Source organism: Esox lucius, chromosome 6, assembly GCF_011004845.1.
Source record: "Esox lucius isolate fEsoLuc1 chromosome 6, fEsoLuc1.pri, whole genome shotgun sequence".
NCBI classification, from domain to species: Eukaryota; Metazoa; Chordata; class Actinopteri; order Esociformes; family Esocidae; genus Esox; species Esox lucius.
This window is the reverse complement of record NC_047574.1, coordinates 10,271,905-10,487,121: the sequence shown is the minus strand read 5'-3', so window position 1 is coordinate 10,487,121 and position 215,217 is coordinate 10,271,905. Positions and strand designations below refer to the sequence as shown.

General features: G+C 43.6%; 6 protein-coding genes and 1 long non-coding RNA gene across 17 annotated transcripts; 3 read left to right on the top strand and 4 right to left on the bottom strand.

Moving 5' to 3' along the window:
* The first annotated feature begins 3,310 nt into the window (after positions 1-3,310).
* On the top strand, positions 3,311-12,568 carry hps1 (HPS1 biogenesis of lysosomal organelles complex 3 subunit 1). Its single transcript, XM_029120606.2, has 18 exons — positions 3,311-3,740; positions 4,533-4,662; positions 4,891-5,025; positions 5,894-6,036; positions 6,144-6,252; positions 6,371-6,531; positions 7,921-8,023; positions 8,156-8,252; positions 8,343-8,428; positions 8,833-9,000; positions 9,316-9,492; positions 9,634-9,710; positions 9,913-10,053; positions 10,310-10,375; positions 10,789-10,933; positions 11,122-11,235; positions 11,342-11,424; positions 11,551-12,568. Exons 2-18 carry the CDS (start codon positions 4,546-4,548, stop codon positions 11,711-11,713), a joined length of 2,085 nt encoding a protein of 694 aa, XP_028976439.1. The 5' UTR covers positions 3,311-3,740; positions 4,533-4,545; the 3' UTR covers positions 11,714-12,568.
* Positions 12,569-22,732: 10,164 nt separating this feature from the next.
* Positions 22,733-32,717, bottom strand: morn4 (MORN repeat containing 4). 2 transcript variants are annotated; one of them, XM_010889019.4, is made up of 5 exons: positions 32,510-32,717; positions 30,062-30,140; positions 25,158-25,272; positions 24,976-25,085; positions 22,734-23,745 (listed from the first exon to the last, which is right to left on the bottom strand). In XM_010889019.4, the coding sequence occupies exons 2-5, from the start codon at positions 30,126-30,128 to the stop codon at positions 23,597-23,599; spliced, it is 441 nt and encodes a 146-aa protein (XP_010887321.1). In that variant the 5' UTR covers positions 30,129-30,140; positions 32,510-32,717; the 3' UTR covers positions 22,734-23,596. The 2 variants fall into 2 exon arrangements, with proteins under 2 accessions (XP_010887323.1, XP_010887321.1); XM_010889021.4 differs by lacking the exon at positions 30,062-30,140 and having other exon boundaries at positions 22,733-23,745.
* Positions 32,718-33,322: 605 nt separating this feature from the next.
* LOC105021378 (ligand-dependent corepressor) lies at positions 33,323-74,924 on the top strand. Of its 2 annotated transcripts, XM_020047250.2 has the most exons (8): positions 33,323-33,431; positions 46,387-46,452; positions 48,261-48,340; positions 52,718-52,850; positions 53,038-53,367; positions 53,927-54,023; positions 65,896-66,028; positions 66,247-74,924. In XM_020047250.2, the coding sequence occupies exons 1-8, from the start codon at positions 33,335-33,337 to the stop codon at positions 71,401-71,403; spliced, it is 6,093 nt and encodes a 2,030-aa protein (XP_019902809.2). In that variant the 5' UTR covers positions 33,323-33,334; the 3' UTR covers positions 71,404-74,924. The 2 variants fall into 2 exon arrangements, with proteins under 2 accessions (XP_019902809.2, XP_010887319.3); XM_010889017.5 differs by lacking the exons at positions 65,896-66,028; positions 66,247-74,924 and adding an exon at positions 55,771-62,261.
* A 290-nt stretch (positions 74,925-75,214) lies between these two features.
* Positions 75,215-181,843, bottom strand: LOC105021377 (slit homolog 1 protein). 8 transcript variants are annotated; one of them, XM_010889006.4, is made up of 38 exons: positions 181,822-181,843; positions 180,910-181,520; positions 168,218-168,289; positions 164,300-164,371; positions 162,605-162,676; positions 125,843-125,914; positions 123,694-123,765; positions 122,863-122,934; positions 120,652-120,815; positions 115,430-115,577; positions 110,384-110,455; positions 106,541-106,612; positions 106,385-106,456; positions 105,713-105,856; positions 105,336-105,499; positions 104,256-104,279; positions 101,415-101,559; positions 100,914-100,988; positions 100,620-100,763; positions 100,145-100,288; positions 99,894-100,060; positions 98,544-98,676; positions 97,001-97,069; positions 96,844-96,915; positions 96,332-96,403; positions 90,333-90,404; positions 86,739-86,902; positions 86,114-86,238; positions 85,513-85,750; positions 85,015-85,108; positions 84,757-84,894; positions 84,283-84,532; positions 83,897-84,027; positions 83,171-83,373; positions 81,361-81,649; positions 79,480-79,691; positions 79,290-79,322; positions 75,215-79,150 (listed from the first exon to the last, which is right to left on the bottom strand). In XM_010889006.4, exons 2-38 carry the CDS (start codon positions 181,110-181,112, stop codon positions 78,912-78,914), a joined length of 4,704 nt encoding a protein of 1,567 aa, XP_010887308.2. In that variant the 5' UTR covers positions 181,113-181,520; positions 181,822-181,843; the 3' UTR covers positions 75,215-78,911. The 8 variants fall into 8 exon arrangements, with proteins under 8 accessions (XP_010887308.2, XP_010887314.2, XP_010887309.2 ...); XM_010889012.4 differs by lacking the exon at positions 181,822-181,843 and having other exon boundaries at positions 83,219-83,373; positions 180,910-181,583; XM_010889007.4 differs by lacking the exon at positions 181,822-181,843 and having other exon boundaries at positions 84,304-84,532; positions 180,910-181,582.
* Positions 93,897-100,287, top strand: LOC105021376. Its single transcript, XR_828824.3, has 3 exons — positions 93,897-94,837; positions 98,480-98,624; positions 100,147-100,287. It is a non-coding gene; the product is annotated as an uncharacterized LOC105021376 (long non-coding RNA).
* A 1,712-nt stretch (positions 181,844-183,555) lies between the features above and the next one.
* On the bottom strand, positions 183,556-189,260 carry LOC105021375 (rho GTPase-activating protein 19). The gene is made up of 11 exons (XM_010889004.4): positions 189,144-189,260; positions 188,550-188,788; positions 188,376-188,456; positions 187,712-187,921; positions 186,845-187,071; positions 186,667-186,753; positions 186,455-186,514; positions 186,209-186,367; positions 185,964-186,047; positions 185,749-185,868; positions 183,556-185,300 (listed from the first exon to the last, which is right to left on the bottom strand). The coding sequence occupies exons 1-11, from the start codon at positions 189,191-189,193 to the stop codon at positions 185,244-185,246; spliced, it is 1,374 nt and encodes a 457-aa protein (XP_010887306.2). The 5' UTR covers positions 189,194-189,260; the 3' UTR covers positions 183,556-185,243.
* Positions 189,261-191,547: 2,287 nt separating this feature from the next.
* On the bottom strand, positions 191,548-211,903 carry LOC105021374 (exportin-5). Of its 2 annotated transcripts, none has more exons than XM_010889001.4 (33): positions 211,681-211,903; positions 210,876-210,997; positions 210,676-210,748; positions 210,072-210,209; positions 208,627-208,809; positions 208,511-208,537; positions 208,116-208,301; positions 207,821-207,897; positions 207,680-207,724; positions 207,474-207,567; positions 207,289-207,372; positions 207,035-207,160; positions 206,702-206,792; positions 206,431-206,559; positions 204,872-204,987; positions 204,389-204,544; positions 204,252-204,293; positions 204,008-204,118; positions 203,334-203,533; positions 203,152-203,248; positions 202,801-202,982; positions 199,569-199,669; positions 199,244-199,340; positions 198,984-199,120; positions 197,940-198,037; positions 197,800-197,846; positions 197,543-197,643; positions 197,335-197,394; positions 196,720-196,826; positions 196,140-196,247; positions 195,571-195,708; positions 194,235-194,402; positions 191,548-192,955 (listed from the first exon to the last, which is right to left on the bottom strand). In XM_010889001.4, the coding sequence occupies exons 1-33, from the start codon at positions 211,780-211,782 to the stop codon at positions 192,803-192,805; spliced, it is 3,696 nt and encodes a 1,231-aa protein (XP_010887303.2). In that variant the 5' UTR covers positions 211,783-211,903; the 3' UTR covers positions 191,548-192,802. The 2 variants fall into 2 exon arrangements, with proteins under 2 accessions (XP_010887303.2, XP_010887304.2); XM_010889002.4 differs by having other exon boundaries at positions 204,008-204,097.
* Between the last annotated feature and the right edge of the window lie 3,314 nt (positions 211,904-215,217).

Genomic DNA, 215,217 nt, shown 5'->3' with positions numbered 1-215,217 from the left:
ATGAGTTAAGGTGGGTAGCATTGGACTGTAAACCAGACAGAGTACTGTCAAGAGTTTAATGCTGCCTAATAAATATCTATTATTTTCTACCCAGTGAATCCTCTCAGAGTCGGCTCGCAACAGTATTATGTTTCATTAAATCTATGTTGAAAGTATGATATTTTATTTCCAGTCTTTTTAAGATTCATGAAGCTAACCACAGAAATGTGGACCGTACAGACTTCTGAAATTTTGCTTTTAGATAAATATCACAGAGACCTGTTGAGAAATGAGTCTGAGGAAAATCCCACAAACGGTTAATTTTAAACAGAACAACCTGCTTCACGTGTAAACAAAGGAACAGGCCAATTTACACTTGATTCATTTAGCCAGCAGTCCTGCTAAGAGAATGGGGTTCTGTCTCTGTCTCTGCATATTTGGGTCTGAAGGCCATAACACATGTATCTACAATCAGCCCTTAAATCATGAAAGCCCTTCACTTACCTTAAGGCCCCTTTATTTGTGCCAAAATTAAGTGAACCACACATACAACAATCATATGCACACATCCACATATGGATGCGCACACACACACACACACACACACGAGATCAAGAAAAAGCCCAGACACACTGATCTCCGGGAACCACGTACAAAGTGAAAAGTGGACTGGAGTTTCTCAGGAAAACAACATCAGAGGAATGTCACAGTTCATTTGGTTACGACTTCCAAGGCCTGCTGCCTAAGATGTAGTCCGTCACACATGCTGGGAAGAAGTGACACAAACAGGGCCTCTGTCAAACACACACATAAACACATACATGTTTGTGCCAAGAACATGACATGTTATGATTTCAAGACCTTGAATGCCTTGTGGAGATAAAAGATGAAATCCACAAAGGAAGCAGCTGAACAGATAGGACGGAGTCAGGAAAGATTCACCTGTAATGTGCTGAGGTGAAAACTCAATACAACAGAACTTGGATGGATGTACAGTATTTACGTGTGGCACAGTCCAGAGTTGATCCGACTCATGCTATTGAAATGACGCTCTGAATTTAGCAGAAACCTCTCCAATACTCACATCAGACCATTCTGGGAAACTTCTGTTTGGACAGCTCACTTTCTTCCAAACCACCACATTGTGACAATACCCTTTCTGTGCTGCTTCCTTGGACCCAACGAGACTGTGGCGTGGCACTGTTACACTATCGGTATTCTCTGTACCTTTGCGTGACAAAGGCTCTTTAGCAGAGGTAGCCGTAACCAAACCCTGGCTAACTCTGTTTATACTCCGTGAACACACACACACGCAGACACACACACACTGTTTATACTGTGATCCATTTTGAAACATGCAAGGCTGCATTTCTACAGCAAGCCAACATGGAGGATTTTGCTGTGTTTACTCTGTGTATAGTACTCAGCTTAAACACGACTTCCATGAATGTCCAGACAGTGGAAACTGATGGTACAGATTAGGTTGTGTGCTAACCATGTAGAAACTCCTGGGTACCTTGGAGAGTGTGACCAATGCAACGCTAATAAAACATAAATATTTATGTTAAAGTGCAGCTAGAATAACCAGGTCATTCCCCCAAAAGAGTGTCCTTTGATATTTAAAGTAGAAATTGTGCCGTTAAATATAATTAAGTGCCCTTTCATGTAAACCACATGGAAAATTCAATAAATCTGATTCTGTATTTGTATACAAACAAATTGTCAAAAATACTACACTTTGGTATGTCTCTCTGGGTACCCTCTCTGACTTATACACACATAAACATTTCTCAAATGTTCACCATCATTGTAAAGCCCTTGTTATGCTGTTCCTTTGACATTGTTGTTTATGAAGATTTTCATATAATGAAACTATATATATATATATATATATATATATATATATATATATATATATATATATATATATATATATACAAGGCACATTTAAGAGTCAAATCAATTGTAAAATCAGGTGCAATTTTAAGGTAATTTTCCGACTTTTTCGGTGGACAACGGAACGGGTCAAGTATTTGTAATTATAATAAAAAAAATATACCAAGCCAAAGATAAAGAAAAGGACTCAATTGGTGGAAGGACCGAAGTAAATGTTTTCCATCTCTGTTTGGTAGACCCAAACATTTGAACGAGATGCCAGAAGATCAACTCACACTATACAGTGTGTTCTTAATGTTCCCACAGATTGGTTCTGCCTATTAAGTTACATCCTTTAAAAATATTATTTTCTAAGGAACAAGGAACATTCCCAATTTCCCCATGGTCTTCATTTGTGGCGTGTGTGTGTGTGTGTGTGTGTGTGTGTTTGTGTGTCTTTAGACTTCATGGCGTAGGTTATATTTGTATTACCCTGCACATCTTTTCTAACAATGGTAATGTGTATGTCTTGACAATTAAACTTGGTATTCTGCTCATTTAGTAGCTTCGGACTAGGCTATGTTTGTAATGATGTGTAGGCATATAACATTCACAATGATAGAAGTGAATCACATAATATCTCTGTACACACACAAACACGAAGTTGGTTAGGGTTTACTGGGAGAGAACATTCTAGAGGCCTGGGATGATCTACTGCCTCTGGTAGCCTCGTTCTGATGCAGCACAGGTTCAGTTGTTGCCTACTGCTACCGGCTCATCTGTATTGGTATTGGCAACACAATAAATAACACTCTGATGGCACCATTTCACAACACTAAATTATTTGTCTGACCTGGTTGGTCATGTGAACCTAACTCCAAATGGAGTTAGGTTCACATCAGCTTGGGATGACCTAATATAAGATATATACATACTAAGTAAAATATAGCAAAAAATGCCTATTGTAAAACCCTAAATATATTAAATGAAAGACAATGGTTTAGGTTGTTCATAAAATATCAGTAATTCCTGCTTGGGCATGTTATTTGCTACATTAAACAATGCATGTTTTTCAATAAAACATTTTAATCTGTTACACTCTGTGAACTAAAGTTAAATTACTTCATATTTGGGCCACACCTTCTGTATTACGTTTAGCAGCATTTTGTTCCAATATGGGTTGATCCCATCGACTAATGATGCAAACAGTAGGCTACCCAATTTGGATAACATGCATGTCAAGCAAACAATATGTTTGATGAATAATTTTAAATGTTAAACTATGTCTGGGATGCAATCTACAAATAGGCTAATCAGATTGCTTTACTTATTTTGAGTAATTCGTCTTCTTCATGAAACATAATCAGACTTAATGAGTAAACTGAGCAACACAAGCCTGCGACCAGCGCGCACTTACACAACCTAACAATTCGCATTCCAGAAATAGCAGATAAACTGTGTCTGAATCATGTGCTTCAGTCTAGCTTCGGCACATGACTTTACCGCCTCAATAACTACCCCTTATGAAAGGATTACCCTTTCACCGTCTGGGAACCTACGTCAAAAAACTAAACACTACTGTTAATTGTACTTCACAGACAATGCCTGGATGGAAAGGGAAAATAATCATAGACCATTTAGAGATCACTTAACCGGGAACATAGCTTCCGTAGAAGTCACATGATTCCACTCCAAGTTGCATCACGGAAGCAAGTTGACACACCGATACAGTAGCGGAGCAGAGAAATGTTTCAAAACTTTCATAGTGTCATAGTTCGCCTTTAAAGCTTTGCTTTTCGAACGTAGAGATGCTGTATTTTGACCATCTGATTGATCTGACGCAAGTGACAGAGGGGTAATAATGGAGAACTTCTAGGCTACTGCTGGTAAGTGACCCTACTGTTAGAGCCTAGTACAAATCATGTATTGTGTAGTGGTGTTGTTGTCAGTAGGTCTATTCAGAATAGGCTGAAGTGAACACCAGGGATGACATGTTTATATGATGATTTTACATTAGCATTATAGGTCCCAAAACGCTACGTTCCGCTACGACACTGATAAAGTTGCTGTGAGGCCGTATATGCCTCGATCGCTGAAGACATTTTTAGAAGTCTGATGCTTTGAAGCTTACTGCCTGCACGAGTTGAGCAGGAATTGGCCGTGTTCGTGTCGTTTTCTTTTCTATCTTTGCCTGTCTAGACATTACCACCACTAACCACGCTAGCAAATACAATGTTGGAAGGAATTACATTGCATACACTTTTTATTATTTGACAATATGTTACAATGACCGTACACTGTGAGAACTGCCGGTTACAGATCATTGGTTCTCAACCTTTTTCTGTTACGGTACCACCTAAAGAATTTGACCCTGCAGCGAGTACCCTTGTATTTTACGTTTAAGTCTATGGTCTTATGAGTCCTCTAGTACCCCTGGTTGGGAAACACTCACCTATATAGTAACCTGTATGAATTTTTATATCCATTCATGCTCATTTAGGTTGTAACATAGGCTATTTCAGAATAATTATTTCTACATATGGTTCACTGTTATTAGAATATATGCTTATTAATTGTATCCATAGTGTATTTATTGCCTGTGAAATACGGATGAATCTGATCGAGTACCATGCAGATTCTGCTAATTGAATCTGTGCTGGTATGTTTGATCGCTGCAGGTAAGATCCCACTATGAAGTGTCTGCTGATAGCCAGTGAGAGCGCTGAGGTCCTCTTCTACTGGACCGACCCAGAGTTTGAACAGAACATCCAGGAGCAGTATGGAGCTTCCCAGGAAGAGGGGGAGAAGGTAAGAGTATTGTCCATTACATAATTATAGAAGTGATGGCAACACAGTGTCATTCAGACATTCCCTGTAAACTGGTTCCCGTCGCATTTCTGTGTCTTGTTGACCTCTTTGGTCTGTCCAATGCGGATGTCGGACATCCTGGTAGTCAAATGATGGTCGGGGGCCGACCCTTTAGGCTGAGAGCTTCGGATTGAGTGCGCGCTCAGTGCCTGTCTCTGTCCCCGGTAGCCCCCAGCGTTTGAGGACTGCATCAACACCTTGTTTGCCCCCATCATCATCTCCTGCAGCACCATGGTGGACAGACTGGGAGACGGGTACACATCCTTCAGCACCGAGAACAACCACAGCTATGTACTACACCAGGTAATGGTTTATTAGTAAGGGCAGCTGGTCCTCACAAGAATAGTGATGTGTGTACATTCACAGGCTTAGCAGTCCCCACAGTGTCTCAATTTCCTTGATAGTTTGTTCTCTCCTTGCTGGGATTTTCATGCTACTCGCAAGACAGTTTTAGTGCATGCATGTACAGAAAAACAAAACACATTTGCGTCATGACACAAAACTACATTATACGGCCCCGGAAAAAATGAAGAGACCGCTGCACCTTTTTCTTTCCTTTCCAAAGAAAGTCGGAGAGGAAGGTTTTGAGTGAGGAACAGAAGGGTTAAAATTAAGTGACCACTGCAAATGTAAACGCTTCTATTCCTCACTCAAAACATTGCTTTTTCGACTATTTTGAAAAGGAAAGAAAAATGTGCAGTGGTCTCTTAATTTTTTCCTGGGCTGTATTCATACAGTGGGTGTGTCTTATGAGAGAACCTTGCCCATTGTAGAGTCCACAACAGAAGGATAAATCGCATTTGACACAGTTTTCTGGCAGACCTTTAAGTTACTTAGTTTAAAGGTCCTCCCTTTTCTGTGCTGGAGCAAAAGGGAGGCCTGCTGTTCACATCACATGAGCTTGCCTGAACCTGCCAGTTGTCAGAAGACCGTACTGTAAAGCTTTTAAATAGGTTAAAATAACTTGGCCTACTGCAGTTCCATTCACACTGAATGGCAAATGCCCTTTTCTGCTCCTAGCCCCTTCTTCCCATATCTGACAGTACAAGATTGTCTCGTAGTAGAATCTGAAAATCTCTGTTAACTGACTGGTTTAGGAGTGATCGACGGATCATGGACTTGTTAATTGCTTGATTATTTGATGTGTGGGCATATTTCTGTTTATTGACAGTTTGAGGAATGTCTGTACATCGCTGTGAATGGAGATGGAGAAGAGGGAGAGGAGGACCTGAGGAGGAAGATCTATGTGATGAAGAAGATGATTGAGGTTCTTTTTGGCGTGGTCACCCTGAGTAGCCCCCTGCTCAGGAAAGAGTATGTCATAATTACTACCTTCTGACATCCATTACAGCTCTGGGTTTGTGTGCAACAGATGTCCCAATGGGACTTCCTTCTTAATGGGCTTTGGGGTTTCTCTCCAGACTCCGTCCTCAGGACACAGAGCAGAGAACCAGACTGTGGAAACATCTACAGAGCCTCCTGGAGACTTACAGCCGCCTCAAAGAGCAGGACCAGAGCTTCCTTGTGGAGGTACTGTAAAATGTAGATTAAACCATACTTTACTTACTATTTATCCTCAGCGGGGTAATTATGTAATAATCAACCACATTATCTTTATTTATCTCTCTCTACCCACATCACCCATCAGGCAGTAGAGAGGTTGATCCATCCTACTCTATGTGAACAGTGTATTGAGTTTCTAGAGCGCTCTTTGGTTCAGCAAATCAACAGTAGTGTTGAGAGAGCAGGTGAAGAGGTCCTCCACGCATTCATACTGGTGCACACCAAACTACTAGCCTTCTATTCCAGGTAACTATCCATTACTAATAACACCAAACTACTAGCCTTCTATTCCAGGTAACTATCCATTACTAATAACACCATACTACTAGCCTTCTATTCCAGGTAACTATCCATTACTATTAATACCAATCACTAGCATGTATTCAAGGTAACTATACATTACTGTTAACAACAAACTACTAGTCTTCTATTCCAGGTAACTATCCATTACTAATAACGCCAAACTACTAGCATGCTATTCCAGGTAACTATCCATTACTATTAATACCAATCACTAGCATGTATTCAAGGTAACTATACATTACTTTTAACAACAAACTACTAGTCTTCTATTCCAGGTAACTATCCATTACTATTAACACCAACTACTAACCTGCTATTCCGGGTAACTATCCATTATTTATCACACCAAACTACAAGCCTTCTGTTCTAGGTAGCTATTCATTACTATTAACACCAAATTACTAGCATGCTAGTCAAGTTAACTATCCATAACCTTTACTATTACCCAAAGTTATTCCCTTTTATAACAGTTAGTGTCAACATAAATCTTGCTTGATGGCTTGACTCCTCACTCTCATTCCATACTTATATATCCCACCTTCAGTCTAAAGTTAAATCCAGAATTGGTTTCTTTCTTTTTAACCCAGACTGCCAATTATTACCTTTTGTGGTTTGCCTTTAAAATAAATCTTCTCAGTAATGTTGATGTTTTTACCAAACGACCATTCACTGTCACCAGCACCACCTTCAGCACTCATCACTCTGACCTTTAAACTCCGGTTAACCGGCCTACGTGACAAACACAACGCCAGACTCATGGGTACCAGCTGATTTACAGGTCCCTTTTAGGTAAAGGCTCTGTGTACCTCAGCTCACATCTGCCACTTTAATAGTAGCATGCACTACACTATCTAACTCTTATCATTGCCAAACGCCTACACTTCCTTCATTTTCAGTTTGCTGTTGTGAATGACTGCAAAAAATTACAAAAGACACTTTCATCATACCTCACTCTTTCAAAAAAGAACAAAACATTGTCACCTGATAATTGCTCCAGCTGAATCTGCGAAACCTGTCGATGGTTCTAGTTTGTTCCCTTGTGTGTAATGTTTAATAATTCATTTGTTTAATTAAAGTCATCCTGTGGGTTGTGTTTTTATCTTCTGTTGAAAGGCCTTTGGTCAGGTCATCAGTGAAAAGCGGTTAAGTACAAAATAATATTCCCTGACACCAAACGTGTTGCCTTTTGTAGCAGGTGGATACATACTGCTGCACACTGAACTACAGTCCTTGTAGTCACTAAATTGTAGCTTTTTCACAAAACACGTTAAAATGTATTGAAGGAGGTCGGTCTCAACGTTCTCCTTTCTTCTCACCCCCCCCCCCCCCCAGTCGGAACGCCAGTACCCTCACCTCATCGGATCTGCTGGCTCTCATAATCATGGTGCAGAATATGTATCCTAGCAACATCGACCTGGAGGATTGTGCTCCCGAGGTAGGAGCGCTGGGAAAAAAACTCATGCAACTCTAATCTCTGTGTGAAAGCTTATCTCTTATCTCTGCGTGAAAGCTTCTGGCATCTTACAGAACTGTGTCTGTGCGTGCGTGTGTGTTTGTGTGTGTGTAGGATGTGGAGAACACTTCAGCCCCTGATATTTTCTACACCCCAGAGCCCTCACCTACCAACAGGGACTCAGGGACTGATGGAGACTCTGTTAGTTCAGGTATGTGTCCGCCCAGTGACATGCCTACTGAGGACAGATGTTTTGCCTCTGTTTCACCTCACTAAATAACCCTCTCCTCTCTCTCTGCAGGGAGGTATGAGGAGAGCAGGCCTGAAGAGGGGAGTCACGGTGGGAGGGGCACTCCTATCTTCCAGTTTGTAGATCCAGACATTCAGGTGTGCTCCTGGTCATTAGGATGTCAAAATGGCAACAAAGTGGTGCATTTGTTTTGACATTTCTGGGGGGATTTAAAAAACTCTCTTATCCAGAGCAACAAAGTGAAACAGTTAGGGTTGTATGCCTTACTCAGGGACACAACAACACATTTGTTTTTCCTTGTTGGCTTTTGTTTTCTGGCCCAATGCTCTTGGCCACTGGGCTGTCAGGCACCGAAAAGGGTTTGATCTGAACTTAATATGGATCTTAGATGTTCTTAGAAATCATATTTGAGACAGAACATGGAGGTTCATTTGGTTTTCCATTAACATTTATTTAGATTCTCTGCTCTTTGGATTTGCATGTGCTTTACAACGTAAATAATGTCTCATGAGGACAAATGTAAATGCCTTCCTGTTTTCAGATGGCAGAGGACAGTCTCCAGACACTGGAATGTCCTCCCCATGACCCCTCAACCCCTAGCAGAGTCTTCTTGGAGGTCATGTTAAAGGAGGGCTGCTATCCCATGATGCCTCACTCCATGTACTGTCTGCCACTTTGGCCTGGCATAACTTTGGTACTGCTCACTAAGGTCAGTACACACACGCGCATGCGCACCAACTCACAGACATGTGCACACATGGTTTAGAAAGAGGTAGGCGTATCATGACAGATACTGAATTGATCTCACTATGTAGGAGGTTTGATCAGGCCAGAAGAGGGCAGTGAAGAATCACTGTTAGACGAAACTGCTCTCTCCGTCTCCTTCCCTCACGTCTCCCTTTATCCCTCCTACCCTCTCTCTCTGCCTCTCTCTCTGCCTCTCTCTCTGCCTCTCTCTCTGCCTCTCTCCCTGCCTCTCTCTCTGCCTCTCTCTCTGCCTCTCTCCCTGCCTCTCTCCCTCTAGATACCAAAGAGTAACCTGGCCATGTCAATCTACGTGTTTCTGGAGGCGTTTGCTAAGTTGGAGAAACGCCTGAGTGAAGGTCTGGAGGGGTCAGCAGCCCGCGGTCAGACCTCCATACAAGACCTCCGCAACAAACTGGACAAGTTCATCAGAGCTGTGGGAACCGTTGACATACAGGTGTGTGTACTGTGTCGACACACACACACGCGCGTGTGTGTGTGTGTGTTTCCTGAAGTTCCTCATTCTATGTTGAAACTTCCTGTTTTAACCGTTGATAAATCATACTCGCCAAGCGTTTCTCTTGTCTTCCCTCCACAGACGTCGGCTTTACAGAGTGTGTGGACGGAGTTCAAGAGCAGAGCGTTCATCCGAGGAGGACATGGCTTCAACAGGGGGTGGGTTCCCAGTCCACGCTGCTGCAGGGTCTGCCAGGCACAAGCTGAACCCCTCAAAGCCCCTCCTGGTGTCCCACTGGGCAACGGATTCAGTGTTCCTTCATGACTGTTGTTTGGTTTTCACCTGAACACATTCCCAGTGTTAGAGGGGACGGCCTCCATGCGTCACGCCTCACCGTGTGTCTCCCTGTCTTGTGTCTAGCCTGGTCCCCTGGTGTCGCGGTATGAAGACTCAGCTGTGTGGGGTCTACAGGCAGTGTTTCATGGCGGAGAACGGCGTGGGCGGAGGCGGTCCCCAGCGTCTGTCCCCCAGTCTGCAGGACAGGGCTCTCATCATGGTCCAGTACGTATGAGGCCAGGCCACGAGTCAGTACAGTACCTCGCTCATTAAACCGTGTTGCTCTGTGTATGGTTAAGGAGAGCCCGAGGGAGCTCTGCCTTGGAGCTGGAGGGCCTCGTCTACAGTATAATAGCCAATAGGTTCTTCTGACCACTTGTCTCCTATTCCTCCTCTCATCATCTCTCTGTGTGCCTCTAACCCCCCCCCCCCCTGACCCCTCATTTACCCCGCCTCTGCCTCCGTTCCTACTGCATCTCAGGGAGAAGTTGATTGACTGGAAAGACTTCCTGTTGGTGAAGAGTAGGAGGAACATTACCATGGTGTCATATCCTGCCTTACAGTAACCACGCCCCCTGGGGCCATGTATGGGATGCTTGTGGTTTTACATTAGGGTCTTAAAGGTTGTTGCGTTGGAGTTTTAGTGTATTGGTGTTGAATAAAGCACGAGGAGGTATGGTATCTCACCAATATCTCATGGCTGAGAGTTTTCCTTAGGCACAATGAGTCACAGTGCCTGGACCTAGCTGTAGTTATGAGTGCTTATGAGTTCTGCATTGACCTTCATTTCTTTTAGTCCTAGACTGGGCTTAACCTGTGTCCATAAAACCTGCCTGGGGTGTAGTGTTATAGTATAGTGTGGTGCGGTGATGTATTGTGATGGATTGCAGTCTTGTGAAGGGCTCTGGTACTGTATCTCTGTGATGGAAGCTGTGTTGTCCTTAACCCAGTGGATATTACATACCTCGAGGAGTTTCCAGGCCTGATCCATTTCATCTACATTGACCGCACTGCTGGTCAGATGATCGCTCCGTCACTCAACATCACGGACCGCGCCACCTCGGAGCTAGGGAAAGGCCCATTGGCTCACTTCATCAAGGGCAAGGTTAGATTACCATCTACACCAGGTCTAGAGGTTTTATTTGAGAGTAATCCGCTATTTTGTGATTCAAATAATGTATTTTATTATTCAATAGATAAGGGAAATCAATAGTTGCCTGTGTTTAATGCTGGTTTAATATGTTATTTAAGTGGATTTAAGATCTTTCTCTCTCTCTCTCTGTGTCTTTGTAGATTTGGGGTCTAGTTAATACATCACGGCTTTACCTACAGAAGGGTTATTCCACTGTCACTCTGAGAGATGGAGACTACTTCTTCTGTTACTTTCTTTGGTTCGAAAACGAAACGGTACACTACCTCTATTACCACTATGTCTGGTACACACAGACAGATTTTCCCAGTAGGATGTCATTGTGTTTGACTGACCCTTAACCTCTGACACCTGACCAATCAGGGCTACAAGTTAGAAGTAAAGGAGCTGCCAATCCTGCCCGATGACTCCGCCCCCATCGGAATGCTAGCCATGGACTACTACAGGTGAGGAGGATCAGGAAGTGGAGGCTTGTCTGTGTCTTATGTTCTCCTGTCTTCTGCCGGGATCACAAGCGTGCGTGTGTGCGTGCGTGTGTGCGTGCGTGCGTGCGTGTGTGTTCCTCTACACAGGAAGCTGTTGCGCTACTACAGTAAGAACCACCAGGGGGAGGTGGTGAAGTGTTATGAGCTGCTGACTGTCCATCTGGGCGTCATCCCTGTGGAGTACATACTGCAGCACTGCAGTCAGCTAGCACGCAAGCTGTGGGAGCCCTCGCGCATTCCCCTACTGTAGGAAACTACGGGCAACATACACTTACAGACACACACTCGTACCCTCACGCGTCCGCCCATGACCGTGTTTCACGGGGCTCCAACGTGTTAAGGCGTCAGTGCCAACAGGTGAGCGTGTGGAGACGAAATGACACTTGTGCTATTCTCTTACTTGTACTTTCTTGTAGTACACTCCGTATCCCAAGATTCGACACTCCATATCCCAAGATTCGACACTCCATATCCCAAGATTCGACACTCCATATCCCAAGATTCGACACTCCATATCCCAAGATTCGACACTCCATATCCCAAGATTCGACACTCCATGTCTCAATATTTCACACCTCATATCCCAATTTTCGACACTTCATATTCCAATTTTCTACACTCCATATCCAAGTGTTTTAAGATCTCCACCTTTTGGAAGTACTCGATCATGGGATTGATTTTGAGAACTCGTCAGTACTCTTTAGGACTAGCACTTTTCTGGAGCCTGTCTCAACACGATTGCTCAATGAATTTATAATATCATGTTTCTGTGTCATTTTTTTGAATAGATTACTAACCTATTTATTATATTCTACTTGCTACTGATATGTTTACTGTTTTAATTAATTTCATGGATGTTGCAGAAGTAATATAATCAGTTTATTTTCTACATTTTTATAAACATGTCTATTACAATTCACCATGTGGTAAATTCAGAGTCAGTTATTTCCTATTTTCTTTTCATGAATAATTTCTTTGCAAGCATTCTCTTTAAGCTTACTTGAAATGAAAATACCTGTTATAGTGATGACATGGTAATCCAATGAACATATTGTACAAGTGCTGAAATGCTGGCAAATGGATCCATAAATGATTGGGGGCATCAGGATTGCTGGTGTGGTGTCCTGAATGTTGTTTTTAAAGGCTATATGCAGGCTTTGGCATATACACTCAGTGGCCAGTAAATGAAGGAAACCCATGTAGTGTCGGGTTGGACCACTTTCCCTCCAGAACAGCCTGAATTCTTCATACTCTATGGGGTGGTGTGCATAACCTGGCAACTGAATGTAGATTACACAGAACATTTTCCCTCATGCTTCTTTGGCCATTGAAATGCGCAGTCTGCTCACAGGGGGCAATAAGTGACAAACGGAAGGGCCCCAGTAATATGGTCTAGAGAGTATTTAACACCGCTAAAAACTGTGTTGCTATTCAAGCTTTTCAGTTTTCACATTGTACGGATCAGCTACTCTCAGCCTTGGTAGTATACTGTAAACCAGAAGGTTGGCAGGACTGTTCTAGCGTTTCTGTCGGGTTTGGGATGCCCCTTGGTGTGTTCTCAGATAGTACTCAAGAGCCGGATGGCCCACCTGAAGCATCCGGTTGTTATTTCTACTCTCCACAGGAAGAGGAAGCCCAGGGCCAGGCAGCGGAAGAGCTGAGCACATAGAGCAACATGAAATGGTTGTCGTTCCAACCATTTTCTCATCGTAACCTTGAGGTCATGAGCCTAGCGGTCAAGAGCATTGTCTTGCTCGTCGACAGAACCCTGTAGTTTTGTCCCTGAGCAAGTCTGTTAACCCTAATTTGTGGCTGTAAATAAGGAGGTTGCCTGGTATAATAACGGAAAAAGAAAGTGAATATTGAATTGAGACCATGTCAACATTATTGCAAGCGGACTCCTCAAAAACACTTCAAACTAAGTTTGATGATTTGTCACATTTGTAGTATTAAAAAAAAAAAAAAAAAAAAAAGCATTCTGTTGAAAATTGTCTTTGGAATTTGTTTAATCAGTACTAGAATTAAGTGCATTTTGTTGCCACAGCATATTTTTCACTTGGTGATTACGTGAATTCTGTGCAATGACGTCATTAAACTGGTATGAGTTTGGGGTATTTTTGTTTGACTTTGTAACTGTTCTCATCAGCTGTTTTACTTACGATTTGAAGTTGTTTATGAATCGCTAGTGAGTGAAAATAAGATCTCAACAGCCATTTTAGTGCCAAGAAACAGTGCCTGGACGCTTATGTGAAGCTTACTATTGGAAATATGGTTAGAGTAGACATAGCTATAACATTCTACTTTGTATGATTAATGTATTTCAGCATTGTGCTATTTGTGTATTGCCAGTTTGAGATTCAATTATACGTTTTGCCGGGGTTTATTGCCAGCAATGTACAGAATTATAAACTGCGTAGTTGCAATCCTGAATGTTGATTGGCTGAAAGCTTTGATATACTGTATGTTAGCTATAAGGTAATAGGGGGTATTGTATATGGCCAAACAGCATGGACACAGTGCTTAACTGTGGTATATTGGCAGTAAACCTCAAACACCCGATTTGCCTTATTGCAGTTTTGAACTGGTTACCAACGCAATAAGAGCAATAGAAAAGTGCTGTGATGTCATACTTGTGACTTATTTATCATCAGCCAATCATCATTCAAACCACCCAGTATATAAGTATCCAATAAGGCACAAGGTAGTGTAGTATAGGGCAAATATACCAAGGCTATGAGCTGTATTTATGTATGCTAAGCTGTGTTATTTTGGCAATACATCACAGAACCCAGAGATGCTATATTGCTCTTTTTAAACCAGTTACCGATGTAATTAGAGCAGTAAAAAGTGATGTGATGTCATGCCTGTGGTATATGGTCTGACATACCATGGCTCTCAGCCAGTTAGCATTCAGGATTTAACTCACCCGGTTTATAAGAGACTGTAAACCATCGAAATGACAGCACATAACTTTTTATGGTAATTATATTGTTGACCAGTTCCTAATAGCAAAAACGTATCTTTGGGGTTTGTGATATATTGCCAATATACCACAGCTCCGGTTTTCACTGTTGTTAACTGTGTGGAATTTCTCTAAAGATAATTTTTAAGTCCCTATGGGAGATTGCCAATTTATAATATGAGCTCCTCACAAGAAAATTAATGAGCGGAACCCTGCTCCATCTGGTAAACATTTTCACGAAGGAGATTTCAGCTAATTTGCCATGTTTTGTTCCAAACTTTTGATTATTGCCAGAGAAATGACGATTAGAAAAATCCAAGTTCCAATGAAATAGATCAGAACATAATATCAGCTGTGTTGGTTAGATAACTCTTCCGTATAATCTCTGCGTTGAGGATCTGGGAATTTTCCGGCTTCAAAGGAATGTCCTCCATTGTGTCTCTCCAGAACCAAAGCTTGGACAAAACAGCCCTTGACAACAGAACATCAGTCAGTAAAACTGGCATGAACACCTCTAGAAAAACAACCATCACAACAGAACATGGATAAACTACTCCAGAACAAATTTTCTGTCAGAAAAACTACACAGAACATATGCAGAATATTTACAAACCTTATGTGCCTCCTTCAGAAATATTTCAAATGTGTTTGGTATGGGGTAAGTAAATACATTCCCACTAGTGGCTGGTGATGACAGGTCAGCCAGTCCAAGATTGTGCTTCTTGGCGTTTGTTATTCCAGGGTTGCTGGTTTGATTCCAACCGTGGGCTACTACGCAAAGTATGCGTGTGTATGAGACGGCAGATCTAATAGCTTATGAGCAGAGTACATAACTGTAATAACCACAAACGTATGATAATGTGCTGTGTGATCAAATGTATAGATACCACAAAAATACACAGAAATCTATACACTGACAGCCCCCCCCCCCCCCCCATGTGTATACATGTACTGTATGTCAACGCCCTGATGCTCATGTTTTCACACGCGACACACAAAGCCTAACTAATGACCAGGCATCTGCTTATCTGCTGCGCTCAGCCTCTGGTTGATAATAAACCGTGACTTATTCTGCTGGATCACACCCGTGTGTAATAGAGCACCCATATGTAGTGTTCTCTGGTCAACCGCTCACCATCAGTTCCTGACCTGTTCTGTTCACTGCTTCACAATCACAGGTGTGTGTTTGCATGTGAGTGGGTGGATATAACATAATTTTTTTTTTAAATGAATATAAGGGACAACATTTGTAACATACCAAACTATTCCGTAGATACATCAATAAATCTAATCAAATGTGTTGCTCAAAATTTAAAGAATAGCTTTTGAGAATAGCAAAACATATAATATAATGAATTAGCTACAGTAATTATTATTTTTTTTATTTAACTATTATTCAACCAGATAAGTTGACTGAGAACTATTTCTTATTCTCAGTGAATGACCTGGACAAAGGCATTTAATTAAAACAAGAGAAAATAGATAATTTTCATTTTATTTTAAAATACGTTGTTTCCATAAACGGCGACTTGTGTGTCTGTACACTAAAAGTCGCCATAGTCAAGGACTGGCTGGACATTTGGTCATTTCCACAAGGGATTAGTTGGCAGTTTGGATGAAGGTTGTTACGGAACAAGAAACTAATTCTGAACTTCATTTTAGACCGAAGATTGAATGACAGTAACACTCAAGTTATTTACTTATATATTTGTAGGGGTCAGCATACTCTAACCCAGTCCCATTCATAGAGCAGACATTTAGGGAGCCAGGCAGGTTGAGATAGGCTCAAAGATTGACAGATAAAATCCCAGAGCTGGAAAGGTGAAAAATCTGTCATTCTGTCCTTTGCAAGACAGTGAACCTTTATTGCTCCCCAGGTCATTGTAATACATGAGAATGTATTTTCAGTCAACTTAATTGGTGAATTAACATTAAAAAAGGCATGCACCCAAGATGGTGGTCATTCTGTCCCCCATCTCCAGCCAGTAGCTAAGCAGCATGGTAATAGTGATTTATGGTTTTGTTTGTTTCAGCAGGGTGAGACTGTGCTGCGTGTCCATCTGAGCCAATGGAAGATATTCAAACTGCCAATGGTTGGGCTGATCATGTGAGTATAAAAACTAAAGCTTATATGTATTTTCTAGCAAACCTTCTATAATATATTTTATAAACACCTGCTAAAACCCTATGTCAGTGCATTCTTTTCAATCTTATTTAAAAACTCATTTTTATGAAATGGCTTTCACTAATCTTTTATCACTGTGATTTTATGATATTTTTCTTTTTACTTTTTTTTTTAATAATATATACACTCACCTAAAGGATTATTAGGAACACCTCATTAATGCAATTATCTAATCAACCAATCACATGGCAGTTGCTTCAATGCATTTAGGGGTGTGGTCCTGGTCAAGACAATCTCCTGAATGTCAGAATGGGAAAGAAAGGTGATTTAAGCAATTTTGAGCGTGGCATGGTTGTTGGTGCCAGACGGGCCGGTCTGAGTATTTCACAATCTGCTCAGTTACTGGGATTTTCATGCACAACCATTTCTAGGGTTTACAAAGAATGGTGTGAAAATGGAAAAACATCCAGTATGCGGCAGTCCTGTGGGCGAAAATGCCTTGTTGATGCTAGAGGTCAGAGGAGAATGGGCCGACTGATTCAAGCTGATAGAAGAGCAACTTTGACTGAAATAACCACTTGTTACAACCGAGGTATGCAGCAAAGCATTTCTGAAGCCACAACACGCACAACCTTGAGGCGGATGGGCTACAACAGCAGAAGACCCCACTGGGTACCACTCATCTCCACCACAAATAGGAAAAAGAGGCTACCATTTGCACAAGCTCACCACAATTGGACAGTTGAAGACTGGAAGAATGTTGCCTGGTCTGATGAGTCTCGATTTCTGTTGAGACATTCAGATGGTAGAGTGAGAATTTGGCGTAAACAGAATGAGAACATGGATCCATCATGCCTTGTTACCACTGTGCAGGCTGGTGGTGGTGGTGTAATGGTGTGGGGGATGTTTTCTTGGCACACTTTAGGCCCCTTAGTGCCAATTGGGCATCGTTTAAATGCCAAATTCCTGAGCATTGTTTCTGACCATGTCCATCCCTTTATGACCACCATGTACCCATCCTCTGAAGGCTACTTCCAGCAGGATAATGCACCATGTCACAAAGCTCGAATAATTTCAAATTGGTTTCTTGAACATGACAATGAGTTCACTGTACTGAAATGGCCCCCGCAATCACCAGATCTCAACCCAATAGAGCATCTTTGGGATGTGGTGGAACGGGAGCTTCGTGCCCTGGATGTGCATCCCACAAATCTCCATCAACTGCAAGATGCTATCCTATCAACATGGGCCAACATTTCTAAAGAATGCTTTCAGCACCTTGTTGAATCAATGCCACGTAGAATTAAGGCAGTTCTGAAGGCGAAAGGGGGTCAAACACAGTATTAGTATGGTGTTCCTAATAATCCTTTAGGTGAGTGTATACAGTACAGGCCAAAAGTTTGGACACACCTTCTCATTCAATGCGTTTTCTTTATTTTCATGACTATTTACATTGTAGATTCTCACTGAAGGCATCAAAACTATGAATGAACACATATGGAATTATGTACTTGACAAAAAAGTGTGAAATAACTGAAAACATGTCTTATATTTTAGATTCCTCAAAGTAGCCACCCTTTGAGAATCTACAAGGTAAATAGTCATGAAAATAAAGGAAACGCATTGAATGAGATGGTGTGTCCAAACTTTTGGCCTGTACTGTATATATAATTTTAAAAAGCTGTACAAGCTGTACACTCACTACTTTACATTGTAACAAAGTGTCATTTCTTCAGTGTTGTCACATGGGCCAACATTTCTAAAGAATGCTTTCAGCACCTTGTTGAATCAATGCCACGTAGAATTAAGGCAGTTCTGAAGGCGAAAGGGGGTCAAACACAGTATTAGTATGGTGTTCCTAATAATCCTTTAGGTGAGTGTATACAGTACAGGCCAAAAGTTTGGACACACCTTCTCATTCAATGCGTTTTCTTTATTTTCATGACTATTTACATTGTAGATTCTCACTGAAGGCATCAAAACTATGAATGAACACATATGGAATTATGTACTTGACAAAAAAGTGTGAAATAACTGAAAACATGTCTTATATTTTAGATTCCTCAAAGTAGCCACCCTTTGAGAATCTACAAGGTAAATAGTCATGAAAATAAAGGAAACGCATTGAATGAGATGGTGTGTCCAAACTTTTGGCCTGTACTGTATATATAATTTTAAAAAGCTGTACAAGCTGTACACTCACTACTTTACATTGTAACAAAGTGTCATTTCTTCAGTGTTGTCACATGAAAAGATACAATCAAATATTTACAAACATGTGAGGGGTGTACTGTGTATATATATATAGCGGTCTGACAGTGTTTTCTCTCCTAGTGGTAATGGGGTCTCAGGATTTCAGCACATTAACCTTATGAAATACATTGTGTCATATATTTCCTGCATACCCAAGCACTTTATGTTAATGGCGTTTCATTTATGTATCACCCATCTCAAGGTTTTCTTTTACTGCTGCTTTAACACAGTATGTCTTTCTTGGACATGACACATTAATGTCTGATGGTGTGCATTGAAACCAAAGACAGGAGACCATTTCTGTTATTTGCTTAGCTGAATTTTTTTTTGGGTAAAGTCCTTTGAAGTGGGCGGTTTGGCGATGTAAGTGCTCAAACCTTCAGCTTGGTTAGAACTTAAAAAGCAGCTCTTTGCGGATCCTAAAGAGCTTTAAAAAGCCTGAAAAGACGTTTCTGTAATAGAGGCACAGCGTCTCACCACATAGTCTGGTCAGATAATCGGTATGTAAAGATTTAGCAGTACTGTCAATACTGGCTTTTCCCTCTTTAACTATGCATGAGCATATTAAATAAAAAAATTCTCAAGTGCATTACATTTTTTGAAGTATTTTTATGAGGTGATTAAAATGATGGAGTAGGTCCATGTTTTGATAGCATCATACCTTTGTACCAAATAAAACACGTGTGGATTTGCCAACGTATTTCCTGGGTCCTTTACCAAGCCTAACCTCGGTGCTCAATGGTGTTGAGCATTCATGTTTATGGGCGAGTTTGAGCTCTGTTTATAAAAAAACATCAGTCCGCACCCAAAACATCAGTCCGCGCCCCAAAAAAAACATCAGTCTGCATTTACCCAGAACGTTCTGGAAGCTCCAGTCCACCCACACTATAGCCACATCAAACCCCGGGAAAAAGCAGGAGTTCAGGTAACTTTGTTCTCCATCCTTTCTATATCCTTATTAGTGAATAAATGTTCACAGCACAAGTTCTGTTCAGGCACTGCCATTATCGTCATTGGAAAAGTGCAGTTTGTTATGAGTTGTTCACGGTTTTTCAAGGCTTTTCACATGAGGCTGAAGATAAGCAGAGGACACACTGGCCTACTGTCACAGAACATGTTTAGTAAAATACTGTCTCTACTGTCTTTGTGTTACCCCAGGCATGGAAAGGAGGACGAAGAGGTTACATTAGACTATTGATTTGGGGGACAGGAGAAAAACGATATAGTATTTGTAGCATTTTTAGAGAATATGGGGCAGGGCATAATGGTTACACCTGCAGCAGACCACTTAACCAGACTGACCTGTTAGGTTACCTTACGGTTATAACAGCAGGGCTTGGTTCAACTGCCATTGGATTCATGTAGAGCTCTGTTGTCTAGAGAACCTGATGGACTGTCAATGATATGTTTGTCATGATAATGATTCTTTTGTTTGTCTTTTCATTTATAAACCAGAGGAGAACTCAAGTTCATCACAGTTTACAAAAATACACTATATTCCATGTCTACTTCATGTTTGGTTGCCGTAGAATCCCATTCTTACACTTAAACGCTAAAGCATCTTCCTGTCTGCCTGAGTGAAAAGAATCCGTTGCACTTTAGATGAATGTCATGACAACCAAGGCTGACTGATCAGCTGCATGGTCTTGTCTGGCCATAAATCAGATAGTCTGAAGAGATAGGACAGAAAAACAACTGAAAATAGGCTATGCCAGAGAGACACGATGAAAGAAATACACATGAATGTTTCACTGATGCACCTGACATACCATGCAAACATGAACCCTGCCCACATGCTATTTTAGGCTGTACTGTTTATAATACAAGCTTCAAAACTCTCAGACATAACCTTTGAGGAAGACATTATTGAAATGTGCAAATTCTTCACAAAATTCCACACCTTCTCAATTAACAAGGACTGAAGATATATATTATATTATTGACTAAACTGTAATTTATTTCTATTATTGACATTCATTTTGTGGTAGAGACAGCTAATTTTCTCTCTAGGGGAAAATGTTCATAAGACTATGTGTAAAGGGACAAACATTATGTGGAAGAACACCATGGATTCAATATGGAGAAAGAAGCATTTGGCGTTGTGGTACACAACCTACGTATCTATTAAATACATTAATTGAATTATTACTTACTTTGTTGTCTCTCAAAAAACAAAACGATATCAACAAAGAGAAGGAAAATTAAGATGATAATTTTAATTGTCGAACTAGCAGCTGGAATGTCCAAAATTTGAATTCTTCTGTTGAAAACAGACTGAGAAGCCTCTTTGTCTGTTATTGTCATGCATTCATTGAGCCATCTTTACCATGTGGCACTAACACTCTTTTAATGATACATACTCTGTTCCTCCCCAGAGAGTATCTGATAATGATGGTTTCTTTGTAGACACATCTGCTTCTCAGAGATTCCATTGTCTTCAGTTAAGGCTCTAGGCATCCACTGACAAAACCAGATCCAGAGTAAACTGTACAGTGTAATGGATTATTTTGAATGATCACACCATAGTCTAGTAGAATCCAACTACAATTCAATCCCACTCAATACATACATTGAGATATATTCATAATGACAGGGAATATAGGTGTTTCCCTAACGGCCTAAGTGTAACTAACCCTTGAACTAAACTGATATAGTCTTATACATAGGTTTACAACCTTCTTCGGTGACACTACTACCTACTGAACTTTGACCTGCATTGAGTACCCCTGAAGCCCTGGCATACCAGAGACCTCTGCTGACAGCTGCAAGGCCATGTACCCCCCCATGTGCATTTGACCTTTAATCTTATGGCCTCATGAGTCTTCTGAAGTACCTCCTGTAGATAGGTCCTATCACCCCTGGTTGGGAACCGCTATTCTGTACACACCTTACAGAACAAACAGCAACTGCAATCTTATCAACTGGTTCCCTCAGTCACATCTTGAACGTCTTTTGTGACAAAACTAGTGAATGCGTTATGTGATGTTTTTGGAAGAATACATACTTTCAGACTATTAATTCCGTTAAATTGTGCCAGTCAATTTGACCCTCTCCAACCAAAACGGCTGTCCGAGTGGGAAAGCACTGGACTTGAATGAATGGAATCTCAAGTGATTGTCTAAGAGGACGATTTTTGTGTGTGTGTTAGCCTAATTACGATGTCAGGCTCCTGGATAAACCCTCAGGGCAGGTAGAGGAGAGGACAGGAGGTATTGAGAGAGAATAGGACGGGTTAAGTGTAGAGGACATGAGGATGGATGAGTGTGGGCTGGGAGGAGAGGAGGAGGGAAAGATAGGACAGGATCGCAGAGGGGAGGAAAGAGGACGTCAATTAACTGTCCTCCTCCTTAACAGTTGTGTCTTGACCGCATTACTCCAACACATCTCGTTAAGGCAAACACGAAATAAGTTATCTTCCTACAATACCAATATGACAATAGGTCATTTTCCCACAGACCTTACAGTAGATCGGTCTTAAACTGTAGTTGATCTTAGCATATACTGTAGTCCGCTGTATGTGAGCTCTCTAATACTCAGCTTATGTTATAAATGGCTGAACATTTTTATCATGCTGTTTAGCTAATACCTCTTCCTCCACGAACCCTAAGCCTGTCCCATGTGGGATTCAAACAAATGGTCTTCTTCACAACACACCTAACAGTCCTCCTTGACCACGTTCAAATGGGTTGAGCCAACCAAACACTACCCCCTTTAAGTTTCAGAAGAAAATGATTTGTTTCTGGCCATTTTGAACCTGTAATTGGACCCACAATTGCTGATGCTTCAGGTACTCAACTAGTATAATGAAGGCCAGTTTTATTGCTTTTTTAATGGGCACAACATTTTTTGGCTGTGCTAACATAATCGCAAAAGGATTTTCTAATTATCACTTAGCCTTTTAAAATACTAAACCTGGATTAGCAAACACAACGTGCCATTGGAACACAGGATGGATGGTTGCTGATAATGGGCCTCTGTACGCCTATGTAGGTATTCTGTTAAAAAGCATCAGTTTCCAGCTACAATAGTAATATACAACATTAAGAATGTCTATACTGTATTTCTGATTAATTTGACGTTATTTTAATGGACCAGAAATTTGCTTTTCTTTCAAAAACAAGGACATTTTTAAATGACTCCAAACCATTGAACAGTAGCGTATATCGGATCAGATACCATGGGAATGACAACAACCATGTAAGTTACCTGTGTATATTAGCAATAAGCCGCCCTGTGGAGTTTTATCACATGGCCAGTAACAACATTCACATTTTGTTGTGCCTATTGACAGCCCTTAGATGCAGTATATTGGCCATATACCACCTCCCTTGTGCCTTGTTGCTAAATTATAGAATGGTCTAAGTATATTTCCAGACCACTGTAATAATTTAAAAACCATTTTGGGAGAGTGAGTTTTAAGTTTTTTGTTTCTAATTTACAGTATGTCACTCATAGAACTGGAAAACCAACAAATATAATTTCAATTAAACATGTATAACTAAATTATAATTACTTTCATTCAAATTCAGTTAAATTCCTGTGCAGAGTGGCAATTTCAAAACACTTCAAATTCAACGACTAATTTGGTATTACAGCAAGACCACATAACAGTTCATAATGAAACCCAACCCTGGTGCATAATTCTGTCCGTCCCTGAGTGCCTGTAGCAGGATGTTGTACTGTGGTCCTGGTGAGGTCCCATCATTCAGATTTGTCCAACAGTCTTGAGTCCATTTGCTGAACCGCTGGTCATTCCTTTGAGTGTCCTGCTGGGGTCTTTGGTGTGTGCAGGGTCACAGAGTCAGACTGCGGGCGGTGGAAGCTGCTCCCTGTGCCCGTTGAATCACCCCCGGGCACTTCTCCCTCTTCTGCAGCTTATGGTTCTCAAACAGGCCTTCGTTACGCGGCACACCGTGGTTCCCATCTGGAAACGTCAGCAGCCCTGGACACACAGACACAACATGGAGACGTCGGTAGCCCTGGACACACAGACACAACATGGAGACGTCGGTAGCCCTGGACACACAGACACAACATGGAGACGTCGGTAGCCCTGGACACACAGACACAACATGGAGACGTCGGTAGCCCTGGACACACAGACACAACATGGAGACGTCGGTAGCCCTGGACACACAGACACAACATGGAGACGTCGGTAGCCCTGGACACACAGACACAACATGGAGACGTCGGTAGCCCTGGACACACAGACACAACATGGAGACGTCGGTAGCCCTGGACACACAGACACAACATGGAGACGTCGGTAGCCCTGGACACACAGACACAACATGGAGACGTCGGTAGCCCTGGACACACAGACACAACATGGAGACGTCGGTAGCCCTGGACACACAGACACAACATGGAGACGTCGGTAGCCCTGGACACATAGACACAACATGGAGACGTCGGTAGCTCTGGACACACAGACACAACATGGAGACGTCGGTAGCCCTGGACACACAGACACAACATGGAGACGTCGGTAGCCCTGGACACACAGACACAACATGGAGACGTCGGTAGCCCTGGACACACAGACACAACATGGAGACGTCGGTAGCCCTGGACACACAGACACAACATGGAGACGTCGGTAGCCCTGGACACACAGACACAACATGGAGACGTCGGTAGCCCTGGACACACAGACACAACATGGAGACGTCGGTAGCCCTGGACACACAGACACAACATGGAGACGTCGGTAGCTCTGGACACACAGACACAACATGGAGACGTCGGTAGCCCTGGACACACAGACACAACATGGAGACGTCGGTAGCTCTGGACACACAGACACAACATGGAGACGTCGGTAGCCCTGGACACACAGACACAACATGGAGACGTCAGTAGCTCTGGACACACAGACACAACATGGAGACGTCAGTAGCCCTGGACACACAGACACAACATGGAGACGTCGGTAGCCCTGGACACACAGACACAACATGGAGACGTCAGTAGCTCTGGACACACAGACACAACATGGAGAAGTCAGTAGCTCTGGACACACAGACACAACATGGAGACGTCAGTAGCCCTGGACACATAGACAACATGGAGGATGGCAAACCGATTGAAACACAAAAATAAGAAATGAAAAATGTGTAGGTTTAATCTTGCAACTTTTACTCCTAATACAGATGTTTGATGAACGTACCGTATCCTTCCACACGTCCACTCTTGAACTCTCCTTCAAACTTCATCCCATCAAAGCGACTGAAGACCCCTGTTCCCTGAAACTTCCCCTGGACAAACTCCCCCTCATATCTAGGGATGAAGAACAAGGTACGAAATGAAGAAGCTGCACATTTGTGCACAAGCTCACAAACGTGCACGCACCTCGATCCGTCTGGGAAGAGGAGCACCCCCGAGCCATGGAACAATCCGTTCTCAAACTGTCCCGAGTAGCAGGTTCCATCAGAGAACTTCAGCTGTCCCATTCCATGTCTCCGACCTGAGGGGCGAGCAGAGTGAGAGGTTTTTACAGGAAGGACAGAAAGAGAACATTTTAGCAATTGTAACATGCTCCTGTAATCGGCTGCTTGATCTTTGAATTATGGTATGCTGGATAACGCTGGTTTCCTTGCAGTTGGTCAGACTATGACACTATTGGTTTGTTTGTCAAACACTTTAAATAACTGAAAACCTCAATATATTCAGGCTTTAAAGAAGGCCAAGCGAAACAATAAGCCCAAGGAAGCTCCAGCTTCACTTCTTTGCTCTTCACACTGAGCAGTTCGAAATGCTTCTTTGAACTAAAAATAGCTTGGTTTTGAAAAGCATAGCTGCATCTGTCGACCTTGGGGAATATCCCTTCTGCTCAGTTTGCTGACTTTTGTTTGTATTGTATTTCTTCACAAATACTAATCTATTCTCTGGGATGTTTAGCCTTTTGTAACTGGTGGTTATAGAGACAGTTGGAAAAGGCAGAGCGACAAAGGCTACTGGTCGGACAAGTTGGGGTAATAGATCTTGCCTAATGGGTTGCGGCTGTACTTCTATCTATTTATCTGTGTATATCGATATCTTCCTGTCTGCCTAGCTATCAGTCTGTCTATAAGTATTATCAGAAATGAGGACAACTTTTCTTTTTTATGTATACAGCTTCAGAAAAAATTAAGAGACTACTGGACCTTTTTCTGTCCTTTCCAAAAACAGTCGAAAAGGAAGGATTTGAGTGAGGAACAGAAGGGTTAAAATTAAGAGACCACTGCAAATTGAAGTCTTCTGTTCCTCACTCAAAACCTTCCTTTTCAACTTTTTTTGGAAAAGAAAGAAAAAGGTGCAGTGGTGTCTTAATTTTATCCGGAGCTGTATATATATAATACAACTGACAGCTTCAATCGACCATAGAAATATATTCCCTAGATTGTCCCTATATAGCAGTTCCCATTCAAGTCAGGGTTGTGACAAAAAAATAATCTATTTGACCAAGCCTGGATAAAGTACGCATGTGACAACAATGCCCCAAGCACTCCATAAATGTGGCCTGTATGGTAGAGAGGCAAAGAGGACGCCGTTACTTAAGAATGCTGACTTTGAACCATTTAAGTACGTACACTCACCTAAAGGATTATTAGGAACACCATACTAATACTGTGTTTGACCCCCTTTCGCCTTCAGATCTGCCTTAATTCTACGTGGCATTGATTCATCAAGGTACTGAAAGCATTCTTTAGAAATGTTGGCCCATATTGATAGGATAGCATCTTGCTGTTGATGGAGATTTGTGGGATGCACATCCAGGGCACGAAGCTCCCGTTCCACCACATCCCAAAGATGCTCTATTGGGTTGAGATCTGGTGAATGTGGGGGCCATTTCAGTACAGTGAACTCATTGTCATGTTCAAGAAACCAATTTGAAATGATTCGAGCTTTGTGACATGGTGCATTATCCTGCTGGAAGTAGCCATCAGAGGATGGGTACATGGTGGTCATAAAGGGATGGACATGGTCAGAAACAATGCTCAGGTAGGCTGTGGCATTTAAACAATGCCCAATTGGCACTAAGGGGCCTAAAGTGTGCCAAGAAAACATCCCCCACACCATTACACCACCACCACCAGCCTGCACAGTGGTAACAAGGCATGATGGATCCATGTTCTCATTCTGTTTACGCCAAATTCTGACTCTACCATCTGAATGTCTCAACAGAAATCGAGACTCATCAGACCAGGCAACATTCTTCCAGTCTTCAACTGTCCAACTTTGGTGAGCTCGTGCAAATTGTAGCCTCTTTTTCCTATTTGTAGTGGAGACGAGTGGTACTTGGTGGGGTCTTGTGCTGTTGTAGCCCATCCGCCACAAGGTTGTGCGTGTTGTGGCTTCAGAAATGCTTTGTTGCATACCTCGGTTGTAACAAGTGGTTATTTCAGTCAAAGTTGCTCTTCTATCAGCTTGAATCAGTCGGCCAATTCTCCTCTGACCTCTAGCATCAACAAGGCATTTTCGCCCACAGGACTGCCACATACTGGATGTTTTTCCCTTTTCACACCCTTCTTTGTAAACCCTAGAAATGGTTGTGCGTGAAAATCCCAGTAACTGAGCAGATTGTGAAATACTCAGACCGGCCCGTCTGGCACCAACAATCATGCCACGCTCAAAATTGCTTAAATCACCTTTCTTTCCCATTCTGACATTCAGTTTGGAGTTCAGGAGATTGTCTTGACCAGGACCACACCGCTAAATGCATTAAAGCAACTGCCATGTGATTGGTTGTTAAGATAATTGCATTAATGAGAAATTGAACAGGTGTTCCTAATAATCCTTTAGGTGAGTGTATAAGGTTGTTCTGTCGTTATGACCTAAAATTTACAACTCCGGAAAAAATTAAGAGACCACTGCACCAAAAAAGTTGAAAGGAAAGTTTTGGGTGAGGAACAGAAGACTTCAATTTGCAGTGGTGTCTTAATTTTAACCCTTCTATTCCTCACTCAAAACCTTCCTTTTCTACGTTTTTGGAAAGGAAAGAAAAAGGTGCAGTGGTCTTTTCATTTTTTCCGGAGCTGTATGTTTAGCCAATAACCTACAGATCACAGCAAAGCCAATGGTATAGAGTGGGGAGAACAAGTATTTGATACACTGACGATTTTGCAGGTTTTCCTACTTACAAAGCATGTAGAGGTCTGTCATTTTTATCATAGGTACACTTCAACTGTGAGAGACGGAACCTAAAACAAAAATCCAGAAAATCCCATTGTATGATTTTTAAATAATTAATTCACATTTTATTGCATGACATAAGTATTTGATCACCTACCAACCAGTAAGAATTCCGGCTTTCACAGACCTGTTAGTTTTTCTTAAAGAAGCCCTCCTGTTCTCCACTCATTACCTGTATTAACTGCACCTGTTTGAACTGGTTACCTGTAAAAAAGACACCTGTCCACACACTCAATCTAACAGACTCCAACCTCTCCACAATGGCCAAGACCAGAGAGCTATGTAAGGACATCAGGGATAGAATTGTAGACCTGCACAAGGCTGGAATGGGCTACATGACAATAGGCAAGCAGCTTGGTGAGAAGGCAACAACTGTTGGCGCAATTATTAGAAAATGGAAGAAGTTCAAGATGACGGTCAGTCTCCCTCGGTCTGGGGTTCCATGCATGATCTCACCTTGTGGGGCATCAATGATCATGAAGAAGGTGAGGGATCAGCCCAGAACTACACGGCAGGACCTGGTCAATGACCTGAAGAGAGCTGTGACCACAGTCTCAAAGAAAACCATTAATAACACACTACGCCGTCATGGATTAAAATCCTGCAGCGCAAGCAAGGTCCCCCTGCTCAAGCCAGCGCATGTCCAGGCCCATCTGAAGTTTGCCAATGACCATCTGGATGATCCAGAGGAGGAATAGGAGAAGGTCATGTGGTCTGATGAGAAAAAAATAGAGCTTTTTGATCTAAACTCCCCTCGTCATGTTTGGAAGAAGAAGAAGGATGAGTACAACCCCAAGGGAGCAGAAAGTCTGTATTGCCCAGCGACAGCCATGAAACCTGAAGGATCTGGAGAAGGTCTGTATGGAGGAATGGGCCAAAATCCCTGCTGCAGTGTGAGCAAACCTGGTCAAGAACTACAGGAAATGTATGATCTCTGTAATTGCAAACAAAGGTTTCTGTACCAAATATTAAGTTCGTCATTTCTGATGTATCAAATACTTATGTCATGCAATAAAATGCAAATTAATTACTTAAAAATCAAACAATGTGATTTTCTGGATTTCTGTTTTAGATTCCATCACTCACAGTTGAAGAGTATGTATGATAAATATTACAGACTTATACATGCTTTGTAAGTGGGAAAACCAGCTAAATCGGCAGTGTATCAAATATTTGTTCTCCAGTGCATGTTATGAAATACTGGATATACTGCAGTTCTGCTCCCTAGACATTACCTTAAACTGTAATTAAAATATATGTTGAATAAAATGTGTTGTTTAAAGGAGCTCACCTTTCCAACAAAATGTTTAGCTGTCTTGTGTTCTCAGATATTCTCACTAGAAAATCTGCTTGTCTGTGCTGGTTGACATTTGTTTGCTTGGTTAACTCTGGGCTTTTCAGTGTGAGATTCCTAAAGCAGTCTCTGGCCTAATCCTAGGGATTTTACAAAGCTACAGGCGGTTGGTCTTGACGAGGTGGGTCATGGGTTGACAGCTAGATAGGATTTTGTTTAATTCATAGACTGAGAATGTCCATCAATGGTATTAGTGTGTGTTTTTGTGGAGGGGGACTGTACCCTGCTTTTTGAACATTTGTGTATACCTTCACCAACCTGTTCAATGCTTTACAGGCCATCCACAGACAAGGGCAAGTCAATGTGTGGTTGGTTTCGGAGGATCCCCCCTTGCCCCACCCTCAGTGGTGTAAATTCTGCCCAAATGATCTCTCTAACTGATACAACTAAAAACAGGACTTTACATATGCTGTACAAAGACAGATATCCAGGAAACTGCTAACTTCTGATACTGAAGCTGTAGAGTATAGATGTGTTATATATAGAGTACAGGGATTCTAATCAAATGATCTATTTATTCATCATATTTTATAATGGCTATTGCATTATAATATATTCAAATTGTTATATCCCACGAACAACCTTTTCCATTTCAATGTAACAGATTTGAAGACCACATTGTTTAGAATCCCTGTACTCACACTCACTTGAAAACCTGTCGCATACATATTGAAAGAAATATTAAGAAGAGATATACAGAATTATAGGAGAGAATGAGTGGCCTTGCCTTCTTTCCATTCCCCGTGGTACTCCTCCCCAGTGGTGTAGGTGAATGACCCTCTGGTCAGTGTCATGGCCTCTCTGCTCTGTGAGCCCACACACACATAAAATAGACCACTTCAATGACAATGTCAGTGTGTATTACAGAGGGGTCATGGACAGGATGGGGAGAGGAGAGATGGGAGCGGTGAGGGGAGGAGGAGAGACGCGGAGAAGGTGAGGAGGAGGGTGAAGGATGACTCAAGCGGGCGCGGGAGGGATGGAGAGGGCAGACAGGGGTTAGAGGAAATTTTGTTTGTTTGTTTGTCACAAGGTCCGACTAACATTTGGCTTCCACATTTAACCCAACCCCTCTGAATGGTGGAGTTTAGAGAGCTGCTGAGATGAGTTCCTAGGAAGCAATGAAAGTAACCTGCCTTGCTCAGGGACAAAACAATACAATAGTTCACCTTTCCAGCACCGGGATTCAATCCAGTAACCTTTTCATTACTGATAAGATGCTCTGGTTTCCAGGATAGAGGGATGAAACATGAACAGAGAGGGATGAGGTGAGGACGGGAGAAAGGGATGAAGCAAAAGGAGAGTAGAGAGGGATGAGGAGAGTAGGGAAGAGAAGGATGAGGAGAGTAGAGAGGGATGAGGAGAGTAGAAAGGGATGAGGAGAGTAGGGAAGAGAAGGATGAGGAGAGTAGAGAGGGATGAGGAGAGTAAGGAAGACAGGATAGAAGAGAGGAGTGGAGAGAGGGATGAGGCAAAGTGTTCTCTTGTTATTCCCTGTGTCTTCCGTTGAAATGTGCAGACGTTCTGGTGGATAAATGCGTCAAACTTGGCCTCTATTACCAAAGAGGAAGTTGTGGGAAAATCCAGGCACAATAAGAATTGGCTTAATAGACAACATTGTGACTAGTGATAGCAGCACTGGACACAGACAGAAGATGGAGACGTCAGTAGCCCTGGACACACAGACACAACATGGAGACGTCGGTAGCCCTGGACACACAGACACAACATGAAGACGTCAGTAGCCCTGTACACACAGACACAGCATGGAGACATCAGTAGCTCTGGACACACAGACACAACATGGAGACGTCAGTAGCCCTGGACACACAGACACAACATGAAGACGTCGGTAGCCCTGGACACACAGACACAACATGAAGACGTCAGTAGCCCTGGACACACAGACACAGCATGGAGACATCAGTAGCTCTGGACACACAGACACAACATGGAGACGTCAGTAGCCCTGGACACACAGACACAACATGGAGACGTCAGTAGCCCTGGACATACAGACACAACATGAAGACGTCAGTAGCCCTGGACACACAGACACAACATGGAGACGTCAGTAGCTCTGGACACACAGACACAACATGGAGACGTCAGTAGCCCTGGACACACAGACACAACATGGAGACGTCAGTAGCTCTGGACACACAGACACAACACGGAGACGTCAGTAGCCCTGAACACACAGACACAACATGGAGACGTCAGTATCCCTGGACACACAGACAAAAGTTGGAGACGTTGTGGCACAGATGATTGTTGTCTCAATATAATGTGCAGAACAAGGCAGACTATGCTTAATTGGATAATTGTAATTGCAATAATGTTGCTAGAGTAGCTAGCTAGCAATTTTAAAGGAACGTTGCATTCAATATTTTAATTAAATGGACAAGTGTTTGTTTTAAAACATCCGAAACAGTACTACAATGGGGAAATCAAGGGATAGGCTGAGTTTGAGTGGTTCTGACGAAAGGCGGATGGGAAGAAAACAGGATGGAAAGAGCAGAGATGAGGGAGGTGTAGGGGCTGAGGACAGGAGACATAGAGATGTCACAGGGGATAAATCCGATTAATATTGCTTTTCAGAGTGTACAATCAAGGTAAGTGTAACCTGGGCCAGCTAGCTGTGCTGTGTTTTAACAGAAATCTAACTAGGGGACCTCTGCTGGACCGTTTTCATAAAGGAAAGGGGAACAAGTGTGAGAAAAGAGATGGCAAAGGTTCAACACATTTTTCTGTAATTTGTTAAACTTAAAGGAAAATGTCATAATCATTTAAATTACATAAGATATAGGCAGCTTCCTGCCACATAAAAATTTGGCTGAGGGACATAATACTGCCACTGATGTAATTCAAGTATGAACCCGTTAACACTGGATAATAAAATAAATTATTCAAAGCCTCTCGTTTATATGTAAATTAGACTACAGTGACATTTCTCTCACAATGCAGCTATATTCTCACCTGTAAAACGCCTATCGATTTGAGTAATCTTATAGATGATTATACATCTGGCTTCCAACGTTTCGTCTAAAACCATTATATTATCTCAAGTCACCGGCGTATTGTCTATCATTAATGACAGTGAGCCAATTTGGGCAAGTACCGGACAGCATTCTCTTGACAGTTAACAGCCTAAGCAAATAACCAAACGATTTACCTGGGAGCTACGGTCTCAGTCTCTGGAGCATTGGAGTCCTTCTTTACCAGATAAACGAGTCGGTTTGTAGAGAATAGACAGAAGTTCGGTTAGGCAACATTATTTGCCTTCTGCAAAACGGTTTAATGTTCCTGACGCTGGCGGTATGGCATCACTTTGCTCTCGCACAGCCGTGCTGTTTCATTGCAGGGCTGTTGCTGCCTCTCACTAAACCACTGCTCTGATTGGCTTGGTGTGTTAAAGCACCCTCGCAGACATGTTTCTATGGGGCAGTGAAGGAATGTTGGGTTTTAAAGGCCCTATTCAAGATTAATCCCAAATTCGTGTATAAAGTTCTTTTTTTTCAAATGCAGAAAATCCTATTTGATTAAGCAAACGAGTAATAATTGAAAATTTGATAATTCACGGAGAGTAGCTGCTGCTTTTAGCAATAGCTGAAGGGCACCCTAATAATATATTGGTGGTGTTTTGGCTACTAAAGCTTATTGTCTTGTTTATAGTAGCCTACTAACTGGATGTAAAAAAAAAATATATATATATATATATATATATATAATTCGTTCTTTTTTTAGAAAAGTTAGACAGTAAAGTGAGCCTGCTTCCTATTGAAGGTGAGTAAATAATATGTTATTTATGTAAGCCAACTCTGAATATAGCAGTGCCTTTTTCTATATATTGTCAGGTTTGACAGCGAAGCGTGGAGCTTTGACAGTACTTTGGCATACAACGGCAATGAAGAAAAATTTCATTTTCTTCATTGCGTGCGCGCTCAGCTTGCGCTTCCTCTCTGCCAACGCGCGCGTTCCCGGGAGGGATCGGTAGAAAATGGCGAGTCTGTGCAGGAGGCAGCAATGCACGATCGAGAGGCGAGGCTTTCGGCAGGAACTTGACTCGTGGCGGCATAAACTCATTCATTGTGTAGGTAAGGATGTTCAGTAACGCACGCCGATGGAACTGGCGGGTTTTCAGGTACCGTTTTAGTGTATTTGTTGATTTCTTCGCTATCAACGTTGCAAAAAAATTCAGTCTGTGACCATCAGGGGCAACACAGAGCGACTTTTTTTTGTCCTCAACAGTTCTATTTCCTCTCGACAGTCAGTTAAGCGTAATATAATATTGTTTACATCGAAATACAATTTCATTGATATTTGTTGGTAAATTATTACTTTTTATTAAGATTGTTTTAGGTTATCTGGTTATTATTTTGGTTTTTACCCGTAACTACAATTTGTTTAAAGGGCAGTGTACTGTTTGTTGTAGAGGGAGTGTCAACCCGAGCAGGAATGATGCCTCAACCAATGAGCGCAGATTCCGTTTGAGTGAGTTGCGCGCTTCCGCGTGATTTTACTGTATTTTGGTTGGGGAAAGGAATGGGGGAGGGCGATATTCGGTGGTCAACGAGCCTGTCTTCAAATTAGCTCTCGGGGACGCGCATTACTGCAATGAGGAAGTAAGACCCTCTTGAGGGAATTTGCTCCATGGAAACGAAGCTAGTTAATGTTCAGCCGTGCTATATGCAGCTTTTTTTTTGCCGAACTAAATTGTTGACGTTTCCTGTAATATTGATGATTATTATTTACCTGCGTTACCTGATTTGTACTCTAAAATCTGACACTGGCTCATATGAGTCTGCTTTGTCTCTAAGAAATAGACGTTTCTAATTTTTCGTGCTTACAAAAAGAGAGAAATGTACTGGCCACATCTTGCCAGAATTTGTAACTCTTCTTGGGTATTTTTTCTTATGCTTGTATTTATGTACATTTTCCACTGTGTTAGCACAATGCATTAAGGCCTGCTTGAGTTAAGCAGACACAAAAGAGATGAAAAGATTTTGTGTGTGTGTGTGTGTGTGTGTGTGTGTGTGTGTGTGTGTGTGTGTGTGTGTGTGTGTGTGTGGTTTCATCTTTCAACGACACACCTACTTGCATAGCGGGAGGTGAAGGTGCTTGTCAAAGGAATGCAACTATTTGAACCTCTACTTGGGAAATCAGTGATTTTTGTATTTTTCTTTCAAACTGCTATTTTGTTATTGTGCAGTGCCAAGCTTGAGTTAAGCGACTAAAACCGGTACAATGTTTAAGGAACTTAAATACATGCTGTCTTTGTGCCCCCAGATCCCAATGGAGGGGGGGTTGCTAGCCTATGTACTGAAATGTGTACCCAGGGTTTTTAAAGAAATATTTTTTCTATTATTAGCTGCTGTGTATGTCACATGGCTGTAGTCAGACCATAATCAGTGGGCTAGTCGATTATTTAGTCGGTCGACTGTTGGTCAGAGATTATTCTTATTTTTAGTTGTGGTAGTGTGGCCGTGCCAGACCTTTCTGATTCCCACCCGTTTGTTGACTACACCATTATGGGTCCCTTTGCTGTGTTGTCAAGTCTGGCAGGCTAAGACTGTTGATCAGACATGTGCCACTGAAGTTGTATTTGGTAACATTATTTAAGACAGAGTGGTACGACACTTAAATTAAAGGGACATGTGCCTGAGACATGTTTTGTGAATTGCTATTATAATAAACCATGATCTGGGTTTCTGGAGTCCAATTGCAGCCAAAGTTTTTTTGCGTACCTACAAATATAGCTGTCCTTTGTTACCCTTATTTGCTCTACTTTACACTAAATGTCTAAGGAATTTGTAGTATGGAAGCGTTTCAGTGCGGTGGCAAGGGTTGTTCGCCGCAAACGCGGTTTTGTGTGCCGATATACCGGGGAGCAACAAGAGGAGACGGGAGACGTGAAGATTCAGATGTTCTGGGCAAGAACTGTACAGTAGTCTATTTATTTTAAAGTTGCCTGGACATGGCTATATATTTCCTTTTCAGTGTTCAAATTAAGAATGTATTTACTGTTCACTATTAATTGAATAGGCCCCTAACCCTGTACTGGCACGCTATTTGTGTTTGTTTAATTAAAGGTGTGCTGTGAAGAATCCTGCAAGACAGAGTTTTAAACAATGATGACTTTTGTCCTCCTTCCCTTACCAAATGAGACTGGAATCGTATCAGTTATTCCAGGGTAGTTTACAGTGCGGGGGATATTAGTGCAAGTGTCTAAAACAAGCATGAGGAGACCAGTCAGTGCAAACTGATGGACAGACCGGCGAGAGTGTTTTAAATGTGGACTATCTCGGGTACTTTGAACGTGTTTTTTTTTAGAAAAATAATATTTGAAACATTAACTACAGGTGTCTTTTTGTTTACGCTTGTATAGAAATTTTACTTATGGCCCCTTTTTAGTCAGTTTAATTGCTTATTGTTCAATTTATGTTAATTATTTAAAATACAATTACTCTTACAGCTGTTAATTCTTTATTTAAAAGCATATAGTTGTCTTTTTTTACATTTTGCGATTGGCTTATTTGAGTTAGGTTTTTTGAGTTCACAGCTCAAACAGCTGTAAGAGTTTAATTGCTTTGTCTGTACAAGATCTAGCTCAGAACTTGGATGAAAATTAAGCCATTCTAATTTCTGTTAGTCCTTTGATATCCTTTGAATACCTACTTATCAATGAAATAAGACCTGATGTATTGGAGAATGTTTTTATTTAAAAAAAATTTGCTGGACTTTTACAGTGTTGTTGGAGTACACTAAGCTGTCTAGGTAATGTGTCAGTGGTGAGAGAACTAGCTCATTAAATCCATCTTTTCAGTTGTTGACGAATGACATTTAATATTCCAGTGAAATTGTAAATACGCAGCTCAGTCATTTAATTTAGGGTGAGTAGTGTTAACTGCAACATACTTAATCAGCTGGCTTGTTCTTGATGAAACGAGCCATAAAATAGAGCCTTGCTAAATAACCTCATCAATTCCTCAAACCACCTACACAGTTTGTCCTGCAGTGGTGTATGTCATTCCGGAAAATGAGAGGGGAATCGGAGAGAGAGGACATTCTTGCTGTCCGTTGCTCCAGGCCGAGTCAGCCTTCCATCCTGGACCCACAACTGTCCTGTTGTTCCTCTGTGCTACAGTATGGAGGCCTTGGGAGCAGACTTCATAACAACATGCCTATTATTACCCAGTGTCACCACGACACAAGGCTTTTGTTCAGGTTTTTAGTGGAGAGACGAGAGTAGCACCACTGCCCTGCTCAAACTGGAATTGCTAATATATATATATTTTTTTGTCTTCATGTGGACAGTTGCAGAGACTGGATTGATTGTCCCACAGAACAGCAGGAATGATTGTATGCGTCTTTTCACTATACATGGGACCTCTGTCTTGTTTTGGGAATGTGTTGCCTTCCGAGAGGTTTTGAATAACGCCAGCCTTGAATGGCGGTGGGATGTGGCCAATGTAGATTTTATGGTGCAGAAAGTTTCTTTTTTGGGGGGGGGGGGGGGTGGTTTATGCCAGTTTCAGATGGAGCAAATGAACTGACCTATTTTACTGCTCTGAGCTAGGGAACAAATCGTTGGGAATTTGATGTGGCGCTCAGTTGAGCTAGTCAACTGTCACTTCAGTGCGCCGCATCAGAGCTGGAGTAGGGCTGATGAGGCACCTCCATTGATTCCATGTTTTAGGCTGCTTCCAACAGCCTCCAACTTTCCGCTGAAACCCGGGTTAGGTCTAATTCTCCATGATTCATGTCTAAGGATTAGGTGGAGGACCCCACCCTGCCTAAATAATGGTTGGGGGGAAACTGTGGCGGCGTCTTTCGACAATGATGTGGGTCGCGGTTAGAAACAATGTTAATTAGACAGGTTCCAGTTCTGAGAGGCTAGCCTAGCTATTCCCTCCCAGTGGTGTTGCTTGTTTATCTTCTCTAAATCATATTCAACCTGTGGTTAGACAACTTATCGCGGTTGCTCTTCATCTCTTCTTGGGTTTGTTATATATCATTGGCTGTATATCTGTCTTCATATAGCCCAATGATTTAGCAGGTTGGGTTTAAAATGTAGCATTTTATCTAGTATAAATAAAGCATGCATTGTTTCAAATGCGTGGACTTGTCATGTTTGTTTAGCCTCCCTGTTGCCTTATTGGAATGGCTGTGGCCCATTCTGAGACGTTCTTAAACACCATCACATGGTGTTAGCTAAAGAAGTCCATGTTGGCCGCGGACACTGTACCTTGTTATTTCAAGGGCACTGTTGCACTGTTTGGTTGAAGCCCATTAGCGTTCAGTTGGTTTAGTTGGGCTGCGTGTTTGTTCATTCTGGAATGCTGTAGCCCTTGCCTTGTTAGCTCCTGTGACTTCATCCTCGGTAGGACTGTGTTGCTGCTAGCCTACAGTTGTTTTGTGGAGATGGATCACTAGTCAATGTGGTGATTGTTCAAGTCAATATGTGGTGTCATGAATACACATGTCATTCCAATAACATCTTGTTTTGTGCTCAGGTCCCTGTAAAAAGAAATCCATTGGTTCGTATTGACGTGTGGGTATGGATCTTTAGGCTGGTGTATTAGACTTCATGATCAGGCGGTCCTTGGAGGGCAGCAGCATTCTGTCGTGAGTCCCTTGTGTGTTTCTCATCAGCGATGCACTTCCTGCAAAACAGCTTTGAGTGGGGGTATTGATGGGACCTGCACACCGCTGCATGTGAACGTCATATGATAAAGCATGTGTTTATTCTTCTGCATGAAAGACCCCGAAAGTGATTTGTTGACCTGGGTCTTTTGTGTTTTGAAGCGGCCACAGACCGTAACTTTGTGTTTTCGGTTATGACCATTTCTTCATTCTCTAGGCTGGATAAAGAGACGCTCCTCAATTATTAGGATTTTTTTGAAGCCCTACTGAGATTTGCTTGAGAGGAGGAATGGTTAGCTGCAGTCCAGTGTCTGTAGGAGATATGTGATGGGGTTTGGTTAGCATGGGGAGATGCTGCATGGCACACAGCTTCTAACCACACAGCATTACGGGGGGGAGGGGAAGGTGAGAAGGCCGGAACTTGAACATGAAATGTTTGCATGCTATTAACATTTAAGTGCCAAAGATGTACCTTGCTGTGGGATGTTTTAATCATATGTCCAGTTCCAGCTGTGGAAGGAGAGGGTCTTGGCTTTGGGTTTTCTTTCTTTTATTTAATGATTCACTAAGTCAGGGTTAGGGTAAAATAGAAATGATTTCAGCCTGGATTTGGCTGCTGTTAGAGGTGATGCTTTGTCAGAGAAGATGCATCTTTCATCATAGTTTCCAGTCTTCCTCATCTTCCATCATGAATGTCAAAGAATACGTGCACAGTGAGAGAAAATAAAATCATCACTCAAACTAGAAGTCTGCTGAACCTCTTAAATCAACTCCTACTGTATCCAGTACTTCCACTCTGCTCTGACTGGCTCATGTTTGTCTGTGTGTGGGTCTCTGTGGTTTTCTGGACTGCCTGCAGAATAGTGATGATACCAGGAATTGTTTTAATTTGAACAACTGGGTGAGTCCTTCATTGCAGAGCCAGTCTGTTATTGAGCAGATGCTTTGCCAATTTGGTTATTCCGTTTGTACCACAGAACACTTCCTGCTTTCATTTACAGGAAGTGACACGTGAAACTAGGTTGACTAGGTTGTTATTCTCTGATCTGAACCAAATCACAACTAATGGTCTTTATTACAGTCGACTCATGGCAGCCTATTGCCTAGTATCTTGTCCATTAAGCTCACTTAACCAGTATTACACTCTCTGTTTTGTAATTATCTTAAAGTTGGCGCTAGACACTGCTCCAAGGTCAGATTCAAGGTTTCCCTTAAATGGTTTAGATTAAGATTTTGGGAGGTTAAGCTGATACCAGATCTGTGCCTAAGGGGAACTGCTACCCAGAGCTTTGCTAAAAGGGGATTTTAGTAGTTAAGTGCTTCTGGGAGAGAGGGTGTCACTCCAAATCTCTTCCCCACCCTCATCCCTGATTGGTTAGAGAAATGGGTCAGGAGGAGGCTAAGGGAGGTTGGGTAGTTTTCAGAGTGGTGAGCACTGTGTGTGGCTGCTGTTGTTTACTTATAGCTTAGCTCATGTGAAGAACATTTTACATTGAATAAATGGCATTTTTTTTTGATGTGGCATTCACTTATATGAAACCTGTCAATGTTTTGGTTAACTGATGTTGGCTTACTTTGCCAGTATTTTGATTAATATGTGGACGTTTGTGTTGTTCGTCCGGAACCCTGCTGTCCTCTTGGTCGCCCGTTTACATTTATCTTGTTCGGTCTGTATTGTAGACATTAGCAGTGTTTCCCCTAGCTTTCATGAGATGGCATGCCAAGATCCTGGCCTTTTGAAGGTACCAGTGTTTTCAGTTTTAGGAAAAAATGAAATTTTAGGGCGAGGTCTGCCTACCGTTGTAACATTCTTTGATACTAGCCTGAATATTAAGATTGGCCTTAATTTTTTTTTTCTCTCCTTCTCATTAGGTGTAGCCTAGCCTAATGGTTATTGGATCACCTCTAGCAAAGTCTCTCATTAACTCTTTGTTCCACACTTCCTTACCTCCCGCCTTGTTACTGGCATGTCTGCAGGCTCTAAACTACCTCCACAATCATATCTTTAACCTAGATATGCCTGCGTCTCCGGGCATCCACAGAAGCCTAATTTATTTCTCCAGTAAATGGGTTAGGCCTAATAGTTTATTAGGTGGTCATGTCCCCTAAAATTACTCTAATGCAAGGTGGATTGTGGACTTGGATTGTAGGTTTCTTTCCGCTCATGCAAACGAGGACTTCTAAGTAGGATTAACAACATGCTGTGTGTCTAGTATGCTGTTTTTGTTGCATTCAGCACTCTTGTCCAGTTGCTAAATGCTTAATGTTGTTCTTTTATTCTTGTACTTGATCTCACCAGGTATAGCTTCATGAAGTAACCTAATAAACCTTTCACGTTATTGCCTTTTAACTAGCCAGCTTTGCTGGAAACTTATGCTGCTGCATTCAACAAAATGTTAAACAGTTTGCTCTGAATAATATTTATTAAACGTGGTGTTGTTTTTGGGCTATAAGGGACATAGTTTGGATGTGATTGAAACTCTTAGTCTGTTAAATATTTTAGAATTCTTGCGTCTATGTAGGACAGTAAGTAGAAACAAGACAATAGGCCTATGTTCAATTGAGGTTTTCCAGTGGTCTAGCCACCTGTGCTTAGGCTATTGTTGTGTCATTGACAGCCCTTCTATATTACATCAACGCCTCATGTATATATGCCCCTAAATGAATTCCTGAAGAGCGATTTGATGTAATTCTGCTGATCTGTCAAGCCAAAATGGATGACCTGTTTTCTCTCACACTTTATTTGCCTCTGAAATATTCCCGGAATGGGATTGGATGGTTGGGTTGGTTAGCGGCTGCCCAGAAACAACACACACACACACACACAACCTCCCTTCAGCAAAGGGCTAAAGCTGGATTTTACCACTTCCTCTTTATTTAAATATTTTTCCTCTTCACGTTTTGTTCTAATGCAGGGGGTTGTAAGAGGTGGAATGCAAAAGAGGCAGGTTTTTGAGTGATGGCTAGACAATCATTTGCACTAACCCAGGAACACCATTTTAGCTCCAAAGATTTAACCTTGTTTGTTTATTTCAAATGTTTTACATTCTGTTTTGGCAAATCAGGAGGTGGGGTATTGGAATTGGGCAGTTATAAAATGACAATGTCAAACTAATGACACTGACAATGGTTGTGAAGGACAATAGGATGACCTGTTTGCTTGATTTGGATCTTTTAGTTCTTGCGCTTGCGGAGACCGTAAGTATGAGGCATTTAAAATGGACAAAATGCATTTGTCTTTGTCCAATACACTCTTTTAATCTGATTATAATCATAGTACATTTGTGTCTGTGTTTAATTGATACTGTTTCTGCTTCCTGTTGTTTTTATCTGATTTAAACATTGAGATCCATCCAAGATGGTCACGTCATAGTGTTTTAAATCAGTTGTATTTTGAAAACGTCACGTTCGTGTTCAGATTACTTGTAACTAGCTAAATTAGGCTAGTATCTGAACTGGCTGGCTATCAGCATTTACCAAGTGGTTATTTCAAACATGTTGAGTAGCTTGTTTTCTGTACCGACAAGTGACTTTGTATGGTCTCATGGCTTACAGTTGCGCTGAAATAGAATGCCTGCTAAATTACTTAAAGGAGCATTTCACTGTAGCTACTTAATGTACTAATTACTAATGTTATCAAGGATCCATCAGTGTCATAGGAAACCTTGAACTCCTCACCACAATCTAGTATTAGCTCCTTTAAATTTTGTGGTGGAATGTGGGCTGTGTAAATAGGCGAATGGCAACCGGTTTGTTTTTATTCTGTAGATCTATGTTGGACAGTTGTCTATCTCTTCATAGCCTTTGATATCCTGTCTTTTCTTTGCCCTTGTTCCAAAAAATATATTGGAGAACAACACTGAGCCTAAATGTTACTGAATGAGTTTCGTTTTTAATCCCTGCGTAAGGGTTTTGGAGTTATAGTGCTGGTCTTTACTGGGTCATGTTATGCATGTGGTTTGGTTTGTGCTACAGTCAACCGGGCAGATGTTGCCTCTGACCTCTTTACCGCTTCAATGGGTTTTTAACTCACTGGTTTAGGAGTCGGCCTGACTTGTACATGACAGCATGGGATTCCTTCGTATTATACTATGAAAGAATTCCGTAGTAAACACAGCTCTGCCAAGTGAACCCAGCCGTCTTCCTCTGTGGAGGAATCAACTAGCCTAACTCAACCTTGGACCTCCAAGCCAGTTCCACTCTGTTTTCTTTTACCTGCAACCCTTTAATCGGGGACCAATTTTAGACCTGGGACACCTGGTGGGTACCATTAATGATGAGGTAGAACAAAAACCAGCAGAGTTGTGTACTCTGGCTCTAGCCAAATGCTTAGTCACATTTACTGCAACTTTATTTGCAGTAGACTGTTATGCTTATTGGTTAGTTTAAACCAGCTGTGTAATTGGTTTATATTGCAATTGTTGGTTTGCTCTCTTTCTGTATTACTTGACAAATCTTTTAGGTAAAACCCCATCAGGTCTGTAGAGTCAATGGATGATTTCGCATTGCTTGGGGCAATTCGTGTTTCTACATATTCTTTTTGCGTTATGTCACTAGACTTAACTACCACAAATGTTGGATGTGTAAGCTATGGGAAATACTGTATATGTAGTTTGATGTGTGTTGCCTTTCCGGTGGAACACTTTTTAAATAAAATAAAACATTGGACTTTGATGCCATCTCCATTGACAAAGGCTGAGTTCTCTTTGCCAGACAATGGTTTCGTCTCATCGCACGATCCAAGATCCAACTAAAATGGTAATGTCAATGATACCTCGTTCTGCGGTACTTCTATAAATGTTTCTGCCACTGGCTGTTCGACTAGATGTCAAGTGTTTTATATCTGCAATGGGATGAAAAAAGCTAATACAAGAACAGTGTCCTTTTCAATTAAGCCAATTAAATTTCAATAGGTGAACTGAATGGTCAGTCTAGCATGAAGATCAAACAGGACAAAAGGGTGTGTTGATAGTATTTTAACTTATTTGTCACAATCCTGAAGTAACCATGTTGATGCTGAAACATTTGCCGGTTTGTCCTATAAATCCATTTGAGCTTATAGTGTGCATGTTTTTATTTCTTGCCTTTTTAGTGTAGCAGCGTTGCTTTCTCCACTCTGGGCGATTGATAAGCCATGTTACAAGACACTTGCCATTGTTTGTGGATATGAATTATGCATGACTCAGTTTTGCAACAATGAGGGAATTTTCATTGATCGACTTGCCAGATCAGTTTCTATTCCAAAAAAAGCAGGTTTATATCTTGATAAAATGATTGGTCTGGTGCCAGATTTGTCTTCTGCATTGACCCGGCTCATCTGAATTGGAGAGGTGCAGTGAGCTTATGGGTTTGTGGCCAGTTACTAGTTAATGATCGCGGTTTTAGTTTCTGTCAACCCTCTATACTGCGAAGTTATTTTACCTGGTAGCAGTAGCCTGTATCATTTCTATAAAAAAAAAATTGTGCCATTTTGGAAGTGGGATGCAATTCTTTCCTGTCAGCTCACTGTCTGGAGTGTGTCGATGCCCTTCTGAAATGAATAATATAAAACCGTGATAATTACATATTGAAAAAGTGTTTTTTATAATCTTGACAATGTTGACATTGATACCTTGACGTCTCGTAGTACTTCAGTGAGTTATTTCAGTCTGGATAGCAGTGGATTGTTAAAAGCCTGAAACACCGTTCAAGCCACTTTGCAAGCATCTGAAAACCCATTTTATAGGCCCCCCTTAGAGTTGTCAACTAGTCCATTTTACCAGGGATATTAACGTGGACTATAATGCAGTATTTTCTGTTGTTCATAAAGTTCCTATGGACAAGTTCTGGAGGGCGAGGAGAATATTTGAATTTAAAATAAAAAATACTTTTTGTTTTGTTTTTTTCAAAGTAGCTCTCATGGCACAATGGTTTGAAAGCAATCTACCCTAAAGTATAAATCCACAAGTGTTGAATATGTTAGAATAACAGTGGAAGTGCGTTGTATTTGTCCTTCATTTTAATATACTATAATGCTTATGTAGATGTATAAACATCACCCAATCTGTGATGACTGTCCGGTGTGGCTTGAAGTTGCCTTTATGAAAACACTGATTGGACAGGACCGATATCCTACAGTACTATGGACAATCATGTTGCCCTGCCATGCTCCTCCGCTCACTTGTATACAGTGGGGAGAACAAGTATTTGATACACTGACGATTTTGCAGGTTTTCCTACTTACGAAGCATGTAGAGGTGTGTCATTTTTATCATAGGTACACTTCAACTGTGAGAGACAGAATCTAAAACAAAAATCCAGAAAATCACATTGTATGATTTTTAAATAATTATTTCACATTTTATTGCATGACATAAGTATTTGATCACCTACCAACCAGGAAGAATTCTGGCTCTCACATACCTGTTAGTTTTTCTTAAAGAAGCCCTCTTGTTCTCCACTCATTACCTGTATTAACTGCACCTGGTTGAACTTGTTACCTGTATAAAAGACTCCTGTCCACACACTCAATCTAACAGACTCCAACCTCTCCACAATGGCTAAGACCAGAGAGCTGTGTAAGGACATCAGGGATAGAATTGTAGACCTGCACAAGGCTGGGATGGGCTACAGGACAACAGGCAAGCAGCTTGGTGAGAAGGCAACAACTGTTGGCGCAATTATTAGAAAATGGAAGAAGTTCAAGATGACGGTCAGTCTCCCTCGGTCTGGGGTTCCATGCCAGATCTCACCTTGTGGGGCATCAATGATCATGAGGAAGGTGAGGGATCAGCCCAGAACTACATGGCAGGACCTGGTCAATGACCTGAAGAGAGCTGGGACCACAGTCTCAAAGAAAATCATTAGGAACACAGTACGCCGTGTTGGATTAAAATTCTGCAGTGCACGCGGGATCCCCCTGTTCAAGCCAGCGCATGTCCAGGCCCGTCTGAAGTTTGCCAATGACCATCTGGATGATCCAGAGGAGGAATGGGAGAAGGTCATGTGGTCTGATGAGACAAAAATAGAGCTTTTTGGTCTAAACTCCACTCGCCATGTTTGGAGGAAGAAGGATGAGTACAACCCCAAGAACAACATCCCAACTGTGAAGCATGGAGGTGGAAACATCATTCTTTGGGGATGCTTTTCTGCAAAGGGGACAGGACGACTGCACCGTATTGAGGGGAGGATGGATGGGGCCATGTATTGCAAGATCTTGGCCAACAAGCTCATTCCCTCAGTAAGAGCATTGATGGTGGGTCGTGGCTTGGTCTTCCAGCATGACAACGACCCGAAACACACAGCCAGGGCAACTAAAGGAATGGCTCCATAAGAAGCATCTCATGGTCCTGGAGTGGCCTAGCCAGTCTCCAGACCTGAACCCAATAGAAAATCTTTGGAGGGAGCTGAAAGTCCCGAAACAGGAAGGATCTGGAGAAGGTCTGTATGGAGGAGTGGGCCAAAATCCCTGCTGCAGTGTGTGCAAACCTGGTCAAGAACGAAAGGAAATGTATGATCTCTGTAATTGCAAACAAAGGTTTCTGTACCAAATAATAAGTCCTGCTTTTCTGATGTATCAAATACTTATGTCATGCAGTAAAATGCAAATTAATTACTTAAAAATCATACAATGGGATTTTCTGGGTTTTTGTTTTAGATTCAGTCGAAGAGTACCTATGACAAAAAATTTGACTTCTACTTGCTTTGTAAGTGGGAAACACTGCTGATTTTGCAGGTTATCAAATACTTGTTCTCCCCACTGTACATTCATGCACTAACTATAAGTTGCTCTAGATAATATTCGAATATGAGCAATCATATTCTTAGTAAAAATGTAAATGTTGGCTGAGATCAAACCCTAAAGTAGGGGAGTATGCATGTGTGCTTGTTTTGTTTCACCTCTGACTGTTGCCTCAATGTGTTAGCACAACAAACTGGAGTTCTGTTGCTTGGCAACTGGCAGACCCTTTGTCCATGCTGTATCATAAAAGTCAACATGTATGTGCATTCCATTAATGTTTTTCTTTTTCGTGAAGCAAGAGGTGATTTGCTGAGAGGGTCTAAGATGAAATAGAAAATCTGTTTGGTTGTGGCGAAAGAGGCTCACTAGGCAAGAATGTATACGAAGGATGGTGTTTGATCAATGTGACTGTCAAAGATTTCCATTAATTGACTTTTTGGGCATAGGCTCCACAATGTCCCGCCTTAGCAGAAAACTATGGCTTATGTACTTTGCCCTCAAGAAATGTATGCTAATGTGATGCGTTCGCCTCTATGGTAAGAGAAACTGTACGCTACATGTTTTGAGGTCTCCAATGTATAAACATTCCTTAGCTGGTACAATAAAAAAAATGTCTGCCTTTTGTTAATTTACAGGTTCATAAAATGTACGGTTTATTCATGTAATGTATTGTTCTTTTTCCACAGGTTTTGAGAGTATTCTAGAAGGCTTGTTTGGATCAGGGCTGCTGGAGGACCTGACCTTATTTAAAGGTGAGTCCATATGTTGCACTGAAACTCAAACCCAGCTGGTGAAACTTGTCGAGGTGTAGGCTGTATACATGCTTTGTGTTTAGCATTGTGTGTGTGTGTGTGTGTGTGTGTGTGTGTGTGTGGACGTAGGCTTATTTGTGCAATGTGGTGCTATTGTACCGTGTGGTACTCTTCCAGATTCGCTCCCCCCTATAAACCTCCGCTTTGCCCCTGAAAAGAGAAGCACACTTTGTCTCCACATGAAGTTGGAGTTTGGGCTGGCCTGGAGCCAACCTAAAAGCCTGAACTGTTCTTTCAGACATTTTGACAATGCGTGATGTTACAGACACAATGTAAGGCATTATTGGGGGTTTTGACAATTCTGCTAGAGCTGTAAACCACTGAACAAGCACCAAAATGCCAGTTTTTATTTCCATTAAAAGTAAAATATAGTTTTTACATGGGGAAGCCTCAGATTACTGTAGATCCTCTAAGAGTTGAGACAAATAAAAAACAACACAGAATAACTAAATGGGAATAGATGTTACCTTTAAAAAGTGGCAGGCTTTGAGGGTGAATAATGACTCAAGGGTAAAATATAACCAGACAACTTTGAACTAATTGCTTTTTAGCCCAATTTTAATTAAGATCTGTGTAAAATAACTGGCAAATTACAGTGGCTGCCCATATCTCTGACCCATTTTCATTAACTGATTTCATGTTTTCACTGAAGAGAATGGGTTTCTACGGCTCTGACGAATGTATCACAATAGAAATCCTCATTGGTTTCTAAACCATGCTTGAGAACGCAAAATAAAATGCAAGATATGTAGCTACTCTCATTGATTAGGAGAAGGGTTGTCCTGCGCCATCTTATGCTCCATCATATCTTCAGCCTTGGAGGTCTTTTCAGTGTGCTTTAATCCCCAGGAGGAAACCATGTCTGGGGTTCAAAAATATCACCATAGTCTAGTACAAGGATGTAATACGTTGTACACCTGAACACCCAATGTCTGCAAAAGCTCATGCTATCTCTGAAATGATTACCAGGACCTCTGTTAATTACTCCATTAAGATCTGTGTTTAATTTATAAAAATCAAATCAGAATTTTATGAGTTGAGATTATTGCGAGGAGAACGTTGAGAAAACAGTTAACTTTGGAGTTTGTTTGAAGGAATATGCTATCGTGGTCGGCAAATGTTCAACCAGTCTTTATTTCTCTAATATTGAAGATTCAATGGGCACTGTGTACGAAGTTTAACAGTGAATCAATATGAAACTACAGAACGCCTCCGAGATATTATTGTTCTCCATCAAGGTATTCTCTTAGCTGAAGGTTAGTAGGACTCAAAGCAAATGGATTTCCATGGCAACAGACCATCCGCAAATTCCCCTCCGTTGACACTATTCGGTGGCTTTCTTTGTTTTAATATGCTGAATTGAGCTTCTTCAGCTTGTCTGTTCATGTCCTTTGTTATTTTTTCCCACCATGACTTGATAGTTAATATAGTGGAATAGCAAGGTTTTGTTGCAGTTTGATATCATTGGAGAGTAAACTCTAGCCTATCTCCATGTGGATATTAATGTAAGCAACCAAACAATTGTTTGAGAATATATTGCATAATGACAGAACTAGAAAATATCAGCTATCAATATTAATTTGTCAGTTTTTTTTCATTCCATAATTAGTTGTTGAATATTTCGTCTTTGTCTCTAATCAGTCGAGTGACACTATCCAAGATTTCTAGATGTTTCTTTTTTCACTATCTGAGATTGCCTTTGTCATTCTCCACCATACTCTTTTTAAACATCTTTCCTCGATCTACAGACTGTGAGCCTGAAGGTGTGTCAGACTGGTCATTTGATGAGAACTGTCTGTTCTGCTGCTTAAGGAGAGACAAAGTCAAGGTAACTGGTTTTCATTTCTTTTCATGTCTTGCCGTTGCTGCATTCTGTCTTCTGCACTTTAATCCCAAGTTGAATACTCCTTGTGTATTGTCCAATGACACACTGCTGCATAATAATTAACTTATTAGAAAGTAGTTATTCAAGTCTCCCACAGCTAAATATTTGTGTACCATTTATACTTTTTAGGAAAATTACAAAATGGCCATAACGATCCAAAAGGTAACGGATGTACCTTTGGCCGTGAGAATGTAATTTACTGTCATATATTCCAACTTGTGCTTTATGGTTTCATTGCGCAAAACAAATGTTTGTGGGAGTCTATGCTTTTAATAGAGGTCTAGTTGCACGAACCATTTGGACTCTAGAAACCCACCCCTGAGATCCACCCGTGTCTCTTAAAAGCTTGTCTAACCCAAATATGAATCGCACACATTGCAAAATGTCAAACCTTTGCAAGAATAGCAGAAAATGTCCCCATCTTCCCTGAGTGCAACGACTCAACCAGTGTATTTCCATAAACGGTGCTAGTCGATTTAATAAAAGCTGGAGTGCAGTGTGGCGAAAAGCATTTAAGTCATTTGTTTCACTTGGTTCCATTCAGTCTCTAAACACAGACGAGTTCTATCCAACAAATTGCGTTTTTCACACCTTTAACCGAGCATATGCTTTGTGACTAACTGTTACCGACAATGATTGAGCTTAATATTATATTTCACTTAGCCAACCACAATTAATTGACATTTTTTCTTGCTCCCTCCCTACTCTGCTCTGTTAGTATGTGGTGAATGTCAGGGCAGTAGAGCGTTGAAGTTAGGCTTCATGAATTCAACATCCCCATGGCTGCTTATGTTATGCACATTAAAGTTAATTATTTAGCCTCCTGAAGTACATTTAGTTGACATAAATGCAACAGATGTATAGGCTAGCTAGCCTAATGAATAGATTTTTGATAATGGTGTATTGATGTGAAAATAAACAGACAATGGCATCGCCAAACTTTTATTTATTTTATAAACCAAAGGCCAGAAATGATTGGATAAGTAAAACCCTTCTTCATACTATGGCTGTATGATAATGGGAAATTATGTATAAAATAAAAAACTTCAATAGAATCTAGCGTTGTGTAATGTACATCAAAATGCTTTGGGAACATTGGAATCATACAGGATGTAATTGAAAGCCAAGTTCCAAGCAACAGCATTGTTCTTGTTTGAAACACTTATGTTGTATTTCAGTATGCAACCTTTTATAATGACAAACTGAGGAGGAACTGCTTAAGGTTGCAGACCTTGGTATGTACAGGAAGCCGCTGCAAGAAAGAAAAACCTGACGTAAACTTTGAAATATACATTATACATGGCTAAGATATTTCAGAATATTGCCATCTGTTGTGATATGAATGTGTCAGTGTTGTGGTTTTTGATGTGTATTTGTGCAGCTCAAATGAACACTTATATGTAGTTAATACTATATGGGTAATTGCTCTGAAAGAGCTTTGGAGCAAGGAACTAGTGTTATACATTTGTTAGTGTTTTAAGAGTGAAGCTGCAGGTGTGTAGACTGCTTTTAAAGCAGTGGATGTGTAAAATGTGATTTAAGCTATTTACCACACAGTCATACACATTTTAGATCTGGGTGGTCCAGGTATGAAACCCACAACCCCAGTGTTTCAAGGCTACTTCTGAGCCATGCTTTCCCAACAAGATCTGGAGTGCTGCTGGTTTTCTATCAATCGAGCATTCATTTCACCTATCTGGTATCACATGTTTAATATAATATTGACATTGGAACCTGAGGTCTGTACACGAATTGTATGGAGTAAAATAAAGGTTCATGTTTATCTCCTTAATGGGTAAGGTTACAAAGGGGGTGATCTGAGCCTAGGTCTGTTAAAAGAGCTCTATCTACCACTGACTGGGGAAAGTCTTTGTTATGGTGATTCATTAAAGTTCATTTATAATTGACTGAATTTGTTTTGCCTTCAGTCTACACACAGTAGATGTAATGGAAAAGTGAAAAACAAAAACCTCCAGTACGTAAAAATTCAGTACTATGTAGAGGTGCCTTCGCCAACGATCACAGCTGCCAGCTTTGGTGTGCCTCTACTGGCTTTGCACACTTGGATTTGGGTGTTTTCTTCAATTTCTTTCCTTGCAGATTCTCTCTCAAGCTCTGTCAGGTTATGTGAGGAGTATTGATGAACTGTGATATTCAGGTTCAACTCTGGGCTCTTGCTGGGCCATTCAAGGACAGTCACAGACTGTTGTCTTGGCTCTGTGCTTCTGGTTGTTGTTTTGCTGAAAGGTTAATCTCCATACCAATCTTGAGTCTCTGGATCAAGTTTTCATCAAGGATCTGTCTGTTTTCCTTAGTTCATCTTTTTCTTAATCCTGACCAGTATCTCAGTCCCTTCTGCTGAAAAGCATCCCCATGTTATGACGCTTCCTCCACCATGTTTCACCATCGGTTGATGCAGACATAGTGCTTGCAATTCAGGCCTAATAGTTTGAATTTGAACTCATTACATCAGACTTTTTTCATTCTTTCAGCGTCATTTAAGGGCCATTCGGGCAACCTCCCGGCACCGTATTTCTTTTTAGGCTCAGGAGTGGCTTCAGAGAGTGGGTCTCCTGAGATTTGTTTTTGCTGTTACTCTGTGAAGCGTGGAACCACTTATAAAAAATTGTTAGCCTTTCTAAATTACACTCACCTAAAGGATTATTAGGAACACCTGTTCAATTTCTCATTAATGCAATTATCTAATCAACTTATCACATGGCAGTTGCTTCAATGCATTTAGGGGTGTGGTCCTGATCAAGACAATCTCCTGAACTCCAAACTGAATGTCAGAATGGGAAAGAGAGGTGATTTAAGCAATTTTGAGCGTGGCATGGTTGTTGGTGCCAGGCAGGCTGGTCTGCTTAGTTACTGGGATTTTCACACACAACCATTTCTAGGGTTTACAAAGAATGGTGTGAAAAGGGAGAAACATGCAGTATGCGGCAGTCCTGTGGGTGAAAATGCCTTGTTGATGCTAGAGGTCAGAGGAGAATGGGCCGATTGATTCAAGCTGATAGAAGAGCAACTTTGACTGAAATAACCACTCGTTACAACCGAGGTATGCAGCAAAGCATTTGTGAAGCCACAACACGCACAACCTTGAGGCGGATGGGCCACAACAGCAGAAGACCCCACGGGGACCACTCATCTCCACTACAAATAGGAAAAAGAGGCTACAATTTGCACGAGCTCACCAAAATTGGACAGTTGAAGACTGGAAGAATGTTGCCTGGTCGATGAGTCTCGATTTCTGTTGAAACATTCAGATGGTAGAGTCAGAATTTGGCATAAACAGAATGAGAACATGGATCCATCATGCCTTGTTACCCCTGTGCAGGCTGGTGGTGGTGGTGTAATGGTGTGGGGGATGTTTTCTTGGCACACTTTAGGCCCCTTAGTGCCAATTGGGCATCGTTTAAATGCCACGGCCTACCTGAGCATTGTTTCTGACCATGTCCATCCCTTTATGACCACCATGTACCCATCCTCTGATGGCTACTTCCAGCAGGATAATGCACCATGTCACAAAGCTCGAATCATTTCAAATTGGTTTCTTGAACGTGACAATGAGTTCACTGTACTGAAATGGCCCCCACAATCACCAGATCTCAACCCAATAGAGCATCTTTGGGATGTGGTGGAACGGGAGCTTCGTGCCCTGGATGTGCATCCCACAAATCTCCAACTGCAAGATTCTATCCTATCAATATTGGCCAACATTTCTAAAGAATGCTTTCAGCACCTTGTTTAATCAATGCCACATAGAATTAAGGGAGTTCTGAAAGCGAAAGGGGGTCAAACACAATATTAGTATGGTGTTCCTAATAATCCTTTAGGTGAGTGTATATGCAGTCCATTGAATTTGCTGTCAGTGGACTCCAAATTTTCCAAAGGATTCTGACCGAAGACTCAAGTTGTAGTGATCTCAAGGATGGTCAAAGAACACAGGATAGGTCTGAATATGTATCTACATGAGATTCTGTATATCATTAAATCTGCACAAAGTTCTAAATGTGTTCTTGCTTTGTGTTCATTGGCTATTGTGTGTCGATTGACTGATGGTAAAACAATTTACTCCATTATGAATTATGTCTGTACCACAACAAAATGTGGCGAATGTGAAGGGGTCTGAATTACTGAAGCCGCTGTTTCTGAAAAAGTGAGTGCTCACACAAGACGTTGCGTTCATTTGTCCTATGACAAAGCTTGTCCCTCGTGCCTCAATGTATTCTTATACATCATCTTATACGGCTTTACGTGAAGTACTAGTCCAGTGCTTTCTCCACAACTAAGCTGTGTTTGTTTCTCTTTTTCCAGGAGCACTTAGTTGGCCTGAGCAACCAAGGCTTGGGGAGTGGGACTAAATCCCTGCTGGTCAAAGACCAGACCAAGGTCATCAGGCTTGAGAAGCAAGCTGAGGAATTCCTCAATGCAGTTCTCTACAACAAAGGTACGCCATTAGTTAACAAGTGTTTGTTACAAGCCAGCTCCAGTTGCACTGCAGACATTTCTGCAAGATTGAATATTGCAATTCTAGCAGAAATAGGCTGTTGAAGGAGAACCTTATGTTCTTATTGAGGGTCAACCGTCTCTACTGGTCTTGGTAAAAAATTGTTTTTGCTTTTTTTCTCCCTCAGATGTTCCTAGCTTCTCGGACCCGCACATTCCAGTAGTGGCTCGAGAGATAATGCAGAGGATGATCCGCCAGTTTGCTGCAGAATATACCTCAAAAACCAACTCTTCTCAGGACAGCCCCTCTGCCCCCCCTGCTCCCCAGAGCCCCCCTGACCAGACCCCGCCTCCCCGACCCTCGTTGCCCGCTGTGCTCCCTACAGTCAGCCCGGGTGGTCCCACGACCGCCTCTGTACCCAGCCAGAACCCGGTCCTCTCCAAGCTGCTGATGGCGGACCAGGACTCTCCTCTGGATCTCACCGTCAAGAAGCCGCCACCACGGCCTGTAGAACAAGGTAACACCCACAAGTTGGGTTGATCCCGTTTAGTCAATTGGGCCAATCATTTGGAAGTGTTTCATGGCGCTGTAGTCTGAAACACGTCTGTCACATGACTAATCCAATGTGTTTTGGGACAAAAGATTGTATCATTCTTAACTCTGGTGTATTAACCATGAGAAGTTCCACATGTGAATATACTTGCAACTATCTGAAATGCTTCATCCTCTCTACTGTAGTACTGGGAGGGTTGTGGCATTGTTCCAAAAAGCTCTCACGCATGGGAGATGTGGACAAATACATTTTGTCACAACTGTCAGTGATTTACAAAGTTAAGTCATTGTCTACCCTTAAAACGGAAACAAAACTAGTACATTAAGACGAGTTGGTGTTAAGATGAACCAGGAGACACTAGTGCTGCTAGTAGAGTTAACTCAAACTTCCTTTACAAAGTATGCTTCCACACATGAACATGCATAACATGGAACAAGACAGGAAGCAGTGGATTCTCTGTACTGCTCACTTAACAGAACGACTCTTGCTTTCTGAGTCACTGACCCTTGTGTTCGTTCCCTAGATGGCGTCCTGGACCTGTCACTCAAAAAGGGACTGGCGAGAAGCAGTGTGTCATCGCTCTGCAGCCCTCCGCTTTCCCAGACCTCCACTCTTAGAGGGTAAGAACGACTTCCTCTTTTTACTTTCTGTAGGGCTTTACCATAACCCACTCCCCTACCTGTCCAAACAACAGTTTGTAACTCTAGGTTGGAGCTCATGAGGGGATTTTCTGCAGCCCTGGTCCAGGATATCTACAATCTGTACAGGTTGATATGACTGTGTGAGATCAGTCATTCCATATGTGCATCTTCAAGGAAAGGAAAAGAAAAATGCTTTGGTGAAAATGCTTTGGTATCAGGAAATGAATTTTAAAATATAGTTTTAGATTCCAGTGGATTAAAGAACAGGTTAAATAATCAAAATATATCCCTGACCAATAGAACGTTCCATTCTGTTTATCATACATCACGTACAATGATCTACATTGACCAAACCTTCGTTTCAAGCTCCAAAAGAATTTAGGACCTTGAATGAAGTTAACGGTTTGTGCTTTGCCCAATGGAAATGCGTCGTGGTATTGATGTTAGTGCATTTATAACAGAGCACGTCATATTCATTGGGATTAATTAAGCAACAGTTGCTCCTCTCTCATGCTGCCCTCATTTCTTTAAGAGGCACTGAGTATGTGGAGAGAGGGAGGGAACGGGGCAAGCAGACGGTGATGTGATTTATCTTCGGCATTATCAAGCTTCTTGTGGTCTTGATCTGGTTCAGAACCTTATTCTCTGTGCTCAATGCAGAGATCTACAGTTGAAGGTCCATATATATGTATAGCTGGCATCTACTATATCACTCTCATGCTGCCCGACCTATGATTTAAGATCTCAAAGCTGAGTGATATAAGCACTGCTGGAAGAAATATTTATCACAAAGAGCTGCCACTCTTCCTTACATGGTATTGGCTTTTGTCTAGTCGTGTAGCAACGGTTATGTAAGGAGTATGCTTTTTTTTCTTCCTTCTATGTCTTTGTTCCCTCATCACGAATCACAGTATCAGCAGTCAAACAATCAATCACCCATGCGTTTAATGTGAGCAGTTTAAACCAGTAAAACGTTGTTGTGTTCTGTCACGTTTTGTGTGCCTGCTTGGGTGTCAGCCTTGAAGCGAATTATTTCAGATGTTTCTGTCAGGTTGATATTGTTGTGCAGTAAGTAGTCCAATTACATCCCATACTAATGGCTTCCTCTTTTATTGCTGTGCTTGTTCAGTGGTAACGTCACTCGCTAAGAGCTATAGTAAGCAATAGTTATTTGTTAACACATAGGCCTTGTGCCCTGCTCTGTTTTTAAATGCCAGGCTGCCTTTCAGCAATGACCAACATGCCCTCCTGCCCAGTGGAAACCCTTATGCCTCTTATTTTTTGGATTTATTTCATTTCTTTGCCCTGCACATCCTTTTATTTCATTTCTTTGCCCTGCACCTCCTTTTATTTAATTTATTTGCCCTGCGTATCCTTTTATTTCATTTCTTTGCCTTGCGTATTCTTTCTATTGTTTTCCTATTATGTTGCCAAACTGATAATTTGTAAAAAAAAAATTATAAAAACTAAAATGCAAAGCCAAAACAAAAAAATAAACAAATTCCCCAACATGAGCCTTTTTTGTTCTTTAAAGGAGCGCAAACCCACACCCACTCACACATTTTGTTTTTAGCTAAAAAAAAAAAGTGATGTTACCTAAGCAAGATCATCCAATAAAGGAGTGGCCTACATCCTCCCTTCCCCATCCCATCCTCCCTTAGTGCGAGAGACAGATTAAAGCACTGTGCAAGCTCTGCTTACACCCAATTTCCTTCCATCCAATCAGGCGTTCCCTGAGAGCTGACGGACAGGCCGGGCTGCCTATGAGGAGCCTGCAGGATGGGAGAAGGGAGAATTTCGGCCACTCCGCCCCTTTTAAGCCCTTCTCGCCTCTCAGTCATGCGCTGCACATCAAACAGGAAGTGAACCAGGACTCCGACCCGGAGTTGTCTCCCAACCAGAACCAGACCTCCAGACCCTTCGACCACCTCTGTCTCCTTTCCAGGTACGGCTCTCCGTCCTGGGCCTCCAAGACCCACTTCGGGGCCCTCCTGAAGCTGCGGGCCAACAGTGGAGCTGGGGACCACCTTAAAGATTTACCCAGCTTGCTGGAGGCCGCTGGGCTTTTCACCAAGTCTGCCTCCTGTGGGAAGGCAATTCTCCAGGAGACCCAGAGAGACCAGGAACTCTCCGTCTCCCACTCCCCGCCTGTCGATCTCAAAATTCCCCAGGTGCGATGCGTGGGAGGCCTGGGGGTGGACCTCTCGTGGGGCCCTCTGAGCTCAGATCCCTACAGCCTCTCCAGCCCCCAATGTGAGAACAGTCTGGGGAAGAGGCTGAGATCCATACTGCCCAAACAGCGTCTCAGAGGAAGCAGTGGAGGTCTGGACGGCCCTGCAGGGGAGAGGGAATATTGGGGTTTAACCGACTCAGACCGCCCTGCCCTGGGCGGCCAGTACCCGACCTCTGACCCCGAGGCGGACCTTAGCAACAAGCAACCAAGGAAGAAGAGAGGAAGGTACCGCCAGTACAACACAGAGCTGCTAGAAGAGGCTATAGGGGTGGTGATGGGGGGAAAGATGAGCGTCTCCAAGGCTCAAACTGTCTACGGGATTCCTCACAGCACTCTGGAGTATAAAGTCAAAGAACGCCTGGGTACCCTGAAACACCCCCCTAAGAAGAAGCTAAAGCTGATGAGCCGCATGGAAGAACTGGATGGTACGGAGCCCCCAGAGGCCCAAGAAGCTACAGATCCATCTCATCTGTCTCTGTATGGGAGTGGGGAGACTGTTACTGTGCCCAGAGAGAACGTCCGAGAGCTGCTCAGCACAGGTTGCTCACCGGATGACTGAAGTAGTTGCCTAAAGAAATGCAGAACTTGATAATGTGACGTTTTTACCCAAACCAGGTAATTGTTTGCATTAGCCAGACAGTGGCAGTGACTGAGGAGTCTATTACAGTAACCAGTTTGGTATGTTAATTTATTCCAGAAGCACTTTTTAATTTACTCTATCAATCCCCTCACTCAGTCTGACCTAATCATCTTAGGTCTTTAATTGTTAAAAAAATATTTATTTATGAGGTCTACTGTAAGTGGCTGTTTTTAAGTCTTTCTCTGCACTCTTTTTAGATTGTCCCTAGATGTCATTGTTGAAGCACTCCATATTTGAAAGGTTATGGGATTTATTCTGATGAATGGTTTTGTTTGTACTTTTAGAGTGCAGCACAGCAATCTTAATGGTAAGACCTGAAACTGCTTTAGTTATGGTGTGAACATAATCTAATATATTTACAGATGGACTAATGTGTTGAACAGTTGCAGTTGGATCAAGTCCTAATAATGTGTGCATTGATTAAGTTATGTTTTGGCACCCCTTACTGTCCTATAGCAGTACTGAATTATGTGCTAATGCTGGTCTGAAACAAGCTTAAGACATCAGCTTAATGGACTTATTTAGGTTCTGAACATGAAGCCTTCCCTGCACTCCACACATTGGATGTGGAATTGGTATCTTACGCATTTGGATCTACCTACTTACATGATTATTGAAATGGAGATTCATATTCGGAATTTTTTGTAATCTCCGTCAAACACTGGTCAGAAGCTCTTTCCCTGTCACTGTTAGGCCAATGCACAACTGAGTTTGAATAGACCAAACGGCAGCAGGAATAATATGCGCTTGCAAGAATGCATGCGACCGTTGTCTACTACTGAATATCTTAATGGACTTTTTCTTTTTTACCCAACAGACGCCTGTCTGCAATTTCACTTAGTTACTAACGGATTACAGCCCTTTCATTACTTGTCTTCACTCGTAGCCTTCACTACAACTCAGGATAATGTTTGTGTGGGCGGCAGTACTGTTTGAATGCGTTTATCTCCATCTTTATCAGAACTGTATATACTATGTAGATATCTATACACGAACATACCTCACTCATATGTCATATATATATATATATATATATATGCCTCTTGAATCTTATTCAGAATCATCTGAAAAGGGGGACTTTTAATTCGTACGCGAGCAGTACCTTTTTTTTGGGATGTCTTTCAAATATCTGCACCTTACTATCAGGTGTCCTCACAACCCACCTTAACTGATCTCCATAGCATTTATCTACCAGTTTAAGCCTTCTGGACATTTTATATCTGTGCGTCTCTGCAGTTAGCACAACAACGTTCAGGTGTGAAGTCGGGTAGCCTCGTTACCTCTAGGGATGACTGTCCCTACTTAACAGAAGAAGGCAAAGATCAGGGACAGGTGGAAATGTTCCTTCTTAAAGTTTTCTTTTCGTATTTACTATGTATTCCAAAAATGAAATATTTAGTTTATTGCTTTTGTCGCTTATGTTGCAGTTTATGAATGCAGTAAATTTAGTCTCGACTAGGTTTTTGCCACGTGAAGCGTAACACTGAGACAGTTCTGTAGATAAGTGTACAATATGCCGACGTGCAGATGATTTAGCTATTTCCGTTTTAACATTATAATGTTACCACACTCTTACCACATCTTACTTCCACCATCTCATATTATCTTTTCCTTTTGTAATACCTACCAATAACCACCTCAATTATATAGCAGGTTTTCATAGGCTACCTTATGAAACTCTAATCCAGAAATTCATGAAAAATACAATTTGTAAGCAGCAACCTGACATCCTGTTTTGAATGTACTGTACTAGTACATTACACTAGACGCCCTGTCAACAGTTTTACCTCAAGACATTCCAGAATGTTGGCTCATGGTTCTTGTATCAGGGTTTGCATTCCAGTATCGGTCATTAAATTGGTTTTACCACCAGTTTTTCGCAAATGTTTTAGATGCAGATTTCAATATGTTTATTTCCCGTTTTGACAGTTTTCACACCGTAATCTTTTTAGCCCACAGTTCAAAATTATTTGTGAATATTTCCAAAACTTTACTGATATCACGTTAAATTACAATAAGAACTTTCCTCAGGCATGGCTGGCACTTCAGTCTCCTTCAGGTTTATTTGATGGGCTTTACTGTTTCAGGTCAGTTTAGCATTATAGAATCTGTGAAATTTTTCAGGTGAATATAATTATGGTGAAAGCCAATATCATTATTGATTGCTATATTGGCCGCAAATTGGAATGAATCAACTATAAACACTACTTATTATAAGGCGTAAATGTGCAATGTATACTGTATTTCTAGAAATCTTTTGACAAACTTGCAAACCAACTGTGATCTACATGAATAGCCATATACAGATAATCCCCATGACAACACTTGCTGCATATGCGTTCCGATTAGATTTTTATAGTATAATTTTCTAGTGGATTACAAGTCAATGTTAATAACTTTAATCAGATTAAACATCTGGACTTCAAGGCATTTCTGTAGTACCATGACAATCATGGAGCCTTGCTCTTAGTTAAGTAGTAAATCCAAATACTGAGCCAAGATTAGACTATTTGGAGAGCATTAAATAAGGGCAGGGGTGTCAAACTCATTTCACCCACATTCGGCCGCATTCTGTCTGCAGTGTGGTTCTATCAGAATATGTATTTTTATTATATTTTCTTCTCTATTGTTTTGGGAATGTATCCCCTCCCCAAACAAATATATAGTTTTAATTTTTTATTCCCCATTTTATTTTGTCTTTAGGCATTTGCTTGCTGTCCATTCTTGCACCGCAAATACTAATTAAACAACACTTATCATACAAACCTGTTTTAATGTTGAAATGATAAATCTGCAGTAGCAAATCAGTGGGTTTCTACTACCTCATTCCTAGAAATAGACTGAACGTTTATCAAATAAATCTAATCTTCTTGATGCATTGGAGTTCTGCATGTAGCAACGCCCTGTAAGAGCCAGGTATATTAGCAAAATATTATTTGGTGGTACAGGATGAGGTGTTGAACATCAATGGCTCTTTGTTGACTTGCTGCTTTAAATTGTGTTTTGCCGTCCAAGGCCCATCTGGTCCACTAATATACAGAATAATTAATGTACTAAGTTGAGGTGATTACTACCTGGAAAATGTTGAAGAGATTTGGGTTCATGAACCCTGCTTGACTAATATTTTAAATGTGAGGGTGTTAAATGTTTAAAATGGTGTCTTCAATCTTAAGTTCTTGCGTTCTTAATTTTTATTTACTTTATTTTCACTGTTTGAATAGCTTCCCAATTGGTCAGAGCGATATTATTTGACTTCACATTCAATAATGCCTCTACGTCTCAAGTCATGTGATTAAGATTTATCTGGACAAGCTGGATGTTGTAGTCCTTTGACTTGGCAGTATTTATGGAGGGGCAGTATTTCTCCTCACTTAAATTACCCTGAATGTAAAAAATAAAGTTAAAAGTTATAACACTAATTCTACCAAACTGTACTCACAGACATATTTTACAGATTTGTATGTATATGTAAAAACATACTTAAATATAAAAAACAAATACATATGTTTATTGGTACATAGTAGAGTTATTTAGCTCTTATCAAACCTTCAGGGAAGTACAGCTGAGATGTCAAAACTACGGTCATTTTCCATTCCTCTGCTTTGACCAGATGTAGAAGAAAAGTGGTCTGATTAGACTGATTTGTACATACAGTATGTTTTGAGCTTACTGGGAAGAAAAAAGTTGTTTGCAATTGTTGTACATTTATAAGCTTTGTCTGCTTTTGATGTTATTTGCGTAGCAATGGCACTCCTGGAGTAGACTACTGCTCTGTAATATTTTAACTCCTAAAAGTACTTATATTAATGAAATTACTGATGGCATTTAAACTTTAAATATCTTATTTTATATTTCCGGAACTGTATGAAGGAATGAGATTTTGCATGATTGCCGTTGTGTGAATTGCGAACAGTACATTTGCTGTATTGTTTGATAAGTGGACAAGTGGAGTTGAATCCTGTCTGAGGGATTTGTGGGAAAACACTGAAGTGTATGCAAGGCAAATTATTGTCACAGACAAACTTTAAGACTTGAATTCTTAGTCAAAATCGGCCAGGATCTATACAGTGGCCTACTTTAAGATTTGTGTGACTAACTCTTAGTTACCATGGTTTCTTAATGTTTGCTAAAGACTTTTTACTCCCTATATGTATTGTAAGCTATGTGACACGGGTGTGTTACTGAGTCCGTGTTTTTGTATGTGTTTGTGAAATTGCCGTCCTTTCTGTTGTTGCTGGTGTCTCTAGCTCTACTTCTGCTTCTCTCTCCCATTTTCGTTAGGGGAAAAAAAATAAAATAAAGTGTGAACCGTTTTGTACATAATTCAGATAATCATGGTCAGATCTTAACTCACAATGTGGAGAGAGGGAGACAGAAATCCTCAGGAACAACCCCCTCTGACCCACACCCCCACCCTTGTCCTTCAGGTACTGTCTAATCACTCTTAGGCAGAGGAAAAAAGATATACCACAAACACCAAAAACGGGTCAGGAACTAGTTTCAACTAAACCGTGTCAGGTTTCTTTCTTTTTTCACGTGGATTTACATGGGGGGGGTCGTTTTTTTTGGCTTTTTGCAAAAGTAGCCTATGTTTTTGAGCACAACTGTGTTTGAGCCAAAAAAAAACATCCAATTGATTCTCAGCCGTGTTTCTTTTGTCTTTTTAAAACAATGAATGTCAGTGTAAACGTAGTTCAGGTAAGTTAGCCCAACATGGTTTTCAAGCTGCATTTATCTGCATTTATCTTGCCAGCTCACAGTGCCTCACACTCCGTTGGTAATTATCTTATGCTTTAACTGAATACATTTGGACCTACTCTCTGAGCATCTGTGGAAAATGTGAATGCTTAAAGAAAAAAAATTATTAAATATATTTTAGTAGGCCTTCTTAAAACTAAGGATTAACACTTCATTAATCAAACCTTTACCAATTAACTGTTCTTTTAATGCATGTGCAAGGTATTGGTTAACAAAATCATGTTGTGGTCTTTCCCTCTAACACTCTGACATTGAGGTATGCTTGGTAGCTTATATATTGCTACTTTGGTTTGACCGCCATACAGCTTTTACATTTTGCCTCTATAATATGGTGTCTGTAATAGTAATACATTTTTTGAACTTTGGAAATGGCCTGTTTCAGCCATGTAATGCTTGGAGCAAAGGGCTAAGGACTGTACAAACATTTTAGTTTTCTAACTTAATGTATTTGTCATAAGCAGTTTTGTTTCACCTGAAATACCCTTTTGAGTCATTGGTCAGTCATGTTAAATCGCAGAAGTATTAATCTTTGAATGGTTAATGCATTCAGATGCTCAGATGGCAGGCTACCTAAACCTAACTGGACCTCATTTCAATATTTGCCGTTTATAGTTTGGCAGATTCATAATGTTTGTTTTCTACTGTAATTTATTTATATATGTATGTTTTTTTTTTGTACTGTTATTAGAACGTCTTGGCTATGCTCAATGGTCTTTATAGTAGAGCGCACTTAAGGATCACTAAGTTAATTTGATTGCACTAGTACCTTTTTTTAATGCTTTTTGATTTGACAACTTCACTAATAAAATGTTTGCCCCTTATGTAATCTTTAAGCTGAATTGGTTGATATGATCTTGATTTTTATGTATGTTGTATTGAACCTGGTGCAGCAAGGATTAATTGTCTTTGTGCATGTGAAATAATTTACTCGATGTGTCCTGTAAGGAAAAAAACGCCATTTTGCAAAAGATCAGCTGTAACAATGTGATGGGTCAAATTCACTGGATGAAAGAATCACTTTTTAAAATCACCTATTCTTCTAATAAATTTTATTGTGAAAAATGTATGTACTGTCTTTTCAACCAAAAATGCTTTTTACAAATGTACAGTTTAAGTCAAAGTTTACATACACATTAGCCAAATACATTTAAACTAATTTGTTCACTATTTCTGACATTTAAAACAAGTAAAAATTCCATTGTCTTAGGTCTGTTAGGATCACCACTTTAATTTAAGAATGTGAAATGTCAGAATAATAGTGGAGTGTTTTCACCTTATTTTCTTTCATCACATTCCCAATGGGTCTGAGGTTTACATACTCAACTGGTATTTGGTAGCATTGCCTTTAAATTGTTTAACTTGTGTTAAACATTGTGGGCTGCCTTCCACATACTTCCCAGAATAAGTTGGGCGAATTTTGTCCCATTACTCCTGACATAACTTGTGTAACTGAGTCAGGTTTGTAGGCCTCCTTGCTTACACATGCTTTCAGTTCTGCCTGCAAATGTTCTATAGGATTGAGATCAGGGCTTTGTGATGGCCACTCCAATACCTTGACTTTGTTGGCCCTAAGCCATTTGCCACAACTTTGGAAGATTGCTTGGGGTTATTGTGCATTTGGAAGACAAATTTTGCTTTAACTTCCTGTCTGATGTCTTGATGTTGCTTCAATATATCCACATAAGTTTCCTCCTTCATGATCCCATCCATTTTGTGAAGTGTACCAGTCCCTCCTGCAGCAAAGCACCCCCACAGCATGATGCTGCCACCCCTGTACTTCACGGTTGGGATGGTGTACTTTGGCTTGTAAGCCTCCCCCTTTTCCTCCAAACATGATGGTCATTATGGCCAAACGGTAAAATTTTTGTTTCATCAGACCTGAGGACATTTCTCCAAAATGTGCAATATTTGACCCCATGTGCAGCAAACCCTAATCTGGCTTTTTTATGGTGGTTTTGGAGCAGTGGCTTCTTACTTGCTGAGCGGCCTTTCGGGTTATGTCAATTTACACATTTTACTGTTGATATAAATGCTTTTGTACCAGTTTCCTGCAGCATCTTTACAAGGTCCTTTGCTTTTCTGGGATTGATTTGCACTTTTCGCACCAAAGTACATTCACCTCTAGTAGACAACAGGTCTCCTTCCTGAGCGGTATGACGGCTACCTGTTCCCATGGTGTTTATACTTGCATACAGTTGTTTGTACAGATGAGCGTGGTACATTCAGGCGTTTGGAAATTGCTCCCAAGGATGGACGAGACTTGTTGAGGTCTAGAATGTTTCCGGAGGTCTTGGCTGATTTTTGATTTTCCCATGATGTCACGCAATGAGGCACTGAGTTTGAAGGTAGGCCTTGAAATACGTCCTCAGGTACATGTTCAGTTGACTCAAATTGTCAATTAGCCAATCACAAGATTCTAAAGCCGTGACATCATTTTCCGGTGTATTCAAAGTATTCCAATGGCACAGTCAACTTAGTGTATGTAAACTTCTGACCCCCTGGAATTTTTATATAGTGAATTATAAGTGGAACAATTGTGGTTAAAAAATTGGTTTTAATGAATTCAGAAATGGTGCCAGTTGGATTTTTAACATATCCAATCAGTTAGGTGAAGTAGAAGAAATTAGAAGAAACTAATTTTGTCTCATGCACACCACTTATGTTTGATTTTACAACTGTACATGGCACATGAATGTTCTTGATGAAGAATGTCTATTATGAGTCAGTGAATAATTTTATTTCACTGATTTCATAATGCACATAATATACACAGTACACGTGTTATTCTCAGTCTACCCTGAATTATGCCACCGCGATCAGAGTAGCAAATATGTTTAAATTTTACTGCCGCACATCGCCCACATCTGTACTTAAATATTAGGGTTTTTCAGCTTGCAAGATGACTTGTCGATCAATGACTCATTCAGTTCCATCCACCAGTTCAAAAGAAGAGTTATTTTTTATATATATATATATATGTATATGTATATGTATATGTATATGTATATGTATATGTGTGTATATATATATATATATATATATATATGGTAATGAGACATATTGCTACACCCTCAAAATCAACTGTTTTATTTTACCCCAACATTTCCGCTTTAACTTTTGGATGCTGTATCACTTTTTTAATGTATGAAAAATACCTCTTACACTTGACTTTGCAATCTGGATGATAGGTTTTGTGTTTCTGACAAATAATCACTCAATGTTGGCACCATGATGTACCAATAATCTATATCTTCATTAAATGTCTCTCCTAGCACTTATCTGTGACTGGTATTTTGTGTTTTCATGATAACATTTTATTTATTAACAATAGGACATTGTAGATGCTGTGATATCTACAATTAACCAAAAATTAAATGCAATATGCTACAGTGTCAAAAACTTAACTTCTCCAGCATTCCAGTGCCATTGAAGGTAAGCATTTCCCCGCTGAAGTCTGTTACATTACTGAATTGCAGTCAGGTCAAGAGGAAGATGAGCAAGCAGATGGTCTTCCCTGAGATGGTCCCTGACTGCAGAATTATTTTGGTTGTGTGAACACACATTCATCCGCTATCCTGCGGCTGTTTTCTGACACTTGCAGATGAAGTTTGATGCAGTGGCCAGTTGGACATACTGCCAAATTCTCTAAAACTGTAGATAGCTTATGGTAGAGAAATTAAAATGAAAATTCTCTGGCAACAGCTCTGGTGGGCATTTCTGTAATCCGCATGCCAACTGCACACTCAAAACCTGACGTGTTATTGTCTGTACAGTAGATTTACCTTTATTGACCACGCTGTTTAATCAGATCCATAAAATGCAACACCTGTCAGGTGGGTTGTCTTTGCTAAGGAGGAATGCTCACTAACTGTGATGTAAACACGTGCGCCACATTTGCAAATAAAATTTGATATATTTTTGAGTGTATGAAATATGTAATTGACCCAAAACTTTACAGTTTGCATTCATAATTGTTTAGTGGTAAAGTGGTTTTCTCTAATTTATCAGCAGGATAAGTATGACATATCTGCATCTTTAAAATGGCCTATAGCAATTACTCAGCACCTAATCAATATCCATTTGGCATTATCTTGGCATATGTTGTAACCTTCAATCTGATTAATGTTCTCTAGCTTTTATTGAAAATCTATTTATTGGAAATGTGTAGTCCTACATATGTATTAATGACATGAACCTAATTTTACTGTTTTGTCTTGTAGTGAATGTCTGGAGCTCAGTCCAGCGAAGGCCAGGGACCTGCAGTCCACCTCGACGCTAGAGCAGTTCATGGCCAAGTTGTGTCTGCATCACCAGAAACAGATTGTCGACGCTCTGGGCTTCCTACAGACAGAGGTCTCTATAAACGCTATTCACGTTTGTTTTTTTAAAATTCTGTGCAATTTAACTATGATTGACCCTGAAAAACAATCACAAATTACATGAGGACGCAGTACGTAAAACGTAAAGATACAGCACAGTAGAGGACGTTAGAAACCCTAGCTTTGCTGAGTGATACTGCCGTTCCTGTATCTTATTGAAGTTTGAATAACCTCACGGTTCTCCTTTTGTAGGTCAATGCTATATCCTCCTCCAGCACTTCACCAGCATCCAAACCTGCTTGTTCTGTGGAGCCCAGAGCCCTCCCGGGTCCTGGCCGTGCACTCTGCCTAGAGACCCCGGAAAGGGGCCGGACAGGCCAGAAACCTCCCTTTGCTTCCACACCAAAAGGACCGGTGGAGAGGCGAGAGACCGTTAGTACCAGGTGTAACAGGTTTGCGATGCCAGAACAGACCCCTGGGAATGCGATTTCACTAAATATGTCTGGAGTTGCTGGACAGGCCTTGGATCTTGGTAAAGCTGGCCCGGAAGATTCTAAGGCTTTGGCCACCCTTCTTAAAAGTACAGATGATAGTGAGAGTAAACGTCTTAGTGATCATGCGCCTCTTAAGATTAAAATTATGAAGTCTAACAACCAGGATAATAAGCTATCCTGTGTGCTCACCACCTCTCTTCCTGCTCTTCCTGGTACTCTGGATGAAAGGCAAAGCAATATAAACTTACTGACTAGAGCAGATACGTATAGTGCTGGACTTGGCTCTTCTGTGAAAAGGCAAGATCATGCTAGTCACTCAAGACAAAGAGGCTCTTTTGGACAAGCCAAAGACAAACTGGTCAAACAGAGTCCACTTCAAAAGACTCCAACCACATTAGCCCCAGTTTTCCCCAGGACAGCAAGGAAGACGATCAAGGGATCTCCCTATCATCGGCCTAGGGACTCTTCTTCGATGTGTCGTTTTGTAACTGATCCTGACCTCGGCCACTGTGATATTGTTTACATCAACAAACCCATCACAGAGTGTTTCCAGGAGAGGCAGCACCGTCTTCTCCCACGCCGCAATGCCAGGAAAAGCACCAGAGGTCACATGTATGTGGAGGAGATGTGGGAGCTGAAGACTGTCCGTACATTAGCCAGGAAGTCTGCCCGAAATGATGGGGGCAACTGTCCTGCTCCAATGCCAGAGATTATCACTCTGGTCACCCCTAAACAACTGCTTGGAAAGCCTGAGGGTGTACCTCTCGCGGACATGCCCTTTGCTGGAGGCTTTGTAGAGACTGTAAGTCAGAAAACCCCCTTGAAGCTTCAAACAGAAAAGGCTATGGATATAGAAGCTGCTGCAGCATCAGACAGTGAGGTGGAGCTGGTTGTTGAGACTAGTCAGACAGACCAAAGTCAATGTGAGGAGCAGACTGCCCCTCCTCCTTCACGGAGTCCTCTAGTGGAGAATACCATCTCAGAGCTGCCAAGGCAAAGCCTTGCACCAGAGGATAATTCCACTCAGAGCCTAGTTGAAACTGCAGATGAGGATTCAAATAATGAAATGGTTTTGAATGGAAACACAGAGCAGGTGGTGATTGCGAAAGATTTGAACCCAGAGCCACCTAAGACTTCAGAAGACTCTGAGCTTGTCCAAGATAAGCTAAACTGTGTTCCAGAACGCCAGAATGTTGTTATTGAAACCCAACAAGAGGTTTCTGAATCCTTGGCCCCTTTCCTTGAACACACTGGAGATAAGGAGGTGGTGGCAGTGAGGGCAGATACAGTTGAAGGGCATGCAGAGCCCCAGGATCCTCAGAGTTTAGTTGACCAGAAACAGTCTGAGGCCTTGAGTGGAAAAGAAAAAGCAGAGACTGACACTCCCACAGAAGGTGAAATGGCGGATTCGCAAGAAACGGGAAAGGTTGGTCCAGAGTTTGTTTCAGGTGATGGCAACAATTCACCTGAAGAGAGAAATGTTAAGGCTGAGTTGGCTGTTGAAAAAGAATTTGATCAAAATTGTTCTGAAAACCTGAGTACTCCAGCAAGGTTGAGTCCTTCAGGTGTAAAGGAAGCTGCAGGGATTGATGTTGAGAACATGATTATATGTGGATACGTGAATGGCAGACCTATAGCGCAGTCTGACAGATGTTTGCGTGAACGGCCAGCTAAAAACACCCCAGAATCTACTACCAAGACTAAACGACCGCCAAAGTCTTCTCTGAGTGAAAAACAGACAGACAAAAATGAGAGTGTTTCTGAGATTCCACACATTTTAGCTGAGGGTCCTCATAACACATTCACTGCTGTGGAAAGCGTCAAAGGCCCGTTGTTAAAATGCCCCAACAAGTCCTCCTTGAAACAGTCTGGGAAACAATCTGATAACGTGCAAGAGGTTCCTAATATTTCAGCCCCCACAGCTGAATTGATAAAAAGCCCTGTGTCCAAACGACCCTTAAGAATTCCTAAAGCTAAAGCAACTCAGGACCTGCCTGATACAAAAACGCCTGTGAAAGCAAGCCAAATCTCATCTGATACAAGTACCACTATTATCCCTATAGCGGAAAGGCAGAGCATCCCTGACACTCCATTCCCAAACACACCTGTCAACTCCCTAAATAGCCCTGATTCCAGACTCCTCAGTTCAACCAGACTCCAACAGGATGCAGTGGTTGCCTCCCCTCCCGTCCTTGATTCCTCCCCTCCCTTGAATGTTACCTCACCTTTACTCACTGATGCGTCCCCTCCCTTTAATGTTGTTTCTCCTTCCCTCCCTGACGTTCCCCCTCCACTCAATGTTGCCTCATCTTCCCTACCTGATGCCTCCTCTCCCTGCACTGTAGTCTCTCCTCCCCTACCTGATGCCTCCCCTCCCCTTCTTGTTGCCTCTCATGTTGAAGGGTTTGATAACTTTATTGCCCCAGAACAATCTACCTCCCTCCTACTCACTGAGCTTAACCCTCATCCTGCTGCCTCTTCACCTGATCAAATTAGTGCTGTCATCCAGAGCTCTCCAGAGATGAAAGTTGAAGTTCAACCAGCTTCAAAACCCACACCTTGTGAAACACAGAATACTGCAGTGGAAACTAAGATGCAAAGTAGACCCAATCTCAGGTCGTCAATGATCGTAGCAAAGGAAGTTGAAAAGGTGGTAAGTCCGCAAGTTAGCAGTGAGAGTTCTGCTTTCCCACATGGTACAAGTATTAAAAAGAATCAGGCACAAAGACAAAGGAGTCCACTAAGAAGCAAAATAACACCCAAAAAGGAAGAAGAATCAAGCAAATTGTCTTCCCTCAAGTATTCGCATGAAACAACTTTGACTAAGAAAGTTGAGGAACCAGCTTTAATGGAGAACAAATCTCCTGGACGAATGCCATTAAGGAGTGAAAGTAGCAAAGCTGACATGCCCAACCAGTCCGTTACCCTTGCTACCCCAATGGCTGCAATGGAGTCTAGGAAATCCGCATTAAGAGGTCAGAGGTCACCTACGCTCTCTGCAAGTGCTCCGATCACCGCTGAGAAGTGGAGTCAAGTGGCATCTCCAAATAGGCTTAAGTCCCCAGTGAGACACTCATCACCCATTAGGATAAAACCAGCAAAGAGGATCAAGTCTCCACTAAGAGATTCTCCTTTGTTCGTCAGTTCTCCTTTGCCTTCCAGCTCTGTTACTCCTCTCCTACTCCCCAAGCTGGAGCCCCCAGTACAGACTAGACACAAGTTCTTGGAGTTGCTAGACGTGGAAGAAAACCAACAGAGAATCTCGGTGCTGAACACCAGGTTTGATAAGATGCATAGAGGCTGGGTCCAGCTGGACAAAGAGGGACATCCAGCACCCAGACACAAGAACAAGGGAGACCGACAGGCAGCGATATGGAAGAGCAAGCGCCGGGTGCGTAAACCCAAGTCTTTGGAGCACCAAAGGTTCTCTCTAGTTCAGATGCTATTCAAGAATGATTTGGACCTAGCCAGTATTTGCCGTTGGTACATGGAGTCAACAGAAACCCAATCCCTGGTCATTGTAAAGAAGGTGAATACCCGTCTTCCCTCTGAGACCCAGTTGCTCTTCCCTGGTATGTCCCAAAGGCCTTCCCAAGGGGTCTTCCCTAGCCTGCAGGCTGAGCGCTTAAAGAAACACTTGAAGAAGTTTGCCATTGCTTCCCCTGTGAAAAGCAATCCCAAGAGCCAGAAGCTGATTGCTAAAGCCCTGGCTCAAGAAGTCAACTTAAGTTCATCCAAAGGAAAGGAAAAAAGAGAGCTGACAACGGCCACTCGAATCTCCACCAAAGCTTATCTCAACTCTGCAGAGGCACAGATACCACCAACTGATGGTCAGAAGGCCTCTGCAAAAGCAAAGAACCCAACCAGCGCCCGGATTCTAAGGAAGTATTCTAATCTACGGGAGAAGATGCAAGGTCAACAGAGCTCAAAAAATCCAAAAGGGGCCACAAGTATAGAATGTGAAGCTTCCAAAGTCAAACCCTCTAAACCCAGAAATACAAAATTGGCAAAGCCTTCTAAGTTGAAACCGCTCGCTACCCAGGGACATAAATTATCTGTTTCTAGTAATAAAAGTGTGAAGGAGCTACGTATAGTCAAAAGAGAGCGAGCGCAGCCATCTCCTAGTAGAAAGAATCAAAATAAAGCAGTTGTTCATGAAAGATCACTCAAGACTAGTAACAGCAGTAGAACCTTAAGGGTTCTCAGTAGGAAAGGGAGTGCATTACCACAGAGGTCTCCACAAAGAGTTATGAACCCAAAAGCACAGAAAAACACTGCCACCCTCCCCAAGACTGACTCAAACAAAAAGCAAGTTGCAGTGGAGAAGGCAGGAGTGGACAAGACTACACCAACAAAAGCAGATGAAATGAAAGCACAAACAAAGAGGCCCTCTCAAAGTAGAGTCTTTGAGACTAAAGTCACTGAAAGTAAGGATGCTGAAAGTAACGGCCCTGAAAGTGCTGCAGAGACTCAACAGAACATGGATTTAAAAACACCAGGCTCTCCTGACCAGGTACTCACAAGGTCACAGAGAAAGATTGAGGCTACTCCATCCCCCTCTGTCCCTCAGAGTTCCAGTCCTAAGCCTGCCACTAAGAAAGCCAATGAAGCCACACCGTCACAGAGTGGGACTCCTAAGGGTGCCATAAAGAGAACTCTGGAGCCCACCCAGACAATTAATACGAGCCCCACGCCTGCCATAAAGAGAGCCAATGAACCTGCTCAAATTGGAACTCCTAAGGGTGCTACAAAGAAAGCTCTGGAGCCCACACACACCATTAGTACGAGCCCTAAGCCTTCCACAAAGAGAGCCAATGAACCAGCTCAGACTGGGACACCTAAGGCTGCTACAAAGAGAAATGAGGAGAGCCCCCAAACGCCAGCAAAGCGCACCAGGACATCCCTACAGAAATAAAGCTTGTATCCAGACGAACTGTAACATCCAAGCAAGTGATACCCATTTTTATTTTTTTTGTTTTACCTGGAATATACTAGAAATGACTGGCAGTACCTATTTTTGTGTACCCAATTTGTATTGGTAAAATATAGTTTGAATGGAGGGCCTCAAAAGATTTCTTGAGCTTACCAATGATAATGCTTTTGTTACGCTTTAAAGGCAAGATTAGTGGGTTCGCTGTGTTTTCAGAGTGAGTTATTCTTGGACTGATGCAGTTTTCTAAACCGGTCTGAAACCGGTTTTGTCTTTAGTGCTCTAACTTGGCTGGAGTTGGGTTTATCTGTATTATAAAATTGTCAGCCATTTTTGTCTTTAATTTGATGCTTGGTTCATTATTTATTCAGACATCAGCATGTTTGAAAATAGTGGCAATGGTGCGAACATCCGCACAATGCTGCAAAAAAATTATATTGATGTTCTCTGACTGCAGCATAGCAAGCCAATCGATCTGTTTAAAAGTAGCCCCGGTTCAAATAAACAATCTACTGTAAATTTAGCATATATTCATTCATGTCTCCAGCTCATCTCATGTCTCCGTGTCTCCAGCTCAAGCTCATCGGAGTTGTGACTATGATCAGGTGCCTTATTTATATGTTTAGAAACCCATAGGGAATGTTAGTAGCTTCTAGTGGCTAAAAGGCAGTTTTAGCATGGACATCACCATTTAAAGCATACCGACTTTAAATGTAGTAATGTGGGTGGGACAAATTTGTTCTTACGTCAAACCAGTTTATCAGGCACGATTATACGAAGTTTCACCAATTTTACTACAGTGCAGTCCATATGGAATTAAACAGCGACAAGTTTTGTTGTTTTATCACTACTCCAGAATTTTTTATTTGAAATGGAAGCAATGACTAAAGAAGTGTGTGCACAATCCGCATAATTTAAGATTTTCGTTCATAAACCATGAAGTGTTTAGGAATTACAGCCCTTTTTAAATGGTCACTCCATCTTTGGGGACAAAAGTAACAATCCCGAAGTTATATTTAGTACTATGTTGCAAATCCTTTGCTTTTGATAACTGCCTAAAATCTGCAAACCGTAGGCATCACTAGACCCTGGTTATCTTCCCTGGTGATGGTCTTCCAAGCCTGTATTGTTGCCATATTTCCTGGAGCATTTTTACCTGGAGTCTTGCCTTCATCATTTGAAGCGCATGCTCCGATTCAGGTTGGGTAATTGGCCAGTGAAGAACATTCCAGTTTTTGCAGTTTGTTTTAGGGTTGTCCTGCTTTAAAGTGATGTGCCGTCCAATAGGTTTTGAGACGTGGTTGGTGTTGAGCAGATGAGATATTTCTGTACACAGAATTCTTTCTGCTGCTCCCCACAGTCACATACTCAAAGGTAAGCCAGTTCCAGTGGCAGCTATACATGCCTAAGCCATAACACCCCTTCCACCATGTTTCACAGATGAGGTGGTATGCTTTGAATAATGAGCAGCTCTTTTCTTTCTCCAGCCTTCCCCTTTTTATCCCAATGGTACAGGTTAATCGTCATCTGTGCATTAAGAGCTTGTTCTGTAACTATACAAGTTTTCTTTTCTTTTTTTCCCTTTATTTTAATTTTTTTTATTAACCCTGGCCATTCTGGTCTTTGCTTACCAGTGTGTTGCATCTTGTGGTAAACCCTCTGAGGTAATGCTGGTGTTGTTTTCTTTTTGATCGATGCCCACATCCTGGGGAGAATTATTTATCTATTCAACAGTTGAAAGGGCATTTCTTTAAAGCATTCTTCAGTCATCTGCTAATGTGGTCTTCAGAGTTCTGCTAGTTCATTTGATTATGCTGAGCTTGTCTTCTTGCTTCTTAACAATGTACCAAGTTGATGATTTTGACATACTTAATGTTTTGGTAGTCTTCCCTTTAACCTCTTACTCATTGTTTTATTTCAAATCCTGTGTTGTGTATGGGGTGCCGAGGCAAAACAACAAAACGAGTCACTGTCCAAGTAATTATAGACATAAAGATGATGTATTTGATGGGGCTGTCCATGTTATCAGACTTTCATAATGGAAAATGTTTTGATGCTTCCTCTAACCTTCTTCATAGTTAGCCACAATAATCTGGACATTGCACAGTTAACATGTACTGTATGAGGGCGAAAGGGAGAATTTTAGACGCTAGTATTTGGTGCAGGTCTGCACACGTCATGTTGATGTGGTCTTGCACGTATAAAACTCAGTCTTCAGGTATTGTGTAGTTCTTGTCAGTTCTGAAGCACTGTATCAGATGTGTGTCTGTGTATTTTCATGCACCACCTGTTTATCCCCCCCCCCCCATGGTCACTATTCTCCAGTCTTCCTGCTATAATCTGGCCCTGATTCTAAGGACGTACTCCTTTTTTCTTTTGAATTCCTGCAACAATGCGTCCTTGTTATTCTGAATTATTCTATTGTAACTTTATTTTTTTTTACGTGTGAGATGTTAGCAATTGCCTCGCTAGGCTGTACCTTCTGATCCCGTCCTTTCCGTTTTCCCTGATTGTCATTAAAGTTGAATCGAGATGTTGTCCATCTGTTGTGGTCATGCTTTTGCATACTCAATCTTCCGCTAGTGTTCAAGTTTTAGCAGAACTCTGGCTACTTAAGTCTTTCGCCTGCGCAAATATTGCCCACTTTTGAAATGCAGCCTCCACCTTGTCTACGTGTAAGAAAAAAAAGCTATTAGGTTGGTTCTTTCTGGAAACTTCTAAGACTATGCATGCATGTAACTGAGCCCCTTCTGTTTTAATGAGCATTAATGACTGATGAGCCCTTGAAATGTCATTGGTCAGTTGTTTTGAAAGGAGGTAAAGAATTTCTGCTGTTTCACAGCAGATTGCAGGGCAAGGTGCTACATGGATCCTCATGTTGTATCAAACATTGGATGGATATTTTTTTATTTTATTTTTCCATGCTTTGTGATCTCGTACGGTATGTGTTTTTTCCTGTTATTTTGAGCTGTTGCAGTATACTCGCCCCCCGGTGGCCATAAATGAGAACTGTTTGAGAAAAAGAACTGTCTACGTATAGTCAGTGCTATATCCCAATGTAACAGAAATTACTTGTCTGCCATGTTTTATGAGCGTGTATTTTATTTTCCAGATTTTGTTTCAGGAAGACGATTGCATAGTGTGATTCCCTACTATATCAATAGCTTGATCTCCGTTTGTATGTCAAGAGATGAAACATTTTAGCACAGTGTTTATTTTTATTGTGGTTCTTTCATTTAAAGGTAACTATTTGTAAATGCAGAAAGGTATAATTCATGTTTTATATTGTTATTTAAGAAACCCCTGAAGCTGAATACAATAGACCTAAATTAAGCAGTCCACCAAATATCAAACTTGAACATGTTTTATTCTTTACTGTGGATATTTATAATTTGATTTTGTATATTGGAAATAACTGATTTAATTTGTTAATCCCAACAATAAGACATCTTAAGTTAGTGGCGTTTTACTTCTTTGCTGGAGTTGATAAAGATGTTTGTGTTTTATATTTTGTCATGCTTCTTTTTTCGCCATTCAAACTCTTCAGTGTTTTTTATGAATCTACTGTCTATAATTTAACTGCTAAAACTATGGGAATTACCTAAAACAGAGCATTACCAACTTTAATAATCTTATCCAATTCTGTGTTACTAACATAATGGAATTACTATCTCACTACCTCCCATGTTTTTAGATTATTTTACATATGTATATTCTGTTAATATACTTGTTACGTCATCCCCAACATATTTTGAACTTACCACACAAACTCTATTCAAACCAATCAAGGGACACATTTCATGTTAAAAGCACACACATTAAAGTTTAATGAATGGAAAGTGGAGGAGGTTCGGTAAACATTTTGTCGGTGGCGATAGATAGCTAGATACTACATACATTCAGCATTAATGGGACTTCAGTTCAATCCCACCATCACACCTGCGACGGAACAAAACTAAAGCAACAGAAATAGCACATCTGTAAGAAACCAGAGAAATAGTTTTTGATAATTTGTTTTGCACCATTTCAATACAAGAGACACGGAGTCTTTCACAATGATTTGTTACTAGAGTACAGTTCATTTTTCATGGATTCTGTGGGGGATTCCCACTAGACAAAGGAATCTGGCTGCATTTCAACAATCCACAATGTTTGCAAGTGTGAATGAGTCCATTTTGGTGAGAACCTTGATTAAACTGGGACGGATAGAGCTAAAGGTTTAGAGCTGACAGTTCATCAATATACAATGTGGACCATTGGATGACCTCAGGGCTAGATCTAAGACCTTTTGGGCAAACATAGAAGAACTGCAACAGGACGCCCTTGGTAGAAATTGCTCTGGAAAAGTTCTAGGATCAGCATTCCCTCACTAAAGCTTCATCTTACAGTTTGGAAAAAAAAAGAAACTTACTGTAGATCAGTGTGTAGGGACTTCATCTTACTCCACAGGAAAACTTTCCTGTAGGTCTCTCACTTTGAAAAAGAGTATATGGTCTCTTTATATTTGATACTTAACAGGAGAATAGCTGAACAATGCCAGTTCAGGACTGGGCACAATTTGTTTTTATACACTTTTATACATTCAGGTTGGGATGGACGGTTCTACTCTGCGATTGGCACCTTTTCCTCTCTGATGCGTGTATTATAGCTGGTCAGAACAATAGAGATGTTTAACTGTACATATTACATGTTAAAATGGAAAAAACATAGCTCATCCAATTGCAAACGTACAGAATGTATTTCAGCCAATGGCCTCATCGTCTTTACCTCTCCACTGTACAATGGTAACACGACTACTCGTACAGCTCTGAACGCAGGCAGAAATGTAGACATGTTTATGCACATCCACAATAAATAAGCACTCTTCAGTCTATATCAGCAATCAACCCCTTTTGCTTCTTGCAATTCTGTGGTATTCTAGTTGTGATTAGGACCTTCTTTCAACACAGCAACACCCAGCAGATTGAAATAGTTGAATATAGGGATGTCTTCCAAAGCGCATTGGCCAAGCAACATGTGGCACCCATCCCTCCCCCTAACCTGGATGTTGCTGAGCCAACTTTCACCTCTCATCTGTAATGATTCAGTGATACAGATACAGTAGAGCCCTAAGCTTCCTACAGCAGCTTGGTTTCATTTTAATCTTACAATTGCGTCTGTCTAGAATGTAACATGTCCCCAATTTATGACATAAATTCAACCCAACACTTTAACTAAATCAACACAAGACGATCAGAATCCTTTTACTATATTTCAGAGTATGGTATATATAGTAAACACAGAAAATGTCAATTTCAGAGTGGGAGGGGCATCTCCCTAATTGGCAATTAACTCCACCCAATTGGCCCCAACTGCCAATGAGGAATGTGTTTAAGCCAGCGGTGAGGAAACACTGTCTTAACTGGCTATTTAGTGATGTCACAAATACCTTACAGCTTTTTTTGTTACACTTTTGTTTTAAATATTTTTTTTCTTCCTTTTAAATTTTTTTCTTTAAAAACAGCAACAATTGTTATGCCTTTTATACTCTACAGGAAAAAGCCTTAAGATAATAAATAAAAATAAAACGGCACACAGACTATCAAATTAATTAGATGTCATATTCACATGGAAGACAACATATACAATATTAAACATGTTTCTATGTCAGTATTGTCTCTTATACAACAAGGCCAATAGTTTGCTACCTTGTTTTGGACAATTACAGACTAGCTTTTTTGAGCAAGTGAAATAAATGAATAAAAACAGCTAGGGAACCAATCAAATGCCATCCTGCCTGTTCCAATAGAAGCTTCCAGAAAACACAGATTTACTCTTTAACATATAAAAATACTATACCAAAATGAAATACAAATATATATATATTAGAATCTGTTAGGCATTTCTGTATAAAGAGAGGGCTAAAGGAGTTAGGTTACACCAGAAAACAAAATGTAATAAAACAATGCAAAAGGAAAAAAAATGGATATAAACAAAATAAAAACAAATGCTGCACATATTTGTTCCATAATAATAAACAATAAAAAGCTCTACATATCCATTTGCAAACTTCTCACATGCAACAGTTTGCACACGTTTAATACTGCAGGCATCGAGGGCAGGGGGCCTAATTATCCTCCTACTCAAAGGTGAAGGACTTATGCAAATCATCCAGAGACAATGCATGCTGGGGGATGGGTCTACACCGGGCACTGCCCACTCCAGATGGGTACAGAATAGCTTATATCCTACTGTAGGGGAATAGAGGCTCTGACTGCCCTATGTGTATCTGACAGAGCCTTCTCACAATGCTTTTAATGGAACAACCCTTTTCAGACAAGACCATTCTCTAGTGTGTGTGTGTGTGTGTGTGTGTGTATGAGAAGGACAAATGACTGATTCTCAGTGCTAGTATCTCAGTGCAGTGGTCTTATCAGTAATGGAAAGAATGGACAAGTCTTGTTCTGAAGACTCGCGGATAGTCACCTCATCTAACAAGCAGTCTGGCTTAGCGCAGCTATAGCCTGACCTAGCCTGGGCTCTGCTTAGCCTAACGCAGCTATAGCCTGATCTAGCCTGGGCTCTGCTTAGCCTAGCGCAGCTATAGCCTGACCTTGCCCCAGGTCTGCTCAGCCTGGCACAATGAAAGCCTGACCTAGCCTGGGCTCTGCTTAGCCTAGCGCAGCTATAGCCTGACCTTGCTCCAGGTCCGCTCAGCCTGGCACAGTGAAAGCCCAACCTAGCCTGGGCTCTGCTTAGCCTAGCGCAGCTATAGCCCAACATTGCTTGGGCTCTGTTCAGCCCAGCACAGATATAGCCTGACCTAGCCTGGGCTCTGCTTAGCCTAGCACAGCTGTAGCCCGAGCAAGCCCCGGCTCTGCCTTGCACCGCTCGACTTCCATCCGGCCGAGTTAAGCTAAGCCCAACCAAATACGACCACACTCCGTCGCATGGCAGGTAAAGACACTCCCGGCCCACACCGGCTATAGCCCAACCCCTGCCTAGCCAAACTGGACTGCAGGCCAACTCCGTTCTCCCCCGTCTTTCGGTATCTCTGCACCTCTACCCTTCTGCCACCCCGACCAGGCCTTCCGTCTGATTACACACGGCCTTCAGGAAGCCAGGATGGGAGATGGATCTTAGGCCAAGGCCTAATAAATGGATGGGCCGTGTGGCCCGAAGGTTTAGACCAGGTGTGTATGAAGGGGTTGAATGATGATACCTTCTCTGAATGCAACGCCTTCGATATCTCTAGAACCCTTCGAAACAATGTCGCTAATACAATGGTTTAGTGTTTACAATTCTCCGTGTTGTTGTTGTTGTTGTTGTTGATGTTTGTTTTCTCTGTGTTTCTGTACGAGGAAATGTCTTATTTTACAAACATTGTTGTCCATAATATATAGATAGAGGTTTTTTTTTATATATATATTTCTTTATACTCTCTCGTTGTCTTCCTCTCTGGTCCTCTCTCTCTGTGGTGCGCCCAGTTGTGGCAGTAGCAGGTTAGCGGCGCGCTACATACAGCCCACACAGCCACACTTGACGGTTTTCTCCACCTCCTCGCTGAACGAGGTTCCGTCGCTGCAGTCGAAGGTGTATTTCCGGCGTTTCATTCGCTGACTGGCACAGCAGGCCCCCGTGTCACAGGCGCCGGAGCACTCTACCCAGGAGACCATGCGTGTAGTCTGGCAGATGGCGTACCCACGCTGCACCTGGTAGAAGTCCCTCACGGGCTCCCCTTGGCACTCTGACTCTGTCAGGGAGGAAAGGTAAAGACAAAGCTCAGAGGCCGCCTTTGATCTGACTGACGGCAGGAAAAGGCCTCAGGTGAACATTAACAGATGTGTTGTGTTTCAGACACAGAATCACTCAAAGTCAGCCTTTCATGGTACCTGTGGTTGGTTTGGGCCGGGTGACCTCTTGGTCTGTTTGTATCAAACAAAAGCAACAACAGAAACAAGCTAAGTGAACTAGGATGCTAGATACGTCACAATGAGAAAAATGTGCTCTCTCTTTAACTCGTATCTGCGGCAACGGGCACTCTGGCGTATTCCGCCGTAGCAACGTGTGTTCTTTCCTTACCGGCGTCACAGAGCGCTCCGGTGTATCCCGCCTCACAGTGGCAGTAAGCGTCCCCTGTGTCAGAGATCTGGCAGCGTCCGTGTTTACAGTTGCGACTGCGGCAGGGGTTGAACAGCTCCCCCTGCTGGTTACACAGGGCCCCACGGTAGCCCTCCACACACTCACAGCGGTATGACTGCAGGTCCAGGGGAATACACTTCCCGTGCACGCACCTGGGGACAGACAATTCCTCAGTCAATACAGATCAGCTGACATGGAGAGGCGTGGGTGGAAATCCCATTTGGAGGATTCCTGGAGTCAGGATGGAATGAGTAGGAAATATTTAACCCCCCCCCCCCCCCCCCCCACAAGAATATCAGGGAAAACCATGGGAAAACTTCTCAGACTTTATAAACCTAGGCAGAAATTATAAGGTCAGAGCTCAGGAAATGAATAATCAATTTTAAGAAGGGGACTGTAAATTCAGATGGCAATTTTTTCAGAATTTTCCTTGCAGGAGATAATTGTAAAACCAGTTTAAAACCAAGGAGACTGAAAATAATTTAAATTTAACATGTATATACTGCACATAAAGCAGTGCTGTTATTCCGAATTGTCATTGTGATTCACTTCTGTGAAGTTCCAATTATTTGCTAGGATGAAATGTGGACTACAAACTACATAATATGCTTCTGAAGCGCTTAACCTGTCCAGGGTTTTCAGCTTTACAACTTGAAACTATTAAACAACTATCATGTTATAATGATCTTGTTTAGGTGGCCTCTGTCAGTAATGCCCACATATATCGATAACTGTCAGTAATGCCCAAATAACATCAATAATATCCTTTAGAGTTCGATTCCTTCGATTTCCTTTAATAATAATAAAAAAAAGGTTCTGGTGCCAAAAAAAGGTTGCAGGCAGGATGAAAATAATAAACTTCCAGATGACCAAGCTTCTTCATCAACAACCCAGTTTCCAAAAGAGTTGGGACGCTGTATAAAATGCTAACAAAAACAGAATGCAATGATGTGCAAATCATGTATTCCTATATTTAATTGAAAATAGTACAAAGACAACATATCAAATGTTGAAACTGAGAAATTGTATTCTTTTTGAAAAAATACATGCCCATTTAAGATTTGATCCCAGCAACACGTTTCAAAAAAGCTGGGACAGGGGCATGTTTACCACTGTGTTGCATCACTTTTTACAATATTATAAGCATTTGGTAACTGAGGAGACCAATATCTGTAGTTTTGAAAGGGAAATGTTTTCCCATTCTTGCTTGATATAGGATTTCAGCTACACAACAGTTCAGGGTCTCTGTTGTCATATTTTTCATTTCATAATGCACCAAATGTTTTCAACGGGTGACAGGTCTGGACTACAGAACGGCCAGTTTAGCACCTTTACTCTTTCACTACGGAGCCAAGCAGCTGTAATATGTGCAGAATGTGGTTTGGCATTGTCTTGCGTTGTCTGGAGCTTGAGCCCAGAGAAGGCGTCTTTTCTGGATCTTGTTTATATATGGTTTCTTCTTTGCATGGCAGAGTTTTCAAGGACCAACAACATTTCTCAGTTTCAACATTTGATAAGTTGTCTTTGTACTAATTTCTATTGAATATAGGGTTTAAATGATTTGCACATCATTGAAATCTGTTTTTCTTTACTCACCGTCCTTTTTTTCAGTCATAACCCCAGAATGTCACATTATCACCATAACCCCAGCATTTTCCAGTATCGCCATAACCCCAGCCTCGTCATATTATCATCTTAACCCCAGAATGTCACATTATTGCCATAAACACCAAGCAAGTCACATTATCATCCGAACCCAAGCTTGTCACATTATCATCATAACCCCATTATGTCCCTTTAACCTAGCATATTGCTACTTACTTGCTTCCCTGGCATGGATTAGTGACCAGCTGGTCACAGTGTGGTCCGCTCCAGCCTGGTTGGCAGTGGCAGACCGGTCCCTGTGCCCCGTCCGGCTGGCAGATGCCATGCAGGCAGTAGATCTTTCTGCAGGGCTCACAGCCTGGCACCACACCAGGTTTCATCTGGGTCTTAGTGAAGTCCTGTAGCTCGTTGTTGATATACAGGTTCTGGATGCAGCCGTGGAAACTGGAGCCATTTTGAATCTGCCAGAGCCGGAATGCTGCTGAGTGGACATCCACCGGCATTCCTGAGAGACAGAAAGGAAGGAGAGCAAGGGCGTGGAGGAGGAAGGAAGGGATATGTCAGTTAGAAATATCTGTGAGTGGAGATCAGAGATACAACTAACACAGGACTGATGGGAGTTATGAAGGAAGGTTTTTCAAAGGGTCATGTGCTTGAAGATATATTCGGGATAGAAACACCTCTTTCTGTATAACAAGTTAGGCAACCGTCACTTAATGCCAAATTCTGACGGCTGAAAGAAAATTTTTATGTAATTACTTTACTTAGATTTCACTATTTAAAATATGAGAGTGTCTCTGATATACAGTGAATGCCCACAAATGTAATTCTTAAACAACAGTATATGAAGCACATAATCTTTGAAAAAGGGGACAGTGAAAAGGAGAAGGAATATTCAGTGATGTGTAGCATACACACACACACACACACACTGTCCGACAGTCACAAACACAACAACGAACAGTACAACACCAAGACATCACTCCGAACACACAGCCATTTCTGATATCAGATCAGTTCCGTCTCAACACTCCATGTTTTGATATCAGTAGTGGCCAGTTGGGTTACGTGAGGAGATGTTAATCCATGCCAATGTACCATCTCACATATACAGAGGGTAGACTGTGTCTGGTAGGACAGAGATAAAAACCTATCCAAGTGTCTGGAAGTAGTAGGTCGAAATCCCAGAAATAGAATAGACTGTATAAGACTAGGATGTCTGGATGTGAAGGAATAATGTCTGCATCCTGCTGGCAGTTGGGCCAAGTAGCCGGGGCTTGACTCACAGGCTGAACTGCTTGTTATGCTTTACACACTTCCTGTCTGTGTGCAGCTGTAAGGCAGGAGTATGTGTGCGTTTGTTTGTGGGTATGTGTTCTTGAGTGCTCTAACAAACACAGTCGGTGGGTTTGTAGTTGGGTAGGTTGCAGGGATGGGTTGGGATATGGCTTAATTGCAGTGAGTGGGGTTTTTGGATGGGGAAGGTGGGGTTTTAGAGACATAGGGAGGTTGTGGGTGGGGTTTTTGGATGGGGGTGTGGGGTTGTAGTGAAATAGGGAGGTAGTGGGTGGGGTTTTGGGATGGGGGTGTGGGGTTGTAGTGAAATAGGGAGGTAGTGGGTGGGGTTTTGGGATGGGGGTGTGGGGTTGTAGTGGCATAAGGAGGTAGTGGCTGGGTTTTTTGGATGGGGGTGTGGGGATTTAAAGACAAAGGGAGGTTGTGGGTGGGTTTTTTGGATGGGGGTGTGGGGTTTTAGAGACATAGGGAGGTTGTGGGTGGGGTTTTTGGATGGGGGTGTGGGGTTTTAGAGACATAGGGAGGTTGTGGGTGGGGTTTTTGGATGGGGGTGTGGGGTTGTAGTGAAATAGGGAGGTAGTGGGTGAGGTTTTGGATGGGGGTGTGGGGTTGTAGTGAAATAGGGAGGTAGTGGGTGGTATAGGGAGGTATTGGGTGGGGTTTTGGGATGGGGTTGTGGTGACATAGGGAGGTGGGGGTGACATTGACATTAGTGTAGTAGTTGTAGTGCCTGCAGCAGAGGAGGAGGAAGTAGGTGTGTTCTGGAGAGGGCCCCTACCCCCCACGTATAGCGGAGCCTCCCCATTGAGGGGCCGGACCCCCCTCAGGCTGTCCATGGTGGTGGGGAGACCCCCGTCGATTGACAGGTTCACCATCTGGTCAAAGGTCACCAGCTCCACTGTGTGGAACTGACCGTCGTTGATTGTCTCAGTACTGCAGGAGAAAGAGAGAGACATACAGGGCAGAGTGGAAGAAACCAAGACAGGAAGACAGAGAGACATGCAGGGCAGAGTTGAAGAAACCAAGACAGGAAGACAGAGAGACACACAGGGCAGAGTTGAAGAAACCAAGACAGGAAGACAGAGAGACACACAGGGCAGAGTGGAAGAAACCAAGACAGGAAGACAGAGAGACACACAGGGCAGAGTGGAAGAAACCAAGACAGGAAGACAGAGAGACACACAGGGCAGAGTTGAAGAAACCAAGACAGGAAGACAGTGAGACATACAGGGCAGAGTGGAAGAAACCAAAACAGGAAAACAGAGAGACATACAGGGCAGATTGCAAGAAACAGCGATAGGCAGAGAAATACAGGGCAGATCAGAAGAAGCAAAGTCATAAAGAAAAACAGTAGTAGAAGAAACAAGAACAGAAAGACCAGCTTTTTAACATTTCCTTGCTCCTAAAAATGTCACAAATGCACCAATGTAAATGCGTGCTATAAAACACGTTTTACCTGTAGATAGCGTGTCCGGGCTGGCTCCCAGGGTCGTAGCTGACCTTAACGTGACCCTGGTACAGCTCCACAGCGATGTGATCGTTGTCCCCATTATACAGCAGGATACCGTTCTCCTCTGCTGTGGAGACCTGGGCCGGATATCATCACATCATGACGCGTTTGGAGATCACAGAACAGCGTCTGCTACGTCAGTTACAGTGACTCAACGCTAACTTGAAATCCTTCTACGTCAGTGTCCAGATTGAAGTTCAAATCGCCAACGCGTGTTGAAGAGCCGAATGACTACTTGCACTGCATAATCTGTGTGTGTGTGTGTGTGTGTGTGTGTGTATGTGTTTTTGTGTGCATTTTGTGTGTGTGTGTGTGTGTGTCTCTCACAGTACCTGGAGTGAGATGTTAGATACCTGCAGTGTGATGTTAGCCTGGGGCCAGTTCTTGAGGTCAGACAGCAGCAGGTAGGAATCCCTGTCCACAAAGTTCACACTGACCAGCTTCTCACAGCGAGGCCCTCCGAACCCGGGGAGACACTGGCAGAGTGCCCGGCCGGCCCGTTCCACGCACGGGGCGTCGTTCTGGCAGTCCGCCAGTTCACACAGAGACCGCGGGGAGGGGGGCACCTCACACAACTGACCGCTAAAGGAGGGAGGGAGGGAGTCGAAATTACCAGAGGAGTCCCGACCCCTCCGCCTCAAACTGGAGAGGGGTCATGGTGGGAGCGGCAAGGGATGATCGGCCTTCACGTTTCCCGGCTGGTCAGACGCTCCACTGAGCTGCCTGACACTTGACGGGTGAAACCCGCGGCCCGACACGGCTGTGGAGGGTGTGTGAGTACCGAGGCGTGTGTGTGCGTGTCTCACCTGTAGTTGTCTGGGCAGGAGCAGGTGTACCCGTTGAGCTCGTCAACACACTGGGCACCGTTCTGACAGCGGCTCTCCTCACAGTCGTCGTAGTCCATGCTGCAGTCGTCCCCAACGTAGCCCGGGGAACACACACATCTGCAACACACACGTTCGCATCAGCCCACCGGGGGGGGGGGGGGGGGGGGGTCCAGCCTGGGCCTGGGTCACACACGACCCTTTAGGTCACACCCAAACACACAGGTTGGTTAAACTCACTGCGGTCCATTGGACGTGATGAGACAGGTGGACTGGTGTTGACACGGGCTGCGACCTGGAGCACACACATCCTCCATCTCTTCACACATCTCCCCTGGGGAAGGGGCACACAAACGTACAATACGTTCAAAGTACATAGACTGTACATTCAGAATTCATAGACTGTACATTCACAATATATAGACTGTACATTTACAGTACATAGACTGTACATTCATAATATATAGACTGTACATTCACAGTACATAGACTGTACATTCACAGTATAATAGATTGTACATTCACAGTACATAGACTGTGCATTCACAGTACACAGACTGTACATTCACACTACATAGACTGTACATTCACAGTACATAGACTGTGCATTCACAGTACACAGACTGTACATTCAGAGTACATTGACAATATGTTTGCAGTATATACGCATGGAATCCAAGGCCTGAAACAGTGAAACTCAGTAGCGATAAAGAAGGCTGGTCTAGTGCAGTCTGTTACCTGTGTAATAAAGTGGACACAGGCAGGTATATTGGTTGACCCCATCTATACAGGTAGCTCCGTTTTCACAGTTGTTGTCTTCACAGTCATCTGTGTTGGTCTGGCAGGCTGGACCCTCAAATCCAAGGGGACAGTCACAGGTGAATGCCCCTTCCTCCAGCTCATTGAGTTGGCAGGTGCCTCCGTTGGCACAGGGGCTGTTGACACAGGCGTTCAGGGCAGTCTCACAGTTTCTACCCTGCAGACAGAGAGAAAACAGTGATCATGCACCGCTGTGGAAAGACCTGCACGATTATTATTAGCCTTCAGTTTATTACATTTTATGTTAAAGACCTGTCATTAATTAAATGAAATGTGTTAAATCTGGGCCGGAACCACAGCCAGCGCAGCCTGAAAGCAGGCTTCAGCACTTCGTCTTCCAACCTGACGCATCAATGGCTACAAAGACCGGGAGTAAGTACCTATGAATTAGTAGGTGGTAGGAGTGAATAGGTAGGAGTAAATAATAGATTTGAGTAAGCGGGTAAGTGTGGAGCATGAGTAAGGAGAAGTGCTTCCAGCATGGAGGGAAGTGCCAAGTAGGTGAAAAGCTAAATCTCACCTTGAATCCAGGAGGACAGCTGCACCGGTAGATCTCCACCAGATCACTGACACAGATCCCCTGGTTGACACAGGGGCTGGACAGACAAGGGTTGCACTTGGCCAGGACCCCACTGTCCACCGCACCTGTGCAGATGTATAAATATATATAGACGTATATACACGTACACAAACCCACTAGATTACACCAACAGTGTCTCCCCTTGAGGTGTTTGCCACTAATTACCCAAAAAAGACCATCATGTCAGCTAATTACGTTGAACCATTTGCAGATTTTATTCCTCATTGTGGACTGACTTAGTTTTGATCAGTGGAAAAACCCCTGATAAAATACATTATGCAACACAAAATGTAGTCCGTGGGTGTGGGGGGGTGGGGTGGGGGGGTGGGGTGGGGGATGGGGGGGTACTCTGAAGAATGAAGGGTTTTTCATTTGGTTTTGAAGTGAACAGTCTAACTGGATCCGAACAACTAAAGACATGGGACATGGGTGAGGAGTGAGGACTCCTTCTGAAAACATTGATGTGGGAGAACAGAGCCCACAGATCCCTGGTTCCTCGTTCATTTGTCTTTGTTATAAACCCAACTCACTGTGGCACTCAGACTTTGTTATAAACCCAACTCACCGTGGCACTCAAACTTTTTGGCCGGGGTGGTCAGCAGAAGTTTGCCCTCCATTCCCGTTGGTCCGGCACAGCGGGCGATGCCAGGCTCCTTGTACCCAGTCTTTACCCAGTCAGACAGCCAGCGCAGACGGCAGTCACAGTACAAGGGGTTGGCACCAATAGCACTGAGGGGTGAGGGGTCAAAGGTTAAGGATCAGGCACAGGTACTGGTCAGTTAGAGGGTTGGCGCCAATCACCCCCGAGAAATCGGTCTATCAGTCATGGCAAAAAGGATGTCTTCAGTCAACATGGTGCAGCGCTCTATTTGGCCACCAGGTGTCTCTCCCATCCTTCAAACAACCCAGAGCTACTGAACTGTCACAGCTCGGCACTTTTAGAAAGGAAACTGTTATGTTATTAAGGTTGACGGTTTGGTTAAGGCTCACTTATACACTTTTGATAGTCAGCCTCTCAGTGGTAAGCTGGTCAGAACATTACCCGTAGTCCCTCAACTATAATTGACAGTTGGCTTTTTTAGTACGTATTTGACACGTGTGTAAGACAACACTGAGAGACATTGAAAAGACTGAAAAGGGAGGACAAATGATGAATTGATAAAGGAAGCTTTATCAAGTTGCTATAAGGGCACTTAACACAAGTAATCATGGCTACTTCTGAACTGCTTTAGTAAAATCCTTTCAGGCACGGTAAAACAACAACACACTGTCTGATCGATGCTGTTCCATTACTCAGAACCACAGGCTCATCTTTCAGGCCAGGCCAATATCTGACATCTGCTGACATGAAAGGCACTTGACTGTGGATCAATGGAGGCCAAAGACCAGCGTTCACCTGCTAGATTCTCTATGTCTTTCTCTTTAACTTCCTGAAATATCTGTCATTGTATCTCACACAAGTTCCACTCCTCTGTACTCTTTAATCTTCATTGCACTTTCTTCTCTCCTTCCATTTGCTCTTTCCCCATTACTCTCTCTTCCTTCTCTCTCTGTGTCCTCTCGCTGTCCATGTCCACTGTCCTCTGGTTTCCCTGACATGGATAGTTCTATTGATTTATAGATGATGGCTTTGACAGGACTCCACTGGGAGGAAACATTTGCTTCAACATCTGAAAATCCCTTCTGAACACACACAAACATGCTGATGCTCATTGTAGACCCAAATGCTACCAAACACATGCACACACACACACACCCAACAGTAAGCAAACACACCCAACAATACCCAAACACATGCACACACACACACCCAACAATACGCAAACACACCCAACAATACCCAAACACATCCACACACACACACCCAACAATACCCAAACACATCCAACCCCACACACCCAACAATACCCAAACACATCCATCTGCACACTCCCAATAATACCCAAACACATCCACCCGCACACACCCCCAACAATAACCAAACACATCCACACACACGCTCCCAACAATAACCAAACACATCCACACACACACACCCAACTATATCCAAACACATCCACCACCACACACCCAACTATATCCAAACACATCCACCACCACACACCCAACTATATCCAAACACATCCACCACCACACACCCAACTATATCCAAACACATCCACCACCACACACCCAACAATACCCAAACACATCCAGACACACACCCAACAATACCTAAACACATCCACACACACACACCCCCAACAATAACCAAATACATCCACACACACACCCCCAACAATACCCAAACACATCCACACACACAGAACAATACCTAAACACATCCACCCGCACACACCCAACAGTACCCAAACACATCCACATACACAGAACAATACACAAACACACCCACACACACACCCAACAATGTGCACACACACACCCAACAACGTACACACACACACACAATAATGCCAAAACCCAGTCAGAGCCCACAGACCATGAGGAATGTTGGTAACTCTATAGGGGGCACGCGTGTGTGCGTGAGGGTGTGCGTGGGGATTCTAGATGTCACAAAGAGATGAAAGATTGAAGGTTCTGTGAACTGGGGCATTAAGCCCTGCTCTGAAATCCCACAAACATTATTACTGTTGGGAAGAGTAACGGATTACTTGTAAATTAGTAAATTAGAAATGTAAATGTAAGGATTACAAAACAACAGTGACTGTAATGTTATGTTACCAGCTAAAATATTGTAATCGGATTACAGATACTTTAGAAAAGAATGTATGATTACTTTTTGGATTACTTCAATTGGAAATTAATAGGTGCACGAAATAACTGTCACGTTGCATTTTTTTATTTAATATTTTAAAACATTGTTATTTGAATCCAAGTAACCATTTCGCACATCAGTTGTGCGTGTGATCTTAATGTGCTCAAAGGTGGGCACGCATAACCAGATTAGTGACGGATGAAGCGCTAGTTAAATTTTCTCGGTTTTTGGCTGATAAAAACAGATTGTGCCTACAATAATTATTAGCCCACCCATATTAAATGTGATTTAGTAATCTCCTGCTGACATATCTTTCTCAGAACAATGATAGGTGATACCGGGTGTTTCTTTTTCAGATAGTAGGCATACTTGATTAGAAGATTATTCAACTATTTGTCAGATAGCTGTAACATGGCCCTGCCTTCAAAACAAAACATATAGGCCTATATGGATTTTATCATGATTTTTGAGGAGGAAAGGTGTGTCGGGAAGCATCACCGCCAAAGTATGATGATTTGCATTTGATGCAGCTACCTCAACTCCATACCCATGGGCCATGTGATTTTGCTTGCTCTGGATCTCAGAAAAATGCGATAATGTGTTATAATTGGGTGCTGACAACGTTGGCTTTAAACTAGGAGTGCAGTTGTAAATCACGGTTTATTCCTGAACTTTGCATTTTGCAAATAATCGCAGGTTATTAAAACTTTGAGTGCGGGTGTTCATGATTTATTTTTTACATACAATAATGTCATCAGCCTTTTCCAGCATAAATGTACCAGGCTTTTGCACACCTGCAGATAGACCTTAGATTTTGGGTTATGTTCAGATAAAATTTCAGATTATGGAAGATCAAAGGTTAGGCCTATTGGATACATTTGGAATGACTGAATATCTGACAGACCTTCAGTGTGTAATGTAGAGTGGCCACCACACTGAAACACAAAATGTATCATGTGTGGACATATCCCCAGTCCAATTGGAGATTTATATTTTGGCTTAAAGTTTATGTTTCTGGTAAAAACTACATTTGGTTTTGGGTTATGGGTTAGGGATAAGGTTAAATTTAAGTTAAGTTTTAGGTTAAAGGGAAAATAAGAATATTCCCAAGTGTAATAGCAACATTTAAATGTATATGTGGGTGAGTGGTTGGCTAGACTTCAGGTGCTGGTGTTTATTTATTCTTATGATATCCTGGTGTTGTGTTTTTAGAGTCAATCAGTCAAAATGTATTTTAGAAAGCCCTTTTTACATCAACAGTTGCACAAGGTGCTGTTGGAGAAAGAGTGTTTGGCGCGTCTGTGTGTATCAGCATTATTGGTACTCATGTGAGTCTGTTAGTGAGTTGTCTTCCTCCTGTGTGTGTGTGTGTGTGCGTGTGTGTGTGTGTGTGTGCATACTCACAGGTGAGACAGAGAGGCCACGTCACTGAAGATGCCATCGGGAAGCTCGGAGATCTCGTTGCCATGGAGAGACCTTAGAGACGATAAATGATGAAAGCAGATTAGGATCAAACAATTAACACAGACATATCTGAACTAGATCTGCTCACTAAGCTCTGTTATAATGTGTGAGGTGTGCACAGAGAGAGGTGTACAGGGACACGCATGTTTGTATGTAGAAAGCTCCCATGTGACTCAACCAGCTACAGTTCTGTCTCTAGAGACTGAAGCCTTTCTGTATGTCCCTTGGTATCAGTCCTGTCTGTCTCTGTAGCAGACTTGTCTGTCCCTCTCTAGCAGACCTGTCTGTCCCTTGGTATCAGACCAGTCTGTCTTTCTGTATAAGAACTGTATGTCTCTCTGTTGCAGGCCTGTCTGTCTCTCTGTTGCAGGCCTGTCTGTCTCTCTATTGCAGGCCTGTCTGTCTCTCTGTAGCAGGCCTATCTATCTCTCTGTTGCAGGCCAGTCTGTCTTTCTGTATAAGGCCTGTCTGTCTTTCTGTATAAGGCCTGTCTGTCTCTCTGTACCAGGCATGTTTGTCTCTCTGTACCAGGCATGTTTGTCTCTCTGTACCAGGCATGTCTGTCTCTCTGTACCAGGCATGTTTGTCTGTCTGTAGCAGGCATGTTTGTCTCTCTGTAGCAGGCCTGGGCAGGGGAAAGGTTGGCTCTGTGTGTGTTCTGCGGAGCTGAGGGCTGGCTGGAGAGCCAAATGGCTTCAGTGGAATCCACAGTAGCTGGTGTTGGGTTACTGAACAGAGTGGCCAGACTCTGATTACCAGAGGAGAAAGTGGCTCTATGCCAAAACCTGCCTGGTAGAGACAGGGCTAGTTTGTATTATCTTTAAATACTATCTTCAGGTTCAGCAGGTTGGTAAACCAGGCAGTGTGTACATTATTTTACGTTTTTATTAAACACCCAACACCCACAAATATGGTCCACAGATTGAATCTTACTGACTTCCTTGGTACTACAATCTGGAAGGGGGAAGAGAGAGGGGAGTCAGAGGTCTACTGTCTCTGGCCTGGTGAAGGGAGTCAGGGGTCTACTGTCTCTGGCCTGGTGAAGGGAGTCAGGGGTCTACTGTCTCTGGCCTGGTGAAGGGAGTCAGGGGTCTACTGTCTCTGGCCTGGTGAAGGGAGTCAGAGGTCTATTGTCTCTGGCCTGGTGAAGGGAGTCAGGGGTCTACTGTCTCTGGCCTGGTGAAGGGAGTCAGAGGTCTATTGTCTCTGGCCTGGTGAAGGGAGTCAGGGGTCTACTGTCTCTGGCCTGGTGAAGGGAGTCAGGGGTCTACTGTCTCTGGCCTGGTGAAGGGAGTCAGATGTCTACTGTCTCTGACATGGTGAAGGGAGTCAGAGGTCTACTGTGTTTGGCCTGGTGAAGGGAGTCAGAGGTCTTCTGTCTCTGGCATGGTGAAGGGAGTCAGAGGTCTACTGTCTCTGGCCTGTTGAAAGTTGTGAAGGTAGTCTCTGTGAAGGGTGGCTGCTTCCTTCCTCATCTTTCAGCAAGGTGAATGGGTGACAAGCCACTGGGCTTAGTGATACGCACACGCTCAGGGCTTAATGGCAGTAAAATTATATGACTGTCCTAATCTGTGAGGTCATTTGCAGTTTTAGTCTCTTTGGCTAAATACCAAACACTTATAAGTATGGCCCTGCTTGGCTTCTGATCAAACCACTTCTATAACTTCAACACTATAGCTTCAACACTATAGTTTCATGTTTAGAACTAGCACAAACCAAGCCATAACTTACCTTAGTGGTTCTATATTTATACCATTCCTTCCTGTTCAGGGCTCTAGCTAGCTAGGCCCTATAATGAATCCAATCTAACTTTTTATATAAAAAGTCTACACACCCCTGTTAAAATGACAGGTTTTTGTGATGTAAAAGAATGAGACAAAGATAAATAATGTCAGAACTTTTTCCACTTTTAATGTGACCTATAATGTGAACAATTCAATTGAAAAACAAGCTGAAATCTTCGAGAGGAAAAAAATAATAAAAACCTTACATTAACCTGGTTGCATAAGTGTGCACACCCTCTTATAACTGGGGATGTGGCTGTGCTCAGACTTAACCAATCACATTCAAACTCATGTTAAATAGAAGTCATTACACACCTGTCATTATTTAAACTGATTAATGACAAATAAAGTTCAGTGGTTCTAGAAGGATTTTCCTGACATTTTCTTAGATGCATCTCAGAGCAAAAGCCATGGTCTGCAGAGAGCTTCCAAAGTATTAGAGAGATCTCATTGTTGAAAGATATCAGTCAGGAGAAGGGTACAAAAGAATTTCCAAAGCATTAGATATACCATGGAACACAGTGAAGACAGTCATCATCAAGTGGAGAAAATATGGCACAACAGAGACATTACCAAGAACTGGACGTCCCTCCAAAATGTATGAAAAGACGAGAAGAAAACTGCTCAGGGCGACTTCCAAGAGGCTTACACCAACATTAAAGGAACTGCAGGAATTTCTGGCAAGTACTGGCTGTGTGTTACATGTGACAACAATCTCCCGTATTCTTCATATGAATGGGCTATGGGGAAAAACATCCAAGCCTGGCTGAAGTTTGCAAAAGCAAACATCAAGTCCCCCAAAATCACGTGGGAAAATGTGTTATGGTCTGATGAAACCATGGTTGAACTTTTTGCCCTTAATTCCAAATGGTATGTTTGGCACAAAAATAACACCGCACATCACCCAAAGAACACCATACCCACAGTGAAGCATGGTGGTGGCAGCATCATGCTTTGGGGCTGTTTTTCTTCAGCTGGAACCAAGGCCTTAGTCAGGGTGGAGGGAATTATGAACAGTTCCAAATACCAGGCAATTTTGGCACAAAACCTTCATGCATCCGTTAGAAAGCTGAAGATGAAGTTCACCTTTCAGCACAACAACGATCCAAAGCACACATCCAAATCCACAAAAGCATGGCTTCACCAGAAGAAGATTAACGTTTTGGAATGGCCCAGCCAGAGCCCAGACCTGAACCCAGTTGAGCATCTCTGGGGTGAGCTGAAGAGGGCTGTGCACAGGAGATGTCCTCGCATTCTCGCAATGGACACACAATCGTTACAGACACACAGACAGGCTGATCTACCTGCCTTCTCCCTTTATTACCAGGGTTTGTCTGCTTTCTCCCTCCATTACCAGGGTTAGTCTTGCTTCTCTCTCCATTAACAAGGTTAGTCTGCCTTCTCCCTCCATTACCAGGCTGTTGTTGGTAAAGCAAATGGAAGTACGTACAGTAACAGTCAAAAGTTGAACACAATAACCCATTCACGTGTCCAAACTTTTGACTGCTACTGTATTTCCTTTCCCTATTTATCTTCTCTTTATTCTTTTTTTTCTTTTGAAAGCCTTTGTTGATCAAGAGAGTTTGGAACTTAACCTATTCCATTGTTTCTCTGTCTCACACAAAGACAGACAGAAAGACAGACAGTCTCACACACAGACAAAAGTTGAATAACCCCACCCCCCACACACACACACATCTCATACCCCATTCATGCCAAATCCAGACCTCTAGCCTGTTTGAAGCTGTGTGCGTTAATTATTTCAATTTTTTTTTACTAGTGTGTTAAGCCAAAGGTGTGTTTGTGTGGGGGTGTGTGTGAGTGTGGGTGTGTGTGTGTTTTATTAAACTTTTGGCACCTCAGTGTGCTTTCTGTGAAGGGGTGTCTAAAACCTGCCAACTTTGAACTCTGAACCCCTTTAGAGTCTTTCAGTTAAAACTGTGAAATGTCTAGCCTGAGACGTATTCTGTCTCCAACCCTCCTCCCTTCCAGAAAAGAAAGAAAGAACAAGGAACCAATTGACATTTTATAGGAGGGATTTGACTGATCAGACCAGCAGTAAAGACTTCAAAGTTTTCTTTTCAATTTTTATTTTTTTTACTCCTCTTCATCAGAAACAATGGGGTGGTCCTAAACTGGGAGAAGGGGTGTGTGTGTGTGTCTATGTGTATGTGTGATCATGCATGTGTGTTCATATATACATGAGTGTGAATGTGTGTGTGCGATCATGCGTGCGTGTGTTTATATATGTGTGTGTGTGAGTGTGTGTGTGAGGGGGCGACTGCATCCTAGGAGAGGGTATAAGTTACAAATGAAGCAGACTTATATGGCGCGTGAGTGAAGTTTACCAGGAGTCACGGACGCATGGCTTCATTAAGATCAAAGTCCACGGCTGAGAGCGGCAATACAGTTTGAACAATATCAGTCAGATGGGCTGGGATTCTGCTGGTCCCAGTCGTTGTGTTTCCTAATGATCATGGATTCTAATTCTGCAGTAAAAAGCAGCTTGGGGTAGGTCTTTGTTGTGAGCAGGGTCTGGTAAAACACATGGAAGTCTGTCAAGTGTGGGGCTGCCACAGACGGGATTCTGGAAACCGCACTCGACTTCTAGCCCAGGATTCAGCTAAAATGGCCGACAGTCTTCTGACGAGTAACATTCAGGTTTGTACATTCCTCTTTATACAGCCCATAATATTTAGCTAACCATCAGTCCCTCTGTTTTGCTTATCTCTTTCACTCTGTCTCTTTCTCATTCATTCTCTGTGAATGCCTGTGTCATTATAGGTCTCTGTCTTTCTCTGGTTCATTGTACTCAGCAGATGACTTTCTCGTTTCTCCACTTTGATAAAGAACCGGGCCTCTGAGATCACTACTTGGCCAAGGCTTCGCTGTTTCCCATCTCTCTGCCTCTCTCTCTGCCCACATCTCTCTCAGTCTTTTTCTTTCTTTCTCCCTTTCTCTCTCTCTCTTTCCTTCCATCGAGCCAGATAATATCCCATAACAATGCTATAGGTCCCAATACTCTCCTCTGTTATGGGATGCAGATGCAACGTATTATATGGAAATGTGTTACAGTGTGTGAGGAGGAATACTGCAACAGCAGCCACTCTACCCATCAATTGCAAGTCATGGTGAATCATGATTATCAGTGGATCCTTCAGCCTCTGCTGCACATCCAGTTAGACCAATGATTTTGAACTCCAGGAAAGTTACATGGCAGGTTTACAATGGCTGCTGACAGTGATGTTTGGTTTTGGTTTATGCTGTTATATCAGTTTCCTTGGTTGATTGTCCTTATATTCACAGGCTACATTTGTGCAGCCAGTGTGTCAGTGTATTGGTGTGTTAGTGTGTTAATGAGTTAGTGTGTTAATGTGTTAAGCAGTGAGGCCTGAGGGGTTGTGGCATGTGGCCAATACAACACAAGCTACAGAAATGCCATACTGCTATTATAAACCGTTTACAAACTAATTAGAGCAGTAAAAAGTGATGTTATATCATACCAGTGGTATACAGTGTAATACACCATCAGCATCCAGGACTCAAACTACCCATTAAATACTATACTGTATGTCATACTATAGCTCTATCCCTTTAATGACTGTGACATTGTTATAGGGGTTGCCATTACAGACATACAGTACAGGACTATCCCTTTAATGACTGTGACATTGTTATAGGGATTGCCATTACAGACATACAGTACAGGACTATCCCTTTAATGACTGTGACATTGTTATAGGGATTGCCATTACAGACATACAGTACAGGACTATCCCTTTAATGACTGTGACATTGTTATAGGGGTTGCCATTACAGACATACAGTACAGGACTATCCCTTTAATGACTGTGACATTGTTATAGGGGTTGCCATTACAGACATACAGTACAGGACTATCCCTTTAATGACTGTGACATTGTTATAGGGGTTGCCATTACAGACATACAGTACAGGACTATCCCTTTAATGACTGTGACATTAAAAGCAAGTTCATTGAAGTTTAGCAAAAAAACCTTTTTCGAAACATCCATTCTCTCCTTTACAACCAGACAGCCTCGCCAAAACACACTTAGCACGGACAGAAACACACACACACACACACACACACACACACACACACACACAGAGAGATAGGATAGTGAAGGTGCTCACAGTAATCGAAGGGAGCGTAGTCCACCGAAAGCCAGACTGGGAATGCAGCGCAGGGAGTTGTAACTCAGGATCCTGAAATGTGTAAGAAACAGTGATTAGAAAAGCTCTCCGGCACGTTATGGTGTGGCCGTGTAGCCTAGTGGTCAAGAACATTGGGTTAGTAAACGAAAGGCCCAGGTTCTAATCCCGACTGGACAAAGTAACAAACCATGTCATTCTTTCCCTGATCATAATGGCAGTATGACTAAGTACGAACTTTCTATGGACTAACCCAAGTCGCTCACGCACAAGGGATACCCCACTTCCATGCTCTCATAGTGAACCAATGGGCTTGTTAGTGCTCTGGTAACAAACCAACGGGCTTATTGGTGCTCTAGTAACAATCCAATGGGCTTGCTGATGCACTAGTGAAGAACCAATGAGCTTAGTAATGCTCTTATAGTGAATCATTTGGCTTATTAATGCTGTCATAGTGAACTGATGGGCTTAAAATAAAGCATATGAATACTTACAGCGTGGTGAGCTGGGTCATGTTGGAGAAGGAGGAGTTGGTGAGAGAGTTGATCTTGTTGTTGCTAAGGTCTCTGAAAGGACGCAGAACTCCTGGTTAAATCACATTGACAAATAACATTGGATAAATAGAAAGGCTGTTCAAGAAGACCCACTTACACCAATTGAAGGTATTTAAAGGTAGACAGCTCCTTTGGCACCACGCTGAACTGGTTTCCATCTAGGTATCTGTGTGGAGAGAAACACATAGTTTAACAGCTGGGTGAAAAGAGAGACCGAGCTTTTCCAAAGCTACAGAGGGAGGAGAAGGGCATGGCCAGATCATTAAGCCCAACGGCTCCATCAGACTGCACGGTTCCCGCTAAAACGCCCTGCAGCTCGTTCCGGCAGTCACCCCACCCCATCTGTCAAAGGGATGGGGTGCAGCACTACCCTCAAGTCCCGCCGCGACATCTCTGCCTTCTGCTGTTCTTCTGCTGTTCTTCTGCTGTTGGTCCATGCTGAACCTCTCCCCCTTGAGGTTGAAGACCCAAATCCTTAACATTCCTATAAAGTGTTATCTCCTACGATGTCGGGTGAGTGGACAATATTACAGAGAAAACTAAGAAGGCATACAAGCGGATGTACCACTTGAAGCAGCTGAAAGAAATTCTTCAAGTCAATCCCTTTAAATCCCGTCATCTGTAGACTCCATCTTCACCTCTCAACATTGTCTGTTTTGGATGTGTTTGCTTGCTTCAGTGCAATGTCTTGTACGATCAGCAGAAAGGGTCAACAACTGCCTCCTGACCTCTTTCAAGTTCCAACATGACTCCAGGACACCGAAGTGTTTGGTACAGATCCTCAGTGGGTATAAGGCATAGGATGGAGATGGGGTAATAACTGCGGAGTGTTATATGGGCGAAGATGGTTTGTGTACTTGTGTGTGTACACCCTTGTTTGTGTGTGTGTGTTTATCGATCAGAAGCCTAGATACTGCTGAGTGTAATATCACTTTGTAAACAAAAGAAGTAAAGATTTTCCCAAAGCCCGTCGATACATACAATCGTGTTTAACCACAATTAGACCGTGAAAAAAGAGGAGTGGCCAGAATGTTCTATGGGTCCAGTCCCGGCTGGTAACTTAACTCCCACACAATTTGGGACATCGATAGATTATGATCTCCATGCACATCCGACCAATGTGAAGTTAAAAGTTGGCATCGATTGTTGTCAACATGTTCAGTGGAACGTTGTGCTTGAATGCAAGGTTCCAGTAGTTTGACTAATGACATGTTGGAGCATCAAACCTTCCGGAAGAACAGATGAAAGCACGGGACACCTGGTCACACCTGGTCACACCTGCTAGAACAATGACAGGCTCTCCGTAGAGAAGTGGAGGAAAGTTCCAGACCTATCCCAACAAAACCTGCTCATTAAAACCAATACACACATTCCTTGGCCCCGGAATCGAGAGTGACATCAGTGTTGGGCCTGAGTGCCTCTGGGAACAGAAAAGAATGCCTGAGAGAAGAAGTACAAAATGTATTTCTCTGTATCTCTATTCCTTTCTCTTTCTTACTCTCTCTCTGCGCCTCTCTTAATCTCTCTCTGCCTGCATCTGTAACATTAATTTGCTACATTTTTCTCCTGTCCTTAGAGTTCAACCGGATTTTCTCCCTAAACATTTGGACTGATGTTTGTTGTCCCGGTGTGGAACTCACAGCTCGGTGACGTTTCTGGGGATCCCTTTGGGAAGCACGCGGAGGTGTTTGTTACTGCAGCGCACCACCGTCTCCAGACAGGTGCACTCACTGGGACACTGAGGCCTTGGCACGCAGCTCATCGTCTCCACGCCTGGGGACATAAGAAGGAGCGGTGGGGGGGGGGGGGGTGATTCAACCGGCTACAAGGCAACACACCTAAAAACATAGACACGCAGTTATCACCAACGACTGATCGAAGTCTAACAACAAAACAGGCTGAGGGGCAGAGAATAGGGAGGGAGAGGGGGAGGTAAAGGAGGGGGGAGAGAGAGGGGGAGAGACACAAAGACAGAAAGGGTGAGAGAGGGTGAGACAAAAGGAGATGGAGAGTAGGAGAAAAACAAAGGGAGACAGAGGAATAGAAATACAGAGGAGACAGAGATACAGAGTGATAGAGACAGGTGGAAAAAGACCTTGGTGAAAGAGACCTTTCACCAAGGAGAGTGATGGTTTCCGAGAGGGACCCAGACCGAGAGGGACCCAGGTGACAGAACTGAACTACACCGTACAGCATTTAAATGTGAAGGACAGAACGAAGCAAACAAATATAACTGCAGACAGAAGAGTAAATAATGAGCTGGGGGAGGAGGACAAAAAGGGAGATGTCAAGGAAAGGAGAGCCTCCAATTGTCAGACTAATGTGATATTGATCACAGGGACAAAATAGGATGAAGAGAGAGAGAAGGGAGGAGAGAGAAAGAGACAGAGCTAGTATTCATTTTCAGGAGCCAGCAGCTTCGTTTGTCAACAGAGTCAACAGCTCAATAGCATCACTCAGCCGCAATCGACCAAAGGCTTAGGTACTGCTGAGTGTGTGTGTGTATTAGTGTGTGCATCGACCAGAAGCCTAGGTACTGCTGAGTGTAAAATCACTTGGTAAACAAAAGAAGTAAAGATTTTCCCAAATCCGTCGATACCTACACAGTCTCGTTTAACCACCTTTTGACTTTGAAACAAAGAGGAGTGGCCAGAACGTTCTATCGGTCCAGTCCCGGCGGGCTAACTTACCGCCCACGCAATTGTGGGCATCAATAGATTATTATCTCTCTCTTAAAGGGACAGTAACTCCAAGTGTTCTCTCAAGTGTTACGGAAAGTAAAAAGTGGAAGGTAAAAACTTTAGAACTCGTGTCGATATCCACCAATATAAAATAAATATATATATATCATTCCGACTATTTTCCAGAAGTGTTACTATATTGTATGTTGTCTAAACAGGGATGAAGAGCATCATTGCTGCTCTTCACTGGTCAGTTTTGTATAATCGAGTCCCGCTAGGCAGAAACGAAACCAATTCTACTTAATTTACCGTCTTCACAGCGGAAGTCAGGGAGCGCCACATCCTGTAGCGGGATCTCTTTGAGGAAGGCAGGGCGCTGACATCGAGGGTTGCCAGTGACGATCTTCCTGCTCCTCAGCCAATCCCCAAGCCAGGCCAATCGACAGTCACAGTTGAAGGAGTTAGCCAGGAGGTTACTGACAGAGAGAGAGAGACAAAGTGGCAAACTTAACTACTTGCAGCATTTGCGTGTTAACTTACATGGTGTGTTGGTGTCTTACAGTGTGGACAGTGTCTGAAGAGTGTCGAAGGCTCCCGGAGTGATGGTGGTCAGCTGGTTGTCATAAAGAGACAGCAGACGAACGTTGTACAGCCCGGTGAAACTGTTATTATGGATACAGCTGATCTTGTTGTTCCTCAACATTCTGGAATCCAGATTAAAAGATTCACAAACAGATTCATTGACCACGTGAAGAGATATGAAACATATTGGAATAGTTTACCATCAAACATTACATGACAATAAATGTTAGTCTTAGTAAAGTACATGACTGATTCTGTGTTACTGTGTGTATCGTCTCTTTAAAACAGTAAGGGACTTGACTGATTCTGTGTTACTGTGTGTATCGTCTCTTTAAAACAGTAAAGTACATGACTGATTCTGTGTTACTGTGTGTATCATCTCTTTAAAACAGTAAGGGACATGACTGATTCTGTGTTAGTAAGTGTGTGTGTGTGTGTGTGTGTGTGACTGACAGCATGCGTAGTCCCTCCAGTCCTTTGAACATTCCACTGCGGACAGAGTCCAGTTGATTGGCAGTGAGGTGAAGTTCATTGACAGACCCCGCCCCCTCGAATGCTCCATCTTCGATTTCTGTGATTTTATTGTTGCTTAGGTTACTGGGAGTAAATAAATAAACATATAAGCAATTAGATGAAGAAGAAGAAAAAAAATCACTTTGACAAAAGAACACCAGAGAGCATTTGTGACACAGTTCTTTGTCTAATTAAGGAAGATATCATAGCCACAACATGAAACTCCATACTTACATCTTTTTGAGCTGGGAGAGGGTCTTGAAGACACCTGTAGCTTCGAGTGTGGTGATCTCATTGTTGTTCAGACGACTTGGGGGAGAGAGGAGAATCGCAATGTGGTCAGAATGACACAGAGGTCCCATCAACATAGCAAAGAGTCCTGAATAAGATACATCATGGATGTGTAGACGAGTGACGCACAGTGTCCAAATGTCTTCCAGTTTAAGGTCAAGAACACATGTCAATTTGTTTGTTTTAACATTTCAGTGGTAGAAGATGGGATGTGTGTGCGTGTTTGTGTGTGTGAGGGAGAGAGAGAAAGAGTGCATTCTTACGTTTTATATGTAGAAGCTCAGATGTGAGTGTCTATGTGTGTCGGGGTGAATGCCTGTGTTTTTACAGTCCAGTGGTAGAAGCTGGGACGTGTGTCTATGTGGAGTGAATGTGTGTGTTCTCACAGTTCAGTGGTAGAAGCTGGGACGTGTGTCTATGTGGAGTGAATGTGTGTGTTCTCACAGTTCAGTGGTAGAAGCTGGGACGTGTTCTGGTATCTTGTTCAGACGGAGGTTGGAACAGTCAACCACGTTGGACTCACAGCGACATTTGGGAGGGCACACAGGATCACTGTTACAGTCGTTATTCAGGCGGCTGTCCTCTGTGCCTGTAGAGACACGACACACACTAAGAAAAAAAAAAACCTGAAACACACAACCAACCCTACGTCTACCTGAAACTGGAGACACAGTGCGCGTAGGACGGGAGGGGGGGAGAGCTGTCGGAGAGGATTTGGGCAGTGTAGCAGAGAGGACTACAGAGAACAGGCCAGGGAGGACGTGAAGTGTTTCAAGGGGTGAGAGAATAAGAGAGTAAGAGACGAAAATGAAATAACGTCAGGGCCATTTGGTGGAGAGGTGGCTACGGAGGTGAGCAAGACAGGTGGCCAACGAAAGGGGAGTGGATGGGGACTTGGGGAACACGAGTGTGACGAAGATGAGAGCTGAAGGCAAGGAGAGAGTACGGGTGGCGTGGTGGGGGAGGGAGGGAGGGGCGGAGGGATTCAGAGATAACATCAGGGGTTTGTGAATTTCTACCTCGGCTTCCCTCCCTCTCTCCGTCTATGAATAGAGTTTACGTGACAGAGGGGCCTGGAGCTGGTTACATCACAACTACTCAATAATGGAGAAGACCTAGCTGCCTCCGAACGTGGGTGTGTGTCTCGTCCAAAGACGACGGGCCGGTGTTCTTTTGTTAGTTAGTGCTCCGTGTCCTGTGCTCCATGGCACTCGCACGACAGCCCCTACAGGGTGACATCATCGGGCCACGGTTAGGCGCGGAGCACCCAGGGCCACAGGCAACTGGGGCCAACTCAATACACCCAGGAAAGGGTGGACACGTCGAAGACTGTCAAAAGGCATGCTGGAGGGTGTTCAAGGAGACCTCGCTGCTTTGACCGTTTGCTCAAAAAGAGATTTACGACGACTATCTAGCGGTCGTGTCAGAGGTAAACATGCTCAGCTAGCCAGTAGATTATTCAGGTTGCCTTCTGATGCTGTCTGAGTGCGAGCGTGAGTCCCTGAAACATTTCTTTCTTGTCAGCCATTCTATGTCAGCCATTCTATGTCAGCCATTCTATGTCAGCCATTCTTTGCTCTGCTTCTATAAAGAAAGGCTATTTTATTTAGCCTTGTGACAAACCACTCACACAGACAGGAAGTCTAATGATGCTCATTAAGAGAGTGTTTACATCACTAGTGAGAACAGAAAGCGTCATAAGACTTCAGTCCTGGTCCATGTGGGTCTTCCTTCACACAGCAGTGTGGAGACTTACACATTACTAGAGAGAGTCAAAGGCTAAAACAAGGAGTCACCTGGGTTTGCAGAACCATTGCCATAGCGTGTGAACTTGCACTGTCATGTAAAAGGCGCACCTTGCAGGATTGTGGCCGCCAGTCGCTGGAAAACTGCACTGCACAGAACGTTGATACAGTTCTGACACAATTGTCTTCACACATGCAAAACTCTGGGGGGGGGGGGCTCAATCGGAAATCTGGTGCATGCTACCTGGAAAGGGGGCGTCGCGAACATGCCAGTGGAAAATAGAACATTTATGGAAATGATTATGCAAACTAAGATAAGTCTATCTAGCATTTTATACCGTCTCTTGTAATGTAAAGGAGCCCTAATTCATCATATTGCTGTGTACAGGAAGACACAGACACACACACAGACACACACACAGACACAGACACAGAAGCAGACAGACACACACAGACAGACACACACACAGACACACACACAGACACAGACACAGAAGCAGACAGACACACACAGACAGACACACACACAGACACACACACAGACACAGACACAGAAGCAGACAGACACACACAGACACACACACACACACACAGACGCACACACAGACACAGACACACACAGACACACACAGACACACACACAGGCAATGACTGAATTCTAATGATGCTCATTACAGGGCGAAGTGGAAAAAACTGAAGGAAATGTCATTTCCTGGTACACAGGAAACAATGAAAGTTTCAGGATGTTCTTTGATGTAGCAGTGACTTCATTTCACTCAGACATGAGTAGTGAGAGAGAATTGTTTGGCAGTATGTAGATGTTTCATTTTAATAGAAGTTTCGCTGTTTAGTATTCTACACTCCAATTATTCAGAGAATAAAACATGGAATTCCATTGTTTCTGTGAGTGTGTCATTATTATTTGAAGATGACAGATCTGGCATTCATTGGACTTCCCTTTGATCATACCAAAGAATGTCCATTTGATTTGCCCACCAATGATAGCCCTGTATTTCTCTGACACTCACACATTCTCAGCTCATTTAATCCTGTAGATATTTTCTCTAAAGTGCTCTTGTTCAGCACTGCAGAGAAATCTGCTGATAGGAATCTGGGTCCTCTGGTGGGCTTTATTTTCTTTAGCTTTTACTGATAGAGGAGACACTTTCTTTTCATTCCACAGACTCTTACATTCATTCCGAGTCACTCTCACCCTGTCAACCGTGTGCCTGCACCCCCCACCCCCACCCCCCCCACCCTCCCCACACACACACACACACACTGTGTTTGTGCCAAAGCAAAGAAGGCTTTCCTGCCGAGTCTTTATCAGAGTCATTCTGAGTCCTGCAAACAGAGGAAAGGAACCAGGCCAGACAAGAAAACACACAAATTACGGTAAAACAAAAAGCTCCACGGTTAACCCATACCACGGACGATTAAAACGAAAGAGTTTGAGAATGTCTCAGACACAGAGCGGCGGGGCGGGACAGAGATGAAAAGCCAGAGAGAACGTATGACAGCGTGACCGTGAGCCACTCACCTGGGATGAAGTATTGTTCCTTGGCTGTGATGGAAACAAGAGAGAAGCAACGATGTCAGTCAAACGGAGTCATATATACGGACACGTGTGTATATATGACAACATGAGGTGACGGCCCCTGTAACGGCACTGCTGAGACAAACGTGACAAGGCTATGGAGTAACTATGGAGAGCCTGAGGATTAAGATGATGCAAGGCAGGAACACACATCAACACAGGGCCTCGTAAGTGCGTACATAACACCGCGGCTGGGCAGACTTTAGATTGCAAACCAGCGTGGGCGATTGTAGAGCATAGAAAGAGGATTGCCGCACTGCCAAAGCCCCCCCGGCAGATAGACAGCCAGACACATAAATTATAGCATACCCCATGACTATTAGGAAAAGGAGCAGGAGCAGGACAGTGACAAGGTGGGTAGGGCAAAGCCTGAAACCCATTACATCTAGCGGGCATGGAAAATGGGTCGGGGGGAAGAGAGACGATGTGGCGATGAGGGATTAGGAGTGGGCATGGAGCGGGCAGGGATGCAGGGGTATTTGAGGTTGGCACAGACACAGGGGTAGGGCTGGAAGGAACTGACACACGGGCAGAAACCCCATCTCCAGCGCCAGCCTTGCCCAGTGATGTCAGCCTCACTACGTGTTTATGTGCTATAAAACCTGCTGGAGGATGGAGGGATGAATGATCAGCAACTAAATGAAAAGCCTTGGCAAATGATACTGACCGATCCCAGCTGTAAATAGAGGGAGAATGAAAGACAGAGAAAGATAGAAAGAGAGAGAGAGGGAGAGAAAGGGAGAGAGAGAGGAAGAGAGGGAGAGGGAGAAAGAGTGGGCCTCCAGTTTGTCTGAAGCAGTATTGATTAGTCTGGCCAGAGCTGGCTGGGTATATGGGTAGTATTTAAGAGTTAGTGAGCACACAGCAAATCTCTAAGGGGGGAGAGAGAGAGAGGGTGAGAGAGGGAGATGCAGGACAACGAGGCTGGGGGGAGAATGGGAGTAACGGGAGGAGGTCACTGAAGGAGAGACAGATGGAGATATACAGTGGATAGATACAGCACACACAGATGCCAGTCATTACCAGAGCAGCGGAACTTCTTGCTCTTGATCTGCCCGATGCGTTTGTTGGCCAGTCGTCTGGGGCTGGCACAGCGGGCACCGCTGGTCTCTATGGGGTTGGACCTCAGGTAGTCCGCCAGCCACTTCAGGTTACAGTCACAGATGAATGGGTTCTGGGCCAGGTGACTGGAAGGAGGGAGTACAGACATGAAACAATACGAAGTCTGACTGCGTGTGTGTGTGTGTCTGTGTGTGAACATGTTGGCACGTGAGTGAATGCACGAACACGTATGAATGCGAGTGTGCACGTGCCATAGCACTCGTGTGTGTGAGAGTTTTTGAGCGAAGGCGTGTGTGTGTGTCAGTGTGAGAGAGTGTGTGTGTGTTTGTCTAACTCACAGTGTCTGTATAGCTCTGAGGGAAGCGAAGGTGCCCTTGGCCACAGTTTGGATCTTGTTGTCATAGAGAGACAGTAGAGAGAGGTTCTGCAGGTCGGTGAAGGCATTGGCCCGGACACAGTGGATCTTATTGGCATTCAACAACCTGAGGGGGGGGGGGCAATAATCAATGCAAACAGAATGTCACTTTCCAAGGATTATAAACACTGTGCTTTGAATCTCGAATGCTGATTGGCTGATAGCCGTGGTATATGTAAGCAATAAGGCATGAGGGGGTGTGGTATATGGCCAATATAGCATTCAGAATCAGCTATGTCTACACATAGGAGGAACTTGACTTCGGATTATACAGGCTCATGATGTGCTTACTCATTAAAAAACTTAAACAAAGAGTCACCGACTGCAATATACAGCACACATTAATACACACAATAAGCCAAAACAATAACATAGTAAGACTGATGAGACAATGAGTGCAATGAGCAGGGTATAAATTGCTAGAGCTGTTCTAAGGCATACGTGGTATCAGACTTTGGGTATGACATCACATAACTTTTTACTGCTGTAATTATATGAAAACCGGTTTCGAAGAGTGCGCCATGGCAAAGCAGTGTGTATTGTGCATAAACGTCACACCTTCGTTCTTTATTACCTAAATAACAAGTCTACTTACAGGAGCTGCAGTGCATAAAGTCCGTCAAACACTCCTTTGGGAAGCTCTGTGATCTTATTCCCATACAGGACACTGGAAAAGATCAATTGATTCATATATTAATCAATCAAACAACAAGCAGGGTGAATTCACTCATGTGTTGTACTGGAGGCTCACAGTGAGTTGAGGGATCTCAGGCCCTGGAAGGCATCCGGAGCTATCTCTGCTATCTGGTTATTACTCAGGTCTCTGGTGGGGAGAGGGACAGTGGGTTAGAAACAGCCTCAGTAGCACTGTTGTCAGATTTCTTTTTTTACTGGGGCAATGACAGAACGTTGTGTTAATTAATGATAAAAACAAATGCAAATAATGTTTTCATAAGTGAGGCTAATTTCACCAAAAATGTCCCCAAGGCACAGATTGTACAATTCAACTGTCTCCATAAACTCAAACAGAGACATAGGTGGGAGCTTGGTTTTTTGGACACTAGAATCTAGTAGAAACCCTGTTCTGCACTGGACAACAAATCACATTATTAGGGCGGAGACATAAGGATCTCATCATTATCTCCAATATCTCTACTGAGACATAAATTGTTATTCAAGTTTCCATTCCAAGACTTTGGAAAGCAGCCAATGATTTAAGGTAAGTTGACAACGCTATTATTGGTGTGCAGGGCTGGGGTCCAGATGGAAATGGCTGTCTCTGTAGATGCCTGTCTTTAATAGGATTCACAGACTTCTGCCCACAAGCTAACCACAGAGTGGTGTTTGTGTGTGTGTGTGTGTGTGTGTTAATGGAGTCTACAGTGAACTCTAGTCAACTGCATGTCTTTAAAGGAAAATTGCTGCGTGGTCTTTAAGATGTGAAATTATCCCATTTGAGGCCGATGTTAAACAAAGTGCTAAATAAGTGGCTATTTGTCTTTTTTCAAATGCCTGGTGTTTCCTGGAGAACAGACAAGTGAATGAGGAGGCGGGTGCAGCGTCTGATCTCAGAGACACACTCCTTTCATGGGAATAGGTTGGTTACGTGCATGAATCCTTTAATACATTCTGTGAAATCATTTTGGATGAAATGTTATTTTCCTCAGGCATACTAAGACAGAAAATACACATGTAATATGACTGAAAATGACAATGTGGTTTTAGAAGATGCAGACAGATGCTACTTATAAAAAATGTTGACATTTGAGATATTATCTCCGGGCATTTCCACAAGATTAGGGTAAAGGTGCCCTAAGAGTCAAAATTGTAGAGCGTCTTTAGAGCACAGAGCCTTTACAGAATAGAGTCAGTAGAGCAAAGAGTAAGTAGAGCAGAGAGTCTTTAGAGCACAGAGTCTTTAGAGCACAGAGTCATTAGAGCAGAACTTGAATAATAGAATAGAATGATTAGAGCATAGGTTCATTAGAACAGAGGGTCATTAGTGCAGAGTCAGTACAGCAGAGAATCAGGAGAGTAGAGAGTCATTATTGCAGAGTCAGTAGAGAAGATTCCGTAGAGCAGAGTCTGTTGAGTAGACAGTCATTAGTGCAGAGTCAGTACAGCAGATAATGAGTAGAGCAGAGAGTCAGTAGAACAGAGAGTCAGTAAAGCCGAGAGTCAATAGAGCAGAGAGTTAATAGAGCAGAGGGTCAGTAGAGCAGAGAGTCAATAGAGCATAGAGTCAATAGAGCAGAGGGTCAGTAGAGCCGAGAGTCAGTAGAGCCGAGAGTCAGTAGAGCCGAGAGTCAGTAGTGCAACTGGTGGAGGGTTTGACTTGATATAATTTCTGGGGAGTACATTGATATGAATTCTGAAAATAAAGTCAAATATTTGGTGATTTGCATTTCTGTAAGACAGAGCAACATTATGCCATGTTGTTTTCTAGTTGAGAGCATTACAGGGAAAATTGACAAGTTCCTCCAGCCTCTATCGTCTAAAAAAGGGGAATTGCAGAAACAATGTATTTTCAACTCAATGAAGCCTTCACAGCAAACTACACAACAGCTATCCAGCAATAACGTTTGGTTTGGAATGATCCTTTTCATATCACACTTGTGGTATAAGGATAACACAGAAACAAACAATATTTGTATGTGTCCTATTGTAGTAGTGCAGGAAGAGACAGTGCTCCCTACATTTAACCTAGAAGAGGCAACCATTAGCTTAGCGTTTTAGTTTGGTACACAAAGTTTTGTTCTGACTTCACATTTTCATAGCCTATTCTGTAGAAAGTTGGGATAGGACTCCAGTGGAATACTTATATAATCATGTGTTATTGTTGCACGCAATTCACTGAGTTTATATATAACCAAACAGTGGCGAGTTGAGCAGTTTATATACATTTTTAATAGCTTATTCTGTCCATGAAATAACCATAACTGAGCGAACAAATGCTTTTTGTGTCCAGTATGTGTCTGGGGCTAATGGCTCGGACAGAGATTTATGGGTAGATTACTATAAAGTAGCTAACTTGATACTTTGATGGCGCGATTATGTGAAAGAGAAATATATCAGTTTTCTTTTCAGCTGCATATCAGACGGTGTATTCCTCCATCGCTTGAAAGCGATGCTTATATTTATTTGAGTTGTCTCCAGAGCTTAATCACAATTTCTTTGAGACTGGCAATGCACAACGACCCGAACAAAATGAACAAGAGAAAATCATCGGGAAGACACATTATCCACTGAGCTGACAACAACAAATGACTGACAACAACAAATTACTGATGTGGTACTCCATTTCAAATATTATCTTTCTGCAATACCCTGTATGTTCTAATGAGCATTTGTCTCCTTTTGAATGGTGGAAATCTCACAAATGTCTCCTTTAACGGATGATTAAATGTTTCTTTTCAACAACCTGCCAACTGAAAGCAGCTTTGAAAAGCTTGCCTTAACTAGAAGGTAAAACATTTCAGAGGTAATAAAATGTTGACAGTTCTTTCAATAACTTTTTATAAATTCCATGTTCGATTTTGAGAATCGTCTAGTTGCTATACCTGGATTTAGTAAAAACCCAGGGAAATTACTAAAAGTTCCTGCAATCCTTCGAGGGAACCCCACGTTGATATGTGGGCCAGCTAAACAGGGCCACGGTCAGAGATAGGTTGTGTTAGTATGATGACACAGTGGGTCAGGCCTATTTTGATAACAGAGATCGGTTAAAGATCTGCAGTAGTCTGTCTTCTTACAGTGGGCTAATAAGGACTCATTCTAGCTCCGATATCATTCCTATCATATCATGTCATATCCATTATAAAATCATATCTAATATCATGTCATATCATTTTAACATAGTATAGTTTTCATTAACATACCATAACCATTAGCATATAATGTATCCATTATCATACCATAAGCAATATTATACCGTATTATTTCAATTACAATATCACACCCATTATCATATCACATCCATTACAATATCACACCCATTATCATATCACATCCATTACAATATCACACCCACTATCATATCACATCCATTACAATATCACACCCATTATCGTATCACATCCGTTATCAGTTCTGCTACATTGTGCCTACGCAGACCAATAGTAGACAGCACTGAAACATGACTGAGCAGTGCTATTACAGGGCAGTGCTGTGTTTCAGCTACCTTCAGTAGGCAGGCAGAAGCAGGCAGAAACACCCTAACATCACCCATTCCATCCTGCTCTTTAGCATGACCAGAATAGTCTGGCTTCTGACATGAAACTGAGAAGGTAAGATTGACAGGTTTTACTTTGATTGAAGCCGTGTGCACTTTGGCCAGACAACCGAGCGCATTGTCAGCATTTCAGCAGTTCTTTTTTTAGGCGAAGTCGGTCGGTTTGGGAAATGAGGCTAAGTAGAGGAGACTCCATTCTGTTGTTTTAGCTTTAGACCTGGTGTATTTACAGTACATCTGTTATTTAACGTTGGAGGACGTGTGGAGAGGACTTCAGCCCTGCATCTAAAGCACTCACATCCATGCGTCAGCCTTGGGGGAAGTGTAGTTTGAGTGTTTCAGACCTCGAAAATATATACTTACATTCTGCGCAGCTTCTTGTAGGGAGAGAAGGCGCCTGGAGGAACTGACTTTATTCCATTCTGCTCCAGGCGACTAGAAAGAAACAGGACAGAAAGGGGAGAGGAGACACGGAAACAAATCTGATATGTGTTTCTAGAGTTGGTAAATCAAGCAACAAAGATCACTATAGCAACAAAGCCTTGTTGTCATACATCACCACTAACTCATGGTAATTGATCAGGTGGTGACAACATCCTTAATCCACAATCCATAGGTCGTCTGTGTGTTTGTGTGTGTGTGTGTGTGTGTGTGTCTGTGCTTGGGTCTGTTGTCTGTGCACATGCCTCTCTTCCTGTCCTGTATGTGAGTCAAAACATCTTGTGTAGAACAATAAACAGGTGTGGAGGAGAGAGGAACTGGGAGAAACACAGAGGAACACGAAGAATGTTTGGCTCAGACAGAGAACACACACAAACACACACGTCAATCACTCCGTACAGGAATGTAAGTGGAGGGACCGACAACAGAACAATGCATTGTGTATGGAACAGCACGAACGCGCACACACACACACACATGCAGAGCCACACGTGCACACACACCATAATAGTGGAAACTGAGAGTCAGAGACGTATTGTAATCAGTCTCAGATGTTCAGGAGAAATAGGCCTTGAGAGGCCGTCAGTACTGGGCTTGGAATCCTATTAGTATGTTTGGTGTTGTGTGTGTGTGTTCGGGTGGCAATGTGTGTGTGTGTGTGTGTGTGTCTGAGCACGGGTGTGGTTGAGTGCCTGTTGTGGCAGGGCCTCCAGTCAGCTGTCTCTCCCCAACACTGATCTGCAATAGGCCGCTAACCACTCCCAGGCTCATTAAGGCCACTTTAAAGGCTGTCAACTAACCTACAGATAAACAGCCACTTCTGGGCCTGTGTGAGGCTGGAGCTGTTGCTCTCCCCGGGATATGGGGCTCTGGATGTGTGTCTGGCCAGGGGTTGTGGGATTGGCCTGGGATAGGGCTCGGCTGGTAATGGATCACACTGTTTCAGCCTTTTTCCCGAACAGGTCCAGGGATAAAACCAGTGTTTCAGACATATTTAAAAAAAATGTCACCAGTGTTTCAGTCTTATTTGAAAACACGTCTGGGAATATTTTCACTGTTTCAGGACCACATTGTTTAGATAAATGTCCCATGCATGTAACAACATAGAACAACAGGTCACTTTGTCACACACTCAGAAAGATTTCGAACAACAAAGCAAGTCCCCAACTATATTCACTTGTCCAGCTGGATTTTAATATACGTCTAATTTGATCAAATATGATTGTAACCTGGCCAGATACACAGAGTGGACAGCTTGAGACTGTAGAGATTTGGTCAGAGTGTGATTGGTCTGGACAGGATAAATCCCACATGTTTTTAATGGTTTTAATGCTGTGGGATTCTGTTACTGCATCCTGACCAGAGTACATTTTAACGACAACTCCACCCACTATGTTTCCACTTGGAGTGTGTCAGTGCGTGTCTCCGTGCGTGTGTCCATGCATGTGTCCGTGCATGCGTCCTTACGCGCATGCGCGGGTGCGTGTGCGCCCATTCACAGGGGGTAAATTATTTATGTGTTATTGCATACTCAAAGATTTTCCCGCAATAATAATGTTTTTTTTTTTCTTCATATATTTAATTGAAGTTCTGATTCAATTTTGGGGGCTTCCAGCTAGAGCTGTATAATTGACATTCTTAGGATAGCTGTGATTACAGACCAAAGATTACTGCGGTAGTCATATTGGCTGAGAGTGTGTGTGTGTGTGTGTGTGTGACATCTTTGTGGTCTCATTGATCCCACATTGAGTCATTGTGTTTTGCCAAGTGGCTTTAGTTCCTTCTCTCATCATCTGTCTGGACCGGAAGATCTCAGGATGCTGCAGAAAACACTGTTTCTCTGAGATTGATTGTGAGTCTGCGAGAGTGTCTCGGTATTACAAAATCATTCATTCACCGCTCTATCCCCCCTGTCCAATTCTGCACTGTGACAAACACCTCAGGTGATAAGACATGGGCTTATGGCGAACAAAGGCACAGGGGAATCAGTCAGGGCACAGACAAAAATGCACACACATATTGATTCCTCTGTCCTTCGTCACAGGACTGTGGCCTCTATTAATCCTTTTCCAATCAACCAACAAAAGGAACCATCTCCATAAAGAGCCATGACATGAAGAATCAATGTCTGCCAGTCTGCCCGTTCATCAGGTGACTGTCTCTGTGCGTGCACAGCCAAAATCAATAGCTCTAATCCCATTCATTAGGCTATGGGCATGGTTTACATTAAGGGCAGAAAACACAATGCCTTCCAGACTGACAAACCAATACACACACACACACACACACACACGAATACAAAAGGGTTTCTGAAACTGTCTACATAACAAGGACACAAGGACAGAAATATTAATGTAGGCAACATGAAAAACAACCAAGACATTTTCCCAAACAAGTAAATTACTTTCAGTGTTGGTTTGTTCAGTAGAAAACAAGCTCAGAGCATGTTGAGTGCTAACACTTACTGAATACCCCAAACAATCACATCGCTCTGTGGTAACGCTCCCAATATGGGACGTGCAAATGACGAATGAACTTCATCCATAGTGATTTACATGATTCATCCGTGACTGTAGAAGTATTTCAAATTGTACGGTGTGGTAAGTTTTTAATAAGAAATCTCCTATGTAATTACAGTTGCCAGTTTTCAGCCCAATACTGAGACAAATAAAAAGACAGTTCATCTAACAGATTAACACACTCTAACACACACACACGCACACGCACATCTAACACACTATTCTAGTTATTGTAATTGGTCAACCTTAACCCCAAAGGAGCTGAGAGACAGACAGACAGACACACCCACAGTCCTAATAAGCCTACCAGAGACAGACAGACACACCCACAGTCCTAATAAGCCTACCAGACACAGACAGACACACCCACAGTGTTAATAAGCCTACCAGAGACAGACAGACACACCCACAGTCCTAATAAGCCTACCAGACAAAGACAGACACACCCACAGGGCTAATAAGCCTATCAGAGACAGACAGACACACCCACAGTCCTAATAAGCCTACCAGACACAGACAGAAACACCCACAGGGCTAATAAGCCTACCAGAGACAGACAGACACACCCACAGTCCTAATAAGCCTACCAGACACAGACAGACACACCCACAGGGCTAATAAGCCTACCAGAGACAGACAGACACACCCACAGTCCTAATAAGCCTACCAGACAAAGACAGACACACCCACAGTCCTAATAAGCCTACCAGAGACAGACAGAGTGACAAACTAAATAACTAACAACTGCAGCTAACTGGCTGACTGATTGACTAACCAACTACTGTAAGTAACTTTCGACAGAAGGCTATAATATCTCACCAGCGTTCAACCCCCACGTCTCATAACCCATAAACATCAAACTGCCTTTCATTAACAAGCAGCAGAGAGATGCATGGCTCCCCATGTGTAAGTAATGGCAAGTGTGTTAGAGCGTGTGCGTGTCTGTCTGTGGGCGTCTGTATGTGTGTGTGTGTGTGTGTGTGAGCGCGTGCGTGCGAGCCAGGGCTGGACTGGCTCATTAACCAAGCATTAGTGTTGGCCTTGATATCCAGCAGGCTGCCTCTCTGCCTCCCTGTAATAGAAACTGATTTTATAATGAACTTCAAGAGCTCGCATCAGACCTGCTGTGGCGCATTACTGAACAGCCTCCTTTCCTCCCCCATAACTCCCTCACTGATCAACCTTCCTTAAACCCGCCTGGGGTGGGAAGGTAGTGAAGTGGGCTGAGGGAGAGAGAGAGAGAGCAGGAGGAGAAGATGCAGCAGAAGGAGAAGGTGGGAAAGGGGAGGAGAAGGGAAGAGAGTGACAACAGGAGGAGGGGAAGAGAGACTGCAGTAGAATAGAACCTGCTGGGCAGGAGAGGAACAGCTGACATAGGGAGGAGAGTCAGGGGAAGGAATAGTGTCATGCCTCAGCGTTGCAATGGGAAATCATTTGAGTTATTCCGATTCAACACCAACAATATAGTATTCCTTTTGGAAGCTTTCCAAAGAGTATAAAACATTCATACTATGATTGAAAAAGTCAATCAGTATCAACAGCTAAGCAACGAGTAGGGATGCCAACCTTTCACCTTCCTGTTGTGTCCTGGGCCAATAGTGCCACTGACTCTAGCAGAGATCTTATTGGTCACATAGATCAAGTCTCAGGGACACAGGAAGGACATTAACAGAGAGAGAGAAATAACTTCTGAGGAGTTTATAGGTCATTAAGGGACGCCAGGCGAAGATAGACAACTCGTTTCTGGGTCTCATCGTCCCCTAAAGAGCCGGGGCTGTTTATAAATACGCACACACGCACGCACACACGCGCATATACACACACTAACCCAGCAGCCAGTGTGTTCCCTAATAACCGTGACCCATTTAAAGTGGTGTGGTGAAACTAAGAACTAATATCTTTGATATGCAGCAAGTCAGGCAGTCAGGCAGAAACGTCATTTCTTTGTGGAGGAAAAGAACCGCTGAGGGAAAAGACTGAAGGACATGAACTGTGTCTGAGCACTCAGTGAGGCTTGTATCTCTACAGGGTTGAGCAGCAGCAGACAGTGGGAAGGCATGGCACCCAGTCCGGTCTCCGCAATCCTAAGGAGTCCCTGTCCAGAGAGTTCCCAGGACCCAGGGTTCAGAGGCGGATCATGGTACAGATATCACTGCTGATAAGATGAATGTGAACTAAGACTTCACATTGCTGACCCGGGGAGTGAGAAAGACACACAGACCCATCTGCTTTATAGGATCCACAGGAATGCATGCATGTACATTTATATATATATATATATATGTATATATACACACACACACACACACGCGCACACACAGACAGACAGACACACGTGCACTGCCATGCTTCAGAGCTGATTCCAGCTGTGGTTATCCCAGGATTCCACTGAAATCTAGCCCCTAAATGGACGTGTGGGTGACGGGGCTGTTGTGTTCAGGTCACTTACATCTCTGCCATGGTGTCAGGAAGGTTGGCTGGTATAGCGGTCAGGCCTTTCCCACGGCAGTCCACGATGTTGTTACTGCAGGAACACATGGCAGGACATGAACCTCCCCCAAGGTTGCAAGGCTGCAAGCCGGAGTTCTCCGACTGACCTAGAGAGAGAGGGAGAGAGAGAGAGAGAGAGAGAGAGAATTTAGACTACCTCAATTGTCCTGATGACAAACAAAATAAAATAACACACGATACGATCATACTGTTTCCTATTCACACTATATAAGGAGAACTTCTTGCTGGACCAGAACTCAGGGTTTAGGCTCAACTAAACTCAGGGTTTAGGCTCAAACTAAACTCAGGGTTTAGGCTCATACTAAACTCAGGGTTTAGGCTCAAACCAAACTCAGGGTTTAGTTGCTTCCCAATAATACAATGATTTATATTTCTGATTCTGTTTCTACATGGAGTAGGACCATCCTCCACCACTCATACCACTCCAATGCACACTCATCCACTTTAGCCCTCAGTAGCTGCGGGGAGTGTCTGTCAGGAAAGCGGACCATGTAATCCCGGGAAGGTAGTGTAGGACGATTAAGATTTCCACCATAAAGTCATAAGAATGAATCTCTGATGAAAATCTGCCCTCAAGACTACATACATTTTATCTAGATGAACAAGTGTAAAAGCAAACAGAGGGAGGGAAAGTGAGGGAGGGATGGAGGGAGAGTGAGGGAGGGATGAGAGAAAATGAGGGAGGGATGGAGGGAGAGCGAGGGAGGGATGGAGGGAGAGTGAGGGAGGGATGAGAGAAAATGAGGGAGGGAGGGAGGGGGGAGAGTGAGGGAGGGATGGAGGGAGAGTGAGGGAGGGATGGAGGGAGAACCAGGGAGGGATGGAGGGAGAGTGAGGGAGGGAGGGATGGAGGGAGAGGGATAGAGGGAGAGTGAGGGAGGGATGGAGGGAGAGTGAGGGAGGGATGGAGGGAGAGGGATAGAGGGAGAGTGAGGGAGGGATGGAGGGAGAGTGAGGGAGGGAGGGATGGAGGGAGAGGGATAGAGGGAGAGTGAGGGAGGGATGGAGGGAGAGTGAGGGAGGGATGGAGGGAGAGTGAGGGAGGGAGGGATGTTCAGGTTCTGTTAAGGGTGGCCAGTCTAAGCAGGATAAAAAAAAAGACAGAGGAATGTTCAGACCAGGAGGATTTAGTCAGTGACTGGAAAAAGGAAAGCGGTGTGTGTCTGTGTGCACGTTGCATTATGTGTGGAAAAGCACTGCTGAACAGAGGTGTTCACCAGTGTTAAGGCTTTTCCACTTCAGAAATAACAGCTGCAGAACCAGAAGACAGACCTCTAATGCACAGAGAGAGAAATAATAAGTTGGAAATGAAGTCAGCCGAGGGTTCCTCCGCACGCTGACGAACGCCAAACACTGACAGCCAGTCCGCCTGTATCGGTGTATCAGTTGTGGCTTCCCAGCGCGCCGCTCTCTGCTGCACAGGAACCAGCCATCAACAGTCCACATACTGATGGGCCGGTCTAAATGCTGTGTGGACTCGGCAGGGAAACCGGGAAACGTTGACACGCATGTTTGAAGGTGTTTTAATAATCTCTGTGTCTGTGGTCTCATCGTGTTCCCACTCTATGTTGGAGTTCGTAGCTTTTTGCGAATTCAGCTCCTCCAACTTCCCTTTATCTCAACCCCCCCCCCCCCCCCCCCCCCAACCCGCTATTTCTTGCTTACGTTTGTTCTCCGGAAATTGAAGACGGCACAATTTGCATACACGTCTCACAGACGTTGTCTCCTGTTATCTGTTCAAAAAGCGACGACCTTGTCAAAGATGATAGTGTGTGTGTGTGTGTGTGTGTCTGTCAGTCTGTGTGTATGACTGTTGTATATCCAGCCTAACCCAGAACGGTATATAAAACAGACTTTCAAATTGCCTAATTTACTCTGCATTACTAATCTGCTGGGTTTTGACTTCCCTACTGTGAATATTTGATCATCTCCCTATCCCCCTGAACAAGTGCGTGTGTGTGTGTCCTGGTTTACTGATGACGGGAAACACTAATAGTGCTCAGTGTTTTTAGGAATGGGAATCAACTCTACACTCTAACACAATCCAGGGGTGGCCAGACTTCTGACCTGTGACCCCATTACCATATTCTGTTCAGAAAACAACATAGTCATAGATCATCTTTCTTCCCCTGTCTGTTTCTACTCACTGCCTCGGTCCACTTTATGGGAGTCTTACCTATCAGAAATGTGGGCATCATATCTGATTCATTTTTTGCTTGTACAGTAATAAGGCTTATACACATTTGCAGCAGGAAAACACACAGCGTTAAACAGACAACCCAGATTTTAGCTTTGGAAGCGCTGCTCTATTGGATAGCTAGCTGTCTCTGTGTTTCTGGTCAAGGGGTTGAATGTATTTGGTTCAGATCCCACATCGTACACCAATGACAAACAGCTTGTAAAGGCGCCTGCATGCGTCTGTGGGGGAGCAGTCATTCTGATTCATATCGCCTGACAACGTGAACTCCTGGTACCAAGCCATGGGCCATTAGACTAATCACAGACGTTTAACTACTTATCTCTAACACTGGAACATGCTTCATGATTAGTCTGGCTTTAACGGATTAATAAACTACAGAAATGCCCAGATATAAACAGAGTCCAGAAGTGAGTGGAGTGCAACCAGTCCTTATGGAAATTCATAAGTGTTCACTGTGTGTCTGTGCATCTGAGTTTGTGTCCTGAATCCTGTATATAATAACATAATAATAATAACAATAATAATAATAATAATAATAATTTCCTGTATGTAATAACATAATAAGAATAATAATGTATTGTATATAATAACATTATAATAATAATGTCCTGTAAATAATTACATGATAATAATATTAATGTCCTGTATATAATAACATTATAATAATGTCCTGTATATAATAACATAGTAATAATAATGTCATGTATATAATAACATTGTAATAAGAATAATAATAATGTCTTGTATATAAAAACATTATAATAATAATAAGGTCCTTTATATAATAAAATTGTAATAATAACAAGGTCTTCAAATTTCAGCTTTGCTCTGCATTGACCCAACGTGCAGGGGTTTGAAAAATCCTTGTGTTGAAGATGAAATGCCATCCCTCCGCTTAACAATACCATCCCTCCCCCCTAACAACAGTATCCCTTGCCCCTAACACCACCCTCCCTCCCCCATAACAACACATCCCTCCCCCCTAACAACACATCCCTCCCTGCCAACAACACCATCCCTCCTCCCTAACAAGAGTATCCCTCTGTCTAACAACACCATCCCTCCCTCTAACAAGAGTATCCCTCCCCCCTAACAACAGTATCCTTCCCCCTAACAACAGTATCCCTCCCCCCTAACAACACCATCCCTCCCCCCTAAAAACACCATCCCTCCCCCCTAACAACACCATCCCTCTGCCTAACAACACCATCCCTCCTCCCTAACAACACCATCCCTCCCCCCTAAAAACCCCATCCCTCCCCCCTAAAAACCCCATCCCTCCCCCCTAAAAACACCATCCCTCTGCCCTAACAACATCATCCCTCCCCCCTAACAACACCATCCCTCCCCCCTAACAACACTATCCGTCCCCCTAATGTCCATCCAACCCAAATCCCCTGCAGGTGTCCATATCTGGCTACAGTAACCCCTCTCTCTCTCTCTCTCACACACACACACATACACACAAAGTGAAAGGAAAATGACTGTGTACCAGTGAGCCAGTCTCTAATGATCCTTTCAAAGGGAGTTCATCTTCTGGTCAGCGCTGCACTCAAGACAGAAGTGTGTGCGTGTGTGTGTGTGTGTGCGCGTGCGTGTTATACTGCATGCTACAACATGTTTGTGTCTGTTATCTATGAAACTATGAAGTCTTTTTAAACTGTCAGAGCAGAGACAAGTTGTGGTTACAGGTCTCCAACACCTGGGTGAAACCCTGAAACAAGACCTGTATTAATGCACCTCATTTAACACCTGGTTCATTCACTACCATGACAACCCAACATTCCAACATCCATGAATTGTCTGCCTGCCTGTCTGCATGTGTGTCTGTCTGTCTGCCTGCGTGTCTGTCTGCCTGTCTGCCTGCGTGTCTGTCTGTCGGCCTGCCTGTCTGCCTGCGTGTCTGTCTGCCTGCCTGTCTGCCTGTACAAATGCATGCCTGTCCGTCTGCCAGCCTGCCTCCTGTCGTGAGTGAGTTACACCACACGGTCTCCCACATGGCTGCGTGTGTGCGCGTGGGTTCAATCCCACTGACTCTAACGGAAACCCTGTGCTTAATAGTGTGGATGTGTTAACTGCTACCCTGGATGAATCCACTCATCCCCTATTTTCACTCCCCCCACACTGTCCCCAATCCACCCCCCCCCCTCCTCACTCTCCTCCCCTCCCTCTACCACCCCCTGTTTGTGGAATTGAACCCACGTGTTGGAAGGCCCTGGTTGGGTCCATGGAGAGTTCATGTCCAGCGCTGCAGCCTTGTCGCTGCATTACCAACATGAGTCATCGGTCATTGGATGGAAGGGCCTCCACAGATACAGTCTGGCAGGTGAAGTCAGGAACTGGAGATCAAATGTCTCGCGCTGCTTCCAGCAGTCAGGCAGGTATCGGTTCCCCAGGGAGAGACTGTTCCTCTGTTCCTCTGTTCTCTCCCTCACCTCTTGATCCCCGTCTGGCTGAATGTCAAACTGCTCTCTCTCTCTCTCTCTCTCTCTCTCTTTTATCAGTTCATATCAGTCATACTGCTCTCTCTCTCTCTTTTATCAGTTCACATCAGTCAAACTGCTCTCTATCTTTTATCAGTTCACATCAGTCAAACTGCTCTCTCGCTCTCTTTTATCAGTTCACATAAGTCAACGCTCTTCTCTCTCTCTCTTCCTTTTATGTGGTTCTGATTTACGTCCCTGCCAGCTGCCCCTGTGTGTGTGTTTGTGTGTGTGTGTGTGTGATGATCAAATGTGTTATGGAAGATAGATTGGACGAGGAGCAATCATTGGAAGAGAGTGTTGTTCGCTGGGTATGGTTCTGGTTGCCAGTCCAGCTGCTGAGACCTAGAGGAACATGAAAGAGGCTGGGACAGCCTGGGGGCCCATGTGGAGCCATGTGGCCCTGAACCATACGTGTGTGTGTGTGTGTGTGTGTGTGTGTGTGTGTGTGTGAGAGAGAGAGAGAGTGTGTCTCACCTGAGCAGGTAAACTCATGCTTCTGGATCTCGGCCACGTTGAGTCCTCTAAGCGGGGGTGGGGCAGTGCACTGGGTGAACAGACCAATCGTGGGCCTTTGTCTTAACCACTGGGCCAACCAGGACAGGTGACAGTCACAGTGCAGGTTGTTGGAGTGCAGACGACTGGAAAGAGAAAATGCATCATCACTGATACATCAGGGTGGAGGCTTTGATTCCCACGGAGACAGTCGCTCCTGATTAGAATCTAAATGTGAAGGCCCAGTGTATACAAAAACCAAATATTACGTCCAAATAAAATGCTGAATATGTAAATATTTGGATAATGCCCCTTTTGTATAAAAACTATTTGAAGAAAAAGGATTAGATACACAATGATGATAGGATTGTCCTACCATTTATTTAACAAGCCAAATGAGCCTATTTTAATTTACAATGAAAGACAAAAGGAGATGAGGCAAATGCCTCTGAGTGGGCTGAAACTGGGACTACGATTTTAGAACTTACTGATAACATCTTTGCAAATAGCTAACTAATTCTCTGTGATAGGAATTCCAGACCATGCTTAAAGGTGGTACCATGTGGAAGTACCTAATAAGGAAGTGACTTGAGCCTTTCAGTGGAGTTGCGGGCAGTAGCAACCAGCACTGACATATTCTCATTGACAACTGGAATTCACCCCTTTAAACGTTGCCTAAAAGGCTGAAACTCAAGCCTCAACCCTAAACCATACCCCACAGGTCCAGATAATATGCCTTCAAACCCATGACTGTCTCCTTTCTGTAGTGCCATTATAGTTTCCAGCTTGGACTAAACAGAGTGTTCTAAAGGAGCCATTTTCAGTGGAACATTCTAACCAGAACATTCTAAACTAAAAGTTCTAAATGAAGTATTCCTGGAACGCTCTGGTTGTCCAGAATAACTATTTGAGCTGTGGTGGAAGTTAGGAGCCTACACAACATACACATCACACCAAACACATAAGCCCAGACACGCACGTTCACACACACACACACACACACACACACACACACACACACACACACACACACACACACACAGACACACCAAACCCATAACCCCAGTGGAAGCAAAGAAGCAGAGACCACAACAAGAATGACATTGTGGTCTCTATAAGTATTCCAGTGAGCATAATTGATTTAATTCCTATATATAATAGCATATTTCCTAATTATATTTAGACAATAGGCTTCGGGGGGTTGGATGTATTTCTGGGATAGCAAGTTGTTTTTGTGTATTCCTCATTCTTATCCATATAATGTCTTTCTGGCATTGCAACAAGCACGTTGTGGGTTAAGGCTGTCAACCAAAGACCACAGAATGATTTCATCTATCTCCTCTCATTCAGATGATAGCACTGTTTACTTGTTATGCAACTATGGGAATCTAAAGTATCACCCGTTCACTTGAAAACATACAGTCGTTTTAAAAACTTGAAATGTTTTAAAAGGAATTTATTTAAGAGATTAAATAAGTGTATTCTAGTTTATATATATATATATATATATATATATATATACAGTTGCTCCGAGTCCAAAAGGAAGGTTTTGAGTGAGACCACTGCAAATTGAACGCTTCTGTCCCTCACTCAAAACTTTCCTTTTCAACATGTTTGGAAAGGAAAGAAAAAGGCGCTATATATATATATATATATATCCAGCCTGAAAATTCCTATGAAATGTTCCACTGAGCTTAATTTTTAGTCTAGGACTAGTCTTAATCCGTGACTGGGGAACTCTGGGTTAGAGGTTCAATGAAGTGGTGTTGTATTTAAGATGATGCATCAGGGGATGTGGTGTATGGCCAATATACCATGGCAAAGGACTGATCTTAGGCAACACACAGACACCATTTTGTTATAATGAACTGGTTGTGCAATTAGAACAGTTTCTCATTGTCTTTGTCTCATATACCACAGCATTCAGCGAATCAGCTTCAGGGTTTAGCCTTTTCCCTCGACGGCGTGGTGAGACGGTCATTGGATGTCTGTTTCCTGGTGTAAAGCTGATGTAAGTCAGGTTAAAGCAGACTGTCATGGTGAACCCATCACTCCTGTTGGAGACCAACCCACAGGTAATCTCCCCAGCATCTCCACCCATCTGGATTCTAATGCTCGCCAGGATTATCCACACACACACACACACACACACACACACCGTGTAGAACAAGATGGGGGGGGGGGATAACTTACAAGGTACGTAGTTTGGGCATGTGGTTGAAGCTGGACACTGGGATGCTGCTGATGTTGTTGTTGTTCAGAGTCCTTGAGGAGATGAAGAACACAATGAATCAACTCTTTAATTCTTTCTCTTCCCTACCTCTGACCTCTACACGCCATCCTTTATCTTCTACATCTCTTCCTCTCTCTTTTTCCCCCACCCAGCCTTTCTCACTTTCCCATTGGGAAAATAACACCTCTTCCCACGCAGATGGGACACCTTCACATATTCATGCCCTCCCACCACAAACACATAATTTATGTGTGTGCCACACACACACACACACACACACACGCTTGCGCACAAATACCAATCTCCTCCCGAGGCCCTTTGGGGGAGGTCAGCTGCAGATCGAGCTGAAGAGGTCATTTCAATCAGCCTAATAACCCCACAGTCTGGTACCCCAACCCAAAGATAAAGACAACCCTCCCACCCTATTCAAAACATTTCCCACTGTCAGCACAGTCCAGCGGCCCACAGCCCTGCTGGCAAACCCCAGACCCTGAGGCCCCCTCAACTAATGGACCATGATACTAATGAACCAGGAGGGCTGGCCGTGCCGGCTGTGACCAATAAGCTTGGCGTCTGGTTCAATTAGTTATCATGGCTATGGTTCTTTCTAATGGCTATTAGAGGTGTAGTGACTTCATTTTAATTTCAAAAAGTGCTTCCCGCTTCATTAATCAAGAAGGGGTAAATGTAAATGTGTGGTTTAATAATATGAGGTATTGTGTTTGTGTGTGTGTCTGTCTGTGTGTGTGTGTGTGTGTGTGTGTGTGTATGTGCGAGCGTGTGATACTTACAGTACTTCCAGCCCCCTCAGAGCTCGGAAGGCCCCGTCCTCGATGCAGCTAATGTGGTTCTTATCCAGCTGACTACAGACAACAGAAACACAACGCGTTAGAAATACACACACTCTGTAAAACGATTTGGGTCTCTCTCTCCTCTGTCTCCCACAACTTTAAACAGACACATGCATTAAATAAGCAGCCATTTGTAAACCAAATCAATAAACACAATACAGTCCAGTAGCAGGTAGTCACCACGGCACCCTTAAAGCGCATTCATCAGTCTTACAATCTATAGAGTTTTCCCTGTGGACCCAATGTTATCAGGCTCACTATCTAGCAGGCAAGCAAGCATGCTTCACACACACACACACACACACACACACACTCCGTCTTCAGTGGGCAGATATAATCACTGGCAGGGAGTACACTCAGGGTGGTAAATCGATGGTGATATAGTCATCTCTCCTCATATAACCGTAGGGGGGAGAGACACACACTGCTGACTTTATCTACTGCCATAGCATCATTAATCAATGTGTAGTGTGTGTGTGTGTGTGTGTGTGGAACTCCTCGCTACCAGTATGTGGATCCCCTGGCTCCCACATGTAGGTCAGGGAACAGGGTGAAGGCTAACCCCCTCCATCTTTACTGTATTACACTGACAAGCCGCCCTTAGAGGCATCTCCCTGACAGCCAGACATGGGACCAAGTCGCATAGTTGCAAGTCACAAGTAAGTCCCAAGTCTTAACCTTCAAGTCTCGAGTCAAGTCCCAAGTAACAAGGGCAAGTCTCGAGTCAAGTCCCAATTGTTCCACAGCTGAGATTGAGTCAAGACACGCCCCTAACTGGCTTTCAAGTCTTCAAGTCAATGGTTGAAAAAAGTTTGGTTATATGATGGAGATGATCAAATCCTCCTTTTATTAGGTAAAAGGTGATTCGTTTGTTGGTAATTCCTTGAATGTAATTTAGTTTTCCATCTCCCCATTTTGCTAATGTTATTTTAACAGTATCTCATTCTGACATTAACGCTCCTTAGCTTGCACCACTGTAATGTTAGTCTTTGTGGGATTTTAGGAGTCTCACAAAGTTAGACGTTGTGGCGCATCAGCATTTTTAGTTTAGAATTTTTTGTACACTGCTGTCATTTTCTTCCCCGCCTCGACAAAATCGTCCAATCCAAGTGTAAATACTTTCAAATCCAGGTGCCATGATTGCGAGTTCTCAATCACGTCTGAATTGACGACCTGATGTTGACAGCTGAACGCTAGGCCTAGTTTGAGAGGCACTGACAAAAGTGAATCTAGACTCAAGTATTGTTGTGTTGTCGGGGCTGGTTTTGCAGACACAGATTAAGTTTAGACTAGGACAAAAAAATCAAGTTCAGTGGAAAACTTATTTTTTTAGGTTTAATCTGTGTCTGCGAAACTGGCCCTGTGTGAGTGTCGGGCATCTCGAGCAGACAGGGGTGGGACAGGTTAAGAGGAAGGTGCTGGGAAAATCTAAACGTCCCTCCAGTCGTACAGCTCAAGTCAAAGATAAGTCATAAATCATAGTCATCAAGTCAAAGATAAGTCATAAATCATAGTCATCAAGTCAAAGATAAATCATAAATCATAGTCATCAAGTCAAAGATAAGTCATAAATCATAGTCATCAAGTCAAAGTGAAGTTGCAAAGGTTTTCTTTTTTTATCAAGTCAAGTCCCAAATCGCAACACTGCAAAAATGTTTGCCAATGGAACAACACAATTTAACTATTTTTGAGGAGATATTTGCTTGAAATAAGTGAAATAATCTGCCAATGGAACAAGACAAAATTATACGATATTCAAGGCATATATTATAGAGACAAGCGGTATATTCTAGCTTGTTAAGAAAAATATACCTTATTTTAAGGATGGTAGGGTTTCTAACATGAAAATAAGATAAATATAATTGATAAGCCAAATATTTTTTGCAGTGAAGTCATGTGACCCGAGTTCACATCTCTGACGGCAATACACCCATTAACTCTGAGGAACAACTGTGTGTGTGTGTGTGTCTCTGTCTGTCTATTCATCTAATCTGTTTTAACTGGACAAGTCAAAAATATGATTACAAATACAGTTGTCATAGTGTGTCTCAATCCTTTGGGTTAGCATTGACAGCAGAGATTTACTCACAGGTTCTTGATGTCTGTAGCTCCTCTGAAAGCCTTCCTGGGGATTGAAAGGATGTTGTTCTCACTCAGGTCCCTGTGGAGACAACAATCTGCTGTCAGATCAAAGTCTTTGTAGACATTCACTGAGGCTAATACCCATTTAGGATGGATCCCCAAGCCAGGCAAGATACAGTGTAAGGCTGTGATCTGGTTACAGTCATTAATTTACTTCGCTAGGTAAGTCAAATGAGGAACAATTCTTGTTGTCAATATTTACCTGGTCAAAGGCATTCAGCCATTTAAATACCAGTGAAAACCACTTACCCCAAAACTTCCCCAGGACTAAACTTTCTGAAGCAGGATTATTTTACATTAAAATTGACCAACAACATGTAATTCATCTGTGTGTCTGTACTGCCAGAAATCTCAGATGACCAGTGTCACCAGGTAGCTTGATTATTTGCTTTTCACTGAGCCCCTGTGAGAGGTGTCCAGCTCAGTGCCCACTCAAAAAAAAAAACATACAGGAGTGTAGGCTACCTCGTGATTTCCTATTAGAACCTACTGTACATGGTTGATACATTAAGGTCCAGACAAAGAGCTTTGATTGAAAGTTGCATATGTGCATGCTTGTGTGTGTGTGTATGTGTGTGTGTGGGAGGGAGAAAGGGTTGTGTGTGCTGCCTCAAGATGGAGGTTCAGGGTAGGAGGAGGTGGAGAAGGGAGAATAAAGACTAACACATAAGTAGCCATAGTTTTAATTAGCATGCCTTTGTTTGTTGGTTAAATGGTGTGCTAACTGCATTCAGTGAGAGGCTACATCTCTTACCATGACACACACACGCACACACACGCACGCACACACAAACACACACACACACACACAGGGCTCCTGCCTCATTCCCACAGACCAACGGACGTAAACAAAACACTCATGGCCCCCTTTAGAGAACTCCACAGAAGATATACACACTATCTCCCTCTCTCTCTCTCCCCATCTTTCCACCTCCCTCTCACCACCTCCCCATCTCTCTCCTTCCTTATCTCTCTCTCCCCCATCTATCCCTCTCTACCGATCTCTCTCTCCCCCATCTCTCTCTCTCCCCCTCTCTCTCTCCCCCATTTCTCCCTCTCCCCCATCTATCCCTCTCTACCGATCTCTCTCTCCCCCATATCTCTCTCTCCCCCATCTCTCTCTCTCTCCATCCATCCCTCTCTACTGATCTCTCTCTCCCCCATCTCTCTCCCTCCCCCATCTCTCTCTCCCCCATCTCTCTCCCTCCCCCATCTCTCTCTCCCTCCCCCATCTCTCTCTCCCCCATATCTCTCTCTCGCTCTCCATCTCCGGTTCATCTCACAGTTCTCTTTAGCCATGTTGATTTATGACATCACAGACATGGTTTCAACAGAATACAAAAGGAAGGGAAAAAGCACTGGTGCCACAGTGAACAGTAAGAGTTGTGCAATCTATCTAATGAATGGTTGCTTGTTTCAGACTGCCTTCTGCAGGCCACTGCAAACAGGCTATACCACAATTAATCATGGTGTTGTTCTGTTTCAAATATCATGACACTGAATCCAAATCAACCAAGAAGATCTAAAATGTGCCCTACTGCGTTAAAATAATCACAAACAACACACACACAAACACACGCACACGCAAGAACACCTCATTAACACAACTACAAAACGTAAGCACAGAAAGGCTTTTTGTCTCCCCCAGATTCACATCAAACTAAGTGATTTTTTTTTATGCCTGGCACGTTCCCTGTGATCCGCGGCTGACGGGTAGGTGTAGCCCCTTGCCTCTCCGTCTTCCTGTTGTGTGGTGAGGCTACTAATGAGTCCTCTCACCTTGTCTTCACCTCTCCACTGCCAACACGCCATGTTCCCTGCAGGCTGCTGGAGCTGTTAATGACATCTCCCAGCAGACAGAGATGACACAAGGCTTCCAGCACAGAGGTACACTACGCTGTGTGTGTGTGTGTGTGTGTGTGTGAATGTGTGTGTGTGTGCGCGCATGCTTCCCCTGCAGTCAGACGGAGCTGAACAATGCAGTGCTATGTACCAGTTTTACTGGCTGAATCCACTGTAGCTCAACATCTCACTGATACACTGCCAGACGTTTTAACTACCTGCCAGGGGCAAGGGAGAGGGGAAGAGAGGAAGAGAGGGACAAAGAGAGAGACAGAGAGAATCAAACCAAAAGGCACCGAAGCAGAGGAGGAGATAAGAACTGTGTCAATAGTAATAGTGTAACATAGTGTTTGTAAGTGGAGTGGGAGGCAGCGGTCCTAAACTTCCCATAATCCTGTTAGCACACTTTAATACGATTGGCCAGGGCTTACACAGCCCCCCGGTGCTGCAATCTGATTGGATTATGCTCCAGTGTCACAGGGGGTCGTTGGGATGTGAGTGTGTGTGTGTGTGTGTCCAGGGTTCACTGTAAACCCTGAAAGAGAGTTAATGAGAGACCGACAATGTGCATTATCGCCTTTTGTCAAAAACACTCTCTCTAACTCTCTCTCTATTTTACTCTCTCTAACTCTCTCTAACTCTCTCTCTCTCTAACTCTCTCTCTCTAACTCTCTCTCTCGCTCCCTGTCAGGTCCTTCCTCCTATTGCTGCCTTTTTTACGCCAGTTTCTATATTTCTCTCTTTCCTCCACCTTGGCTTTCTCTCTCAATCTAACCTCCCACTCTGTTAATTCACTCTTTCTCCCTCTCCTCTCTGTCTGTCAGAACAAGTGGTCATGGTTTTGTTTCTATAGAATTCTGTGTTCTTTAAGGATTTATCGACTGGGTCAACTCGTCTCAGGGAGCCAGAGATATATTAAATTTAGCAACTCCACATTTCTGAATTTACACATTCTCAAAACGGCAAACAAGACATTTCTGTGGGTCACCAGTGCTGTGTTTTACATACTTGATGGTCAGCCCATGAAGATCTTTTCTTTCTATGTCAAGTTCTGACTGACTGCATTGGGATTTAGAAATGTACAAATTTTAAAGAAGTTATGCTGATGCGTTTAACAGTAGACATGTTGATATGTTGATTTCAGAGTGTTCACCACAGAGAGCGGAGAATTGGCCGTGAGTCTCCGTCATCCATTTATTCAAACTATAAATCTCACAGCTACAGCAATGCCAACTAGACCACCATAGCATGTTGCTGGCAGACAGCCTGACAGTAACAACAAACACAATGACTGAAAACAATGATAGCTGCCTGAGAAATGGAATAGGAAGGAAAGATTGCAGGTCTAAAAACACTGAGGACAGTCTCTCCTTCCCTCTTGAAAGATGTTCCCTTCCGCCCTGCATTCATTCTCTCCTGCCAGTTTACAGAGAGGGGCTCGGGTCTCTGGGCCTGCAAGCCTTTTGATTGTGTCTGTCTCAGACTCAGGGGTCTGGGAGGATATCAGATCTCTGCTTTGGAGTCTGGCTGCAGACAGTGCCGACAAGCCAAAGAAACTGTAATACCTACACACACTTGACCCCCCCCCCCCCCCCCCCCCCCCCCAGCTAGGTCTGAATCAGTGATCCAGGACACCCACATATCAGGTTCAGCACACAGGTTCTCTGACACTAGAAGAGTTGTGATGATGTGCCACTTGTCAGAAAGAAACAAAACTGCGTTCTTCAGTTTACCTGCCTAATGTATGTATGTGTGTCAGACCACTTGGCTCTATTAACACGCTGTACTCTATACTGACCTAACTCACAGCTCACTCTTATTGCGGCCTACCCATAATGCAACACAGGGTTTTCAGGTGTGCCCATAGACATACCACCAAACACACTCCTCCATCAGCATTTCGATAAATGCATAATAATGTAATACTTTGACCCGCTTAAAACAACAGCATGAAACCGTGATAATTACCCTTGCTATCTACACTTAACACCGTAATTACACTGAAGTGAGCGTTAGGCATCTGTGTCTGTAGATTAGACCGCATTATATGAGATTAGTACAGATTAAACAGAGATTGTAGCTTTACTAACAGTGGCATCAAGCAGCGTAATGTCTGGCCTCTGTCTGATTCACTCCATTTACCTTGGATCACTATCTGAACACAGTCTGGTGCCTGTCTGGTCTTTCTCAATGTCTCCTCGCTAACCAACGTATGTCTGCTGTCCGTCTGCTGTCTGTCTGTTCAGGGTAAATGAGCCAGCTGTGCCGGTGTTTAAATGCTCTGGTTAAGTGGTGCGGCTGAGAGATGAAAGAGAGACAGAGGGATTCTTCACCTCTGCATGATGACCACCAGTGCAGAACTATAAAATATCCACTGGAACTAGTAAAGGTCGGTCCCTCCCTCTCACGCTGTCCAACCCCCCCTACCATCAAGCTGAGAGCTGACCCCAGGCCTGTCCAATCGTTTTACGTGAGACTCAGTGATGAGTCCTAAAGCTGTCAGCCGAGATAAAACAATGGGCACATTTTATGTAGAACACGAGATCCAATCAAGATCCAGTGTTTATCTTCAACTTCTCTACCAACATGGCAATGCGTTCTTAAAATCTCATACATTTCGATCATCATCAGTGCAAATCCACCTGTGGGTGACAGAGCAGCTCACAGTGCCACTGATACCTGATGTAGCCCAGTAGTCCTAACAGACAGGCTAAAGGACACCCGTGTTCTGATCAGACCGTGAAACCCAAGTTATTTCTCTTCAGGGGAGGAAACCATTTAGCAGCTCCTATTTAAACCAGCCGCTAGAAAACCACAGTCTGGACACTTCTCTGTGGATCACTCAGCGACAGAGGCACGGGAGTGTGTGTGTGTGTGTGTTTGTGTGCGCGTGCGTGCGAGCGCACGCATGTGTCTTTGCTGCGGCAGGGGGAAATGAGACAAGGTAGCGGGGTTTGGGGTGTGTTGTAGACAGCCACACATCCAGATGACGACACAATGAATGGAGGCACAGATGCAGGAACACAAGAAGTGATAGAAGCAGGGGATTAGAGAAAGAGTGAGGGAGAGAAAGAGGGATGGAGAAGGGGGAGAGAGAGACAGAGATATGTGAATACCAGCGTGGATCTCGGGCTGAAGGGCTTTTGGGCAACTGCCAAAACACACTGGGGAGTACGCCTCAGGCCAGTGTGTGCATCTGTGTGTGTGCGTCTGTGTGTGTGCGTCTGTGTGTGTGTGTGTGTATGTGTATGTGTGAGGTCTTGGAGCCTACAGAAGCCTCCTTTTCTCAGGTCTAAGCTCACCAGATCTCCTCTCCTCCCCCAGCTCTCCCTCTGTCCTCGCCACTACTCATCTTTCACTCTCTGTCTACACCTCCTTCTCCTCGTTCGCCTATAAATCTCCCCGCTCAGTCATCTCTCTCTTGTAAACCTTCCGCATCTTCTCTTCTCCAGCCCTTTTCTATCAGTGGAATCGTAATCAACGCTGAATACTTTGATATGATGCAATTCTCCTCCAAACAGCTCTCTCTACCTCCCACTATAAGGCAGTTCTGCTTTTCTGAGAACTGCTGCGTTAGGAGGAGGACTTGATCAGGGAGAAACCTGCTTTGATAAACATCATATTCTATCCAGTTTAGAAACCAGGAGGCTATATTTAACACAAAGGCTGAATAAAAAGGACTCATTTGGCATCCCAGTCCAAGACAAACAACAACGATAAAGAACTTTAAACAGCAGTGGTCTGTTGTGCTGACAGTGCTGATATGCTTGTTCAGGTTATTGTCTACTCATGTCACCACTGGTGCTTGTCTTTTGAAGAGCGTGAACACACAACGCCAACCAAGAGTGAGGATTTGTGTAGTTTCAGGAAAGCGCTTGGCTTTACAGAAGTAACGTTTCCCCATGTGACGGAGCCCTGCTCCATCTATTTATTTATATGGAAACGCAGACGGCAGGAAATAAGTAATTAAGCTGAATTATCTCATTACAGACGAAACCCTGGGGGCTCAATGGACACACACACACACACACACGCTGCAGAACACACTCCGCAGCAACAACGCCAGAGCAGACTCATCTGGATTTGTATCCAGCAGTGTTTTAGTCCAGTGTTGACAGGACATGATAGGAGACCTCTCTGAAACACTCTGTAGGTGTGTGTGTGTGTGTGTGTGTGTGTGTGAGAGAGAGAGAGGTGTCTTAGCCTTTTGCTCACATTACCGCTCACAAGTCTGAAGAAATAGAAGGGAAAAAAATCAGAGAGTCAATGTGGTGTCAAAAAGGAAGGAAATCCATCCCCTCCTCCTGGCAGTCCATCTCTTCCTCTTTTTCGAATGGGTGGAGGTGCAGGGGACACACACATGCAGCCACTTTGTCAGCACTATTCCACTGTCTTTGGTACACATGGAAAACATCAGTCCTGTCAAACTGTGAGGAGGAGAGAGTATCTACATCCTTTCTTGCCCTCTCTCTCCAAATGCCCCAGATAGCTAACGTTCAACACACTGTGAGTCTTTACACGTCTCAGAAAGCTAACGTTCAACACACTGTGAGTCTTTACACGTCTCAGATAGCTAAAATTCAACACACTGTGAGTCTTTACACGTCTCAGAAAGCTAACGTTCAACACACTGTGAGCCTTTCCACGTGTCAAGGAAGCAAAGGTTCAACACACTGTGAGTCTTTACACGTCTCAGAAAGCTAACGTTCAACACACTGTGAGTCTTTACACGTCTCAGATAGCTAAAATTCAACACACTGTGAGTCTTTACACGTCTCAGAAAGCTAACGTTCAACACACTGTGAGTCTTTACACGTCTCAGATAGCTAAAATTCAACACACTGTGAGTCTTTACACGTCTCAGAAAGCTAACGTTCAACACACTGTGAGCCTTTCCACGTGTCAAGGAAGCAAAGGTTCAACACACTGTGAGTCTTTACACGTCTCAGAAAGCTAACGTTCAACACACTGTGAGTCTTTACACGTCTCAGATAGCTAAAATTCAACACACTGTGAGTCTTTACACGTCTCAGAAAGCTAACGTTCAACACACTGTGAGTATTTACACGTCTCAGATAGCTAAAATTCAACACACTGTGAGTCTTTACACGTCTCAGAAAGCTAACGTTCAACACACTGTGAGTCTTTACACGTCTCAGATAGCTAAAATTCAACACACTGTGAGTCTTTACATGTCTCAGAAAGCTAACGTTCAACACACTGTGAGTCTTTACACGTCTCAGATAGCTAAAATTCAACACACTGTGAGTCTTTACACGTCTCAGATAGCTAAAATTCAACACACTGTGAGTCTTTACACGTCTCAGATAGCTAAAATTCAACACACTTTGAGTCTTTACACGTCTCAGAAAGCTAGCGTTCAACACACTGTGAGCCTTTCCACGTGTCAAGGAAGCAAAGGTTCAACACAATGCCGTCATTAACAAGTTTAGTATAGACAGACAGACAGACAGACAGATATAAGGGGGAGAGGGGGAGAGAGCGTTAGAGTGAGTGAGATAAAGGGAGAGAGAGGGTTAGAGGTTACAGGGACAAAAATAACAACATTAAACAATGAAGCTATCAGCCGAGGGAGGCCTTTCCACTTCCACCTAAACCAATATACCTTGACACACGTCTGCAGCACTCCCAATGAGATAGGACTAGACATCAGTTCTCCTCAGTCCTTTATCAAACTGCATCACACAGCCACACACACACCTTTCATCTCAGAGAAACTGAAAGGGAGGGTTCAGCAGTCAGCACACACTCCCAGCTCCCCCATTCTGTGCAGAGCGATGTAATGTTCTCACATGAACAAGGGACTCAATGATAACAGGCGTTTTACAGTCATGGGGGAGGACCAATCTATATTATTACTGATTACAGATTCCTACTGTATTCTAACAATAGATTGTGTCTGGAAGTCCCTGGTTCCTACCGTCTGCTTAGTAGAGAGACAAAAGCTGGTGTCACCTATAAAATCTTCCCCTGTCTCCCACTGTAGGAATATTGACAGAGAAAGACAAACTGGGATTTCTCCTGCTCTCATTCTCTCTGCTCAACAGCCTTATAAGTCTTTTAAAGATGAAGGAAGTGCAATCCAAGGTGACTTCAGAGTAACAAGAAAACACAACGCTCACAATGTTAACTAAATCTATAATTTGTGACTGTAGGAGCAGGAAACGTTTGTGTGTGTGTGTGTGGGTGTGTGTGTGCGTGGGTGTGTGTGTCTGTGTGTGCGCATGCATCGTAGTCTGGAGGGGTTCCACACCAGAGGTGTCAGGGCAGACATTGGATAGGTGTTGGTTGCTAGGAGACCAAAGGTACCCAGCTGGAATTGGGAGTACGGGAAGGGTGGTGTGTGAACAATGGAGCCGGTCCCAGCTGTACCGGGGTGGGTAAGAAGGGCCAACAATGGAAACGCTCCGTATTTGCTCGGCCGTCTTTGTAAAAATACACACACACACACACACACACACCGCCTCTTAGACAAGCAAATGCAGGCACCACACCCTGCGGGGCGGACCCTGCCACCAGAGGGTGAGAAAGGCAAACTGTCTCTCTCTGTCTCTTATCACCTCATTCCCATTCACCATCGACCACAGCAGAACAGCCAGCCAGAAAACCGCTCGTACGCCCCGCTCAGTAGACGGACCAAACCCTTTCCCGGACCCTCACCACCTGGCTACACAACCAGGCGATGGATGCCTAGTTTCCAGGGCCTCAGTAGGAGAAGAAAATAACTACCAGGTGACCCCTGACCCATGACCTGAAAACAGGAGCAGCTGTCCAGAAACACATTCCGATAGGAGACCTTCAAACCCGAAGCATTTTCATGCCTTCATCAGTATATATGTGTGTGATCTAATGGCAAGTGAATGGGGGTTGAAGCTAATGAATCCACGGAGTGCCAGACCAGGAGACATGCATTACACACACATATATACACATATACACACACAAACATATACACACACATACACACACAAACCCATACACAAACACATTTACACACACACACACACACACACACACACATACACACACAAATACACAAACATATACACACACACACACAGAAACATATACACACACACACACATATACCCACACACATACACAGAAACACACACACACACACACACACGTATACACAAACATATACGCACACATAAACACACACAGGGTACGAAGGTGTCTGTTATTTTGTACTTTTTTCTTCTCTGGTGCTTTCTATTAATACTAACGGTACACTTCAGCAGTATGAATACACACAAAACACGCATGTGCTGGAGCATGTTGTCTTTAACTGTTCCTGCAGAGGTTACCCAGGTTTGGATAAATACACAGCAAATGATGCTGTTCAGAAAGATTTGGTCTGGAAGACCCTAGATGGACACCCGTGGCTATGAATTAAATCAGAATGTCTGAGAACATCTATGTAAACATTTATTTTAGCCATCCTTTCCGTCTGTCTCTCAAACAATCTCAGACACCATCCTTTCCATCTGTCTTTCAAACAATCACAGACACCATCCTTTCCATCTGTCTTTCAAACAATCACAGACACCATCCTTTCCATCTGTCTGTCAAACAATCACTGACACCATCCTTTCCGTCTGTCTGTCATACTATCACAGACACCATCCTTTCCATCTGTCTGTGATACTATCACAGACACCATTTTCCCACTTGTCTGTCATACTACCACAGACACCATCCTTTCCGTCTGTCTGTCATACTATAGTGATGACATAGTAATGACAAGCGACATTAGAGCTCTGATAATATTCATCAATCACCATCCATAAACATTAGCATAATGACTGTCACTTTATAATTAATGATCCTTCTACACTCAATCATTTCAGTGGAGACAGGTTGTATGGAAATGAAGTCATGCCCATACAGTACTGACAAGCAGAACCAGACACTTTCTACTGCAGGAGAGCCTGCTCTATCTCACCCCTCAATCCATGATACAAGTCCATTTTAAAAGGACCACGAGGCGCGTTGTTGTATTACTGTGTGTGAGATCTGGCTTTGTGTGCCTGTGTGTGTGTGTGTGTGTGTGTGTGTGTGTGTGTGTGAGTATATGTGAGAGAGAGAGAGAGAGAGAGAGAGAGAGAGAGAGAGGGGTCGCTAGGGAGCTGTGTGTCGCCATGCCAGACTGGTATTTCTTGGAACACCAACTGCCAGAGCAGAGGGCATGAAATGGAAAAGAGAGGGAGGGTTTGTGAGGAAAGAGACAAAGGCTAATAACAAAGCAGAGAACATTAGCGGAGGTTTCCACCTGAGCCCACTCCCCTGGCATGGCCACTAACACCGGACAATTACTAAATATGCAAAATGACACTTCATTGCATCTCACAGCGATTTTATTATCATAAATCAGAGTCTTTGCAGCACAATGTCAGTAAGAAAAAAACATTTTGGGGGTGACACATGAAACATAAATATCCAGTGTAAGTAGTTGATTTGTATGAAGGGCCAAACAACTCAATTATTTAATAATTAAACAAATAACTACAAATGTATATTAATACAAATGTTTATTATAACTACTTGATTGAAACTAATTCAAAATATCTTTAATCAACTATAATAAATACAATTTCTGCCTGACTTTTGAATTTGTTTCATTCAGTAATAACAGAGTTTATTTCCGAGAGCCATTTTTCCACTCAACTTTTTATTTCATGAGTACTTTCATAAACACAGAGAGCATGTCAATCAATGCAGGTGTGTGGCCCCTCTCAGTGGACCTGTACCATCTAGCACAGCACATGCCTTCACCAGGAAAACAAACATTACAGATGTGGTTTCCTTTACCAGGCCTGTGTATTTTTTCCACGAAAGTGACATTTTTGGAACAAAGGTTATAATGAACATGGTGAAAGTAGGCTGTTGGATTTGTCCAAATGTCCACCTCAACTGCAGTATTTCAAGAGTTGTCTGAATGAAGCGGGAAGAAAGCTTAATTAATATGTCCCTTCAATACTCGATTGCCCTCCGACCTCTAGAAAAAACAAGAGGCCCCCAGAATTTTGATGGATATCCTAGACACAGAGGGAGGGAGGGAGGGAGGGAGGAGGGAGGAGGGAGGGAGGGAGAGGCGTGTTGCAGGAGTATATGATAACGTTCTGGAAGTATAATATTTATTTTCCGTTTACTGCCCCAGTGAAGATGTCCTCCCTTAATAACCTGGGTCCAGTTTGAGAGGCTCAGAGGGTTCATTGAGTTAACACCAATGCCACACACACACACACACACACACACACACACACTCATGGAAACGACTAAGTGAACTACAAACATCCTCTAAACCCCACTCTGATTCAGGCAATGACCTCGCTCTCTCTACCCATCTCTCTCTCTCTCCCACTCCTCCCCACTCTCTCCCCACTCCAACCCACTCTCTCCCCACTCCTCCCCACTCCTCCCCACTCCTCCCCACTCTCCCTCGCTCTCTCCATGCATCTCTCTTTCTCTCTCTCAGACTGACAGGGTCATCACCGCGACCAATCCATCTGTTCTCAGTGACAAGGATGAGGATGACATTTGACCGAGGAGAGGAAAGGAGCAGAGTACAAGACGACAGCCGGAGTAATCCTTGATCGATCGAGCTGTTGCAACCTTATCTGACGTGGCAAAAACAGACCGGAGAAGTCACGGCTGCTCTGATACACAACCAACCAAGTCTTGAGAAAGATTTAGTTCTGAGGTAAAACAAAAACAGGGATAACCATTTGCTCTCTAGTCACAGGTCATTAAAAAATGAAATATTTCGAGAGCCAGCTTAAGAGTGGAATGGAATGGATGTGATCGCAATGTACAGCTTAATTAGTCCCACACACAGAGAACCACACAAAAACACACGGCAAACGAATTCCATCCAAACAAGTGAAAGAAAAGATAAATGGAAAAGAGCAGGAAGAAGGAAGAGGGTGTAAGAGGAAAGTGGGAGAAAGGAGAGGGGAGGGAATGGGCAGGAGAGGAGGTGAAGGATGAGCCAGAGAGAGTGGCAGTCAGTCAAAGGAATGTCTTTGTGTCTCTGAGTTAATATTTGCTCCTGGATTTTGATTCTTCCCCTCTTCTCATTCACTTTGTTTGGACAGAGGAATGAACAGGCAGATAGCCAGCCGGTAACCTAGCAGCCGGTAGTGAGTGTGTCTGTGTGTGGATGCGTGAAAGAGTATGTGAGTTTGTGTGTGTGCGCGCGTGTGGAGACGGACGTGCAGATTGACAAAAAGACCTAGCAACAGCATTAGGACTTCTCTTTTTAATCTCACAGTGTAGCAGGACGTATCAGATATGATGGTGTAGCAGGACGCATCAGATATGATGGTGTAGCAGGACGCATCAGATATGATGGTGTAGCAGGACGCATCAGATATGACGGTGTAGCAGGACGCATCAGATATGATGGTGTAACAGGATGTATCAGATATGATGGTGTAGCAGGGTGTAATGTTATGATGGTGTAGCAGGACGTATCAGATATGATGGTGAAGCAGGGGGCATTAGATATGATGTTGTAGCAGGGGGCATTAGATATGATGTTGTAGCAGGGGGCATTAGATATGATGGTGTAGCAGGGAAGTTAGATATAATGGTGTAGCAGGGTGTATTAGATATGATGGTAAAGCAAGGTGTATTACATCTTTTTGATTTACGAAACTGCATGATGTAAGGTAAGGTTTGAACTAATTCCTTTAACATAGAGTGGATCCAGAATGAGAAAAATTTGAATGGAAATGAACCTTCAGATAAGGGGATTAAAGGACAGCCATGTTACTCATACATATATTTGTAACCAATATTTCCGCTCTATGACTCCTAGAAATAAAATAAAAAACAGTGGAACGGAAAACAATCTTCTAGACTGACTATAAATGAGCAAACTTCATTTGTGATTTGTAACTATACAGAAACATTCACAAAGCTGATGTTAACTGGTAAAATACCTACAATTCAAAATGCATGACCAGCTATGTGGGTTTAGGTTCTCCAGCGAAGGCTGACAGTGTAATTAGTAGCTGTGTGAATGGAAGGCATTTAATCACAGGTAAGATATTTTACGTGTTTGGTATATTATCTTTGTAAATCCACTCACTACTTGTATTACAGAATATAGTATATTTGTTTGTGTGGTTTTGGCTGGCTTCAATTCAGATTTGTAGTTAGCTAGCAGTCCCGTGTTTATTGCGTTATCACCGTAATGAAAACTGTCAGCAGGGAAGAACTATGAATTAGGCAATGTTAAACATTCACCTGCAGAGATCTTTTACTTTTCTTGAATTTAGTTTAGTTATTGATCAAATCAAGCAGACAACTAGAGTTTCTGTGATCTAATAGGGTAACCAAAATAGTCACAGGATGTTTTCCACTCTGGCAAAAACATTTCATTTAACACCAGCTGGAAGAATATGACCACAATCCATTGAAACATTCCATTCACTACACTCAATTAATAGCTATATACTGGCTGAAATTGGTCAGATATAATCACTCACTCATAGATTAGAATGACAACAAAATATTTATGGTGTGTTTGTATAGATCTTAAAAACAAACTCAATTGAAGATTTGTATCAAACCTGGTTGAACTGTGTTTATGTTTACACAATATAAATTCTAGATTTAATAATATTTTAGGCCAACATTAATGGAATTGCACAATTTTTGATCAATCACACTCCTTACTTTTATGTTAGTAATATCTAGTCAAGATATTTCTTCCTACTGGCATTTATTCCACTCTGAATGGTTTAGATTTCTCTATGAGTAAAATGGCTGCCATTTCATCCCATTCTGGATCTTTCAATGACATCACCCCTCTAGAAATGGAATAGGATATATTAGGCCTTGGCTTTAGCTCTATGGGATAACCAAATCCTCTGGCACACAGACAACACAGGTTTAAACTCAGTCACACTAAAACCAACAAACAGCACATTGCCATGGAAACACTTGTGAAAACAATAACCAAACAAACGGGATGATGGACATGTCATCCAGTGCTGCCGGCCTGTCTGTCCAGACCCCTGTTAAGCTGCCAGGGGGCAGCCCTGAGTAGAACCTGAGGCCAGATTACAACCAGGGGGCCAGCCCTGAGTGAGGCCCGAGGCCAGGGGCAGGACCATTGACCAGTGGGCTTTAGGAGCGGCTGCTCATTGATGTCTTTGTGAAGGGACTCTGTCTCTGATGCTCATTTAACTGTCTCAATGACAGATCAATCTGATCACACACACACACACATAACCTGCAGAGTAGAGAAGGCAAAAGAGCGTGAAAGACTGATAGACATGAAGCGGTAGAGAGAGATATGGAGAAAGCAAGGGAGATTGAATCGGAAATAGAATGAATGGATGTTAGGATGGCCGTCAATGCAGCTGCACTTTACACACAATTAACAGCTGTGGTAACAAACACTGGCCTTGGCACTGCTTAGAAACATACACACGCACAACACACAGCCAGCCAGCCAGCCAGCCAGCCAGTCAGCCGGCCAAACACCCGTTATTTATTTTATCAGGCAGGTCAATCAAGAACAAATGACAGCCCAGGCAACTGTGTCGCACAGCTTGACATGTCCAGTCCAACGCCTTGCACGGCTTTGTTTTAACACGGCCATGTTCCAGGGCTCTTTGTGATCCGCCCTGGTTGGTCAGGCTGGGTCTTAATGAATCCAACACTGACCTGCCAGCCAGAGACACACCAGGAGACTCAGCCAGTGTTGAAGAGACGGCAGAACGTGAACGCGGTTTAAAGGTCAGCCTTCGGACCAGGTTAGTTCCCTTCTGAATCACCAGCAGCGTATCCCTGTCGTCACCTACTCCTTCGCCGATGGACTTGTCCACTACGAAACGCTGTTTGTGTCTTTGTGCGTCAATAAGACTACATGTGAAATTACAGACACATCGAACGAGACCATGAACAACTCAGCACGTGAATATGACTGTGCATTCTTTTCTTCAATGTGCACATTCTGTCTTACCTGGTGGCGACACTGTCAGACGTGCAACGAAACGTGTTGCTGGCGTGAAATTCAAAATGGCCGTGTATTTTTTCAAGAGCAATTTCTCAGTTTCAACATTTGATATGTTGTCTTTGTACTATTTTCAATTCAATATAGGGATGCATGATTTGCACGTCATTTCATTCTGTTTTTATTAGCATTTTACGCAACGTCACAACTTTTTTGGAAACAGGGTTATAATACATACAGTATATCACAGTGATTCATTAGTACTTATGCTATGACGCTGGTAGAGTTCTGTGTCGCGCACTTTCCCTTGCAGCTCAAAAGGCAGCCCGTAGTATACTGTGATAATGACTTTCCTCAAGATAACTAGCACTGCTGGTCAGAAAAAGTTACTAACTGTTGTGTTCTCCCTCCACCCATTGTTTTCATTTAAAAAGACATCCTTTCACCTTCCTCAGGACATTCTGTCTGTCATAAAGACCTTCCTCAGGACATCCTGTCTTTCATAAAGACCTTCCTCAGGACATTCTGTCTGTCATAAAGACCTTCCTCAGGACATTCTGTCTTTCATAAAGACCTTCCTCAGGACATCCTGTCTTTCATAAAGACCTTCCTCAGGACATTCTGTCTGTCATAAAGACCTTCCTCAGGACATCCTGTTTGTCATAAAGACCTTCCTCTGGATATTCTGTCTGTCATAAAGACCTTCCTCAGGACATCCTGTTTGTCATAAAGACCTTCCTCTGGATATTCTGTCTGTCATAAAGACCTTCCTCAGGACATCCTGTTTGTCATAAAGACCTTCCTCGGGACATTCTGTCTTTCATAAAGACCTTCCACTAGACATTTGGTCTGTCATAAAGACCTTCCACTAGACATTCAGTCTGCCATAAAGACCTTCCTCAGGACATTCTGTCTGTCATAAAGACCTTCCTCAGGACATCCTGTTGGTCATAAAGACCTTCCTCAGGACATTCTGTCTTTCATAAAGACCTTCCACTAGACATTCAGTCTGTCATAAAGACCTTCCTCTGGACATTCTGTCTGTCATAAAGACCTTCCTCTGGACATTCTGTCTGTCATAAAGACCTTCCTCTGGACATTCTGTCTGTCATAAAGACCTTCCTCAGGACATATTGTCTGTAAAAAAAAAAGGCCCCCCTCAGGACATTCTGTCATAAAGATTTTCCTCATGGCATTCTGTCTGTCATAAAGATTTTCCTCATGGCATTCTGTCTGTCATAAAGATCTTCCTCATGACATTGTCTGTCATAAAGAGCGTCCTGAGCATATAAATATAAATAGCTGCCAAGCAACACAATCTGTAGTAACCTTGATGCTGAAATCAACAGGATCAATAGAGATACAGCACAAACACACGTACAAGGATAAACATACACGCACACACATCTACACTGGCAGTCTGGCAAAAATCTAATGTTAGCACACCAAGAGCTCATTTCAATTCTTAATATTTCAAGAGAAGATTCATCTGTCTGTAATTAAAACTCCTGCCGTGTTACATCTCCTTTACTCTTTCTCCCAGTCTGTTCCCTCTGTCTGTCTCTCTATTTCTCTCTGCTAGAATGACTGAAAGGGCCACTGTTGCTAAATCAAAGAAAGACAATAACAATATTAGTAACTCATACATATATTATTACATAAGAGATTTAAATTAATCTGATTTAAATTAAAAAGTATTAAGTAAATATTAAGTATTAAAAAATGTGATAATGTTAAACTGACACTAATAAGGAATCCATAAGAGTGACTGTGGGAATCCTTTCCATAGCCTCTGTCCTTTCCCTGACACACACACGCAACACATACACACAAACATACATACACCCACAGACATTCACACACCCACACAGACACAGACACACACACACACAGACACACGCCATTCAATTTAAAGTGTTTCCAGAAGAGAAGCCTTCCATTCCAAAGGAACATGACAGAGGCAAATGATATGTTACAGCAACCAGGAGTCACCGCACAAACAGCTTGGTTCCTAAACTCTGCTTCCTGTTGGGACCTGCAGAGATTCAGGGGTAAACCCTGGGTCCTCGTCCGTTTCCTCCTTCTAAAGCAGGGTAAATCCCTCTCCTTATCCCTGTTTACTTAGCTTAACTCTGTAACGCAGCCTCCTGCCATCCTAGCAGGGATTTAGAGGGTAAAGGAATGCAACGGACGCTGTGTGTGTGCGTGCGCGGGTGTGTGCGTGCGCGTGCTTGCATGTGCGCCTGTGTATGTTCTAAACAGCCACTTCTAAGCAACTAAACCAGAGTTGGTCCACAGAGAGCTGTTCTCATTTCAAATATCATTTATTTAACAGCCCCCCATGTGTCTTTCCTCTGACGCACACACACGCACACACACACACACACACATGCACACACACAGTGACAAATTCTGTTAATTCATCCAAGCACCAGTGGTCAACTGCAATCCATCCCTACTCCCTTCCACTCCTCCCTTTTGTCATACATTCCTCCATCCATCCATCCATCCAACGATCCCTCTCTCCTTCAGTGAGATCGATGTCTCACCCGGTACGACGCGGCCTGTAATATTCATCTGAAAGAATCAAGCCCGTCTCACACTCAGTGAATTTTCCTAAACTCTGCGGGAAGGTTTGGCATTGAGGGCCTAATGAAGGTCTGGGTCTGTGGAGACTGACACCCAGAGACATGCCCTCACGCAGCCACAAACAGAGTCATTATCCAGTCAGGCACAGGGCTTTGTTCATGTCATTGGCATTTGACAGTGATTTATGACGAAACCGAGTCACGCCACACCAGATACACAGACACACACATTCACATACACTGACACACTAAAGAAAGGTTACAACTCCAAACACGCTTACAAAGAAAGGTTACCAGCCCATCAACAATGACACTAAGAGCACCAGCGGTTTGTCCTTCAGATGGCTTGGATGCCAGGGGAGGGGTCAATCCCATTTCAGTTCAGCGCTAGAGATGAATTGAAAAGCACTGCGGATGAAAATGAAAAGTGGTTCTCCTATTCAATTCACTTCCGGAGAACGGCTGAATTGAAATGAAACTGACCCCGGTCCGAGCCGGATACAGTGAGCGCAGTAATTCCAGGGGAGAATAATTACGCAGCATGATCTGGCAGCTCATGTTAGTATTCAAGGTATATGAATGACTCCTCAGCAATATGGAAGTGCCAGGGCAAAAACAGAAACACATCCATCGTGCTTCGCGGGTCAAACTTACAACCTTTGCGACCCCCTGGCTTAACCCCCCCCCCCCCCCGTTTATGACCCCTGACCTCCTTACGTTTTAGGCAACTGGATAAATGCCTAATATACACGTCCATCTGTGCTGAGCTCAATAGCTGGTGCCTGTGTCAGTACCACACCCAGATATTGCCGTGCCCTTTCCCGTGCCAAGTGTGGGTGGGCGTGCTGTATCCATCGTAACCAACACCGATTGGCACTGCCGTGGATGCTTCACATCCCTTCACACCTTTTACAGAGAACTGGCTAGAAAGACACATCCCACGGGGAATAGGTTTTCCCGTGGACACGCGTGGAGTGTTAAATCCAGCGGTCAGGGTGTTAGGCTGCTACTGGCAGGACAGACGAATAGGACAGAGAAAACAGAAACATGACCCACATCGTGTCAATGTGCAGGGGACAGAGGAGGAGAGAGAGGGAGTCAGACGGAGGAGACAGGGTGAGGAGACAGCGGAGGAGCGTGGGGGGTTGATAGAGGAGACTGGGGAAGGGGACAGAGGAGGGGAGAGAGGGAGTCAGACGGAGGAGAGGGGAGAAGGAGTGGGAGAAAAGGAGAGAGATGGAATGAGAGAGGAGACAGAAGAAGGGAGACAGCAGAGGGGAGAGAAGGAATAAGAGAGGAGGGGAGAGATAGACCGGGGGAGAAAGGAGAGGAGAGGAGGGCAGAGGAGGTGAAAGGGAGGGATTGACTGGCATAGCCTCCCATATTACAGCCTCTAGGAGGTGAAAGGGAGAGATTGACTGGCATAGCCTCCCATATTACAGCCTCTAGAAGGTGAAAGGGAGAGAGGAGTTGAAAGAATAGAGGAGAGACAATTACAGGAAAATATATGCTTATGTGTGGGCGACATGCATCACACACACACACGCAGTGAGTCATCTCTCCTTAATCAAGTAATTTCTACATTTTAATGTGGGGTAAGACATTGCCGTTGTTTCCTCTGAGGTTTCTAGGACCACAACACAATCATATTACTGAATACACACACACACACACTAATTACATTAACGACTATAACAGACATATAGTCACATCCGGCTTAATTACCCAGGGGAGAAACAGAAAGACGGGGGGGGGGGGGTTTAGAAGAGTGGGATAGAGAGTACTAGAGGATGCAGGGAGAGTTGGATGGAGAGATGGATGGATGTTGGTTCAGTGGATGAAACTGATGTGGCCTTCCTGGTGGAACGATGCTAGAGCCCCACACCCAGCCACTGTTCCTCCCTTTATGCCCCTGGCCAGGTGAACCGGTTGAGAATCCAACCTCGGCACACACCCCCTCACACTGGATCAGTGGAACCATCACCAAGACAACAATGGGCGTCTCATGAAGGGTGCTGATAACATCGACCTATGCGAATGAGCTGTTAAGATTACAGTCACCAAATAATGACCCGGGAAGATATTCTTTCACTGACAGCGTGACAAATACCCGCTCTTCATTGGTCAAGGATGCAGGGCACATAAACCGTTATCATAAAAATATATACGGAGAGAAAGGAGGAAGAGGAGGAATGAGGAGAGGAAGACAAAGAGAAAAGGGGGGAATGGGAAGATGCGTGAAGCCATGATATACTGTAAACTCTCTCCATCCACTCTGTAATGAGCATGTCATTTGAATAAAAACGTATTCTTCCAAAAAATCGCTGTTTTCCTCTTTCCTCCCGATTGCCCCGGCTTCTGAAACAAACGTAGAGTGTGCGTATGTGTCCAGGGCGGTGAAAGCCACTCCAGGGTACTCCAAGTCGGAGCCAGTCACAGACAGCCTGACGATTGAAGATCGGAATTCAGCAAGAGGGAACAAAGACACTCTCCCATAGAGAGATGAAGCAGAGAAAAAGAGAGAATTGAGGTTGGAGGAAGACAGATATGGGGGAATAGAATTGAAGTCAGAGGAAGCAATGAGAGATGGGAGAGAAAGAGAAAAAGAGGCGTAATTTCTAATCAGGGATGTAATGGGACTCATACTGATGTCATCCACACTGTGAACCTGGACAAATAAAACACTAATAGTAATTATAATAATTATCTACTCAGAATTCATACAACCATGTGTATTTATACATATACTAAGAACACATAAGGGGAAGAAAGCCAATGGAGGTCAGTGAGGATATTATATTATTCATTGAGTTGGCAGGCAGGCCCTTAAGTATTGAATTTTGAAAATCAATTCTAGAGAAAACCAATGTGTGGATAATATTCAGAAAAAGGTGAGAGAGCGTTTTGATTACAAATGTGGGCTTAAGAGAGAGACTAGGGTCAAATTTCACATCCAGGTTGGTGATTACTGAAAAGAGAAAGTATGAGGTTGGTTATGACTGAGGAGAGGGGAATAATGAGATTGGTGATGACTGAAATGAGTTATGACTGAGGAGAGAAATGTTCTCAGGTTGGAGATGACTGAGGAGAGGGGAATAATGAGGTTGGTGATGACTGAGGGGAATGATGAGGTTGGTAATGACTGAGGGGAATGATGAGGTTGATGAGGACTGAGGAGAGGGGAATGATGAAATTGGTGATAACTGAGGGGAATGATGAGGTTGGTGATGACTGAGGAGAGGGGAATGATGAGGTTGGTGATGACTGAGGGGAATGATGAGGTTGGTATGACTGAACTGAGTTATGACTGAGGAGAGGGATATTACCAGGTTGGAGATGACTGAGGAGAGGGGAATGATGAGGTTGGTGATGACTGAGGGGAATGATGAGGTTGGTGATGACTGAACTGAGTTATGACTGAGGAGAGGGATATTACCAGGTTGGAGATGACTGAGGAGAGGGGAATGATGAGGTTGGTGATGACTGAGGGGAATGATGAGGTGGTGATGACTGAGGAAAGGGGAATGATGAGGTTGGTGATGACTGATAAGAGGGGAATGATGTGGCTAAGAGTTACTGATGTGCTGTAGGGTACCTATCCCAATTGCTTCAGTCTTGCTGCTACTGAGTTGTAGGACTTGTTCTGCATCCAACATTTCACCTCATCCAGACTGTTGGACATGGTTGACATGGGTGTCATATGCAACAGTGGAATTGCGGTCCGAAAATATGACCCCAGTAAGGAGATGAGATGGGATCATGTAGACCAGAAGGAGCACTGCCTTCTGTGGGACATCCCATGTTCTGGTGAAATATTGTGCCGATGTGTTCCATTCCCATCTGTAACATTCAGACTGACTGTCATAAAGAGACTAACCAGTCTCCTAATTGACCCTCCCCCCTTTTCTCTGGCCCTGTCCTGCTCTCCCCTTCCACCCCCTCGCTACGGCCACCCCCATGCCTGCCTCCTGGCCTCGCCTGCCAGAAGCGAGGGAGTGGGTGTGTGAGACAGAGGTAGAAGGGAGTGAATAGCCTTATAAATGACAGAGGAGGGAACGATCCCACCCCTCTCCATTGTTCCACCTCTGTCACGCCTGACCCCGAACCAGACACACCAACGGACGCAGACGTGCGCGCGCGCACACAAACGTGCATACACAAGCACACACACACACACGTACACCTCCATTATGCCACCTCTGTCAGGCCTGACCCCTAACCAAATACCCAGGCCCCCTCCGTAACCACGGTGACCAAATGAGGCCCCAGTCATTGCCTAGCAACCAGGGAACAATGGGAGCCGTGGAAACGGCATGCGCTGTGCAAAGGCCATGCTTTTCTCTAGGGACGGGGTGGGGTGATGGGAATAGTATTGGGACATATCTTTAACCGTGTCACAAAGAGGTCTCTGGGAAAACAAGCCAGGAGATTCACATCTCTGGGCTCAAGGCGGGTTGGCTAAACACTGCAGGTCAAAACATCACAGACGGTAGGAGTCCTGAAACTGACTCTCTGAACCAGTGATACAGGAGGAGAAGGGTTCAGATCTCGGGTCTTCCCTTGAGGACCTATCATACCGAATAGAGAGGAGGTATTAAGTATAGCCTGGAAATCACCCTGCTAGGATGTTTAAGTCTTCTTAACTCTTCTTTTGAAAGAGGTCGCTCAACTGAGACACAGATACCGGCTTGAGCTCAGAACTCAGAAGGAGAGAGAGACAGTTTGGAGAGAGAAAAATCTAAAATGCCGATGATGACTAATGAAGTAATTGCGCCCTTAAACCGTTCAGCAGAACATTTTGATGTTGTTCAGTTCTGCTCAACTAAGACATCTCTTTCAGATTGATCCATCAGTGGGTAAAGCCCCTCTAAGTGTTTGAGGAGGCCTGAGCTTTAGAAGGGCCATACTGGCCTGTCACCGTCTAAAAGAGTTACAACAACACACCCAACTGGCTACAGACCAGGATAACACAGTCAGCACAGAACCAGTCTTACGTCTCAATGGACAAAGAGAACAAAATAACTGTGAGACAGCTCTCCCCAACACACGGTATCTCAGCCAGAGAGATAGAAACACAGTGTGCGCGAGAGTGTTAAACAGCATATTGTATATTCTTCCCGGCCCTGTCATGTAAACCAAGCTGGGATTTTTGGTTTCTTTGCAGTAACATATAGGTCGACATGGCTGTTTCACCACATAACCATTCCAGCTATAATGGTGGTAGATCCTGTGTACTAGCACAGCTAATGTATATCCACGTCTCCCAGGTTAATATATACAGACACAAAGACAGGAAGGTTAAGACACAGAAAAAAACAGGCGGTAAATCGTATCCATAGTAACATTAGTCAATGCATAACATTTTTGAGTTGCTATCAAAAGTATTCACCCCCCTTGGACTGTGACATATTTCATTGTGTCATAACATGAAAACAAAATCAATATAATATGTTTTTGCCACTGATCAATGCTACATAAAATGTGAAAATGTGAAATAAAATATGCTAATATATATACACACATACATTAAGAGGTCACTGGTGAAATGGAGACAAGCAAATATAGTATAGCATGTGACTCTAGTTTTCCCCTATATTCTATTCAGCTCACTAAATCGGTAGTAACACAGCATAAGAACTTAAATACATCATTATTACAAAGTAGGAATATATTGAATTCACACTGAGCCACCAAAGCAATGACAAGTCTTTTAACAGAGCAACAGAAAGAAGAGAAGGTTGGATGATGGTAATCATTGTAAAGGAAATACTGCATGTTGGCCTGTCTATCAGGCAGTATGTTAGCTTGTTCATGTGAAAACTCTTTGTCTGGACTGAACAGCCGTTTCTCTGTACAGGGACTTTATAGACCAGGACCTCCATGGATCCCACTTGCCTCACTCTGCCTAAAACCACAGCCACCGGGCGGCACGCTGGCCTAGCGAAGCTAGGAAAACACAAACACACACACTAGCCTAAATAACCAGTGGAAGTGAGGAGTAGCGAAGAAGCAGGCCAGTCAAGGTTGAGGAGTTTACCTTACATGGGAAAGGAAATGGGTGTGTGTGAGTGTGTGTGGAATTCCAGTGTCTCATAGACCTCCAGCTCCTGGTCCGTCCCACTGCCTTGAGGAGGAATTTGATCAGTCAGGGGTCATAACTCAATAGCCAGTCATAGAGACCAGCCAGTCTCACCTACAGCCACACACTAGTTACTAGGTGTGAATATAGTCCATTACAGTGTCTCTCAGTACTGTCACTAGTTACTAGGTGTAAATATAGTCCATCATAATGTCCCTCAGTACTGTCACTAGTTACTAGGTGTAAATATAGTCCATTACAATGTCCCTCAGTACTGTCACTAGTTAGTATGTGTAAATATAGTCCATTACAGTGTCTCTCAGTACTGTCACTAGTTACTAGGTGTAAATATAGTCCATCATAATGTCCCTCAGTACTGTCACTAGTTACTAGGTGTAAATATTAGTCCATAATAATGTCCCTCAGTACTGTCACTAGTTACTAGGTGTACATATAGTCCATCATAATGTCCCTCAGTACTGTCACTAGTTACTAGGTGTACATATTAGTCCATTATAATGTCCCTCAGTACTGTCACTAGTTACTAGGTGTAAATATTAGTCCATTATAATGTCCCTCAGTATTGTCACTAGTTACTAGGTGTAAATATTAGTCCATTATAATGTCCCTCAGTACTGTCACTAGTTACTAGGTGTAAATATAGTCCATTATAATGTCCCTCAGTACTGTCACTAGTTACTAGGTGTAAATATTAGTCCATTATAATGTCCCTCAGTACTGTCACTAGTTACTAGGTGTACATATAGTCCATTATAATGTCCCTCAGTACTGTCACTAGTTACTAGGTGTAAATATTAGTCCATTATAATGTCCCTCAGTACTGTCACTAGTTACTAGGTGTAAATATAGTCCATTATAATGTCCCTCAGTACTGTCACTAGTTACTAGGTGTAAATATAGTCCATTATAATGTCCCTCAATACTGTCATTAATTACTAGGCGTGAATACTGATAAAGAGATTAGGGGAGTGCTGGGTAACTGTGTTGAGGCAGAGCATTGGAAATCAAAATGGTGTTGAGCGTTCTCCAGTCCCTCTCTGGATCATCAGCCTCTTTTGTTTGGACCAGGGGACACTTAATCTCCACCCAGGAGAACTAAATAATGGACTGTTATTCAAAAAGAGTGGGATGGGTCCAAATCACTTGGGTATGACATGGTTCATTGTAGTTGAGAGTGCAGTCTAGACAAAACACAGGAAAATAACCAGAAGCGTGCAGTAACTATTACTGGTCGATTGGCTGCTAACTCTGTATTTAGGGTGAAATGTTGTGAGTAGCAGGGCATTTATTAAGAGCCTCTGATGCATATTGTGGAGAGAGGGCGGAGGAGATGAAGGCTAAATTAATATAACTAATTAATGTGAAGTAACAGCTGCTAAATGACAGGTTTCCACACAATTATCTTTAGAAGAACAAAGCAAAAATAATTATGAACTCGTGATTCTAATTTAAACCAATTAGATTACTTATAAAAAATTATAAAATGTAACAAATAACCATATTCTGATTCAAACCATGCCTCAGAAAGTATGCGTGTGCAATCCACCTTAAACAGAAAAGAGATTAGGCAAGGACACAACCTCCCTGTTTCCCCTCACATTTTATCTCTCGCCTGCGTTGTCAGGGCGATAGCATGTGACCTCTCTCAGCCGTCTCTGTCGTAAATATCCACTGAGGCCTGTGAGAAGATATTTGGGAAACAGAGGTATGCCACAACTCACCCCACTCACACCATCTGTGTCCATAGACACACAGCCACACCAACACCCACACCCACACACCCAGTAAATACTTCAAATATTTGTATCCCCAAATCAAATGTACATGTAAGACTAAAAGAATACAGCATCTTTTTAGGCACTGAAGTTAGAAAGACCACATTCTTCAACAGGGTTTACCTCACCACGACCCCACGACCCTGCCATTTGAAGGCTGCATACCGTGCACCTTAGTAGCTGACCCTGTGACCTCCCACTATAACAATACCAGGTGCATTTGATACATTGTTAAACATATCGCCACCGACATTAAACAAATGGCGTATTAATGAAGAAGGTCAGTGGATGTAGGTTACTTGTTTCACCTTACAGGCACTTCCAAGATGAGTGGTACAGCAACCATAACATATACATACACACACACACACACACACACCCACACACTCACCCACATACACACACACTCACCCACACACACACACACACACACTCACTCACCCACATACACGCACAAACACACACGAAAGGTTTGAGGGAAGTCACTAAATGATGAAAAAAGTAAGGCTTAAAGAAAAGACAGTTTAACTAAAAGAGGTAGAGAAGAACACCAGGTTCGACAGCTATCTCTATGGCCAGCAGTCATCAGGCAGGAAGCTTAGAATGAGCCGAGCTTCTGTGAATGTCCCCCTTTCCTTTCTTCAATCTCCACATGAAAGACCAAAAGCCAGGAGGAGCCCCCTCACTCCTCATCTCTCCTCTCCCCATCCCCTCCTCTCATCTGCTTTCCCAACCTCATTACCACAGTCTGGGGCTGAGGCCAAGCTGCACAGGCTGTAAACCCCTCAGTGAGACAGGGCTAGGGCCCCCCAGTAAACCCATCAGTGACCAGGGCCAGGGGCCCCCGAGTAAACACCTCAGTGACCAGGGACCCCCGAAAACTCCTCAGTGAGTCAGGGCCAGGGGCCCCTCCTATAAACTCATAAGTGAGACAGAGCCAGAGGCCCCCGGGAAACCCCCTTAGTGAGACAGGGCCTGGTGCCCCGATTAAACCCTTAGTGAGACAGACCCAGATGCCCCCCAGTCAGAACCTCAGTGACCAGGGCCAGGGACCTCCCTGTAAACCCATCAGTGAGACAGTGCTAGTGGCCCCTCTGTAAACTCTCAGTGAAACAAGGGCCAGGGGCCCCCCTGTAAACCCCTCAGTGAAACAAGGGCCAGGGGCCCCCCTGTAAACCCCTCAGTGAAACAAGGGCTTGGGGCCCCCCTGTAAACTCCTCGGTGAGACAGGTCCAGGGGCCCCACAGGGGAGACATACATAAGTCCTTTTGTAGCAGGGAAAGAGAAGGGCTAAGAGGCGGAGTTCGTTTTCAGCCTAAGCAATGAGGACAGTGGTAATATAGAGGGTGTGGGCGGGGGAGGGGCGGTGAGAGGGAGTGAGACATTATCATCTTCTCCTTGATGTCACTGAACAGCCTGGCTTCGAGGTGCTGAAACAGCCTTCGGGTTAACACGGGTGCCTCAGACCTTTCCTACAGAAAGGGACAGAACAGCCAGTCCTATCTCATACTCACAGAGGAGATTCATTTATTTCATGTCTCAGTCTGGCTAATCATTCTCTCTCCCTCCCTCCCTCCATCTTTCCCTCCCTCCCTCCCTCCCTCCCTCCCTTGACCCCCCTCTCCATCCATCCCTCTCTCTGTCCCCTCTGGACATTGGCAGAAAACAGACCCGTTGAGGTGTTAGATTGGTGTGGCCAGTGATACAGACACACAATGATTTAGCCAATTTTCACCTCCACCCGATGCATGTGTGAACAGCAGGGGAACAGGGTGTGAAGCAGGTATGCTTCTGATGGCGTGTGTGTCCAGTATCAGTTGACACAGCAGGCAGGTGACAATCCATTCTGTCCTCCAATGATATTCTGACTACTTTCCACAGCCAGGGGGGTAGGCCCCCTACACCGAACATCTCTCTGTCACAAACAAACACACACACACACACACACACACACACACACACACACACTGGGAGTGTAATGAGATCAGAGTACCATGCTGGTACCACAGCAGGGGTCCTCGGGATTGTCAGAGAGGCCAAATACTTGGGCGCTGTTTGCGTGTGTGTGTGTGTGTGTGTGTGTGTATGAGAGAGGGAGAGAGATAGAGAGAGTGGGGGGGAGGAAAGAGGGGAAATTGAGAGGAGATCAATAGTGCTGTGAAGAACTAACAATACCATCTCAGTGAAACATTGCTAGACCGATACGGACTGACACTGGTACTGAGAGCAACACAAAGAGGTGTAAACCTGACAGAGACACACACACCTACACAGGCACAAACACACCTACACACACAGGCCCACACAAAGACACAAACACACAGTTAACGCACTTGGCACAGATATGTGAACCAAACCAACAGTAAAAGACTTCCTGTTTTGGAAAAGGGTGGGAAAGAAGATAGTTGTGTTAGACAGACAGAGAGTTTGCCTACCATACCCTTGACTACAGAGACAGTCAGACTGACAGGGAGGGTTCACCTTCCCACGCCCACAACTACAGAGACAGACAGACTGACAGACATAGAGAGAGTTCACCTACTAACCCCTCTACTAGATAGACAGACAGACTAACAGAGAGTTCACCTACCATCCACTATAATAGAGAGGCATACAGATGGGCAAACAAGTAGACAGAGTGAGGGAAATCCTGTCACATACAGATCCAGTGAGCATGGCTTTGCTATAAAGAATGTGATTCACAGTTAGACCTGGTTGTGGAGAGTACCCTGGTCAGACTACGGGAGTAGAAACCTCCTGCCAAATGTACAGCCACATTAGAAATGCTCACAGTATGTCACTCAGATCATCCAGACCCCTAGAGAATTTAAAACCAAAAAGTGATATAGTCCTGTATCTGTCAGGTGAAATATCACAGCGTGTAATCACAGAAGCCAGACATCGTTGTCATGAAGAGCTAACAACCACAGGAGTTGAAACAACCCTGTGAACATAACCCGTGTCCATGTCATTATTTATTTTCCCTTGTCACTCTTACACACAACCATTTTTACAACACCGTGCACAGCCTATAATATTCAAAAAGGCTTCAGTCCTTTTTGAGACATGCATGTAAATGTCACTTAGAATTTCAGATTTGTATATATGCGGTCAGTTGTTATTACAGCTACCATATATAGTATTTATAATTTATTATAGCTATTGTACTTGCAACTTGGTTGACAGTGCTTCCCTCGACCTTAAAACCACTTTAAATTGAAATTGAACTGAGAGATTGTGCAGGTGGAGCAACAGAGAGGGAGAGAGAAACTGAGAGAGATACAAAAGACTGGGCGAACCTAGGGCAGAGATGGGACAAACGGAGCCAGGTAGGTGAGGTCACTGTGGGGGTTACAGTTCTCTGACCCAGGGGTGTGAATCACACTGATAACATCCCACATTTAGAGGCATCCACCCGGCCACGCAGAGCTGTTCTGAAGGCCGTGGGGGTGGGGTGGGGGGGGGGGGGAGTCATCATCTAGAATGATGAGAACAAAGAGACGCCTGGAGGTGTTTTAAGAACGGACCTGCGAATGACGAAGCCAACATAAACACACAGACAGACCCTGGAGGCACAGCCAGGAGGCAGGAAGGATTCCAAAAGGGATGAACCACAAACCTGTAATTACACACACACACACACACACACACTATAAGTGAACTACAAAACTATCTATTAAACTTGATTTGACTCACCATTCACACTCTGCAACTTCCTGTGTGTAAATTGGGTTCAGTCACACGTCCACGTGACCATTTCAACAGCCTGGTTGAGCCGGATCTGTTCTGCAGCCCTGCACTTCTGCTCCCCTGCACTTCTGCTCCCCTGCACTTCTGCTCCCCTGCACTTCTGCAGCCCTGCACTTCTGCTCCCCTGCACTTCTGCTCCACTGCACTTCTGCTCCACTGCACTTCTGCTCCCCTGCACTTCTGCAGCCCTGCGCTTCTGCAGCCCTGCGCTTCAGCTCCCCTGCACTTCTGCTCCCCTGCACTTCTGCTCCCCTGCACTTCTGCAGCCCTGCACTTCTGCTCCCCTGCACTTCTGCTCCACTGCACTTCTGCTCCACTGCACTTCTGCTCCCCTGCACTTCTGCAGCCCTGCGCTTCTGCAGCCCTGCGCTTCAGCTCCCCTGCACTTCTGCTCCCCTGCACTTCTGCTCGACTTAAACCGTACTTTCATTGACCTCTAGATGGGTCAAATAATCCCTCCTCTCCCTCACTTATCTTCCTCCTTGCCTTGTGCCTCACTCATTAATTCACTTTCTCTCTTATTCTCTCTCAAGTGCTTTTATCCTCCCCTCTCTCATATCCTCCCTCTTTCTCTCCCTCTCCTGTGTGTGTGTGTGTGTGTGCATGTGTGCGTGTGTGTTTCTTGAAGGACACTTTAGTTTGGGAAATTCGGCCGCAACAGAGACGGAGCTGGCTGTTTGTGCATATGTGCCTGTACCAACAGACCATGGGTATGCATGCCATCTGTGAGGGTGTGTGTGTGTGCGCGCGTGTATGGGATTTACCCTGCCATTAGTTTGTTCCTGTGACAGACAGTAGCAGTGGGAGCAGAGCTGAGGGCTGGGAGGCTGAGGCTGTAGCTTCCTGTAGGCTACCCAGGGAGGGAGAGGGGATGTTAGGAGCCCTCACCCCAGGGAGAGGAGGGGTGGCTGGGGCAAGACTCTGTGGCGTGCTGCCTGGTGACACCCGGAGATCCAGAGCCAAACTGCGCACACACACAGGGCTGGCCCTATATGGGCTGTTATTCCTGGCTTAAACCTCTGCATTCCACCAGCCCCCACAAAGGCAGGCAAAAGCCAATGTGTGTGTGTGTGTGTGTGTGTGTGCGTGTGTGTCCTGTAAGTCACTTTCGATCAGATACCCTGCCAAGACCAGCTATCACCGACACACTCACATGCACAAGACAGACAGACACACACACACACAAAGACAGACACACACTCACACAAACACCCCCACACAACACCGCTCCATGAGTGAAGTCCCTGTGTGTGTATCCTGATGACGGATCTAGACCACACTGTAATGTCTTATTCATGCTGTATCAATTCATAATAACCAGGCCAGTCCCACTGCACCCACACACACACCCGCACAGGCATAAACCCCCCCCCCCCCCCCCGGGCCAATGACTGAAGTTACGTCTGGCCTGATATGTATCTGGGGCATCACGACTACAGTTTAGTTATCAGGAGCTGTGCAAATCAGAGGACGGACACACACTTGTACACACACACACAGGGGACTGATGTCCCAGCGATTTAACGTGAATATTTAACAACCCTCGATCCATTGGATGATTTATTCATGAGCAACGCAGAAGAATTGTTAGTATAAATACCTACGCTATCTCTCAATTTCTTTCACCCCCGCTCAATCCCTCACTCTCTTGCTCTTCCCTTACTCTCTCTCCCTCGCTCTCTCTTTCACCTGCACTGCCTCCCCCTCCCTCAACCTCTCTCTCTCTCTCTTTCTCTCTCTCTCTCTCTCTCTCCCCCTCTCTCTCTCTTTCTCTCTCTGTGTTGATCTGTGTGCTGTGGTAGTGAATATTTCAGATGGCGTGGTGGTTTTTAAATTACCCCCTTTTGGCTTCCGCTCATTTCAGATGGTTAACTCTCTGTTTCTCTGTCCACACAAACACACACACACACACACAATCCCATTAAAACCCATTGACAGATTTTACTAACTGACAAGGCTAGAGAGTATGGGTTTGACCAACAGGTTTTGACAGACGTGGTTTGGTTCTTTGGTCGGGATTGGGGGGGGGGGGGGGGGGTCAGCCCAACACCATCAGCACACTGCCAGCACAGGCATGTTCCTCATCCACCGAGCCGCGATCGGTTCATGTTTCGGCTGACCAACAGACAGAGCTGGCTCAGAGGCATCACAACCAGCCTGAACCAAAGAGTCGGACGGTTAAACCTATCTGAAATGTGCTTTAGAGCACAGCACAAACATCAGTTCACACTAGTCCATCAAGCAGGCTGATCTCATAATTTGCATTGAAATATCAGGCATTTATCCAGGTCGGCATTTATCCAGGAGCTAAAGAGCATGAGGCAGCAGTCTACTAAACTCCTCCACCACTAATGATGAATCCAATGTAAGCCAGTAGCATATCTGATGTTGAATGTAAAACATGTAAGTTCAGTTAGTACTGTTTCATACTCTTTTTTTTTTTATATACATGTGACGGCATGGAAAAATGCCAGGAACGTCAAAATCAGGTCCAAACTAGAGGTGTGTCGACAAGACATCAAATGTCCACATTAAATTGTGACATCACATAGCATTTATTAAGACCGCATGCAAACACTGAACTACACACACTCTTGATGAACACAGTTTTTCTCACACACAAACATTATGCATTTCACTATCTGGGATAATAACATTGACCCTATGTCCTATCCCTATCCCAAGTTGTAACTTTCAGCACATACTAAATAATCCCTAAACCCCACAAACATTCCTTGTTATAATATCATTATGGGTCACCACTAGTATAGTAAAGACTGTACACACACACATAGGTTTGTCCATATGCTAATTATTAGCAGGAGAGCCAACAAAAGCTAATGAAAAAGAAGGCAGGAACCATGACCTTTATACCTAAACTTAACCAAGCCATAAATGCCTAACCCTAACCCGCAATATTGAAACTTAACCGAGCTATAATGCTTTGCCCTAACTGGAAGTTCCACCCTAAACCAAACACCTAAGTCAGAAAATCTAGTTTTCCTAGTGAGAACATCCCCATACGGCAAATCTTTCATGTTATACTTTACTTACTACTATATGCAGACTTTTGCAGAATTTTGTCCCCAGAAGGTAAGTAAAACATGCCCAACCACACAGACACACACACACACACACACACACACACAGAGAAATTCCAACAATAACAAAATCCCACTGACTGTCCTAGTGACAAAACATTCCCTCATCATCAAACACCAACCAAAGACGGTGAAAACACATAGTCATTCCAATATAACAAGACCAGGATGCATGAACACACAGCTAAAGCATCCCTTTGATCTCCTAAAATATCCCCATGAAGAAGTGTAATCCCAGGTGAATGCCTGCTATCCCCACATTAGCAAGCTGTAAGGTGTAATTAGTATGTGTATTTGTGTCTGTGTGTGTGTGTGTGTGTGTGTGTGTGTGTGTATGAGTTTCAGAGTTACTCTGTCTGTCTGTGTTAGGGTTTGTGTACCAGACCAATCCTGTTGTCAAGCATTAGCACGGAAACAAGCACCAACCAACCACACCCCTCTTGCCCACCCCCCAACTCTCCCCCAACGTCCCTCTCACACATCCTCTTTACCATTCCTTACCCCCCAGCGTGCAGGCGGTGGGTGGGTGGGTGGGTGGGAGGGGGTCACACCCTTCCTCTCCGCCCGTCTCCTCCTTCCCAGACATACACCTAGCCCTCCCATGGTGCACCTGGCCCAACGTCCATGGAGAAAGACAAGTCCCTATGACCCTACCTGTGCAAACGCTCCATCCACTTATGCGCTGTATATCCATCAGAAGGTACGACAGGCGGGCCTGTTCAACACACCTTCAAGTGCCACTTAGATTAAACACTTGTTCCTGTATTATCGAACCAAGATCTGACATCTGTGTGGTGGCCTCTGGAGCTCCTCCAGGCTACTGTTAACCCACAGTGTTAACCCACAGTGTTAACCCACAGTGTTCCTGTCACACTAAGTAATACCGGCAGCAGCACATGGGGACCAGGAGAGACCCTGACCTTTTACTCCCCCCTTCTTTTTCCCCCCCTCCTCTTCCCCCTCAGCCCCTCCAAACCAGATGCTGTTCCCTGGGGGTACCTCTCGTGCTGATTCCATGGCCTTCACCCCTTCTCCCCCTTTCCCTCCCCTCATTCTGCTCTCACAATGTGAACAGAGCCTAATTACAGACCAGGAGAGGAGATTACAGAGCAGCGCTGCCGAGAACCAGGGACAGAGGGCGGGGAGTGAGAGAGAATGAGAGGAGGAGACACCAGGTTGTTAACGATGATGGATACATCTCTTTCACTGTTATTGTTCCTACACTCCACACTCCACTGTTTTTCTTCTCAGCTCCTCCAGTTCTCTTCTGTTCCCATGCTTTCCCGGCTACTACCCAGTACCACTACCATTACCCATCACACCGCTTTAACAATCTCTAATAATCTCCAATCATGTCTAATTATTTCCAGTGATCTCTTATCTGCTCTGGCTCATAATGTGTCAGTATCACGTGTATCTCTCAGGTAACCACAAACACACACAAACACACACACAGAGAGCGCGAGAGAGAGAGAGCGAAACTGGGTGTGTGTTAGCTATAGATTGAGTTAGCTGCACAGAGAGCTAAAGTTAATTTCAGAGAAAGTTAAATACACATGGAGTTAGCTACATAGCTAGCTACACTAACTAGCTAAACAGACAGCTATTTACAGAATTAACTACACAAAGGCTTGGTTACACAGACAGGTAGCTACACTGATGGTTAGCTTCAGAAAGAGAGAGCTAGCTATAAAGAAAGTTAGCTACAGACAGATTAAGTTACACACTGAGTTGCTACACAATTAGTCGCTGCAGGGATTGTTTGGAGAGAACTAACTTACTCTATTCTTCAGATTTAAGTGGTACCCAGAACAACAGCCTTTCTCTTCCAAATTTAACCAAGCCCTATTTGTCCTGGAAATGGTTCATGGGTAGGCAGATTTTTACAACTGCCAGTCTGTCTATCTGTCTATGTCATTGTCCTGTTCACCACTACATTACCCAACTCTGTATCGCCAACTAACTACTTCCATTGAGACGTGTCTGCCAGACTCTGCCCTCAACCAGACGAGAGGAAATACATGTAACCCTGAACTCCCGTATCCTCTGGTATAATTTAATATAAATAGGACGGCAATTGCAGTCCGCTAACCCCTTTCCTCCTTCCGGTAGTCCACCCCCTCATCACATTCTGTCTATCCTTGCAGCAGGTTCTCCTTCTATGACACAGGTACCCAAACTCCCTTTCTTTAAAGAATGAAAGAGAGACAGAGAAAGAGCAATAATGAAAATAAGCAAAAGAGTAACTGTGGATGCCAATAACACAAAAGAAAGACAGAGGGAGAGGTAGAAAAGGGCAGAGGAAATTGGAGAGAACTTGAGAAAGAAAGTAAAGAGAGAGAGATGAGAGAGAGAGTGAGAACATCTGTGTTAGCGTTCCACCTGAGGGCAGGAGGCTTTCCCATTAACCCCCTTGTTAAGGCCATTAAAGACAGACCCTAACAAGCCCCTGTGAGCACTTAGAGCAAGTGCAAAGACAGAAACACACACACACCGTCAGTCTTCCTGTGGGAGTGAAATGCGTATCAGTACACGAAGCTCTTTCTCATGGCTGTAACCTAACCATGTCTGTCTGGACCATGTTGTGACGGACAGATGGAGATTACTTGATGATTTAAAAAGCTGCAAGCTCATCAGGAAACCTCTTTGTCCTGGTTCTGCTCTGTTTAATAGAACTAAACCCTGTCTTTTAGAAGACTACTGAAGCAGAGACATTTGGGACTGACTGTGTGTCTGTGAATTTACATTTTGTTCTATGGACACAAGATTTCCTTTTTTTTATCAATAGACTAGTGTAAGGAAATGAAGTGCCTGCTAAAATTAGCACTGCAAAAATACACCTCCAGCTTAAATAGGCTGGCATGATCATTATCAGACTTTGGCCTTGTCAACTCAATGGAATAAGCAATAAATCACTGAACATACAACGCACACAAGGCACCTACTAAGTGGATAGTCTAAACAGGTGTTCAACATTCTTAGGCAAAGGAGAATTAGTAATAAAATAAGCCGCCTAGTACTGCAAATAAGGAACAGATCGAAGTGTGGAAGTGGGAGCTATGAGATCTGTTAATCCAATCCTGTAGCTGCTGGTTTGTTGAGTTTGGTCTGATTGATAGACTAATCAATGGCTCTTGACCATCCTCTGGCCTCTCCTGGTTGACTGCTTGGACAGCTGTAGAAGAACAGTACAGAATTACCAAGGAAAGCTGTCTTTCACACACAGACACACACACACACACACACGCACATTCAACACTGCCCATTCACAACTCTATTGTTCAAGGCTAAAGCAGCCTTTGTGATTTTCATCAGCCCAGCATTTGGGAGTCGTTTAAGTGGCGTTAGGTGACCTCTCTGGTCTGGTTTAACCGTTATACAGAGAATGAATGTGGCCTGGCAAGGCAAAATTGGCGAAAAAGCGGGACACTCACTCTAAAAACCGTGCCATTTTGTTGTCTCAGCTTTGTGGCAGAATCCACAGGACATAGAAAAGCAGGATTATAACAACCGCATGCTGCCCCTCAGAAGCCTAACTGGCAGCATGTTGGTCAGGGGTTGTCGTCGAGAGGCTCGTAATATTTAGGGGTCCTTGACATTGAAAGGTGAGGGCCCCTGGACTAGACTGGACGTGGCTGGGGAAGGGTTAGGACACAACGAGTGGGGGTAATGGCACTGGGAAAAGGGACAGGAGACATGGAGAGGGAAATGATTTTTCCGTGTCAGTGCAGTACTTCATTACTCCCAGATGTAGCAGCAGGTAAGCTGAAGCGGTAAGCAACAGGGACACTCATTATCCTGGGAAAAAAGGAACCTTGTTATGGAACGGCCATTAAAATGTAGGCTTACTCTGAGATGGTCACACCACAGGGGCGCGTGTGTGTGTGCGTGTGTGTGTGCGTGTGTGTGTGTGTGTGTGTGTGTGTGTGTGTGTGTGTGTGTGTGTGTGTGTGTGTGTGCGTGTGTGTGTGTGTGTGTGTGTGTGTGTGTGTGTGTGTGTGTGTGTGTGTGATAGAGAGACCTTAAAAGCACCAGATCACCAAACACTGAACTGAAATGGTGCTCAGACGAGTAGGCCCCTCTGGCAGCAGTTGTGATTCCTCTCCAGAAATATGATCCCATCTGTACGTATACATATGCATGTTCCTATTCCATCATCCTCAACTCCTCATCATCAAAGCACTATAAGCACTAACACACATGCACACAATCCGATGAGCAGTCTATGCACACGCAACTACACGACCACACAACTACACGACCACACAACTACACGACCACACGAAAGTACAAGCACACAGGCAGACTCCTGCAGAGGACCTGGCGACCATTCAGAGAGCACACTCCAACCTGCCAAGGCCTCCTGGATATCTACTCATCCAGTCTTCGCTGACACACACACAGACTTCCATTGCAGTTGGCAGGTAAACTGAGAAGGAGAATCCATGGGTATGCTTACACAAGCAGGACAGAGAAAGGTTGTGTGCCCACAGTGAGACAGAGAGTGTATAGGAATGGACAGAGTGTATGCAGGACATTAGAATAAACTGTGTACTCACAGGCGTGACAGGGCAGGGTTCTTCTGGAACAGTAGTTCTGGAAGCTGCTGCAGTTGATTCCTATTCAGACGCCTGAAACGGAGAATGTGATCAGTACAGCAGATTGATTCCTCAGAGGATACATTATCAGCACAGAAGATTGACTCGTCAGAGAATACATTATCAGCACAGAAGATTGACTCGTCAGAGAATACATTATCAGCCCGGCAGATCAACTCAGACAGTACATGATCAGAACAGAGATTGACTTCTCAGAGAAAACATGGTCAGTACAGCTAATCGACTCCTGAGAGAAAACATGGTCAGTACAGCAGACCGACTCCTCAGAGAAAACATTATCTGTACAGCAGATGAGTCCTAGTCCAGTATGATCTGATCTTTTCTCCAGGGTACAACAATGTTAAGAATATTACATCATTTAATGAAAATGAATGCCAACACTGCATATAGCAAAACATCAATAGACTGTATTTCAGTTCACTTAAATACAACCAAAATGTCCCTATTTTTTTTCTTTTCCCCCAAATGTAATTTCAACAGTGTCCTTTGACGTTCTGTATCAGCTATGTGAACAAATCCAGCTTGCATCTGTAGGGGACTAAGAAAACAACAGTTACTAAATAACATTTGTGGAGACAGATGAACATTTGGAGCCTCCAGGCAGCTTGACTTGGCGCTGCATCACCCTCCCCAGGATAATGAATGAAAGAGGCTGGCAGGCTTTATGCAAATACAACCATTAAGGAAATTAGGAACAGACTGTTGCTAATTGCTGCTTGAAACCACAGCTTTATACTGTCTCAGGGCCCCGTTGGAAAAACACGGCAGTGAGTGGCGGCGAAGGAGAACGAATGGGGAAGGGAGACACAGGTTGGGTCACTCCTGTAATCACAGATAACATTGGTTACTGACTGGGTTGAAGGTGGAGAATTATAATGGCCTCCACTGTTTATATGGGTGGCTCATTTCACTGAACTGTATATGCTAACCTGGTGGGTTTTTATACTAGGTTTCTGAAAGGTGGACTTGGTAGTAAGTCATAGCATAGAAGTTAATAGTAGCTAGCTTTATGCACAACGCGCCATGTACAGATGTTGTTAGCCCAATTCTTGCTAATGACATCTGTACACGGATAGCTGTGAAACAGCAGTTGGCCTACACCCTCAGCCTCACCACACATTTGCTAACCCAAAGCGTAGGTCTCTGACTTGATCCTCTGAGCGGGACTCCTCAATATCGCTGTGGCTAACGCTACCAAAGCCTTACTCCAGCCGTCACGCGTGTGTGTGTGTGCTGCTTCATTTAAATTGTGTCCTGCTGTAACTTTGGTGTATTTGCTTTTTTCAAGACCGAACTGTGGGGCATTGTGGCGCGGTGTGACGCGGTGGTGGGCTGTGACTGAGGGACTTTTATCCCAAACGCTCCAAATAACATGCAGCAGTTTGCCACGTCGGGCGTCCTGGGAAAAGGCAGGGTTAACAGTCGTGGTCATGGGCAGACATACAGTTTTTTACACCTTGCCTCCTTTCGGTTAATGGCCAGATCCTCTGAACAATAGGCCGCCTGCTGCCAGGAGGATGAGTTGGGTATTGCTAATGTACAACTGACCTGCTCTGAGGCCAACAATACAGATGGACAGATGGGCTCAAAAATAGCAAACACACACACACACACACACACACACAGGTTACTTACAGTCTCTCCAGCTCCTTCATGTCGTCAAACGCTCCACGCTCTACGACTCCGATCTGATTCTCCATCAGCTGCCTACAGTAAGAAAAGGGAGATAGGGATATCAACACAGTCCATTTGAAGAGCTACAGAGATAGGTCTGTCTGAAGTACAGCACAAAAGCACATTATGTACAGATTGAAACTCTCCAATCAAAGACAGTGAACTTTAAATAGTTGCTTTTCACAAGCTTCCCATTTTCAGGTTACACAGGTTTCCATAACAAAGTAAAAGAGAAGTTAAGAGAGGTGTAAGATAAGTTAAATGTAAGAGTAGTTTAAAGTAAGTTTGTATTTATTTCTTGAGATTGACTGCTCGTAAGCATACTTTCATTTAGAATGATTGGATGTCATGGTCTGTGGCAGATTATTTTAAGTCGATAAATAGTATACTTCATTATCACTAATAATATTTTTGTTGCATATTCAGTACATTAATATATTATATATTATGTGTTTACTGTGCATCTGCTCGGTTGTATTACTGCTAGTTTCAGTGTTGTTGTACGCATGTTAGGTTAGTTAACAATCTTGTATTGCTTTTTATGTACATGTTGAAATGAAAGCAATCAGTAGATAATGCTATACTGTATATACCTTACGGTTTGCCTATGGGTTATTTTTATTTATTTGTATTATCTTTTCTTTTATTCCCTTGGTACATGATTACATCTATCCCAGATATATTCTCCCATGTCCCATGTGCAAATATCCAAATTTAAACTGGGTTCCCTTCTCTGACCTGAGCAAGTCAAGAGTAAACCAACCCACACTTGTCAGGCTCTGGGGAAATGAGGGTGGTCGGAGCTGTAGGCCACTGGGAGCCCGGGAGGTGAAGTCCAATGTTAAGTGTGTGTGTGTGTACGCTGGCTGGTTCCAGCACTCCTTTGCACCAAGGCAATGGTGTGGTCCATCCACCCATACACACACACACACACACACACAGGGCAGTGATGTGTCCGGGCTTTGCTGTGGAATCTTGGCACTGGGGGTAGGTGGGGGAAGGGGGGGGGGGTCCCGGGGACCGTAGCCAGGAAAGAGTTTCCAGAGGCAGGTTAGTGAGGCAGGCCACTGTGTCCTGAGGTCTGGTGGTTAGAGTGGAGGGCAAGGCAGGAGGAATAGGGGCAGGGGTGAGAAATACAGGGGTGAGGCAGGGTGGACCAGGGGTGAGGAGGGGTGTGATCTGTGGGGAGACCGGTAGCGGGGGGGTTTCAAAGAACATAGGGAAGAAAGAGACCCACTGAAGAGATGTCCTCTGTATGACGTACATGCCACAGCACTGTGTGTGAGCCTGGCTGCTCGGGTCCAGAGTGAACTTTCTCCAACACACACACACGTGCACTGCCAAAGCTAGCGGTTTTGGAAGTGTTGCAATAACAGTGTAGGGAGAGACAAGCGTCCTGGTCTTAGAACCAACAGTAATGTTCCTTCATCCCGAGTGTGCGCGCGAGCGTCGTGTGTGTCTTTGTGTGCGTTTGTTCGGGCGTCCTGCGAGGCCTCACAGCTCCACTCAGCAGCCTGTGTTTCTTCCCGATCGAATATAAATGCAAATGGCTGTTCCTGTTCCCACTCCATAAATATAAAAAGAGAAGTGCAGCTCACCTCCGCTCACTCTCCCTCATGAATTTAGATGGAGGTGGAAGGAGAAAGTACTTCTGAATCTAGAAATTTCATCTACGGTTAGTTCAGTTCTTTATTTATCCTTATACCACTTTCCCCAGTTGCTGTGCTCATCCCAAGAATCCTTCCTCTTGTGGACCAAGTCACCCCATCGCTTCCTATGCAAATTTTCACTTGATCATTGGAGCGATCAAAGATGAGAAAATGTTGTTTCATCGCAATATTCCTGCATGACGTTTTTGGAAACGGTGATGTTTTTATTCTTCCTGTTTTCAGCAGGTATTGGCCTGATGTTTTACGGTCGGGGTTCAACTATTAACCCACAATGCAAGGCGGCAGTTTGTCCCTCCTTCACAACACCTCCCTCTCCTATGTCCATCAACAGCGTGTGAGGCAGACAAACATTTTAAAATGGGTAATTTTCTACGGACTAGCTAGTATAATTTCAATTATCTACTAACTCTTACACTTACCCAAACCTAACTTTAACCCTTATCCCAACCCTAACTTTAACCCTTATCCCAACCCTAACTTTGACCCTTATCCCAACCCTAACTTTAACCCTTATCCCAACCCTAACTTTTACTCTTAACCCAACCCTAACTTTAACCCTTAACCCAACCCTAACTTTAACCCTTATCCCAACCCTAACTTTAACCCTTATCCCAACCCTAACTTTAACCCTTATCCCAACCCTAACTTTAACCCTCATCCCAACCCTAACTTTAACCCTTATCCCAACCCTAACTTTAACATTTATCCCAACCCTAACTTTAACCCTTATCCCAACCCTAACTTAAATCCTTATCCCAACCCTAACTTTTACTCTGATCCTAACCCAAACATTAACTCTTATGCCATACCAAACTTTAACCATTACCCCCACAGCAATTTTAACCTAACTCATTCACATCAACAGATTGTCCTCAAGGTGAAGTACTAGAGCTGGATTGTATGCAAAGTTTTAACATATAGTATGTCCCTCTTCCATTAGGAACACAGTGCTGCTGTACAAAACCCTGGGATTTCTCTGTCCCTCAGCAGACAATATCTCTGGCTGTGAGGTAAAACCGTTCTTCCTGTAAGGACCCTCCCTTGGGGTCACACACATACCGTCGCTGGGGGGGGGGGGATTCTAAGGATCAAAAGGTCAGGCCACTGTTAGTCCGCTGAGTCAGGGAGGGAAGATATACAGGTTTCACCAACCTATGACCCCTACTGACACACAGACTGCGAATACATGTGTGTCCTATGGGACTCAGAATGTTTACAGCCATGCAGGGACGTTCTTGTCTGACTTTTAGTGGCCCTGTAAGGAGCTGAGGAGCTGTTTCCTTTTACCTTGCCGGTGACAATGCCGGCGACATGGAGACCTTTAACCTCTATGGGGGGGTGGAAGGGAGAGGAAGAAGGTCTGGACCAGGGAGGAAGGAGAAGGAGGAGGTCTGGGGGGTTTGACAGAGGGTGACAGAGGGGACAGTGGAGATGGGGAAAGAACGGGGGGAAAAAACTGGGAGTTCACTCCACTGGCTCATTTTAGCATTGACTTTGCTGATAGCTACTTGTGTAGCGTACATACTACAGCTGACTTGTGTGGTTGTCCCACCCAGCTCTCTTAGCCTGAATGCACTGACTGTAAGACTGTGTGCTAAATAACATTATTACAATGGCAAGATGTTTTAATAAGCACGGAAGGCTGCTGAAGGGTGAAGAGGACTGGGCTGAGGGGTATGGAAGGGGGAAGGACATAACTCAGAAATACTGGAGCGGAGGGGCGGGGCGGGGGGCTTCAGCAGCTCCAGTTCTACCGTCAGTCTCACGTTTCGTCTTAAACACGTTTCAGTCTAAAACACCTACCAGTAGGGCACTTTAAAACACCCACGCCAGGAATTACAAGTACTGCTGAGCCCTCTGCAGATTGATTCAACGGCTGCACTTTAAAATGTTAACAGGGTTTGCACCTATTATGACTCAGTAAGAGTGCTACAGACAGTGTTGCGGATGGCATGAAGGCTACTCTGACAGATGGCATTGACTTCAACAGAGCCACGATGGACTGTGAAGTGAGCTGATGCCAGACATTCGTCCGAACTAAAACCAGCGCAGCATAACCAGAAGTGCAAACAGCGGCAGGAATAGCCGAGAGCCCATGGATAGAGCGGGCATGGACGTTGTCGAGGAGGGTCTCGAAGGCAATTAACGGCCCTGCGTTCGTACTTGACGCGCGGGACGGTCGTGCGCTGGAAGAGCGTAGGGTACTTACAGCACGCGGAGGTACTTGAGTCCAGCGAAGTCACTCTTGGTGATGCGTGTTAGGTTATTCCCATTCAGTTCCCTGCGAAGAAACACACGTACACACACATTAATGATGTATCCGCTCCCTCTGGGCTTGTTAACCAGTTGAATAAGCGATCAGTGGCACAGAAACAATTTGCTTTTGATACCTGAGTCACAAGCCAACACACACACACACACACACACGGGCATAATCACACTCAAAAGAGGTCTGACCAGAGAGTGCAGACACGCACGCACGCACACACACAATCATGAATACACATACATTTCTACCCAATTTGCTCAAGGCAAAGCCAAAACGAGACTGGAACGGGTCCTTCATCGGAGTGGTTCTTGAGACATTGGGGCTTATGAGAGAACCAAAATATCAAACTAATTTGAAATGGGATTCCCCCAGGCCTCCCCATCCCCCCAACAACAGTTCAGGACCTGGGAAGCTGAGTGCTGTGGAAATAACAGAATCAGCCTCCCTGCTGTGAACTGGCCGTCATCCGGACAGGGTAACAGTAAGGTGGAGAGAAAGGAAAGGAGGTGAAGAATGGCATACACCGAGTAAGTATTGTATTTGGAATGACTAGTACCTGCTAGGTCTGTAGATCATTTATTTTACCCTTACCAGGTAACTTGACTGAGAACACATTCTCATTTACAGCAGTTGAGGCAAACTGCCTTGGTCAGGCATTGAACAACAAAAACGTTTTTCTTATCCAGCTCTAGGATTTGATCTAAAAATGTCACATGCCAAATGAGCCTTGAAAAAGACGAGCTAAAATGTGCAGTCTAGCTTATTCTTGGTTCTGTAACTCTTCAGTGGTGACTCAGATTATTCTGTGTCTCTCCAACCATCATACGCATTGATTAACAAGGAAACTTGGTAATGGATGCAAACGTATGAATTACTGCCCTACTTTATTTACCTTAATTTATACAGAGAAATCATTGGGCTGTACTTTGCTGGCAATACTCAGCCCTTACTCAGTTTCACCCTTTGGTTGATGCTTGGCAATGTGGGTGGATTGATTTCCTGCCTGTTGGGCCCTGTCTGGGGCAGTGTCACCAGACCCCCCTGTCTCAGCCCCAAGTTCTTACACTGCTATATTATTGTGCTGGGTGTAGGGTCAGTTCTCCTTCTCCACTATAAATCTGTGTAGATATAAGGAATGCATTTTCTAACTTATTCCTGTCTCCTGCTGTTTTAAACTTAGGAGGACATGAGGTCCTGGCCCACACCTGAGGAGTACCAGGCTTGAAAGACCCGTTGCTGTCCCTGTCCAAAGTCCTCCTCATTCTATTGCAGATCAAGTTGATACGTGATGATTTTCACCTGCCACTGTGCTGACACCTCCCCGTCTTGTCCCTGTCCTTGTCCATCTGGTCATGCTTCTGACCTGGACTAGGTTTAAATAGTCTCTGGATTCAGCCCACATGCATTTATTAATTATTACAATTTGTACTCTTAATATGTTCACCCGGCACAGCCAGAAGAGGACTGGTCACTCCTCTGAGCTTGGGTCCTCTCTAGGTTTCTTCCTAAATTTCAGCCTTCTTAGGAAGTTTTTCTTAGCCACTGAAATTCAACACTACTGTTGTTTGCTCCTCTGGGTTTAAGGCAGGGTGGTTTGTAAAAGCAATTTTTGACAACTGCTGAAGTAAAAAGGGTTTTATAAATACATTTTATTGATTGATAGATGGTTTAAGACCAAGGTCTCTTTTACAGCTGAGCCCTATATTACAAAAATAAAAACATACACTAAATGGAAATAAAATACACCTTTTCAGAAAAGCAATCACATTTGACAAAGAAAAGACCCTTTATAAGAAATGTAAAATGTCTTATAGGCGCTATGACATTTAATTAAAGATCACCCTGAAGGTCATTCCATGAGTTTGGAGCAAAATATTCAAAAACAGTTTTACACAGTTCTGAAAAGGGCCCCGGTATCTCCAGTACTATCCAGTCTTGAGAGCGTGTTTGGGAACAGTTACACTTCCAGCTAATTTTCTCTGTTAAATAATATGGAGGTTTTTGCATGACTGCCTTATATAAAAACTTAAACACATGACTGGCCCATCTAGATGTTAGTGACTCCCAGCCAACTGAAGCATTTAACAGACAGTGGTGAGTGCTAAATTTGCACCAGTGATAAAATTATAGACTGCATCCAGAGATTTGAGTACAGAAGCTGAGGAATGCATATAAAGTAAAGTAAGTTAAGTACTATAAGTAATGATCTTTTATCAACACATACGTTGATTGTACAATATCTTTTCTACGCTGATGTGACAGACGTGATTTATGCTATGATTTATTCCTAAATAATCTCTAGCTTTTTGATCAAATCACTAACATGTGTTTTCAAAGACATTATCATCTAATCAAATCTCAGGTTATTTGTAAGAAGCAACACATTCTATAAAAGAACCAATTAGGGCAGTCATGTTTTAGTCATCCAAAGCTAGGTTCTGTGACCTAGAAAATAGCATGTACTTAGTTTTATTCACATTTAGTACCTACCTATAAGTGATTTTGGTAACAGTTGTAAATCAGACTGCAGGCGCATAACAGCTTGTTCAAGACAGGGAGCCGTAGCGTTCAGTACTAGGTTGTCAGCATAAAAATGAAATGTACCATGTATTAAAGAGTTACAGATTTAATTAATAAATTAAGTGAACAATACAGGACCCAAAATATAACCCTGTGGAAGTCATTTGTGGACTACAAGAAATGTAGATGTAAGGCCAGGGGTTTTGTAAAATCACTTTGTGACAACTGCTGATGTAAAAAGGGCTTTATAAATACATTTGATTGGTTGATTGATTGATTGATTTCATTCCATCAGCTACAATAGCCTGTGTTCTGTCACTAAGGTAATTTAGAAGCCAGTGGCACGTGTCTTTGGCCAGCCCCAATGAAGACAGCTTTTTCAAAATGTTTGAGTGACCTACAGTACTGAATGCCTTTGACAGGTCAACCAACACAGCAACACAGCTTAATTTCTTTACAACCAGTAGTTGCTGTGATTGTACTGTGCGCAGGTCTAAAATCAGATAGAAATCTGTTCAAAATGCAATTTTCGGAGAAAAAGGAACATAATTGTTTATTTACCAATGCCTCCAGGACAATTTAGAGATAAGGCGATAGTTATCAAGGACACAAGTGTCCCCACCCTTATGCAGTGGGCACACAAGGGGTTTTTCTGACTTTAGGGATAACCCCCGAAAGGCATGTTAGATCAAATATATGTTAATTGGAGGAGCACTAACCAATAATCCTGGATCTAGCACATTAGCCCTTGTGGTAACTAGCAATGAATCAAGGACCTCTTTTGCAGTAAACAGACTCTGCAAAAAACCTGGACTCTTAAAATCATTGTGTTCTTTAATGATTACATGATTTTCATAATTAAGAGTTATAGAGGTTATTTTTTTCAAAAAGATCACCTGCTGCAATAAAACTGGCAATAAAAAGCATCAGCAATTGCATTTTGATCAGGTAGATGCTAACTGCATTTCGTTGTACTGTAATTGTACTGTTTCAATGACAATAAAGTTGAATCTAATCTAATAAGTACAGAGTCCAATACTATCTGCTGTGGCAGTGAGGTACTGTTCTACAGGGTTTTTATAGTTTTCCAGAATTTGACCATTTGATTTCTAAGCTCTCTTTAAGGGGCAGAATTTGGATGGACTAATTTCTTATCTCCAATAGAGGTATAAACACTAATGAATTACTGTAGTGCTAGTTTGGCTAGAATGGCTGAAATGCTCTGGAATGGTTCACTTTAGGAGAGGTATTGTGAAAAAGCTTGTCCACTAAACATTTTAAAAATTTATTTTAGAGATAAAACATGGTTTGGCTTTTGGAATTCCGACATCTCTAATGCATATAATCATGCAATAATCACTAATATCTAGCAGAACCTAAATCCGGTACATGGTGTATTTTAGCAATTTGTTTGTACCCATTGGCTAATGTTTTAAGATGAACAACCATTGCAAGTGTCTATTGCGAGTATAAGGACATTAAAAGTTAATGCAAACTGTTTGACAGACTGGCAAGAAAGAGTAAACAGTTAATATCCACAGCACTTTAGTAGAGAAATATATTAAAAACATTAACTTTAAACGTTAACTGCAGATTTCTTCTGGACATCTATGCTTGCACTTGCGCAAGTAGTACAGTAAATAAATCTTACATCTTGCACCTTTAAGAAAGTAGAATGCTAACGCAGATGAAATTGTCTTCCAGGGCAAAACATTTTTTACACCTATCTTAGAGATCTTGGAGCAAAACAATGTACCTTTCTATGATCTGTTGTTTCAAGGGTGCCAATACATTTGAAGTGCGTGTGTCTGTTTACGTGTGTGTGTTTGTGCTTGGCAGAATGAGTGGCCGGGTGTAGAGAAACAGACCGTCTCAGCAGTAGATAGCATACTCCCACAGAGAAGGCCTACAGAGCACACATACACATTTACAGGACACATGTATTCAAGCACACACCCACCCATCCACCCACGCACACTACACATGCACACACACACACACACACACACACACACACGCACCCACAGCAGTATGACTAGATATCCGTCTGCTACCTCAGGATTAAAAGTGAACAGTCCATGGTCCACTCCTCCCCCACCCCTAAACTAAACCAAAACGCCTCACTTCAGTGCTATGCTGAAAGCGGTGCAGTCTCCCTTTCCCTCTCTCCCTCTCGTCTAATGACCACTCCAGGGACTATAACACAGTGCAGTGGTGTGGGAGAGAGACTGGTCATTACAGACAGATGGTGTGTGTGTGTGTGTGTGTGTGCGTGTGTGTACACAGGTGCATCAAACGACTGGCCATGGGAAATAAATAATAGAGTGAGCTTCATTAGCCCGGGGTCTGATACACACACATATGCTGCTCATTACATAGGTACACACACGCACATGGACTCATGGGTTCCCAACATCTCATCTACAGGGTGGCCTTCAGTGACGACGCTCTAAGGAATTCTGGGACGAAGAGAAAGAAGAGTGGAGAGAAAAAGAGAGAGAGAGGGGACGAGGACTGTTCCGCCCAGCAGGCTAGTCACGTGGATAAGCCCCACCTCTTCTGGTCCAGTTGTCAATTACTACTGGTTCATGTCCTCCGGTTAAACAAGCATTGATACAGGTTTATGTCGTCCGGGTACACACACATTACTACAGGTTAATTTCCACTGGTTACGCACTCATTACTACAGGTTAATATCCTATGGTTAATACACACATTACTACAGGTTAATGTCCTATGGTTAATACACACATTACTACAGGTTAATATCCTCTGGTTACACACACATTACTACAGGTTAATGTCCTCTGGTTACACACATTACTACAGATTAATGTCCTCTGGTTACACAGGCGTTACTACAGGTTAATGTCCTCTGGTTACACAGGCATTACTACAGGTTAATGCCCTCTGGTTACACAGGCATTACTACAGGTTAATGGCCTCTGGTTACACATATTGTAACATGAGGCACTGTATGATTGGCTTGTCATTGTTAGAACCCTGAATGAATCCTCCAGAAAACAGCCAGTGAGATGTCTCTCTCTGGATCAAAACCTTATATTTCAGTGTCTTCTGGTGGCCCGTCTGAGTTCCGGTCCTGTCTCCTGCTAGCACTGGGGAAGGATGGATGGGTTGGGTTAGACCTCCACAGTCCTGACCCCACATCAGGAAGTTTCATAGCCCAGAGGAAAGCTCTCTTTTTCTGGTAATGACCCCAACTCAGTCCCCTGTCTGATAGGGACCTGGGGAACTCATGTCAACAGAGACCAGCTGGCTATCACATCAGACACCAGGGATGGGGGGGACTACTGAGCAAGAGACACATACACGCCTGACTTATGAACTAAACCACACACAGACAATTAGTGCCATTTGGTGATGCGTGGAGACACTGACCTCTAACCTTACTCACAGAAGCATGGAGAGGAAAACTGACATTGTGAATGCCCGAGTGGAGGTCAATGTTGAACATTAAGTTTAGCTGAAGAGCCAGGATCATATGGAGTACATATGGACTCTGAGCACTTCCACTGTTCACTACAGTCACCAAACCGATGAGAACGGGCCCGAGGCGTGCGTTCCAATTCACATTAGTCCGTTTGCTAGTGCCAAAACGTCCTGAAGAATCTTTTCGATTTATGACATCATAGACTAATCCTTCTTCATCTCATCCTGTCTCCGAGGTGGGCTGTAGAGACCGGCTGAGTATACCTCCGGGGGAACCCATTTTACACCCCACCCACCCACCCACCCACCCACCCAACCAACCCCATAGACACCCCTTAACTCACAGTACCAGTAACTCACGGTGCTGCTCCACGGCTCCATAACTCAGAGGCAGCAGCACGGAAGAAACAATGCTGAAGAACTCATTATGTTTATCCCTGCCATCTGTTGAGCTCCCCGAGCTAGGCTGAGCTGGGAGAGACAGGCGGACTGCAGCGGGGGAAGACCTGGTTTGAATTGAACAACGTTATTATTACCATGTGAAATGGAATCCCGGAGTGGGTCGGGAGCGAGAGAGCGAACGCGCTCGCACAACAACGCACGTGCAGGTGAACACGGAAGAACAAGCGTGTTGGTATGCATGTGTGCGGTACGCACAGATACTTATACGCAGGTATGCACACGGGCACGCACAGTGCCCATTATTATACACACACACACACACACACACACTACTTGTCGTGTGTATGTGAGTGCCAGGGAATTGTGTGTGGCTGCACAGACGTTTGTTGTGGACGGCTTAGAACTGGCAGGGCAGAGGGCCTCATAGCCCGTCACTGTGGGAACAAGCTGCTCTGTTCGGCAACAGCAGCAGACTCGCAGTGAACGTCGGTCCTCATCTCAAACAAACGGACACAACCCCTGTTCAGCACTAAACACCAGCGTCGTCTGCTATCCGTCTGCTAAGTGAACAGAGTTCGGTTCGTCCGTTCGGCTGTTGGCTCTGTTGAAGGTTCCCTGTCAATGCGGTATCTCGGGCAGGTAGCCGGAGGTCTGGGTGTGTGTGGCACACTGCTGCCAGGACAGTGGACGTGACGGCCAGGAGAGCCACAGGCCAGGAGAGCCACAGGCCAGGAGAGCCTCAGGCCAGGAGAGCCACAGGCCAGGAGAGCCTCAGGAGGGACAGAAAGAAAAGGCTACCGATATAGAAGGATTGACAGAAGAGCAAAAATTACCCACAAAGGAAGCTGTACCAAAGAGACAGCAGCAATTTGCATGGACACAGTGAGAGAGAGAGAGAGAGAGAGAGAGAAAATTCACAAGAGAGTGGCCAGGTCGTCTGGGGATTGTCGGTCACTGGAGCTGTGGCTTGAAAGAAAGAGACTCATGACCTACATAGCACTGTCCTAAAGAACATGTTTGTACCAACACTGTCTCTCCCTCTCTCTCTCTCGCTCTCTCTCTCTCACTGAGTGGGTAGAGAGAGAGAGAGAGCAGACCACTGAGCCCAAAATAACAGGACCCAGTCTGGAATGCTTCAGTCTACAGACCATGGTAATGTTCTGCATCTTTCCCTCAAATGCTACTTCCCTTCTCTGACTTTCTTGGCAAGGGACGGAGTTAAGGTCTGAGTGTTTTCACCTCCATACGATATTTCCAGTTCTCAGTCTGTCTGGTCAGGCCTCAAGGCACCCCACACAGATAAGAAGTAAATATTCCCACAGACTGATACACATACTACCACTCCCACAGACCATGCAGAGTGAATCCAAATTTAAGTGTCAGTATAAGTTGACTACATCAGCACAATGTACTGTAGCAGTCTCAACCAACCATCGGTCCTTTATAGCATACCGCAGTCCAACCGGGTCTCTATTTATGCTTGAACGCAGTTCTCTGTATCAGGTATTGCCTAGATGGCGCCAAATAGGAAGCGATATAGTCACTCAGTCACTGTCGTCATGGCAGTGCCACAATGCAACCATTAGTATGAAAAAGAGAGATTGGACAAGATAAACAGTACACCTGCATCAAAAAGCTGCCACATAAAATTACAGAAGACAGAGAAAGAAATGTGCTTGAACTTGGAAAAAAAGTCTTACTGGAAAGGAAAAAAGACTGCTGGGCTGCACACTTCAGGAATACTTTGCAAAGCTTAGCTAACTTTTAGCAAAGTTGTATGGAAAAGCTAACATAGAATACAGCTAGGCTAGGCTGGAAGATTATTGAAGCATTTTGACAATTAAGTTCAACTATTGAGCAGGCAGTTAACAGACATGAAACCAAAGAATTAGAGAACTCAGGAGGGTTTTAGAGAATTTGGATGGCGCAATCAGTAAAAGAACACTTAGAAAATGTGCCATTTGAACTGTAGTCTTGGCATAATGCAATGTAGTAACCCAAGTGATTATTTTCTTTTCAATAGTTATCAGAAATATAATGCATATTTTGATGAGTTACGTGCTTTTTTTGTAATGCATTCATAACGCAAGAACTGAACTCTCCTGTTTCTTTTTGGACACTTGTTTCAGCTAGAGTATATACCCAAATTTGGTGGTCAGTGGAATTAGCTTAGCTACAGCATGACCCAAACATAATTGTTTTCAAATATGTAATCATATTTAGATTAACCAGCTGGCTTATATTGAGCATTCAGCATAGGCTTCCAAAACTATTATTAGGAATACTACAGTAACGTAAAACCTTTTTGTCATTGCTGGCCATGCTATTTTACATTTTTACTGCTGAGATGGCATCCTGTGGCTAGCTAGCAAAGCAACCTCTGCAAAATGTTGGACAAAGGATTGCTGGATTCATGTTTTCATATCGCTCATATGTTTGTGATTACTTCTGGTTATAATAGAAATGTCCCACTCTTATCTCCCCAATCAGAATCCCTAGTTGGCTAGCTTTGATATACCATTGTCGACGTCTGTCTTAGATGAGATGAATTCAGCATCTGTTAATGTAGACATGCAGGCTTATGAGTTTGAGGAACAATAGAACCATGTTCACAGTTTGAAGATCTTTTTAGGGTTCACTTCTGCACTCCACGAGGCTCCCACTTAAAGAAACACACTCACAGACTTGGTGACAGGAGCTGAGGTTGTACACATGGTTTTAATGGTTTCCGTTATTTGAAGCAGGGTACTATCAACACCAGAGTTGTGACTGATTCCCACATGTGACCAATATACATCAAATGTGTTTTAGTCCCTCTGTTTGGAAAAGAAAACATATTTCATCTCTGAATAGCTTTTGAACACATATCTAGGGTCCTGTATGACAGATGTCGACCAATGCGCTGGGCTTTGATCAGCACGGACTGACTGTTCCGTGTATGGGTGTGTGTGTGTGTGTGTGTGGTGACTGTAGACGAGTGCCAGTGGAGAGGTTCTTTATGACAGAGAGTGCCCTGCTCAGATACAGGGGTGTTGGACCAGACAGGCCAGAGGTCCATATAAACTGTCTGTGTGTGGGTTTAAAGTCTGAATGTGTGTTATGGTGTGTATATGCCCACGCGTTTGTATACGAGTATATGCTGGTGTGAGTTAATACATAATTTATCAGATTAATGTGGGGGAGCTTGGAAGCTTTGATGGCCAGGGTTTTGCCAGGCTTGTGCCCGTGCGTGAATGTGTGTGTGTGTGTGTGTGTGTGTGCGTCCGTGCACGTGCACATGTTCATGCATGTTTTTGTGTGCACCAGTGTGTTTTTGGCACCGCCCAAAAGCTGGTATAAGTGACAATCCCCTGCTCCTCAGATCCATCATTTCCTCCTCGTGATGAGGGAGAGAGAGTGAATGGGAGGGGGGTGCTGGAGGTTGGGAGCGCTTGGCAGGGATGGAGGTGTTAATCAGCAATGAAGGGATTACCACCTCCTGACAAAAGATGGAGGGAGACAGACGTCCACCCGCCCAGCCCTGCGGCCAAAAAAGACCATGAATAAATAAATGAGCTTTTTGGAGGACAAAAGCAGGTCTTCCCATGCGGCTCACTGTCTGACATTCATTCATGCTTTTTAGATTTTACCACATCATTTCCGAGGAATGTTTAATGTCGGGACGACGGCCGTTCAGAGAATGTTAGTGCTGAAATGACAAGGAATCTGTTTGATTGCAATCTCACTGGTGTTGTTCCCTTGCTGCGGAAGAGTGTATCCTGTTCACCTGGTGACTTTAAGCAGATACTAATAAATGATATCTCTATGGGCAGAATGTTAGGCAGAATTCAACACGGACCGAAAAAAGGCCAAAACTCACAGAGCCTAGAGACTGACAACAGCTGATTTCCACCAAGATGGACTGACCGTGGTGTTATCATCAAACTCTAGCCAGGCTGGACCAACAGATCAATTAAAGACATAGCGCAGATAAGACAAGGAAATAGAGAAACAGGGTCTGGGCTATTGGATCAGCCACGCGTGAAATGTATGGGCTGTTTTAGAGGGGGGGGACTACTTACATCTTCAGGCGTCTATGCACATAAATGCGGCCCATTGTCTGTGAGGTGGACTAATAATGGGCATCAGGTCAGAGACCTCCTGGCGATGGTGGGAGAAGGTGTGGCTAAAGGGTGGCGGGATTTGAACTGGGCTGACTGGAGGCGACCCCCATTACAGACACTATATCAGGAGGTCAGAGTTGAGACTTGATCCAAAACCACATTGACAAGTGTAAATGGGATTCTGGAGGTACTCTCAACACCACCCCTGAATCTCTCTCTCTCTCACACACACACACACACACACACAAGTTCCACCCAAATCACCCCACTGTCCCGACAGGCCGTGGTCCCTCTAACCTCCTACACACCTTGCACTCTCCCCCCCTCCCTTTCCATCTAGTTCCTCCTCTCTCTACACCCTCTGTTCTTGTCTTCTCTACACTGCATCACACTCTTCTTCTCCTGTTCCTTTTGAGTCAATGGAGAGTCTTACACTGTTCCCCAGTGGCTGTCTATGGGGGTGTCCATCATCAACACTACAGTGATATCAGCCTTTTCAGGGCATTGAAACACAGCAGGCTGGGCTGGCCTGGGCGGGGCTTCACCTTGATGAATCACGATATTAATGTGCTGGAGTATGGAGAGCTTCTATTGTTAACGTATCTCTCTGAGGACACCAACAACCTTCAACTTAACCTACGCACGCGCGCACGCGCGCGCACACACACACACACACACACACAAATACACAGAACACTTTACACTTAGTTGCATGAATCTAGATGACATTCCCGCCGTCAACGTACACATTCAACCACAAAAGGCAATACACCACATTAACAAAAACCCACGCATCCTTTCTGTTGCCTTCCAAGTAAACATGCTACATTCACATATCTATAAACGTACACATTAAAAATGAACCTGCGTCACTTCAACGACGCGTCACCCTGCGTGAATGGTCATTCATTCAAACCCCAAAATCACTTGTTTCCTCTCACAGCTTGTACATACAAGCATCCCTGACATGCAACCGCGTGCCAAAAGGTGTTCTCAGAAATTAAATATGGATTGGATGAAATATGCAGTCAGTTTCCGGCCTCCCGCTATGTGAACGCTGCCTCTGATACCAGTGTTTCTCCCTCTCTGTCTTTCATGCCCACAGCATCTTTTATTCATCCGAGCTATTCCAGAAACTGAAGGAGAACAATCCATTTCCCCTCTCCCCTCGTCTCCACAGTACTGTGTTACAGAGACTCAGAAGGAATCCCAACCCTCTCTGTCCTCTTACAAGACATCTAGCGGATCTTCTCACAGGCAGGACGCTCTTAAGGACGTGATTTGCGTAATTTTCTACGTGATTTAACAATTTTGGGAGACGGGGCCTGCGAGAGGGAGGGAGCTCTGGTGGAGTGAAAGAAAGAAGGGGGGGGGACAGAAAGAGAGGGAGGAATAGAGAGAGACAGAGAGAGAGAGAGAGAAAGAGAGGAAGAGATAGAAAGGAGGAACGTAAAAGAGAGTGGGAGGACGTACAATGTCCCCAAACCAACAGAACGTGGACAAACATTGCTTTACATCTCTTATCAGGAGAGTGAAATTAACAATTAGTCATTTTGAGATGGAGAAAAATGTCAGGTGATGCAGTGAAATGTGGCTATATACAAATGCAAGAACACCGCAATAACTACAAATGTGCAGATTGAATCACCTCACAATAACTAAGAGGAAAAACAGCCATAGAATAGATCAAATGCCCATTCTATTAACCTTAACTTAATTGCTCAAGATCCTTTCATTGAAATGGTCATGCAAATTACTACCCAAAATGAGGCTGTGAGCATGTACACAGAAACACGCCCACAGTCGCCCAGCGGCAGGTATGTGAATGATGAACACACGTGAAAAGCCTCCATCTGCTCCAGCTCCTTCCAGTCCCTTGTGACTATTTTTACCTGACTGGAATGCCACCACTAAACATGCACAAACGTACATATGTACGCACGCGGACGGACACACACACACACACACACACACACACCCACCCACGCACTCACTCACTCACATGCAAAAGCAGGGCTATTGTTCTCTCTCTCTCTCTCAGCAAAGTAATGTGCGCAACCCCTGACACACACACACACAAAACAAGTGACAAGGAAATAAATCACACGTACGAACACAGACACACAGGTATGATTTAGTCCAGAAGCAGATACTCACAGTCTCTCTGTATTGCGTGGTATATTCCGGGGCATGGTTTTGATGCCTAGCCCGTGGCAATCAACCGTGGTGCCACTGCAAGTACAAAGGGCAGGGCACGCGTTGGCATAGCCTGTTACCAGGGTACAGAGGACCAGCACACATGGCCAGTACCCAGGCAACCTCCCCACGCCTGCACCAGAACAAGCTCCACTCCCGGGCATGGTCTCCACGACTGCAGCCTCCTGCTTCTGAAAGCCTGGATCCAAAAAAAGGTTTTCCTTTCTCTTTCTTTCTGCTTCTCTCTGCAGATTCTGAATCTCAACAAGAACTTGTACAAGTTTTCTGCGAGCTCTTCTAGAATGAGAAAGAAATGTTTACTGTTACAGCATAAAATGGGGGTATAAATAAGTAATGTTCTCAGATGGTAAGCAAAGGAAATGATATGTTTTAATTGTGCTGCGTCTTGTATTTCTTCTGTTGGTGGATTCTGAAAGGCTCGGCTTCCTTTTTTTTCTCTCCTCCTTTCCTTGCAAAGAAAACTATCCACCTCTCTCTTCTCTTTGTGGAGTTGTTCTGGTCTGCATTCGTTCGCTCACGTCTCTCTCCTCTCTCCGTCCCGCTCTGCTTGTCTGACGAGAAGGGGAATGGGGAAAGAGCAGAAAAAAAAAACTCTCTCCAACACACAGCAGTCATCCATCACAAGGATCTACAAATAGCAGACCCCCAACTCCACCCCTCCCCCTCATCCCTACCTCCCCCCACACCCACCCCCCACACCCACAGACAGAACCCTGCCTGAACTCTTATTCTCTCTCTCAACTGTCGATCGGACCTTGTCTTCAGTTAACGACTCGGTGACTCGAATCGAAATATGTTAATCTCAATCACTCTAGCTGTGTATTCACCACCATCATTCTCTCTAAATCTCACCTTCACAAGGCTCTCTGTTCCGTTCCGTTCGCTCCCTGCGGTCTGTTCTGCTGTCTGTGTCCCAGACTTGCCTGCAGGCAGTCCCTATAGGCCAGTAACCTGTGACACTGTTCAATCCCGTTTCCCCGTGTTGGTCTCAAACGTCCCAAAAGACCCTGTGTGTGTGTGAGTGTGTGTGTGCTTGCACGTCGGTGTGTGAATACGTACACATACAAACAGCTTCTACATTCATGACATCACCTAATAACGACTTGGATATTAGTGGTCTGACCGTTAAAACTCTTAGCGGTGGCTAAGAGGTGGTTAGTCTCCAACCTCTCCCCACACAATGAAATAAACACCTCTGGTTTAAATACACCGCCGGCTTGGCTTGGCTGGCCTCTGCTTGGCCTGGCTGTGCTCCGGCTATGCACAGCTCACTGTGTCAAACCTTCCGACTCATGTCTTCCTGGCTGGGCTGCGGTGCAACCATCCCAACACAAACCCTAGAACCGAAACACGATGGGACCCAGGGACCCCAACCCTGAAGGACCCAAGGACTCTGGCCAACCCTGAAGGACCCAAGGACTCTGGCTGCCGGAGTGAATAGCGGAGAAAAGGAGAGAGACAGATCCACCTGGGGCCAGTGGATGTGGTCAGCAGGTTGTGGACCTCCCTGGTACGGGTCCTGAGCACAGAGAAGAGGTGGTGTTGAGGGCCTAATCTAGTCGGCTCCCTGGGCTGTCTCACAGGCCCCTGAACACACACATGCACACACACACGCACACATGCACGCACGCACACTCTATACTGCCACAGAGGAGGGATGTTGTGCCACCAACTCCATCCATCGGTATTATCAGGAGCTCCAAGCCTCTTGGAGATTTAGTTTTTAACAGAAATCAGAAGAGCGGCGTGAAGATTCAGATTCTTGAATTATTCTCAAAATAACTGCAGCTGTGTATCTTACTGGGGAAAGGAACAAGGGTTAGATACAGGGGTGCGTGCATCTCAGATAATACTTGGTTGGTTGGGTCTGTTAGGACCAAACTGTCTGGAGATATCACTCAAGTCTAAAGACAACCCTGAGTGGGATATGGTAACTATATACAGTAGTAAACAATGATTTTCTGAGAATAGACATGAGAGAACCTCTATGTTCTACCTACTGTATACTTATATCTCAGAACACACACGCACACAGATGTACGTACACACACAAGTTACGCTCATAATGTCAAACAAGCAACAACAGACACAGCACCCATTCCTATTTGCTGCACTCCAGAGGATTTCATTTTTTCTTATCGATGTTTCATACATAGCCCACTCCTCATAGAACAACCAGGGGAAAGCATCAACTGCAGACACAAAACAAAAAAACACAGCGGCCCTATGAAATGACACACTTATAAAGGACCAGGGAAGAGACGCTTCTCTCATCTCTCAGGGTTCCCAGGGCCAGGACTGAAATAGCACACCATGGTTTAACAACAATCTGTAGAAGTTTTCAATCTGTGGATTTTGTTTTTTAACCATTGTGATTGGATCAATGTATTGTATTGTTATGCTGTAAGTAGACACTGAGACACTCATGCTGACCCCCTCGAAAAACAGATTACCAAAACCTAAAATGTCTATTCCTGTTCAAATGTAAAAACAAATAAGTTAATGTTATTTACTATTTTTTTTTTAATGAAGATTAGTTTCATCAACACGGTGCTTTATAAAGATTAAATAACTTTTCCCAAGCAAAGAAAAATAAACTTCCAGCTAAGTAGTTTTAAATCATCACAAGGCTGAGCATTTGCATCTCAACAGCTCCATCTTGTGGTTAACATTGGAACTAAACTCACTACAAACCCGACTGACTAGTTCTGAAGCTTTAATAGACAGTTGATCTTCAGCATAACATTATGAGAGTTCATAAAATTGCCTCTAAATATTTCACAAGATCAATAAGAACCAGAAATATAGGTCTGATTTTCTTTTAATGGCAGTTTTTGTATATCTCAACATAAGCAGCATTAACACCAACAACGTTCACAGATAACAGCCAATCAGACAGAGCTCTGAAGCTAACAGACGTAGGTCCGAAGCTCAGAGCATGAGGGGCTAATGCCACTGACGCTAAGAGAAATACAAAATTAAGCGTTGCCACAAGAAAAGGAAACCCTGACATCTTACAAATTCCCACAGAAATGTCAGTAGAGGATTTGTGGGAATATCTGTGGTCACAAGTCAGTTCATAATGTCTACTAACTGAAACAGAGGACAGGTAACAGAGCTCCAATACTGGCATAAGATGTATCAAAACATTTGATCAAATCCCATTCAGACTACATGGCATCACAGATTGCATAGGAAACAATGGCTTGTAACAGCATAAAAATAAATATTCCATAAAATAAAGAATTAAACATCAGCATGGAAAAGTAAATTACAAAAGAATAAAACAGGCCTTAAAAAACATTTATTGCACTGAGAAAAGTGCAAAAAGAAATAAAAAAAAGTTAACACAGAAGCAAAAACTTTTTTTTTTAAATAGAAAATCACAGCATTGACAGATTCAAACTTTGGTAAAAGAAGCACTCCCAGAAAATAAACGTTGGCACACCATTTATGACAACACCAGACCACATTAACTATAGCCCCAAAACCTTAGGCCTCAAACATTCAGGGCACGCCAGCTTTTCCTACACACTGACCAGGAAAAACCTTAGTCACAGCTCTGCATATCAGTTTGAAGACTTGAATTTCACTCATCTCTTACGCCATTGTTCTTTCACAGCCATCCATCACTCAGCAGTGGAAACAGAACCATAACAGTGCTGCCTCCACAGCTTCACACATTTGGAACACATTAGTCAGGATCTCCCTGGGACTTCCAGGCTTAAATAAGATTCAATTATTAATCGCAGCCCGTTGTCACTTTACCACTCATTTACTAGTCATTTCATTTTAAAAGACACTTAACTCATAACTTAAACATCGAAAGTCAATCAAATGGCAATCCTTTGAAATACATGAAACATACATATTTTTGTTTTCAATGCATCATAAACTCCAGAGAGACCCGGTTCACTCCTACCAACCTATATTCTGACTAATGTACCATTTTGTCATGGGTCGAGGTTTTGTTGGGATAAGTTGCTTCAGTCAGTCTCCCCAACTCTACTTGACCTCAATGACCGTATGGAAATTAGATGTCTCGTCTTTCCTGAATAGAATGAGAGGAATTTAAAATACATCACATTTATAACTAGTGCTTGGCACCTTCACCAAGCATGTATGACTTTTAAGACACTTGACACGTAATTTGGCTTGTAAACTACAAACCACACGTGTATTTCATTTGATAAAAGATTCATTTTAAACCATGTTAGGGAACGAGATGTTGTCTTTAAGTGAGAGAAGAACGTCCTGTGGGTAAGAGGTGACTGCTAGACCGAAGTCTCCTGTGTTGGAGAGAAGCACATCCTTTTAGGAGGTGATGAATCCTGAAACAAAGTCAGACAGAGAAAAAGAGAGAGAACGACTTAACCTTTGAACCAAACCCATATAACAACACTAGTCAAATAGAGCCCGCTGGTTAGGGCTAAGGCCGGGTTAGGCCCTGTGGTTAGGCTCTGGTTAGGGAACCAACAGTACAACCACCCCATCCACACCCGAGGCAGCAGTCATGGTTAAAAAGGCTCCCCTGGGTTGTGGGTTGGAGCCCTGTCATTTTGGAGGGATAAAAGTGTGGACTAAATGACCATGTTCTGTCATTATTATCACATTAGTAACGGGGAGAACTACGCAGTCAGCCGCTGGTGACATTTTTATAGCTGTGAATCATGCAGGTCACCAATCAAGCGGACAGTTTCATTTGCTTGGCTTGAACCTGAGACAAAGTAACACTTCACTGTAGTGCTGCCATGACTCTAGGTCACACGCAGAACGCACCCTTCCAGAGCTCATATTCTCTTTCCCCCGCCTGCCCGCTGTGTCGCTGGGTCCTGGAGTCACCAGTCCAACGGGGCTGCACGCTTTCTCCACTGGACCTGGGGAACCAAACACGCCCCTCTGGGGACCGCAGACAGACAGACAGGCAGACAGACGGTGACATTCTCCCCAGGTTGACTGAAAATATAGCCATTACTGAAACCAACTGATGATACCTTGATTCCCCTAAAGGGGCGCGTGCGGCTCGGTTTCCGGTTTAACTCATCACTCACTGGTGTCCCAGGGACCTGCTTAGCTAACTACACACAAACACAAATGTAAACCAGACCACATACAACCTAACAGCAAGAGCGCGCGCACACACACACACAAACACGCGTGCACACTCACACCACCCATACACACCCAATTTGCCAAATGACTCCAGTTCATTGTACTAATCCTGTTGTGTCTGTCCCACCTGTCTGATGAGTTTCTTCTTCTTGGCAGAATCAGGCAAGCTGCTGACTTGTTGGTAGAGCTCTCTGAGGGCCAGCTGAGTGTGCCTGGACGTGGCCCCACCCCCACCCGCATAAGAGGGCGTGGCCTCCACACTCCCGCCACACAGAGCCAGGTCATACTGAGGGAAGGGTTAATAGCAGGCATGTAGAGTGCTGTAGTGGGATGAGAAGACATGTTCGATGGATTGCGTCTCTAATGTACAAACCTTGGACTTAGTTGATCCTGTGAAATGGATGCGGGCATATTCTCTGACGTACCCCGGAGCCTTAGGCAAAAAACACACTTCATTAGTACCGGTCATTCTTCCAGAACAACTCACAGGTTTCAGTTAACCCAGCTTTCTAAGACTGTGAATGACATGAAGTGGTTGAGTGGATTCAGCAGACAGCACCAAGGTCAAAAAGTGTCCATTCTCACCCAGAAGAGCTTCTGTGAGTGCTTGATGAGGAAAGCCACTCCGTTGTTCAGCTTACCGACGTCTCCCTGGAGGTCACTGGCCTGCACCTAAACCAATCAACGCGTAGGAGATCAACACAGAAACAATGAATGAGAGAGTGTGAGAGTGCGAGAGTGAGAGAGAGAAATCCAGACGTACGTGTTTGGGCCAGATGATGTGTGGAGCCACCATGGTAGCCAGGTTGAGGGCGGACATCCTGTTGACGTGCTGGTTGCGAGCGGTGTGGTACAGCAGGTCTAGGAGCAGCTTGAGCAGGCTGCGGTTGGCTGGAGGAAGCAGCATAAACAGCAGCTGGAAGGCCTCGATCTGACGCTCCTTATCCGGCGCCGAGGTCGGGTTCCCCTGGGCATCAAACCGGGTCAGGCCTGGAGGAGGTCATCACACGTTACGACACTAACACGCCATTCAGCAGTGCCATACATGTCATCACAAAACTGAAAGTATAGAAATCCAACATTGCCCTTGTCACTGGTCATACGCAGGCAATGTTAATGGTCTTACATGTGAAATCACGGTACATATGTCTTTTGGTTCATACATTCCCTACAGGTCAATGGGATCTTTTTATCGTGAAAATGTTTCCAAGAATATTTCTACATAATACACGTAAACAGTACTGTATGTTTGCTCTTCTTGGCACCATAGATCTATCAAGTATACATTTCTATCAGATGCTATGACAGACTGGCCTTGTACTGCATTTTACATTACAGGTTTCTGTAATCATCTTTGGCTTTTGTAGATTATCTGTCCCACTTGTGTTTGTGTAGACATGATCTGATGAAGGTCATTTGACCAACAGGCTGCCTGGAATGGGCTCAGGAACCTTTTACCACATTTCCAGTTCACTATCAGTAAAATAGTTTAAAATAACACAATCACTTCAGCAAAATGCATTTTAGTAGTTAGAATTTCTTGTGAAAGTTCACAACCCTGACAACCCCCCCCCATTTAACATAAGCTGTACATCTCTGGAGTATATGGCTTTGTGTGTGTCTGTATTACCTGCAATCTTCAGGTGAGCGTGGTAGTGTCTGTGTGTTAGCAAGGGTTCAGGCAGCTCTCCTAAGAAGGTTTTGAGCAGGGTGGCAGCATCATTAGGGTGAAAGTCACCCGTCTCCAGGTCTATCTCTGCCCCAGCATTCAGCATCTCTCTCAAGGCTGCCTGCCTCAGGCTGTGGCCAGGCACACGGAACAGGCCCTCCACATGGAGGTCTGACAGATTTCAGTAGAAAAAAGACAGAAGAGGGAGAGGGGGTATGTGTGTGAGAGTGAAACTGTAGTACAGGGCAAAAGAGGAGAAGAAAGTAGACGGACATTCCAGGGAATGGAGAGCAAAGAGTTTTAAGATGAATTATTGACTCGCTGCTCTCTCCCAGTGTCCACTTTCAGAAGATGACATCACCACATGCTGAAATAGACCATGACCTCATACCCATTCACTCATTCAGCTCTCAGACTAGATATTAAATGCAAAAGACAGACTGTGCCCGAACTCGCTATTAACACTTCAACCAGGAAGAAGAGTGGGGAGACAGAAATAGGGAATAGACTCCCTGTGTAATTAAAATAACTTCTTAAAAGCAATAAGTGCACATTGAGGGAAAACGTTTTAAAGATGGGATATAACCATAGACTGTATATATAAGGATATAACTGTATAACTCACTCTTGCCGAGATACTCGATCAGCTGGTAGATCTGTGCTATTCCCTCCTCAGTTAAAGGTGCACCAAACACCACTCCTTTGTCTGGAAATCAACACAGAAAAGGTATAACAGGACAGCCAGACTGTGGACCACAGAAAGATCAGTTTGTATCTAACAGCATTACGACGGGGTCACCTTTGCGTTTGAGGAAATTGAGAGAACGTAGGAAGCTGGTTTGCGCGGTTGGAAGTCTAGGGTCCGCCTCCCCCGTGAGCTGGGCAAACTCATCCCCAGGCAGGTCTATGAGCCTGGTTATGTTGCTGAGGATCAGCTCCGTGAAGACCTGGGGATGTTCATGTTTCAGACGCCTCACAAAGAAGTCAGGGTTAAAGATGACCGACTGGGACGTAGGGTCTTGAGAAGGTCCTGTCTTTCTGGATGAGAAGTTTTAATAGTTTTATTTTTTTTGCATTACTATACATGTAGTAGTTCAGTTGCTAGTTAACGATAGAAAAAAAATTCTGCCAAGAAGCAGCAAGTGAATAGACACAATTTTACAAGACCATTAACGTTAACGCGATTTAGTATTACGTTACGACTTACGGCTAAGTTAGCTAAGCTAACGCCTATAATCGTACTAGCTGGCTACATCAAGGTATTTCTAACCTCTTGTAGAAAGCAACTATGAAAAACAGCAACTATCAAGTCATTACAATCAGTATAAGCATTGTATTTTTTTTTTAATGATGCACAGCGCAAACCAGTTCGCAAGTTTGATCATATCCCAACCTTCCGTTTTGTTTGTTTTCTTTCGCTTCATTCTCCGCCGCCATATTCATTTTGAATTTTCCGCTGTTACGTTCCTTCCCCGCCTCCTTGGATACGATAGGCCAGGCAGTGTTGCCAGTTTACGCATACATTTCTAGCACGACTGCTCAAAAACGAGCCCTATTTTGGTTGGTGCACAGTATTGTACAGGTGCTGGTCATATAATTTGAATATCATCAAAAAGTTGATTTATGTGAGTAATTCCATTCAAAAAGTGAAACTTGTATATTATATTCATTCATTGCACACAGACTGATATATTTCAAATGTTTATTTATTTTAATTGTGATGATTATAATTGAAAACTAATGAAAATCCCAAATTCAGTATCTCAGACAATTAGAATATTACTTAAGACCAATACAAAACTTTTTTTTTGAAATGTTGGCCAACTGAAAAGTATGAACATGAAAAGTATGAGCATGTACAACACTCAATACTTAGTTGGGGCTCCTTTTGCCTGAATTACTGCAGCAATGCGGCGTGGCATGGTGTCGATCAGTCTGTAGCACTGCTCAGGTGTTATGAGAGCCCAGGTTGCTCTGATAGTTGCCTTCAGCTCTTCTGCATTGTTGGGTCTGGGGTATTGCATCTTCCTCTTCACAATACCCCACATATTTTCTATAAGGTTAAGGTCAGGCTAGTTTGCTGGCCAACTAAGAACAGGGATACCATGGTCCTTAAACCAGGTACTGGTAGCTTTGGCACTGTGTGCAGGTGCCAAGTCCTGTTGGAAAATGAAATCTGCATCTCCATAAAGTTGGTCATGAAGTGCTCTAAAACTTCCTGGTAGACGGCTGCGTCGACCTCTGACCTCAGAAAACACAGTGGACCAACACCGGCAGATGACATGGCACCCCAAACCATCACCGACTGTGGAAACTTTACACTGGACTTCAAGCAATGTGGATTCTGTGCCTCTCCTCTCTTCCTCCAGACTCTGGGCCCTTGATTTCCAAAGGAAATGCAAAATTTACTTTCATTAGAGAACATAACTTTGGACCACTCAGCAGCAGTCCAGTCCTTTTTGTCTTTAGCCCTGGCGAGACGCTTCTGACGCTGTGTTTTGTTCAAGAGTGGCTTGACACAAGGAATGCGACAGCTGAAACCCATGTCTTGCATACGTCTGTGCGTGGTGGTTCTTGAAGCACTGACTCCAGCTGTAGTCCACTCTTTGTGAATCTCCCCCACATTTTGAATGGGTTTTGTTTCACAATCCTCTCCAGGGTGCGGTTATCCCTATTGCTTGTCCACTTTTTACTACCACATCTTTTCCTTCCCTTCTCTTCTCTATTAATGTGCTTGGACACAGAGCTCTGTGAACAACCAGCCTCTTTAGCTATGACCTTTTGTGTCTTGCCCTCCTTGTGCAAGGTGTCAAGTCAGCAGTCTTCCCCATGATTGTGTTGCCTACAGAACTAGACTGAGAGACCATTCAAAGGCCTTTGCAGGTGTTTTGAGTTAATTAGCAGATTAGAGTGTGGCACCAGGTGTCTTGAATATTGAACCTTTTCACAATATTCACATTTTCTGAGATACTGAATTTGGGGTTTTCATTAGTTGTCAGTTATAATCATCAAAATTAAAAGAAATAAACACTTGAAATATATCAGTCTGTGTGGAATGAATGTATACATTATACAAGTTTCACTTTTTGAATGGAATTACTGAAATAAATCAACTTTTTTGATGATATTCTAATTATATGACCAGCTCCGGACAGTGAAAACAGCATAGAAGCACACGATATAGCATATAAAAACAGAAATGGGGTGGCCACGGTTGAGTTCAGAAGTAGCCCAAAAACCTGCAACCAATACGTTTTCACACGCGACACATTGTTTGGAAAGTAGCCCAATTAAGCGTGAAAACCTCGAATATAGACACCCTGAGGCCAGGGTTCACATGCTCCGCCTTGAGGCAGAGATTAACCATCTTTCCTGAAGGGCAACAAAAAAAATCTCTGACTGATGACACTGACAGATCCAAACGCTTCTGGAGACCAAGAATTCCAGGTGGGTTGTGTGTGCGCAGCACTTGTGTCTTGGCCGTCCCACCCCCCCTTGTGGGCAACCCTTCTCAATCCAAACAAGGCTCTTCTCTCCCCTTGGAACCCGTCACCTTTCGTTTAGTAATGCTAGCATTTAATTCCTTCTAGGACCGACTGCGGAGTTACTTCACAGAGTTAAAGGAATGCAAATTATATGTAAAAGTATAATAACTGGTGGATCAGAATAGGATCACCTGCTAATGACCAAACTGTAAATGTAAAATGATAAACTGTATTTAAAACTGTATGCCACCATGGGAGGCAGTTTTGGAGCCAGCTTCTTTAAAATAACAGTAAGAAAATAACACATTAAAATGACTTACCAGTCACATTTTATTTAAAAACAGCAAATATAAACAGCAATACAGATTGAAATACTCTTTCCCCTGTGCCAGTACAGACGTTTCTTTTCTGTTTGTGTTGTGTGAATGTAGAAAAAACAATGTGTGAACATAGCAATCAGTGACCAGGTGAGATTTATAACAGGTATTTCAGCTCCAAAATGTAGTGCCTGTCAGTCACACTGCTCATTGATTACAAGAGACCATATTTTATATCTTTATCATAGATTATGTATGTATTTGGAGACATTTACAGGCAAAACAGTGACAATAGCAGCTTGAGTAGCTGTGAGCTAAATATTGAGACTTCAGCTTCTGCCAAAATAAACACAATAAATTAAAAAACAATCAACAGTAGTTCCATGCCCATCTTCCATTCACTTTCTTTTGGGATGAAGGCCCACATTTCCCCCCCCAAAATGCATACAATGTAACCTACAAAACAGATGACAAAATATGAGCTCTCCACTAGTCATTCACAAAGGGCAAACTATCCCTTTAACATTAGAGGAATGTAGTGCTGGTTTCTCATCCATTCATAGCTAGGAAAACCAGTGAAAATGAACAAAGTCACAACGATGACAGTTTTACTTGACAATCGCATCCATCAACAGTAATTAATGATCTGTACAAAACATTGGCTTGGTTTTAAAATAGATAACCTTATACGGCAGACAAGTAGTCTCACCTGAGACATATTCACTGGATCCCATTCATGTTCTTCAAGTACAAAATGTCTGCTTTCATTTAGCACCCAGGAGGATTGTCTATGTGAGCAAATCTACTGAAAAACAACATAAGCTGAACGTGTCACGCTAATGAGTAATGTGCTGTGACAACGTAAATCAAAGGTTTACCATTTCTAACCTGCAGGGTTTTTGGTAACAGCCATATTCTCTTGAAGGACAAATGCCATCGTCAACATCTTGATATTGTTCCAGCAGACAGGCGACCAGTAAGCAGGGTTCAGTCCATGACAGAGTATTCTGATTCCCTTTGTCCTGATGGGAAGCCCCAGCATGTACGGTGTAGTCAGACAGGTTCCTCCTACTGTAGATGGATAGGACAGGACCATCATACCATTGGCGAGCCAACTAAAAGCCAATGGGGCGCGTAAAAAGTGTCCAGTCCAAATTCTGTAACAGCTGAGAGTAGTGTGTGTGTGTGTGTGTGTGTGTGTGTGTGTGTGTGTGTGTGTGTGTGTGTGTGACCTGTGCTGCACTGCTCTCTTATATGTCGTCCTGCGTTTGGGAGAAAAGCGCTGTTAGTGTCCCAGTCTCACAGGTCTCCAGGATGTCTCTTTTCTCCGGCTTGGACTTCTTAAAGAGAGACGGCAGATTTCGGATATGTACCTCCTTTTTAAACTGCTGGCCCAGGGCTTTCTGTGAAGAGAAATACGGATCAGTTTAGGATCGGTTTCATTTGAATGGTTGTTGGTTGTGTTTGAGTGTGCAGGCCATATTTAATCAAACTTATAGGAAATCTATTGCCTGCTCTACCCAATCAGGTACAATGCATATCCTGAAATACATTCGTAAATAAAACCCATTTCAACAGTGAAAATGGAAACATTTAAGTAATTTTTTTCAATAAAAGTACCCATCCATTCACTTGAAAACCGAACTTAAATGGCCACACATCTGAAATTATCTCACGGTCTACATATTATGAGGTAGGTCATACAATAGATTTTGGGACTTCTTTGGGGTGTATTTTGCACTAACTCAAGCGTCCAAGACAAATCACATTGAGATGCAACATTCTTTCTGTTCCGGAAGGGCTGAATCTTAACTTGACCTCTGACATTTAGTGCAAATATTGACAGAATAACCGTTCTATAGAAGGAATGTCAGGGTCACGGGTATGTTGTTTTGACCTCCCACCACAAATCAGCTACACATTGAACATATTATGATCTGTATGGTGTTAGTAGAAGATTAGAAGCCTGATGTTCCTCCCTAGAAAAATAGGGTATTATTCTAGTAATAAAGCACGATAAGTGGACACATCGTAATTCACGCAACAATGTAACAAAACCATCAGTGAAGTTGAAAACACGCAAAATAAAATAGAGTTTGATTTGGTATGCATGAAGTTTGATGCGGTTCAGTCTCCAATGTTTAGGTCATAAAACGTCTATATTAAATTATTATTAAAAAAAAAGCAAGAACATCTGTCAGTCAAATGAAAGCCAAGCATCAATCATCATGTCGCCAGAATCAGACCATCAACATCTATTGGAAAGGAGCTTCATGCTCAACACCTTTTACCGAACGTTTCTCATAACTTTATCTGGAACTTCATGAAGTGCATGTGTAGCTGATTCGTAGTGGGAAGAGAGACAAACAGGGGTGTCCTATCTATTACCGGCTTAAAATCACAACATACTATCGTTTGACTCCAAGTTAGCTCCTTACACCTGTTTCCACTGCCACCTCTCACCATTTCTAGACCTTTGTAGTGCGTTGCATACTGAATACATTATATGGTTGGATGGGAACAGTTTACAGTCGCACTCATCACCACAAAAGTCAAGTGAGGTTCAGGCATGCACTGCTCTCGGTTTCAACCGGCTAGAATTGCTTCTTTTAAATTCTGTTCTGTTTTTCTAAACACGGCCGTTGAAGACCACACCAGTCTACTGCTAAGCGTCTGTATTACCCCGACGGTGCCGGCGAGGAGCTTCTTGAACTGGTCCTTCCTCTTCTTCTCCCCTAACCTCGGGAGAGAGTTGGGATCCAGCAGCTGCTGGTCGTACTGGTCCAGGGCCTCCACGCTGACCCCAGGGATTTGAGTCATCACGGCCCTGAGCTCCACGTTGCGTGGCCGCTAACCCAGGAGCAAAGGAAAGAGTCAGCGGAGCACGGAGGGTCCGACGATGACCTGCTGGCCCCGGGCTACTAAAAACCTCTAGGGGGCTAGTCAGTCAGCTGGTTTTTCCATTTCCGCGCTACCACACTCTAGGCAGCGAAGAGTCACGACATCAAGCATTATGCTACAGAGGCAGACCTCATTGAACCAATGTTGTCTTCACAAAAAAGTGGTGGCCATCAATTCACTCACTGTGTGTGTAAAACTCACCAGGTTATGGTATATAAACAGGGCCAGCTGTGTGTGTAAAACTCACCAGGTTATGGTATATAAACAGGGCCAGCTGTGTGTGTAAAACTCACCAGGTTATGGTATATAAACAGGGCCAGCTGTGTGTGTAAAACTCACCAGGTTATGGTATATAAACAGGGCCAGCTGTGTGTGTAAAACTCACCAGGTTATGGTATATAAACAGGGCCAGCTGTGTGTGTAAAACTCACCAGGTTATGGTATATAAACAGGGCCAGCTGTGTGTGTAAAACTCACCAGGTTATGGTATATAAACAGGGCCAGCTGTGTGTGTAAAACTCACCAGGTTATGGTATATAAACAGGGCCAGCTGTGTGTGTAAAACTCACCAGGTTATGGTATATAAACAGGGCCAGCTGTGTGTGTAAAACTCACCAGGTTATGGTATATAAACAGGGCCAGCTGTGTGTGTAAAACTCACCAGGTTATGGTATATAAACAGGGCCAGCTGTGTGTGTAAAACTCACCAGGTTATGGTATATAAACAGGGCCAGCTGTGTGTGTAAAACTCACCAGGTTATGGTATATAAACAGGGCCAGCTGTGTGTGTAAAACTCACCAGGTTATGGTATATAAACAGGGCCAGCTGTGTGTGTAAAACTCACCAGGTTATGGTATATAAACAGGGCCAGCTGTGTGTGTAAAACTCACCAGGTTATGGTATATAAACAGGGCCAGCTGTGTGTGTAAAACTCACCAGGTTATGGTATATAAACAGGGCCAGCTGTGTGTGTAAAACTCACCAGGTTATGGTATATAAACAGGGCCAGCTGTGTGTGTAAAACTCACCAGGTTATGGTATATAAACAGGGCCAGCTGTGTGTAAAACTCACCAGGTTATCGTATATAAACAGGGCCAGCTGTGTGTAAAACTCACCAGGTTATCGTATATAAACAGGGCCAGCTGTGTGAGGGCAGAGTTGCAGACCTCATGCTGTCCGTGCATTTGAAGTCCCTTCAGAACACTGGTATAAAACCATATGACGGCATCTGGCAAAAGGTTTTCCCCCACAACCTAAACAACCACGCAGAGACAGAGGGAGGGAAGGGGATTGAGAGGGATTGGGAGACCGTGGGAGGGAGGAGAGGGGGATTGGGAGACCGTGGGAGGGAGGAGAGGGGGATTGGGAGACCGTGGGAGGGAGGAGAGAGGGATTGGGAGACCGTGGGAGGGAGGAGAGAGGGATTGGGAGACCGTGGGAGGGAGGAGAGAGGGATTGGGAGACCGTGGGAGGGAGGAGAGAGGGATTGGGAGACCGTGGGAGGGAGGAGAGAGGGATTGGGAGACCGTGGGAGGGAGGAGAGAGGGATTGGGAGACCGTGGGAGGGAGGAGAGAGGGATTGGGAGACCGTGGGAGGGAGGTTAAAGGGACAGAGATGGAGGTTGACGTTCGGTCTAGAAATGGTCATTCCCGTCAGGCGAGTCCTGTCCAGTGTGTGCTCTACCTGTCGTAGCAGCGTCCAACAGACCATGGAGGCAGTGCGATGACAGTTACTGGTGTCCTTCCAGGACAGAGAGCTGAATGAGATGGTCAGCAGAGTCATGTATATGTCCTGCAGGGAGAGAGTGAGCAGTCACTCCCATGGGCACCGGCTGGAGAAAAACGGCCCTAATGGAATCACCAGTCTGGCAGCTCCGATCGGACCAACGCAACCAAAACGTCACTCCACCCCTGTTTAATTGGCTTGAAAAGCCACATCTAACCATGCCTGGCTGCTGGTACTAATGATAACCATATTATGTGGAATGCATCAGTAATTTAAATGAAAAGGAGCATAAAATAAAATATGCAAGATGTCTAACTCAAGGGCTGGATTACACTATAAAATGGGTAAATTAAACAAAAAATTATCATTTCTAATTAAGAACTTTTTTTTTTTATTCTGAGCTGATTTAATTATTCAAATGACTCAGAACATCCAATTTGGTGTCTCTATGAATAATTGTATAATAAAAATACAAAACCTATTCACATTTCTATAATTCTCTCATGCTGGAGGGGTGCTGTGTGTGTGTGTGTGATACCTCGTGTTTGACTAGACACTTCCCCAGCTCGGTCAGTTCCCCTGTTCCCTGGGTTGGAGCAGCAGTGAGTGCCGGGGACTCAGTGGACATCATCTCCTCCTCCACTCCTACACATCACCATGGAGACAGAGAGAGGGATGCGTTCGGTACTGCCTCAGGGCTCCGTTTCATTTACCAATAACACATCAGACATATTGGCTAAGGAACTAATGGAATCCGTTTAGACCAGGGGTATTCAACTCTGACCCTCCAAGCCAGTTCCACTCCATTTATTTCATTGCAACCCCTCTAATCAGGGATCAGTTTAGACCAGGGACACCAGGTGGGTGAAATTAATGATGAGGTAGAACAGAAAACCAGCAGGCTCCGGCCCTCTTGGCTTAGAGTTGAAGAACCCTGGTTTAGTGGGTGTTCCACAACACTAGATAACATTATTAGTAAACAGGTTATGAAACCTAAACCACATGGGCCTCTGGGAATAATGGACACCAACATTCTCCACCAACTATAAAAATGTTTTAACCTAAAACTCAGTTTGTTCCCCAAAACATCAATTCAGGCACTTTAAGTTTTAAAACAGCAACATTTCCCACAAGACTCAAAGACAACACTCACCATCTACATCCTCCTTGTTCCCTGCTGGCTCTGGTATCTTCTTCAGAATGCAGGCACGGGCTGAGGGACAAGGGGCAGTGTTAGACACATGACCAGTCTGAAATCAAAACCTACTAAACCTACTAAAAAACATGCTCAATGATGAAACAATCATGAACGTGCTCTGTGCATTACAAACATTCATTCCTCCCAAAACATGTGGACTTACTGAGCAGGTCCAGAACCTCCCTGGTGACCAGACGAACCAGCTGCTCCTCCAGCATCTCCTGAGTAACCTGGTTCTCCTCGCAAGCCTCGTCCTCCTCCCCACTACACAACACACGACACACCACCAGCGGCCAAATTGCAAGAAAGTGTGTTTCAAGTGACCCCACACAGACACCCCCCCCGCCACACAGACACCCCCCCCCCCCCCCCACACACACACAGACACCCCCCCCCCACACACACAGACAAGCCTGTTACCTGTCAGTACTCCTCTGGTTGATGATCTGCCACCTCATGTTGAGTCTCTGTACAGAAAACATTATATTTTTAATATATACGAAGCAGCTCTCCTGTTTCGTACACTTCTTCACAGGAGTAAAAGGTGTGCAAACTCTAACCTGCTGCATGTAGCTGAAGAGAGGGCCCAGCAGGGGGCAGAGCAGGCTGTCGTAGTACTCCGGAGGACAAGACACCACCAGCTGCTTCATGAACACCCGTACAGAAATGTCAAGGAACACACGCTTTACCCACGCCTCCATCCCAGGGTGATTGATTTAAATATCATTTCACTCCATTTCCCAGCATTCAGCGGTGACATGCTTTGCTTTTCAGCAGAAAACCTGTGAGAGATAATGCTGGTTCGCACTCAATTACATTCAGTGTCGGGAAACGCGTTATTTAAGTAATCCTTTACTAGTTCATCTGTTGGACAACCAAAACTGATCGTAAATGAACATCTAAATACTAAATGTTCTGTTTCTAAACGCCACTATTCTGAATCATTAATGGATTATTCACATTATTGCAAGCATTTCTAATTGCAATGCGCCAAATGTTTTTGAAGTTTTTTTTTTTTATCAGTGTGCTAGACTACAGCTGTTTGTTTTCATTCTTCATTGTTCACTGCAATGGATCTGTCGTATTGAAGTCTGTATATACAAGTGGTTGAATAAGCTATGCCTGACTATGCAGAGGCACTTGGAATACAAAATAATGTACTGATTTAAGAGATTATTGATTTAAGAACGCAAATACTGTTTTTCATTATGGAATGTGATTACTTGAGATAATAGGATTGGGTCACTCTTGCTGTTTAATGATTAATATTGCTATATGCTGGTGACTGACCCTGACTATATAATTATACGATAACCCATTAAATGTCTGCCTTCTGGGCATAAGTGACCAACACATGAATATAGAATTAAAGGACTTATCTTAAAGTAACTTAACCCTTTACTTTCAACAGCATGTAACTAAGTAATGTAAAAGGTTTCTTCATGGAAACTGTAACTACTAACTGCAATTAGTTCATTTTAAAAGTGACATTCCCCAACACTGATTACATTACATTCCTTTCTCAAGCTAGAGACAACTAAGAAGTGAAGTTGAATTAGTCAAGAACTTCTTTGATTGGCAGCTCTAATGAAGCAGAAGGATATGCAGCATGGGGCGGAGCCTGTGGTCAGGCACATTGTCCAGGGAGACAAAGGCAGAACCAACAATCTGTTCAGCCAATCCCTCGATGGTGTAGAAATCCTGCTGCAACGACGGGCCTGCATTACCCAGGATATGGTAACTGGAGAGGGGTTGGGGGTAAGGAAGAGTGTGCAGTTAACATGTGTGTGTGTGTGTGGGGGGGGGGTGTGTGTGTGTGTGTGTAGGAGGGGAAGCAAAATACTATCCAAAGTGAGGAACTCACCAGTTGTCATGGAGGGTACAGAAGAATCCCTGCATACGCTCCAGCTGAGTCTTATATACTGGAGAGTCATAGATGTCCAAAACTGGCTGGGGCAAACCTATTCATAATGACACAGGATGGATGTTTAGTAGCATTCAGTTGCCAGGAACCAGTTAAATCAGATTAATCTAATCAAGGGAGTAATAATTAGTTGACAAGTTGAATCAGGCGGGTCAACTCTGGAACAGTTCACACACATGGAACGACTGCCAGCCAGTCACAAAGCAGAGGTCCAAGAACACCTTGTATATCAAAAACAGTACAGTACAGGGGTGGTTCCTCTTACCTAGAACCACGTTCTTCTCCACTTCAATCACATCGTAGGCCTTGGAGAACATGTCACTGAGGCGACACATGTTCTCAGGCAGGAATAGACTGTTGTGGGTTCTACAAAGAGAGAATTGTTTTTCCTTTTAAAAAAAATAAATATCAAAAAGACGATCGGTCAACATTATCTGCATATCTTCTCTTTCTCTCCAACAAACCCCCCTTCAGTGACATGACAAAAGAGGAATGTTAAAACTGCCATTTTATGTTCCTTTAAAAACACAAAGACCACACGTTTTCAAGGCATAAGAAGACGTGAATCTCTTGATTTACCATGTCTAAATAACCAAGAAAAAACCAGAGACAATTACTGCGACCATCCGAAGGTACGTCGCACGCACGCAATCCGTTGTTCTTCGGTGTCACATGTTTTTGGATAACAATTCAAACCCTATCTACTCAACGTGATTCAACAGTGTGGTGCATATCGTTTAGGGGTGAGAACAAATAGTCAAGTTGTCGATAAATGCCATCCTTGTCGACAAGTTAATAAAATTTTGGAATGTTCTAAAAAATCTGTACTACCGATTGACTCACTTGGCGGCAATAATGACAGGTTATTTCTTTCCCACTGCATAGTATCGGCTCGCCTCGGTTGGTTTTGCACTGCAGATAGCGCCATGTTCCCGCCCATAGCGACATCACAGGAAAACCGCCATGACTCCACCTCCAACGCGACACACACGGGAACAACAATGGAGAGATCGTACACCGAATGCCGGCGAAAAGCTGGTGGGAACGCCATGGCCGATCCCTTACCGCCACTGGGCGTTGACACAGGCGAACAGCTCGGTCGGGGCGTTCGCTGTGTTGGGCCAGCCGCTAAGGGCCTGGTTTCTGCCAGGACTGACCGAGGAGGTGGTCGCGACCATTCAGGGAGCGGGGGCGGCCTCTACGTCGACTAGCTATGCTGGCCGTTGGAGGATCTTTGCCCGCAGGTGTGAGGATGCGGGGGTTGACCCCCTCTGTTGTGACGTGGGCAGTGTCCTGTTGTTCCTGCAGTGTCTGTTTGATCAGCAAAGATCTCCTGGCACGCTCAAGGTGTACGCGTGTGCGTGGTTTTTTTTGGCCTCGGACGCTCCAATTCAGTTTTTACTGACTGAGGAGGTGCCGGATGGGTTGGTGCCGTGTGGGCGTTGGCTGTTTATCAGTCGTCCTGTTGGACACTTCTCTCTTTGGTGAGGTGGGTGACTGGCAGGGAGTACATCTTGGCCTCGCTCACTTTGCCCTAAACCAATAGGAGCGAAGCCCCTATGGGCAAAGCTTCAGGAAATAGAACGATAGTTACTTTCGTAACTCCAGTTCTAAGAGTGGAGCGCCGCCCATAGGGTTCATGCACTGACCGGTCTCTGACTGAAGAAAGGTATGCAGGGAGACAGAGTGTGAGCCTCTCTTTTATAGCCATGGGGCACATGGCCATGAGGTTGCATATTTACATTTAAACCAATACGAAAGTAACTATCGAAAAAGAGGTAACACACAGCGAGGAAGACAGAAAGCTGTTGACTGTTTACTGCTGTTACTAGTCCACAAAAAAAACCTAAGAAATACTTTTAGACTTTCTAATAAACTTATGACGGTTTGTGGAAGAGGGTTGAGGAAATAAATAAACTGTTCAATCCATTTAGCTTATTTTCAATGTTCCTTGTTAATAAAGCACTTCAAACTAAGTTAGAATCTAAACGCTTTCTTGAAACAATGTTTTTAAACTATGATTTACGACCACTGGCGCCTTGGCACGGTGGTGGTCGTGGCCCCGAGGAGCCAGGAGGCGGCCTTTACTTTTTAGCAAAGGTGGAAACCCTACGTGGACATGCTCATTTTTCTAAACAAGAAATAATAATAATAATTATAGACATTGCCTAATGATTCTTCACATTTCAGTTAAGACCTTGCATCTATGGATGCGCTATTTATTAAGCTTCCTTCCAAGGATATCAGTAGGTTGGTTTGATTTAATGCAGACTGTAACTTAACTCTGTTAGTCTATATAGTACGTTGTTTCTTTTAGAAAGTAGTTTTTAGGAGACTGTATATAAAAACATAGCTGGCTAGATGGTCTAATACATTTTGTTGTTATGGCCAGAAAGCATTGATACACAGATGTTAGCTAATGTAAGGCAATTCTTACATCTCTCTGCGCTAACTCTTGGGAGACGATGCACGTTTTTGACATTTATAGTTCACTTGCAATTAATAGAAAAGCTTGTAATAATAATTTTGAAATAAATCACTTGTTATAAAATACTAACAACATGACAGGCCTGTGCATTAGGTTATTTACTGCTGTTATGGTACTTCTGAATCTGAATGTCTACCGAGTGAAATTATTTCTAGCCTAATTGTTTATACTAAAACGTTGAGGTTAACTACATTTTTTAATAAAACGTTGAATTTATTGCATAACATATTACAATTTATTGTAACATTTATTTTTTGCAACATTATTACAATTTACACCCTTTTTATTTCATTTAGTACCTCTCTTTTCGGCACGAGTGAGTCGGGTCGACTATACGACAACAAAAGCCGAGGAATCATCAACAGTGAAAACATTTATCATGCACATCGCTGGTATTGTTCGGACCAGAAGGCCCGGCTGTGCTTGGCGAACGGAGGACCTCTCCACTGGGACGTTCTACAACACGGTGGACTTCAAGCAGTCGTCCAAGCAGTGCATGAATAGCACCATGAGTACTCCGTCCTGAGTCTGAAACTGACCACACGATAGACACGAGATCCAAGGCAACTACGAACATTCCATCGATGCTCCACACAGCTCCCCACCACTGGCTTTCAAAACTCCCAGAGAAGAAACGGCCAGACGGCAGGATAGGAACCAAACACATGCCACCTGCTAGCCACTGCCGTCCCAGCCACCACTGCATGAGACCACTCTACACACTCACCCAAAAGTAACAGACTACTTTCAACTGCCTTTATATTCACACTTGCTCGTTATACTGACATTGTGTTTGCCGATTTTCACAGCTCATCAAGCACATGACAGGCCTGATGTCCTTTTCCCCTGACGAACCAAGGCCTTTTAGTTAATTAGGGTTTTTAATTAAAGAGCTGTAGCGACTGCTCATGTGACTGGAATTCGAAAGACACAGTTTAGGTTTTCCTTCGTGAACTATGTCAGTTTAGTTGAAGCTACGAGAGGTCAACCCCCCCACACATCCCCTTACCTGATGAGGGCCAGGAGGTTGGGCAACAGAGCCAGGACCTGGTGGGTACAAGGGTTTCTGTAGATGGGGGCACCAGCGGGCGTGTAGCCCACCACAAAGCCCCCTGCCTTGGCCTCCTCCAGGTCAGATGGCCAGCGGGCCCTCTTCACCACCCCCAGGATGGTGTATACGCAGAAGCTCAACTGTGTGTGTGTGTGTGTGTGTGTGTGTGTGTTGTGTGGGGGGGGACAAAACAAATCATTAAACATGATGTCCACCCCAAATGATGCAAGCACATTGGACCAATCAGTAGAATTTCATAAATGCCACATCGCTAAGGCAAAATGGGGACAAGATGACCCCCAGACCTACCCGTGACCTGTTAATGCCTGTTGTGTCCTCAGAGCCAACAGGCACCTGCTGATCAGCACCAACAAATGCCAGGAACAAAGCAGGATCACACAGCACACTGTTGAGACAGAGAGACAGTGATGGGGACATGTTGGTTTATTAGGGGGTGAAACTCGAAGTGAATATAGTGCGCGCGCACATACCGCCTCATCTCTTCGGAGGTCCAGCGAACGACCACAGTAGCCATGAGCTCCTCCAGGAAGGCCTTCTGCTTGGCGTAGTCTTTAAACTGGTTACTGACGAGCACCAGGGCCTCCATCAGGGCGCACTTCTCCATCTGGGTCAAGAGGGCCTCGTTGGAGAACAGCTTCTTCACGTGGTCGTACAGCATGTCAAAACACGGCTGCGTTCACACAGAGCGACACGGAGAGAGGGACAGATGGGAATGTGGGTACCCAGACAAGATGAAATACATCAGTACTGGCGTCTCAGGCACTAAACCGCGCCACCTCGGCCGTTCTAAAAGCACTGGCTGTCCCACGACACCCAGGGCCACGGGTCAGAGGAGCATTCTACACCCAGCGCGGTTGGCCTGCTGACCTCCTGCATTAGTTAGCGGTGATAAGAACGCAGCGGACGAAGCTTCCAATCTTCAACTCTCCCGAGCCCGCGGGGAGTTGCTACTAGGAGACAAGGCTGTATGTATTGAGAGAAACGTGGGTATATGGAGGCCAAATAATTATTTCATAGGAAGACAGCGATGTTCTAAAAGTCATGGTTAATGTTGTTTCATTTGGCTCTACTCAAAGCTCTGGTTCCTTTCTAGTCTGGATGAGCCTCAAGAAAAAGCGAGACGTGCTCCTCAGGAGAGACATACCAGAAGGAATTGCGGGTAGCCTCTAGACATCTTGATGATGGAGGAGCAGGCATGTCTTCGAACGTTCTTCACTGCACGTGTCCGTGGCGCCTGGAAACGGGACAGATCTGACTGAGGATTGGACAGAATACTAATTAACCAGGTAATGTAGATAATGTACTGTCACTACTTGGTCTTAGATATCCATCAGCCTTATACAGTCCCAAAGAACATGTCGGTCATAGTAACACTGAATACAGATTACCTTGCTCTCATCTACCACCTCAAATGTGATGGAGGCAAACAGCTGGGAAAGGATTAAAAAGAGCAGTTTAATTCCAGCCAGCCATGATTAATATACAGACAGGAGAGGGTCTACAACAGTGTGTGTGTGTGTGTTACCTTTTGCAGGACCAGAGTCAGGAACTGGGGTCGATGTGTGACGAAGGGGAACAGGGCGGACACATTGGTGAGGACACAGGACAGGATTAGAGGATCTCTGGTGTTGTAGTTCAATACGGCCTGGAGCAGCTCAATACCCTGATCTACAGGCAACTTCTACAACGGCCAGAGAGACACTGGAGTTAGTTTCCTCATCAGCACGGCTTCCATTGATCACATTCAGACGTGTGTGTGTGTGTGTGTGTGTGTGTGTGTGTATTTAGGTCAAGGGGAGGGGATAGGAAACTGTGTTTTTTTTCTATTAACAATCCCCTACAAGCTGTTGGGCAGCTCAATCTGAACCAGACTTCAATGTTTCCACATCGTCCTTGGGGCACTCTCTTCACCTTCTCTATTCATTTCCCTTTGCTGTCATGGGCCTATTTATATGTTGCTCTGCTTCGGGTAGACCGTTAGAAATTGGCCCGTTTTGCGTCCTAGTACCTCATCCTCCACATTCTTGAAGATCTGCGCCACAACACTCTCCGTGAAGAAAGTCATCGCATCCCACTGGACAGCTGACGGAGACAGGATGGAGCACAGCCCCTCGGCCGTCTTGGCTGGAGAGAGAAGCGAGGGGGGGGGGGGGGCACAAACAAATAAGTCTTTAGTGAATCACGTTAACTAGTTAACAGGCACCGGTTGTTTGTCTTCACCCATCATTTCCCATCACCTGGCGGCTTTCAGAGAAATGTCAGAAGAATTACATCTAATGTGCAAAAGGGAGAATTCATCGCATTCAAAAATAAGAAATCCCTTAAAAGCATCCTCAGCTCAGATGACCGGGACACATCTAATCACCCTGTTAAGCCTACGACCCCTACCGACATTCTGGCTGTTGTGAGAACCACGTTTTTTTAAACAAGGGTTCTAGGGCCCATGGGGTTTCTACTGGGAGTGGGTGAGACGACTCAAATCTCACTGGTAGTACAATAAACCAAAAAAGGCTGCCAACTACTGTTGTTAAGTGTTCACTCCTCAGGGACTTAAAAAAGAAAGACACCAAATCAGCTTCATCCAAACAGGCATGACGCTGGCGGTTCTGCCAAAGTACCTATTCCCATTTAGATTTTCTACGTTTCCTCACAGAATTGTTTTCAAAGCTTCAACCAAGACCTAATATTAAATAGTGGACCTGAGTGAGCAAATATCATAGGAAATTAGGTATGCTTATTTAATGAACAAACTCATCAGAACAACAAAACCAAACCTGAAATTACAGATTGCTGACAATGTACAGAACTGAAAGGAATTGTCAATTTAATTTAATTTCATTCCATATCGTCCTAATTTTCACCGGCCTTGTTAAATCATGTTCATTATAGCGCATTGTTATTCAAATTCTTATTTAAGTAATACTTTTTTATACAAAATCCCTAGCTGTGTGGGCATTTAGGAAAACAATTGAAAGATTTTACTGGATAATATGATGATCTAGAGCACACCCCATAACATAGCTGATCGCTCACTGGTTCCTTAATCCAGACATTGTTCAATCAAAAGGCCAACAGGACCAACCCATTGGAATCAGCTGAAATGTCAGGCGTTTTATTTTCCAATAAAAAAGAACATTATCCCACAAAATGATATCTTGGAATCCACAGGTCCTTTATCAGGGTGTAGTTGTAAGTGTCCCATCACGTGGGGGGGGGCACCACATTTCTGGGTCCCTCCAGCCGCCCCTCAAAGAGAGAACTGGAATAGTTCAGTATTCTGCTTCACACAGCTTATCAGGGGTTGTGATCAGTGCTCACCTAACGGTCCCCTGGAGGTCGCCGGGTCAGAACCGGTCATAAGTTTGGGCCCTGAGTTATGAGAGACAGTAGGCCTTGTTCAACATGGGTCGCGGTCAGTTAACCTCAGAATATACCACCCATGTCAATCAGCCACCCCAGTAACCTAACAGTCTGACCGGGCGGGATACCCAGAAACCCATGCCACCGGCAAGACAGTCAGAACCTTCGGCACGCACCTCCAACACAGTAAAAAAAAGCAGTACATACACACAATGGTCCCGATGTCAATGGGCGTACTGATCTGATAGCGCAGCCACTCTGCAGCAATCTGGAAGGCCTCCAACGGAACGATCCGACACGCATTCCGAACCACCTCCCCCTGCTGGGCCCGGAACGCTGGAACACATCGGAAAACACATCTTTAGGATTGGGATCGGTGGGAACAAGTAGGAGAACACCTTTAATAGCTCACAAACTATTTATTAATGAAATTAACATTCAACAAGTCTGTTGTTGAAACGAAAGTTATGTAGCTTACAGTTGAAGAAGGTGTTGAAGTCTTCATCGCTGTCAAAGTCATGACGCGAGTACTCACAACTGGGACTGTCATTCCTGGAAGGAAAGCCAGTCTAGCAGGTGGGACACAATTTTAGAACAAATTTGAATTATTATTCATACAATTACTTGAACATTTAAACCAAGAAAATAACTGTATACACAGTCGAAAAGCAGAACCGTTCAGTGCCGTTGTCATTTATGCTTTGTTATTTCTAATTAAATAGTCATTATGTGACACCTTTCTTGCTCATCTTTCCAGCTGCTGTTAAATGTGCTGCAGTATAGGACTGTACTAACTGTAGTAAAGTCTTACCTTGACTAGGTTGGTCATGGTGGCTCTGAAGTACTTGATGGTCATCTCAATGATGACAGGATCCTTGGAGAGAATCTCATGTCTAAACAGGGTTCCCCATGTGATCTGGGTCGCAGCCCGCAAGAACTGGTCGGAAAAGAAAAACACTTCCAATGAGAGTCATTAACAATTACATTTTGAAAAATTTACATTTGACAGGGTGATGAGCTGTGGCGTCACAGGGCTGTAGTGGATGGTAGCAGTATGTCACTCACCTGGCTTGGGTGGGTAGTAAAGGCCAGGAATGCCTCCATGTACTTGCTGAGGTTGGCCGGTACCTCTACCTCCACATCTGAGCCCTGGACCAGAAACACACAGCACCAAAGACCGGATCATTAAGACACCCAGCTGTCCAATCAACCACGGCAGTAAATAACAGAGCGAGTGTAGCCAGACTCACCACTAAGCAGCACAGCTGGGAGCCCAGGGCACACAGGACCTGACAAAGCCTCTTCAGGAAGGTATAGTGTCTATCCACCACCCCCACCGCAGGCCTGGGGAATCACAACACACCTCAGACAACAGCACCAAGCGGCCCCAGCCCAGGGCCAAACACAGACGTATAGGAAAGGCAGCGCTGAACATCACAAGGCGTTGTGTACTCACTCTGACGCAGACGGCGTGTTGCATATCGCTGCTCCAGCTGCAGACCTGAGGCCAACACAAAACGACAGACGTCAGACGCCGCACGGAGTACCGCTCCCATGTGAAGCCAGGCCTTATGGGTAACGGCCGGATTATACTCACTGCGCGGCGGACAGGATGAAGTGCATGGCGACGTCATCGAACAGTAACATGAGTGGCTTCCTGTCCTCTAGCTTCCCCTGTGGAAAGACCACACACATTACCATGACATTTTTTTACTAGGATGGCATCAATAAAACACCACAAACACACAAAATACACACAAAATACACACAGGGTCCCGTCCTAAGGGACTGTCTGAGAACAAATAAAAGGTGGGTTTCAGGGTCTAAAGGGGTGGGTCAGGTACTACAGAGACTGTCTGCAGAAAAGGGGGTGCCTCGCGGCGCGTAGGCACCTTGCGACTGATGGCGATGACCAGGCACTCGGCAGCCTCCAGCTGTAACTCTGTCTCACTGAGCAGCAGGCACAGCATCTCCAGGAGACGACAGTTGTCATTGGTGATGTGGGTCACGGCCACCCAGTCGATGTAGCCCGCCAGGGTGTTCAGAGTGGCCACGCCCACACGACAGTGGGACTTGGCCTTGCCAGGGGGAAGAGGCGCAGAAGACCGTTTAGCCGAGCGTTTAGAGGTTACTGGGGAACAACAGTCAAATGGCCACGATCCACCAAGTTTGTTTGAAAGGTGGGACATTTCAGATGGATAATCATGTGACTGTTTCTCCCCATTAACCCAATAGGCAAATATATCATGAATTGAAGACCTAGTAGACGAAAAACACTCCTTCCTACCTGCAATTCCTGACCCGGTATTCTTTTCTGGAAGAGACACAAAATGGTCAAAAACACAGAAAAAAACAACAACAAAAAAAAACAACCAAGACACAGATTAGCCATTGTCCATTCACCAGTTTGCGGTACTCGTCGACGTGGATTTGCAGGATGGCGAGGAGGAAGATGAAGATGCTCTCCATGTTCTGAGTTAGGGTCTGCTGGATGTCCCGGCGACGCTGCGCTGGCAAGGTCTGGAAGGTGATCACGTCCTCCGCCAGCCGCAGAAGGATCAACATCACCAGCTCCGTCTGGGCTTCCTGGGGGTGGGGGGGGCTTTATTCAGATATCAACTAAACTGGATTTCTGTACTGTGATGATGGATCGGCAACAAAGCAGCTGCTACCAATAGGCGGTCAGGGTCGTCTGACCGCCTGTTGGCTGTTTAACAGCAGGTGAGATTGCGGCTGATACGCCAGAGTGCATTTGACCAGAGCGGTGAGAGGCATTTATGGCTATCATAAATGACCTGATCAACATCCAGCCTGCAACGCTTGTTTCATTGTCTGCACGACTGACTTTGACGTGATGTTAATTGGCTAAGCAAGGGTAATGCTCTCAAGGGAGTATTTTGTAGTGAAATACCAATTCCTTATTTTCTCTGTCACAAGAAAGCCCACACGTTAGGCAAAGACCATTTATGAAGACTGCAGCTGAGGTTTTATTATGAGTGACATTGTCTCTAACTTGAAATTAAAAAAAAATTGCACTACAGGGGAGGAACAAAACAGTAAAGGACATGACTAGAATGCAGGAGAAACTCCAACTGAAGAAATGTGCTTTTGAAAAGTACATTGGTTTTCTTTCTGGCTAAACCTAATTCACTTTGCCTTCACTGTGGAACTATATTCATTATCATCACTCCTGTGATCTCAGATGTTTTTGATGAACTAAAAGCCATTTTTGAAATGTGATTTGATGTATTTAATCTCCCCACAAAGATGCAGTTTTTAGGAACCTAGTCTCATCAGATGCGAGGGAGAAACTTTTCAGCAAAAGCTAGTCTACTAAGATATATCATGCAATAAAAGGTAAAAATTAAGGCAGAGAAAATAACTTGAAGACATTTAAAATAGAAAAATGTTATACTGTTTAACTGAGAGGCCATCCATAAAAGTTTTACCATGTTGTAAAAACGAAGATAAAAAAATATGAAATCACACAAATTCAAAATAGAGCAGAACATTATGCTTATACATACACTATGATGCATAAGAACTGTGTAAAATACAAATAAAAGAAGCAATGTAAAATAACAGGAAAGAAATTCCTTACATTTCATTATTTCCACAAAAAAAAAAAAATTAAGCACACATTTTTTTTTTATCATAAGCATATCACCTTTTAAGCAACATTTCATTTTTAGGAACATGCTTTGTAAGACTGTCTTTGTGTATTGTTTTCTATGCAGGTTTTAGGACAAGAAATATCACGCCGAACATGTCTGGGCCCCCTGTAAATAACCTTTTGCCAATCTCTCCCTAACCTAGGAGAAGCACTAAACCAGACCCTGCTTACTCACCCCAGTGCCGGTCAGGGCCTCCATCTCCTTGAGCATTTCGGGCCAGTGCTGTGGCCATTCTCTCTTGATCATCTCCACTATGATCCGAGCGAGAACATCCTTTATGTGACTCTCTTCCTCCAGTATAGGATAGGTGCCCTGGAGGCCAGAGTCAGGATACAGAGTAGTTAGCATATTCTCTGAAGAACATCAGGGGTCCCTCAAATCAGATTCTGTTTAGTGGTAATGTTCCTAGAGAGCATGGCCGAGTACACTGCCCTTTGACAGCATGAATCCCAGGTACCAAACAGAAAAAGTTCTGACTTTGAAATTCATTGAGATATAATTAAAATAAACCCTCTATTTAAGTAAATACTCTGGAACAGATTTCTTAAAAATAACTGAGCTGATTACCTGTTGCCCTTAAATTCTCATGACTATCGAAGAAATGTAAATAAAAGTGGTAGAGTGGTACCTATTTGGGAATCATAATGTACTATTTGAATGTGGAAATAGGCATATTCTCTTTGTAGCAGGAATTTGTATTTGGGCAGTCGGACAGGCACATTGAGCGATCTAATAGGTCAATACAAAAACAGGGTATTTATCACACAGACATACTTACAGTTGACAACAAGTCCATGGCACAGTTCTTCAGGTGGACCTTCTCCTGCTGAGGCATGTTGTTCCAATTGAACCTATTCTCAGCACACAAAAAAACAACACCACTATTGGAAACACTTTGTCCACACATACAGTAAACGGGGATAGGAGGAGGGGACCAGGAGTTCTGTCTAAGAATGTTCAAAATTTGAACGAACTCACTTGACAACATGCTCCAGAATCTGCAGGCCGAAGTGTCTCACGACAGCCGTCTGGGCTTTATCTGCTAGCCGTAACCCACATTGTACACTGAAAGGACACTTCTCTTTGAATTCTTCACAAAACTGGTGAGGTAAAAAAATCAAAAAGACAGACACGTTAAAAGTATAGCTACACTCACTCAACTACCTAGACTGCAAAAACAACATCAGATGAAAACGGATTCAACTGTGAACATGTAACAGATATAATTTCATTTAAGGAGTTAGATGAACGTGTGACTGGGTAGTGCAACCAGGCTAACATCTGGCTCGCTAGATTCTACATAATAGCTAGCAATCAATCAAGAAGCATTTAAGATACTAGTTCGGATTGCAGCTGCAATGCAATGAATGAAAATTTGCTTCAAGGCTGGCATATCTGCCCTTACATTCAGTTTGAGGGCAGCATCAATGGTTCAAGCCAGACAGCTATCTAACTAATGGTGTGCAATGCCAATGAATGAAATCTGCAGCTGGCAACATGGTGGGAAGGGTAACTTTATTATGTTAGCCATCAAACGTTAGCTAGCTAAACAACCTAAATAGCTAGTTAGCTAAGCCCATTGTTAGATCCATGCAACGAACATAATTTGCAACTGCCATGATCTACGTCTATAATGCTACGTTATGGCTATGTAGTTGTATAACACAACCCATTCTCAGCAGCTGCATCACTTCGCAACGGGGAAAGTTAGCTGGCTAGCTGACACCTCAACAGCTAACACAACGTCTAGCTGCTAGCTTGCTAGCATACAGCCATTAGATACCTTTAGGGCCTCCAGGCGATATATTTGGCTAGATTCTGCATCCATCATCACGTTCACAGCTTTAATGAGCTGATCACACATTTCAGTCACCGGTTCACCCATAACTTTGAGTAGCGTCTTCAGAAAATGAGATGGAAGTTGGTGACACAGCCCTACGGAAAACACCTGCAGAATGTATGAATTCAACAACACGCGCTTTGAGAATTCACAGCATGTAGCTGGACATGCGCAGAGCTATGTATTAACACAACGTGCTGCGCATGCATCATGGGCAACTTGGGGACTTGCAGCTTTCTTGACTCTGAACTATGGAAGCGGCTAAAACCTAGGGACAAATGCAAATTAAAATAATAATTTAGTTCGATGGATTGTGCCAGCAAAGGCATTTAGTCGAACGTGCTTTTATTAGCTGTTTTAAAATGAGACTATTGAGACTTTTGCATTATTTTATGTTTAAAAAACGGCAATAAGGATAGGATTATCATAGATATAATAGTGCAAATGAGGGTTGGCGTACAAACAGTACAAATGTGTAGTATTTGCAGTATTTAAATGGAAGCCTTACTACTTTTCAAACCTTTCTGTATCCAGCCACTGGAGGGCATCATAAGAAAGGCCATTAAGCATGAAGCAAAGCAGTGTCAGTTTGACGGTCAGGTGAATTCAACAAAGTTAGTTCATCATATATAGTATAGACACTATATATGGCCTACTTTGCAGAAGCGTACCCAACCTGAATTATAACAGGAAATCATAAATCCCAACATAAGCAAAAAATGTGCTAAGTATGAAAAAGCCGACAGAACAAATCTCTTCAGGGACATTAAGCTCTGGGATAACCAGTCTGGTAAACAGGAAGAATCCCATTAGGAGTATGTGAGTTTCACAGTGTGTGTCAGTTTGTATATGAATATGAGTATGTCTCTGACTGTTTTTGGTTTGTATGCATACTATTACTACATATGCATGTTCTACTCATCCTTAGTTGTTAATTATGCGGGCCATTGTTTTGGTCTATAAGCTCCATCAGATCTTAGAGTATGTTCTCAGGTCTACAGCAGTCTGACTCAGTTCCTCCAGATCAATCAGTCAGACATTGGATTTGTTTATTGTTAAAAAAAAATTAACATAATGGGGGAAATCAACAGACAGCATGGGAGAGAGATAGTAAAAATAGGTTTATATGGTAAAGGTGTTGTACATCTATGCTAAATGGTTTAATAAAGTATTAATTCTATTGAAGGCCTTTAAATTGACTACTTACCTACTAATGTCAGTAATAAGATAATAGATAATCTTCACTGTTGTAGTCACTTTTGGGCAATTTAAGGCAATATATTTTAAAACAAGAAAATATATAGTAGTCATTAAATAATTCCATTTGCAGCTTGGGTTTGACTCCGCCCCACTTCCCATTCAGAAAAAACTCTTGTCTATCCCACTGCCTCAATAAAAAAGCATACAGTAAATGCCTGAAACATCTTTTAATACACATGATATTAAAGGTTTTCTGGAGTCGTGGAAGTGTGATATAAACAGGTTTGACATTTATTTCCCGAAGATATGAACCATACACACATCGTGGTAATGTTACTGTAATTAGAGTATAATGCAATTGCTCGACAGTGCTTTAGGGGATTTTTGTCTCTTACTGGCCAATATCAAATGTGAATTTATGGACTTATATTGATGCATTTCATCAAAAGCCTTGTAAGATTACAATGGTCTTAAAAATCCTTCCGTTTTTGAAAGGATTTTTTGTGTTTTTTTCTATACTAGAAAATATAATCTGTGCAAATGGATTTCATGCCATTGTAAAAGACAGTGGAATGAAAATATGAACACAACCCTCTAAATGTAAATTTGTTGTCAAAAATATTGTGTTTTCTTCTGATGAACACAAATACATTGTATGAAACATTTTGTCAATGTCATGAATACATTTGTAACAAAGCAACATTAGTGAACACAGCTAATTCCAAACAAAATGTGCATTTTACTTTAAACCTTCCAGTGGTATCACCATACACAGAAAACTATTAGATTGATGTATAATGCACCAATCCATTATAACAGATGTAATGACACCAACTGAACACTTTCAGGTTGGGAAATAAACAGTGCCAGTACTCTCAGTCTTTATCTGACAAGACAGATCAGACTGTGACTAAACAGTAACTTGGCAAAACACGACGTTCCTGCTATGGCAGACCCTCAGGGTCAAACGTCGATGCCTACGGTGCTGGCCTGACACGCCAGCACCATAGTTAGCCCCACCTCAGGTCATGCTTTCAGGTGGATCACGGCTGAGCCTACAGCAGCCTGCTCTCTCCACCCCCCTCATACCATTAACATCAAGCAAATCCTCGCTCCAACTATGGAGAGCGTTATCGGCTCACTGGTGGGGTGTGGATAGTGGACAATCGATTCCACGATAATGATGTATTTTTCACAAATTCAAAAGATTATGTCATCCAATTTAAACACTTGTTGGGATACAAATCCATCGTGTTATTTCCTCTCTGAAATCCACACAGAATTATTCTCGCTCAACGACGTGGATGTACAGTACAATTCAGCCATGCTGGATAGGAATCAGCAACTACTTCTGGGGGGGGAGAACGTCTCCTCTGTTCCTGCCCCTGGCAAGGCTAGACAGGACCAGGCAGCTGTGACCCGTCTCTGGAGTGTGCAGATGTTCATGGGTAATTGGATACAAGAACATGTGTGGGTGCAGCTTTTAGCAGTGGGGATAAATGCCTTTTTAGTATTTAGCTTCTTCTGGGTGCAGCTCCAAGCCATGCTCACATGGTGGCTTTATCAGCGTGTGAAGGAACAGTTTGACGGATCACTGTTGTTGCTCTTTGAGCTGTCGCCAGTTCTTTTGTTGTATAATTTTGTAGCTTGCCACCATGTTTGGCTTTCATATTACCCAAAATGTTTATGAGTAAGGGGTAAAAGAGATGTGTACCTCTTTTAAATGCCTGACCTTCCTAGAATAACAGCACTGATTAATTTTATACATGTTTTATTGGGAGGGATCTTAGACAGTTCATCCATACAGAGAATCCTACTAGTTCCTTGATATCCACTGTCTGCACTTAAGGTCAGCCCTCTTCAATTCAAACCACAGGATGTCCAAAGACTGAGAGGTAAAAACACAAAGCACGACAATCTTAGTGATGGTAATGCAGACTAGAAGTGTTTTCTCACTGTGATATAGAATAAACAAGATATAACAGACGCCTTCTTTAACATAATTTTTAATTAGCATGCATAAGTTGCCTACTAATTATGAAGAAGTTCAGTCTAGAGTACACTCCAAGTAATATAATAATTTACAGTCAATGCTACCTATTCAGTAGCAAATCCAGGAATCAAACCCCTGATTATTAATTGACATGAGAGGATTCTCATATATATATATATATATATATATATATGTGGAATGAAAATATGAATACAATACTCTAAATGTAAATTTTTTGGCAAGAATATCGTGTTTTCTTCTGATGAAAAGAAATACATTGTATGAAA

Excerpts from the sequence above, each read along its gene's own strand:
- hps1 (XM_029120606.2), top strand. The coding sequence starts at position 4,546 with ATGAAGTGTCTGCTGATAGCCAGTGAGAGCGCTGAGGTCCTCTTCTAC. Across the intron at positions 8,024-8,155 it reads TGGAGGATTGTGCTCCCGAG|GATGTGGAGAACACTTCAGC; the intron begins GTAGGAGCGCTG and ends GTGTGTGTGTAG. Across the intron at positions 8,253-8,342 it reads TGGAGACTCTGTTAGTTCAG|GGAGGTATGAGGAGAGCAGG; the intron begins GTATGTGTCCGC and ends CTCTCTCTGCAG.
- morn4 (XM_010889019.4), bottom strand. The coding sequence starts at position 30,128 with ATGACACTGACCAGAGGGTCATTCACCTACACCACTGGGGAGGAGTAC. Across the intron at positions 25,273-30,061 it reads CCACGGGGAATGGAAAGAAG|GTCGGAGACATGGAATGGGA; the intron begins GCAAGGCCACTC and ends CTCGCCCCTCAG. Across the intron at positions 23,746-24,975 it reads TGGACGTGTGGAAGGATACG|GGCTGCTGACGTTTCCAGAT; the intron begins GTACGTTCATCA and ends CTGTGTGTCCAG.
- LOC105021378 (XM_020047250.2), top strand. The coding sequence starts at position 33,335 with ATGGCGAGTCTGTGCAGGAGGCAGCAATGCACGATCGAGAGGCGAGGC. Across the intron at positions 33,432-46,386 it reads TAAACTCATTCATTGTGTAG|GTTTTGAGAGTATTCTAGAA; the intron begins GTAAGGATGTTC and ends CTTTTTCCACAG. Across the intron at positions 53,368-53,926 it reads ACCACGGCCTGTAGAACAAG|ATGGCGTCCTGGACCTGTCA; the intron begins GTAACACCCACA and ends TTCGTTCCCTAG.
- LOC105021377 (XM_010889006.4), bottom strand. The coding sequence starts at position 181,112 with ATGCCCGGGAGTGGAGCTTGTTCTGGTGCAGGCGTGGGGAGGTTGCCT. Across the intron at positions 168,290-180,909 it reads CCACGCAATACAGAGAGACT|GGAACTGAATGGGAATAACC; the intron begins GTGAGTATCTGC and ends GTTTCTTCGCAG. Across the intron at positions 96,404-96,843 it reads ATGACCCAGCTCACCACGCT|GATCCTGAGTTACAACTCCC; the intron begins GTAAGTATTCAT and ends TACACATTTCAG.
- LOC105021375 (XM_010889004.4), bottom strand. The coding sequence starts at position 189,193 with ATGAATATGGCGGCGGAGAATGAAGCGAAAGAAAACAAACAAAACGGA. Across the intron at positions 188,789-189,143 it reads GAAAACAAACAAAACGGAAG|AAAGACAGGACCTTCTCAAG; the intron begins GTTGGGATATGA and ends CTTCTCATCCAG. Across the intron at positions 186,515-186,666 it reads ACTCACAGAAGCTCTTCTGG|GCTCCGGGGTACGTCAGAGA; the intron begins GTGAGAATGGAC and ends TTTTTGCCTAAG.
- LOC105021374 (XM_010889001.4), bottom strand. The coding sequence starts at position 211,782 with ATGGGTGAACCGGTGACTGAAATGTGTGATCAGCTCATTAAAGCTGTG. Across the intron at positions 207,898-208,115 it reads TCATCGCCATCAGTCGCAAG|GGGAAGCTAGAGGACAGGAA; the intron begins GTGCCTACGCGC and ends GTCTTTCCACAG. Across the intron at positions 197,847-197,939 it reads TCTTCAGCTACATGCAGCAG|AGACTCAACATGAGGTGGCA; the intron begins GTTAGAGTTTGC and ends TTTTCTGTACAG.